The sequence below is a fragment of the Simochromis diagramma genome, unplaced genomic scaffold, assembly GCF_900408965.1.
Source record: "Simochromis diagramma unplaced genomic scaffold, fSimDia1.1 OVJJ01000304.1, whole genome shotgun sequence".
Taxonomy (NCBI): Eukaryota; Metazoa; Chordata; class Actinopteri; order Cichliformes; family Cichlidae; genus Simochromis; species Simochromis diagramma.
In genome coordinates, this window is record NW_024387030.1 from 10,094,495 (window position 1) to 10,382,852 (window position 288,358).

General features: G+C 41.6%; 2 protein-coding genes and 3 long non-coding RNA genes across 11 annotated transcripts; 4 read left to right on the forward strand and 1 right to left on the reverse strand.

Annotated features, from left to right (window-relative positions):
- Positions 1 to 20,329: 20,329 nt before the first annotated feature.
- pacrg (PARK2 co-regulated) lies at positions 20,330 to 168,276 on the forward strand. Of its 3 annotated transcripts, XM_040042192.1 has the most exons (6): positions 20,330 to 20,556; positions 43,250 to 43,384; positions 98,923 to 99,094; positions 109,654 to 109,803; positions 150,666 to 150,752; positions 167,769 to 168,276. In XM_040042192.1, exons 1-6 carry the CDS (start codon positions 20,491 to 20,493, stop codon positions 167,927 to 167,929), a joined length of 771 nt encoding a protein of 256 aa, XP_039898126.1. In that variant the 5' UTR covers positions 20,330 to 20,490; the 3' UTR covers positions 167,930 to 168,276. The 3 variants fall into 3 exon arrangements, with proteins under 3 accessions (XP_039898126.1, XP_039898128.1, XP_039898129.1); XM_040042194.1 differs by lacking the exons at positions 150,666 to 150,752; positions 167,769 to 168,276 and adding an exon at positions 114,725 to 115,089; XM_040042195.1 differs by lacking the exon at positions 150,666 to 150,752 and having other exon boundaries at positions 20,335 to 20,556; positions 167,769 to 168,258.
- A 12,421-nt stretch (positions 168,277 to 180,697) lies between these two features.
- qkia (QKI, KH domain containing, RNA binding a) lies at positions 180,698 to 257,475 on the forward strand. Of its 5 annotated transcripts, none has more exons than XM_040041693.1 (8): positions 180,698 to 181,130; positions 212,549 to 212,691; positions 223,302 to 223,418; positions 231,806 to 231,949; positions 251,399 to 251,486; positions 252,896 to 253,336; positions 255,359 to 255,433; positions 256,674 to 257,475. In XM_040041693.1, the coding sequence occupies exons 1-8, from the start codon at positions 180,986 to 180,988 to the stop codon at positions 256,688 to 256,690; spliced, it is 1,170 nt and encodes a 389-aa protein (XP_039897627.1). In that variant the 5' UTR covers positions 180,698 to 180,985; the 3' UTR covers positions 256,691 to 257,475. The 5 variants fall into 5 exon arrangements, with proteins under 5 accessions (XP_039897627.1, XP_039897626.1, XP_039897629.1 ...); XM_040041697.1 differs by having other exon boundaries at positions 180,699 to 181,130; positions 252,896 to 253,195; XM_040041692.1 differs by having other exon boundaries at positions 255,359 to 257,475.
- Positions 191,279 to 201,053, forward strand: LOC120739803. Its single transcript, XR_005697283.1, has 2 exons — positions 191,279 to 194,698; positions 194,774 to 201,053. It is a non-coding gene; the product is annotated as an uncharacterized LOC120739803 (long non-coding RNA).
- On the reverse strand, positions 195,015 to 222,467 carry LOC120739805. The gene is made up of 3 exons (XR_005697285.1): positions 222,324 to 222,467; positions 203,445 to 203,450; positions 195,015 to 195,027 (listed from the first exon to the last, which is right to left on the reverse strand). It is a non-coding gene; the product is annotated as an uncharacterized LOC120739805 (long non-coding RNA).
- A 1,460-nt stretch (positions 257,476 to 258,935) lies between the features above and the next one.
- Positions 258,936 to 268,876, forward strand: LOC120739804. Its single transcript, XR_005697284.1, has 2 exons — positions 258,936 to 266,309; positions 266,448 to 268,876. It is a non-coding gene; the product is annotated as an uncharacterized LOC120739804 (long non-coding RNA).
- The last annotated feature ends 19,482 nt before the right edge of the window (positions 268,877 to 288,358 follow it).

The window sequence follows — 288,358 nt, forward strand, 5'->3', positions numbered from 1 at the left end:
TGTGCATGTGTGTGCTCACATGAGTGTGTGAATGCATGTGTGTGTCTATGATATCGCCTTCCAATTAGGGACACATTCCTCTCTTTGCCACCAGGGTCATTAGAGCATTATCTTCCACAGCCCTATCGCTGCATACTTTCTAAATGTTGGAGCAAACAATGTGACAGGGTCAGTTCAGGTATTTTTAATACATAGAGTGTGCACTTTGAGATAAGATGGTACACGGCTATACAGAGTCTGGGTTGAACAAGCCTTACATTTAAGGTTAGTAAAAATAGTAAAGCTGTGATTTAACAGCTCTACTATTTCTTTAAAAACAAAAACAAAAAAACACACGATACTATTGCCTGCATAGTAGCAGGACTGGGATTGTATTTTTCAGTGAATTTCATGTCTGTTGTGGCTGAAGCCTGTCACTGCATGAGCAGAAGGTAGCGGTGGGGAGGTGGGGGGAATCAATGAAGCAACAAATATTGATATTTATGTTAAATAAATTAAAATACTCTAGGAATACTACAAACAGGAGGGCTCATCTCATAAGCCATCCTGAAACAATTAAATAATTAGCAGCAAAGCTACCTCCTTATTCAAGCTTATGCAAGCTAATGGCTATCTTGGTTTTACAGGAGTAAAAACAGGACAGCGACTTCCTCAGTAGCTGGCTGGTGATTATATTTAACTTTTTCCACATTCTGCTATCAACCGCAATGTGTGGTGACTAAATGGTTTGGGGTATTGCGCACTCATGCCGCACTGCAAGACAGGTGCACAGGTCACCTGATAGGAGGCGAACTTTCTGCAAACAGTCCCATTCTCACTTGGACCAACTGCAAGGAATCTCAGAGAGATTTGCAAATAACTGCTGTCTAATTTATAAATGTTGCTGATCTGTCTGGATGAGTCTTTGTCAATGAGCACAATTTGAGGGAACTCAACTTAACTGGCTGCCTTCTGGTTGCATGGTTATATTCCCATAGTTGGGAATAGTTGCAAGTAAAGTATTGTGATAATATTGCATCGTGGGGTATTTCACCTCTAGTAAGAAGTGGATTACACAGCTGATACTCCAAAGAATACATAGTTGAAAATCTGAAAATAGGTAAAAGACACTTTCACCTCAGCTGCTGTGCCTCTCTGTCCCACTTTATGCTTTTTTCTTGGCATCTTAGGCAATCAGACAACAATCACTCAAGTATTTGCCTAGATGTGCAGTCGAATGTAAACACTAAAATGTTACCCAACAAGGATATATCAAGAAAATGTAAGCAGTGTAGGACGTGATGCTCTTTTTCCATCTTATCTTATGACCTTTCCCAAATTGCAAATGACTTTGTCCTCCTAATTGCAAAGGCTGAAAGAAACCGTACATGTGTATTAGTTCTTATTTTTAATTTTCTTCGCAAGCGCTCCCAAAACAAATCTGGTGCTTGAACGGCGACAGACGGTCGTAATAATAACTGTGTGCTATACTGTAACTGTCCATGATGCTCTGGCGTTTGAAATCTCTTTTTTTCCCTTCAACATATGGTTGATAAACTCTTTAAACTCACCCAAGTCAGAGGAAAAAAGGCAGGACTCTGACAGGCACACACACAGAGTGGGAGTCCAGCTTTCATAAAGGATAATAACTACTCTTTTAGCTACTCCGTTTTCTGTGACATAGCGCCAAAGGCTAGATAAAATACCACGCGTTTCCCACTAACCCGATTTTCATGACGCCGAACGTACATCTATGAACACCATGCAGACAAACAGACAGATAGACAGAGAGAGCAGTAGACAGACGGGACATGTATCTGGAGGGGAGAGTGGTATTCTGTGAGGATTGATAGACTCCATATTGTGAGCTAATGATCTCCCTAGGGCGCTGGGGAGAAACGATGAAACCAGTCTGCATGACACTGTCACACTCCCTATGTCACGCTGCCACCTTCATCTCTCAGTCTTTTCTCTCCCTCACTTGCTCTCACTCTGTCTTGCTCTCAACCTCTCTTTTTTTTCCCCCTTCCTTGGGGAAATGCATCGATTCACCTTTGTTTGTACTGTCACCCACACATATTCTGCTGTCACGGCGAGAAGCGGAGTTCACTGAACTGATGGAGCTGATTTAGAATAAGAGTCATAAGCTGTCCCCATTTCCCAAAAATGTAACTCCGTGACATCTATTCTCATTTAGTTCAATCTGGACAAAAAAAACGACAGAAATGTCTGTAGGAGGTGTTTAAAAGATGGTTGAGAATAGGTGGGAGATAGCATCATACTCCAGGCTTTGCAGACATAATAGGGAAAAGATCTTTTTAAATCAATTGTCAGCGCTCTTACAATCACAGGCACAATGAGCGCATTCACCAGTTGTGTTGATGGAAAAGCACAATCATTTCCTGCAATCTGATTCACACTGCCTTGCCAAGCTGTCACCGCTCCAATAAAAAACAAAGCAGGAGAGGAGGCAAACACACAAAAGTATAGAGGTTTAGAGCTAACTGGAGGTGGAATCTTACCTGTTACCTCTGACACGTTATATCCACCAGTATTGTTGCTGAATTGTTGCTATTGGAAAAACCAAAGAGTGTGTTTGCATGTGCTGTGCACTAGACAGATTATGAAAGAACAAACCCTTTTGCACTGACCCAGACGCACAAGAGCAAGACACTAGGTGTGACAATGACATTTTGCGTCTCTTTCAAACTGTATTTTTGCCTATGTATAGTCATTTTTCGTGTCTTTGAATTGTTGCTGTTTTGTATCTCTTTGTAGTTCATGTTGGGCTGTTACACTGCGATAGTTACACTGACCTCACGTCTCAAACGGAGGCTGCGGCCCACACGCTCCCTTACCCCTTGGTTTCCATGGGCTCCTCCAGTAATCTATCTGTAGCTGTGCCTGTGCTTGTAGTGAAGACAAACAGGCTGAAAAGAAAATGATTTTTCCTGGCATCTCCGCATCAGCTCTCTGCCTCTTAACGCGGGCCTTGTGCTTCTGCCCTCATCCGGCTCTGAAAACAAATAATCTCCTTTCGGTGCTGACACCTTGGCATCTTCAGTTCATTTCTACTTTTCCTGTGAGAAAAAAAAAGCCCAGAATTACAGTTTTCTCAGCTTCACCTCTCGTCACCTCGCCTCTCTCCTTGATCAAATGTACACAGCCAGGGCTTTGTTTTGATTACTTTGCAGCCTTCATATTGTCGACTTGCTTTATACAGATAAGGACGCTTAAGAGAGAATGACAGAGTAGGTGAGCCACAGCCGGTGACGTCTGGGTAGTTGTCGGCTGTATTATTTCTCGGTTCTGTTTGAAACGGCTAAGACTGTCTGAATTTCTCTGCTATTTCACCCATAGTCTGTGCACTCCAGTGTGGACATGACTGACAAAGAAAGTGCAGCATTTGAAGAGATTTATGTACCTGGCCTACTGTTTGAGAGTGCACAAACGCCCTCTGTACATCTGACTCAGCATGCCATTTTTTGATAATGGTTTGCTTTCCTGCGTCATTCTCTTAGCTTCTCTGACATTAAAAAAAAGTGAGTAAAAAGTGTCATTATGCATGCCATTACAAATCTCAGAGGAAAAATAACATTGATTGAAGGCCCAGGGGACTGTGAATCACTTACTGAACAAAATCCATCTCAGCGGCTTCATCTTGTCACATGCAGGTGCCAGCATGTTGTCCTGTTTGTGCCACAAAAATAATGGCATTTCTGAGTGTCTGGAAAACATATTTTGTTACACTTGAACGTTAAATTATTCTACACTGCAAATTGAAGTAAAGTCCTCTGAGTAAAAAGCTTTAGTATTTCTGCACCAGACATTATTTTTTAGCCATAAAGTTTACTGACCAGACAATAAGATTTTAATATATTCTTCACCGTCCAATCACACAATAATCATAGGATAGACTATTTGACAGTGTTATTGATCAATAACGGCTCTGCCATTAATTTGTCATGCTTTCCAGACTTCCCAGATTGCACTTTAGTTTCTCATAAAACCACAACCATTATATTTCATGCCTACTCATGTATTTATCTGCCAAAATATGCAGCCTCGACCAGTAAACCGCTATGGCAAAATAAAATGCTTTTATAGCAACTCTTCTCAGGAAGCTTTAATCACTATAATTTCCTGGGCCCTTATGACTGCTTGCTTGGATTGTACCAGTTGGGGAAACTGATCAATATGGAGGATATAACCTATACAGGGCATTTACTCAGTAATAATGGCTCTTTAATTTGCTAGCTTTGTCATACACTGTGTCAGACAAACTGCAACTTTCTCCAGCGATGGATGACACAAATTATTCCTCTTAGAAAAACACCAGTGGACGAATGTAAATGTGAAGAGGGGGCCCCATTGAGAAGATGATTGCTACCACAGACAGATGATAAAAACAATGAAAGGCCAACATCTTGCCCAGTTAGTATGGGCTGCTGGATACAGACATATTGATTCACTGTGTCTCATTTTGGACGCTTTTTTTTCTGCATACACTTCCGTGCACACTATACACTTAATAGCACAGTGGGTGTGTTTCACATGTGTGATGTCTAAGTTGTGAAGTTGTCTAAGATGACATATCCAACATTTGACCTTGACTGACACACTTGCTGCAGCATTTAACAAACATTTACAACTTGTCAAGCATTTAACAACCTCTTAAAACCCATATTTTACTCACAATAGAAGGTAGAAAACATCAGATGTTTAAAAATAAGAAAATGCATTTGTTGCTTTGTATACCTTGAGCACTGATAGTGCTCTTTCAGATACCCAAGCAGCCAATTCCATTCACACAGATGAAGTTATGGATCATGTTCACATAGGGCTTCTTCTTTGGATAATAGAGCTTTAACCTGCATTTGCAATTTCTGGAAGTGTTCCACAGTTTGTAGATGCCATCTTTGCAGAATGATGAAATTTGCCCGTCTTTACTTCTGAGAAACTCGGCCTTCGTGAGATGCTCTTTATACCCAGTCATGTTGCTGGCCTGTTGCTAATCAACCTGATTACGTGCAATTTTCCTAAAGTCATTTCTTTTTTGTACCTCTTACTTTTTAAACATTTTTATATTTTGATTTTACAGTGTCCCAGATTGTTTTCTGAATTTGGTTTGTAATTTGTCTATATTGAAGACAATAATTAATATACATAAACACAGTGTGTTAAACTAGCTAGCTAGCTAATAATCCTGCTAGCACTGGAATCATCATTGCAGATGACAGTGTAACCTCCTCCTACTAGCAGAAAAGGGATTGGTGATCATTCCCCGTCTGCATCACTGCCTGGATGGAGATCAGCCTTCCACCCTCAACCTTTAGACTATTATAAAAACACCATCCAGGTAGCTAGTAGTGTAACACTTGTAAATACACACACTTGTGCACTTAAAATAGCAGGTAGATATGCATGATTTGAGTCACAGTAATTATGTTCTTGAGCACATGAACGGTACCAATTGCTTAGTTGGGGGGAAAACTCTTTGTACATGATAGCATCGCTTGGAAAAACAAAAGTGACAACTGGGAGTAAAAGTCTCTGTGGTGTTTGCTATACTGCAAATGGGACTGTAAATATGCATCATTAATGAACATCTGTTATGGTCCCTACAGAGACAGAAATGGGATACACAATTTGTTTTGGACTGTACATATTGTAGATATTACAGGTGGGAGGAGATTATTAATTAGGCAGTGCAGCAGTTTGTAATAATTTCAAATGATGAACCTTTTCAAACAAAGCTATTAATTTGTGATCTCCCAGGTTGTCTTATAATCTAATTTTATATTTTTCTATTTGACAATATTTTAAAGTAAAAGGCAAAAAAGTTTCCAAAAGTCGGGGTTGCTATATTCTCCAGAATTAAATTGATCTTCAGCAAAGTGGATTTTTAGTACATTACCATCTTTCTTCTACACACACACACACACACACACACACACACACACACACACACACACACACACACACACACACACACACACACACATATACACACTTATTCTCACTGCTAAAACAATTACAGGTAGTTTCCCTCTGTGTTAAGAGAGCGACTGAGGTGTTCTTGTTCTATAATTACAACTCTCATCATGCACATCCCACTGCAATGCCCCAAACCACCATATCTGCCTCAGCCACTTTGTTCAATGGATGTCAGATCTCACTGTGTGGTCTATGTTGAGAGACCACTGTATTTAAAGCACTGTAGGAAGTTCTGAAACAGCAGGGCCACTCGGTTCCTTTGTTCTAATTTCCTCTCTTTCTCTGAGAGGAAAAAAGACAGTGCCAAGAAGGCACTGTCTTTTTTGTGCAGTGACACCTGCTCCTTTCCTCCTCTCTTTATTTTCTTTTCTTTTTTCCTAACCTAGTCTCTTTAAGCTTCTCTTTTTATACCCCAGCCAATCTGTATGCCTCGTGTGCTTTCACACCCCATTTTCCAATGCTGGCTCTAGGTATTCTCACCGTGGAGAAATCTGTCTGTTTCATTTGGGTGTGGAAAGAGTATGCTAATATTGCCTGCTAATGCCCATTGGGTGGGATAATGGCAGCCATCACTCACTGATGCAGCACAAAAACTGACAATTTGCTCTCCTTACGCTGACAAACAGCATATACTTCCCACCGTTCTGTCACTCTGTCTTTTGTTTTTTTACTCCCTTTGTTCACACTGAATCTGTCTTCCCCCTCGACTGTCTCTCCAAGCCTCCTTATTATTCTGTTTTCATCCACCGTTCAGTCTTTCAAGTTGGTATCGTACAACAAGACATAGGCCATGACCCTTGAAGGATGCTATTGCAAAAATGGAAACTGCACTTGGATCTAAAAGCTTTACAACTGATCGTTTTACTCATGCATAAATTATTCAGTCAAGTCCTGAAAAGAGGGACACACTAAGAGTCATGGCTACAATTACAAGTCAATCATCCTACAGGGAATTATTTTTTGCTGTGATGGAATTATTGGCAGGATAAATGGCAGATATATGACCAATATGCATGCCCTTAAATCCTACCACAAATCAAAAAGGAAATATAGTATTTCTTCTCTCCATATACATTTCTTAAGAAGCAACTTTACACAACAATGCAGGATGTTTAAGTATCGACCTGCCAGTGTATATAATTTCATTCGACAGTGAAACGCTGTTCTTTTAAAGCTCAAAATCAAAGTCATAGTCATTGTATCTTTATTGGGTTATTTCCTTTATAAATGCTTGAAATTCCCATAAACTGAAAAGTGATGACAAGCTGCAAATGCAATGTGGGAATATAATCGCTTTTCAAAGTTAATAGGTAAAGCAATTTCTTATTTAAATGCTATACTTTGCGTACTATATCTTAAATTTATTGTCTTAATTCTGTAACTCTCCTATATACAAACCTGAAAACATTTTGCAACTTCATTAAGCTCATATGTTCATATATTTTTCATTTACCCAGGACAAAACATGAAATCTCGTATCAAACTGACACAATTCTTGTACAAGATCACGACAGTTGATGAGAAGTGGGTCTTTGCACCACCTTTAGCTAAGAGGCCACACATCAGGTCACAAGAGTGAACAGAAGCATGCACTGAAAGTTTTCTGCACACCAACAAATTCACCATCCCCTCTACATTCCCTCTATTTGGAGTTCTGCAACTTTTTCCCTCTTCCTCTAAATTAAAGTTAAAGGATCAGTGGTTTCTTAGAGTGAAGGAGAACCTCAAGCATATAATCAAAAAAGGACTTTGTATTGAAAAACAGTGGGAGGACTGTTACTATTATATCAGAAAATGTTTATTCCCTAACCTATCGGCCAGTATTGGAGGTTGCTGGTTGTTTCCAGGTAAAATTGGCCATAGAGAACACAATGCACCCAAAACCTTCTTGTAATTGCATTGGACTCCAGTAGATTGTCACAGCTGCCCATAGTTTTTATAGAAGATGCCAAATTGTCTACAAACACTTGCCATTCTAATCTCCAGGCTGCAGTGGAATTTGAAAAAGTGTGACTCAATCACTTTCACTTTCAGATTAAAAATTACAGCCAACAAATTTCAAGAGGTGCAACTTTCACTTTGATATCTCTTTTTCTGGTTTGCAGTGCACTTTTCACAATTTCAGTGCTGCTTGGTAAGCAGCTTGGAATTTTTGCAGACAAAATCTTCCATGCAAATTACAGGCAACCACAGCAATGTCTAGCTGGAGGTTTGCTGGCTGATTTGTGTAATTACTTTGACAAGTGACCAAAGTACTCGCAAGGAGCTGCACTGTACACCTCTTTTTGACCAGTTTCACACTGGTGCGATCACTTGCCAATTGGTCTTGGAACATACTTTTCCCTAGCACCTGGTGATTGCCAGATGGTTGCCAGCAGGTCTCTAGGTCTGTGTAACTTTATGGATAGTGCAACTTAACATTCTGATCACATGTAGCATCTGACTAGTGTTGGTATATTATGTTGCATGCATGGTTGGTTACTGTGCTGTGCAGATTACAGATTATTGCTAATTAAATTAAAGCCACGTATGGTAACAGCACATGTTGGACTATTGATTCGCACCAGAAAACAGCTTTTAACCCCCTGTCTATAGTTTGTATAAAAAGGCAGTTAATGAAGAACTGATGTACACATATGAAATAAAGGATAAAAAAGCACTGAAAACAAACATCAGCCACTTTTTACGAGGGGGGCCTCGAGTAGGAGGCAGTGGTGATAATAGGCGAGAGCTTGCAATATGTTTCTATCAATTAGAACTGTGAAGGTATCTGGCATGTCTGGTCATTGCACACAAGGATAAACTGCAGAGGCTGATTTGCGTAATTACTTTGACAAGGAGCCCAGAGGTTGGCCCAGAGAAAACATCACATTGTCCAGTCTGTTTATCCAACTGCACTGACTGATATGATAATGTAGTGAGTTGTTTTAAGTTGCACCATGGGCAAAATCTGAACTCTAATCTGATTACAGTAAAACAATATCACTTCTAAGAAGAAGGGGTTTGTTTGTTAAAACTTTGGAGCTGATTTGGATTAGGATTCAGGAATTTTGCACACACACACACACACACAAAATCACAAAGTAATCATGATCCAAGATCTGGATCAGGATTCTGGATCCAAGGATTCAAGTTATGAAGGAAACTTTCAGCCTTTCATTGTTTTCCAGTAGCTCAGTAATAGCCTTGCTACTGAGGCATACTGTCTAAGCACCACTTTGCAGCTTAAACACAGTGATTGCTGTAAATTGACATATCAAAGATGCCTGCAGTATGAAGCTACAAGTAGAATAATAGATGCTTTTTGCCTATATAAAGTCTGAACAGTAAATAACACATGAGTCTGGGGAAGGAGCTAAGCATAAGAGAATTCAGGTGAGGCACAAGAGCTACCGTCTGTTTGTATTGTTTAGAGTCCATTTAATGCACAAGGTTTCTAAGCTTTAAAATACAGCTATTGTGGAAATTGATACAAAGATTGCACATAAATGTCCAACAAGGTGAAATAAACATAAAGCAGCATTTGCTTGTCTCATGTGAAGCTCAAGGCTGTCACAAAATGTCATTTTCTGCTGTGGCAGCATGCACTTTACAGCAAAGCTTAGCCTTTTCCCATTAACCCGACTGATCTGGGAGCGGATTCGTCTGCCCTTTAAAATCGCTGTCTCCAGGGTAACTAAAGCAGTTACTCTTGCACCTGTTAAGAACTGAAAAGGAAGAGCAGATGATTCACCTGAAGCCAGACTGCAATCACCTCTATTCATAGATTAATAACCTCCTATGGTTCTAGACCGGCAGCATTTCAGTGGGTGTTCTGCATTGTTGACGGGGAATGCTCAAACAGCATTGTACTTGCTCAGCAATTAGCTGAAAATGATTGCTAATTTTGATGGGGAATTTGATGTTTTGCTGTTTTCAAATTTGTGTTTGGTTATATCTTTGTTGTAACAATGCAAAAAATCTTATACCATTGGAAAACCTGTTTATTTCCCATTAAATGATGTCACATTTATAAGATCTCTGGGTTGATCAGCAGAATTGAGCATGTGGGTAACAAGCATAAAAAACATGCCAAATCTTCTCTGCCAATGCCAAACAGCTTATTACGCTATTGACTCTTGTTTTTAGGTTCTGATACCCCAGGTGCTGACAACTAGGTACCTGACTGGCACCTGATTATCAACACCAGTGGGAAATGGACCCCACAACAGTGGTCAGTTGAAATCTGCTGCCATGTTTGACTGATCTGGATGAGGCCCATGCCATAGAGGTACTTCAAACTGGTGTCCTGCAAAACCACATTGCAGAATTATTTGAAGTGAGCCCTTGTACCATCACCAACTCAAAGGTCACGTTCCTTCCAGCAGGGGATGTCAGAGACAGGCTGTAAAGTCCCAAGAAGATGACACAACAAGAAGACAATTTCTCCACCCTGTGAGTTCTCAGGAACTGTAGGCAGTCCTCTACAGATCTGCAGAATCTCCCTGACTGCAAAAACAAGGCTTGTCATCACTGGGGTCAATCTACGTATAGAGAGATATCAAGATGAGATTCTGCAACCAGTGACAATCCCATATGAGTCTGGGACTGAACTCGCCCCCACAGAGCAGGGAGTTCTTCCAGAATTTGGGAGTAGGGATCAACTTGAGCATGTTCTTCATGCCAAAGTAACCAACACAACCACATTGGCTGACTTACAACAAATGGGATGCAATCCCACAGCAGTGTGCGAACAAGCTGATGACCAGCATGTAGAGGGTGTGCAATGCTGTTTGATTGTTGATGACTGTTTCCGGTCTGCAGCTGCATAGGGCCCCATTTATTTTGGACTGTCTCCCAAGTTTAAACTATTAAATAGCAAGTCCATAGAATTTGAGTTTTGCCTAATTAGTATGTTTTTGATATGACTTTTCAGGAATGTATTGACAGGTGTCCTGCTTCTGTAGTTGAAACAGAAAGCGTACTGACATCTCATTATATAAAACATCAGCTACATGTTTAGTTATCTGTCTCCTTGTAGTCCTCTGAAACATCTTTTTTTTCTTTTTTTTTTAGGGGTGTGACCACCATCCGTCTTTGAAGATTATAGTTAGCTTGTAATATTTTTTTCTGTCTGAGAGAGCAAAACTTACGTCACTGAAACACAAGAAAACAAAACAGACAAGGACGAACAAAAATCGTATATTGTATTTATTGATTTTTTCTGACTTTTTTGAGGTTGTTCCTGCAACTTTATATTAATGTTGCACAATACTGTAATTGCAACTGACCAATAACCTTTGATTTCACAGCTCTGTGATTCAGAGAAAAAGAGCATAAGAATACAATATGGTAGTAGTAAAAGTACAAACAAAATTGGAGACTGGGTGGAAAAACTTTCACCCAGGAAATTGGGGTCAAAAGTAATAGAAAAGTTGATTTACTATTTTTGGATGTTGTTGACTTGGTGTTTTCACTGATTTTCAGATTTCAGGAGTAATTTTAGACCCTGTTACAATGTTTCACAACTATATGTTGGAAAACCATTTATCCAGAAAGCCCTAAAAAACACACTTTTCCCATGTTTGTTGTTTTTCCCCCAAGTCACAATATTAGTCAGCTGATCAATTGATTGTACTAATGGATATGAATTAACTATGATGTTGCAGAAACACCAACAGGGTGATATCAGGTCACGCAGTTCAATATTCAGTGAATTTGTCATGAGAAGAAGACAGTTGTTGGGCGTTACAGTAATGCCAGTGGGGTTGCTGAGGGTCACTGATCTGCAGCCCCGCAGTCCCAGAGATGGTGGCTGTTGTGTGACTGGAGCAAGACAACACTACCCAACTCTGCAGGGTCAAGGCACAAGGGACTACGGGGTGCTCTCCCTTCAAATGTGACAAATACGATGTGACATGTCAGTGCGTGCTCAAGAACATCGCCCTCTTTCACTCATATTGGTGTATTATTTTTTTTGCTTCTGTTCCTTTCCTTGGTACACAAACACTCCCACACACTGGAACAGACACATACATCCAAAAAAAAAAAAGGAGTTCACTCTGTCTTCCTCACAAAAGCAGACACAGAAACACAAATACACTCAAACAGGGAAATATAGTTACTCACTCTTGCATGAATACACACACACGGAGGTACACACACTCTACTCCCCCTGTGGCTGTCATCAAAAGCAGCCACTCTGCCCTACACTGTGTAAAAGTAACAGCGTGCTTTTATTTTTCCCTTTCCACTGTCTTCTCTTTTCCTGATGTTCACTCCTCCTCTCCACTGTGGTGCCTTCCAGTCATTCCATGTCATCCCACCTCTCCGGCACCTCTCCTACCAGCCGAAAGTTAAGTGCATTTGCAGACCCTCTCAGATAGGCTGTCATATATATTTCAAAACCATTTCAAAAACCGATTTAGATGGACAGAATGCACATTCACCAAGAGGCTGTGCGGGGCTTATATTCGCACAGTGGCTTTTCGGAGTCGTTTTTCCCTCCTTCAATAAGACATTTTTGAATGTCATGCTCTCATTGTCAGCGTAGCGTGTAAGTGTACTCGTGATTTTGTGACTTTCAAAGTGGGCAAATAAAATATTTCACTTTTTTTCCCCATTAGCTCTAAGAAGACATATTCACTTATCCAAAAGGTAACTTTTTTATTCCTTTAATTAAAGGGATCTCTTCAGTGTCATCGGCAATATTTGCTGCCTTCTCTAGATAACAAATTACTCTTAACATAAATAATGATGCACAGATTAAACATGTGAAAATAGAAACGCTGGTGGTTGTGAAAGAAAAAGCATCAAAGCAAGTGGTGACACTTGGAAAATAACCCCAATTTGTATTTTCTCCTTTGATGCTGGTAGATTAATTGTGCTCATTTCACCTGCATGTTTGCTTGTCCTCATAACCCCCACACCCAGTGCCGTGAATTCTGGGAAGTGTTAATAATATTTAAAGTTAAACGCCATCTGTTCCCAGGGTCTAACCTGAATACCAATACGGCTGCAAATGTTGCAATTAACAGAGCCAAGATGTCAGAAACAGCAGAGAGGAAGGCTTTAAGCCTCCTGCTCCAGGAAAAGAGAGGCAGATGTGATGTGAGCAGAGATGACTTTTCCAGTTCTCTCGGGGGGGACACACACTCCTCTTGTCCCCTTTTCACTACCTCCATCTGCCCTTATTTGATGAGATTCTCAGTATCATCTTTACTTAGGGGAATCTGCTTTTTAAAAATACAGGCCTTATAAAATGCTTGTCTCTCTCCATTTGAATGTTTTAAACAGCGAGCACAGGCAGATCAGTCAGGTGAATGAGAAGGCTGCTGTTATTTTTTTCCGAAATTAAACCAAATTGCGTTTGCTCCGCCGTACGCAGTTCGTCGCCACGGGGATGTTCTGTATGCACATGTGCTGTTGTGAATGACGAAGAGCAGGATCCATATGAATAGTTTGATTAAAACAAAATGTAGACTATCAAACTATGTACAGTGTGTTAGACTTACGCAAACGCGGATAAATCTGAAAATGTAATTTATGGGCGGAAAAGTTTTATCATCCACAATCCTGTTTTTAGATCATTATCAAACTGTTTGCTGTCAATATTTACATTTCCTCTTCTTCTTTCACAAACAAAATGGTGCATTAAAGTCAGGATCTGCTAAAGCTGATTTGGCCATGTCACATCGCGCTTTCACTGTGATTATGTTGTTTTTCAGTTGGCAGACTGCATAACGAGTGACATATCGTTCTGTTTGCTACCAGCACTTGCACACACATGCAGGCTGAGACTGCGAGAGCCTCAGACCCACAGGAAGAGCAGGTGATTGAACATTTAGTTGACTTACATTATGATCTACAGAAACAGCCGTCTTCTAAGTAAGCTTTGACCACTGATTTTTCCTTTTTACCCAAATTTGGGTTTAACATCTTTACATTTTTAACTTAATCTAGAGCTTAACACACTTATTAGACCATCTAACATAAAAAAAATAAAAATAAAACACAAATATTTTAGAAATTCTAGAAATTTTACCATTTAAAATATCTTTTTAGTTAAATAGCTTGCACATACTCGTTACAAAAACACTAGAAATAATTTTTATATTATTTGGTGGTGGTCTAATGTGAAATAACCCAAAATTCGTATGTATAGATGGTAGAAAACAAAAAATAAATGCAATGAAATAAATAATAACAATCAGTGACAGAAACAAGCTTTCATAGACTTCTGAAAGAGATAAAAGAAAATCTTTCAGTAACAAGACGACACAATTTCCGCTTCCTAAACATGTTTTTATGCTACAAATTAGACTTAAACTCAACATATTTTCTAAAAACACAACGCCTGCCTGCATTCGACTACATTCAATTACATCTGATTACATTCAACATCCACTAGTTAACCAAAACAAAGCGGAAGAAAAATAGAAAACTGCAATGCATGTCAGGCATGATCCTTGAAATTTCATCATCTGACAGTTAGTGGCAAGGCTTTTAGTATTGACAAAAAAAAAAAGCTCACCTTTCCTCACCCACACATTCACACACCAGCATAAAGCAAGAATTTCAAAAGTGAAAATACATTTGAAATCACTCACCCTGGCCTTCTATTCACATTAAGCTGGTGGTTTTGACCCTTAAAGATGAGCTCTCAAAAGCAGATTCTGTCAATATCAAACTTCCTTTATCCCTTTTCCTCGCTCTCTTTCACTCCCCGCACTTCACTGAGTCCACAGTGGAGTGGTGGGGAGAAGAAGCTGGCTGTCCCGGTGGGATCATTGGTGTCACTGTTCACACATTCAGGTTCGTGTGACATTGACCTGTGGGCGACAGTGAAGCTGCTTTCTCTGGAGACTTAGGTGTTGCCAAGGCTGCTGAAAGCACCACCAGCGAGGTCACACTGTGAGGCATGTGGCATTCGATGCATTTACTTTAATGATTCAGGCAGAAAAAGTCTAACAGTCCCGCTGTGACCCAGTGACCCGGAATCTGTTTAGATTAAAGTCTGTCGATGTTTGACAGTATCAAAGAGAAACATGCCACATGTGAATCAAAAATCTGTATTACCAACGAGAAAAATAATCAGGAGAACACTTATCAACCAGAGTGCTTTGATACTATAAAGAATTTATTACCCATATGTTTATAATCTGGGCATGTGTCCGATTATTGCTGGGATGGTCCAGTGGGCATGTTAGATTGTATGCTCTTCGGGGATGCAAGCCATGACTTCCAATATCAGCTGGCCTCAAAGCTGCTTCTATAATGCATGAAGATCAATACACTGTGGCTTTGTGACTGAGGCCTTGCAACTCTGTGCCCATATCAAGTATTCTCGGCAACTGCCCCGCCGTTTGAAGAGATCTATGCCTTTGGATTTATCAGGGCTCTGGGGATAACAGACTACAGGCTGGATACCCAAACTGCTATTGTTTGGTACAAAAACAAAGCTCGCAGTGCTGTGTTTAGGGTATTTCTGACATTTGCAGTTTTACGACAGTATTTGATGATGGCTTTCAGAGAGGCATTTTCAAGAGATCAGAACAAAAGGGGCATTACACCAGTAATCCATCGCTTCTCCAAACTTTGTGCTCTAAAGCTTCCCCATTAAAGAATATGGTTGGTGTTTTTATTGGATTATTTATCTATTTTTTTTATAAATTGTTTTTACGTCATGGTCATAATGGAAGCTTGGGCAGTATCAGCACATCAGATATCTGAAGCTACAGTTTCAAGAAAAAGACTAGTAAAAAAGTGTGGTCTGATCTTCATAGTTCACAGTAATAGTCAAACACAACCTGACTACAATGATGACACACAAACTCACTTGTGTGCTTTTAATGTCTTTACTGAATAAAGTGACCAAACAGTCCCGGTGCCGGCTGAAAAATTTGTCCACATAAATGGAAAAAAAATGGTTTTTTTGGAGAGCATTCATTTTATTTGGCATGTCCTTCCATTAACATCATTTTTATTCTGTGTTTTTCTTATACTGGGCACATGAACACAGATTTTAGCATCTCTGTGCAAGATGAATAATTTCTTTGCTGTTTTTGTTTTTTTCTTTTGCCAATGGGGTTATTTTTTACTTCTTTCATGGTCTTTGCAGGACACCAGCTCCTAGGGAGAGTAATAAGATCCTGAAGTTTCCCACTCATTGCTCTTTTGTCTTATTCTGGATTGATGAACAAAAATGGCTTTAAACATGCTTTTTAGGGTCATTTCCATCTTTCTGTTTCGGTATAACACTTTTTCTAAGATCATATAAAAGACATGGTTGTTCACCCCAAACAATCTTTTTTAAAAGCAGACTTCAATAACCATTCTTTGTAAGCCATTAGTCATAGGGAGGGACACTTTGACGACCCACACCCCTAATCTCCTAATCGCAACACATGACTCTAAGCGGACATTGGAAGAGACATTAGCATAGAGGTTACTTTTTCCAGCCTGCACTGTGTGATTACTCTGTGTGTTCAATAAAAACATGAAAAGCACAGCTAATTCAGTGTTATTTGTTTTGTCCGATTGTGTTTGTAATCGCGACTTAGTTCAAGACTCCGTTTTACAGGCAATGAAAATGATCAGTATTTTTGTGCATGCAAAACTGAAGAAAAATATTCATCAGCAAGCACAGTGAGTACTGGGAACAGTCAAAGCTGGTCAAATCTGCTTCTCTCACATTCTCCAAAAGCAGTTCACCCCCCTTCCCCTGGTGTGGTGACAGTTTTGTATTACACTGAAGACACTCCACGCTCAGCATAGATTAGTTAAAGATTCCCTGAAGATTTTTATTTTTTATTTTCAAGAAATGAAACCCATTTATGTTCAGCTATTTTCAGTGGAATACATTTTGTTCATCTCCTACCTCTCAAAATTGGTGTAATGCATAAGTACATTTATTGTGAAGCCTTATGTCCAGAAGAACACATTACATTATGCAAGTGATTTTTCTAACACATCTACATGTCGTTAAAAACTCCTCTGGAGTGAGAGAATGGATGTTTATCGAGTCAGTCAGTCGTACTATTTCATTTCATATCTAAACTTTTCAAGGTCAGGGTCATGGGCTGGAGCCTATTCCAGGATACACTGGGCACCTGGCGAGTAAACACAGTGGCCCTCCATATTGAGAGAAACCAGGTAATAGACTTGCCCATTTGGCATCATGCAAACTCCAAACAGAAGCACCTGGCTTCAGACTGGGGTTTCAGTGGCCATTAGGACGCTGTTCTGCCAAAGAAGTTATCAGTGTTTGTTTTCACATACAGCTCATAACACTATTAAAGCAGAGGAATATAAAAGCAGGACTTCTGATGCTTAAAACTGTACCCCAGTCCACCTAAGCTATATCTACTGATGTTTACTTTTCAGTGCACTTGTTCTGAACCTTCTGGGCTTGTGATTCTTAGACTTATTAAAAGCTGAAAATCTCTCCTTGTGATCAATTTCAATAGGACTGCACTATTTTAATAGCACTCTTAAGTCCAATAGATAATTTAGTCCTCCCAGCAGGAATGTTATTAAAATATTGCAGTGATTTGTGTCCTGCTCTCTGCCATGTCCTTACTACACAGACTCACACAGACACACACAGTTTGTGGGAGAGATACACACATGGCCATGTTGGAAACAAAGGTAAAAACACCAGGAACATGAGGGGGGAGAAGTAAGGATGTGGCAGAGATCAGGACACAAATCACTGCAATATTTTAATGATATTCCTACTGGGAGGACTAAATTATCTATTGGACTTAACCGAGCTATTAAAATAGTGCAGTTCTATTGAACTTCGCTTTTTTTTAGGTCTTAATATCTAATATATCTCTTCTATAGTATTTCTATAGGACATAAATATAGCTTGGGTTGTATTTTTCATGTCTAGTTAATAGTCATAAAAATGTAACACAGTGGGAAATAGAACATGCAACTATCCAGATTCACTCCTACAGTGGAAGGCATTTATCTCAGCCACATACCTTGTATGCTTTGTGTGACTTTCACAACCTGATGAAGTGTTATACCCAACAAGGCCCTGGGCGCTCTCCCCTACTGCCTAATGGCCTACTCTAATGGCTGTTTGTCTTGTTTCATTGTAATTGGGGGGCAACTGACAATGCAGCAAAGTCTCTGCTGTCGCTTTTTACTACTGAGATTCGTCTGCTGGCCCCCTCTGGGTCCTGTGCTTTGTAGGTACCAGTTTCTTCTCTAATGATATCATAATTGCTGTTTTCTCACACAGTGGACAATGGTTGCCAAGCCTGAAGGTGGCCTAGAAAATGAGCTGGAGATCAAACCGGGGACACCACGACAATGAAGATAGTGCAGATGCATAAAAAATAAAGACATACTCATCAAAGGAGAATGTATTGCGGTCCCTTTTTAATACTGATGTGTCTCCCTCATTCTTTCCCTACCAGCCAAACCATATGGTTATCCACAATGCATCATTAGTGTAAAAAAGAAATGCAAATGTGCTTTCTCTGTGTCAGTCAATGTCACTGCAGTCAGTGTGTGTGTCCTTGAACAGGGTGTAAGAAGCTGAGATATTACCTTGACCCGTGTATTGATCCACACTGTTAGCCTGACATCCAGATGCACATTTACATACATGTACCAAGATGAACTAGCAATATTTTTCTTTTTTCTTTTTTACGCTCCTTTCTTGAAAGGTCTGTTTCTACAATTAAAAAAAAAAGACCAGCTCCAGTCGTCTCAGCACACTCAGAAAAGTGAGATAGCGCAGCCAGCGCTGTTTGAACAATCATTTCTCAGTCCAGCTGAATTCATGCTGACGCTCCAGTTTGCTCAGTTTGCTTTCTGAAAACTCCCCTCTTCCTCTTTTTAATCCTCTGGGTGGTGAGGTAGTGAGATGGTGAGGGGGGAGTGGAGAAAGAAGGAGAGACCAGCATTGAATGCTGACAGGGACATAACTTGCCTACCCTGCATACCTTGTTTACAGTCTCCCTCCCTGCTGCTATACCCTCCTCTCTCAATGGAGCCATAAAAAACAAATAGGGGCTTTTAGAGAAATTGCCTGTGCACTGAAGATTAATAACAGTTGCACAAGTTCACCCAAGAAAGTCTCCAGAAGCAAAAACGATATTGGAAGATTAAAAGTGCCACATCCCTAAATTGGAATGATTCAGTGCTCGGGCCGCTCTCTAACCAGCTTATTGGGAGTCAGGGCTTTGGTCTACCTGCCAGACAAAGAGCATCATTAAGTATTTACTTCTGGATGAGCGTCTACTGCATGATGAGCTGAGGGTGTTATCGATCCCGCGTGGCTGAGATTGAAGTGGCCTGGGAGTTGTGGCAGGAGCACAGAAAAGACAGGTCATCCTGTTTGAGTGCAGGTCAGCTTTTTGACATTTGCAGCAGAGTAGTTTAAAAAGAAGCGATGAGAACACTAATTTGACTTACTGACATCAACAACATTGTAGATCTTTTGACGGGTTGTTTGACCCATTCAATGCACATTTACTATGCATTATCCCTTTACATTGAAGACTGTGGATTAACCCACCAACCAGAAAGAGTGGTAAGAGTTTGTCAAATCAGTAACTTTTGATGAACTTACTGCTTGTCATCAGCAAAACTGAGAGGCTGGTTGATGAACTAAGAAGAAAGGAGGACAAGATACACACCCCTGTTTGCATCAGTATGGCTGAGATGGAACAGGTGAGGCTCAGAATAGTAAAGAACCAGTCATGCTGCCATCCCATCTACACACTGGTGAGGAAAGCTCAGACATGACCCCACCTCTTAAGGAAACCAAGGCTGATCATTTTAGTTGTTTTTAACATAGATGAGGAATAAAAGTCATGGCAATTGTAGACATCACAAGCCCATACAACCCAAGGCTCTGCAACAGGTCCAGAACATCACAGATAAAAGCATTAATGAGGATGAGAGATGTCTGAGCCTGAAGGACTTTAAAATTATCGAGCAGTATCTTTTATAAGAATTTTTCACAAGGACTGAATTCATCCTCAACACTTCACCATGAAAAACTCTGTTTTATTAAAAAAAACAAAAAACATGTTTTCTAATCATGGAAAACCTATATCTGCATGCTCTTGAAATGAGCCATCTAATGTCCATCATGAAAAAAAAAAAACACACTAAAAATAAGTTATTTAAGAATAGCTCATTTTTATTTTATTTTTGAGTTTCCAGTAAGGTCAAGTAGCCTCGTTTCCTTTGTCGCTGTAACAGTATTATCGTAATAACATTATATATTACTAAGGGAAAAAAAAAACCTAAATCTATTATTGTGAATATTCAGCCCCTGGTTAACCACGACACTTTGATCTGCATATTTTCAGCGGCGCCCCATAGTTTCTATGGTAACAAGGAGGCGCACACGTCTCCGGGGCAACCGGGTCTAAGCGTCTCAGAAGTTGATAGCAACCACTACAGAACGCAACAGGCGTCAAGTTTTTAGAGCCGCGTAGAATAATTAGTAATTGCAGCAACATTGCCCTTCGTTAATTTGGACTTCCACCAATAAAAGCTGTGGCAATGAGGAGGAAGACGGAGCTAAACGCAGAGGGCTTCACCGTAAAGGCCACTTTGAAGAACGCAGTGGTGAGTGTAGTTGTTTCAGTTAGCACTAGCTATAGTAGCAGTGGGGAGCGTTCATCCTGGAAGCCCAGGGATGGAGAATTTACGGTTTGCATTTTATAATCAATTTTGTGAGAGAAGTGCCAAGCCCATTACGGAAGAATGTATAGAGCTGGTTACATACAGTTAGTCACATTGAATGTCATTATCATTGTAACTTTACCTGCTACAGCTGGAGAGAACTGGCATATAGTGTTATATTCAGGAAGTAACTGAATCTAATTCACCTCACTGGCTTGTTGAATCTCCTCTCTTCCCGATTGGCTTGTACTTGTCATGTTTCTTTACATTAAATGGTAAATGGACTTGTACTTATATAGCGCTTTTCTGCTATAACTGAGCACCCAGAGCACTTCTTTGACACACTGCTTTTATTCTATCCTTTTAAATGCTATGTCTAGCATTAAACATAACACAACTTTCTGATTAGTGGACAATCTGCACTACCTCCTGACAAATGTTTGTCTCTGTCTGAGACAAATGTTTAAATATGACTATAGGGATCTGCTAGAAATGGTATTAGACACATTTTAACCAATTTAAAGTTATTTATAAACGCTATGGGAAAAGAAAACAAATGTTTTCAAGCTATTGATCTAATTCCAGCTGAGATCATACTCCAGTTTTAGACTATTTAAGCTGTCATTCACAATTCAAAGAGCCTCCTGTCTGCTTCTTTCTCACACACATACTGATGGACAACTAGCAGTAAGGAACCTGGCAGTGACTAACAGCAGGGAACAGGTCATTGTCAAATTTTCAGAATAAAAGAACACAGTTGATCAAAAGAAGACCATTTTATCCATCCATGTTCTTCCACTTAGCCATTTAAGGCTTGCGGAGGGACTGGAGCCTATCTCAGCTGTCATAGGGTGTGAGGTAGGGGTACCCTCTAAACAGGTCGCCAACCTATTGCAGCCCTTAATGAATAGCCAATATGCTTTAAAATTTTGTAATCTACTAAAAAAACCACAGTTTCACACAGGAAGTGTTGCTGTTGATTACAGCCCGGATAAGTATAAGAGTTGAACAGGAGTCTCACCTTTTCTAAATAAATGTCTTCAGTTATTTAGTGGATGTTATCATGATGCGTTCATGCTGTGAAATTTAAAAGAAAAATAAAGCAGCCACAGTTAACTTCGGACAATGAACACAATACTCAGATAATTTTGAAAACAGCAGACCTCAGTTATACACATTTATCCGCTTTAGGGGGTACAGATTTTCAAAATAAATACCCCCTATTGATTTATGTTTTTAATATCAAGTGCTATCTCTCTTCAGCTTTTCAGTCTACCTATTTATCTCCAACTTTTTTGCAGCAAGCCACAGAGTCAAGACTGGCGGTAGCAACAATCCTACCACCATTTTTCCAGAAATTGCATGGTCTGTTATTTTTTGCTCTGCGGCAAAATCTCTGTGCACAAATCAATCCAGAGAGTTGAGGTAGCAATAGGAAAAATTAGAATGCCTGAACAAACTCTTCAACCATTATTCTACTGTATCTGTCTTCTATGTATGTGTGTGTGTGCCTAACCCTTTTGGTCAGACAAGCCTGAGTGGGTTTCACACAAACATGGACATTTGGGAACTCTAAAATTATCCAATAACATTTATGGACTAAAATGACACTTATAAAGCCCATTCAGAAGCTATATGGCAATGATTAGATGCTATGAAACGCAGAAACCGTGTGCTAAGAAAAATGCAAATGCTGTTTTTTTATAACAGCATTTTCCTTTTATAGACTAACGGGCTTGTGGGGTGGTGGAGTTGTGTGTAGCACGTGGTTTGAGCTTAAAAGCGTATAGTTTTGTTTTTGATTGCCTTGCTACAAATAGAAAAGGAACTGCATTTATTTTTGTACATCCTCTTGTCTTACACTGAGAAAAACAAGAAACCTCCTGAATCTTGATTTCCTTGTCGAGAAGTCCCTATTTGGGACCTCAAGTGTAGTTAAACTGTTGAAGGGCTTGACTAATTTCCAAAGAAAGACTTTCTTCTTCTCATTTACTGCAAATGAAGATGGATCAGGAACGTGTAATAGGTTGTATGGCAGTGGACATTAGTCTCTATTGACTTCATGGACTTTATTGATTGGTCAGTAAAACGAGTTTTTGTCTGGCCAGAAATAGATTATTATTTAAAATCCAAATCTAATTTTATTTGGGCTTGACTGCGGTCTTGTGCAGAACTCCATATCATTTTACTTAAATAACTTATAGTTTACTGGAGTCTTTTTAATGAGTTTTTCAAAAACTACTGTGTCTGAGGAGTAAAGTTATGCTGTGCTTTGCTATTCTGGGATGTCTCACATTGAACATTTAAATGTCTTTCCTTTTATTTCAGTGACATATACAGGGGTTTTACTGCATCACAAACAATTCCAGTGCCCGGCAAAGGAAAAAAACAGTGTATTAAAATAATTTTAAACATTTTTAAATGACTTTTCTTTATCAGTTCCCTGAAATAACAGTGAAATGCATAGACTTCTGTTAAGCAGATAAAGCAGATAGACTCGTTGCTTTAACTATATGCAGAACAGTGTGCCTAATCAGATGCATAATAATGACCCAAACGTATGTGGTATACATATAGCCATGCATATGCACTTATGCTTGTTTAATTAAAACATTGTCAAACTTTCAAAGAATGAGGCCAGAATTAACACTTTACCATTTTTTTTTTACTCTTGGGTCCATATTATGTCAAAAAAGGTAGAAATCCCAAAAAGGGTGATCTTATTGGTCAAGCCTTCTGTTTACAAATGGAAGCAAATGTAAAGGAAGTTGGTAAAAGGCTGAATGTGTGTTTCACACAAAGGATAAACTGCACCAACGACCAGCACAACATAAGTAATGATTCATTTTGAATGCTGAGTGCAAAGCTACTCTAGTCCAACAATAAAAATTCAGAGCTAAAATGAGCATAATAGGTCTTCTTTAAACACAAGCAGTGGTGTCATAGTCACACACTGTCAGATTACTTAAATGTAGCTTTAATAAAAGTTGCTCCAGTTCACCCACGAAAAGTCTCCAGAGTCAAGCAAGGCTGGAAGATTAACTGGAATGATTCAGTGCTCAGGCTGCACTTTAACCAGCTTGTTAAAAGTCAGGGTCTTGGCCTACCTGCCAGACAAAAAGGATCATTAAAGGTAGGGTGTACGTTTGTTGAAGCCAACAAGAGTAAACTATATTTTTTGAAAGCAAACAGCCAAATGATCCCACAACCTTCCCCTCCCTCCTGACTTCAGGAGCTTTTGCTCTGTCATTGTAAATACAGGGTGTATCAAAAAAAACTAAACAAAACCTGTCCCTTTTCAAAGGGCTATTGTTGCCTTTACAGTTGTTCTCGGTTGGCACAAAGGCAGTGGCAGCTGGTTAAAGGCAAAGCATGTCAGAGGCAACCACAATGTTTATATTTTGCTTAAATCTGACTGTTTTCCCCCCAAACGCTCTGACAATTAGCCCTATTTCCTAGAGAACACAAAGCTCTTCATTAGAGCTTATTTCTTAAAGGGTGCATACTAAAAAACATGACAATATGCTGAATGACATGCTGAATTAGTACAAAAAATGAAAACTTTTCTTTCATCTGTAAGTTCAAAGAATTCCTTACATTTAGATTTATTGTTGTAAAGCTGTTATGTTGACAGCTTTGAGTTGGTTCATGGCCGTTTATGGTACTGTATTGGAAAGTGTGGCATTCTTGAATGAATATGAGCATCATTTTAAAACATTTTGTCAGAAGGTTTTTGGTTCTCAGGTCTGAGACATCTTGCCTATATGTGATGAATATTTGCAGAAGGGCCGCACAGTTCTGATGACAACAACAAATACTTGAACCTGAAGCCACAGCTGCCTTTTATTTTTTTGTAGCCGCGTCCACCTTGAGATGCAAAAGAGGCTGTGTAGAGCTATCATTGACTCGCTCTTCCTTTCTTGAAGGTCATAAACAAATCTGTTGTCAAGAGCTTTCATGAGGAAGGCTCCTGCAAAGCCCTTTAATATTCACCATCTCCCCAGAGGATCTGCTGTGTCTGGAACATGAATGATACGCGCACACCGGCATACCACTGGCTAAATCTTCAACAAAAACCATTACATTTTTCAGGGGCTTGCTTGTGTCTCTTGCTCCCTGTTTTTTTTTTTTTTTTGTCCCCCGTGGTCACGGACATTTCACTCCAGAGAGGGCAGCTTTGCGGAGAGCTGTGATTTGTAGGTAACGACAAGGCCATTTCAAGCCTTGAAAGGGTATGGGGACTTGAAGCATAGGCTTATTATGCTTTAAAGTATTTGTGGTTATAGAAATTGAATCAATAGCACAGGCCCCTGAAACCCTTCCACCTTTTTTTTTCTTTTTTCCAGTGATTCATCCTCAAGCATTCAAAGAGAAACAAGATGCACTTTACATTCTGGTGGGAGGTCGTCACTGTACGCTTCATACAGAGAGGGCAACAAAGCTGTTATTTTCTGTGTCAGAGGCTTATTCTGGCTTGATGACAAAAAGAAAAACCCAAAACAAACAAAAAAAAAACCAAGAAAAAAATAACAGGTTGGAGAGAGACTGCAAACAGCTGTGCAGTGCAGAAAAATGAATGAATATGACTACACACACTTTACATGGAAAGAAATGCCCCCAAAAATGGTGTGAGTGAATGATACACATCACAAATTATTTTCAGGATCATATGGAAATATTTTTGTCATAAAATATTGTCATAAAAGAGAAATAAAGCATGAAAACAATAATTAATATACTCTTCCACCACATTCTTTACATATATCTTTATATATATCTGGCACAGGTGTAATCAGTCCTTAACAGTTAGAACTTAGTTTTTCGTTCAACCGTTTTAAAACACAGTTAGCATCTGGCTCGTTAGCGCTAATGCTTCGCACAGTGGAGCTATGAACTGTATTTGGGTTTATGATTCCAAACTTTGTGGCACATGTTGTTCTGAGTGGCAGAGTGTATCTTTGCCTCACCTTCTTCCCTGTCATAAGGAGAAGCTGCTTGAGCCCGGAGGACAGTCAATTCCTCCTCTCAGGTGTTTTTGGTTCAACTTTGAGCTCCTGTTCATCACCTATGCTGTGGCTGAATGGAATGACAGAACAAGTATTGCAGTGAAATTCTGGAGATTCACAAAACTAAGTATCTATGTATATACTTGGTAGAAGCAGATTTCTGTAGTCAACCTTGTTTGAGTTGTCAGAGTCAGAGATGTGGGCAACCAGTCAAAGGTGTTTAATCAGGGCATGTTATTACATCTCGCTGCATGAATACCATTCTGAAAATAAAAACATTGGTCAATAACTATTGAGCTCACAGATCTGTCTTCTGGGTTGGGTATTGATTTATCGAATACTGAAGATTAAATTAGAGTAGAATATATGACCTCTGATGATTGTCATGCCCTGAGATTGATATATGTAGTCTGTAATTTGTTGGATTTTTGCCATCACACATCCTGCAATGTTTCCTCTCTGTGTGTACTGCTTTTATACTTAACCAACCTCAGCTCTGAGGTCTTTCAAGGTCTTAGATGTCACAAAGTCCTTTATCTAGAGAAATCCTCCTTTCTGAGGTGATAAAAGAAAGTTTCAAACATTTCTGCACTCATATTTCATACACTCATATAATAGTCTGCAATAGTCTTAGTAAATAATATGCTATACCTATCATAAGTAATGATTCTTTTATGAGCAATAAAGTTTTTTAAAAAGCACCAGGCAATTTTTGGAGGTACCTTTTTTTTTTTTTTTTTTTTTCACATTTGCACAAAATCAAGATCTAAATCTGGAGATTCGTGTGCCAAGGGACAGGCCAAAGGATGTGCAACTAGGGCAGGACAATATGGCCAAAAATATTTATCACGATATATATTTGAAAATTTGCAATAACGATATAACTGACGATATAATTGACGCGAGACAAAATACCTTACTCCACAACTTTATTAGTGCAACCCCCCGGGCCATATCATACCATGAACGGTATGATATGGCCCAGCCCTAGGTGCAACCACTCTTTCTCAGATTAACTAATACTTAATACTTCATAAACTTAAAGAAATAACAGCACAATAACCAGCTGCATCTTCAGTGTGTCCCTACAGTTCCACCTAGTTTTAAAAAGTTTTAATTTTGGGCTAACATATGAAACACAGAATGATGGCATGTCTTTTGGAAACAATGTGTTGCATCCTTGCAAGTAGAAGAAGAATCAAGGGGCTCAAATCCATGTGGTCATCCAACACCTTACAGCGACAGTTAATGTTGGTTTTTCAATATGTCACCTGTCTGAATCTCTGCAACGTAATACATGCTCAAGTACATGAACACAACCCTCTCATGCTCTGCTGCACAGTTCACCTTAGAGGGCAAATTGATACAATCTACACTAGAGCCCAACCTCAACTTTTGTGTAACAATGCTCTGCAGATTGCTGAGATGATAGATTTTGAAAAATCACAACTCATTTACTGCTTACTTGGTCTCTGTGGTAAAACCAAGGCCAGCAAACAGTGTCCCCAAGACTCATACAAGGCTCCCCACTATCCGCTAACTCCAATCCCCCAGTCCTGCCGTCATCCTGCCTTTTCACCCCACTAACCTCAGGGGACAGATAGGATACTCCATGCCAGCAAACGTGACCTCCATATCTTATCCTTCCCCCGCAGCATAATCATTATATACCTGAGCAGATGTCTCAGCCCCTTATACAGTCTCCCCTGCTATTCTCTTGCTCTCCCTTGTTCTCTCTTTCTTTCATTTCAGAAGCTTTATTCAACCAGCCAGCACTCTGGAGATGAAAACATTTATGTAGAGAAACAATGGGCTATCAGACTATTACTTCATATGCACTCTAAATCGTAAACTAAATCAATTAAATAATAATGACAGTAAATTAAAAAGCAACAGAGCATAGATGCATTTTGATTTAATTGTATTGTATCATAGTAATTTGCTTTAGTGGATGGTTTGGAAGGATGCTTTGTAGAGAGTGTGTCAGAGATGTGTATATGCACATCTTAGCTATTTGTTTTCGATGCTCTAGCCCCAGAGTGTCATCGTAATAAATGAATCCATCTGAACAAATTAAACAAGTGACAGCTTCGAATTGATCCTTGATTAGGGCTTTAAATGAATGTAGAATTTCAGTACAACTCGATTAAATGTAATCTCACTTTAAAAATGTGATGTAAACTTGGTTAAAATGCTGTCTCAAATTTGATTTGCTTAGAAGATTTCAAAGTTTTTCTAATAGCTTTATGTGCATTAGTTAAAGCTTGATTTAAAATGATTAAACCCGATTCACTGAAAAACACCATAGGGTGGAATAATCATAGCAAACACAATAAGACAACAATAAGAGTCTGAAATAAAAATGAGGCTATTTCAGATAAACGATAGCAGCAGTTTTTTTCCTTTTTGACCAAGATTGAATCCTTGAAATTTTTTATGAAGATGAATCTGCCTATTTACTACTCTCACTTGCCATCAAAATCATTCTTCCCCATCACTCTGAACACGTTTACTGACACAGAGACTCATAATGTGCCCAGCATGAGCCATAAATTGCCCATGAAGCACAATCAGGTATTTTGTGTCTGTGTTGTGTCTTGCCTATGCAAGGCAAGGCATACTGAGCAAAGTTGGATGTCCTCACCCATCTGCTTGGCCGCCACACTTGAACTGCCTCCCGGAAATGTTTTCTAAACCAGCAGTACTTGTAGGGACACACGCACTATTTTTCTGTATCCGTCTTTCCCTTCCCTCGCTCCCGTGTGTTCATCTTATCAGCACCACAAGCCTGCAGTCCATCCCAGCAAACAGCTGGGTTATTTGAGGAAGAATTGAGTCATGGTACAAAAAAGGTTAAATTGGCAACGGACTCTGGAGGCCTGCTGGCATTTCCATTACTATCGATCAACCACGGAGCCTAAAGGTCTTAAGCGCACAAAACATTGGCTGACTTGGGCATCTTACAGTTTTCCTCATAACTTCGTATGTTGTTCTTTGCATGAAATACTGCATAGAAATGACAATACATTTTAAGCATTATATAAAGATGAAATCCATGAAATGCCACTAATTTAAAGTCACCTTAAAAGAGAAAAAAAGTTTGCTTCTGCAATGCCCATTTGAAACTTTGCTTTGATCCTGGATTTTAGATCACATTGAAGATCTACATTCCTGCTCAGGGTAAATTTGGCAGAACTTACAAAAAGCAGTTTCTCTGATTCATGTTCTCTCGCCAGGTATCAACAAATAGATTAGGTTATAATTGATATCATGGCGTCTGAAGTGCACGTCTGCTGAAATGTCTGTGACCTTTTCCGCGATTGAGGAAAAACACCGTCAGTAAACTTCAGTCAGATATGTGGAAGTATTTCCACAACATTCTATCATGACCTTACAGGAAGTGCTCAGCTGATTATATCTATTATGTTTGCCTTCCTCTGAGCTTGGTTGACAATTATACTGGCCTCTGTGTTTGTTATGTTCTCCTTCATGCCCTTGTAGCTTGAATTCTAATTAGATAGTGTTTAATAGCGAATGTTTATTGCTCCTTGCAGGGCCTCTATTTTCGGCTCAAGAGTTAATTAGCCCTATGTCATGTGATAACCATCACTGAGGGCATCTAGACCTACGCCATTTCTATGAGCAGTGTCCTTGTATAAAAACAGCCAGTTTTTTTTTCTTTTTGTTCGTTAGGTACAAAATTGCTAGAAATGATCAGGAATCACCATAAAATGTGTTTTCTTAACATATTTTGCTTAATATGTTGCCAGTGAAGTCTGTTCTAAGCTGTAAGACAGGGTATTTTACAGCTTTCACATTGATTTTCTCCCAAATGGTTGTGAGTGGAAGTTGCTGGAAGTCACTGTAAAATTGATTAATAAAACCCCAATCAAGCAGGCCTAGAAATCAGTCAGTGATAACCACTGGGTCACCAGAAGAACCAGTTCTGTTTACATGGTACATGCTCAGCTTAGGTAGCATTATTAGAAGACATAGGCATGGCACGGGTGTGGTCTCTGGCTCTGCGGCAGTGGAGGGGTGGTACAGTAGGCTCATGAGGCTGTGCCGGGAAGACGGTGGGGACAGGTGAGAGGGATTACAACTAATGAACTCTGCCCCTTTTTAGTGTGTGGTGTTTAAAGGAGCTGGGAAGCTGGCCTTGTGGTGGAATATATACAGTGCAGAAGCAGTGGGAACGCAGTATTTAAAAATAAAGGTGCTTAGAAGTGACACTTGAACACTGTGTGGGTCCTGATCATTTCACACATATATTTTCATTGATATCCAAATTATACCCAGCTTTGTCTTTCTATTTAGTTAGGTTACAAGAATATCTTAAAGACATAAAGGCCTGCAGGACCTCAAACCAGATGCTTACTTTGGAAGGCATTACCTTGGCCTCCAGTCACATTGTGAGGAATATTGGAGTTATTTTTGAGACACAAACTGCTTACTTGTGGTTCCTAGGATAAACTAAAGTATTTTTAGAAGTCCTTGTCACTTAACAGTCATCTTTAAGACCTTGCTCACACTTAATTGTGGAAAATTCATTTAAAACATTATTTAATAACTGTTTTAGCCATCCCCAAAACCGTATATATAAAATCTGATAAAAACAATTTTGCAGACTTTGCCATAAAATAAAATCCCTTTTCCTTATAGTTATAACTCAGTCTTTGTTGTTTGCATAGTACCATGTCCCTGGCCCATTTTGGCAGGTTTTTGCTGAGTCTACCACATGTTTGTTGTCCTTCAGGAACAATAAACAATAACAGTTTTCACTCCAGATATCCTTCCTGAGCCAGCCTTCCCATTTATCAAGGCCTGGGACCAGCACTAGGTTTTTTTTTTCCAAGTATCAAACCAAGGATCTTTCACATGTGCAGCAAATGGATAAACCACACTAAGTAGCCACTTCCAGAACCTTTCATGCTACTGCCTAGAGTTGCAAGGTTGCTTGATTACATAAGCAAGTCAGATTTACAGGTTTGTCTGAGGGGGAAAAAAATCAGTGATTTGAATTCTATTTTACAATGAGTAGGCTTGTGTGTGGTGGTTCAGAGTAAAGGTGGCTGACTGTGAAACTGTAACATATCTTGTAATGCTAGCTTTTGCTCACGTAATGTGTTTTCTGTTTGAGTTGCTGTTTGGTTTATGCAATAAACCTTCTTGATTGGGCTTATACTGTGCTTTGAGCAGCTTTCAAAATGTTTACCTCATGATAGACATCTGAAAATGACTGACAGTAAGGAAGCAAGAAATAAATCCTTTTAAATAAACCTTTTAAATCGCAGTGCTCTGTTCACTTTCTTTTTTTTTTTTGCTACATTCCTTTGCACAAAGCCATCCAAAATGTTATACTGACAGTATTTCAGAAGCTGCACCCTCTCTCCGGTGTCCTCTTTTGGACAAGGTTGTATTGTCGCACCGCAGTCCCTGCTCACTCCTTTAAGTCCTTCATCTTTGGTGTCATGAGGAATGGCATGGTCAGAGCATTTCCAGGCATATACCGGTTCTACTCATAAACCATAATAATCTATTTTATGTGACTTATATGACCTAAATACCAGTCCTTAAAATCATAATTAGAAATGCTCCAAATAGTTAATTTCCATTCAGCAGGATTTGAGTGGTGTACATTGTGTGCCCATTAAACTACTATTAGTTTCAGTCTGTGACCACTTTTTTTAAATCCAGTTTGTCTGCATTTTGCCATCTTTTTTAAGCGTGTGCTTTGGCTCATTATCAGTTAAGAACTCTTTCATAGCTGAAAACAGTATTCATAATTTTACCTCAACATTAAGTCATACTGTTATGTGTGTGTGCATTTAGAATATACCTGCTTGTGACAGGGACAAACTTTAATATAAATGAGGATGCGATCAAGTGTGGTACACTGATGAGATATTAGATGACATACACACATCCTCCATCATTATCACCCGTCGCACTGACTTGTCCTTGCCAGAGGAGAATGGCCTCTTCTGAGTCTTCTAATTGTCCGATGTTAAGTGTGCGTTATGAACTTGACTACAGGGTCATGTGTGACAGCTCGCATACTGCCTACATCAACATAATAGGGACCAGTGGCAAAAAAAATCAATGTATCTGACAAACGCAGTTGTTCCAATCCAATAATACCAAGTGGTGGCCTTTGTTTCGCCACCCCCTACTTTGAAAATCTTTTAAAATCGCCATCACGCTAAAACATTGGCCTGACCTTTTGAATTTTGCTGACCAGCACAGAGACCAAAAAGGCCTTTTTATCTGTAACCCCTCAAGGACAATAACAAAATCTGCTATCCATTAGTGGAACACAGCATTTGAAATCGTGTTATGATTTTTAGAAAACAAATGTGTTTAAATGTAAAAGAATGTGTCTGTCACAATGCTTATTAACTAGATGCTTTCTGTAAAGAGAAAAGGGATGGTAGGGCAGAGCAAAGCAGCACCAGCAGCGCAATGGATGCAGTTTAAAAAGCACAGCAGCCAACATCATAGATGGTGCTCCAGGGCTGTGGTGTTCTTCACCCGGTGCCAAGAAAGTAAACCTGCAAACCCTTTGAGATTAGAAGCAGTGTGTATGTTCCCTTCGAAATTCCACTGAGGATTACTCTGCTATTTAGCTCATGCCTTACATCCAGCTGAGCTGAAGTGCTCCCAGTTGAAGGTGTGCTGGAGGCAACAGCTCTGCTGCAGCAAGCTGGAGAAGGCAGGGAAAGGGAAGAGCTGGAAGGGAAAAGTACTCTGATACTGTCAGAAGTGATCCACATCACGGCCCAGCAACCCCCCTCTGCTCCAGCCACTTCTGCTCATTACGATCGTCGTCCGGAAACACCAAGCAAATTCCACTAACGAGTGTTTGATCAACACGCCAAGCTGTAGCAGAAGAAGACAGGCAACCTGTTCATGACTCATTCCCCCCCTCTCTCTCTCTCCTTCTCTGTCTTTCTCTACCTTTCTCTCTCTTCTACTTCTGTCTGTATTTTTCCCTCTATCCCTCCCACTCCCTTAAGACAGAGGAGAACAAAGGGAGAGACAGAAGAAAAGCAATATAACCTCTTGGCCCTTATCTTCGGAGCACACCAGAGCATGTCTGGCCTCAGACAAGGCTTTGCCTGTCCTTTGAAGGAGCTCATCTCCCTTTGATTTCAGCCAAATGGTTCAGCACAGTGACAGATGCTCAACTTTCCATCTGCCACTCTGCCACCCATCTCTTTAGTGTTGTTGAATCTAACTGACTTTGTTTGGACTGTCTGTCTGGCTGTCTGAATAAGGTTGTGACATGGATGCTGATGTGAGTGTTAATGTAAGATATTGTGGCTAAGACCTTCAGTTATAAAAGATAAAAGAAATTCCCTGCCGCCTTTTTTCTTTTTGAGGTCGTCTGGACTGTCTTGGTTGTACTTTTATGATAACACTTTAGACTTTTAGTTGATGCTCTGATACTGAGTGATTTAATGAGGAGTCTTAAGGGTCATCATCATATTACCTTGACAATATTCCTCTGAGATGGGCCAGAGAAAGACATAAAAATTCAAGCCAAGGAGAGTCAGGCAGCCTTTTTATGAGAGGAAACTCAAGGCAGTTGAGGGGAAAGATATAGAAGAGTGATAAAATTCAAGAGGGAGAGGATGACGTAGCACATCCCGTAATGGGTAAGTGTTTTATGAGTGAAGGAGAATGTGCTGCTCAGATTGAACTTCTGCTGTTGCTAAATGAACAGGAAAATAATCTCTTCAATGATTGCACTGGTGTGGTCTGTTTCTGACATCTTTTACGCTGACTGTAAGCTAAATCACTGGTGTTTGAGAACAAGACTGGAGGCACACAGTTTGCTATTGTAGCAAACCCGTTATTTACTATTCCTCATTCACACAGCCTTGATTTATGCCTGTCATCAAAGGTGTGAGATAGAGGAGGTGGCGCAGCAAGACTCATACTAATAGCCTAGACACCTGTTTCACTGTCAGAGCATCAGCAACCTGCAATGCAGAGCAAGAGGTGGAGAAGTAGGAGGAGTGATTGAATAGAAGGTGGGTAGCTAGATGAATGGATCGCACTGTAAGAGAATGATACTGAAGTAAATCTCTATGACTTTAGTAGAAATCGTGTTTTTTGAATAAATCAGCTCAAAAGCCAGGTGTTGCTGGCACAGCAGGCTTTGAGGTATGGCTTTGCTTTAGTTTCTTTTTATTTGTTTGTTTGTTTGACTGTCTGCATGTGTTATTGCCTCCCTGTAGCTCAGCTAAAAGTGCCGCCTCTCTCTCTGAGAGAGCTGCTGAAGCAACAAGCTCAGTGTGTGATTTGAGAAGATGGAGAAGTGCCTGTTTTTAAGGCACTTGGGCAGCAAAATGTTTTTTTTTTCTTTTGTATTGGAGGGACTGCCATTCAAAGAAGTATCTTTGCAGGAGGTCACAATAGTAGCCCTCTGGTCTTTTATTTTTCACTATCTATAACCCAAACAAAACTTTTTGCCTAACATGCATTTGTGTGACTTGATGAGTTCAGCTGATTTTGGCTAGCTGTCCGTGTAGGGTGTTTGGTCGCAGTGATGTAGCCTTCAGTGTGCTTTCCTCCCTTTAATTTGTATAAAGGTCAAATTTCAGACCTCTGGTCTCTGTAAGCAAACTTCCAGCTTCGTTTCTAACAGACGGCCTTACAGGCAGCAAGACTGATTTCCAGGAATAGAAAGTCACACTGGGCTTGCGATAAGACCAAGGGCCTGGGGTTCGTTTTGCAATACATACTAATCACCTAGATAATGTTCTTCAGTGTTAAACAATATTCCCATATCAGAGGTAGAACCTGTATCGCTTACCATGTGCAGCCTGGTTATCTCCTCACGCCTCCCAATGCTCCTCAGGGATCTGTCAGTGCTGGGCTACCTGTGACACCTGGGAATGTGTGTGTATGTGGCTGTGGTGTGTTGTGTTGTGGATGAAGCTGCAGACTGACCTGCGCTCTCCTGTCTCATCTTTATGGCTGTCTGTCTGCATCTCTGTGGTGAAATCGATGGTCTCCTGTTGCTCTGGGTCTGTTCTTTTCCTGTCCCTGCCCCCGGAGGCTTGTTGATAACCCTTCCACAGCTAACATGCTGCTCCCTTTCTAAAGTATGTGGTCATACCTGTGTTTACCTGTTGGCTGGTCTCACCATTAATCGCCTCATCTCCTAGCTTAGACTTCTTCTAGCCTTCTTGCACATCTCAGCATTTCCCTGGTTGGCTATTTAATTTCCACTAATGCGTCCTTATCTGCTGAAGTGGCTGTCTTCTTACTGCCTGCAAATAAGACACGCGGTTAGGTTTAAACTTCTGGATGAGTCATGCAGATGTTTCTGAGCTTTGGCCACAACTAACAAAGTGTGTTGTTATACTGAGTTCATGAACATTAAGTTTCTGTGAGGTGGTTTTCAGTTAGTCCTCTTTTAAATGCAGTTATGAGGATGGTTATTGACAAGAAGCTAGTTATTCAGTGAGTAAAACTGGAAGGAGAGTCAAATTCCTGATTCTCGGCAGCAGAAGTGGCAATGGAAGGGATCTATAGGTCCTCTTGTGTGTGTCATTAATTTCACGGCCTTGAGCTGTGTTTTAATACCTTCAGGTGCTGTTACTGATTGGAGCTGTAAACTCACAGCATTGGATCAGCGCATGTCCTGCTCTTTTAACAGTCAGAAATTTAAAAAAAAGTCAGCTTGTCTTACAGAGATGTTTATATGCTTGTTTCCATGTATGTGTGTATAATGATGTGGTCACAGTGACTCAGTTACGTAAAAGTCGATGCAGTCATGTGAATTACGGTAAACTGTTTGTGAGGGAATGGCTGATTTCCAGCTGCTTGATCCAGCCGGATGACCGGCTGGGATGCCTCATATATTTCTGTTTATGAGTTTCATACATTTAAAACACATACACAACTCAGAGCCAGCCACAAGCCAGCAGCCTTGGTATGAGCAAAGGATCCAAACATTTATAAAGTGGCACACAGGCGGAAATAAATAGCTAGAAAATGTCAGCATTAAGCTGGAGTGGACCTACATGCACGAGACGGATGCAAACAAAGTGAACAAAACGTAAGCCCTTCATTTTGATGTTGCAAAAATCAAAACTTTAACAAAGTCCACAACTGAACATGAAACAGGAGTTCAAAACATACAAAGGGAGCTTAAGATTCACCAAGGGGATGCACAAACAAAGGAGCAGAAACAAAGCAGCTCAGCAGACTGCAAACAAAGAACAAACGGGAAGACATTTCTATATATACACACACAGGAGTGACAGATCATTAGACACAGGTGGGAAATGGGAAGTACGGTAGTCAAAAGGGCATTAATACTGAAACATGAACACATGAAACATGAAAAGGAATACTAAACATTAAGACCCTGAATTGGATAAGTGAATAGGAAAATAGATGAAAGGATGATACAGATATTGGCCAATTTTGTTTGTTTGCCTTCCATTTTAAAACACTTGTATTATTAAATATTCAGAAAATCATCTGCATCAGTCTGATCAGCATTGCACCCTTGATCTTTATCATTCTGTATTTTGCTAAACAAATGAAACAAACACTAAAGTGCAAAAATGAGAACTAGCACTAAAAGATCAATTTAAATAAAAGTTGTTTGAGTCCATCTGCATGACGGTTTATGTGGGTTCAATACCTCTTGTGCATATGTGTTGCACCATAAGTATTCACGTGGTCTTTCCTTTCTAAAGTTTAACCTCCCAGGCTCAGTGCATTTGGTTTTCCATTCACTTAACAAGGAGCAGGAGCTAACATTTTCTGCCTTTTCCATGCAGGCTTATTCACTGTGTGCCATCATCTCAACTGTGGTTTGGTGATACGAATCATCCAATAGGGCTCCGTAAGCACAAGGCTGCCCTGCTGCCTGGCTGATAAGTGGGCCACACAGAGAAGATGGAAAATACTCAGGGCATTCTCCCTCCCTCTCTCTCTCTCCCTTGCTCTGTCTCGCTCGCTCTCTTTTCTCTCCCTCGCACAGCTCCTCTTTCATTTACACTCCTCCTCTCGCACTCCTACCTCAAACTCTTTCTTTCACATCCCCTTAACGTCTCCCCGTGTCTGTGCTGTTCTTTTAAGTGATGGGGTTAAACTAGAGGAGACAGAAAACAGTGGGGCGCTCTTCAATGCTTGACGATGCTTTTTGAAGTTCTTCTTTAAAGTTGTCCCTCTCGAGCACAGTTCAATAGTAGGTGGCTGTCACCTGTTTCATCCTCGTGTCTTTGTAGTGACATGAGGCGTGTAGTGCCGTCTTTACCTTGCCGTGTCGTCATTTTTCATTACTAACATCCCTGCCCTTGTGCCTGTGTGCACGATATCGTTGACGCAAACGCCTGTGACACAATGACAATAAAGCAGCACCTCTATGTACCTGTGACTCAGAACAAAAGAGTCTGTTACCTTTCATCAGTCTGTGGTTTTCCCGTCCAGTGAGGCCGCTTTACCCATTTGTTCTCATCCGACCTTGTCTCTCGCAACGCCGCTAATTTCTGCACATAATGAAACTCACTGCACTTGCTGTTTGGTCATGAGAAATTAATGAAGTGTTGCACAAATATTGTGCATTTATTCTTCTGAAAGGAATCTGCCTCCCACCAGTCTGTGCTTTGCCCTGCAGAGGGAATGAGTTAGCAGAAATATTGTGTTGAATGATTGCTTGGACATGGCTGTGTAACACTGGCTCCCTAACAGCCTAAATACCTCCATTATTTTGTCTTCTTGCTCATTTAAATTTTCAGACTAAAGTATGCATGTGTAACCCAGCGTCGCATCCCTTGTGACCAGCGGGCAGGCAGTCGGCTGGGCTATATGGCGGCGAAAAATGCTCTGTAAAAAAACCAAGCTAATTTTGTTGCCAGTGGCAGCGATGTGCAAGCTGACCTTATCAGGAGAGCCTCTGCCTTTCTGTTCCATCCTCTGTGACTCACTTACCCCGCACCCTCCATCGGGAATAGCGGCCTTGTGCATGGAAGTAGGTTTCAATAACTTCTCACTCAGGAAATTCAGAGAGAGAGAGAAAGAGCAAGTGAGAAAGCTAGCAACTACCTAACTCCCTTCAGTGAACAGGTGATGCAAGTTGCAGTGGCACCTTTTTTCCCGTACAAATGCAAGGCAGCAAAATGCCTTTCTCCCGCCAGCAAATTGCAGAAAGGTGATGGGAGATGAGCCACATTTCAGGAATTCCAAGAAGTGCAATAGCAAAGGCAATCCTGAGCTGTCAATAATTGACAAGCCTTCACCAGACATCTATCAGAAGAATTCAAGGGAGGTTTAAGGTGGTGTTGGAGATGGAGAGATGTGAGAGAGCGGTGGAGCTGAAGGCCCAGGCAAAATGATGGATCACCTACACGCTGCGGCAGCCCCGCCATGCTGAACTCACCCTCAGAATTGATGAGCCACACCTATTGTCTCCCTGTCTCCCTCTTCCTATCATATCCACAAGTCTTCCATCTCCTTCCCCTGCTTCCTGCTTCTATCCCGTATATTCTTCTCTGTCTTTCTGGTTTTTCTTATTCCAGTTCTTTCCAGCATTTTCAGTAGCTGTCTCATGCGTCACCTTTATCTCTCATTTTTGGGATTTTTCTCGGCTCAGAACGGCCCTTTGAGAGGCGATGCAACAGTAAGCACGATTGCTTCATGTACAATAAAGCCCATGAGTGCGTCAGCTTATTTGACAGGCATCCATGCATTTTCCTGTTTTTTCTGATTATTTGATAAGGAAAAATGCTAATACCCCTGAACCAAAATAACCTCCATTTGAGAAATGTCTTGGGAAATAATTTTTATACAGTATACAATATCGCATATATTGCTATATTGCCTGTTTTTGGGTGCTCGACTTCACTCTGTATGTCAACATTATGAGAACCATACTAATAAGGTTAGAGGGAGCATCTCTGTTTCTCATGATGACACCTTTATAAATGACAGGAGCACAAGGCCCTGCTGCTGTTCAATCACACCTCTGCTCGGCTTGCCCGTGGGGAACTCAGCATGTGTGGTGTGCGGGCGCGTGTTTGTGCTTTACTGCCTCGGTGGTTCTAACAGCAGCCAGGTTTACGGTGAATGTAGTTGGAGCGGACAACAGCATTAGGGAGGAAACAGATCTGGAGGCAGAGTGAAGACGAAGGAGAGAAATGACAGCCTGGAGCTCATCTGACCAGCACTGCCTTGTTATGACTCTCTGATATGTGCTCCAGGGGCACACAAAACAGACACTTATTGCCTTACACCACCTCTCTCTGTTCTGTAGTCTGTTGTCTTGCAGACTCTCTTTATGGCCTCTACAGAAGGGCGGGAGGTTATCTTCTTGTGCAGTTGTCTGCCTTTTCTTCTTTTTTTTTCTCTGTTTATGCCAGTGTTTTAGAACAGGGATGATTTTAGGTTTGCAAAGAAGGTTTCTCACATTTTCTATAACATCAAATCCTGTTCTTATATGACTATTTTTACTTTGATTGCAGGATAAACCTAAATCACAGAATGAAGAAAAGACCAGGCTAATATTTACAATTTATCAACACATTTTCGCAGATATACAGAGTTTCTCACACATAGACGTTGCTTAAGTGAGGATTGTATAGCTTTCCTCATAGAGTATATGTCAGGAGTAAAATTGAGATAAACAAAGTTAGTGGCTAGTTATTTGTTGTGGGTTTCCTCACAGCATACAAAAGCTTTAGAAACACTTCTGAAAAATGGCAGAAAAGCAGCAGGCAAATAACAGGAATGACATCTGGAAGACAGCAGGTGGTAATCTCCCCACAACGCTATTCCTCTTATAGTTCTCTGTAAACTGCTGGGAATGGTGGCCTATATCAGCAACAAAGGGGAAGGGGCTTCTGTGTTTGGCAACATTCATATGCACACATGCATATGAATGTTGACGTGAACCTGTCTGCCGGTGATGATAATTGAAGAGAAAACAGGGAGGTGACTGTGAAGCTTGCAACACCTCTGCTATGAACACAGGCCACTGAATTGACTGCAGCGTCATCATTCCTGACCATAAAAGCTGCTCAGCCAGTCAATGCAGTCTGGCTTCATTCTCTCCTCGCTGGACAGTCTGAGCTATTTTTAGCCTCCCCGTGCAGCGTGGCTCAACCACCGCCGTAGCTACCTGGATATGAGGGCTTTGTCACTCCTGCAGGCTGGAGCAGCAGTGATCTTGCAAGCCTTACAGCTTCCTATTTCCTCAGCTATTTCCTCAGCTGGAAAAAAGGGAAAAAAAAACAAAACTCCAACAATGAAGAGAATGAGAAAACACACAAAAAAGGGAGAGAGAAGGCAAACAGATAATAGTGGTGTGTGCTTCAGAGTCTAAATGAAACAACAATCCCAGTGTTGTATTAACTTATGTGATGTGACAAGGCAGAAATAAAATTCTAATGAGGCAAGCTGACACTTTCTATTCATGAAAATGCTAAGTTAAAGCAATCCAAGCAATTATAGACTAATTGGTTTTGAATCTAATAAAAAGGAAAAGTCTCTTTATAAGGGCACTGTTGATGGGATTATTTGAAACAATAGGTAACATTTATGGTAATGTAACTGAGTTTAAACTCAAAATAACAGCCTGATAATAGGTATACATGTTTGCTGGGATTCCTTAAGACTAGTAGAGCAGCGTTACTGCAGAGTGCCTTTTCTTGTGTTTTACATGCATTGTTAGTCACAGACATTTTGTTTGGGTTGTCTTTTTCCTGCAGGTATACAAACCTGTGCCTATTAATCAGCATAATATTATTCAGTATTCCCTGGCATAGTAAACAAATGCTCCAAACGGATTCATTTGAAATGACTGTGCTGCAATCCCACGGTGCATTAGGGCTGTTTAAATGCACTGAGCGCTCGACGACACTCACCTGGGGTCCCTCACGGTAGTTTCTCTTTTTTGTTTCTCCAGAGTCTATTGATCCTGGCACCCACTACATCGTATTGCACGCGCAGCTTAAAGTTTGATCCACGTTGCATCATTCCTTGGTGGCAGTTTTACTGAGATACATTTGGAGTTGTCATTTTTTTATAGTCCTGCTCCGAAGCGAGAGCCAGGCAGAGGTATGTTTTCGGTGCAGTTTGGTAAATGGCCTGTATTTGTATAGCGCTTTTCTAGTCCCTAAGGACTCCAAAGCGCTTTACACAACCTGTCATCCACCCATTCACACACACATTCACACACTGGTGATGGCAAGCTACATTGTAGCCACAGCTGCCCTGGGGCGCACTGACAGAGGCGAGGCTGCCGGACACTGGCGCCATCGGGCCCTCTGACCACCACCAGTAGGCAACGGGTGAAGTGTCTTGCCCAAGGACACAACTTGAGGAGGAGCTCCAACCGGCAACCTTCCGATTACAAGGCAAACTCCCAACTCTTGAGCCACGATCGCGATGATTGTCTGTCAGCAAAATTATGCAAAACCTACCAGGCTGAAATTCATGAAGCTTGGCCTTGGTGAAGGATACGCTCTCCTAGTGCCCTTCTAGTATTTAAATTGAACTCAAGTCACCAACAGGCAACACTAGCGAGTGATGTAACATGAAAACTTTGAGTAGCATGTAATAGCTCGGATCCTCTTTAAAATCTGTCAAATTGGACAGCCATCTGAGGATGTCCTGCCAAAGATAACGCATCCCAGACCCACTTTTCTGTGTGTGGGTCTCTGTGGCATAATTCAGCTCCTCCAAGAGTGGTAATCTGAGGATTAATGACATCCACACATCTGACAGTCATGTGGCAGTGTGACACAGATGGCAAGGAATGCACACAAGGGACACAGATGGGGAAAATAGTGACTCTGGCTTTCTGCCATTCATCCACTACACTGTGTTGTTGCAAAGGTGTAATATTTTAGTCTTAACTATAAACAAACAAATGCAATCAAAAAATGAACCATTCACAGGGGAGGTAATGAGATGAACATAATATATATGAAAATCAAAAAATCTGGAATCATAACACATTTTTTTTTAAAATCCTACAGATGTTGTTTAACAGTGTTTGTTAGTTTTGTTCAGATTTGCCCATCCAATAAAAGAAAGACAGGATACATACAAACACATACATATACGGCGATCATTATTGTAAGATTTAACAAATCCAGCTGCTTCAGCTGAAATAGTCTCTTCACTGATATCACTGAGATGATGTTTGGAAGTCCCCAAAATATGTGTCACCTATGAAAACAATAATAGGCTATTAAAAAGTTCAATTTCTTGTGTCCCAGTTGTACTGTAACATGGGACTAGGGCTGGGGCGATTTCCTTCATAGCCTTATCGCCCCCCTGTGTGATCACCAGTACCCAGTGCTAGTGTTGCCAGGGAGGGGGATGTTTTTAATCTCTACCCATTATGGTAGCACTACCCACCCTCTATAATACACAGTGTGTAGCCCAAACACAAGAAAACCCACACACAGGCTGTGTGTGTGTGTGTGTGTAAGAGAGAGAGAGAGACAGAGAGAGAGATATAGAGAAAGAAAGAGAGAGACCGTGGGGAGATTATTTGCCACTTTCAGCGTGATGAGAAACACGTGAGGATATACCAGCAGGAGAGCCCCATTCACATACAGAGATGAATTATTCAGCAATTCAGTCTATTGTAATTAGTGACCATAAACAGATGAATATCGAAAGACCATGTAAAGTCATAATATTAAACATGGCTTTTTTATGCTTATTTGTCTTTAGGTCTATAGTACCGCTAAGTCATTCAGCCTGTTTTTATATAGGTGTGATAAAACTCTTTACTATTCTTTCCCCACACACAGCGTGTCACAGACAAACACACACATTCGGTGGAACAAACTTTAGAAGTTGGGCTAAACTAGCATCTCTGTAAAGACACAGGACAGAAAGGCTGTTGTCTCTCATTTTGAGATGAGGGGAACACATCAAAGATCGCAGAGGTGTGAGCGTGTTACCATGCGTGTCCACGCCGTTGTCACAAATGACTACAGTCAAGCATATTAAAGTTCATATTAATCTGATAATAATAATGATAATCTTAACTGAATGGATTAATGGGAAAGTTGCTGTGATTGGCCAGCTATCTGCAATCACACCAAGCATGGTCAGTCCCCAGAGATCATCATCCACCGGCACAGCTCTACATGGAAATTGTTAAAAAATAATTTTCTCTACTTGCTCTATTTTGTAGGGGTGTTGCATTTACTTACATATCTTATGTGGCACCACCATCAATGGATCCCACAGCAATAGTGGCAGACACTGTGGCTGATGTGTTAGGAGTCCCATTGGCTTTCAGTGGCACAGTAATAGCACATATCCAATATGGAGGCAGAGAAAAGATGATCCTAACAATGCCTCTGGCAGTGCCTCTGGCTACATGGCCAATGCAGACACACACAAATGCACACACTAGCTCTGTGTGTTGCCTTCCTTGGAGGAGCAGAAGAGCAGGCACATGTGTCTCCCGGAATTACTTTAAAGAAAAGGCAGTGGGAGTGATTCTATTCTTGTAGGAGAAAACACAGTCAATTCTGATTTCATAAAACAACACTCTCACTCACTGTGCATGTCTCCTTCTGTTTAAATCTTTATTTTGCTCCTTTCTCTTAATTACCATTTTCTCTTTTCTGCCTGACCAGGTGGTGGGTCCCAGAGCTTCCAGGGTTTTTCATGAGTGCCCTGCCAAACCAAGCACATTCCGCAAATACTACGAGCGTGGAGAGCTTCCGATTGCAGTGAAACATGAAAACCGAGGGAACAGTATTGCATGGAAGGTAGGGACGCTACACTCGGATAAGAGATGACTTATCCTTGTGGTTTTCACAATCTAATGTATTGAAGCAAAGGCTGTAACGCTGTATGTCAGAAAAAAAGATACTTTAAATGACCTTTGGGAGCAATACAAAGCTAATAGCAGCAAATTAAAGTATTGACAACCTCAGCAAGGCCATCCTTTGATAATAACCCCAACAATCTCAATTCTGGAATGAAATACAACTAAAGTCTTTTTTTTTTTTTTTGCACTGTCTAAGGTTTCAAACCATCCTTGCTGTCAAATACATGTGACGGTTGAATCTGAAGACTTGATAAGTGCTGTGCAAACACCGTTTATCGTCATCATTATCGACTCGGCTGAGGTGAAGATGACAGTTTCTCACATATTCACGGGCCCAGTGTGGGCTGTTATCCTGTAGGAGGCAGTGTAGATTAGCTCACTCGAAAGGCTTCACCTGTCCCACAGCACCAGTCAGAGAATCCATCAATCACAAACTCCATAGGAACTCAGGGCAGTCGCAGCAAAAACTCAGGGAGTGACTGTGTATGCATTTGCAAGTTTATTGTATATGTGTGTTTCAACACTCCGCTCTGAACCGCTGCAGCGTGGGTAGGATTGATACGTTTTGGGGTTTTTTTCTAATCACCATGTTGCTTTATTTCAGCTCCCACTATGCTGCCAGCTATTCCATAACTTCACAACTGCATGCAGCCGCTATGCTTAATGGCATTTATTCATAGTAAGCAATGATAAATGAATCAAGCAAATTATGCCCCCTTTCTCTTTCTTTTTTTCCTACTTCAAAGGGAGAAGGAGAGGTGGGTGGGTGAGTGAGTGAGCTTTCTTGCTAGTTAGCTGTCTGTCTTCAGGTGAAAACACTGTAAAAGCATCTCCCTTTGAATGAATTATTTATGTAAAGTGTTCAAATGAATCTATGTGTTTGGAAAAAAAGTAATGGATTTCTTTTGTGTTTTGCCGATGAAAAAAACACTCAGTAAATGGGATGTGGTGTATGTAATTGTTGCTGTCATACTCAGTGCTGCTGTTATGCTTATTGATCCTCCCTCCCAGCACTTACACACAGCCTCATCATTTTTTAAATCCTCGGTAAGAGAAGGGTTTTCCTGGGTGCTCGTTCACACTTAGGGCTTGCACTTTGAAGCATCTTTGGCGGTTATGTTCGTTTTGGCTTTCCTGAAGTGATCTTTTAGTCCAGGACTAGCTTTAATCCATGTCTGGGAAACCTGCTGAATATGACTCATTTTAGCCAGCCTCTTGTTTACTGGAGGCAGCCCATGTTGCACTGTATGTGTGGGTATACTATAACAAAAAGTGCAGCTATGATCGGAGTAAGTGGAGAGGGGTTGCTGCGTGTTTGCAGTGAGCTGCCCTCGGGGCACGGGTTCAAGACGGCAGCTCAGGATCAATCCCGGTCTGAAAACACAGCCCCCTAGCAAATAAAAAGTCTGGGGAAGGTAAGTAACAGAGAGAGCCTTTCACAAAGAAAAATGACTGGTATGTTTATTTAGCTTGTGTGCCCATGTATACAGACTGTGAGCATATATGTGTATGCTGTACATATCAGCTTCTACTGTCAGCTGATTAGTCTGTGCATTCAGGTCAGCAGTTCAAGCCCCCTACAAAGATTTTTTTATGCTTATTTACCTCTGCAAAGCAGCAAACATCAACGCCACTCACTTCTCAAATTGACCACAAAATAGACAAACAGGCTTCATGCACAGCCAAACAAATCTTTGCCATCAATATCAGCATTTCGCTTGTAAAGGTGCAGACAGGTAGTTCCTTTTTCCCCTATTTCCACTTACAGTACATAGTCATAGTCATAGTCTTTCTGAGCAGCAGGGTGAGCAGCATGTGTTACTGGCCTCTCAATGAATCACCAGCTACACGTTATTAACATTTCTCCTCTTACAGTGTAGTAGCCCAGCGCTGGGGCTGTAGGCAGTTGCACGAGTTAATATTCTGGTGGAAAATCAGATATGTCATAACTTACTGGCAACACATTTTGTTTCCCAAACATTGCTACGTGGCAGCGAAGAAGGGGCTATTCCCACTACTGGTTTTCCTACGTGTATAAATCCAGAATAAAACAATAACTACTCCTAGTTTTGCTCCTGTGATCAGACATTTTTGTGCGATTGTTCATCATGAACATGAAGCTTATTTGAAAAAAATATTTTAGATTTTGCCTTTAACCTCTTCTTGTTTGTTGTTGTTGTTTTTACATTTTTATTAGAACTTGGATTTTCCTTATTTAGCCAGCTAATTAGAGTACTTTTATGCTACAACAATGCATGTGACTCCTTTGACAGTTAGAAATCAGAGAGGAGACTCTAACTTACTTTTTACAGACGGTTGTGAAATAAAGCAGGTTGGTGTTTTTGACTTTTGGAAACTTCTATACTGTTAACTGTGAAATGTCAGACCAGAATTCACTCATGCTTTCCTTTTGGTCGGTTCAAGTACCGCTAAAAGAATGTCTCTTTCACTCACTAAATGCTTCCTTCAAGAGTGACTCAATAGATAAAACTCTCCTCCACATCTCGCTGGGCGGGCAGTGTGGAATTGTGAGCACTGCTGTGCATAACTGCAGATTATAGCGTTCACTCACAGGGGAATGGGCTCCAAACCAACCAAATAATTTAACAGGTCTTCATATAAATTAATGTTCATATTTTAAAAAGTGTGTAATTCGGTTTTTAAGGAGTAGTTGGTTAACTGAAGAACAAAACTTCTTATAAATGCGTGGGAATTATTAGGCGCGGGTGATCCATTATGATCACAGAGACGTGCGGCTTTGTGACTGTATGTGTAGCTTGCCGGTGTATGTGTGGCTTTATAATGTGTGGTTGAGTCTATATGTTCAGGGGGAAAGCAAGTGAACCAAATGTCAAGGGCAAGTTGAAAAAGGGAAGGTTGTATCTGAAAGGTAATTTGGCTCTCCAGAGGTAAAAGCCTCAGCTGTAATGGGGCGCTCAGGTAAAAGCTTTACACGTATGGGGAACATGTGCGGCAGGTAGATAAGAGAGTGTCGAGCGAGTTCCTATCCCTGTCTATGTGTTTTTGTGTGCCTGTGTGTTTGTGTGCCGTGTTGTGTGTGTGTGTGTGCATGAGTGCTTGTATGGTTTGTGCTTGTATTTGGCCACTGCCATAACGTAGCAGCCAAAGGCCTGGAACAGCAGTGTAATCTACAGCGATCCCTGGTGCCAAAAAGAGAGCGACAGAGAAAGAGAGGGAACAGAGAGAGGGAGACAAAGAGAGAGAGAGAGAGAGCTCCACAGGGACTCAGCAATCAGGAGACATGGCAGCCGTTTGGCTCTCAGTTATAATGGATGAGTTGAGGTCTTCCTGCGTTCCCTGCGGGGCTTGGTTTGACTCCCCATCTCTACCCTCTGCTGTGCTCTGCAGGCTTACAGCCACACATCGTGGCACTCAGATACATGCACACGCGTTCACCTCACATGTACTATAAACCCTTTTGTTTTCTTTAGGTCACGAGCAGTTGTCCAAGCATTTCACTACATATCGTACTGTGTATGACTGTGTACGTGACAAATAAAATTTGAATTTGAAAATTTGAATTTGAATTTGAAACCCCCTAAACAGTCTTGTATATTTCATTTCATTGATCGCTTATCTGTTTTATCTTGTCCCTTGATCTTATGTTCAGCTCTGTGTTTCTCTTGTATGCTTCCAGGTTGTTGTTTTATTTAACTTTTTTTTTTTTTTAAATCATGCTTGTCAGCCCCCTCCCCTCTCCCAGCCCATCTACTTTATCTATTCCCTTTTGTCCAAGGCCTGTTTAGGGGCAGCAGGAAAAAGCCATTTTATAAAAATATCAATGCAAACCTGATTTCTGCTCGTCCTCCGCCACCACACTGACTTCGGCCAGTATAAGGGGGCGCAGAGATGCTGGTGGTGGGTATGGGGAGGGGACAATCAATTAATCTGATCAAGTGCTTTAGGAAATGGAGAGCGTAAGCGCTCCTAGGGGACGGATATCCATCTCCTTGGGATGATTGAATTACGCACAGAGTGAGAGTTGGAGAAGAGGGAGGGCTGGAAAAATGAGGTGGTTAGGGTGACCGAGGATGAGGGTGCATGTGCTTGAGAGATGCAGTGGGAGTGCGCGCTTGATACAAATGAAAGATAGACAGAGAATGAAAAAAGAGCACGGGAAAAAGAGTGGGGTGCACGAGAGATGAGGTCATTGCAGATACAGCAGTGGAAAGGAGCCTTCCTCCCTGCACATCCTCTTTTTATACCATCTAACTATTTGCATTTTTACGTGTCATACCTTATAGTTGATGACGCCCTCTTTTTGACAGCTGTATTACATATTATCGGTGTATTCTTATTCTTGGGAGTCAATTTAGTAAACTGCTGCTTTCGAGTGATTTTTCACTTATTTAATAGCAAAGTGAAACACAGTCTGCGTGTGCACCAGCAGTATATAAGGCTATGGCATTTGTTCCACTGTCTCGCACCTAAATTAGCTATTACATGATTCATAGTTTTCATGTCTCAGATTATCATTGACAGAAGGTTACTGTAGCATGATGCTAAAATTATCCACTGAAGTTTTATTCAGACATTAGAAACCTTAAAGTAACCCATCTAAGAGCAAATACTTTTCCCAGCCAGAAGTACGGCAGCAAAGCACTTCCCCAACAGCTGTTTCATAAATAAGCGTCAGCAAGTGGGCTTTTCCATTGTTTTTTAAGATGCACATTATGGTGCAACATCTTGCTTGGAAATACTGCTCCTTTTGCAGAAAATGACCTTTTCTTTAATTTTGGTGAATGCATACCATACCTCCCTTTCTGCTCCTTGGCAATGATGTCTTATCTGCTGTGGGCACTGGAGCTTTGTCAGGGAACCTTTGAATAGACAGAATAAAATGGGGTTAACCATGCGTTTTCTACAGCTCCCTGGCTGAAAGCTGGATACTCTGGGGGGATAGTTCTGTGTCATAAGGAAAGAGATGAAACACAATAAGAGGAGAGAATATGAACAAGCCCCCCTGGGCTTTCACTGAGAGGAGAGAGAAGAGAGAAAGAGGGAGTTTAGATTAGAGAAGTGGAAAAAGCAGCATGCATCCTCGCTGAAAAATGAGAGACGAGAAGAGAAAGGAGGAGTAGATGAAGGAGGTGGAAGGAAAAGGCCTCCAACCAACAACGCTGGCTAACCATCAAGATGTGCATGGGCTGCCTCCCTGGAGGGAAAGAATTGCCGAATGACTGCTGGGAAGAAGCCCGATGAGCTGCACCACTTCCATGCTGCTGGTGTGACTGCAGGAATGAGGGGGACTGTTGGAATGGAGGCATCCAGTAGAGAGAGAGCTTGTCTGTGGATCTTGAACTGCTACACCGCCTGCCGCCCTGAGCCATTACTCATAGCAGACGAACGCCGCGTGAAGCTGATGATGGTTGTTTAGCCTGTGGGCCTTCCACTCTTGCTGTGATACGAGACAATAGGAAAAATGGATTTTGGGAGAAAATGGTGGATCATTGGAGTTACTTTTATTTCAGAAGATGACTTACAATATGACTCAGTATAAAGCTGTTTAGCTCTTTGGTCCTTCCTCTGGGTCCTATACAGGACTCATAGGTATGGCCATGCAAATGTAAGCCAAAATATTAAGGAGAAAAACATTGTTTTTAGATGCACTTTTTAATTTTTGGCTATAAAATTAAAGAAATCCAAAATTCACATGTGTATTATATTTTACTGGGCTTTGTCTGTTGAGCTTTTTCAGTTCACAAATGTCAGTGCATAATTTGCCTACAGTTGACTGGTGACCTGTCAGCTGGGAAGGGCTCCAGCTCTCCTGAGACCCTAAATTAAGTAGTTAAGAAAATTGCTGGATTGTACATATTTAATAAGTTACTATTTGCATGGTTAGACATAAATATTTAGAAATGATGCAATGCAAGAAATTATCTAGAGATGTTTCATAGTGATGTTTGTTATTCATTTTTTTTAGTTTCCAGTGAAATTATACATTTTAACAATACATATCTCTAAAGGATGTCATCTCAAAATGTATTTTTTCTCAGACTCTGAGCCACAAATGTCCACTTCAGCACCACTTACTCTAAACTCTCCAGTTTTATACCCATTTATATTCCCACAGTTTTTACAGAGAGGGTTGTTGCATACTGTTCACCACCTTATTTATAACACGTTTGATTCCTAAGTGATACACGCTATTTCCAAAATCCCCTCTGTAAAAGCATTCAGCTTAATGTGTCAACAAAACTGAACAGTGTTTTTTAACCTGGTTTTATGTAATTTTCTGGTTTCTATTCCTGAAATGTATGCACTTTTGGACAAATTTATGTGGACAATGTCACAATTGCAAATACTGCAAACACTTTGCAAATATTTTTACAAATACTTTCAAAAATCCTTTCTGAACGTTTTTTTTTTTTTGACATGTGCAATAAGCTGGTGAAGTTACATGATGATCGGTATTGTCTCACCTTACCTTCCTGATCCTGACTCCTAGCAGCAATGATCTTTATCTTGGAAAACTTCCAAACATAACGCTGTGGCAGGCAACCGACCAATCAGAGCATCTCTTCTCATCCCACATGCCACAGCCTAAATTAAGTCTTAGAGTGGCTCGATCAACTTCTAATTCATTTTTGTGATCTTTGGAGTCACTGAGAATCTCTTCCCCTTTGGCCCACTGCTCGTTTCCTCGTCTCCAAGCTAACATCATCCCTGTGGACACCCTGTTGATCCCGGCCCTGCTACTGTCTTCCCCCCTAGCCTCCCATGCCTCCAGCACCAGATGCAACCCCACACAGCTGGCTTCCCTGTGCAGATGGTGACTAAAACAAATGCCCACGCACTCTCTTAGGGAAACATAGGATTGTGATTCCTTCTAGACAGATGGGAAGAGCCATGGATAGCTTGGGGTAAAGACGGGAGAGGGAGGTGATAGATGACATCACAGTGAAGTGAGGGAAGGAGATTGTGGTACGGGCAGGGTGGCTACCAAATTAGACAGAGACAGAGGACAAGACAGAGAGGGACATGGTGTGTCTGCCAAGGCTACAAATCATGTCCCCGAATGCAGCACCAGCACCGTTACCCCTCCCTCCCACAAAATAAGCCAGAGATCTATTGATTGGCACTCGTATTTGCTAGCGGGCTCCAGCTCAAAATGGAGCCTTTAATTAACTTAATGGACCGGCTGCAGCTGTGTGCGAGCCAGTAAGGGAGGAATAGAAATAGATAGATTGGGGTAGAGAGGGAGTATGAGCCAGCATAAAGAATAAGTGGGGTTAACTGCAGACCCCTTCTATAATCAGTCAGGCGGGCCAGGACAGAGAAGAAGGTAAGACTGAAGGGACCAATGTCCTCCCCGTTCCTCAGTGTCCACCTTTCCTTTTTGGTGCTGATTTTCTTCGCCATTCTTCCAGTAGCGATGTCTACGACAATATGACATTTCCCCATTCAGACTGACCGCCAACAGTACTGGCATGTCTGTGTTAGTCAGATATAGCCTTTACACTCAGACCCTTCGCTGCCTGCTTAAAGTCAGGAGTGACCTCGAAATGTTAGCCCCCTTCCTGCCGAGCCCATATTTCTGCACACACGCCGCCCACTCTGTTCAACCCACCCCTCTCTTCCTCCCGCTCTCCCCTGCACCATTCTTATTCCTGTCCACTCATCCATTCTGTCAAAGGTTAATTGGTTTGGAAATGATTCGATTCATTCTCAACGTTAATGCTGTTATCATGCTTTTGTTTGAAAAAAAAAAAAAAGAAAAGAGAAAGAAAAACTACCCCCCACATGCACTTAAGCCTAATTTAAAATAAAGGGGGAAAAGGAAAAAAAAAATCCAATTTAATTTTTTTTCTTACTCTAGCTCTGGCTTGTCCCCACAAGTCTTTTCCTTTAAATTATGGCAGAATTTCATTACCTTGAAAGCTTTTCTGCCTCCTCCCTCTCCTCCCCTCCCTGTCTCCAATACTTTGAATGGATCAGGACTAATGTCTTTCTTGTAACCTCAAGGTCGGAATATTTGGATCCATGGAAGCGCTCAAGGGTCTCTGTGATTAATGCACTGTACAAAGTACCTTGGAATAATGCGGTGGCTGATGACTGCGCAGAGTGATCCGTATACACACACGCCTACATCTGCTGGAGGTAGTTGTAGATAGAGGTGCCCCTGTCAGTGCCCTTGATGTGGATCACAGGAGGCATTGATATTCAAATGGGGTTACCTAGAGGCCTTCTCTCAGTTCCCCTGAACAGTGCCATATACAGTAGTACTTGCTCCCCCAAAGAGCGTCCTGCTTTTCTCTCTGTAGTGTTGGAGCTTTTCTTACATGGGCTTTGTTGGGCATAACCAGGATCTCTTCCCTCAGAGCCGCTTATAAGGATGACAGATTTTTACTGGGGCCACCTCATTCTCAGTGTAGTCCCTGTATACGAAAGTCACTTTGGGGCCTCAACAGCAGTGATTTCAAAATTCATTTAACTATTACCTATCAGAAATTAATTAGACATCTAAATGTCAAGAAGATAATGTTTTTCCTACACTTGTATTTACAATAAAACAGCCAGGGCCTGATTACTGCTTTGGTGTTGATGGGTTTTTTCTTCATTTTTTTTTGCTGACGCAGCTGCGATGTCTGATAAAAATGTGATTTTCTCTGTTTCCATGGCCACCTTGCAGAGGTCTTCACAGTGGCTGCTGTGCATGCTGTCCACGCCCTATTGATCAGAGAAACAGAGGCCTGTGTATTGAAGTTGTTTACAGGGCTGCAGATGCTATCTCCACTTCTGTTAATTATTTACATTCGGTTCCACAAATCTGATCAATAGTTAATTGAGCCAGCGGGAGTTGTCTGGGAGAAAAACAGAAACTTTGCGGAACCGAGGGACACAATCGCCAGTGCTGTAATGTAAAGGCCCTTTGTTTTCCCTCATAGTTTTAAGGACAGTATTACACAAGATTTGGATTTACTATATGCTTCTATATGCTCTGATCTAGCCTTCACTGCCTTAAAGCAGAAATAATTCTAAATGGCAGCGTTTTAAGGGAGTAGAGGACTCGTGGCCATCCTCTTGATTTAACTGCCATTTAAATTGGCGAGTGCAAGAAGATGGCTTTACCCTTTGTCTTTTGTGGACTTTTTTCTGGAAGTGACACCTGAAACCCACAAGCACACTTTAGTAAAGTGTGCATAAAACATAGTATATCCTACAAATCTTCATACCTTAAAAAGCTTCTTTGCAAATACAATATATGGGGGGAAAAAAGCACTGGGCCACCTGCACATGACACCTACAGAAGCTGCTCCCCATGAAACTTTATGCACCATGCGCCTCAGGACTCAGCGACCCTGCTCTGTTACTTTATGCAGTCTTCATGGCTGAGTTGCTGTGGTTCCAAGCCTCCTTCCACTTTGCATTAATGCCAGTTACAGTTGATTGTGGAATATATAGGAGGGCAAAGATTTCACAAATGGATTTATTCAAATGGTGGCCTCCTATTACAATACCGAGCTTGAATTAATTGAGCTCTTTAGAATGACCCATTCTGTCACACATGTGTGGAGACATAGGCTTAATTTTATACCCCTGTGCCAGTGGGACTGAAAGCAGGTTGCATAGCACCCTGCATTTGGAACACATTTTGCACTTTTATATGAAAAAAATATTATTTGTTGACTTCAACAGCGGTAAAGTCAATAACATGTTCATCAACTGTTAATCAGAGACCAGAGCTTTTAATTCCTTAGATATTTCAGAGTTTGATCAATTTAAACTCTAGTCAGAATGCTCATTAAACAAAATTCATGTTCTTGCAATTTGTAGATCATGATTTGGAGATTCATATTCATACTCAAGTTCAACCAATATTGTGGGGATCACAAAATGGAAATTAGAGCATCTTGAGCTCTGACATGGTAAAAGACATACATTTGAAAACAGCATTATATATTTAGTCATGGTGAACTTCAACAAATGTTGGGCTTTTTATGTCAAACAGGAGCAATTTTCCTGTGAGCTTTGGGCAGTAATTTTATCTATGAAGATACCGCTTAGCAGCCAAAATGTAGGATTACTGTAGAAAAGTGGGGAAAGGCAGTGAATGTAAGCTAAATGGGGTTCAACAAACCGTTGCACGCATTTCTGCAGAAGTGGTGCAGAACATTCTGGCTTTAATTGTAGAAGACAAAGTAGCAGCAGTTATTTGTATTTAAAACACGCGAGAATACATCTCTGTCAGTCTCAGAGGAGACTTAATTTAGGAATTTAGCACACAGCTTATCCAACATTATCCATCCGTCATGAAACTGTGGTGCCAAATCATAACAATTTTTAAATATTGTTTGCAGAGTCATTAAAGTTGTGCTCCACACACATGTTCAAAAATTCAGAAATTCTCTAATGGGTATCTCACATGGTTTACGCAAAAAAATAAAAGAAAGTCTAATTAGTAAATGTATTTTTATATTTTCTAATTAGCAGATTTATTTTTATATTTGCTAATCTGAAAAACTTAATGTCCTGAACATATAGGACATGTTTTTCATTTTTGAAATGCATAAGGGGAGAAATGCCTTAGGTCTTTCGAAAGTTGTTATTGTCCACAAACATTGTTCGCACTCTTTTCTCCTTTTCTTTGTTGACAGGAAAGCTCTGAAGCCTAATATCACTTCTCTTGATTCCTGTGGACTGAAAATTGCAATCAAAGGCAGCATAGTGTGGCGTTCTTTGACTGTGGACTGTTAGAAATAATAGCTCTGGGGTGCAACCAATTCACATCATTGACCTGGAGTGCACGGTGCATGCAAAGTCATGGCAAAATTCAAGGGTCAAAATATTTATTCAGTCTTGAGAATTTTTAATGCTACAATTTTTTTTTTTACAATGTTCCCTAGTAGGAGAAAACATTTATAGTGTATTAAGACACAAAAGCAAAAATAGTTTCTTTTAAAATCTTGATTTTTTTTTTAAATGACCACAGAGAAATTTCACATTTTATTCATGAAAAAAACTCTGTACCTTAATCATACAGTAATACAAATAGAAGAAGACTTCTTTCAACAGGAGGATGAGATTGGAGTGGGGGGTTAAAACTTAATGTCTTTTCCACGCTATTCGAACTATTGCCTCAAATTGGCGATATTTCCAGCTGCATGTGCATTAACTTTCAAAGAGGCAGTCTGCATGAAATCATCATTCCTTGAAAATACCGCTTACCTTTTTTCTCCGAAAATATTTTGGGCATGATGTTTAACTTATGCTATATCCGTACAGCGTCGAGCACCACAGCAGACAATCAGTAATACTGACATACTCAAAGGAAATAAGTGCACAAAGAACTGTTGGTTCACTCGACTGTTAAGGGCTCTGTTATTTAGATCAGAAGCAGATGCAGCTGAATTCATGTATGCGTGTAAATGTAACTTGTGTGTCTGTCTGAGTGAGTGAGTGACAGGAACTGATTAAGGTATGCAGTGGCAGCTCCGTTTTAGTAATCTGTCCCGCCATACCTCAGGGAACGAACAGTATGCGCCAGAATCTGGCTGTTAAAGCTGCGAGGCATATAATGCATTATGAGGAGAAATTCATCTCATTGTTTCTGTGCCCGTTTACCAGTTTGAGCTGCACGTATGCCATTGTTAACTGACAAACATGTCAATGACTAATCTCCCCGGGTGTTCGACCACCGCACCTTGTATTGGCTTTGGCGTCTCCTTATCTCGCTTCTGTTTCCAGCCTGTCACTGATAAGAGGGAATGGAGGGAGCAGAAGCTGGGTAAAGAAGAAAAATGAGAAGAAAAAGAGAGGTGTAATAAAAAAGGTAACCGAGAAAGGCAGAAATAGAGGAAGAAATAGGGCATGATTAAGGAGAAGGGTCTCTGTGGTGACACCCTCCCCACCCCCTCCTCTGTTTTGTGCTATATAGGTTGTTGTCATTGTCATTTTTTTCCTGGGAGCAGATAAACACCATATCTGTTTTGTCCTCATCTACCTGGGCTACAATATTGTAAGCAAATCTTGAGAGAAAATACACACTGAGCATTCAGCCGTCCTCGGGCGTCTTTCGGGTTGTCAATTTTATTCTGATTATGTGTGTGTGTGTAACTAAAGTGCAACCGCACACCCTCACAAAACACACTCCAGTCTATATTTCTTAGCGAAAGTGGGAAGGTTCGGTAATTTGTGTTCAGATGGATGAGCAACGGAAGAGGACAGCAGCGCGGTGGCAGCCGTGACTCTTACTTCAGTCTGAGTCTGACCTGACCCAGCAGTATTGCTAAATCTGACTTGTTACATGGCGAGTGCTCTGGCACACCTCGCCTCGCTGAGACAACCTCTGGCCACAATCTGGGTGTCTTTGTCAGCTCGTAGCAGCTCGGCCTCCAGAATTGCTGAGGTGGTGGATTTTCCTCTCCTTCCTCACTCATTGTCAACCCCCCCGCTCCCTCCTTTATTCCTTCGCAGCATCCACAGGTCAGCATTTTTTTTTTCTTTGCTGTCACCCATTCACACTTCCACGGACCAGATGCTTTCTCAGTATCAAGGGACTGCATAGTAGTAGGGAAGGAAACTCCCTAGATCATTTCCTTGCTGGCAATTAGCAGCACACAGACGTCTCACTGTTTGAGAGACCTGACAGAAACGAGGAAAGAAAAAAGGGAATGAACGAAAAGTATGACGAGAAAAAGAAGGGGAGTGCTGGGAAAGAAAGAGAATAAAACCATACACAGAAGGTCTTGATTAAGTGGTCTTTTAAATGCGCGAGTGGGTAGCAATTCAGCAGCTCTTTAGTCCCGGGAGGACCTGTCTCAATTACCCTAATGAGGCAGAGTGACTCTGGCTTTCCTGGAAGGGTATGGGAGGCAGGGAACCCAGCAAAGCCATGCAGGAGAAGCAGGGGGAGCAAGAGCCTCGACGCGTGTGTGTTTGTGTGAGGGGGAGCACGCACTATATGGATGCCCTGTGAAGTTAAATGGAGCGTGCCGGGTTCCCAATGAGCCAGTGTTAGCTGGCAGACTGACACACAGTAACCTCCCACTGTGCGCATCACTTTTTCATCTGTGCTGTCGGGGAAGGGTAGTTAACCCCAGTCTGCCATGAACTTTAGCCTTCACTAAACCAATACATATTTTCAATAAAGGCCAAGCACTAAGAATGCAGACATCCCAATGAGTAAGCCTACATCTGTTTCTACCCTGCCTCGTGAAGTAAGAATGAAATAATTTGCCTTTATGACCAGGAAAGCCTCGCTGTTGTTATGAGCTACAGGTAAAACTGGCAACTGTTTGAAATGTAATAAATGTTTCCCTGTTTACTTACATAAGGTAATGGAACCTGGCTATGTGTTATGTATTACAGTATCCGTATTAACCTCATGTATCCAGCATTTCACCAGCACAGAGCACAGGTTAGCTTTTGAAATGGAATGGCAATCTTAATCAGTGCAGCGATATCATGTTTGTAAAATAACCTAAGAGACAGTTTTTCGGGGGTTTTTTTGAAGATGAGAACAGCATAACCCGAGCCATATGCAGACAGTTGGTAACTTCTAAGTAAGTTCAAATAATCTGCACATCCTTGAAGAAGATAATAAAACCACCAAGTGTAAAGTAAACACAGACATTTGGAGATTGCTTCTTTCATGAGTGAAATTCAAGGGTCAAGCCCAGGGCTGAAAAGTGCCAAAAGCTGCCATTCCTCGAAATGAGGCTTGCAAGGCATTAACCCATATGTTACAGATATCTATAAGTAGTATGTTGTTAATTCAGTTTTATTTATCACGTGAAATCACAACAACAGTTGCCTCAAGGCACTTTGTATTGTAATGTAAAGACCCTACAAAAAGAGAACAGAGAAAGCCCCAATAATCAGATGGCTGCCTATGAGCAAAAGCTTTGGCAAAAGTGGGAATGAAAAAATCCTTTTTAACAGAAGGAAAGTCTGGCAGAACCAGGCTTGGGTGTAATTTCAGTGGTCTGCATTTATAGAATTCTTATTATATTCTTTCCCCCTCAAGTTATGCTCCTACTATTCTGGTTTCTGAAATGATTTTAAACTTCCTCTGCGTGCATGTCAGTGCAACAGTATGATTGATGCATTTTATGTTTGCCATTTTGGTTGTTGATTAGCTTTGTGGAGAAAGGGGCAGGACAGCCACCATCTTTAGTGTTTCAGAATTAGAATTCTTCTTCAGATTTCTACTCAGGATTATTTGAGCCATTTAAAAAAATATATATAATTTGTTATAATTTGTCATTTAGCCAGCCTCAGCTGATTTCTCAGTAATATTAGCCTTTTGTCTGAATTTAGTCTGAATTTGAAAAACTAAGATTGTTAAAGCCAAAATGCTGAAAATTAAATTCTTAAAACACTTTTGTAAAAACCTGTGGGCAGCTTTTATCTGTTAAATGCAGTCTGTGATGAGATTTTATTGGATATTCTAAAGACAACTAAACACTGTTATTAGTTATTATGCCCTTTTCTCAGTGTTGGCCTATTTGTTTTTCAGCCTGGCTCTCTGTCCTTCTGTCAGTTTGTTTGTATTGCATTTTTATTGCAGAGCAAGATATCTTGGCAACCACTGGCCATTTACAGTCATATGAAAGTTTTGATAGGACCCTCTGCAGTCTGGTGAAAAACTGAATACTCCCCATGAATCAGTAGTCTAGAAAACTGCTTTTACCAGAAATAACATAAAGTAATTGTTTTCTTTATGACTTCATCGTGATTTCACATTGCGGAAGAATTGTGGCCCAATCTTCTTTAGAGCTTCGTTTCGCTTCATTGAAGTTTGTAGACATTCATTTATGCACAGGTCTCTTAGGGTCCCACCACAGGATTTCAATCAGGTTGAGGTCTAGGCTTTGAAAAAGGGGCCATTGCAACAACTTGTTTCTTTTTTTCAGCCATTCTGTGGTAGATTTGCTGCTCGAGATCTTTGACCTGTATACAGAGGAGTTCATGGTCAGCTCCATGACTGCAACGTGCCCAAGTTCTTTGGCTACAAAAAAGCTCCGGACAATCCCCCTTCCACCCACCTTTTTGACAGCTGGTGTGAGGTGTTTGTATGGAAATACTGTGTTTAGTTTCAAAGATGGGAAGGGATGGGATGGGGTGTCCACTCCTGGGAAGATTGTGCAATTGTGTCAAGACACACATGAATGCTTCAGACGAGCAAGCTGCCAGAATTTCTGCTTTTACAGGAGCACTCACACTTGCTGATCAGTTAATTAAGTGCATTTAATTATCAGCACCTGGCTGCTACTTACCCTCTGAATTCCAATGGAAGCAGTAGTCTAAGGTGTATTTAGTTTTTTGTTTTGCAATTTGCTTTTGTGGGCCCTAAGGAACGTCGATCTAGCATTATTAACAAGTCAAGAATTTCGAATTATATTTTGGATTATGAAATTTTTTTATATATATAAGTGGTTATATATGATTGTTACTGTAAAAGAGAACCTTGCACATTGTATTTAAGGATGCATGCTCTGGTCAGCAGTTAATTTTAAAATCTCCATGAAAAACTTTCCCCATCAGCTAATGCATGCAATAAATATTTGTAAAGTTAATATAATGTAAAGCCCCCAAAGTCTTTGAGGATAAACAGTACTGAGGAAATTGAAACTTTTAGGGTTTTTTTCCCCTTTTGTTTTAAAGCCCTTCTTTTCCTTTACCGAACATGGTGTTATTGTGAGGCTGTAGCCCTCACTGATAGCCCTGTTACCTTTCACATTCAATTGCTGCAAAACAACTGGAATCATTTGTCATTCTTTCTGGGCCACTGAGTGAAATATGACTCATAGCTCTCAGAAATGTTGAATTTGAACAAGCACATTGCCTTGGTCTCAAATCTCCTCCTTCTTTCCTTTCTTTCCTCCGCACTCTCAGTCATACAGAAGAAATGGCTTCAATTTAGACACTCCTAACAGTCTCCCTTAATGGCTCCTTGTAATAGAAGTTATTTATGGGAAGATTCATTTTAATCTGTCAGTCTGGGGAGTAAAAAATCTGCCCGTGAAATGTTTGTCCCTACAGGCTGCACCCTGTTGCTGACCGGAACACTCCTCCTCTAATAAAAGAAGTAAGGAAAAGTTGTATGCCAAGGCCAGGGATGATTTAGCTCATTAAGTTGGGGTTTGAATTGCAGCAGAGCTTGCAGGGCTTGGCTTTAGGTGTGAAAATGTCAATAGCAAAGAGTGCCACGTCTCCCTTGTCAGCCCTGACGGAAGACCAACAACCGGCCAGCCTGCCATTTGTCTTCCTGAGTGAGTTTTCTAATAACCGTAATGGCTGTGGCAGTAAATTACCAACAGCCTGTCACAGAGAACATAGTGCAGCATTTAAATCTAACAAAGAGCACCCACCCTCCATCTCCGCTTTGCCCCGATTTTATTTTTAAAACTTAGGAACTCATTCCCTTAAGGAGCACTTCAAGCTAATAGAGAATAGCCAAACCCACTGCAGAGCTCAAGTATATCACATCCTAACCTGACAGAAAATCCTTGAGTCTCCTCTTTTTAAAAGCCTAGAATAAGATATTAAGCACTGCCATGACATGCTTCTTCTTTTATGTTAAGCAGACAGCACTATAATACCAGTTAACGATTTGAATTATGCAGCAGTGTCCTAACTGCATACCTCACCTGTCTGATGGAGTCCCACTTTAGTGAAATAACACATTAATGCTGATGGCTGATTGGAATTATATGTCATCTTACCCTTGACCCCCATCATTGTGTGCCCTCACACAAGCCAGTGTTTTTCCATCCTCCTCCTATGGAGTTGACTGCAGTCCCTCTGTGAGATGAGCACGCTCGGTAATTGGAGCAGCGGGAGTCGATTTGTTCACGTCCTCTCCTTCAGTAGCAGCAGTTTGCCAGTGGGCAGCCCGTGGAGCGATGCCATCCTGCCATTTGTCAGACAGGGTGCAATTTCCCGGTCATCTGTTTCCATCCATAACTGAAGGTGAGGGCAAAAAAATGGTGAATGATGGCGACTTTAATATGGATCCTGATGCTGTAGGAGCTTACTCCTAGTAAGCGGTGGCAAGCAAGACTCACGCACTCTCAACTTTGTGGCAAATTCCTCAGCACAGTGCTCAGTTCTCAAATACTCACGATTTAAAAATGACGCATTTGTCAGTGATGTGGTGCTCCGCTGATTATTTTTGTTTGCAGAACTGTGGTATTCTACCAGCTGGAGGGAGGGTGTGTCATATTTTTTTTAAATGAAAGCTGCCTAACATAAAGACTTTGCCTCTTAGGAGAGATTTCAGTCATTTTTGTCTTATGCATTAACCTCTTGTTATACCTCCCTGTAGACAATTGCGTTGATTCCCTGAAAGAAAGGCACAGAATGATTCGGTCCAAAGGTTAGATAACAGTATTAACTTTTGAAACAGACCTTCTTTGGTGTCAGTAATTCACAATATTGGATTTAGTCTATGTATTTGGAGCTGTTTTCCGCTGCCGCCGCCGGTTTAACACAAAATAATCTGTCTCACTAGCAATCAAGGCTCTTCTTTGCAAAGCGCCGTAAAACAAAGAAAGCATGCAGTGTGCAGCTGTGCAGCACGATAAGCGTGTAAACTCTGCTTCCAAAACTGAGTTGACACACACTTCTATCTATCCATTTACCAAAGCCAATTATTTTTTCAATCCAAAGGTGCCCATGATACCTCTCCTCATCTGACTGATGCAGCAGGGGGAGAAGACTTCTAAAGACGACCAACGGGTGGTATGGGGCAGTGCCCTTCTGATTCCGGGGACAAGCTCTGCTGTTTGTAATTACAAATTGATGTCCTTTGTAGCTATGGGTTGGTGTGATCTGTGTGTTGGGGGAGGCAGGCATCTCGTGAGGCAAGGCAGCTGCTCTTCCTTTCTTCCCTCCCTGCAGTAAAGGGTTTTCTTTCAAAGGAGCCAAATGTATCCCTTTTCAGCTAGGCAAAATGGAGTCACTGTAGTTCATTTGAGCCTTCAGATAAGATTGAACAGGTGTTAGGATGACTTTCCCACAAATATCTTTTCTTCTCCTTTTCTTGGGAATTTGGAGCTGCATGAATATGTTTTTGTGTGTTTTCTGTGCCGTTTTGTGATTCATTTATGTGTCTCAGCTGAATCCAGGATTTTGCTGTTTGTTGCTTTTTATGCAGTTATTTTTATCTTTATTTTACTAGGAAAATATGGCTCTGAGTAGAAATACGTGTATCCCGGTGAATTTTCCTGAAACCATTTTTATTTTCTCTTAAACCGGCAGATCTGGAGGCATGAGTATAGCTGAAAAACGCAATTACCGGTAAAGGAAACAGTACTTTAGATGTTTATCACTTTTAACTGCCGTCATCAACAGAATTAGATTTACTTTGAGTTTTTACTTTGAGTTTCGGTGTTTTCTTGTTACCATGACATCTTAAAAAATAGGAAGTGGATTTGCACAGAACATGAATTCAATTCAATTCAATTCAATTTTATTTATATAGCGCCAAATCACAACATAAGTCGCCTCAAGGCGCTTCATAGATACAGAGAAAAACCCAACAATCATATGACCCCCTATGAGCAAACACTTTGGCAACAGTGGGAAGGAAAAACTCCATTTTAACAGGAAGAAACCTCCGGCAGAACCAGGCTCAGGGAGGGGCGGCCATCTGCTGCGACTGGTTGGGGTGAGAGAAGGAAGACAGGATAAAGACATGCTGTGGAAGAGAGACAGAGGTTAATAACAGATATGATTCAATGCAGAGAGGTCTGTTAATACATAGTGAGTGAGAAAGGTGACTGGAAAGGAAAAACTCAATGCATCATGGGAATCCCCCGGCAGCCTATGTCTATTGCAGCATAACTAAGGGAGGATTCAGGGTCACCTGGTCCAGCCCTAACTATATGCTTTAGCAAAAAGGAAAATTTTAAGCCTAATCTTAAAAGTAGAGATAGTGTCTGTCTCCCGAATCCAAACTGGAAGCTGGTTCCACAGAAGAGGGGCCTGAAAACTGAAGGCTCTCCCTCCCATTCTACTTTTAAATACTCTAGGAACAACAAGTAGGCCTGCAGAGCGAGAGCGAAGTGCTCTAATAGGGTGATATGGTACTACAAGGTCATTAAGATAAGATGGGGCCTGATTATTTAAGACCTTGTATGTGAGGAGCAGGATTTTGAATTCAATTCTGGACTTAACAGGAAGCCAATGAAGGGAAGCCAAAACAGGAGAAATATGCTCTCTCTTTCTAGTCCCTGTCAGTACTCTTGCTGCAGCATTTTGGATTAGCTGAAGGCTTTTCAGTGAGTTTTTTGGACATCCTGATAATAATGAATTACAGTAGTCCAGCCTGGAAGTAATAAATGCATGAACTAGTTTTTCAGCGTCACTCTGAGACAGGATATTTCTAATTTTAGAGATGTTGCGCAAATGGAAGAACACAGTCTTACATATTTGTTTAATATGTGCATTGAAGGACATGTCCTGGTCAAAAATGACTCCAAGGTTCCTCACAGCGTTACTGGAGGCCAAGGTAATGCCATCCAGAGTAAGAATCTGGTTAGATACCATATTTCTAAGCTTTTCAGGGCCGAGTACAATAACCTCAGTTTTATCTGAATTAAGAAGCAGAAAGTTAGCGGCCATCCAGGTCTTTATGTCTTTAAGACATTCCTGCAGTTTAACTAATTGGTGTGTGTTATCTGGCTTCAAGGGTAGATAGAGCTGGGTGTCATCTGCATAGCAGTGAAAATGTATGCTATGTCTTCTAATGATACTGCCTAAGGGAAGCATGTATAATGTAAACAGAATTGGTCCTAGCACTGAACCCTGTGGAACTCCATAATTAACCTCAGTGTGTGAAGAGGACTCTCCATTTACATGCACAAACTGGAATCTATTAGATAGATATGATACAAACCACTGCAGTGCAGTACCTGTAATACCTACAGCATGTTCTAATCGCTCTAATAGGATATTATGGTCGACAGTATCGAATGCTGCACTAAGGTCTAGCAGGACAAGCACAGAGATGAGTCCACTGTCAGAGGCCATAAGAAGATCATTTGTAACCTTCACTAAAGCTGTTTCTGTGCTGTGATGAGCTCTGAAACCTGACTGAAACTCTTCAAATAAACCATTCCTCTGCAGATGATCTGTTAGCTGTTTGACAACTACTCTTTCAAGGATTTTTGATATGAAAGGAAGGTTGGAGATTGGCCTATAATTAGCTAAGACTGCTGGGTCTAGAGATGGCTTTTTGAGTAAAGGTTTAACTACAGCTAGCTTGAAGGCCTGTGATACATAGCCGATCATTAGAGATAGGTTGATCATATTTAAGATCGAAGAATTAATTAATGGCAGGACTTCTTTGAGCAGTTTTGTAGGAATGGGGTCTAAAAGACACGTTGATGGCTTGGAGGAAGTAATTATTGAAGTTAACTCAGAAAGATCAATTAGAGAAAAAGAGTCTAACTTAACATCAATGGTACTAAGAGTAGCTGTAGATAATATTACATCTGTGGGATGATTACTGGTAATTTTTTCTCTAATGATAAAAATTTTATTTGTGAAGAAGTTCATGAAGTCATTACTAGTTAACGTTAAAGGGATTGTTGGCTCACAAGAGCTCTGACTTTTTGTCAACCTGGCTACAGAGCTGAAGAGAAACCTGGGGTTGTTCTTATTTTCTTCAATCAGTGATGAATAGTAAGATGTTCTGGCTTTGCGGAGGGATTTCTTATAAAGCAGCAAACTATTTGAAGAGTTGCAGTGGTTTTTACTCTGTTTATTGAATGACCAATAACAGCAAGAAGTGCTTATTACTCTTTTGTAATGCTTCATCTGAAACATAGACAAATAAATGTACCCATTAAAAGCGCTTCCAGCAGGTGAACTTGTTTTTATTGGAATGCTTATAGACATAAAACATGCAATGCAAATAGAATTAAACTGTCAGTCCACAAAGAGAGCTGCTGCCTTGTTTATACACAGTGCTGTGAAAAAGTATTTGCCCTCTTCTGGATTTCTTAGTTTTTTTTTTTTTTTTTTGCATATTTCTTATAAGACAAACACAATCCAAATAAATACAAGATGCAATCTTTAAATGAAGATTTCATTTGTTAGGTGAATGCTATCCAAACCTTCCAAGCCCCTTTGTGAAAAAGTAATTACCCCCTAAACCTAATAACTGGTTGTGCCACCAGCTAGCTATATTCTTGGCAGCAAGAGCTGCAATCAAGCGATGGCAGTAACTTGCAATGAATTGTTTGTGGAGGACTTTTGGCCCAGTCTTGTTTGCAGAATTGTTTTAATTTAGCCATGCTGGAGGGTTTTCAAGTATAAATAGTATGCTTAAGGTCATGCCAAAGAATCTCAGTCTGATTTAAGCATTACTTTGACTCCAAAATGTTCATTTTGTTCTTTGAGCCATTCAAAGGTGGACTTGCTCATGGGTTTTATTTTTTTGGTGGGGTAGGATATATAAAAAATACTCAAACCAATAAGAAATCAAGAAGGGGGCAAATACTTTTTCGTGGCACTGTAGTTTCATGCTGCTGTTGAATAGTATTAAATGGAGTGAATGAATATATAGTATGAATAGTGATGTTGCTACAAGGCCAAGGATCCTGGAGTCCTGAAGTAGACCGCCATTAAGAGTGAGCGCCTGTTCAAGAAAGGCAGTCTGTGCTACTACCAATGCAATAAGGATGCACTGTGTGCGACCCCCAGAAGAGATTGATCAATAAGTCACTGCAATGAAGTGGCACATCGATTACACCAATGACAGGGCATTTACAGGTTTAATCTGTATAATGAGCGTAACCTTTTTCTTTCAGCCACCTGCTTTCTGCCTGGCACGAACCTGTCCAAGGCCAGCAGGGACCAAAGATGGGGTGAGAGCAAGATAAGATGAATGCCTCTGTGCAGGCGTGCTGTGTGGGGGACAGGAGTAAGGGTGAGAAGAGGGAGATAACATGAGATAATGCAAGAAACAAATATAGGAAAAAACAGGAAAGGGAGAGAGGAAAAGAAAGACGTTTATGTGACTCCTGGGTCTGTGATTGTGTCACAGCTGTAGGTAAGATTGTGGTGCAGAGGGGAGGATCATCATCACCACCCATTCGTATGCAGCGTAGAGGCCACCAGTGATTAATGTGTGCCATGGGTAACTCCAGGCTCTGCAGTCTCTCTAGCATTTACAGTGTGAGGCTCTCTCCTCCTCTTGCCTTCACAAGCCTGAACAGCTTCTTTTGCTCTTTCCTTGTGTCTCGACGCAGTAGATAACATCTGCTGGTCTACTTTTGTTTCTTAGACCCACAATGATAGATGTTACCAATGTTAACAAATTTGTACGGGACCTGTCTCTTCTTCTTATAAAGTAACTAAAATACTCTGTCAATTCCTTCTTTATTTAACCATAGTATATGTTGGTGTTTTTGGGTTTTTTTTGGTTTTGGAAATGACTTGTTCACGTATGGACTGCATAGACATTAAACCATCTAAAACAGCTGTCTTGGCAAAAAGATTCCACAACAAGCAAACCACAGAGAAATGATCGGGTTTCAAAAGCATTAACCAAAACGTTCTTGTAACCTTTTTTAGGTGTCTTTTCAGTGAAACATCTTTATTTTTCACTGAAATCTTCTTACTCTGTGCTGTAAAAAAACAAAAGGTGGTTGTTCACCACTGTGTTGTAATTTTTGTATTCGTACTGTAATCTTAGTTACATATTTAACTAAGAAGCAAGGTGGCGACCAAAAGATGAAAGACAGTGAAAGTGAACGCGACTTAATGCCACTTTGGGTGAAATAACCATCGGCAACAGGAAGTTGGCGGGACTTGAAATAAAGCTTTCTGAACTTACAGTGAGAGTGAAAAATACTGTTAAATGACTTATGGTTACCTAAGCAACTGGAGCCTGGAGAGTCTGCAAGCTGTAAAGCGATGTGCAACAAGTGACTCACTTCCATTGTGTGCACAGCTGAAGTTGTAGCTTATACTGAATATTTTTAACTTCCAACTTGATGCAGATGGTTAATCGCTATATGAATTCCAGGCTGTACAGTGCTAGTTAAACCTTAATGCTATTCAGCTGCACAGACAGTGGAAACCACGTCACACATCTGCAGCAGTCAGACTGTAAATGTCAAATAACTCAAAAAAACAGCAAAAATACAAAATTGAGCACTTCGATATTTTACACACAACTTTTAATTTCGGTGTTTTGCTTTGTTTGCTATACATATACAAGTCAAGTCAAATCTGGCATCGCTGAAAAAGATGATGACTCTTCTATACTGAGATTGTAGAGTAGCTGTCTGTTAGTGCGCTGAGATTTAAACTATTCAGATGTACCGTAGTCACTGTACATCATTTCCTGTGTTTTCAAAGCTTATTGCAGTGGGCCATTGACTTTTTCTTCCAGTCTAATGGTGTGCATAAGCCCGACAAGATTTAACGACTTTAATCTTGGACTCTACATATGAATTAAACCTATTAAACAGAACTATCAAATAATGCAAGAAATAAAAAAAAAAAAAGGTAAAATCAGAAATCATGGTGGAGTTATCATTTAAAAGATTAGGGCTCTAAAAGACTGTCTGCTAAAGAAATCACAGCATGGTAGACGTTCTTCCCTATGGATGATGGAAAAAATGTCTCCGGGGCACAAAGTGCTCTGAGCATGTTGTCAAGGGAATATTACTGCAGTGTTATGATGTGTTTTTATTCTGTCAGTCTCATCCCCAAGGGCAGGAACCCCACTCACAACTGTGCTGCCTGCTGGTTCACTTAGACAGAAATGCTTCGACATATGCAGCACACAGACATGCAGACACAAACAAGCACAGCCACAGACAGACGGTACACACAAGCACTGTACACGTCCCACACACCGAAAGTTGATTGCACGCAGCTGAAGCCAAGTTAAATGCTGCTTTGCCAGTCCATCTTCGCTTCTGCTCCCTCCCCTGCCCTCATCCCCTCCCCACTCCTCATCTTTTTGACTCCCAAGGACAAGGAGACCTGCCGTACAATGGGACACCATTTATCACTGCAGGAACAATTACTGGAGACATTTCATTGTCAGAAAATTTCAAACCATTCTTCCCCATCCCTCTCTCTTTATCTTACTCCTCCTTTGCTTTCTCTCTGTCTTTCTTTCTTCTTTTGCCCTCCTGCCACCCCCTCTTTTTTCTCTTCTTCCTCTCCTCTGCCTCTTTCCATGGCTCCCAATGAGCTCCATTGCAGGTCAGACTCCCATTAGCCCAAGCACATCACTGTAGATTATAACACAGAGGCGGTGGTGCTCTGTATTATATCTCATCTAAAGGCCCTGACAGACTTTTCTCCCTCTGTTTCTAACAATGTGATCCTCTTTTTTTCTCAAGGAAAAGGCATGGAAAATTGCCTCTGATACTGTATCTTCAGCCCTGTGCTTTAATGAAGCCTTTCAGCATGGCACAGTGTGAAGGAGAAGGAAGAGAGTCAGTTGTCCAAATCTTTCTTTTTGATCATACATGCAGGCCTAGTCCCAGTAAAGCACAGCAGAGCAAAGCAGGGAAGGATTTTAAATGCCAGATACGAATTAGATATGTCATGTGCCGCTTGTGCTCGAGTGTTTTTCCCCCCTTTGTTTTGCTTTATTTTTCTGCTGTGTGCTGCACAGATCCACAGGATTTTAAAAGTGGGTTAAAGTAAGTTTTCTATATTGATGACTCAATTGATGCTCAAAGCCTTTGCAATGATTGTAAAGGGTGAATGAACCACGCAGCCTTGGTGCGTCACCAACTAAAAGGTTAGCATGAGTCTCTGCCCCCTCTGCCTTAGCAATTTGAACAATCTGATAATTCAACTCTGAAATGACTACTTTGTGCTTTGCCTTTATTCCAATTAAACCCTTTAACAAATATTTCATAACCGTACCAGGCTTTAGGCCTGGAAACAATCTTGGGTTCAGGTCTTTCTCATGCTTTCTTTATTATTTTTCATCTGCATGATGTTTTCATTTCTATCAGTCAGTGTTTGGATTTTACGCAGGAGTGAAATACATTTTAGCAGATGAGCAAGTTCAACCAAGCGTGGAAACAGCACCTCAGGTTGCCTGCGTACCATCCTTGACTTCCATCGGTGCAGAATGGAAATGGGCCCTGAGTGTCAAATGTGCTGTGATTTATCTGCAAGTGCTGATATGATCACTAATAGATCGTTTTTAATGACTAATGACATTTGAAAAGTGCTTGGGTCTGTGCTGAGGCATAGAGGGCAAATTACCTTTTTACAGCACAGAGCATTGTTCTCCCTGTGGTGAAAGCAGCACTTCTAAGTCAGAGTGGATTCATGCTGAGTGTATGTATGTCCATTTGTGTCACTGAGCTGCTGGGAGACCCCAAGGCACTGCCCGAGGGCTGCTCAATGGGTTCTAACATGTCCTTGACAGCCTCCAAATGTGTCTCAGTACTGGCCTTACAGCCACAGGTAAGCCCACAGGTTAAGCTCACAGCATAATGCATACATGCATGTGTCCAAGCACACAGGCAGACCAGTCCAGTGTGTGGCTTAATGATCCCTGCATGATCTCTACAAGGCTTCTCCTTTTTTCTTCAGTTTGCTTATTTTTTCTATATATATATTTCCTACTCAAGACAAAGAGACAAACAAATCAAAATAATTGTGAGATGTCTGTCTGTCTTTTTTCATTATTTTTTCTTTGCAGATAAGCTGAAATTAGCAATGCTGATACTAATGTGTAGTTCATATATCAAGGAATGGCTAATGGGGACTGTCCAGCCTTTGTAAGCAGCTAGTTCTACTTGTGTCTGAAGTTAAACAACTACAATTAAAGTTTAATTTAAGTATAATTGAGTCCATTGTTAGCTTTAATGTCGTGACACTTTGCGTTGGCCAGAGAAAGTCTGGACACAGTCTGGCCAGAGAAAGTCTCTGCGGAGGTGTTGGTGCATTGATCTTCCAAAACTCACAGTTTCTAGTGCTATGTGCCAGTTTAATATTTATTTATTTTACAATTTAACATTTTAAGCCAGATCGGGATTGCTATTGGCATGCTTTACTCTTAATGAACAATATCATATTCAATAAAGTTTGCAGTGGATCTAAACAACGTTTTTAAATTACAGGCAAGTAATTTAATCTGGCTTTTTTTAAAGTCATTGGTGTAATTCCTAAGACGCCTGTTGCTCTCTGTTTGGGGGAACAGATTTCACCTTTAGACTGGCCAACAAATTGTAAATTGTACCAGTATTTAGAAGAAGGCTGAAGTCTACTGTGCCTGAGCCACGTGACTTTTTGGTACTGTATGTGTGAGAGTGTGCCACGGAAGGAAGAGAAGAGGGAAAATGGGAGATGGAGACAGAAATATTGAGGTGGGGTGAGACTGAATGAAATGTGTGAAGCAGTTGGTGGAGAGTCAGTGAAACATTATTGCGTCTACAGCTATGAAGTGTCTGTTTTGTTTTGGGGTTTTTTGTAGAGGGCATTTTAGCTCTCAGAGCAGCAGCTGGTTTCAGCTGCGGCTCGACACCCCAGGGAACTCGCAGACATTCCTACAGGTCTGTTTTTGCAATAATTTTGTGCTGACAGGGGTTAAAAAGTGTCAGATAGAGCAACATAGATCCGGCTTGCCTAAACAAGCGAGAGGACAAAGAACTCGCCGTCTGCCTACGGTCTTCACTGAATACTGAAAAAAGACACCAAAAGATCAAAAGTAAAATTGGGCACAGGCTGTTATATTCAACACAGCCTGTTCTTTTGTTAGCATACGGCCCACAGTGTTTTAACCAAAGTAGAAATTTCCAGTAACATTCAGTAAAACTACTTTGACCTTTATGCAGCTTTAATACTGAAGTTGCCAGACAGTAAAGTATATGGACAGTGCTGCAGTACTGGTATTTTAATTTCCATCCCATCCTCTGAATCCAAGAATAGACACAAACCACAGACGATCTATACAGAGTTTAATATCACTGAGAGGTCTAGAACAATGATTTAGAGCAACTAAATAGATGCTCCACATAATCAACTTTGCATATTTGATGTGAGGCACTCTCCAAAGTGGGCAGGCTTTCAAATGTAAATTTTGCCTGCAAACTTAAATCACTTAGTGCATTTTACTTGAAGCATATCTTTGACAACAATAAATCACAAGGTTGCTGCATCCATTAGCAAATTGGCTCTGCGGTAGACGGAAGAATAAAGGGAGAGGGAGTCAGAGTGAGAGTGTGCGGCAGCGGTCTTTTATAATCAGCTGTAACAGTTTTAGAGCTAGCCAGACACTGCAGCACATGGACACCCATAAACCTATGGCCGCATACATCACAACAATAGGCTCATTGATTGGCTAGCCTGGACAGTGGGTGGGATGCACTAGCTCTAAGTGATGCATGCCACAGTCAGCTCTGAAGAGTCCTCTGTTTTGTCTTGGACCCTGTCACGCTCACAGTCCTCTCTGTGAGATGCTCGCATCAGATCCCTCAATGGGCGTCCTTCATGGCTCACAGTTTGTAGCCAGCGCACATTCTCCCTGTGTCTGTCCGCCGTCTCATCCCCATTCTGTCAGACTCTCTCTCACAGATACATTTCAGGACACGGGCCTTGTCTTTTCTCTTTACTTTAATTCGCGCAGTTTTATTGTATTTGGATAAGAGCAGGGTACACTGTGTCCGTCCTTTCAGAAACATGCATCAGACAGAGTAGCTGGTGCATTCGCGAGCACAAAGGGAGAGAAAAGAGGAGGAGAAATGGGGCCAATTAGAAGCCTGGAGCTAGCACAGTCTTCTGATACTACTGGTCTAGGCCAGACCTCTATGTGTGTGTGTGTGTGTGTGTGTGTGTGTGTGTGTCTGTTTGTTTCTCTTTGTGTAGGTGGATTGTTTGCAGGTACTGTATGAGAAGGGATAACTGAAAAAAACAAAACAAAAGAAAGACCAGGAAATCCATTATTTCTATTTTGGTGTCCAACATTACTACATTCTGGCTGACATATGATTTATGGAAATGACTGTTGGGGGCTTTGAGCCCAGAAGCTTTGTGTAAAAAAAAAAAAAATCCCTTGTTTTCTCTGGGGATCAGATATGATACCAAACAGTGGTTGCCAGGTTTTTGATATTATTTTTACTATATTTCACTGAGTATTTGTCTCCATGCTGCCGTGCCAAACAAAGTAGCATAAAATGAGTCCAGTGCCGTGGGAGCCGGGTGGATATTGTCTGCTTAGACCAGCTATGTAGTTAGAGCACAAATGCACCGGGAGCAGTATGGAAGCAGTATGGATCCATGGCATGGATTTAAAAGAAGTAAATGTAAAAATGCAGAGGAGAAGGAGATGGAAGGAGAGAAGAAAACTATTAAAAAATCATACTGTGAGCGTTTTTTCCACACTCTGGTATGCAGTCAAATCAGACTGCCCAACTCTACATTCTGTATGATCAAAGTTAGCAGATCAAACAACCCAACTGGCAGACAACTCAGTTACCTATCCCAAGGCTTCAGGAAATATTGCTCACACCCAGCAATTACTCAGGTGTGATGCAGGGAAAATTTCCAGCCATTCACTGGAGGGTTGTTAAAGGGGCTGACCAACAATATTTGTCTTTATTATTTGAGAAGAGAAGCTTGTGTTTATATGCTGTCATTGTTCACTGTTGATTTGTTCCTGCATCCTCCCTGACTTCATATACTATGTATCTTTACAGCCCTAACTGCATCCTTGTTAATTAACGGGACCACAAACAGACTCATTCCTGTTAGCTGTGGCAATTGCTGCATATTTCCCCAGACGCCGTCTGACTGGTAGATAGAGGCACTTTCTCCTTCACAATATGTTAATCAGCCTCCTTCATCTCAAGCTCTCCATCTTCTCTGTGTGTCTTCAAAGTCAAGAGGAGACCCTGTTCCCTCCTGTCCCCTGGCCCTGCTCAATCTCCATCTGCAGGTAGCTTAATCTGTCTTAACTTGAGTGCTTTGCTGCTTTACTTGGGTACTCACCAACCAATTACTATCCATTTCAAGTGTAGGTCTCATCAGGGTGATCTCACTAAGGAAAAAAATGGACGTTCTCTTGACCTTCTGATTGTCGTGATGCATCAAGTGCCAAGGCAAACAAGAGAAGCGGCGAGTGCTGACTAACTCATCGTCAGCCGAAAAAGTGCAACAGTGTAGTCATCCCTTAAATCTGTGCTGAAAGTGCAAAAGACTGTGTAACACTTTGGGCTTTATGTGGCATGGAACCTCTTTATTTTGGAGTGGAGCGTATGGCAGTAATCCGACCTACAGATAATAAGACGGCATGTCATAAATCCCCTTAGAAAACTAAGGCAGTTAGGCTCATATTTGCTCATTCCGTCAGGGCACGCACTGTTTGCTGCTCAGAGGGGATTGTCTCCATCCGCCATCCTTTTCTTTTTTCCTTTTTTTTTTGTTCTAAGACTGAAAACTCATGAAATACTCAGACTCTCTAAATATCAGCTGGCCTCATATACGCAGAGCAGACACCCACCCAGTTTTCAACGTAGCTGAAGTGTGAACTCTGTAAACAGAGATTGTCCCTTAGAGAGCGAGAAGAAGGGATATTATCATAAGCAACTGTCAGATTTTGTCTTTGCATTGTTAAGTAGAGAGAAAAAAAATTGCAGACCATGATTTAATTAAAGCTAGACAGAGGGCACAGGAGGAATGAAAATATGATGGGGAGGGGGGGCATATAAGTTAATAAAGTAGTGCGAGTGAGTGAGTGTGGGTGCAGTTATTGTCAGGCTCTTTTGTGGATTCTATATTTTTACCTTTGGGTAGGTAGAACAGCTGTGGGGTTATGTGTGTTCCCTGCGGCAGGTTGAAGACAGGCAGGAGTCGGTATGCCAATCTGGTGGCCTCTTTCGGTCCTGCCAGTCCGTCCAGATCTTCAGGGCCCCCTCTGCTTTGCTTCTCTCTGGCACAAGGGCTAATTAAAACATGGCTAAATTAACAACACATTCACTGGCTGGCCTGCCTCGCTTATTTGAAACCCTCCTTCCCTGCTTTCTTTTCTTTTCCCCCCTCTGCCTACTGCACACGCACAAACACACTCCCCCTCGCCTTTCCTCGTCCCGCTATCTCATTGAGGCTGCCGACTGCGGGAACATGTGTTTACCTTAAGGGGTTTTATACCAATTACACTCCTGTGCTCTCTTTGCCTGTTTTGTTTTCCATTTATGTGCTTATTTAATTGGCATTCAGTGTGCTGTAATTCTATTAGTTCCTGAAAAGGTCAGGGTCATACGAGAGCGGCTTCTGGCAGGCTTGCTCGTGAAATACCTAATACTGAAAATGCTGCGTACATACACAGAGATAATTTTTTAAAAAGGTGGCTACGCTCGAAGTAACTTCAAATCCTCATGCAGTATTAAAAAGGAGCTCTGGATTGTTATCAAATCTGTAAAGTGTAGTTTGAATCTAAATATTAGTTCCTACTGATCTGAGGTAATTTTTTATTCATGACTATTCTATACTTGAATTAAAGATTATTAAACATTATTATATGAGAGAGTGCTTGGGTTCTTTCCAAGTGTTTTGTTTTTCTCTATGAACACCTACCAGCCCTATTTATGGTTACACTTTCCTCCCTTTCCTTTTTTGGTAACAGTATTATGCTCAAATAACACTACATGTAATTCTTCAATGGTAATAAATGCTGAATGCATGCAGAGTGTGAGTCACCGATAAAAGCCTTAATGCTGTCACTTCAATATTAGCTGCAAGTCCCTCTGAGATTGTACGCAGTAAGGCACATTTCTGCTGTCAGGTCATCATCCAAATTACCCAGAAATTTTGAAGTATTTAAATTTTAAACTCCCATAAAGTGGCCTACATGGCCCCAGCTGCATTTGGCTGTTAATATTGAATGAAGACGAACAGATCAGCATGTGTAATGGGAACTTGGCTGAAGACGTGGCGCGAGCTGACGGGGCATTTCAGATGATTCGTCAGAATGTCGGCTGACCCCGGCGACCAGTTATTACAATTATGCAAGATGAGCTGCAGACATTTGATGGGAACAAAACCTGACAACCTGCAGTGTGTGTGTGTGTGTGTCGGGGGGTGGGGGTTCAGCTTTTAAATGCATTATAAACACATAGTAGATTATATCATTATAAGTGGTTGACTCTGAGGATGGATTAGACATTTTATTTTTCAGTTAGAAAAAACTCACAACATATAAATTGTTTTTTGAAGAGGAGATTCTGTAATAGCAAGACCGTGATTGTCCCGCCCCAGCCCTCTCAAAAAGCCGTTCAGCAGCCTGAATGCAACACACTGATCAGGCACAACATTATGACCAACTGTCTTATATTGTGTTGGTCCCCCTTTTGCTGACAAAATACCCCTGAACTATCAAGACATGGACTCCAATAGACCCCTGAAAGTATGCTGTGGTATTAGGAAATAAGATTTTAGCAACAGTTAGCAAGCTGCTAACTTGCGAGTTAGCAAGTCCTGTAAGTTGCGAGATCCCTTCTTTCCTTCAATAGTTCTGGCGCCTGGTGTTCCCCATTTTAGTGGCACACACACACACCATCCACATGATGTAAAAGGACACATGAGTCATCAGACCAGCCCACCTTCTTTTATTGCTCCGTGGTCCAGTTCTGATGCTCACATGCCCGTTGTTGCACCCATTGTTGCCGACTGACTGGCTTGTGGATATGCAACCGCATATACAACAAGCTGCAATGCTATGTGTATTCTGACACTTTTCTATTTGAACCTGCGTTAACTTTTTCAGCAATTTGAGCTACAGTAGTCAATCTGTTGGATTGGACTACACGGTCCAGCCTTTGCTCCCCACATACATCAGTGAGCCTTGGCCTCCCAAAATCCTATTCCTGGTCCTTCTGTTCCTTTCTTGGACAACTGGTTCTTACGTAGTGCTTTTCTACTCTACCTGAGCAGTCAAAGCACTTTGTACAATATACCTCATTCATACATTCACACCCATTCATACAAGCCCTTTTTTTTCTATGTTTAAGTGCTTCTAACGTTCACAGACATTCACGCTCCAATCGTCAATGCGTCAGAGAGAAACTTGGTGTTAGTATCTTGCCCAAGGATATTTGGCATGCAGACTGGAGCAGCAAGTGGTTGAACAACCAATCTCCCGATTAGTAGATGACCTGCTCTACCTGAGCTACAGCCACGCCACACGAGCCGCAGTACACTGATATTCAGCAGAAAAAAAGAGACACAATCAACCATAATCAATCCATGTACTTTTTTTATGTGAAAGTATTTTTGTCTTGCTGCTCTGCCATGTTAAATACATTTTTACTAACAGCCTTCTCCCCCCCTCCATCATCCACCTCTCTCTGTCTCTCTCTCTCCCTCTCTGAGGATGGTGCTGATTATGGTTAATTATGTTGATAAATGGTAGTGCTGAGGGTACTCCATCAGCATTTCATAATCTGTCTTCACTCTCTTCTTTTATCATGGCTAAGCTGTGCCAGTGTGCAGGTTGATGCAAATGATAATGGTGCTTAAATACTCATACACATCATGCTTGAACTCTGACTTGTATAGGCTCTTAGAACTCAAGTCTCTCCACAGGCCACTAAAAGAATAAGAGGAGTCTTTGCCTACGTTAAATGATGTGGGCAGTTAAATTAAAATGTAAAAAAAAAAAAGGGTTGTGCAACTCAACATGTTTTTAGCCACAGTTATGCAAAAAATACTTTTTAGTGAGAAGGCTGTTTGACCAGTGTCAATGTGTCCTCCTTTATTTGCCTAAAGCAGCAGGAACGGGGGCTAATTTTAGTCATGGCAAAAAATTTGCCTTCGTCATAATTCTGCTTTTTGTAGCAAAAAGTCTCCTTTTGTAAAGAGTAGTGAAGTGCTGGTTCAAAACAAGCCTGTTTGGAATGAGTACATGTAATTATACATTGTCTTTACACGACTGCTGTAGTGGTAAAATAGATTGTAGGACTGCTGCATATTTTCTGAATGTAAGAAATGTTTTTCCTGCATATAAAAATGTCAGTGCCCAACAACAGGTTTTGTTTTTTCATCAAACAGAATCAATCAATCAATCAATCAAACTGAATTTAATCTCAAAATTCTCAGTTTGTTTATCAGATTTCAGATTTTTTTCTTACTTTTCCGAGATTTTTTTTTTTTTCTGTTGAGAATTCAAACATTTTCTGGAATTCTGACTTTTTCTAAGATTGCTGACATTTCCTATAAATTCATTTTTTTCCCCTAAGAATTAAAGTAAAACAGACACTTTGCTTCGATTCAAGTCGTACTGGTTGTACTACTATGTAACTACTAGCTGCAAAGGCGAGAGCGTTACTCAAGTAATTGTTTTAACAGAATTTACAGAAATAAAAAAGAATGCAGCAGCTCCTGCAATCTGTAGGAACTACACTTCACTGATCATTCTGCAGTACCTTAAATGCAGGCTATTAGTAGACTATACCAGCGGTCCCCAACCTTTTTTGCGCCACGGACCGGTTTATGCCCGACAATATTTTCACGGACCGGCCTTTAAGGTGTCGCGGATAAATACAACAAAATAAAACTAGTACCAGTACTGAAAAAAAGATTTATTCATAACACACGTGAAAAGACCCAGGAAAACCGAGTTAACGCTAAAAACGATAACAAAATAACGCTGAAAACCGATAAAAACCCTGAAAACCATATATTTCACACCCGAGCCTCAACTCTCGCGGCCCGGTACCAAACGACTCACAGACCAGTACCGGTCCGAGGCCCGGGGGTTTGGGACCGCTGGACTATACAATTTATAGATGTTCCCTGAATGCCTGACATTGAGCTGTTATGAAAGGACACACATAATGTTACTATTCTGAGGAAGACACACGCACACGCAGTGTGTGCTAATGCTAATTAACACTGCTGCTAATGAAGATAAAAAGCCTGAAGAAATCCTGAGGAACAGAATAAGCTAACTGAGGCAGACATTGGTAAATAGCTACTGTGGACTGTATGTGGTGAGATCTGTTCTTGGATCACTGTGCCAAAGCAGTGTTTACCACAGAATGAAACTCTGCTTGTAGTGGTGCATATTGTGTGTGTGTGTGTGTGTGTGTGGGGGGGGGGGGGGGGGGGGGGCAATTTACTGAGGTTTCCTAAATGGATCATATGCAGGCACTTGGTGGTTATGAAAAGACTAAGAGAAAAGAGCTATTCTCACATTAACTACATGAGAATCCATCCAAAGATCTTCAGAGTCACACTGCACTTCCACAGATCCTCAATAATAAACCTACAAACTGTGATTTAGGTAAGAAAATTGGTTATTGAGAAAACAGACACACATAAAGAGATTGCATAGTAGCACAATTTCATAGGGCTACCACTAAGGTTGAAAAGTGCAGACAGGGTAAATGTTCACAAAACCTCTATGATAAATACATAGATAGAAACACAAATTGAGATTCCTTTATTTATTGAGATCTGGAACAATTATATAATGGCACAAAGTACACATACATGCTGTAAACTGAGACCGACATTCCTTTGTGAATGTAGATAAACAGAATAGCATATAACTTTAACTATCAATTCTTAATAATCCATTTCTCTTTCTGTGGTTTGTTAAAAAGTCTCTTGCAGAAAGTGTTTTTTTTTGTGTGCGTGTTTTTCTGTGGAGTGAAATTTTTTCCGGCAATCATGCAGTTATTTTAGAGTTGGCTGGGTCTTCCTCTGACATTGCTCTTAAATGTGCACTCTTAACATTCGAACAAGGATTATGCCCCATCCCCAACCTGCCTCTCACTTAATTGGCTTAGATGAATATCTAAAGAGCTAAAGCTGGGTTTAAGCCATGCAATTAGCAGACCGCTGTTATTGAATTTGCATGAATGCCACAGATGCTGTTTGTGTGTCATAAACAATGTTTAAATCATAATGCATATGATGGATACTCTGCATACTGTAAAATGTTTATTTATAGAAAAGAAGGGGCAAGAAAGGGAGAGGTGGTGTGAGAAAATTGCCTAAAATTCAATATGCTGTGCAATTATCATGTGTAATAGCCTGTAAAATCCTAATATCTATTCAGCCACTTGGAAAGGCATGAAGAAATGGCCTGGCCACTTAGCCCACTTTCTCTGGCCCCTTCCCGGCCATGACAGACGGTCCTGTCTGGAGAGCAGAAAGAAATAATATAAGCCATATTTCATTCAAAGGCCCTACCATGTATTCTCATTCTTTCTGTTTAACAGACCCCCCCACTCCCCTTTTCCTTATCCTTCCGATTTCTCCAGTGCTATATTGGTGATTACCTCCGGTGAATCAGCAGAGGTAATGGGGACTGTATTCTGGAGGCAAAATGCACTGTGAGGTGGTTGTTCTTCAATTTTCTCACTGCTCCGTGCTATTTATTCCAGGGGTCCGGGACATGCTGAAAGTCAATTTTGGACCTGTTAATACTTCTGTGACATCGCCTGTTGTAAATGTATCTATGCATGTATCTCTAGTAGTGCACAATGCGTAGCATATATATTCTCCAAAAGACTATTTTTGAATATCTTAACCAAACATGAAAAAAACATCCTTGCTATTTGTGCTGTATTAAAGTTTAGGGCAGCATATGCAGGTTATTTGAGTTTAATTTCTAGCAAGAAAATAATGTGCCAAGAGTGACAACCAAATCGCAGGAAGAACAAGGATTGATGAGCAGAATTTAAACCAAAATTGATTGAATCTCTGCAAAATTGTTCTCATTATCTTCCCCTCTGCTGCATACCGAAGATTAGGATAAAGGTAGAAAGTAGCTGTGGGAGACCAAGTGTATGGATGGCATCTGCTTTTTGCATACAATTGGGAGCGTGTGGTTGTAGCTGCAGGGCACCATCCAGACCTAGCAGGTTGCACCTACGTGTTTTGTTTTGTTATTGTTTTTTTTTAACAATAAACCTGTCAGAAGCATACCAATCTTCATCTCCTACCTGTTTGTTTTGTCATCTGACAACTCCTGCAGAAATGATGCTCTCCAACACACACAGATGTACCTCACACCACAAACAGCAGAACACAAGCAAAAGAAGCACTAATTTTTTTTGCAGTACTATTAAAACTCAAAACCTGTCTAAACCTGTCTGTGCCTGATGTGATAGTTTGACCGCTGTTGTTTATCAGCTTCATATCACTTTTCTCGGAGCGAAATTGGCAAAAAATAGAGATTGTCTCCTATCAGGAATGAAAGGAGGGACCATTTCCTTATTTGCTATCCTCTCCACCACCACCACTACCATCATCTTCCCAATGTGTCACTTCTGAAAAGAGCAGGGAGCACTCACCCACCCCTGCTAGAAGATTTCCTCATTCTGTGGCAAACTGATAAGCTCTGACTTACTTCCTCCATGTGGGTCAGAGAGACTTGGGGACTCATCGCTTGTATTGCCTTTTGTAATTACATCAGCTTCACTGCACTGTTTCTGCTCCCCACACTCTGTTCTTCTTCCAAATAACAAATACATTTGTGGTTGTATGTGCATGCATGCATGTAGGAGTGAGATGGGTGTGTGCGTGTGTGTGCTGGGGATGTTTGAACAAGCGTATTCCCTGTACACCATCTCCGGGCAACAGCTATTTTTCTTACATCCAAGCAAACATTAAATTGAAAAAAGGCTTTTGGCTTTTCAAGTACATATATCTTTATTCTATCCATCCGTTGTAGTGCCACCCTCCACTGGCTATAATGGTTCCCCTACTGTGACTCTTCACTGTCTTCTACAGACTGTAGAATATATTTGTCCACTGTTTTCTTCCCAGAAACAGACAATCTTCGCATTCTCCAGCTGTGCGTGTGCATGCCTATATTTTTGAGCTTGCAGTGATGAAAAAAGATTTTATGACATTGCAAGTAGTTTATTTGTATTTTATTTTTTGGACAAGTGAGTGTTTTACGAAACAGCATGAAGAAGATCCCCATGTTATGTCAGTCTACTTAGTTTTGTCTCCCAGGCCAGGAGTTGGAGTGTGAAATGAGAACCAGTACTTGTAGAGAACAGTTTCCCATTAGTTCAGTTCCTGGTTGCTTATCGATTCCGCATATCGGTTCGACTTGCACTTGTGCTACAATCAGCTAATTTCAGTTAGAGTGCCGGTCTGCAGTGTGGATGTGAACATTACTTCATTACTTTTATTTTTATTGCACCAAAGGATGAGAGTGCGTTGGTTAAGACCAAAACACATCCAGGACAGAAACAACCGTATTTTGCTGCTAACACAGCTTCAACTCTTTGTAAGCATCTCCACATGATAACGCTAAGGTAGCCAAGAACGCAGAGTGATGTTAAATCTGAGTGAATGCTGACCCCAGCCCATTAGCCAGACCCTGAACTTCAACTGGTAGCAAATGGATGAGTAGTCTGGGTGGGTGGTGCAGCTTCTGTTTCTACCTGTTCATGTTTCTAAAGTAGAATCACTGTGCCTGTTTGTGCTTTCATCGTTCCTTTGTGTTGTGTGGTGCTTTGTGTTTATACCTAAACAATAAGAGAAGGATCTTTGTGTTCTTGTTAGGTTAGGGATTTGTGTTGGTCTGTGGGACTGTAGCCTATAAGTTTAGAATGTTCTATGTAATATGTGTAATACATTACTTTTTATAGTAATGACTCTAATGTTGATCGCAACAAAGAGGGGAAATACCTCCAACATGCACAACCATTTACCACACAGCATGCAATTAATTTGCACAAATGTAATGTCTCTGATATGGTGGTGACTCTCAAAGCAGAGCCAACGAGAACCCACTGAGATAAGGAATCGAATCGATAAGTAATAATGATAAGGAATCGGAATTGCTAAATTTTCAGTACCCATAATGCTATAGTAATCCTTTGCTTTAAATTAACAGGAATTTTGAGAGATCAGTGAAACTAAAACTCCTATTTGAGCAACAGTGATGTATTATACAGTTATCTTAGACGTTACCCTAGCCAGCACACTCTTGAACATGATATGTTCAACTATTAGCAATTAGCCACATCAGTCGTCTGTTATCATCAAGGTAGCAGCTAGCAGCTGTAGTTAATAATAAAACAATAATGTTAATGTGTGAACCAAGGAAGCAAATAATATCAGTTCTGCCCATCTGTAATATTAATAGATGGTGTTAACGTCACAGGATAACAAAGTTATTTGTGTTTAAAAAGTGTTACATTAACTGGATGGAAACAGTAGCAGCCTCTCTTAGCAACTTAGCAACAGAAATATAGATAAATGTAAGCAGAAGCACAGCACTACCTCAGACATCCTAAAAATATGTATTCATTGCATTACATCAGACAACTTGAAAAATGTTATTAATTAATCTTTTTGTTTATATCGTTTTAGTCTTTATATTATTTTATATGGGTTTTTGTTGTTGTTGTTGTTCTTTTTTCCACCCTGTGATATCATAAATGGTGCTGAGTATAAATTGTTTCCTTGGTATCAGTATCATCTTTGAAATACTCAGAGTGTGCAGAGTATTTTTGCCTGGCCTTCCTGAAATGAGCAAAGCTCTCCCTGAAAATAATGATTCTGCTAACAAGATTTAATCTTGTTTCAGATTTCCTCAATAAATAGATCTTAACTAAAATGTAACAGGTTAATGCTCTTTTATGCATTCTTGTAGTTGTGTCTCTGTGTGGGGATTCGGGTTGCTGTTCTTGATCAGAGTATCTTTTGCAGGTGTTATAGTTTCTTTGTCCTTTGTTATGAAAGGGTTTGCTTAGGTCTGAGTGGCCTGAATTTCATCATCAGATTGTACCTGGGTGTCTGAGGCTTTTTTGTGACCTCTGTGACATTTTTGGAGAGAAAGTTCATTTTGCATGTGAACCCTACAAGCAGACTTTAGGCATAAGTATGATTGAAATAATTCATTCCATCTATACTTTAAATATTATAACAGCAATGGCTACTCATCAGCTATAATCTCTCGCTTAAACTGGGTGGGCAATATAGTTCTTTTTTAAATGTCTTTAGCTTCCAACTTCTTTGTCTTTGATATTTTCCTTTCTTATGAAAGCTTGCAAGAGTGGAAGAAAATTCTGTCCTTTCAGTAGTGCTGGGAATTGCTTTCCATTTAGTTATTGATATGATTATCAAAAGATAATGGTCTGGCTGTCCCAAAATATGAATCTTGCAGCAGTAGCAGCAGCAGCAATTCCATGTGTACTGGTGCATTGCTCTATTTCAAAAGCTTCCTTTCATCCCACTCGTAAAGCCCTGCATGTAGAGAGCATTAATCTCTCTGAAACAATCCTTTTCTTTGAATTCAGTCCTTCTGTCAAAGGTCTTGAGTGACTGTGTTGAACTGCAGGGCGGAAGATGCTATCATCAGCACTGGGGAAAGACATCTTTCTCCCCGCAGGTGGATGACGAACTGTGTGTTTGTGTCTGTGTGTGTTTCTTTCTGTGTGTAACGCTGTAAGTAGGGCTTTTTTCTCTTTTGCTGGCCGCCCATCACGGTGCCTTTTTTCCCCCGCTCTTGATTGTCACCGCACGCGACCATGTTCTGATTTCTGGACCATCACCTCTGCAGCTGGCTGCCACTCATAACTCAAAAGGCTGATTCTATGTCATCTGACAAAGAGCTTTGCGCTGACATCACCACTGACCCTTGACAAAAAGGGCAGTCATGTGCTCACATGGTAAAACCCTGGTCAGCTTTGAATGTGACGACGCCTCACTTCTCCATGTTAGCGTTTACTGACCCAGCAAGTATGCCACATTTGTGGAGTCATGACTCTGTTTTGCAGGGCTGACTCTTGAAAGGTAAGAACCTCCAACCACACACACCCATATTTTGTTTTCAAACTCCATTGCGGTTTATTTCACACCTCAAACATTTAGTAAACAATTAAGCAAATACAAGTAAACTGCAATAAATTACAGGTAGTAATAAAATATACTGCTAATTCTTTTACACTACGTCCGCACCTACGCTGGTATTTTTGAAAACGCAGCTGTTTCTATGAGTTTGGGCCTTTTGTCCTCACGTAAACAGTGTTTCGAATCACTGGAAACAGAGATTTTTAAAAACTCATTTTTTGCGTTTACGTGTGGACGAGGAATACAGAGTTCGTCACGCAACGTCAAAGGTATGTGCCTTTTTTCACGTCACGCTGTGCGGCACGTTATTGTTTACTTGAGATGAATTGCAGAATGGCATATAGAGACAAAATACTGTTACTGTTAATCTGACTATCTTCAGGTTTTATACACACACACAGTTACTGTCCCTCTGTTTAGAAAGGCAGAGGCATCCCAGTGTCATTATTTTACGTGTAGTTGTTTTTTTTCCTGTGTAATAATATTCAACATTGCTATCAATGCATTTTTCAAAAAATGCCTCTCTGTGCAAAAACATAAACAACTGCGGGATACTGTTTGTCTGTGATTTGAACCGGGGGGAACAAATCGTGGCAGGATCAGCCTGATGTTATTTGTATCCCACTGTAACTTTACTGTATAAAGAGCTAACATCTCCAAAATGTCAGGAGTAGTTAGTCATTACAAGAAGTGTTTGTGAACTAAAAATCAGGAATGTGGGATACTGTTTGTCCGTGATTTGGAGAGCCCAGCGCGTGCTCCGGACGCAGGGAAAACCAATTCTGCAGGGGAGACCTACCTTGGCACTTGTGCAGGTGAAGCCAAAGGTTAGATATGCTTCACCATATTTTCTAGTCTTTGGCTTGGAAGGAAGTTGGTTTGGAAACATATTTGGCGATGCTTCATCTCCTGCTTTGCGTTTGTGTGGAAGCCCCGTCAAAAACCTGTCCATTATGCTAGCAGTGTCTTCTTTTTTTTTCTTTTCATACTGCACCCCCCCCCCCCCCCCCCGCAATGGGGGGCGGGCCCCACACTTTGGGAACCTCTGCTCTAAGTGATGCTGTCTTGTGCAGTCCCAACATTGGGCTACTGCCCACAGCCTTATCAATCTCCCAGCTTTCCTGGATTAGGTTTAAATAAAACACCACAGTCCCACTTGACTTTTATAGCTGCCTTTCATCTTTTTTTCTTCCTCGTCTCTTTCCCCTCACCTTGATAGAAGCAAAAAAATATATAAAAGAATGGGCTATAATCTGCCTGTGAGGGTGAACAAAGGGACACGATTTTTATTTTCTTTTTTTTCTCTCTCTTTTTATTCATCAATTCTTTCTTCCTTGCTTTGGTCCTTACCTGTTTTTGTGCTTCGTTCCTTTCATTGTTTCTTGTTTTTTACCCTTTACTTACCCTTTTTACTCTGTCGTCTGTTCCTGTCTTCTCCGTCCTTGCAGCCTCAAGAGCTCTGCAGAGTCCAGGCTCTCTTTGATCTCTAGTCCAGAACACAGGATGAGAGTTATCCGCTGGCAACAACAAGAACATCCCATTAGGAGCCGGACAGAGCCTTGACAGACACTCTCTGTCACTGCTGCTGTGACTGCTGCTGCTGCAGCGGCTCGGCTCGAAAAGCACACTGCCTGCTGCTACCGATGCTCCTTAGTAGCTCAGGGTGGGCATTACTGGCTCAGTACACTTGACGCACAAGCTCAAAGTGAGGTTCACTTGTTGAATCGAAAATTTTAAAATGCAGTCTTTTAATTATTTTTTGGGTTAGTCATGGATGTGACAGCCATTGGTGTTTGTGGCTTTGAAACTTTGACTGGGTCCCTGGTTCAAGGTGTCTTAGCAGAATTTGGAACTTTAAATTAGGCAAGCACTCCCCAGGATATTCTCTTGATCACGCAATTTCTCCCCGAGGTCCATTTAGATGACCTATTTTGCACTTTGGTGACTGTTTCAAAGATATTATTTAACATCTTTTAGCCAACAGTTCCATTTTACACGTGACACAGACAGAAATCGACCTCTGTGCCGATCTCTCTTTTGCCTGATTTAAGGCATTACATGTCATAATGTGCAGATCAGTCAGACAAGTCAAGTTTGAAATGATTTAAAATCTATATATGTCTACACCCCAAGGCCATCACCCTCCACTGATATGATACATCTAAAAATGAAGAGTGATAAGTAATGGATGTTGTATTGGTAGAGGGCAGCTTCCTTCTGATTGGATGTGAGATGTTTTGCAGCTTAAATATGATGCATAATTGGGAAGATGTGTTTGGTACAGGCCATAAGGATAGTGAGGCATGTTAGATGTATATCATGCCGTGCAGCTGAAGCTGCCAGCTGAAACTAGCTCACAGACTTTACTCCATGTAGTGCAGTCTAATGAACAGCTCAGGCCAATACTGAACACGAATCTATTCTCTCTGTAGAAAGACATTTATTCAACACCAAAATGTAAATGTGGTGGAAGTGAAAGCTGGGTTTTAAAAGGAATTGGCGGGCCTAGTTAGCCCTCAATCGACCAAGCTATTTGGGTCCTTTATAACTTCATGATATTTTGTGCAGAAATCCTTTTTTTCAAGTTTACTTTGTGTCTGTTGTAACTGTACTGCTTCCTCTATCTATGAAATATATTTTAAAATGTTCTAATGCGGCTAATTATTATTTCAAATTAGTTTTATGCAAAAAGAGACAAAATACACAAAAGAATCTATTCAGATAAAGGTGTTGGTATTATATTGGTATACTGAAACGGTGTATATATTGACTCTCTGTTAAGTCTATAACTGGATTTAAAATTCTTCTCTTCCCATACAAGCCTTGAATAATCAGGTCCCATTATATTTTATTATGATGGGTCCCATCGTAACATATTATTCTGTAGTGCACTTTGCTCTCAGACTGCAGGCTTAATTGTGGTTCATACAGTTTCCAAATTTTGAGTTTCCTATCTGCCACCTCTTTTGTGGACCCAATTTGCAGTTTGGATTCAGAGTACAGACACTCTACTCTTAAGATTAGACTTAAAATGCTAGGACTGTGGCTGCTATGGGCACTGAGCATGCACCTCTTTTTACTCCCCAGCTGTTCATACGGTATACCACTGCTGCATGTCATTAAATTGTTTTTTTTTTTCATAGTGGCCAGTCTCCTTATGCTCTCCCTTTTCTTTTCTCCTAGCACCAACCTCCCAAAAGGTTAGTGCAGATAGCTGTGTCTTTCTGAGCCTCGTCCTAATGGAGGTTTCTTCCTGTTAAAAGGGAGTTTTTCCTCCCACTGTCACCTAGGTGCTCGTAGTGCTCGTAGGAGATCATCTCATTGTTGGTGTTTTCGCTTTAAGACTGTAATAGATTTATTCCATTTCAAATCATCACACTTTTAAAACCATCCATTAGTCCTAACCCCAACCTAACCAAACGCTAAAGCCACACCTGCCACAGGCAAGCAGGGGCCAGGCGACTGGGATGATAGCCGCCAGAATGAAAGCTCCAAGAAATGTAACATATACAACCATAAAAGGAACCATAAAATTGCATGTGGTGATTTCCCATGATGATTTGAGATGGAATGACCCACGACTGTCTTTACTGTCTAGTAGTTCTGTCTTTATCTTGAAGCAAAAAGGACCTTGACGTGGCTGTTGTTGTGATTTGATGCTATACAAATAAGCTTGAAACTTAAACATGAACAAAAGTTGTATGTTTCTTCTTGCTAAGAATGAGGTATTCTTGAGTAAATTATGTATTACATTATGCAAGCACCATTTTAACACCAACTGGTGATCAGTAATATTTTGATCAATAACAAATTACACTGAATGCATCACAGTGTTTTTTTTCCTCCTTTGTTACTTCTCTAATTCTATTTAAAACTAAATCTAAACAAACATCTTGTAGATGTGTAATATTTTAAATACTTTTTACAGTATCCCTAAAAAAAACAACAGAAAAATGCAACAGGCAAAAACTTTTTCTTTCAGTGTTTCCCATTAGGGGTCGCCACAGTGGCTCATCTGCCTCCATCTCACCCTGTCCCTGAGCCTAGCATCCTCCTCTGTCACACTAACTCTCTACCTACCCTCCTTCACTACATCCACAAATCATCTTTGTGCCCATCCTGATGCAAACCTCCCCCATTTTTCTGTTTTTCCATCTGGCACTATTGCAACAGTTAAAAATATCACAACGGGACATTTAAATATACGGCTGAGGTCACAAATGACCCCTCTTGCTCACTTGAAGTTTAATAAAATGAAAGCCAAATCCATTATAAACCAGTATAAACATACAAATGATTATTTTTTTGATTAATTTTTCCTACTTCACTGTATGAGACAACTGACCATCTTGGCAACAGAGAGTCAAGGTCACATTCACATATATAAACTACCCGTTTAGTTGTTTTTATCCAGTCTTTGTTGACTGTTTTTCTTGAAACGCACTGAAAGATTGTCGCTCAACCTGGTAAAGCTCCCTTGTTATCTTAAACAGGCCAAGCATTCGTCTTGGTCTCTATTGTTTTGGCTTTGTGCACAAAATCAATGGAGCTCATTCATCACATGCTCATTGAAAATGAGCATATTTGTTTGAACATTTGTGAGGATTCGTCTGTGTAGTTTGAGGCAGAGGAGCAAGATTTATCAAAACTGCAGACAGTAGATGCTGCAGTCACGGTATTTGCTTGCAGAAAAAGTATGGTTCTGTCCTCATATCTTTCCAAGGCGTCTGACACGTACAAATCACAGACACATACACTTATGCGTGAGCAATTAATGCATGCATACCCCACATGCACTTGCAAAGTCATACGCGCAGACGCACACACAAGGAGAAATACTCGCTGTGGTTTCTGTTTCCGTCACAAACAGCCGGTGATGGATAGGCCTTTTCCATTTTAAACAGGGAGAAAACACATGCCCCCGGGGACCCTTGTGTGTGGAAGTACTTTGAAGTGTCCACATTTAATTCTTCTGTATGATAAATGAGAGGAGAACTGCAGTTGTAGCCTGTGAGGAAAAGCTCTGCTTGCTCAACAAGGGGAGCGGTAACAAATGTAGCGATAGCTGATAAGCTGACTGTGTCTCTTGCTTGTTGTTCTGCTCCCTGCAGACCCCCACAGCCAGATAACAAATCCATCCTATCAATCAAACCCATCAATGGCTGGCTGCAGATTAGAGACAGTGATTTTGGGGCTGATTGGAGGCGAAATGCTGATTGCACCTCGCTCTCTCCGACTTGATTACACTCTGCCCGTGTGTTGTCAAGCTCGGCTGCTGAGCTGTAATCACTGGAAGCTAAAAGCAGACGCTGTGGCTCTGGTAGACAAGATGCAGGAACGGTCACACCGCTAGATTGTTTTAAATATCTGTACCTCACATGCAAGCGTACGTGTAGGTCTGGACTTTTATAACTCGAACGAAACCTTTGATCACATTTATTTTGTTCCACGACTCCTGTCACGGCCTCCTGAATCCCTCCAGCTTTTCTCCACTTTTCTGGCCTACTTCCATCGCAGTGGCAGAGGGTCCCGCACACCGAGCGGAGTCCTAATCCGAGCTTTATTTAGCTGCCTCACCTTTAAAACTGGAGCAGCTTCCGCACCGTTTTCTCAGCTTTTTCTAACATTACTGCTCTCAATCCCCTCCACTCCTCCATCAGCGTCACTCTGTTTACATTTTGTCATCCGCTGCAGTCGTACAGTGCCTGATATGTTTTGGCAGCTCGAGTGCAGCTAGCAGAGGCAGCAGTGTATGTTTTGTTCAACACAAACGGCATGAGCTGATTGAAATTGGTAAACACATCCACCGGAGGATATTACCAGCTTTCTGCTGGCAAGTTTGAAATGTATGTGGCAAATTAATTGGTTTACTTCCTTTCTCGTTTGGAGAGGAATAATTGTGATGGGCTCTCAGTGGGACTGCGAGAACGAGCCAAATTTATTCTTTGTTTTTTATGTAAACACACAAAAAAACTGTTGAAGCACAACCTTTGTAATGATTTCCACGATGACAGTTTGTGCAAATATGCCTGTTTTAGAAAAGCCTGCAGCATTTCTTTCCTCCCTTTTTTTGCTACATATTCAAATGACACGTTGTGGAGATAATATCTGAATTTCAGGAGCGGGACCACTCCTCCTTCACGCCCCCAATACCTGCTGTTCTCATTTTCATGCCCCCCCCCCCGTTTTCTTTCCTCTCTTCTCCTGTCCTCTCCTCTCTTCCTTTCCTCCCTCTATTTCTCGTTAGTACATGGGGTTCTGCCCGGCCCGAGAGCCATCGCCAGTCCCCTTCAAGGCCTTCCCCAAACCGCAGCACTATTCACACTCCTCATCCCTCATCGCCCATCGTTACCAAGGATGTGGTCCCTGCTAGTGAAATGTGAGCTAAAACATTCATTTGAGTTTTCTCTCACCATGCGATGAAGACTTTATCGGGAAAAATGGAAACGCTCCAACAGTTTGCAGCTTGTAACATCTACCGTGAATATTCGTCACCTTTAACAACAGTGTTAATAGAAACAGATTCTCAATGGAAACACTGTCTTACAGGGTCGCTCCTTCGGCTCGCCTGGCTAATGTTTGTTACACTAATAACAACCTCCTGCTTTTAATCCTCAACACCCCATTTAAGACTGCCGGCACGACTGCGTACCTAAATAAAGTTCTTTTCATCTCAGCATGTATTTGTATGCATGTTTTTATATGTGTGTGTGTGTGTGTGTGTGTGTGTGTGTGTGTGTGTGTGAAAGAGAGAGAGAGAGAGAGCGGTTGGTTCACATAAAATTCATAACTCACTATGTCCCGGTTTTGAACTATCTTTGAAGCCACGAAATTGTCTCATCCAGCCTGTGTTAGGTATCATTTCAATTGACACCATGTACTCGGCTACTAGTGCTTTGAATTGAGCATACTTGCATGCTTGTTAGATGGAAACAGCTGTCAGGGGAGATAGCGAGAGTGACTCACTCCTCTTTCCCTCGCTTATCGTTTGCCTATTCCAGTCTTGCTCCTCTTATTGTGACCTCCAAGGAAGTCAAAATATTCTCATCCTTTTCCCTTAAATTTTTTTCCCCCCTGTCTCGTATTCGCAGTGAGCTCACGCAGCATGCCGACTGATTTTTGGAAACATTGTGGCCACAGGTGTGCTGTGCACCTGTGGCACAGTTGGAAACAAGCTTGGATTAGTATGAATAAATTATTACCTGTCTGTGCTGTGTGCTCATGACAGTTTCGGAAATGTTGGAGAGGTGCTGCTATAACAGCTTATTTTAAAAAAATTTATTAAAAAAAAGCTGTGGGTAAGAGGTGCAGCATCCACCCAAACACAGTTTTGTTCAAAATAAAAGACAATATTTATGTCAAAGCCAGAACTTATGTTGCTGCCACTGTGTTAATTTAGTTAATGAGGAGACTTCAACATGTGTTAACACTTTCACAGAGAACAGGAAGCTGGATGTGCAAAAGTGCTTCAGTGGTATTTTAAGTTAGCAGCAACCTACAGTCAGGCGGGCACCAGCTGTTATTTCTCAGGATTTGTCTAACTCAGCAACCTCTACAGAAAAAAAACATTTGCACACATCTGTTCAGGCACGATTTTCCTATGTGTATTGTCATCTTTGTTCTCTGTGTGTGGAAAAAAATTGAAAGCTGAATTCATGTTTTTTTATATATAAGATGAATCTCGAACTAAACATGCTGAGCATCTCTGGCCAACTATTGACGTTAGTATCGACTTTACAGTTCATGCATTTATAGCAGTAAGAGTGATTTTGCTATCCACACAGTATGTGTCACATTGATGGTGAACTGACCTTTCCTACTTATTGACTTGTGTCATGGCGGATTCATCTGATGTTCATAAAAAAACCTCGGCCTCCACACTCGGGGGGGATTTAAACAATGACTGGGATTTCTGGGAAATGCTCCCCCTGAATAACAATTTAATCCAATGCTTTATGTACCTATTATTTGATAATCTAGGAAGCCAAACCCCTATGATGAGATAAAGGTCAAGGAATACCAGCTCTGTACCACTCTGGAGTTACAGAGAGATTAGCCTTAGTGATAATCCTAATTGTTGGAGAGCAGCAGACCTTCTTAGGTAGAGCAAGATGCTTTGAGTTGATTTCCATTGATAAAATAAACAAAACCATACAAAGATCATATTCTGTAATTAATAGATATTTAGTGGATGGACATGTTGAATGAATCGGTAAAACAGTGCTAAGTCACAAGATTTGTCTGGTTCTTTATTCCTTTTCTAAACTTCTTTATATTTTTATGAGCTGGTTTGATGTGTTAAAGCAGTGGCTGAAATTTTGGTCTAATAAAATGTACTCAGTGCCTCCGCTCAGCACGGCATCTGCTAGCTTACTAGAGAAAACTCTGAACATACGTACTCTATTTTATGTATAATAATTACTATTATTTTGTTGGGTAAAAAAGGTGATTTTTTTTATTGTTATGTTATTAGTGTTAAATCGTGTTTTAAAAGGAAAAAGTAAGTGGTGGAGAATTTCTAGGGCTTCTGGTTAAAGAAATATCAATGACAGGGAGCATTGATGTATTACTACAATCACATCGCATTAATGCCCGGAGCTAGTGTAACATTGTCATTATCCTGAGTTTTTTTTTACCCTAGATATGCAAAATGCATTTTTGGGTAAAAAAAGTTCTAGTGATTATTAATCGTCTGCAGTTTGATTCTTAGCCTATTGTGTTCTCAGTGCTTCTGTTCCACTTACTGTATTTCTTCTGTTGGTTTATAATGCTTCTCCTATGTTCCCCCTGTACAGTTAATCACCCTGTTAGTGTTTGCTGTTTATCAGAATGAGAAGCAGAATACTTTATTAATCCCTAAGGAAATTATATGGTTACAGTTGGTCCAAGACAATAAGAAGAGTAACTGTTACAAAATATAAGAAATGGCTCTAACATATACAAATAGCTCAATAATAAATATCCCAAATATTACAGAGATTAAATATTTATGACTGACATTTAATCTGTAAACTGTAAAACTTTGTTATTTGTTATTTTCACTGTAGAGGATGTGCAAACGGATGGAACTATTGCATTGTGTACTGTTCATTAGATGGAGGAGTTGTACAGGCAGGAATGATTTCCTGTGCCATTCAGTGGTGCATTATGGGTAGTCGCAGTCTCTCACTAAACCTGCTCCTGTGTTTGGCCAGCACGTCATAGAGTGGGTGGGAGGTGTCCTTATCTTAGACAACATCCACCTCTCCGACACCACTTTAAGGGAATCCATGTCATGGTTCTGGGTCGGTGACCAGTGTATTTTAATGTTTTGGACTTTTTGTTTTTGGTTTCGTTCTCACGCTGTCTAGCTCCTTAGTCTTTTAGTATTTCTTGACTTCTAGTTCTAGGTTTTGTTATGTGTTCCCCTGTGTTCTGTGTTTCCTGTTTTACTTTGTCAATTAGAATCAGCTGTGCCTCCCTCCTCTTTTGAATTCCTCGTTCCCCTCCGTATGTATATATAGTGTGTGTTACCTATGCTCATTGTCGGTCCATCTGTGTCACCTCCCTGTGTCGCTCCGTGTCTCACCCTGGCGTCATCCTGTGTTTCGTCCCGTGAGCTTAGGTTTCATTTTCGTTTGCTAGTTTTTTCCCAGTCTAGGTTTGTCTTAGTTTTTGTCCTCGTCACCACCGTTGCTGTCTGTACTTCCACCACATGTCAATAAAGCTCCCTCATTGCATCTCAGCCTGTGCCAGGCTTTGGGTCCGTTATTCTTCACTCCACACAGCTTGCCCCGGCAAACCATGACAGTCCAGCTCCATCTCCACAACATTGCTGGTCTTGTGGATCAGTTTACTGAGTCTGTTGTCATCTGCGACCCACAACCTGCTGCTCCAGCATGCAACGGCATAGAGCAGGGGTGTCCAACTCCAGGCCTCAAGGGCCGGTGTCCTGCAGGTTTTAGATGTGTCCTTGATCCAACACAGCTGATTTAAATAGCTAAATTACCTCCTCAACATGTCTTGAAGTTCTCCAGAGGCCTGGTAATAAACGAATCATTTGATTCAGGTGTGTTGACCCAGGCGATATCTAAAACCTTGAGGCCTGGAGTTGGACACCCCTGGCATAGAGGATGGCACTGGCCATTAGTTACGTCCTGTGTTATTTTGATAGACATGTGTCTGTGCTTTTGCTTCCTGTGTCTCATTATTCAGATTTAGTTCAGCTGTATGTAGTTCCCAGGTGTCTCCCCTTTGCCCTAATTACCTCTTGTGCATTTATTTCCACAGCTTGCCTTAATTTCACGTTGTGTACTGAGTTCTGTTTCTGAACTTCCTGTGTTTTCCTGGCAGTCCTGCACTGCGTGACATGTGCATGGATTTTGTTTTGCTTTCAATAAAAGGTGGTTTCATCTGCCCAAGAGTTTGCATTTGGGATTGTTCACCACAAAAACTGACAAAACCTGATAAACACGGTATCCTGAGCCGTCCTCAGTATGCTTAGCAAGGTTTGTAAATATGTGATATGTGTTATATTGCTGCAAAAAGACACGGAGGATATCAAATTTATTCACAGCTTACTATGATCATAGCAACAAGACTTCTTAACAAAATATCAATCAGGAGATAAATGTTTCTGCACACACTCAGATACACTGAACTCTGCAACTAATTTAATTTCCTTTTTTAAATCTCATGTAAGAAAATTTCAGAAAATTTGCTCAGTCATGATGATATGGCTGCAGACTGACTGTGCTGTAATCTGAAATCTACCAAAGAAGAATGCATGCATATAAAAATGAAACAGAATCTGACTTTATTTGTGCTTTTTCTCTTATTTTGTTTATCTTTTCTATCTTTCCCCCAGTTTGTCATCTCTTTCATCATCATCATCTTTTTCTTTTCTCTTGCTAATCTGATCCTCCCCGTCTGTCAACTTTGGCATTGGTACACTATCTGTTTATTAAAATGAATAAAAAAAGAAATTGACTAAGAAGAGGCATCTATAGAGAGTTCATAGAGCAAGGCAAGAGTGTTTGGCTCAACAGATCATGATCCTGTTTGCTGAAGCTGCCGAACAACACAGGTTATAGAAAAAAAAAAAACCCTGACCAACACACAATGTACAGTCAGTGTTTGGTTAGTTAATTACATGGTGGAGCCCAGACTACACTGTTGTGCTGTGTGTGGTTATTTTTAGTGCCGGTTGGTTCACACCTGCCTCCTGCACCCCTCATAACTTATAGCTCTTCTAGGGTGTATTTCTCTCCTGGGCCTATCTTTTAGATGCACGTACACTGTTTTTTTTTCTTCCTGTCATGTGTGAGCTCTGTATTCTTTTTTGGTCTTGTGTAATACATTTACAGCAGAACTAATGGATGCTTGTTTGGCTACTCTGACTGTGCGGTGAATGACTCACAGTGTTAGCGGCTCCAATAGGAAATCTGTTCTCCTCTTAAAGCTGAAATAATTGACAGCACCTCATCTGCCAGCTCATCTAAATACAGCAACCTGTACTTGTGTTAACAGGAGGCAGAATCCAGGTCAAGTCATTATGGCATCATCAATTAAAATAGCATCACTGTCAAACAGCTGCAGTGCAGCCTGTTTCGTGCCTGTTCTATGAGCTTCACTAAGACAGCAAGATAAGATGACAGTGTTTTTTTGTTTCCGCGCAAAAGTTCAGTTGAAAGTGCAGGTACAACACCAGTGCGTCACCAGGCCAGGATTTGATCAGCTACTTTAGTTTGATTAGATGTCTGCTTCTGCTCTTTTGGAAATGTAAGTTTACACACAGCGACTCCCGCCCCCTCCCACAAAACCTTGGACCCACAACCTAACAGTCGATGTAATGGGAAGTGTCAGCGTGTTGTTTGTTACATCAGATCACATGTGACATAGTCCACGGCACTTACCTCAGGTTCAAACCCCCCAAAACAACCCCCCGCCATTTTCCGTGTCACTTTCACACTCCCTCTATAGCCTCTATGTCCCCAGAGTGTGTACCAGAAATAATACACACTGCCACTGAAAAACGGCAGCTTATCACGTCTGTGCACACTCCCGGGCTTCCTATGGAGTCGCACGTACATGTATTCACACACCTCACACCAAATGGCGTCCAGGTATTATGTATTTAAAGTGGCAACCTGCTGTTTTCTGTTCCTCCTGGTCTCCTGTGGCTGTCAGGGGCCTCTGATACCGCTGTTTAATGAGCAGAGGCTGGCCTGCTTCTGTTGTTGTCTGTCTGCCGTTGCAGCGCTGACCAGAGGAGACACGCAGGTCTGAGTCCCAGGGCTAATTGCTGCTGCTGGGCTGATAGTCTTTCTGTGCTCCACTCTCATTGACTCCCCAGACTCCGGAGGGATTCCCTCAGGCACCCAAAGACAAACAAACCTGGGCGGACAATCAATAGCGGATGGAAGAGTTAGCGCTCAGCACAGTGTCTGATTAAGATTCCCCAGGAATGTATGTGTTTATGTGAAACAGTGCGAGCTTGCAGGAGTGTTTGCTGATTGTCCTCACTCTGCCGGTGCTAACTGGAATCTTCAGTCAGTCCCTAAGTGCTTGTTTATGTGATTTTGATTATGAGCATTAGAGTTCACAACAGCAGCAAATTAATGCTTCAGGTAATTATTCACGCAACATCGCAGGTTCACAACGTAGTCGTGTGAGAGCAGATAATGTGCTAACAGTGAAAAGTAAAACTGCGTGTGCCATTTTCTGTTAGCCCCAGGTATTACTTTGACTTTTTCCTCTCCTGTGTGTCATTTTTTTGTTTCTGCAAGTAAGAATTCATTTTAAAAAGTCGCATATTACGTTAAAGCATAATTTGAAGCTAGGGGGGAAAGATATCACATAGGTTTTCACATTTTGGTGTAGAGTTCACATCTTTTTACATTTAAACTAATTGCATTTTGTGGGTATTTTTTTCTATAGGCTGTAGTTTTGTATTATTCTTTTCCATTTACTCAAATTAGGGTGTTTTTCCTCCCTTTTTATGTTGTTTAATTCCATAATAATAATTCAATTTATCTCATTTACAGCTGAATGAAATATCCTACTTTATGTCTAGCATTGTTTCTAATGTAGCAGTATTTAAATAATACATTGGGAAATTCACTGCCTGCTATGTCCAGTGTTAATAGTTAAGGATTTTAAAGTTGCTTCTACAAGGCCAAGTGTACTGGTTAAAAAGGGGTTTTGTGATAGTGTTTTATTGTGTCTGCTGTTTGTGTTATTTCTGTAGCCTCATCCAGAAAAGCTGCTTATGGCATGACGTGTCCCTGTGTACCACTGACTGCCACTGGCTAGTGAGCAGCACGGTGATGTAGTGTCATCTCGCCTCTCCTCACCCTCTCATCCCCTGTCCACCCCTGCTCTCTGGGCTCGTGTTTGCTTTTGTTCTTGTCTCCAGTCAGCCTGACTCACGGTGATCATCTTGACCAAGCGCGGGGAAAGGTCAAGGTTGCAAATTGCCTCAAAGCAATCAGCCTTGTCTCTCTCTGCGCTAACAGCGCAAGCTCTCCGTCTCTGTCGCCATTTTTGCCCTGTCTCCATCTTTAGTCTGTCCTCCTCCATCTCTGTGTTTACCCGGGGTGGGGGGGCAGTTAGCTGTGCGACAGGGAGGTTTGGCAGCTTGAGCGAGGTAAAGGCGGTCAGACCTGCTTTGAAGTCTCGGCTCTGACCGGCAGTGGGGCGAGGGACTTAAAAGCACACAGTGTCACTGCCTGGGTGACATTTCAGCACAGAGCAGCGTGGCCCAGTAGGGTGCGCCTGTACACACCAATCATCAACAACATTAAAGCCACTGACAGATAAAGTGAATAACACAGAGCACATTGTCACAAGAATTCATGTGAACATGCACGTGGTCACTTAAAAATTATTTCAGTACTTTGGAGTTTTAGGAAGGTGACTTTATTGTAATTCTTATAGCCTTTTTTGCCTGTGCACTAAAGCATATATTGATACACACTTGGTACCTCGGTATTCATGCACATGCATTTCGTAACTCAAGGACAGCTTCCTTTGGATCACCTGTGCATTCAAGTTCATTGTGCCTGAGTGGCTCTAGCCCAATAGCTTCTCACACATGAAAGACTTCACTTTCACGTGTCACGCAATAGACACAAACACAGCTGAACAACATCAAAGTCTGCCAGCAGCCTGTAGCCGGACAAATGTCTCCATCTACCACCTGATTGTTTCTGCACGTCTCTCTGTCTGTCCTGTAAATGGTGTAAACAGGTGTTAACATGTCAGCCCCCACAGGACGCCACATGCTGTGGTGTCATGATCTTCTGAACAGCTGTCCCCTAGCAGTGTGTGCGTGTGTGTGTGAGAGTGTGTAAGTGAGTGTATGTGTTCACTGTGAGGGTTATAAATGAGGGCAAGAGGAGATTTAGCCCTAGTTTTGTGCAGAGCCAAGGACAAACAAAGAGAAAGGGCAAAGAATGAGAGAGGGCCTCACGGCTGTAAGCAACACATTCACCAGCTCACCGAATCCTGAAACTTAATCAGGACCTCTTTCACATTTAACACACACTACTCTTTTTTACGTTTAAGGGAGTAATCCAGAATATAACAATGCTGTGAGAAAGTATTTGTCCCCTTCCCGATTGCTTTTTTTTCCCATATTGATCACATTTAGCCCTGACAAGGATAAGCGGTTTTGGTCACACTTACATGTTTCAGATCATCAAAGAATTTAAAAGATTAGACAAAGATAAGACAAATAAATAAAAATATGTGTTAAATTATGATTTGTTTATCAAGTGAAAAAAATGTAAATCTTCCTGATCTTATGTGAAAACAATTTCACTAGCCACATGCAGGCCTGACTACTGTGAGACCTGTTGAACTGCTTAAATATAACCTGACAAAGTGAAGAAGACTAAAAGATCTCAAGGAGAAGCATCTAACCTCCATCTAATGAAAGAGCTGAGAAACAAAATCATTGGCATGATCAGTCTGGAAAGGGTTTCAAAGCCATTTCTAAGGCTTTGGGATTCCAGTGAATTATGGTGACAGCCATTGTCCCCAAATAGAGAAAACTTAGACAGTGGTGAACCTTCCCAGGAGTGGCCAGCCTACCAAAATTATTCCAAGAGTGTATCAGCAACACATCCAGGAAAGAACCCAGAACAACATCTAAAGACACGCAAGGCTCACTCGCCTCAATTAGGTCAGAGTTCACAATTCAGCAATAAGAAAGACACTAGGAATAAATGGCATCATTGAGGCAGTTCCATTGCAGGCAGGATGCAGCGTTTACAAATAAAATTCAACATTTGTCTCATCAGTCCAAAGAACATTGGTGTGATAGTGTGAGTCCACGACAACCTGCTATAACTGATGGATCCCTGAATTCTGCTCTGTACCAGAAAATCCTGAAGGACAATGTCCATCCGTCAGTTTGTGCCCTGAAGTTCAGGCACACTTATGCAGCAGCACAATGATTAAAAACACATTAGCAAGTCCATCTCTGAATGGCTAAAAAACAAAACAAAATGAAGGTTTTGGAGTGGCTTATTTAAAGTCTTAAAATTGACTTAAATTTCAAAATCTGAGCTTTTACATTTGTAACCTTCTGTTACACACCCAAAGCTTTAACAAGACAAGTTTAGGATTAAGTACTTTTATTAAGTTTAATAGTAAGATTAATAGGGAGCTAATATTACCTGTGATATAAATGTGTGTTTCTGTCCTCAGGTGGACGTGGAGACACTGGACTACCACCACTACCTGCCACTGTTCTTTGATGGTTTAACTGAGACTGCTTTTCCGTATGAGCTCTTCGCCCGCCAGGGAATCCATGACATGCTGGACCGCGGAGGCCCCAAGATCCTGCCTGTCATCCCCCAGCTCATCATGCCCATCAGGAGTAAGTCTGGGAGGGTGCCCGCACTCACGGTTTACCAACCACACAAAACAGAGCTCCTCTCTCACATGACCCAGTTTGTCAAGTCATTTTTCCTTCGCTTCGCTCTCTCGTTTTCCCAGGGAAATGTATAGTGACCTGGAGACAAATCCAAGTCAGTTACAGTGTTAGTAGAAGCGAGGAGCCAGATTTAACGTGAAAATCACATCTTTAAAGCTAATTAGAAGGAGAGAGAAACCACAGATGAAGTTTTAAATATGTGTAACTTGACAGTTTTAATGATTACTTTTCAGGGCTAAAGTCTGCTTTGCAATCACACAGAGTTATTATCATGGCAATTTTCTGTGATGTTAAAATATAGCAGCCTTTCAATTAGCTTTGGCAGCAAAATGTCCTCATCATCTTCATCATCATTTACATTACTTTTCCAAACCTTTGTATATGTAAATATTATTATTATTTTATCACTGATAGACAGCAGAGTAATCATCTCAGACTTGAACTGCAGCCTAAATAAATATTTTTGCATGTCATTATTTCATTATTCACTATTTGGTGGCAGCCTCATTAGCTTATGATCTCTGACACTAAAAGGCATTCCTTTTAGTGGAATTACTGAACCCATGAACTGGCTAGGAAATTGTTCACTGAGGTCTCAGGAGGAAAGAGTCATTGTACTGCAGGCCTCTGCTTCTACGTGAGCAGAGGTCTTTTTGCAATCAAAGCCAATGTTGGCTTCACTATACGGGCATGGAGGCTATATCTGCCGTTACGCTGTGGGAAGCAGGCAGGAAAGGACCCAAAATGCAGGACTGAACTCAAAACACAGCTTTATTGTTGGAATTACAGATTACAAAACTAAAACTGGGAATATACTACAAATCCAGACAACAAACAGAGGGAGATGCAGACATTATTTACACACACAAGGCCAAACGTGTGAGCGGACCACAGGTGGGAACACAGCTGAAAATAATCTGATGAGCTGAGATGGGCAGTAACGCGTTATAAGTAAGCGTTACGCATTACTTACTGTAATCTGATTACTTTTTTCAAGTAACAAGTAAAGTAAGGATTTACTATTGCAAAAAAGGTAATTAGATTACTGTTACTTTCCCGTTAGCACGCTGCGTTACTGCGTTACTAAAACTGATTTTTTTTGCAAGAGTGTCTCATGACAATGACGTAAGCGAGTGCAATGTTTGTGGCAACAGCTGTGTGCAGATCAAAAATGGATAATATAACGAGTGCGGGAGAGAGTATGAGCGTGCAGCGTTTAAAGCGTGGAAGTACTGACCTTACTTTGAGTTTCATTCCGTAAAAAGTGACAAAAACATTAGCGTCCGCTGTTCACTGCGTGGGAAGAAAACTTCTTTTTACAGCGAAAACACCCCTAAACTTCCGAGCAAGCGCCGAGTGCGCTGCCACTGGAATGTGAAATTCACAGAGAAACTGCCGTATCCTTCCACTGACCTCTGCGACACACCTGCACCAGGGTAAACCTCCGCCTGCCCCACTCCTGCTATACAGGTGAAAATAGAGCAACAGGACCGCTGAGTCATTGATTTTATTTATTTTCTGTTGTGTTTCACTTGCATCTATTTGAAAGAGTGAGTGCAAACACAAAAAACTATTTTATGTGCTTGAATGTGCAGAAAATAGGTTTAAATGTTAAACAAATTTCTTCCAGTCAGAGAATGTTGCATATAATTTAATGTTTGCTTGATGCATAAAGTTAAAAGATTAAAACTAATAAAACAAGTTTTAAAAAGAGACTTTTTCATTTGGTTGCATTTTATATGATGGATTATGCAGAAAAAGCAGATTTGGGCTGAAAGATCTCTTGCTTTATTACCTATTTAGGGTGTAAATCCTGTTTTAAAAAGTAACTAAGTCACTAATTAGTTTTGAAAATAAATAATCAGTAAAGTAACAGGATTACTTTTTTTCGGGAAGTAATCAGTAATCAGTTACTGATTACTTTTTTCAAGTAACTTGACCAACACTGCTGATGAGAAACTGAACATTTTGCACACAAGACAAGTGACTATCAGAATAAAACAGGAAGTGACAAGAGCACTGAGACATTTGAGCTTTACACTACAGGGGATAAAAAGACATGGAAGCAAGCAATAGCCAAACTAGAACATAAGAATCACATGACAGACATGACCTAAAGACAGAGAGTGAGAGAGCAAGGGACAAGAAAGAGAGAGAGACAGACATCACAGGGCGCTACAACAACACAGGAAACTAGACACAAGAGGACGGGGAACACAGAGAGGAATGATAACAGAAAACCTAAAGCCTAGATAACAAACTAAGACCTCAGGCTACAAACGGAGATCACAACTATAATAATGAAATACTAGGAACAGAATATTAAATAAACCTGAATCAAAAGTCAAAACACAAAAGCTGGGTCATAGACTGGGACCATGAAAATGAATTTCCAACCGTGAATATCTAACTTTCACATTTGAAAATCACTCAAATAAAGGGCCTGGTAACGTTATAGTTAGGAGTAAGGGGCAAGAGTTAGAGGGTTAAGGAATCTGACCTTAATGAAAATGGATTTCTCACTTTGGTTTTATAGATAATATATATTTATTATATTTACATACATATCTTTCTTAGACTTTTCTCAGACTTTGCCTTGGAGATTCGATGCAACAAAAATAGAACAACATGCTTTACCAGGAAAAGAATCACCTGTCTTGCAGTCTGCTGCTACAGCCGCTTCTAATATTATACAACCAGTCCTGATGTGGCGTCCTAATTTGGTTTCGCTGTCATACAGTTCCTATTATTGCATTAACCCTCAGGGTGAAGCGTCCTTGTTTTTTTTTCTGTTTTTCTATTTTGCATTTGCCGGAAGACGCTGGCTCTAAAAGTATGCCTGATAATCTGCAATGAATGTGATGACATGCTACATTTAACTGTGTCATCATGCTGTGCCTCCTTACCTTTCCAGGCTGACACGTTTACACGCGTGCGCACAGTCTCTCACACACACACACACATACACACACATGTTTAAGGAGGGCCGAAAGGTCGTGCCTGAGGGCGAAGTGGTGTACGACTTCAAAAATAGACTTCGGAATTCATAGGGATGCGAACGGGAAAGGTTTCATGCGCGGCAAGAACAAGGAAGAACAAGGAAAGAAGAAGTTGGAGGAATGCAAAGTGTGGCTTTGTTGAAAGAATTTCAGCACATGCACAGGCACAAAGTCTCAAACACACACACACACACACACACACACAGAAACTCTTTTGTTTGGCGCCACTGCCAAGTGGAGTGTCAGTTTCAAAGTGGGAGCCTTTAAGTGGCGCCCAGTGAGCCTGCGGTAGTGTTCATGTCATGGGCAGTTGGCTGGGGGTGTGTACGTGTGTGTGCTTCTTGTTTATGTGTGGGTGTTGGATGTCTGTGGAGGCAGAGGGGCATGACGGCCAACACCAGGCAGGGCTGTTGGAGACACAGAGACACGGTGACAGACTGACCCTGGCAGAAAGTCGCACTGAGCACAAGCTGCTCGGTCTTAACTGTTTCACATCATACAGTGTAACAACTCCGAAGTGTCGTGTGTGCGTACGCTTTACTGCTTTATAACAACCCAGATTCCCAAAAGTTGGGATGCTCTGTGGAATGTAAATAAAAGCAGAATGCAGTGATTTGCAAATTTCATAAAACAATATTTTATCAAATGATTATGTGAAAATCTACCATTTTAAGAAAAAAGAGACAGGCATATGTTTTTCGATGTGTAGCATCTCCTTCTCATTTAACAACAATAAATGAACTCAGGAGACCAGTTGGTGGACTTTTAGGAGAGCAGTGTTGTCCCAAATTTGGTCTGATGTAAGATTCTAGCTGGTCCGCTGACCTTGATCTCTGTTGTCATAGTTTTCTTTTTATAATGTGACAAACATTTCACTTGTGGGAAGGTCTGGACTATAGGCTGGCCAGTTCAGCAACTTGTACTCTTCTACTACAAAGCCATGCTGTTATGATTAATGTGGTTTAGCATTGTCTTGCTGAAATATGCTAGCTCATTCCTGAAAAAGCCACCTGGGTATGAGCATGTTGCTGCTTTAAAACCTGTATTTACAGCTCAGGATTGATGGTGGCTTTCAGATGTACAGGCTTGTTTTTCCATCTGAGATGCAGCTTTTGTGGCTTCTTCTTTGCATGATAGAACTTCAACTTACATTTTTGGGTGGCACAGAAAACTGTGATTTCATGCAGTGATTTCCATGTTTCTAATGCAGTGCCACCTAAGGGCCTAAAGATCACAGGCATCTGGTGTTGAATGTCAAGCTCGCCCTCTGTGCACAGAGTTTTCTCCAGATTCTCTGAATCTTTTGATTGATTTTTTTTTTTCTTGTTCAAATCCACCTTCTCGTGTTGAAGCTGGTGAAGATGGCCCTTCCTTTCCTATGCTGTGAGCTTGAGGGTTACTCCAACCAAAACCTGCAGCTGGTGGAGAATTGGTTCATGAGCTGCCACTACACTAAGCAGAGCAAGGACTACCAGCTGCAGTTCAACCCCGCTCAGCTGGAGTTTGTTGATAAATGAGATAACCAGTCAGTGCTTCAAAGTTTTTTGTCAATAAGTATTTATATTAATAATTAATTTAAGCACTGGTTTGCCTTCTTTTGCTTGCACACGTGTGATTGCAACCTCCTCTACCACCACAGATAGATTGTAAGTCTCTATACAGGCACGTGAAAGCAAAATGTCTATTTGGCCCTCTGTAATGAAGCACTCACTTTACACACAACTAATCATTATACACAGTGGTACTTGGCTACTCAGTAACCCAGACAGCATTTTATAAGTTCAAACCGCTCAGCAGTTTTGGCCATTTGCCTTCTGGAGGCCAGACCAAAGGTGATGGTTATGCCCCTAATGAAAACACACACTTCGCCCTGATAATGGAATTTTAAATGGCTTGCTCCTTATTAACTTTTTCGTTTATTAAAAATCAGTCCCGTTTTGCCATCCACAAGGCAAAACCGCCAGTCCGTGTCTCTGTTGCAGATTAATTACTTTTCTATGGCGTTGGAAAGAAGGAGGGATGGCAGAAAGAGGAAGAAAGTAAAAAGCCATCCACAGTTTAAAATGGCAAGATATATATTTTTCTCCTCTGACGTTAATACATCTTCAATGTGGCTGGCAGACTCTTATCTGCAGAGCGACTGAGCCACATCAGGCCCTGGTGAATTTTGATGATGACTGCAGGTCACCCAATGAGAATACACAATGAGGAAGGCTCTGGCTGACATTATACTCTGAGGCCCCGTCCTCAGTGACTTAAAGACTGAACTCTTTCCTACTGTATGCCATGCTCCCTTTTGCTTGCTTTAGAAAGAAAACCTTACTGTGGGAAAAGAGGCGAGAGCATTTAATATATTTTTGTGGCGTTGACGCATTTCAGAAGGCTTTTGTTTTCCCGGTGTGTGTTTGAAATGACAAATGGTTTGCTATGAAACATCAATTTGTGTAAGTAAAGTCGTAAAAAATGGTTTTGTTCAGCCAAACAGATCCAAGGTGACTCAGGAGACAAGGCAGAATGTTTTTGAAACGCCGTTGTTTTGGGCTTTCTCTGGCGTCCTTAAACAAGGAGGAAGATTCTGAGCCATGCCTGCGTGCAGTTGATTGGCAGAGCATTTGTTCGGCTTTGAACTAAAATGAGACTTTCATTACAAGGAGATCCTCAGTTACGCCTCTGCACGAGAACATCTTCATCTGATCTCAGAAGTGTATTTATACCCCGAGCGAGAACAATTCACTGCTAAACTCTCCGAGGTGTCGCCCCTGCCTCTGACATTTCACAGGAAGCGGAATACGGGGTCAGCGTTGTTTTATTTCCACGCTGAATACGAAACAAGCCTTAGCATGAATAGATGATTATTCAGATTTGTCCCAACACAGGTTTTAAACCAGCATTAATATATCAGGCCCTCGGCTGCCTTCCACTCTGGCTCTTTTAATTTTTTTTTCCTTTCTCTTTTTTCTTTTTTTTTTTCTTTTTTGCAGTGAGGCAAGAGTGCTGATGAATAATTGAACAGTCCCGCGGTCCAAATGTCACAGCAGGGAAAATTGTTTGCGCTGGCTGGTAATTAGAATTTCATTGTTTGTTATGTAGGTTTGAAATTCCTGTCATTCCACATTCCACCTTATCTCGGTGATGGCAGATATCACTGCGCTTGTCTATCCGGGGGAGACACTAAGGCAACGATGGAGAGATGGCGTGAAGCACAATACATTTGCTCATTCAGCACACACTCATTCACTCACTCGCTCACTCACACACTCGCACATTGTCGCCGACACAGATAAAGTCACGCTCCTTCTCATTCTCCTGCTCTCAGATGGACACAAAGCAGTGGCCCTGGTTCACATAGTCTTTTATGAATGCAGTATGCAATATTCCTTGAACCTTTGAGCCTCATGTTGTTTATGTGACTCTTCTAACATTGCGTAACTTGGTTCGTGTTTTGTTACTGCCACATTCAGCACTGCCTGTGCTCGTGACTGAGGCTGACATTTTTGTCCCATTGCTTGTAAAATGCTTGCACTGGAATGTGCACTCATGTACGCGCACAAGTACGGGTACGCTTGTGTGTGTGATGTGTGAGTGGTGTATGAGAGTGTGGCTCCGTGTGCTCAGGACTGCTCCATGTTTGCATATTAGCTGTTTTAACACTTGCACTGAGTGATGCAGTACGCTGTTCTCTTTGCTGCTCACACACAATCTTTTAGGGCTGGTGCCCTTTTCCTCTTTCTCGATTAGTCTTATGTGAATTCGAATAAGGTGCTGCAGCTAGGTATGGGTAAATTACTATTTCTACTAATGACTTGAAATATATATTGATTCTAATGTACAAAAGACTTAAATAGCAGTCAGAAAAACAGAGATCCATGAATGAATGAATAGAGATTCATGGAAGAATTCTGTCATGGCAGAGATCGCAAATGTCCCTCCAATTCCTCTAAAAGACAAAGGGTTTAACTTGGCTGCACACAAACATGTAATCCCACTGGTTGGGTTAGTTACTGTTACAGGTTAGTTAGAGGCAGGTAGAACCACTTTCAGGCTCCATTCATTTAGACAGGGACTCACAGTAGCAGTTTCTGGAAGTTAATTAGTCATTATTCTCGCTTCTGGAAGCCTTTTGAGCTACATGCAGGGCTATTCATATAGTGTTGCTATCAATTTTGTTACAATCAATTTTGTACTCATCTTGAAGCATACACTGTAAAAAAATATTGTAATATAAAAGTATTTTACTGTGTATTTTACAGTTTTGTACTGTTTTTCTAGAATATCATTAAATTTACATAAATAGACTGTGATTTTACATTTCAAATGTAAAATAACATAAAATCACTATAAATGTAATAAAACATAATTTTCTTGTTTTTTAAATATATTTGTCTGTACATATGCATATTTAGATTGTTAAAATACATTCACAAATGTATCATAATTTCACAAATATCTGTCCGTTATTTGAAAGATTGAACTGTTAAATTCAAATGTAATGCTATGGAAAAATATATAAAATGATTCTTATGAACTTTTTTTACATCAAATAATGTTATTTAGGGCGATCGTGGCTCAAGAGTTGGCAGTTCGTCTCGTAATCAGAAGGTTGCCGGTTCGGGCCCCGGCTCGGACAGTCTCGGTCGTTGTGTCCTTGGGCAAGACACTTCACCTACCACCTACTGGTGAGGCCAGAGGGGCCGATGGTGCGATATGGCAGCCTCGCTTCTGTCAGTCTGCCCCAGGGCAGCTGTGGCTACAACTGTAGCTTGCCTCCACCAGTGTGTGAATGTGAGAGTGAATGAATAGTGGAATTGTAAAGCGCTTTGAGGGTCTCGAAAAGCGCTATATAAATGCAATCCATTATTATTATTTAAACCAACTGTTAACTGTATATTTCTGTACATTTAAGTATTATTATTCATATTGCCGCATTCATTGACCTTGTTTATAGGTAATTTCATTGTTTAATGAAATTACCTATAAACCTCTGTCAGTGCGCCCCAGGGCAGCTGTGGCTACAATGTAGCTTGCCATCACCAGTGTGTGAGTGTGTGTGTGAATGGGTGGATGACTGGATGTGTAAAGCTTTGGGGTCCTTAGGGACTAGTAAAGCGCTATACAAATACAGGCCATTTACCATTTATTTACCATTTTAATCACATTCAAATGTTCCTAATTTAATGTTTAAAAGCACTTGAAAAAGGCAAAATCCTATGTAAAATTTGGGCAACAAACTGTATTGTCATTACTGAAAATAACCGTATTTTATTTAGTTAGTTATTTAGTTATTTTCTGTTATTTTATAGTATTATTTTGGCGCCCTAGCTGCCGGAACATTACTGTGTTTTTAGGATTTTTTTTTTTACAGTGTACAGTATATACACACGTGCTGCCGGTAGAAATTGTGTTCATGAGTTTGTGCTAAAAATACAAAACTCAGAGCTGCTTATGTTTATGATAATCTGTAGACTTTATCACGAAGGACAGCCTAAATAACTCCTCCACAAATATGCAGTGCTGTTTCAACACTGTCCAATCAGTGTGTGTGTACATATGTATGTGTGTGTGTGTGTGTGTGTGTGTGTGTGTGTGTGTGTGTGTGTGTGTGTGTGTGTGTGTGTGTACAAACCACTGATATGGGGGTAATAATCCAGAAACCTTTTTTATTTCGTTAGGTTTTGTGACTCGAGGGCAGTGAAAAGAAATTTCACCTTTATTTTTTATTTAAAACTTATTTTTAGCAAACTTTTTCTCTTGGTGTGAAGCACTGTGCCACTCATTTTGTCATTTAGCCATGTTTCTGATGATCTTTATAAACAGGTTCAACGTTTCAATAGAATTTTTGGAACCCCCAGCTTTCATGTTGTCTAAGTGCTAAGGAACATTCACATGTGGGTTTGCAGGTAAGCGGTCCATGTTGACAGGAAGAGAGGGATGCCATTTATTGCAGTAGTTTTGTAAGGATTATCTATTACCTAGTTTTTAAAAAATTATTTTTTAAATAGCATTTTTTCACTAAAAATAAGCAGTTGATGAACTCCCAGAACGGCTTTCTGGCTTCTGGTGAATGTCAAGTATTTCCTGCCTTTTAGTTCTGTTTTTAGCCTCTACCACCCACGACAGGGAATGGTAGAGACCTGCTGTTAAAGAAAACTGCTACAACCAGTCCATGCTGAACAGATAATCAAGCTGAAATTCTAAAAAGATCTCCAAAGCAAAGTCGATTCAGAGTCAGTCATTAAGTTGTGGCCTTTGTTCCCTGTAACAGAAACAAAAATCTCTTTAGTTGCAACATCAACAGTTTATGAAGAGGAGGAACCAGATACCTCCAGTTGGCCAAGATGACGAAAGAGCTTTCCTGTGAATTTGTGTCACCTCATGTTAAACAAACAATTTATTGTGTTTGAATGTTGTCATCATCAACATGACTGAAAGGCAAACCTGTTTGATTCCTATCTTGACTGACTTGCCTGTCGACTGACATTTGTTCTGTGGCATTTAATATTACGACAGCTTTACTAACCAAAGTCAGTAGCATAACCACGAAGCAAAACCTGTGGCTACGGTTTCTCTAAATTAGCGTGGAGCAGTTGATATCCTCATTCATTGCATCTTTAAAGTCAAATGGCTGGCTTTAATACTTCTGCCGTGTCCTAGTATCTTTTACCAGATTGAAACTGTATAATAGCGGCATTTCTCTGCTATTCCCATTTTCCTCACCATCAACCACAGGCTCTCAGTGTTTTTGCACTCCGTAGCTGATTTCTTTGTTTTTGACTATTTCTTTTAAAAGGTTTTTCTTTTTTTCATGCCTTTCATATTTGTTTTTCTAAGTGCTTACAGGCAGAGTAGTCAGTATGATGATATTGCAAACCCCTTTTTGTGAAAGTAGGCGTCAAATGACAGTTTAAGGTTTCATGAAGAGACCTGACTTTTTTTGGTGGGGATATACTGTTTTAGACTGCACAAAGGGAATTACCAGTGCTCATTCAAAGGGCCACATAAAATCCAAAGCAGCCGAAATAAAACAACAAGTATGAATATGCCAGTCTTAGAGGCTAATAACAAGTTATTTTCTAGCCCTTTCCTTTCTGTCTTTCATCTAGCTTAATCTCTGATTTGACATTTGTCTTATGTTGTTTTCTCCCCCTTTTTTTCCTCTCCATATTTGTCTCTCTGGATCACGAGCTCTCCATTTCTCCCACCATCATTCTCTTTTGTTCTCTCTATCGGTGGGAGATGGAGTTAAGTGCAGCTGTAGGCCAAATAGCCCAGTGATTGGCTCTCACTTACTCCTGCCTCCCCAGTGCATTTGAAATCACTGATTGCAGACAAGCTAGTCTAAATCAAAGCTCTGCTTTAAGGAAAATTCTTTCAAGGAAAAGGGAGTCTGCTAAACCCATTCCCAAGGCAGATCATCGCCTTCACTTACATGAAGAAACAATGTGTAAATTGACTGTATTTAACTGATATTGCTAACTGATATCAAATTATGTTGCTGCCCTCCAGATGCCCTGAACACAAGGAACCATCAGGTGATGTGCACCACCATGAAAGTCCTGCAGCACCTGGTGATGTCTGCAGACAAGGTGGGAGAAGCTCTGGTGCCCTACTTCAGGCAGATCCTCACCGTTTTTAACCTCTTCAAGAACAAGAGAAGTGAGTTTCAGGCACCAAGCTCTGGAGTGTTTCAAGGACAGATGATGTGGGAGGTGTTTGTCTTTTGGAGCAGATCTTGTGTAAGCTTGTTCTAATATTGGCATGACAGCAGAGCAGCAGTCACGGGGGGAGGGGCGTGAACCAGGTGATTCGACAGCCCTGAGAAATGCCACGTAGAGGTTAAGTGTCTCTTTTTATTTGAGTCCAACTAAAAAGGGATTCTGTTTTCTGCATTTTCTTTGCTGTAGACTCAAAGCTTCTGCCCTCGAGTCCTTTTTACTTTTCCTCCTTCCACTTAAGCATCCACTTGACAGAGAAGCTCAATTTTGTCTTTTCTGCTGTCAGTCAGGCGGCATTGTGCAGTGCTGTTGAGGAGGAGAGGAGGAGACTTTGTCCTTGCTCTCACTGAAAGGCTGCACCTGGGTGACACCAGGACCTGGGGAGATTGGCATCAGATAGGCAGGGCTCTTTGTGTGGCTGTGTCAAAGCACTTAGGATGGTGTGACATGATGTGGACCCATTGAAGGCTTAAAGGCACAACCAGCCCCAAACACCACAGCAGGGTGTGGAGACTGACATTGTGAATCAATCATCTAAACACAAGCTTTAACGGGAGAAAACACAAGGCTTTAGTCTCTTAATCAATATCCAATTTGAATCTGTTGTCTCTTTAATTCGCTTACATTTATCTGTTTGTTGAGATAGTGAGAAAAGACAAAGGACGGAACAGGAAAGCCCGCCTTATTAGCGCACGGCCTTATGCAAATCTCCTCCGTAAATTAGCTGTCAAATCAATCCCCTAAACCGTTTTGAAGCACGAGTTTCTCCGCCACACCAAAAGCTCCGGAGTCAGCCGGTGAACCTCACCATGAATATATCTGCCTGGTAGTTACCGTGGCGCCCTGTCCACCTGCCTCGACTGCTCCTCTGTCCTCCTCTGGCAGGCATCGATTAAATCCGAGCCAACCTCTCACCTGGCAGGCGTCTCTGCTATCCACCTCTTGAGACCAGCCTCTGCCAGAGAGAGGTCCATACAGCTGCCAAAGCACAGGGCCCAATCTGCTAAACAAGGACAGAGCTTCCTCTTCAGTAGTTTATAGGCATCCGGCAGAGTTTCTCTCCTGTAAAGTTTGACGAGAGTTGAGGCTGAAAATGTTACCAAAGTAAAGTATGTCGGTGCAAGCGAGCGTCTATATACTGTAAGTTCATAGATAGCTGGATAATTTCCTTGTGTTTTCCCCCCCGATCACCGTCTGAGGCCTTAGATGAGCTGTCACAATTCATGTTCTGTTCTACCCACTCCCCTCTAACAGAGAAAGATATAACTTCAAATACAGAGAATAGATGCTTCCCTTTTGGGAGGGGGGAACAAACACTGTGTGAACTAGAACTAGAGTTCTTTCTGCCTAATCCACAAATATTTCAGGGTTGTTGTTCTCTCACAGTCTTTCTCTGTGTGCCTTTGTCTTTGTTTCTCTCTTCTGTTTTATGGCTTGTTTATATCAATATCAAAGCTTTCATTGAAGTCCATCTATTATCTAATATTACTTATATACACCTCCAGGTCCATCCCACACTCAGTCGGCTGTCTCAGCGCCTCAGACCGAGCCTCTAACAGACAGGCACGATCATTGTGTTAATACAGTAGAAGACACAGAAGGCCGGCTAGTTGTGTGTGGTAACTCCCACACTGTAACTCACAGAGCTTGCATGGCATCCCTCTTATCTCCTGCGCCACAACGGGACCACTGTCCATTTCATGCCAAATGTGTGTGTCTGTGTCCACATTTGTGTATGTCTGTCATGAATAGATCTGTTGTATCCCATATGCAGCTGTTGCCTTCAGTGCTTTCTGTCTCTCCCTGCTCACTGTTGTCTGTCTGCCAGCCTTGGGCACACAATGCTTTACTACACATCTATGACATGCCCCACATATACTTGCACATATACCATTGCACGCCGGTCCAGATGAGGCTACACAACCTGACTCTGTTTCTGTCTGCCCAGTTGTTCGAGCTCCGAATCAATAGGCTGACAGCCACTGCTGCAGGGTCAGGGCCACAGTTAGATATCACCGACATCTCATCGCGGGACAGATCCCTTAGGCTGTGTTCCCACGCTTCCGCTGTGTCGCTCCCACTCCGAGACAGGGTTGTGACCTGTTAAATTGGTCTGTATACAGCCCTTATCTGAGCCATTTTTCCAAGGTCAGAGATGGAACTTAACAGCCATCTCCAAAATGGACCCTCGGGTGTCCTTTCACTCAGACAGAGCGCTGGCCCTCTGACCAGAAGAACAGCGTTACAACCCACCAACCCACATGTTCAGTCTTTTTGGGATCCAGGCCTCTGTCATTGTTCAAAGAGAGAAAAATATGCCTGTTTAACTCCGGGCTGCTGGCTGCCATTCTTCCCACTGTCACAGTAATGCGTCATTTTGAAGTGCACAATAATGAGCAATCACATAGTATCACCATCCTTGATGTACCCTTTTGTCTCCTGAATCAACGCTCTGAGCTTTTGTTTGCTTTGTGTCTTTTGTTTATCAACTGTTCTTTGTGTATTTGTCTACGTGTGCATGTGTGTGTGCATGTGTGTGTGCATGTGTGTGTTTTAGAGACAATGTTGAGGACAGTGTAGGAATTTCTCCAATACGATTTGCATGGCTCTCTTGTTTTCTTGATGTGATGAATCTTATCCCTAATGAAATGCAACAATGTTCCTTAAGAAGGAGAGATGTGCTCCGTCATCCAGCAAATTCCTCTTCTGAGCTCAAAGGATGGGAACTCATCTGCCGTACTGTACATCATATCAGGAAGCGACTCTGCAGCGGAGTAAACAACATCGAAAATATATTGTGGGGTTGTGAATGAAGATGAAATGTATGCCAGTACTGATTTTATTTAGTAGATTAGATGTTGGCTAGATCAGTGAATACAGATTCTTTATTACTAAATTCCACTTTTTCACACTCGGTTATGTTACCTTATGATAAATAGGACCTGGTGAGCTGAGCAGATGTAAAGAAAACTATGAACACTAACTCGAGTTTAAATTTAAAAAAAGTCCTGCATACATGGTGTCTTTTCGACACAAATCACTTCCAGTGGGACCCAAAAATGGTCACTTCAGTGGCTCGAAGCATAGCTGGGACGTTAAAACAATTCAACAGACTTTTTGTATAAATAATCACCCCACAGTATACTCCCTAAACATTTCTGCTGTTAAGTTGTGCATTTATAATTCAATTAAAATTAACATCGGTTTTCAGTTTACAGTAGCAGCCATCTCAAAGCACTTCTGATGATCTCCTATGAGCGAGCACTGGGGAGCAGTGGGAAGGAAGAACTCTGTTTTGGCAGGAAGACAAAGCCAGGTGCAGGGAGGGGCAGCCCTCTGTTATAACCGGTCGGTTATTAAGGGAAAAGATATAACTTAAAATAAGGACAAACTAAGAAGGACAGGCGAGAGCGAAGGATTTCAAACTGTGAGTTTATTGGGGATGGCTTATTTTCACAGTCAGCCTCAAGTGGCTATTTAAGTTGCATTTTTTGGACTTTCATATTTGCTTCATTTTTCAGCCCCAGATGTTGGTGCTTGGCTTCAGATGAAGTCTTCAAGTTCAGTTTTTTGTTCTTCTCTATCCATCCAACTCCTTTAATAGAGACAAAAGTGGATTTAACAGGGTGCTCCACATCAGTGGCAAGCATCTCGGTTGTGTGTTTATCGAAATTGCTCAATCATATAGCTTTTATATGCAGCTGTCGTATTAAAGCTGTTGTGTTTGGTGTAGCGGAGACTAAGCATTTAGAAATCTGTATGACCAGGAGGAGGGCCTGGCGTGCTCTGCCACAGCGAATGAAACATGAGCTCGCAGATTCGTCTGGTTCCCAGGGTAGCATTGTTGTTGTTGCCCTGATAATTTTCTTCGCTTATCTGTAAGGTGTAGGTCCTTAAACACCTATTCATCACTGACAAGCGCACTCTCGCTGTCTCTCTCGCTCTCTCTCTTACACACACACACCCACAGAAACACAGTTATTCACACTTATTGCTCACACACCAGTGATCTGGTTCATTTAGCCTCTTTTATCTTTCTGCTAGGAATGTGGCCAGCTATGATAGGGTCTCGCCCACATGCATTGCTGAGCCTACACACACAGACACACACACAGACACACACACACACACTCTACAAGTTGTGATAGTGGCTCTCTGTCTTCTGTGTCTGGACAACTGGTGAGGTTTTTGTGTTGGTGACAGATGCAGCACTGTGGCTGTATCTTATCTCATGACCGCGCTCTATCTGAGTATCACATGACGTGGTCACAGGCACACTCACAGGTCACGTTGGGCCTTTTTTATTTATACGGCGGCTCAGTTACAGCCGATGTTTGGAATTGAATGGAAATAAACACGGGTAGGTGGTTCACCAGACAACCGCCACCCCCACCCCCTCCATCACACCCTGATACAAGGACATAGAGAGTCATGAGGAAGGAGACCTATTCCACTGTGTTCAACTATGATACTAAGAGAAAAGGCCATCTTGAGCAGAAACACAAGGAAATTAAATCCTTTTTTTTTTTTTCCCTCGGCTCATTTTAATAAGACAGAAGGCCAAGCGTATGCCTGTGTACTCAACCACCTGTGCTCCTGTCCACAATACAACATAATACTCCCATTTACTGCCACACCACTGCACTGTGGCGTGTATGATGTTGAAGCTAATTCCTGGGGATTCCCAGTCACAAACATTTGCTTTATTTAATGACCTTTTCCAGCTGCTGTTGTGAAAAATTAATTCACTGCCACGCTTTCGTTGTGTACATAGCAATGCTATGGAGGAGCCGCGCTCGCACAAACACACAAAAACACACACATAAGCCTATGCCCCCACTATAATCCATCATCTTCCACAGGCACGGAGAGCTCCTTTTCCCCCAGTGGACATCAGAACACACACCTCATCTTCAGCCCCGGGCTCCTCTTTCCACATAGCCCCCCTCCAACTGGAGATATCTATCAAACCATCACATCCTGCCGAAACCCCTCCGCCATTACAATACGAGATGAATGGGAGAAACAGAGAGCTAAAAGAGAAATGGAAGAAGATATAGCATGAGTGAGCAAGAGATGAAATCCAGGTATACCGAGTTGCCTGTCCTTACCTGCTGCACTGTTAGCATGCTTCACAGCACATAATGACTTTTTTTTCTTTCTCTCCTAAAGCTTAAGAAAAGACACAAAGTTGAGGAAAATAGTAGAAATATAGTTTTATATTAATGCCGCCCACTCCCCCCATTCCCCTCCCGCCTACCTCTTTCTATCTCCCTCCACTCCAATACTCCTTGCGCCTGCGGATATGCCCACCTGTCTCTGTTAATTTCTATTGTCAGCAGGTCTGAGGCGGAGCAGCCAATCAGTTGCGAGCGTCAGCCCTTGGGCCTGCAGTCACTCTGCGGCTCCAATTTAAAGGTCAGCTGATAAGCAGCCAGATTCATGCATAATCTGGGCTGCTCCGCAGTCAGACAGGCAGACTGCTCAATGAGCATGCACACACACACATATCCACACCCAGCATACACAACTCATTCTCTTGGTCTGATCGACCCTCAGAAAACGAAGAAGAAGACGTATTTCACGTGCCCTTTTCTCGCCGGAATAAATGCATGCCTCTATTGTTCCATCAAGCCACATAATGTACTTTTGCTAATTGTTTGAGAGGAGCGTCTCAGAAAGAGCCCGGCTTTATGTTTGTTGATTTGTTCATCATTTGGTACATAGTGCCTTTTTTGCGATGTGAAGCACTTAGGGGAATTACGGGATCTTTAACAAAGCACCAAAGCTGGCAGTGCGCTTAAAATGAAATAGAATTTGGTTATTTAGACCAAAATACTCAATTTTGCTCTACAAGGGCCTGATATCCACTTACGAGGACATTATACTGCTACTGTTCTATCAAAATTTTAAATGAATATTCTCATATGTGACTCTTATTTTTCTTAAAAACAAAAAAAAAGGTAAAAAAAAAAAAAAAAAAATCTGGTAATTCTTTGTTTTTACATTCATTGGGCCCCAATATGCCCAAATATCAAAGAGAAATTAAAAATGCATGCCATGGAAGAGTTCGCGTCTTAGGAGGTTAAGACTAATGTGTGACCCACCTGCCACTAGGACACAAACTTCAAATTTAGTCAGAGCAATGAGTAATGAATAATATTACAAACTACCACCAGGGGAACCTGGCCTACACCCTGGGAATCACTGCAACAGAAGATGCAGAAAATGTTTTTAAGCTGATGGATGAAGTAGAATGGGTGTTTTTCATCATAGAAAAACATCCACAGTAATTCCCTTCCCTGTGGTTCCTTGGAGTAGCTAATTCAGCAATCTTCACTAAAATTTAAATCTTGGATATTTATTGGACAAGAATTTAGGCTCCAGATCAGTCTTCTAAAAGCTGAATGTTTAGCTTTTAGACAGCTAAGATCGGGTTACTGAACACAGTAACTTCTGCTTTGTAGATGAATATGTAGGTACTGTATCCTTAGTGATGAAACATAAGTCTTCACTTTCAGTGGAGCTGCTCCTTTCATTCCCTCTAAATCCAAGAAGCACCCAATTACTTAATTGGATGAGTTATGAGGGTCCTTTCCTCACCCGATTCCCTCCCATCTCAATGAGATTAACACACTCTGTAATTAATGAATTTGGGGCACTTTGAAACGATTTGCAGGATTGTCCTGGCTCCGGGGGCCTGACATGTGTAACACAATTATCGAGTTGTCGAAACCAGACAAAAGAGTGAGATGAATAGGCCAGCATTAGCTGTGTTTGCTAAAAACAGGTGATCGTTCCAGTCACAGCCTGGATTAGATTCGTGGGCCGCTTTGTTGTCATTCAGATTAGAGTGCATGTGTGACGATGGCTCCCGTGTATTCATACGTATGACTCCGCGTCCTCGCATGAGAATTTTTTGGGCTTCCTGACTTGGTAGTGGCAAGCAGAGAGCTCTCCTCCAGCTTCTTCCCACATCATCGTGTTTGACATCTCCGCGGGCAGGCAGCGACAGAGTGCTGGTGTGTGTGCAGACATTTGTCCGACCCGCTTTGGATCAGCGTTCTCACCCTGCGTCAGGTTGGCTGTCGGCTTTCATAAGCGCACCTCCGCGAATGGGTCCGCCGCTTGAACACGGAGAGAGAAAAAAAAGCACAGTTTTGCAAAATAAATAACAAATGGCATTTCTACAGGCTTCTGATTTTGTTGTCTCCGGCAAGGACACTCATAATAAACAATGAATAAAATAGATTTTATCACCTTTGTCTGGATTCGTGTGATACACCCGCATTTAAAACAGGTCACTGTTTGCAAAGCACTTGAGATTTTCAGGCGTCCCCGCTGTGGCAGTCATATTACATCTGCGACTGTCATTTTTTGTCACCTCTGTCTTCTTTCACACAGAAGTTCCACTTTAATGCTGCCAGAAAAACCACTCGGTCACCCATAGTCATTCTCACTGAACCAAACAAAGCCAGCGTAATGCTGCCACAGTGTGCCCCCCCAACCCTACCCCTTTAGAGACCCACACCCCATTACTGCCCCTTCTGGGCATATTTCACTGACAGATATACCCCATTATCTCGTCATATGCCAGCCAGTCTCTGCACTGTCTCTAACTGATGTGTTTGAACAATAGGCAAGCAACCACACCCCACATATTTTGCTCATACAGTCAATAACACAGCTTTTTTTGTCATGTTTCTATCATACAAGAGTGGTATGAACACTGGAATTTTATTTACTTATACCATGTAGGTTCTATTTTATTCTGTTGTTTTTTAGTTTGTTTTTTCCTGTTGTCAGTCTGTCTGATCTGTCTGTCCATCTTATCCTCATTTACAGCTCATGGAAACTTTTTTTCATTATTTTTTTCATCAGCTGATTGGATTTTGAGGGTGAAATTCTCGTAAATGGACGGTCTCAGAAAGAACTGGACTGTTACATGTAGACTGACCGCTGTCCTGCAATGTTCAGTCAAGATCATGGTTCACTCACAATAATTTTTTTTTTGTTTTATCATAACTCCAGAATTCATATTCCAATAATGCCATAATAATTGTCAAAAATCAGAATCAGCCTGATACAGACCCCAATAGATGGCTTTGGAAAATGACAGCACATGTTATTGACTTTTAACTGTTTAATTTTCATATAAGTTTTACAGCTTTTCATCCTGATAAAAGCATCCCTACATGGCCATTCATACTGCACCAAAATAATAAAATAATACATTTTAACAATTAAATGACAGAAAAAGCCCTGTATGTTCCACTATTTCTTTTAAAAGGCTGTTTTCTGTGAATTAACAGAAACCTTTTGATTTATAATTACAGAACAGTCTGAGTAATGTGCTATCAAAACCTTTTATGTTGTTTTACACAATAATTTCCCACAATTTAAACTCAAAGAGTCATGCTGACAGATGTTTGTTTTTTTAATACGGGAACATTTCTTTATCAGGTAGAAAAACCTGATAAAGAAATGCTGCTTTTTCTTGCAATCATATATTGCAGGGATCAAATTAGCAGTTAAGCTTCGTTTTGTCTACAGAAAGGAGAGTTTCACTGGTTCTGCCCACTTAGGATTAAAGTGGGCTATGTGTGGCCTGTCATGTAAAATAAGTTCCCTGACATAAACTGTCATCTGTAAGCTGCACGGTGTTAAAGACGTACATGAAACAAATCTCTCAAATGTAGCACATGACTTCAGTATTCAGCTACGAGCTAACGGTGTGCTCAGAAATCAGTAGCGTCACTTGAAATGTTTATCTCCATGGAATACGCTTCAAGCGCGTTGCCTTTTCAGTGCTGCAACATTGCTAATGGTTAAATTTCATTTAATAAAGGAAAGATTAATATTTAAATAGGCTGCTGGCGATGTACAGTATTATCATTTAGAATGCACATTGCACATTGTTTGCATAATTAATTCAGTGCAGCTTCATCTGTAAATAATATTGTTACCACACCAGTTGCACAGACACAGAAGACCATTATCAGGATATGTGTGTGTGCTTGCGTGCGAGTGCAATAGGGCACACTGTCACTGCTGCGCAAACACTGAGAAAATTCCCACTTTAGTGCCTTATTTACTTTCAGGATCTGTTCTGTCACACAAGCGTGAGTGCAGGATACACACACACACACACTTTCTGTGCCCTTCAAAGTCAATAGAGGGGATATAAACATCAACGTCTACGTCACACTGTCACGTGGAATGTAGAGTATGCCTGCTGCAGTCTGCTTGGGATCATATTTTATAGGCAGATTCTTGACCTCTGCGGTGAAAGCTTTGCACATGCCGTGCACTTTCTAACATCTTCGCTTTGGAAACACAGGATCAAAAGATGTTGGGAGCATAAACAAAACACTGCTGTGGTGATTTATACAAATCCGGTACTCCTTGTTTTCTTTTCTATGTATGTGTTGGTGATAAGGATGCAAGGTGGACCCTTCATCTAACGCCTTGCAACAGTGGCCACATAATTAACTTTATCTGACTTTCAGTACCAGCCAAGGCTTTAACATTATCTTTTATGCTCCGTGTTTGCTCCCAGTCCTCCTTTTCATAACCGAGCTGATGCATAGTTTTCGCTTTTTCCTTCAGTGTAGCCCAAGTGCTAAAAGCCTTAGCTTCTTTGTTCTGCTCTACTGTTGACCCAAGATAGATGAATTATTCACCTTGAGGTTTGTGGCAGCTCTTGTAACGTGCTGACCCGCCAACCCCTCTGCATGCCTGGGACACTTTACATTACTCCCAAAGGAGATGCACCCATGGTTCTCCTCCTCTCCCCTCAGCTTCTGTCTTCTCCGCCACCTCCTCCCATCAAATATTTAGTCTGCGTGGATGGAGAAGCAAATCCCCAGCCTCTCTCGCCTCGTTTCTCTACAAGCCTCGATGTTCTCCTTTACTGTGAACCACATCTATACTACACAGATGTGGTCTCATGGTGCTTTGATAGCAAACTGTTTCAGTATCTTCCTCTCACATTTTTCTTCAAAAAATTATTTTTTCTTTCATGGTTGTTTTTTTTAAAAAAAAAAAAACGAATATATGGAAATATGCTGCTACACCAGCGACATTTTATCTTAAAGGTCCAGGGAAACTTACTATTTCCTCATTCAAGGTAACCCAATGACCAATGACAAGTTAATAAGTTTCCATTTCAGCTAGTACTCTAAAGGTTTCACTTCAACAGAGGTGTACAAGGCTACTAAAAATACAGTATCTTTTAAGTAGTAGTACAATTCATCCCAAGGAGAATCTGTTTTTCTCAACAAAAAAAAGTTCACAAAACAACAGTGACTCTGATGCAAGTGTAATATGTGGTGGAGCTGATGCTTCTACACACACAACTCACTGGAAAGAGGCAGCAGTAAAGAGGTGCAGACACAGGGTTAAATACATAAATCTACCCATAATCTTATGAATCATATGGAGTTAAATTTGAATTGTTTTTTATTTTTTAAGCTAGGCTAAAATATGTATGTAATATGATATCTGCTGGCCTGGGGGCAGAAGGGGGCTTTTATTTGAGAGGTGACTCTAAAATAACACAATTCTCTCTTAAAGTTTTGAACACTTTTTCTTTTCTTTCGTTGTTTTCTGTAGTCTGAACTGGGTAGGGCTCATGGTCATTTGTGAGCTCACTCATCTTGGAGTTGCCTGGCAACCGCACCATGACAACGAGAGTCACGGACGTCACTATAGGCGGTCAAGAAGTAGACAGCCACGTGAACTTCAAAAGCAATGAAATACAGAAAAATGCTGCTACTGTTATCATTCACTCTTTGATTTTTAGTCTTTCTGTTAAGTTTGGCTACCCGTGAGACGGTTGTGGCTTATTTACCAACGTATGTGTGTGGTGTTTTACTTCTTATGTGACTCATCTAACTCTTCTCATCTAATGCCAAAACTATTATAGCATAACATGGTCCACAAATATATTCCTTCAACTATTTCAGCTCTGATTGTTGTTCATTTTATCACTGAAATCCAATTTTGAAGAAATCACTGATTTGAAACAAAAGTTTTAAGGCTATAGCATGCATATATATATATTATGTGTGTGTGTGTGTGTGTGTTGCACGCAGGTGAGCAAGCTCTGGAGTTGAGCTTGTGTTCAGAGCATGTGTGTTGGCCCCTGCGGGGTCACAGTCACTCTCTTGTGTTTGTCACCATAGTCTTTGTTTCCCACAGGCCTGCTATTCTGGGAAGAGAAAGGTCATCTTCCCCTCGGATACTGGCACCTTAAGGATGCTCATAACTGCACACTGTCTACAGAAGAAGTCAGCAGGTTCTCTGCTGATGATTTTTAGCCTCTTTGCTTTGTATTGTTTTATATTTGTATTTAGAGTAGAGAGTAGTGGAGGCAAACTTTTTATTACAGTAGGTTTCCCTAATTATATATTGTTGTGTTTTCATTTAGGATGCTGTGTATTTGCATCCATATATATGTGTGTGTGGGTGGCCGATGGCAAGCTGAAACAGATGCTGTAGGGTAATTTAAGGTAGACTGAGAACATCTGTGCTTATTGAGTACTGACGTATGCAGTAGTAGAAGCAGGGTCACTTACTTCCTTCTCTAGTTATGTCTCCCTGTGTTTCCTGGACATATGAAGGCAAAGTAATGGGAAACTGATCCATGCGGGACCTCTTCCCCTGACCCTCTATATATAACAAAGTGACCCACCTATAGATTAACATGAGGCCTCCCCTCATTAGAAAGTACAGAGATTTAAAAAAAACAACAACTTTGGTGTAGTATGAATTTCATCACCTGGCTCCATATGTGCGGAGAGATGGGACAGCTGCTTTTCAGCCATTGGAAAATAGCTACTACGATACACACCTCCAGCTTTAGGGGCGAATAAGAGAGGAAACCATATGTTGCTGAAGGTTATGTGAGACCATGCAAATTGAAGCTCAGCTCTCTCGGTCACAAGAACGATGCTTTCAGCTTGAGAATTGTAGTCTGGCAGTTTAGTCGCTGATAAATGCAGGCAGCAGTGCATTGATTGGAGCATTAAAGCGGGTGCGCCACCTTTTTCTCGAGAGTCTCCTGGAAACTCTCATGACACAGCGCCCTATCAATTGGGTGATGTGCATATTGATTAAGTCAGAGATACTTTAGAAGTCCTCACCAACAGGATACGTAAGAAAGGGCTAGATTTCTTAATGAGTAATGCTGTCGGAGCAGCTATAGATGATTTCGATTAAACTGCTTGCTAGCAAGTATGATGTGCTCAATATTTGTTTGTGAGTTTTAGTCTTCCCTGTGCGTAAACAGAGACTTGGTTTCCCATGTGGCAGTATTCATACTGCTCAATGCAGCAGTCACCGCAGGGTGGGCTTTTATTAAAGAGTTGTAATGAGTGAGAGCCATCATAAGCCAGTTGCCTATTGATTACCTATAAAGAGCACTCAGTGGAGACGTGCTGTGATCCATAGATAATGCTTTGCACAGGGAGGCTCAACTTACTCTGGTTCCAAACCTCTGCATCGCCAGCCACATCTCAAATTTTGTTGAGCAATTCAAATGGATCTGGCAAACAGGTTGGAGAATGAGCCTTTGCAGGCAGGAGTACACAGCAGAGTGGTAGTGAGTCAGTTTAAGAGATTAAACGTACTTACAACCAGCTGTTAAATATTTTTAAAACACAATTGCTATTTATTTGGTAGTTTGTAGCTCATTTAACAGCCACATAGTCATAGACCGGATATGGACTTGCTACAAACAGCAGTATCCCTGCTAATGCTGCCTCAGTGCTGGAAAAAAAATGACGTCAAAGCAGCCAGACATGTTTTTCAGGGCAAAATCAAAACCTCCCACAGAAAGCAGCTAACAAGAAGGCAATCAGGCAGAATAATGGAGTGGTAACGAAATGGGCTTTCAATTTGAACATCAGTGCGGGCTCAGCTACCGTACCAATAAGGCCTGAGCTTTGAAGTCACCACAATAAGACACACAGAGACTCGTGGGCATCCACATACACACAGAGCCGGGAACAACACACAGAATAAATACATTTATTCTTGTGTCAATAAAAAAGATAAAAGCAATATTACATGTGAATGTTGCTATGCTAATGTATTCTGAGGCCTACTGCTAACAAACAGATGATTGATTGGTGAGTCTGTGACACTGTGCTTGTCTGTTTGTAAGACCACTGCAAGCTTTGCCTTTGTGACAAAATAGAACCGAGCAAAGGACGACATCAGTCTGGGAATGAATCTAAACAAAGTTTCCTTCTTGAATTTCTATTAGAGCCTAAATTTAATTCATCTTAGACAACGCACATAATGTCTTCCATATAATGTTGAGCAGAGAGGCAATTTCATTAATGACTTTTTCTATTACCCTAGAAAATGTTTGCATAGGCCTAATGGTAAAAATGCTCCTCTGTTATTGGAACTGTCTATAATTGATTTGACTGTCTGTGATTTCCACATTATTTCCCCCCTTTTTTATTTTATTTTTTGTGTTTGTTTATCGCATTTGATAAATATTAGTTCTGTTAAAGGGTTTAATTAATGTATTACTAGCAATTACTACCAAAAGATGCTTTTGAGTATTTTTTATAATTGTAGTCCACCAGAATTTTGAGGCAAATGTTGGAATATATTGTTTTTACTGCTGTAGATCTTAATTGCTTTACATATTTTTGCTATCACACAATGACTAATAAAAATACTGTGCTAAAGATCATAGCTAAACTAACTTTTTTTTAAATGTTTTTGCTAGTTTACTCTTTTCTTTTCTTGTCTGGCTAACTACAGTATGGGTCAGACCGCTGTGTCACTGAGAAATTTCTCATTGTTTATCTGTTTCACAAGGTTAATGAACCATTTTTACAGAACAATCAGTGGAGTGAGAAATAAGTGGCAGTTTAATCAATTGATAATATTTTAAGTGGCTATATGCTGATTAAATCCTTTTTCCAAACGTGTCAGACCTAAGGTGAAGGGGTGTGGCTTTCCCCAAACAATTTAGTTTTTGGGCCTCATTTACAATATAACTGTGTGGCAGATTGTGAAGCATATAAGTATACTGCATAATGCCCAGTTATGAGAATTATAACCATCGCTATAATATCTTAACCACCCTCTTAAACATATAGCCCTCTAACTAAGAGCAGGGTCTCTGTGGGTTTGTGTGTGTGATTGCTGCATGATGCTGAAGCCTCTAAGAAAGACAGCTCCGTCCATTCCTTGTACACAGACTCCAAGAAAGGGTTCTCTCTGATGGAGAGGGAACAGTAAAAATGCATCATAATTTCTCAGTAATGACAGCGGAGCTGATAATGTCAAAGCTTATCAATATGAGCCTTAGTGTTTTAGCCCCAGTGCTTGTTTAATGCTGGGTTTCGGTACCCATCCCTAATCTGAGCTGATTGCTCTCAGTGGAGAAAAATATGGAGTATTCATTTTGTATGGGGGGGGGGGAGCAAATGAGGAAAGAGGAGAGCGATGTTGTATTGAGACCAAGTGTAAACTGGCAAGATTCAATAGAAATTTTCTTAGAATAACAGCACTGTCAGTTGAAATCATAACACAATCTCTCTTGTTGTGAGTATTAAGTAAAACCATGCCCCGTAGCAGATTTGCTGCCAGACTCAATCAACTATTGTTTGATGTTCTCCAAACTAATGTTGTGGCAAACCCGGGGCTTAAAAGATTTAGGCTGGCTTGTGCAAAACTACATGTAAGGTACAGAAGGCTTATGCTGCAGCATCCACTGTTTTGTCTCTTAACTATAAGAGAGCCGGAGGTGAAATATGTGCTCTACATCCCCATGACCTCTCACATAAAATAGATCCCCAATCAAAAAAATAAATCGTCCAAACTTTCAAATGGTGTCTTAACTGTTTGGTAACCATGGTAATTAAGGTTAGGATCTGATTTATAACAATTACAGATGAGTGAAGAATTAGCTATGATACCGTCATTTCAATGGCATTGACACTGCTATGTTTGCCAGTACTATAGGGGATTAATGGGGAGAGAAGGCATGGCAGTGGAGCTGGAATGGACAGAAAACACAGACTATTTGTAAGTACAGCTACATGCACATGTCCCCCTGGGGCTGGAGGCTGGGTGGTGAGATTGCAGAGTCACCCCCATCACTAGTGATCCATGCACACAAGCCAGCACCCTCTTGACAAAACACACAGAGCAAGTATTGTTGCCACACGCAGAGACATACACACACATGCCTCAGACAGTTCATTTCAATGCAAATAAGTGTTCACCCCTCTTCTGGGAGGAGTTCTTGGCAGACTGCGTTTTCTCTTCTCTATCATATGGAAGATCTAGATTGTATAGTGAGCTCTCGGGCAGAACCAAACAGCTATGAGTACATATAGTGCATCGCCTGCTTGAACTGATTTGCTGAGTTTTATGTTAAGTAGAAAGGACTTTTTTATCCTGCACTTTGTTCATGGAGAAAGATGCAGCCATGCTCACGCAGTGAAGGATGTGTATTTACAATGTCTTAAATGCGCAGTGTAGCTTTTAATTGTTTGGCATCGCAGAGTTGCTGTATTGTTATGCTGATGTATGGTCCACTCTGCACTGTATGCCTGCAGCATTAAAGATGAAGCTACATTCTTCCGCCCTCCCAACGGGCCTTTGTCCTCAAAAGAATGGAAGCTCCTCGCTTCATCGGATAGATTACAGCCAATTAAATGTGTCCGTTATCACCCATTAATTACCGCCACCACTTCTGCTAGAAATAGGCCTGACCAAGCAACGGCTGTGGACGTGAAATTGACCCAAATACATCAAGATGAGTTTCCATTTTTTACCTCTTTAATCAGCTCTCATCAACAGAGACCTATCATTGAACCAAGTCATCTTTCACATTGATTTGCAGTTAAATGAGTTTTGCTGGGTTAGCATGCCTACAGTACATGTATGCGCTTATGTTAGCAAACGAACATGGACGTATGCATGTGTTTGGGCATATATGTGCATTTGTGTTTGCACGCTACTATGTGTGCTTGTGTGTTTTTTGCATACACAGCACGTGCATGTGCTGCGTGTTGGGTATTTGAGGTCAAAGCTGATGGACTGGGCTTCCTGAGAGACGTGCAGCGGCCCTGAAGGATTGACACTCTGTGACACCTCTCTCCGTCTGCCTGATTAGTCACCTCTTTGATGTAGCAGCCTATATTAAGGCTCTTAAGTAGAAGACAGCCCGACACTTGCTAGCTGAATAGGGCTCATAATACATAATGCTGAAACACCATCTTCCATCATATGCCAAGCTTCAGCACTTTTTTTTACTTTCGTATTGCCACTTTTGGAATGTGTTGCAGCTTGTTGGACTGTTGTCAGTCCTGCATGTGGATTCTTAGAAAATCTGTAAAATTTCAGGGAATCAAAGCAAAATGCTTCCCAGTCCATCTACTTTTTTCATGTTTCCCTCTCTCTCTCTATCTCTCTCTCTCACTCTCTCTCCCCCTGGTACTATCTTCTTTACAAGCTCAGGGGAGCCGACAGCTGCCCTCTAACCCTGAAATCAGGCATTAGAGGAACAGCCTGACAATTAGTCTGCTATTGCCTCACTGGGATGGGATCAGAATAACAAGACAAAGAGCAAAAGAGAGGAAGATAGACAGGTTTAAGATAAATTCCTGCCTTGGGAACATTTGAAGACACCTATTAAGGGTTTTCCTTTTTTCCCAAAGTGGAGCATTATCATGACCTTAGCAGTATGTGACATTTTATTTCACATGCTTCATTTTCACCTTCTGGCAAAATATGCAATGCTATACTGTCCCTAGAGCAAGCTAATGCAATTATTTCAGTTGTTTATGGAGCCATATATATTCCAGAAAAGCAGGGTAAGATAAAATAAGTTGATGGGAGACAGCTAGTGACAGCTTCTTCTCCAAGCTGGCATCAAATTGGTTTTCTTTTTGGCTAATGTTAGTTAATTATTGCTAGCTTTTCTGCTAACAGTACCCAGTTTCAAGACATGTCTTGTAGCAAAACACCCTGTAAAAGATCCAGTGCTGATGTGGCTAATAATCTAGCTTACCATTTCCAAATTACGTCACCAGTCACAAACGAATCCACATAAAACTATGTAGTAGTTAGCAATAATGCTGGCATGTAGATAACTGGAAATATAAATTGAACGGCTTTCCATTTTACATCATGAGGTAAAGCCTAGAGATCTGTTGAGGACCACCTAGCAACCACCAGTCACTACAGAAAAGGAGTATTCCCTGACCAATTGTGAGTCATTGCTGAAAGCGGTTATCTAACGCAAGCTATCTAAGAGACGTATACGGTGCTACACCAAAAACATCCTTGCGACTGATTTGTTCGTGAGCAGACTGCCACAGTCCCATGGTGTTTATACTGAAGATGGCAAGTGGTTTGCAAACACTTGCTAAGCGGTTATGAATAAAAACACAAGGTATTTTTTAGAAAATACACAATAAATACAAACTTAACTGTCCATTTCTTTAAAAAAAAAACATTAAATATGTATGCTGTACAATCCTTCACCCTGGAGAAAGAGCAGTTCAAAGAATTCATTAAAAGCTCAAAATTACCATGACAGTCCTACCCTTGATGATGGGTATGGTGTGTGTAAACCTCGGACCACAAATGTATCTATGTTTGTTGAAACTGTGTGCAGTTCCAATAGTATAATTCAGCTAAACCATTAAATGCTTTCTTCTTCTTCATAAACGCATACACTTTACTCTGAAAGTAACGTTTTTCAACATATGGACTGTTAAAAGAGCAACGTGAGAGATGAGATAAGTGATGGAGTGAAAAATGGCAGAAAGTTTCGACCTCCTGCTATGCATGTGAAAAAGTTACTTTATATGAATGTGTGTTTGTGTGTGTGTGTGTGTGTGTGTGTGTGTGTGCATGTGTTTAAGCGATCAAACTTCCTTGCAGCTCCGTCAGCTCCACGGTTGTAGAAAACATTTTACAAGATCAAAGCATTTAACACTCCCGAGCCCTGGGCACCAGCCAGCTTCCTCCCAACCCATTTCTTCACACACACACACACACTTACATACACAAACACACACACAGACATACTAGGACCTGTACTAGTTCACCCAGCCTTTACCCCTGCACGTCTCGGGGGATTTTATAACACTGAAGTCACCCAAACATTCCACCTGGAAACGACCGCCACCAGGTTCTGAGATAAGCTGAACATAGTCGAAGCCCCTCAGCTCTCATCTCCTGAGCGGCAGCCACACCAGCAGCAGAGTGGTATCAGCTCGACCGCAGCAGTCACGCTCCCTCCCTCTCTCCCGTCTTCCCTATCTCCCCCCCCCTCCTCCCCTCCAGGTGCTCTTTGACAGAAATAATTGAGGTGGGGAGGTGGTGGGAGGTTAATGAAGCACTCCCAACACACAGCTGACCTTTCCCCAGCCCCTGCGCAAATCATCGCAGCACAGTTTTTTGGACATTTTTAAATGAAAGCCTTTAAATAATTTATCTAACTATAGTTCCCGCAAGGCCCTTCATTAGAGGTTGGCCGTGACATTTTCCTCCTCCTCCTCCCTCCCTCCCTCCCCCCCATCCTCTCATACTTACCGCCTCACATCCAGTCCAAGAATATCACTGTTGATTTCTCTCGCCTTTGTCTCTCTTCTTCCGCTGTCATCTCTTTCTTGGTCTCGGTGTCTTTTCCTCCTTCCCTCTCTTCCCTTCCCTCTCCGTTTCTCCCTGTTTGACATTAGCCGCATTAAAGATTGAGATCTCTGGTATGCTCCACGCATGGCTGTGAAATGACAGCCGGGCGTCAAGACATGAGATGTGATTTTTGCCGTGGTGGAATGGAAATGGAGCACATTTAATCCTTAAATGTGTCGCGGGCCAACTGACAGTCAAATAGATTGCGAGGAGGAAACAACGGAAAACCTGAAAACTGATGAATCATTCGATCAAGTACTAAACTAAACGTGCACATTAACAAGTTTGCTCCTGTTTTGTTGCCTGTGTGAGTTTTCTTGTGTAATTGAGTAGCTGGCGTTACTTAAAGAGGACCGACTCTGCCATTAAGACAGACAGACGGGCAGACTTAACCTTTATGGCTTTACTTTACTTTGTCTCCACAAGAAACAGGATGGATGGCATTGATTTCTGCTTTATACTTGACTGTGCTGAAGACAGATTTGTAAAATCCTAGGTGCTACGAATGGGTGAGAATACAGGTGCAGCTACCAGGGAGGGAACCAAAGATATTAATTAACAAACTCTCTTGGAAACAGATGGATGTATAAGTGCGCCTGAATTGAACACAACATAGGCATGAATCAAACACAACAATAACAAAGTCACCCTCTCTGTCTGGTGCATTGGTGTGAAAGACAAATATCCAGATCAAATATATATTAAGTGAAGAGCGCTGTCGTATTACAAGAAATACAATTCGTCAGGTCTGTTTTGCTGATGAAACTGAGAAAAATGAGATGTGACAAGCATTTGAGTTATACAATATTGATATTAGTGGAAATGTTATCAGATACAATGTGTGAGGCAGTGCAGAAACCCAGGCTTCCCAGGGGACGAGCAGTAGTAAGGCAATATCCTCAGACACTCACACAGCTTGAAAGGCTTCTGTATAGCTGTAGGCAGTTTTCAAAAAAAAAAAAAAAAAAAAAAAGGAAAAGATCCCAGCAAGTCATTTAAGCAGACCTCAAAGAGTAAGTGTTATTTAACCTTTTTGGTAGCCAACACAACTATAACCAAAGCAGAACCCCAAGCAAATCAACAAAGCATTTGGCAACAAAGCATCAGGGTTTTCCTATTAAAAAAACGTGTAAAATGAAATCATTTTCTTAAGTAGTGTTTATTTATTCAGAGTTAAGTAAGGTTGCACAGCTCCCACCCCCACCATAAAAAAAAACCTGAGCACATTCAGCAGTTTGACAGTCTTAAGGCTGCCTCTGCTCTGCACACAGAGAAAAATATTCCGATTAAAAACACATTTGTTAGTTTGACAAAATGCACATTGCGTCTGGAAATGCAAATACAGAAACGCTATCCCTCTTGGTTCAAGAGATGTGTTAGTCTGGCAGGAATAGACAAGTCCGGTGACTAATTTGTGCGTTCCTCCATCTGGCGCGCCGACATTACTGAGGTGGCAAGTCATAGCGACAGTGTCGACTGCTGCCGGTGACGGGCAGTCAGAATAATGATGTTAGCCAGTGGCCCGGTTACTGCTTGTGGTGCTTCCTCTGGGTTGCCTTGGTTAGAGCAGGTAATGTTTTAACTGAAAATAACACCACAGTAGGTTGATTGAGTTACTCTGTAGCACTTAAGAGCATCTTAGGTAAGGTAAGATGCTGGTAAAGGGTGGGCGACATAGCCTCAAAGTTATATAACGATATTTATTTACGATTATGATATTTGTGACAATATAGAAAGTAAAATACAGAGAGATACACAGTGATTGTAACTTGCAGGCAGCAGCGATTGTCGCTGATGGCAGACTGTCTAATTCAAAATGTGAATCAATTGAAACAAGGTGCCAGCAGCAGCTTTATAAGACAATAGCAGTGACTCACTATTATATACAGTGACAGTGACACAGCACATGACATGTTAGGCCTAGATAGTGTTTTCCATGGAAATTTAAAGTACAAGTATAAAATAACTGCCTAACACTTGAGTTTAATGATAACTAAAGTAATTTAACCTTGAAACTCTTCAGAAGCTGAACAGTATTTGCCACATAATAAGGATATTTTCTACCTGGGATACTTTATCTTGGGTCAAGCTTTTTAACCATCTCCTTCAAGCCCTGCTTAACCACTAGGTCTTTCCATTTCCTTATTGTGCTTTGAGTGCACTAATTGAGCACTCAAAGCGCTTCATAAAACATGTTTAAATTCACAGACACATTCATACAAGCACTTTTTTTCTACCTGTAATTGCTGTCTTTCTGACATTTGCACACATTCACTCTCTGATGAATGCATCACGAGCAACTCAGGGTTTAGTATCTTGCCCAAGGATGCTTTGAACCACCAACCTGCTGATCATTAGATGATTTGCTCTACTTCCTAAGACACAATCATTTATATATCACGATACGACATTGTTATGACTATTGGTATTATCACAGGTTGGTATGATAGAGTTAGAGGTTACTTTTGGTACTCAGGTAAAAGAAAAAGAGAGTTTCCACTCCACTCCTACTATATAAATCCAGACTGATGCAGTGATGCTATCTTAAAATAAATGTGTGATTAGATTTGTGGTGTCAGTTTACCCGACAGAACAAACAGAGCACAGAGAGCTGTTTTAACTGGTTCCTGATCAAAGACGGTTCTTTTAGCTTTGTTTTAACAGTCAAAAGCTAATCAGTGGAGTAACGTAACGTATCCATTGCTGTGTTTCATGGATGCAACTGCCCGTGAAGGAACATAGTATTTCAAACATATAAAGCTTTGATTGTTTCATTTGTTACTGTTGTTGTGTTTATGCACTTAATATTGTGCAATAAAAACTATTTCAGTTCGCTTCAACTTAATGGCAAAATAACTTTCTGCTTATTTTCTGAACAACATTCCCCTAGAAAAACATTCGATTTTTGGTATTCGGTATTTTGTCCGACTATGCGATTGCATTAGACTCCCTAATTGTAATTCTCTCTCACCATGCTCATTAGATCATTTGACAACAACACCATGAATCTTTTACTCACGTCATTAGTCAGGATGTGTTTTCACTCCTATAATAAATCTGTTTCTTTGCCACTGCAGTTCCCTCTTTCTCACTCTTGCTCTCTTGCTATATCAGAAGTTCTTTATTACCTGGAAACAAGAGCAGATTTATGCCTTTGTCTGGGACAGAGGTAGGTATGGTTTACAGGGTGAGTGGTGAGGGATGAGTTGTGTGCAGGATTAGTTTTCAGGCCAGAGGAGAGGGTTATCTGCCAGTCTCTTACCTTGTGCTGTAGTGGATGCAGGCTGAGATATTAGGGAAGGACTGCTTCATTAACTCTCAGAGACCACAGCCATGTGGTCTCGCTGTGGCTAACTGTGTTGCTCACCTTGGAAGACTGCTACTCTTGCTCTTTTTTTTCCTCTTGCTCTCAGTTGTGTCTGGCCCTTTCTGGTCCCCCTTTAAGGCCAGGATTTGCATTAATAACAGGGGGCGCTAGGCGAGATGTATTGGATAGATGTGTAAATTTCACTTACATAAAGATGGATGGCTTAATCTACCAACAGGAAGACATTTATAAGTAATAACTCGGGCAACTTTCCACATGACATTGTGGTTTTAAATAACACGATGACGTTTGGATGTGTGTATTACAGAGTAAAGGCAAGTGAGACGGTCCATTTAGACTCCTCTAATGCGCTTTAAATCCAGACTGTAGCACCCAAGACTAAAGCATGAAAAGAAAGTTATTTGTATCTTACAAAAATAACAATGTCTCAGTGTTTTTATTGTTTTAACAGAGGTAGGTTAATGTTTTCACCTTGCAGACTTTAATATTTTCCCGTGGCTGCGTGATTGCATTTTGATGATCTCCTGTGTCGTGTGCCTGGCGATACGCTTTGCTTGTTTCAGCGGGTCGTGCTGTATTTCAGAGAGAGCAAAGGGTGAAATGCAGCGTTCGTTTCTGCCTCAAACGCATTGCTTCACCGATCTGCTTTCAAGATCTAAGCATTTTGAGTGTAGGAGTTTTTGCATCCCATTTTTCTCCTGGTACGGAAATGCAGACAGACACACACACCCAGGACTATCACAGTAAGTGATTGGATGTTAACCAGTCTGGAATAAAACAGATGGAAGGGCTGCGCTACAGCACCAAACACAGGAAATGGATTTATTCAGCCCACCCTCCTTCTTTTTCCCATAATCCTTTACTGTCTTCTGGCCTCCCACCATTACACACTGACATACAATGATACACTGATCATCCACAACATTAAAAGCGCTGACAGGTAAAGGGGATAACATTAATCATCTCATTACAATGCAACATTTGCTGTGAAACCTTTAGTCCCGTCATTAAGGTGACACACACCACCCACGTAAATATTTTTGCTGACACCAGCAGAGGTCCCGTGTCTGTGCCCTGCTGGGTCGGAGCTGTTTTGGCGACATGAGCTGGATCTACACAATATCAAGCAAATGTTTTAGTAGTGTAGCTGATCTTTTGTGCATTTAACTGTATCAAATGTACATTCATTATACTTTTTTTTACAGATTTCCCCACTATGAAGACATTGTTACTGAAAGAGATTTGAAAGGGATTTGAAATAATCCTTTAATTCATGGGCCAACATTGCTGTTTATGTAAGAATAGTGTTTAATTAGCGCCATAACGATGTTTTCTGTCCCGCCTTTTCAATTTGAAACTGGGTATAATGTAAATTAGGAAAAATACATTACAAGAAATTACTCAGACTCTACATCACAGGAAGCCAGGCGATGATCAGTGAGCAGCAGTATGACTTCATGCCCAAAAAGAGCAGTGCAGATGTGATGTTTGCTTTGAGTGTGTTGATGCAGAAGTATAGTGAAGGTCAGAAAGAGTTGCACTGTGTCTTTGTAGCTCTAAAGAAAGCAAATAATAGAGTGCCAAGAGCTGTGGTACTGCATGAGGAGTATATGAGGATGGTTAAGGACATGTATGAGGAAAGTAAGACAGTGGTAGGTGTGTGGTAGGTCCCTGGTCTCATGGTGGGGGATCTGCCCTGACCCCCTTCTTGTTTGCCGTGGTGATGGATAGTCTGACAGATAAGGTCAGAGGTCAGGCAGGATGTTGATGTTTGCAGAGGACATGATGATCTGTAGTGAGACTACGTAGCAGGTTGAAGAGAGCCTGGAGAGGTGCAGGTATGCTCTGGAGAGTAGAGGACTGAAAGTCAGCATGTCAGTCAGTATGTATGTGGGCAAATCAGAGGGAGACAAGTGGAAAGGAAAACATGCAAGAAGAAGAAGGTAGATGAGTTTAAGTACCTGGGGTCAACCATCCAAAGCAATGGAAAGTGCACAAGAGAGGTGAAGAAGAGAGTGCAAGCAAGGTGGAGTGGGTGGAGATGAGCGTCAGGGGTGATTTGTGACTGAAGGACAGCAGCAAGAGTGAAACGGAAGGCTTTCAAGAGGGTAGTCAGACCTGCTATGATGTATGGTTTGGATGCAGTGGAACTGACCAAGAGATAGAAGACAGAGCTAAAGTTGTTAACGTTTTATTCGGGAGCGAGCAGAATGGACAGGATTAGAAAAGACGAGCTGAGTGGTTTGGAGACAAAGTTAGAGAGGCAGGCCTGAGATGGTTGGTTTGGAGATGTGCGGAGCAGGAATCGTGGATATTTTGTACAATGGATGTTGAAGAGCTGCCAGGAAGGAGGAAAAGAGGAAAACCTCAGAGAAAGTTCATGGATGTAGTGAAGGAGGACATGGAGGAAAATGAGCTGCTGTGAAAAGACGAATACATCTTAGTCGTTGCTTATAGCCAGCAGCATTTATGAGTTCTTTTAGTTCAATAAAATGCGAGAGAGAAGCACCAAAAACACAGCCACGTTTCTTTTTCTTTCTGGCTGTGAAGCCCACTTTGCTCACTAAAAACAAAAAGAAAAAAATGTTAATACTTCTTACCTCAGTCCACCAGAAATAACACCTATATCCTTAACCCAAAATGCATTTGGCATAGTTATGGCTGACTTTGTGGGTCAAACATTTAGGATTTATAAAACAATTCATCTGTTTTACAGAGTAATTTAGCAAGAGAGCACATTTTAGGCTTATTAAGGCCCCCCAAGCTGAAATAGGCTTCCTTTTAATGGAAATATCAAATCTGAGGATGGCTGAAATGTGCAACTGAAATTCTTGAGTGTAATTCAGTTGGTGCAGCTGTTGCAGTGCTTAATCAATGTACCTCGCCTTTCCCCCTCTGCTTTCTGCATATCAGTGCAACTTCCACAGAACTAATTGTGGAGATACTTAATGGAGATGTCTGGCTGCAGCAGCAGACTGCTGACCATAAGAGCGTGAGCTTTTATGTTAAAAGCTGCTGCTCCTTTCCACACCATCACAGAGAAGTAAAGAAAAGGTTGCACTGCTTTTGTGTACATGCTGGCAATTACTGCGTGCATGCGCCTGTTTGAGCATCTGCTTGTTTATTTATCTGTGCCTACAATCCTGTCTTCAGATAACTTATTCACCCCTCCAGCTACTTGTTCCTTTTGCACAGTGACAGCCTTACACATCAGTGCTGTTGCCTTCTTTATTGTTGTTGCCACTCGCATTAATAATTCGCTTTTTTGTTAACCGGCTGATGTAAAGTGGGCTAATCCCTTTATGAGGGGAGAGAGTGAGGCTGAATTTGTCAGCGAGTGTTTGTTAATGAATCGAGCTTGTATCATCGGTATGCACAATGTGTTTTTGTGTAATGTGCAGGCGGGTGTGTGCGTTTTGTCTGGGAGGGGAGCAGGGCTAATTTCCACCCTGCTAGGGTCCTGGAGGACTAAGCTGCTTTTGACCTGATAAGCTCATTAGAATTCCACACTAATTACAACAGGCCCTGTTTGGCTGTCACCAGATGAGAACAACAGGTCCCGACCATATCAGCCTACCTTAGAGTGAGAATAAAGTAGGGGAATAGAGGAAAGTGAGTACAGAGGCTTGTGAAGAGGAAGAGGAAGAAATGAGAAGAGGTGCTAGAAAGACTAAGAGAAAGGGAAATTCGTTCAGTGGTCCAGGTAAAACCGATTAAGAAAATTTGTCAAGACTAGTACAAAAGACCAGTAAGTATTCTTAGCAGAGAATCATATAACCTTGATGCAAACAAAGGAAGACAGCGGCAGGAGGAAGAGGGAGAGACAGGTGGGAAAGAACAAGAGAGAAAGATTGTAAATTAGCCGGGCCGCCGCAGAGCGTTTTCTCCGACTTGTCGAGGCTAAACTGAGGGCAGCAGGGAGTGGGGCCCGATATGTCAGAATCTCCCTGGCAACCAATCCTTCAGCCGCCCCCACCCCTGCATGCACAAACACAAACACACATACACACTCTCTGTGCACGCAGCACCCTGTAGAGGCTGGGCTTTGGGTGTTGTTTGCATCCAGGCCCAGATTAAATCTGAAGCAGGATTTCTTCTCTCGCTGCCTTTTACACATGCTGAAATGCAGACATGGCTTTCTTTTCACACTTTTACACTTTCTATTCCTCCTTCGTCACCTCCCTCCTGCCATTCAGTCTGCCTCGCTCAGCCTTTCATACGCCCCCCCACCACCATCACCACCAAAAAATCGTATTTCTCGCGCTGTCTTTCTCTTGTAACTCAGGACTCAGTGCCTGCAGTCAAAAGGATCACTTGTCTCTATTCAATGTGTGTCTCTTGTGTCTGTGTGCGCACTTGCATGTGTTCAGATGTGTGCATTAACGTATCTGTCTGTTTGAGCGTGGGATGTGCTGAGGAGGGGGAGCGGGGTGAAAGCACTCACAGGGGACCGTCAGCCTCGACCTCTATTATTCCTATCCATTTGCTGTTTCCTCTCACACCGCCGCAGAATGTGAAAGGGAATTATTAGAGTATGTCGATTTGTTCTCTGTGTCAATATGAAGCATCCCTCTAATCCCACTGTAGTGCCATAGTCAGTCATTCAGACACTCTGTCTGCTATAGTCCAAAGCCTGTAGAGCCGGAGGCCTCACTCATTAACTTGGCCTTTCTAAGAGACAGGAAGCCACCCCTGAGGCCATCGCCTGTTTATGTGTGAGACATGAGTTAGATTATTTGTATGAATCTGTGTGTGTGCGTCTGTGTGTGTGCTCACGTTCTCTTGTGTGTATGCGAGTGTATTCTTAACTTGTGTGTTTGTAATCGATTTGGCTTACTCTGGGGCAGCGTGTTTGCTACCCCTCAGCAGCAGCTGGTGGGTGGGCAGAGCAGAGATGAGTGGGTTAGCCCCTGGCACACATCTGCACCCTGGGAGCAGTAGCTGCTGGCGCCAGCCATCTTTGGCTCCTCTTCTTCCCCAGGTCTTCCAAAGGCTGTGTCCCTCAGGAGATGTGCACGATTGCACATTGGTGTGCGTGCGTGTGTGTAAATGTCTTTTCTGTGTGAACAATCCGTTAAGATATGTGTTTTCCAGCTGTGAGAAAATTGTGCAGCCGTGTACGTGTTAATAGTTGTAGTGGATGTGTCATGAGGTTTGTGTGTTGAGCCACGTGACCAGCAGTGTGTCCCTGGAAGCTGCTGCCGTGTAGCCCGGATGGAGGAGGATGGTGACACTCTTTCCCACTGGGATGATACTTAATTGGACTCAGTGTTTGGCTCTTTCTCTTTATTCACTTCCTTCAATCACTGCAACAGTACCTGCATCTGCTGCTCTTCCTTTCTTTATGCTTTTTTGCACACGTGCTTCCCTTCTGCTCGTACGTTTTCAAATTAAAATGCTTTCTGCCACTGTCTACTTCAGTTCCCCTTCCCCTAGTCTTTCTGTTACTGTCTGACTTTTTCTTCTTCCTGTCTTCCTCTTCCTCCTGTCTCTCGCGCTCATCCCTCCTTCCTAATTTGAGAAACAGTGGTGGGATCGATTGGCGGTCCCAGCCTCTCTTCTCCTCGCCCTGCACAAATTTATTATTCTCTGAAAGACTCACACACTGATGGTCCCCTGGAGGGCCAGGTTGTACAGCTACCAACACGCACACGCGCACACACGCACACACGCACACACACATACTCTTACACATACGCAACCAATGTCAGATGCTGATGCATTATCACATCACTGTAGAGAAACACACACAAACAATGGCATACATGCTCACGATAACATGCACAGTGTTGCCTCATACATTATAGATGCAGAGACTAAAAGCAAGATGTACTCACACATGCGCATTAATTTAAGCAAACACAGACACCCTCTGACACAGAAACCAGAATAAGCTGGGGGATCCTGGTCTGAGTCAGCATTTCACGTCTACTGGTAACAGTGTAGCTTTATGCGGATCAGTGATGGCATAGTTTTGTCAGCCTTGTGGAGATGTAGGAGGTTATATAATGACCATGATGAGAGATGTAACCCTAATCTTAAGTGAAAATATTGTATTTCGATAGAAAAGGCGGTCCTTCAGGACATGTTGGTTATAGCAATAAAGAATTTTCAAAGGTGGCGTTCTTACACACAGACAAGCTAAAAGATGTGGGTGATGGCCATAGTACCAAATATTGTAAAGATACGTGTGTGATGAAATTGAGTAAAATCTTCAGTTTGTTCCAATCTGTGGCTCTTCGGTGTCTGAAAGGCATGTGTGCAGGAGAGTTTTTGAACAGCGACGCAACATTCTTAACCACTGGGGTCATTTCCACTGTGAAACAAGAGAGCAGGACTTCTTCACTAATGTACTTTCAGTTAGATGTCCTCTCTAAAGTCTCTCTAACCTGCATAAGTTTACAGTCCTGACACCACGTATGCTGATACATAAACATAACCCACTTTCACCCAATTATGACCTGATTATCAATATGCTAATTAACTTAATAAAGAGCAGGTGTTATGTGAAGTTTATCACTTTTCAGGCAGGGTGTTAGACACTAATAGTCTCTTTCACTGGACATGAATTCAGCCCAAAAGGAGCAGAAATGATATTGATGATATCTGTGTGTGTTGAGGCTCTTGGGTTGTCCCTGACTGGACTTCATGAGGTCAATGAGAAAACGGAATTGCCAACTCATCATACGACTTTGTTGCTTTCATTTTGAAAGCAATGTGAAAATGTGTTGGAACAGCTCTCACCACATCTTGCATTTGCTGTTGATGTGACTGCACTAATGAATGAGCTAAATACCAAACTGCAAGGCAAGGTGGAAGCTTTCACAAGAAGGTTGCAGTTTCTTTCAAGACAAAGTTTAACAAATCCAGATTCAGATCCTCTCTCAGTGGAGATCACGTGTCTGCTGTCCTTCATATTTTAACCTCAGACATTAAACCTGACTCTAATGCGCTTGTTTAAGCCCAAAACAGACCAGATTTCTCTCACTTAGCACACAGAATTAGCACCGATTTTGTAAAAACAGGCACATTTTGTTCATAATTGATTTTAGGAACATTGATTAAACAGTGATAATAAATGCTGGTGTTTTTACTAGGTTCATTTCACATTTCTAGTGCCTAATTGTGGCGTGTGCTCTTACCAGCTTATTGGTGGTCCATTGGGAAAATTAATTGCCCTCCCCGGGTCTAGAGCATTAGCCATACACAGTTTATATAAAAATGTAGATTGGTTTAAATCCGTGTGTTTACTTGCTAGCTTGCAGTGTTTTCCATTTAAACGCAGACGTTTGAAATCCTTCAGCCCTAAAAAAAATAACAAAAAAAACCCCAATAAGAGAAAATAACAAAAGTGAAGAAAAATTAATTAACTCTGCACTCAGTCTGAATACACTTCACAACCTCTGAAGCAGTGACCTTTCAAACTCGTCACTTCACTGCACACCACATCAACCTGGATGAATAAGCTAAAAGCTGGGCTTCAAAAATAATTGAAGAACAATAGTTTTACCCTCCTTTTTTATGATTTCCCCACATCGCAGAGCCACACAGGTGAACTTGAGTAAAACAAACTCTGTAAGTGTAAAAGATTTTGAGAGAATTTGAGCAGAATTTGAATTGTGGGGTTTACTCTCAGCAGAGGGACAGAAATGCAGTTTGTAAGTCAGTCCTCCCCGTAGACGCTCTGATTTGTTATTTTGTACACTTTGACCCGGGGTGTGAGCAGAGGGTTGTGTTTTGACGAGATGGTTATTAAGAATGCGCTTCTGATCTACGGGAGGCTGATGGCCTTCATCAGTTCCCTCTCTGAATCTGAGTGCTGTCGTCCTCTTCTCCCTCCCGTTTACGACTCATCTTTGACTCAGGCTGCGACTTCCAATTTCCACAGAGCTACAAATCACCCACACTAACTTCGGGATGCTGACTTGTCCACGTTCAAAGAAGGTTTGATGGTGTAAGCTAGGCTAATAGGCTGGAAGTAAGAGATGCAGGGAGAGTGCAGGTGGGTTTTTCAGATAATGAGGAACTTGTTTTCAAAGGTTTGGATGATGATACCACAAGCTAAAACCAGATGGGTAGTAGGAGGGGGTTATATGACTTTCATCTACTTGAAGGCGAAAGCAGATCATTCTTTTTTTCATATTATGCCACAGTGTCTGCTCTATACTTTTATCCATCTATAGTGGAAAGCAAAGCTCAAATCATCCAAGGCCCTGAATGAGATCTGATCTAAAATTGCTGCTTTATGGCATACTCGACATGTTTCATTTCATTAGCCGTTTAAATTGCTCTAGCTGAGTAATTTACCTTGCATTTACCGCTGACCATCTTGACTTCGCTTTAAATACGACTCCCGATAGCTGCCTTTCATCAGCTTAAGTCTCCCTTAGATGTCATCTTCTCAGATGTTCAGTCTGATTGAGAAACAGAGAGAAAATTGAGATTACACTGAAAAGTGTCACCTGCGTTGTGTTTGAGCTCACCGTGCGGTAATATCTCCCCTGCCTGATTATTTAAGGAAACTAGTTTGAATGAAACCCTGGCCACGTGAGTTCAACTAGCCCAGCGCGCTGCATGCAGAGCAGAGAGGCAGGATTAGTAGCTACAGTGGGTGAATGTATCAAAGCCTGTGTTTTTCAGAAAGCCCTGCAGTTATTGCTTACTGTTAGGCCTATAAAGTGGTTTGTAGTATATAAAATAATCATAAACATTATAATCTCATTCTTGCACAAACATCTTATCATAAAACAACAGCGGGCATAAAACTTCATTAAAGGACAGAACATAAAAGCAACATAAAAGGAGTCCAATAAAATAATGATTAGGAGAATTTTAAACTCATGCATAAAAAATTGGATTTCCGAAGATTACGCTTATTTTTGCCAAATTGCACCAGCTGAAACGCTTGGTTGCACATGACAAAGACAGATATACACATGTGTGTGTAAAATATCTCTGTCCATCTAGTTTTTTCCGATATTAGTTCTCAGACCGTGAGGATGTGCCTTTGTTTTTTCAAAGCTGCCTTTGAAAAGTGGCATAAGAAGGACTGATGAGTCTGATAACAGCACACACACACACACACCTTGCAAAACACTTGCACATGCACTCTGCACGACACAAGCCCGTATCACACAGTGCCCAAGGATGGCAGACTTTCACTTTTAAAAGACTGTTATGGAAAGACCCATTACAGTGCAGAAGGTTTCAACCTCAATTATATGGAGAATATATAGTAGTCAGGTCGCTAATGAAAATGGAGGAGAGTGTCTACTCTTGCAAACAGCTTTCTGTGAAAGATGGGGAAGTAATCTATTCTCTTTACGAGGAGCAGTACTCCCCCCCCCCCCCCTCTGATTGCCACAGCTTTAATGAAGAGCTTACATACCTGAGGGGAATGATTCAGGAGCAAAGCATCAGGCAACATATTGGATGTGGCTATTGGATGAAGTCAAGAAAAGCACGGTTTTACATTATTTGTGTGTGCGCGCATGTGCATGTATGTGTTGTTGATGCCTTCTTAGTTTAGCTTGAGTTAGTTTTAAGAAGCAAAAGAAACATAAATGTAGTGTTTATACTGAATATGTAAGCAGGTCAGTGAACACAGGAAGGTGAGAACAGAAACACTTCTCTGACAATGTGAAGGATGCATTCAAACAAGAGTAAGGGTGCGTCCTAGATCCTTTTCCTAGCCACCTTTCTTTGATCTAGATGGATACGTCATCGAGATCAAGGAAAGGTAGTTAGGAGACTCGATTAGGAGTTAGGAAAAGAGAAGAGCGGTGCACTGAGAATTTGAACGACCTTATCTGACGTGTGACCCTGGACATCCATCCAGTGTCGAAACTACAGCGAGCAGAAGATAGCAAACAAAATGTGTATCTTACTTCACCAGCGTCGTCTTACCTCGCTGTTTAATGCGGGTCATGTAAACAAGAACATGCTATGACAAATATCCCGTTATTATAAAGGTTGGTATTTTAAAGAAACAGGAACATTTTGGGACAGATTTGCTAACGTCTGCAGAACCACAAAACTTCTTTTGACATAAAAAATCTGCTGAATTTACTAAAGAGGCACAGTGTCAGTTCTGTAACTGAAAGGTATGGAGAGGAGCATTTTTGTGGCACTATGGCATATGTATTTGTAAGAGTTTCACTTTCAGGGGGTCGCTTGTGCGTCTTTATGGGTTTTTTTTTTTCTTTTTTTCTTGACCTTTTGCTCTTTTCTCTCCATTTGTTTCACCTGTGTTTCATTCCCACATGTGCCTAATCACCAATCAACCCTCTGTATCTGTTCTCATTTCCCAAATTGCACACCGTGAATTCCTCCAATGAAGCCAAGTTTGATTACCTAAGTGAAACAGCGTATGAATAAAAAGGAGCTGTTTAGAGTTCCCCTCTTGCTACACTTCATTTGTCTGTCTGAGGTAAAAAAAAACAAAAAAAAAAAGACAAACCCATACACACACACACTTCTGCAAAGGATGCACCTGTGTGTCCTCAATTATAGCTCTGCCAGCAAGCCTCCTCTGTCCTTCACATGCATTTCAGGAAGAGATATCCTTCAGCATGGCGTACTAAGATTGATTTCCTGGTCGCAGGCAGGAGGCCTGAGGACAGAGGAGACAAAGAGGGTCAAATTAGTGAAATTGAAAAGCCCGCTATCCCGTCTTTCCCTTTGTCTTTGTCATTTCGGTCTGTTTATCCTCGTCATTCTCCTCTTTTTAGATTCATGTTTTGTTTCATTTTGGGGCTTTGTGTTTCTTGCTTCTTTTAATTGGCCAGTAAAGGCTAATTTTTCATACAGTCTGCCTCCAAGCCTTGCATTTGTGTCCTCTCTCTTGCACCACAACCCCTGACAGCATTTTAGACCTGTGCCATTATGATAGGGATGACTAGGTCTGGCTGAGTGAGCTTGTTGGTGGGACCGCTTTTACTATGGTCCTCATTTAGACATGCAGATGTCACATGCAGATGCCCCATTAAGACATCAGATTAATGTCTAAAAGCAGCTTTGCTGTATATTCACACAACGCTGATACTGACACTTTGAGCACACATGATGTAACATCTTCTCATCCTGTGTCTGGAAAATTACTCTGACCAATGAAAGTCAGAGTTATTAAAGCTAAATGCAGGGTGTAACCGGGAGAGATTTATTCCAGTTACAAGTAGTTGTTTTGGTGTCCTTAACTTTCTGGCTGCAAATCGTCTGGGTAACAAATTTACATTAAAAGCAGCCAGTGAAACTTTTCTTGGCAGCTGGTGGGTTTATTTATTTTATTTTCTGTCATTGTTTACCAGTCCTTGGAGGGTGAACAAACCCTAATCTTGGACACTAAGTAAGAGTTTCTGCAGACAATGTGCAATCAGTGTTGTTTACACTACAGCTGTCCTGCAATCGAATCCAATCAAGAAAGCTATGCCTCTGCATGCCTGCTCTACCTGTGGTTAAAAGAACAGCTTGTCTTGTTAATCATTTGTCATAAATATTGGTCGTGGTAATATCGACTGACGCACTCAAAACCGAAAATAAATAAATAAATAAACAAACATTCTATCCAGGCTAACACGAGCTATTACGCAAAACTCAGAATAAAGAGGGAAAGAAAAAAGAAAAAAACTCAAGTCTGCGTTGCAAAAGATCAGGCCTGGGTTAATACACCAAGCCAGAGGGAGATAAAGACAAAGAGGCGGAAAGAGAGAGAAATAAGATTTTATTTAAGAGAACTCGCCGCTGCCTAGCAGACGCAGAGCGCAGCGATGTGAGGCTGACCTCTGGAAGGAAAGCAGCAGCAGGGGTCACAGAGGTTGATCCAATTCTGGGCAGCCAGTGCCAACACTCTGATTAAGAGGTGATGAAGAGGGCAGGCCGACCATCATCTCCACAGGTGGATTCACTTTGGGATGCATGTGGGCCTGGGAGGGGGCGGCACTGAAAGTTCAAGCACCGTAGCCAGAGGGATAATCAGCAAAGGCGCTAAAATTACTTTTGAGCTGTTGTCTGTATTTGCCTTATCCAAATATTGCCAGATAACAAAGGCGCACGTCTGCTCCACTTGTATCGCTCCCAAGCTTAAGCATTGTTTGATTTGCTGTGGTCAGGAGCTTAAGTTAGCTGGTAAATATTAACACCACAAGGAACGTGGCCTTTTTTCATGGTTGCAGGTCAGCCCGCTCTCACTCCCGAGGCGTAACATGCCGACGTTTTGTCACGTCCCGTTCCTCAGGAACGCAAAAGGAGACCTTCGGCGTTCTTATGGTACGCGGCTGAAATCCAGTGCAATGACGCGGTAATAGACGTACCAGCCCTGTATTCCAGCCCTAAACCTAACCTTATCCCTAGCTCTAACGATAACCTTAATCCTGACCTTAACCAGAACTTTAATGACGTTAAATAGCGTGTTTGTAAGCGATTTGAAGAAAAAGAGCGAACATGTGTAGATTCAGTCCAGACGGTTCTCATATTTCCTCATTTTTCCGAGGTCGTCATTTAGGAACGTGGTGGGTAGCCGAAAGCGTAATATGTTGACGATTTGTCACCTAGCGTAAAATGTTGCGCTAGGTGAGAACGTGTTGCGCAGGTTTAAGAAGTACAGTGTTTAGACAGGTTTGCACCATTTAATGTTAATCTTTATAAATCTCAAATGAACTATTACAGGCTTGGCCTTCTGTTTAAGGTGCACGTCATGTGATAGGAAAACTGTTTTCTCTTGTCATTGTCGTGGGAGAATGGCCCACCCATCAGAGTATCAATAAACATATGTCTGTGTGTGTGTGTGTGTGTGTGTATGTGTGTGTGTTGGTGATTAGGGTGTGAGGGTTAAATGTCAGTGATATGGTGCTGGGGAGTTCCTCTGCTGGGTAAAAACCTGAGCGACTGCTCATCTCTAATTGGACCTATCTTAGTAACCTTTCCGCAGCCGGGGGTTCCCATTCATCACCCTCTGTCTGTCTGTCAGCCAATCAGAGCTGAGGCAGGTCCTCATGCACACTGTACTTCTGAACTAATGTTTTCATCTTTAATATTTTACATTTTATTATGTTTATACCTTTGTATTTATGTTTTTTTGGGGGGTAGGATTTTAAATTTAGGGGATTCCCTTAGCATCCTTCTCACTGACCTCACACTTCAGTACGCGTTATTGTTGCCAGCTTAGTGCCTGTGTTGCAATGCAACACTTGTAATGCAATGACTTTTCTGAGGACTTTAGGGACTTGCTCCCCTGCTACAGGCCCAATGAACAGCAGAGCAGCAATGCCCATACATAATGCCCATTTATCTCACACAGTGAAATGTGTCAAAGACAAAGTAATAGTCTCTCTGTTAGTTTAACTTTCTTTTCTTATAATTTTATTTGATGTTGAATTAGTTGTTTTAGTGTGGACTGTCAGAAACAATAGACTGTTTATAAAAGGACATAGCGACCATGAGGTCAACCATCTGTTAGCCAGGCCCTGTGAAGCGTCGATCTGAGGATTTTGGCTGTTGCTATCTTAAGCTGCGTCCACACTGGAAGCGGCCCACTCGTCCCACATTGCTTTGCAGCTGACAGCTGATTGCTTATGGACATTCCAGGCTCCGGTTGCTTAAGGAACCTTATTATGCTTTTACTGCTAGGTCATATGTCAATCAATGTATTCTTCAGTGTCATTGGTAGTCACTTCTGTTGCTCACCTGGAAATTGATAAAACTTTATCTTGCACCCTACATATTTCTCATCTCCAGTCCATCTTTTATGTACACTCTATGGAAAAAAGGGACTTTTGTTATCTCTTCCCAACTTCCTGACAATGAAACTGAGCCAAAACATTAAAGCTAGGCTCAGAAACCCTTTGTAAATTAATCCTTCTTATGTGGGAGCTCCTTTCCCATTGTCCTGGAAATGGATAATACTCCCGGTACAGCTTTGGTATGTCACCAAATTTGTTTTGCAAAGACTCCTAATCTATTTTCTCCACCATGTCACTTGTGTGTTACTTTCAGTGACAGTTCCATTGTCAGTCCAAGCAAAAGAAAAAATACCATTGCTGTTTTGCTTCTGTAGTGTTTTCTGCAGACATCCAACCCATAGCTACCTGTTTACACCAGCACACACATGCCCCCGTGTTCATTCAGCGTGATGCATTTACAGACAGAGATTATTTCGAAGAAATGTGCTAAAAGCTGGTTAAAGGTTGCATTAGAGAGAATATAGACACACATACAAGCTTGCAGCACATCGTCACACATACGGAAAGTTTTGCTACGTTTTTGAATCAGAGGGGGAATTGGTCCTGTGCTGTCGAAAATGCAGAAACGGGTAAGAGACAGACGTGAAACCAGACAGATGCGCAAACAGACAGACTGACAGCAGCAGCACACAAAGACGGAGGGGAGGCCTGCAGAGAGATGTGAGAGAGTGTGTTAATCCACATGGCGTAGCATTTCCTCTGTGGATCAGTGTGCGTTTGAACTTTTCAAGGGTAGGATGGCAAGGAGCGATCGGCCACTCTGTAAATGTCAGTGGATCTGAACAGCCGGAGCCCAGACAGCCTTGTGCCGTCGCCTGCCACTCACACTCTTCTTTATCCATCCTTCTCTTTTTTGTCTTTGTCTGGGAGCTGTTTATTTTCTCCTCTCCTTCCCCATCCTCTGTTATCCCACCCACCCTCTCCATCTCACTTTCATTATTGTCTTTTACCTTTGCCTTGCCATTGCCTGCAGGAATATAGCAGATCCTGTAATAGACATGGCTGGTTTTTGTTTCTTTGTTTTTCTCTTTTCTCACCCTTTTCTGGATTTCTGCTCAGCCTAACTCCACCTGACTAGTAACCGCTCTGTTTCACATTACTTGGTTTCAGAGACCATATTGTATTCTGGCTTCTTGCCTTTATATTTCCCCTAATTTATTAGCCTACCTTTATTTTTCTCTGCTAGTAATTAGATTTTTTTGTGTGTGTGTCTTGTAGAAGATGCTGTTTTATTACATTCTTCCAAACCATCTTCAATTTCCAAGGGAATTATCAAGGGAGAGTCCCTTCATTTAATTTGTACGGAAATTAATTTGTCAGTGTAAGAAATAGGATACTTGCTAATCTGGTTAGGCCAGCATTTGTCCCACCCCCTCCCACCACCACTTTAGGCCGCCTCTCTGCCAGTGTTCAGGAGCGAGGAGGCAGAGACAGTAGACAGGCACGCCGTTCTTGGAGACGAGGCAGGAATTCAAATAGAAGTGAAGGAAAATACAGATCTTTTGGCGACAAAAGAAACAGTGAAAGGGGAAGTGAGAAAGACACAAGGAAAAGAGGAAGAGTATTAAAATCAAAATGCCAAGAGGCGGGGTCATAAAACGACTGCCTTTATTGAGCAGGGCACAGTGGGCCAGTTGCTGCCTGCGGGCCTTTTCTACTCTTGTACTGCACTGCAACTCCACAAGTCGTACTCATACTTCAGTTCGGTCCAATGAAGCTTCCCTGTTAGGACATTTTGAGTAAAAATGTAACAGTGGGAGGGTAAGGCGATAAATTAAAGAAATGCATATATTTTTGTGCTGTTGTTGCAGGAATATTTTGATTTCTATTTGTGAAAATTATGTTTAGGTCTTTAGCTGCCAAAGCAGAGGCAGGGTGGGGTGGACTGGCAGGTGACGTTCTTTGGCGTTAGTCTGGCAGACTGGGCCTGTGATGTGACGGCTGGCACAAAAGAAGGATCTAGAGTACAAGGAGAAAGAGCCAAGGATAATTCAAACTTAACAAACAAGTAAAACTCTAGGAATTAGCCTAAGCGTTACACCCTAGCAGCAGAATAGTCTGGCAAGAGTGAATGGAAGGACCAGGGATATATGTGTACTGCAACTTGCCGCGCCCAGGCAGACACACAGACAGAGGTGAGGGAAACAAAACTGCCGACCAGCAGTGAAGGCACGGGGAACATGGTATTATATTTAACTGAGACCCAGGACATGTTGGAGAGATTACATCTCTCAGCTGGCCCGGGAACACTTCAGGATTAGCTGGAAGAGGTGGCTGGAGAGACCGAGGTCTGGACGTCCTTACTTCGGCCGTTCTCCTCTCTACTTGAATAAGGAGAAGAAAATAGATGGATAGAGATATGCAAATTGTATCGGTCTTAAACTTAATGAGTGAAATGTTCCAGCATCAGTGTCCACATACTTTTGGTCAAATAGCAAGTATTGTTAAAAATGTATGAACATAGAAGTGCTCGCTAATCCAAGAAATATGGAAATTTATGTGCATTGCAGTATCTATCAAAAACTGGAGAAAGAATGAGAGGAAGAAGAAGAGAGAGAGTGTGTGTGTGTGTGTGTGTGTGTGTGTGTGTGTGTGTGTGTGTGTGTGTGTGTGTGTGTGTGTGTGTGTCCCTCTCAGCTCAGTCCCATCCCTCCTGGCCATCTCTCTCTACACTCAGGCAGTCTCTCTGGCTGTTGTGTGTTTGTCTGAGATATGGACTTGGATGCACCGAGCGACCGCCCACTCCACGCATTCCTCTGTAGTCCATCCGCTTCCCTTGGACGTTGAACAAATTGATTTGGGCGTTGATTATTCAAGGGGCATGTTTCATAACTTTTGACCGGTTTTTCCCCACCTCCCACTCCTGTGTTTTTCTCGCCGTGCATCTGGCTCTTTCTATCTCACGCCCATGTCCAGCTGCGGCTCTGCAGGATACCGCAGAAGGAGGCCCGTGGGTCGTGTAGTAACTTCAGATTGCAGTTTGAAGGAAGTTCATACAGGGAGGTTTTGACTTTGTTCACTTTGGTCGCAGTTTGTTAACAACATATTACCTTGATTTGTGCAACTGCACATGAATGTGTTAACTTTTCTCAGTGTTTAATTATTTTATAACACTCCTGGTGATTAAAAGGAATCACTGTACCCGCGGCTGCATAAAAATCTATATGTGTACACTAATAATGAATATTCAAGAAAGATCGGACACCAACTAATAAACCATTCATCACAGGAACATGAGCTGAGGCAGAGCTGCAGACACACTCCTGCTTGTTATTAATATAAATGATCACCAAAAATGACTAATCGACTCAACTCTGTCCCTCTCTCTTGAGCCAGGAAGTCAAATGAGTTTCTCTGAACATGTAGCATAATTTAAAAAAAAAAAAAAAGAAAATCCCAATTATGATCAAATTTAAAAGGGATTATTTTCCCGTCGTCTTCAGTTCTAGACGAAGCTTTTAAAAAGCTGCAACAGCTGTAAGTAGACTAGGAATTTAGTAATTACTTCCATAATTGATCGTTTTCTTAATTAAGCAATCAACTTTTCAGTTCAATGTAAAAAGGCAGTGTCCTGAAATTGTTGTTTTTGTCTGCCAAACAGCCTCTAAGACCTCTAGATAATTAATTTAAAAAAAAAAAGCTGGGATCAGGAAATGTGTCTTTTTTTTGGAAACAGAAAAAAAAGGCTAATCAGTTATCAAAATAGTTGCTGATTAATTTCCTGTTGATAAACTAATTTCATCTCTACTTAAAAGAACCGCCTGCGTAGAGAGAAAACCGACTTCTTTGACACGAAATATCACACGCAGCTAATTAGCTAATCGTTCAGCTTTATGCTGCTTGCATAAAGTTGGGTCCATCCATTAATAAAGAGTAAAGCTGGCATGAGAGCTAACCAAAAAAATAAAATAAAACTATCAGTTATTTCTTTAGCCACTGCTACCCTCATCAAACACCTTACACAGATCAGCAGTGGGAGAAGACAGTGAGCGAAGAGTGACACACAGAAATGAGCCACAGAGTAAATGAGAGCGTTATAAAGAGAAAATGAGGCACTAGTGATTAATTAACTCCTCTCGCTTCCTCGTCCTGTAAGGCCAGGATAATTTTGTGACTTTATACGACTGCCGCAGTGCTGTGCGCTCCGGCTCGGTCTCGTACACCATGAAACATAGATCAAGAGGAAAGTTTGAGCGCGGAGAGACTGTATTATATGAGCCTTTGCTTGATTGCTCTGCAACCAGAGAAGAGTGAGGGGGAGGAATAGCTTTGGCGAACTCGCTAATACATCTGATGTATTTCTTCCTCTTGAATGTAATGCACTCGCACACCTTATGCAATACAGAAGTACTTGAAGATATAAACAGTCCACTCTGATGTACGAATCTATCCAGAATTTTGCAGCTACTGCTTCCTGTTGAGCCCTTTGGCTCTGTGTGTGTGTGTGTGTGTCTGTGTTTGCAGTGTTTGTGTATGAGCATGACGCGCCATGTGCATACGTCTTTTTATTGTCCTCCAGCACACTGCTGTAATCAGGTAAGCCTACCGGCAGTGTTATCTCTGTCAGGTACTGTTAACCACTAGCTAACTCCTCCACAGTGCTCCTTCTGTGTTTCATCCCTTTTCTAGCTTTTCTTTCCTTTTTTCCCCTCTTCAGCAGCCTCCAGGCTCTCTAATCTGCCTCCCCGATGGCTTCCCTTCCTCTCCTACCTCATCTGGTTCCCCTCTGGCACACTTCATCTCAGCGTCACCAGAACTATACATAAGCCTTCTTCTGTCTTCCTTTGGCTTCCTGGGTAGAAAAAGATCCGTGCTGTGTCATCTGGGATGTTGATATGCGTCAGTGGATTTGAGTGCACCCTGTGATTATGCTGTATAAAAAGGATCCTTTGCACAGTGGACTCACACAGTACATGTGTCACCTGTTTGCACCAGACCACATCAAGTTAATATAGTGTAGACTACATTGCTACTGTGACTTCAGAGCCTCAGCATAAGCATTTTTGCTAATCCCATGCTGCCTGTTTTTTATTTTTTGTTTTCGTTTTTTGTTTTTTTCAGCAAGCAAGATTAAGTTTGAACGAGAGAGAGAAGCTTTAGCAAATCCCATTCATAACCATCAACAGAGAAAGTCGTACTATGATTCAGGTAACTCCATTGAATGTGTTCCAGAAGGCATTACCATCACAAACACGGTCCAGAGGTCCAGTTATGTGACTAGCATAACGGGACCTAGCAGGTGAAATTGCCTGTAGATCAAACCCATTCTTGTACCAAGAAGTTTGTTTCATGGTTGAAGCTGGGGGGGTTTGTGGGGATCGACTTGCCTGTGGAGTCAGCCTCAAGTGGCCAAGAGAGCAAATGTCTTAGGCGCTTCAATATGCAGCCCTGAAGACTGTCACTTGGTTAAAACAGGTTCCACATACACAAACTCATTCATTTTCATAGCTAACAGAGGCTGCTGATGAAGCTAAAACAACTGTGAAACATATGTAGAGAAAACCCGAGTTGTCCCTAAACACAACACTGGCACACAGGGAGGGCCTGTGAAAAAGGAGAGGCAAAGTTCAGAGTGGGTCAGCATACAGGAGCTGTATGGTAAAAAAAAAAAAAAAAAGGGGGGGGGATTGTAGAAATTTTATTTGTGATCCAGAGGGCAAGTTTCTTAAGAGGGTTGATCAGGTGACTGGGCACTGGAGGAAACACAGGAGACAGGAGTTACTAAACATTGATGAATAAGCACAGGAACCAACTCAGAAATCTAATTTACTACCACAGTGATGAGGACAGTCTGGTGCAGAGCCCGTCACAGGCAGCTTTAAACAAACAGCCTTCAATGAGCAGATTGCTTGCAGGTGTGTGACAGCAAACCTGCTCTACCCGAGGGCGGAAACCAGGCGGGATCAAACCACCTGCAACCAAACACAGAGAAATACGAAAACAGTCTTCCCCAAACCTGAACCACACACATCCATCACCATGATACATTTGTGGTCAGAAGTACATAAATACACTCATCATGGGAGTGAATGTCATGGTAATTTGGGGCTTTTTCCAGGCTGGAATAATTGTACAACATTCATCTTTGATGACTAACCACTAATCTACACAGGTTCAAAAATATATATACACTCACCTAAATCTTAGCCATGGCCTATTAACTTATCCTAGTGGTTATGCTTGACTACAAGTGTTAGTTTCACTTTGCAACATAAAATATATTTTTTGACAGCACTCATTGGATTGACCAATACTCGGAACAAAGGGAAAGTTCAAGAAACTCAGTGAAAATCTAAGGAGGAGAACTATACATTCCAAGATCATGAGTTCAAATAATTGTACACAAGGAGAGGAAATTTTGGTTAGGATGTTCAGGAGAAATCGAGGAACTACCAAAGCTCAAGCCTGACATTAATTTGAAGGGGCAACTTGCTAAGGTATATAATAGGAGTGTGAGTTTATATTTGAACCTGTGTATAGAACAGTTACAAAAAAAATCAATAAAACCCCAAATTACCCTGAGATTTACTCACATGATGCACATGTAGTAAACCCCCAAAGGCTCATTCTGAGCCACCAAAGAGCCTGATTGCTAACAGCAGTTACTGATAACTTCCTGTAATTGATACATTTGGGGTCCATATATAAAGTAAAACATGAAAGTAGCTCTTCCACGTATCTTCCCCCCAAATTCAAACCCACCCACTGTCTATCCTGTGTGTGTTTGGATTGAAAATGAAAGCTGGCAGTAAGAGTGTTTGCCAAGGTGTCTCTTTGGTGGATAGATGATTTAGTGGGTGATTCTATGAGGAGATTCCTCTGTGGTCTCAGCTGGGATGGAGTGAAAAAGATAGCGAGGAGAGAGTGGGGCGGGGGCCAGACTGCCCTAGTCATTTGATGGAGAGGTGGAGTAGGACTGGGTAATAAGACTGCACAGGTGTCCGTGGGCACACACACACACACACACACACAGAAGCCTGAGCACATGCACAAAATGGTCCAGCAGATTAAATGCACTGCAGGTTGTGTGAGACCAGAGAGCCAAGCAGAGAGAATGGGAGAAGGTGTTGAGTCTGTGTGTAAGCTCCAGGGCAGCAAAGTCTTCCTCTACCACTAAGTCAGCTACTGATCTCATTTCTCCCCAGATGGACTCCTAACACACTCCCATCAGGGGACAAATATATATTCTCTCTGTCTCTTTTGCTCACACATTCCTGCACCAGCGACCTTTTCTCTTTATTTGTCTCCCACTCTCTTGCTATGACTTCATCTGGGGCCCTTGCTCTTTGTGTGTGGGGTTTTTTTTTGTAGTTTTTCTTTTGTTTGTTTCATTCCCTCTCTGTCTTTACGTTCCTCCTCCACACCTACACCTCTCGAACTCTGTATTCTTCTGTTTGTCTGTCACATAATTTCATCCTATATCATGCAGTATCTCAAACACCATTGCCCTCTCTCCTCCTCTTTTGATCAATCATTGCATACAGGTGCTGTTAAACTGTGTCCTCTGGTGAACCGGCCACCCCAGAGTGTCCCTTGAACCTGCCTCCATCCTTGCTCTTTGTCATCGTTCTCATCGCCTCAGCCCTCCAGCTCTTGCCCCAGTTTGTCAGCGAAGCAAAACTAGCTGAGTCTCAGAGCCATCATTCATCTACCCTCCGCCCCCCCAACTCCTGACGCATTGGCGGCTTGGCTGGTCTCAGACAAATAGCATCACGGCAGATAATACAGCCACAGCCAGAAAAAGAGCCAAATAAATGGTCCCTTCTATGCCGACCTAATGGTCCTGCTTTCCACTTGGCCAGAGGACAGTGCTTAGCCTGGGTACTACATGGATACAAACGTCCGCTTGGAAAGAGAAAAACTCACAAGCCTCACAGGCACCTTATGAATAAAGCCTGTCAGCTGTCAACATATCCCTAGACAAATACAGTGCTTATCGGGGGGATGTTTATTGTGCTATTTGCATGGTGATGTATGAATGTGACATGAAGGTGTCTGTTGCAGGAGTACATAACGGGGAGATAATTCAAATCTCAAAGCCCTAATCACATCTAAAGCGCTATCACATATACGCTAATATCCATACACATGCAGCACTCGATAACCTTTGGAGATCGGCGATAGATGCCAACATATTTCAAATTGTGCGTCTTATTCTGAAGTTCAGGGGGGAAAAAACCCAACAAGATGTCAAAAGAAAATGCATTTTACGTTGTACAGTTTAGCGCAGCTGCGTGTTAAATATTGTCAACGAGAACGAGGTGTAAGGAGACTGCATAATTAAACAAGTCCGGAAAATCCGTTGCATTGTGACATTTCATTTGTGGTTCTCACTGGAGATAGTTATGCCATATGTTATGAATTTGTCTCCTCTGTCAACGCACCAGGTGGTGGGATTATTAAGCAGTTGTAATTATTGAGCTATCAAGGTGTATCACAACATGGCATCAATATATTATTACTACTATACTGTTTATCTATCAAAAACATAAAACGAGTTTTTCCTTCTTTCTTTTGTCATTTTGCAAGTCTGCGTTTATGGAGAAAAATGTAGAATATTGTAATTTTAGGCATCGTCATGGAAAAGCAAAAGCTTTCTACAGAAAAACTAAGTACACCATTGCTGTTTTCATAAGAATTATGAGGGTGTGTAGCAGTGAGATCATGCTAAATGTGTTTGGTTAAAGGATGATCAGGGAGTGTGAGCACCTCTATAAAAGGCAACGTTTTGGAAGTTTGTTCTGTTCTGGAGCATTCAAAAGAACAATCCTCCCAGGAGTTCATGTCCTATTGCCTCAAGGTCAGACTGTGCAATGTTCAGAGAAACTACAAAAAATGTTAGAGCTTCATCTCAGACTGTTTGAAAAATTATAACTGAACAAACCACAAGACTTCTGGGACAATCGCCTTTGGACATACGAGACCAAAATGGATATGTTTATGAGCACAAACACCTCAAACCAACTATGAATCGCAGTGGACTACAGGTTGTTTTGCAGGTACAGGACCTTGACACCGTGTAGTCATTGTGTTGAACATTAACCTCTCTGTATATCAAAGTATTCTAGAGTCAAACAGCATCTGTCCAACAGCTAAAACTTGGCCTAAACTGGGTCACATAACAGGACGATGATTCCAAGCACGAAAGCAAATCTACAACTGAATGGCTGTAAAAGAAAATAATTAAGGTGTTGCAATGGCCCAGTCAAAGCCCAGACTTCAACCTGATTGATATGTTGTGGCAGGACCTTAAGAGCGCTCTGCAAATATCTGTAGACCTCAATGAACTGAAACAACGTTGCAAAGACGAGAGGGAAAACCCTTCCAAAATGGTGATATTCAGAAACCAATAATAACAATTACATAACATGCTACATGCTACTGAATCATGCAGCATACTTAGTATTTCATAAGACTTCTTTTTCACACAAGTGTATCAGCTTAGCTTCATTTTAACCCAAATTTGGTTGTAATGTATCCAAGTTTTGCTTGCATGCTAGTAAGAATAGCCTACATCTGGCTCTTCTGAAATTGCATTTATAGTCCCTCCAACTATAACTATAGTACGTAATACATGTAGCAAAGATTCATTTTTTCCACTGTTGTTTAAAAAAAGCAAAAGGCAGATTGCTTGACTTTTTTCCCTTTAATTGAATATCCCAGTTAATTGTTTATTGTCCTCATCACTTTTTTAAGTCCTTAAGAAAGTTTTTTATGACCTTATTGGAAGGACTAAAAAGGACATTGCAAATCACAGATGGGGAAAATGCAATCATTGCCGGTTTCTCATCTTGCTGTGATTAAGGCTTGATTATGATTTCTTTAGGGTCACGGAAAAAATCTGGCTTGGATTAAAAGAAACAAAATTGAGTGGCAGTAAGAAATCAAAAGTGAGAGTGTGCTCTGTGAAAGCCCATATCCACCTCCTTTACCCTGAAGGTGTTTTTTTTTTGTTTTTGTTTTTTTTTTTAAAACATTTGCTTCTTGGAAAGGCAGTCGCCAAATAAAAAAATTAAATATGTCTAAATGAGATAAAGCCTAATCTGATCACCTAAAATGGAGAAGAAATGGAGTTCAGAGCATCAATAATTTACCATGTTGTCGTTGCACTTGTAAACATTTGAAAGTGTTCGCACCATCATCGTCATCATAATCACTGACGATGACAGACAGGCCGCCACCATTACTGCTGATGCTGACTATTTCCTCTCTTTCCATCTATCACTGATGGGCCTTTTTCCATTCTCCTTGATCATGGCTACTGTTGTCGCCTTCTCTCCTGTAGCGTAATGACTCAGTGTGTGATGCTGGATGATTGCTGACAGTGTGTCCTATGACTCACATCAGGGTGGTACTGCTGTCCCAGCACATCTCTACACCCCCTCATCCCGCCACCCTATGTGCATCCTCCTATGCCTCCTATACTCTCCCCTTCTGCTTCGGTTTGGGATGCACCTTCCTCACTAGGTAGGGGACATCCACTAATAATAAGTAAACATACGCACACACAGATACCTGTGCAAGCCCGTTGGATAGCTATATAGAGTTTACTGTGTTTTAATCAGTCATCTCCTATTTTCCCTCCCATGTGGAGTGTGATAATAAATAAGTAAATAAATAAAGCTGGAGAAAAAAGGGGAAAGCTGACAGGAGGCAAAGATGCCATTGGAAAAAAGGTGATGAGGCCGTATTAATGCTGGAAATAAGTTTGACTGTGTACTGAATGTGCTGGTGCTACAAAGGTATAAAATATTGCGACACTTTATTACACACAGCTGCTCAGGTGTAAAACATACTCTTTAAACAAGACAAATTTTAGTTTAGATCCACAAATAGAGGAAAAATATAAATATAGAGTAATATTCTTACTCGTGATTGTCACGCTCAGATTATCGATCTGTAATAAAATGCTAAGCATGTCCCATGCTGCAGTGAGGTCTGCTTCACACAGACACCTTGGCTTGTTTTATGTAAATACCACACTTAAACTCTCCTGCTTTAAAGAGTTTGGGGAGTCATAAACCGTGACAGAACCCCAGGCCTTACCACTCCCTATAAAACACTGACTGTTTATGGATGCCTGTACCTGCAGCTTTCCACCCATAAACGCTTTCCTTTGTCCTTCTGGGAAGTGGACGGAGGAAAAGGAGCGAAAGGGGACTAGATTGTGTGACTTCAACCAGGAAGTGTTCCCTGTCTGTAGTTTTGGTAGATAGTTTGCCATCTGCAATAAAACTCTAAATGAGTGGAGAGGCATGTAAGTTTCTGCAAGTAAATGACATTTGAACCGTGACACTGATAGCATCTGTTTTTTGTTTTGTTCTTTTCTAACCAATTAACGCAGAGCATCTTAAGAGCTGTTAAAGATTTCATCCCATTCCAAAATGACAAGGAAACACTTGATATTGAACATCGATATTTTGAAATATCGAGCTAACCTCCAGGTCTGAAGCGGAGAGTCATAGAAATGCAAGAAATACGCATTTATCTCAGTAACCAGAAGGGGGCGACTCCTGTTTTTGCCAAAAGCCTTTGGCTTTTTCGGTTGTATAGACGTATATGGGAAAACAGCTTCCTCACACTGAGACCTCAGCGAGCACCTTCTTCATGACTTCATGGACTCACTCCCTAGTGTCGGGTCATATCGAATAGATAATGAAGTCCATTTTGTAAATTATTCATTCTGAGTCAGGAGGATTTGATTGCTTTTGTGCTTACCGCTTACTCCCGGTCTCAGCTGAGTTGAAGACACAAGTGTAGATGTACACTAGATTTTTGCCATGATTTTAATATTTCAGTTTGGAAATTTTGTTTGTTTTGGGTTTTAACTTCTTCTCTTCCTGGACAACAGGTGTGGCAGTATTGTGTGACTTGCGACACCTGTTGTCCAGGAGAATGCTGCAGTGGCTTACTGCGCTTTAATGGTGAGCATAAATAGAGACCATTGGACCAATGCGGCAGGTATACTGACACCTTTATTCAGGATATGCTCATTGGCTGCTCACTGGACAGCATACGGTTTGCCAAGATGGCAACTCAAAGCTTCATAACAGGACTACATCCAAAAGTACTGCTTATAATATCACACAACAGATACATATGCAGCTCCCATTTATCTGATTAGGAGAAAGCATCCTCATTTTTCACTGGCTGAAAAACTTGATTTTCTGTCTGCATGGAGAAAAAAACAATAATGCACTTTTGTATTTATGTGCGTTGTCCTTTCTTGTAAATGTCAACAGTGAACAGCTTCCCCTCCCCTGCGCTTCTTTCTGCTTAGAATGTAAGTGGACTCAGTGCCGTCCGCTTGGTGCCATTGTCATTGTTGAGCCAAAGTTCTTTTAATCACACCGCTGCCCTCAACCCGCCGTGATTTACTAGCTCTCCCCATCCATGAGGCCTCTGCTCCAGCCAATTGCATTAAAGAGATAAATAACCAGACCAATAAAAGTGTTGTGAGCGGGCCGAATGGGTCCTGGAAAGCTCGCCGTCCATTTGGTGCTGTAAGCAATGGTGTGGGGGGGTGCGGTATCAGAGGAGGGGTGGGGCTTTTAGTGGAAGGTTTTTTAGGGGTGATATTGTGATTGGTGGTGGAGGTGATGTCATGTCATCCATCTCAGGGAGCCACTTCATTAGGCTAATGGAAGGGCTGGACCGCTCACTGTTCGTTCCTGTGCGTGAATGTGTGTGTGTGTGTGTGTGTTTGTCCTTCCACTGATGGCAGCTTCCAAGGCTAAAGTGGTTATGAAGGCTAAAGTGATTTTATTAGCCAGGCACATAGCCCATCACTGTGTATGGGCATAAGTATGTGTGTGTGTGTGTCCATGTGTGTGTCTATACAGTCATAAGGCTGTACAGGTACTATTTTAGGTGTGAGGAGAAAATACAGAAATAAACACACCTTATTTTTTTAATGTTTCGACTGCAGTCACATTCCTTCAGTGACTTGCAAAAAACGTGAAGTGCAGGGAGAATACTCAGCAAACTTTAGAGTAACATCAATGAAGGACTTTGATTTGTCACTGACTTAAATTTGCACGTCACTTCAAATGTTCCTCTTGTGACGAGCGAAGAGGACAAAGGGAAATGCTCTTGGAATCTGCTGCACCGCCCGACCTCCTCCCTCTGCGTCTCGCTCTTCCTCTCCTCCTCTCTCTTTCCATCGCTTTCTGTTTGTCAGTTTTTCCGCCTGAAACCCACACGGGCTGCCGTCTGGACTTCTGCTGCGTTTACAGGACGCAATTCCTCTGATTCGAGTCCGTTTTAGCAATTTTTTTGATTTTTCACATGCCGGGACCCGTCTTTGAATTGTTTTGTAACAACCAGGGGCTTGCTCCATCATCTGAACTGTCCTTTCCCACTGAAATATCTCTCATCTTCTTTTTTCTGTTAAATAGTTAAATAGATGTTTAATGGTTGGCCTTGATGTGGGTCTGGCGAGTCTGTTCTTTTCATGCCTTTAAAGTTGAGATGAATTCAGTTTGTTACAGAACAAATTCAGTTTAAATTGATCAAAAGCAGCAGCACCTTAGAAAACTCTTTCAGCTTCCCTTCCCTTTTGTGTGTGTGTGTGTGTGTGTGTGTGGCTCTTATCCTTAGACATAAACCACGAGACATAAACATAGGATTGTATTAATCTGTTTATTCACAGTGTTTATAGACTATAATATGAGGTTAAATGTAATACTCGTGCATCCAGATTTTCACCATGGAGGTGTTAACGGAAAGGAGTAGCCACACTGTTCCCAAGCTGTGCAGTATGTTTTATTCAATAGCTTAGTAGTTCTCAAAGAAAGTAAATCTTTAAAAAAATGATCGGCTAAAGCATATGCTCTCTGCACCCATTAAGATGTGTAAATGAGAGGAAGGGAAGGCAGGTAGCCCTATCAAGGCGCTTGTATCCCCCACATATAGACACACCTGCTACCAGAGCAAAAGTGCACGAGCCAAGCTGTTTGCTATTAATATTAATTCCTCCAGTATTCTGAAAGTCATCAGCCACCCTGAATAGGAATTAAACTATTCCCTTTTGTTTGTATATTTTTTGTCACCATGATTAATTTAACTTCTCTGCATGCTGAGATGTAAGGAATGCGTGGTGTTGTGACCTCCACAGATTTGTAAATGCGCGGGGACATGTTTTTAAATTGTGGGCAAACACTCCACTCCTTAAAAAGGGTGAATCCATCCATATTCGTCTGTATTTTTTTATTTAATTTATTCAATTGTAGTCTGTTTTTAATTGTTATCAGGCAATTAAACTGATATTATTTATCTTTGCTAATTATTAATGATTTCTTTAATGTCAGTTTTTCAGTAGTTTGTGTAATATTAAATATTTATAAATGTATCATAGCTGATTAAAAACAGCTATTTTATTCTGAAAATATTTATTCTTTATTCTGGAAATGATTTCTTACCAGTTTATTATTGCTTCTATTATTTTAGTATTTGAGAATGAAATTATTTTTAAAGAGATTGTTAGTATTATTCATCTATATTTAAAGTCATTATGGGGTTGCTGATAACCATGTAAAATAGCCATAAACTATATATATTCTTTGCATTAAAATTAAAAATTTAAATCAAATAAATACTTTTTCATTTTATTTATTTAGTACATCATTTTTAAACACTGTTTATATACCTATTGTAAAGATGCTGCAGAGATTTAGATTTGTTTTTTAAATCTGCTAATATGTATCACACAAATTCAAAAAAAATAATTTGACATTGCAACCATTATTGCATTAATCTAATGGCAAAAGCATCATAAAATGTAACATTAATAAAAATTAGCAACATTGTTATTATTTTATTTTCATAGTAAAATGATTATTAACTCAACTTTAGATATGAATAATTGATTATTTATTAACAGTGGCCATTATAAAGTCTTTCTTTTATCTATATATAAGCTACGCCAAATTCCTGTGGGCTCAGACTCTATAGTACACATTCAGTTTCTCTGTGTACGTATGTTATGTGCTTACTCCTGTTTAAGTGGCCTTTGCATTTCAAAGCGCAGTGCGTGTTTGGCTTGTGTCCGGGTGTGCGCACTGCACACTGCGGTGGCCTTTAACGCCTGTCCCTGGTGCAGATCGATTTTGTGCCTAGCCAGCAGCCCGCTGCTAACCTTGAGGTAAGTTGGCGTAATGAGATCGCATCTGACGGCATTGACTCACACCTGACAGCACTGACACTCAGCTCCCAGCCAGGGAGCGACACAGACGGGCAGAGTGGGAAAGGGTAGGTCCTTTGTGGTCGGCTATACTGTTAAAAGCTTTGTTTTGTTCTATAAAACTTATTGCAGTTTATGAAACCTTTCACTGGAGACGGAAGCTGGGTGAACATGTCCGTGGTCCACAATCATTTACTATAAAATCTCTGTGGAAGATGTTGAAAAGAACGGCAGGTACGTTTGGCATTCTTCTTCCACGAGAAAGCCAAATTTTCAGGATCGACCTCTGTATTATTGAAGCCTGAGCCGCCGCAGCCTCTTAGAGTTCAGTACAGTTGAATTCAGAGTGTAGCGTTGCTGCTGCTCTGTGGGATTTGTCTGTAGGCGGTGCTGGGTTATGCATGACCCACTGTCTAACCAGACTCGTGGTAAAAAGCATATTTTCTGGCCCAGATTAAAACCTCAGCAAGCCAACAGGGATCACTTATGCGCCTAAAACAATGTGAAATTTGATCTAAAAAGAATTAAAACATATACTGCCCATCTAAGCCGTCAGTGTAATGTACCTGCACACATATTATGGGATGGCTCTTTCCTTTAAACCTGTGATAAGCATGCTGGGGCTGATTTCGAGATGCATGTATCAAGCTAAAATTGGATTCGATGAGCCTGGGATAACCATTATCTGAGTGGTGGTAATTGAAACAATAATGGACATGATAACAGCTTGGCAAATAGCATTGATCCATCATCTAAGATGAGCCCTCTTTGTGCATTAAAAGCATGACTAAATGGTGCAAACTGATATTGCTCTCGGTCATGGCTAGGTCGTGTGGGCTAATTGAAAAAGAAATGAGTAAAATGAGGGTTTTGTGATGTGTGGAAGTGCGATGAGCCTCTCACCTTGCCTCGCTCGGGCTTTCAATCCCTCGCACAACCTGGGATTAACCGAAGACACGGCATGATTTTTGCGGAAGCGTGGAATTGGAATTCAGTTTCTGTATATCCACGCACAGATGTAGTCTACTAAGCCAGTGGGACCCAGATCGATAGGAATCTAACAGTTTTAGCACCTGAGCAGCTCAGGAGCATCCTCGGCTGGTTACGTCTTAGTCTCGGCCTTGTCTACACACTCCTCCGGCGTTACTTTCCGGGCTGCAACCTGACCTTGACACGTTTTCTCATCTGCCTGCTTTGCTGCTTTGCTGATGTCCAACTTTCACAGGGTTGAAGTGGTACTCTGCTTCACCTAGCCTATAGATTGAGCACTGCTGGGCTGGGTGAACACATGGAAAATGAGATCGCTGACCTACAGCAAAGGTTAGACTTCAGTAAGCACGAGCACTCAGATGAGGGCCGGTGCAGGAGCCGGGGCTTTAATAAACTACTGCTGACCATAAGCCTATTGTTTTACGTCTCTCCTCTGGATATCTGTGCATGTGTGTGTTTGCGTGTGTGTATGTGTTTAATGTAATGCCACTGGAGCTGCAGCCCTCATTGGGGCTAGCTGTGTTAAGCTGAAATGCTATTATTGATTACACACAGAGGTTGTGATGGAAAAGCAACAGCCAGGGAATGAGCCCAGCTCCAGGTGCGTGCATGTTTATGTATATGTATGCGTGCGTGTGTGCATGTAGGTGTGAATGTGGATGTATATGTGAGCCACAGCTATGCTGTCCGTCGGCCTCTTGCTAATCCATTGTGGTGGTGGTGGGGGGACAATGGCACAGGGAAATAACCAGTGAGAGGGGAAGAACAGTATTTGAGGGTGAGGTGATGTTTGTTGTATTTTTGAACATCCTGTGAGCCTTTCTTAGATTTTGCGAGTATATATTTTTAAGAAAGGGCCCTTTTCCTACTTGCTCTCTAGCTCTTTCTGTCCTTGTCACATGTAATCACTTAAAAATGCTTATGTCATCTACACACACATGCAGTAAACTCATAAAACTACATACAGTACTTAGAATTATACATATAAGAGCATATACAAGCCCCTTTTCACTCTGTCTTTCTGCCTTTCCTTCACAGACACCTGTGGTTACACACACACTAGCATACGTTCACTCTCTCTCACACACACACACACACACATCAAGTCTCACACTCTCCACCACAGTCCCTTTATGCGAGGCCTGCCTGGCACCCAACTGTGAGGCACTTTTAATTAGAGCCCTGCTGTTAAGCACAGACCTCCTCCAATGGTCCCATCCACTTCCCATCACCTCCTTCCTCCAACCCACACACCCTCCATTGCACACAGACCGCCGCTGTGCTCTCTTCACTCCTTGTCCTTTGAGACCTGAAGGCGTTAAACACTGTACCCAGAAGGCGAAGAAAATGCACGACCCCTTTCTCTAGATCCTTTTTAAGCTCAAATTCTGTAAACAGTCACATTAAACTGCGCCTATATAACTATGAAAGAACAATTACAAACATTGGTGGTTTTTAAAAAAATTGAATTTCATGGAATTTACTGTTCTGTTTGGTTTTGTTTCTGAATGAAAACGCTCTTTAGTCTGCCTGAAAAATGGACTTCGAGTGCTATCGGGTTTGTGAGCAGGAAAGATATGCAACACATGCACTCTTGTAACACAGTCAGCTGTGCAGCAATGCTCAAAATATTCCTGGAACTCAAGCTGCTCCATCACACTCATAACCTGCATTCTTCCATTTCCCTTTTTCAGCAAGGCCAAAGCCCTTCAGAGGAAATAAAAAAAAAAGAAGAAGAAGGAAAGAAAAACAAGTCTCTCACATTCATTGATTCTCTTTAGCATCTGGTTGCTATGATCAAAGGGCTATTGTGTTGGGGGGTCTGTTCTCTAAGCTGCTTTCATTAGGAACCTCCATAATCAGGCGTAAGTTGATTAGAAACAAAGCAGGTGGGATGATGCTACGTTGAGCCAGCACTGGAATTTCGAGCTAAACTTCCCAAAGCCTTTGCATTGTGTGTGTCACTCAGTCCCTGGCAGCAGAGGGGAGAAGGGGATTATAACCTCACAGCATACACATAATGCACGCTAACCTCAGTCAGAAATCTTTGGGCTGGGTAAGAGCGCAGCTCTGTTACAGCTTCAGAGGGGAAAAATGAAGCAATAAGGAGGTCTGCTTATAACCCATTAGACCCAGTTTGCCAGCAGTAAATATGCCTCGAAAGGCCGCTGTCTGTACATTTGGAGGTAATTCGGAGAAACAGCGAGCGCTGCCTCCATCTGTGACAGCTCGTCTTCAGCTTGATGTGGGAAGACAGGTTGTTTAGGACCGTGGGGATTGAGGGATGAAGAAAGACCAGGGTGTGAGAGGAGGAGGTGGAGGAGGAAGGCTGCAGCTGTTGTTGTGTGTAGTTTAGATTTGGTCTGCTGTGGGTTGGCAGAAATCACAGCAGAGCCAGAGAGGCATCGACAGATATATAGATGGATAATTTCACCTCTTCCTTCCAGCTTCCTCACCTCGCTTTATGTGCTAAAGGCCCCCTTTAATCCCGGGGATTTAGCATAAAAGGCAGAAACAAAGCGGCGTCTCCAAGCCACCTTGCGTTTCCTCCTCCTCCACTTTCTGTGTAGCAAATGTCGCTGCACCGAGAATCCTCCGCTGTCTGCCTCTGTATCGACCTTTCGTCTTCCTCAGAGGAACATAGAGCCGGCTCCTGCTAGGGCTCTTTTCCTTCTGTTCATGGGGTGGGAGGTTTTTTTTTTTATTAGGATTGTTTTTAAAGATTTTTTTCCCCTCGCTCTCCCTCTGTCTCGCTCTTTGCCCAGGGTTGCGGATATTGCCAAAAGGAGAGAGGAAAGAAGAAGAAAAAAAGGCAGGGAGGGGAGAGAAGGGGAGAAAAAGCAAGAGTAGAAAGAGAAGTTATTTTGCTGAAGGACATTTGCAGAGGCTGCTTTTAACACCCTCACCCCTCCTCTCCTTCCTCACTCCTCCTCCATCCCTGCTTAAACACACTTCTCCCCTTTCTGCTCTTTAAATATTGAGAATCGCTGAAAATTCTTCTGCTCTCTGCCTTTAGACGCTACTGGCCTCCCAACAGCTCACCAGGCGTGATGTGTTTGGATGGGCTGAAAGGCCCCAGATTGCACAACCTCTCTGCCCCAACTCCAGGCCCCAGGAAACTGGTCGGAGCTCCGCTGGTTCCCAAGCTGCACCTCTTCCCCGACTCCCTGTGTTCTCTGTCTGAAGGCCAAGCTCCCCCTCTGGGCTGGCTTTGGCTGCTCATTTCCACAGTAACAGGGGGCAACTCTCCACAGACTTGGCTTTGTAACCTACACCAACATGCTTTTGTGCAAACACACACACGCAGCTGAAGCAGACTGCAAGTTTGTAAGAGTCACTGTACTCATTACCTCTCACTGCCCAGCTTACACACATCTCTGATTTTCTTTCACTGGCTGCATTATAGATGCTATTTAAAACTTTGCTAACTAGTAGGGTGCGGACGCCTGTGTTGTGGGCCGCTCCAAAATGAACCACTGCCTGAGTTTTGATGTGAATAAGAGCTTTTCTCGAATGCTGCATTCCTCAGCGTATGCGACTATTGTAGTTGTTGTATCTCTAAAAGGAAAACAGTAAATAGCTGCTAAATAAAGCCAAAGCTGTAAAAATCTTAAGTGTATCTGGGCTAACTGTTGGTCAAAGCACAGCTGGAAACCAACCCCCCACATATCAAAAAGCGAGAGCTGCAGACTGAGATCATAGACATGTTACTGCTTAACAGTCCACTTTATGGGACTGGCTGTCTTTGTGTTTTAATGAGGAGGCCATGGACGAGTGGAAAGGAGAGGAGAAAGATGGAGGGGTGGTGAGGGTTGGTGGGGTTGTAAGGGAAGATGAGTGATTAGAAAAGACTGAGAAAGAATAAAGGATGGAGTGTTTGGAAGAGGTTATCGTGAGGTTTAGTGTCCCCTTTCTCTCTCCACGTCTAATTAGGAGTGAAAGAAGGGGTTGCCGGGTCCTCCTTTAAGTGCTGCTTTTAATTTTTCACATCACATCCTGATGATTTTCTTCTCTTCTCTTCTCTTCTCTTCTCTTCTCTTCTCAAATCTCTCTAAAGTCAAATGACCGGTTTGTTTTTCTTTGTTTTATTTTATAGCCTCCAGAAATAAAATCTACACTCTTTCTTCAGGATATGTTAGTTGAGCAGGGCCTTAAATTGGCAACAAACTTGGACGTCTGTGTGTGTGTGTGTGTGTGTGTGTGTGTGTGTGTGTGTGTGTGTGTGTGTGTGTGTGTGTGTGTGTGTGTGTGTGTGTGTGTGTGTCTCATTCCTCTGAAAAGTGTTTTGAGCCTCCGGTGCACTGGCATGAGATTGGCAGTTTGCTGTGTGCTGATAAAGTCAACGTGTGTGTGTGTGTGTGTGTGTGTGTGTGTGTGTGTGTGTGCGCGCGCGCAGGCATTTAAGTGTGCCTGCTGGTGAAAAGGAAGGAGGAAGGAGGAGTGCAGCCTGGACACCTCAGGAATGTTTTCCTGATAACAAGTTCTTCCTGCGCTGTGTGCTCGGCTGTTGTAATTTTATGTGTTTTACTGCACTGTGACTGTGTGTGTGTGTGTGTGTGTGTGTGTGTGTGTGTGTGTGTGTGTGTGTGTGTGTGTGTGCGTGTGTGTGTGTGTGTGTGTGTGTGTGTGTGTGTGTGTGTGTGTGTGTGTGATAGTGGAGGGCAGGTTTCACTGCTTTTCAGTTAGCCACAAGTTTATTTTTAATCACAGTGGAGTATGCAAACATGCAGCCAAAGCGTAGCATTAAAGGAGTCCACTGGGGTCAAAGAGATGTAGATTTTTTCATCGTGCAGTGAACGAGTTTTGGTTACGTACAGACAACACGTTCTCACTCCCAAAGCATAACATTTTACGCTAGGTGACAAATCGTCACCATATTACGTTTTCGGCTACCCACCACGTTCCTAAATGACGACCTCGGAAAAAAGAGGAAATATGAGAACCGTCTGGACTGAATCTACACATGTTTGCTCTTTTTCTTCAAATCGCTTAGAAACACGCTATTTAACATCATTAAAGTCCTGGTTAAGGTCAGGAATAAGGTTATGGTCAGGGCTCGGGATAAGGTTAGGTTTAGGGCTGGAATACAGGGCTGGAACGTCTATTACCGCGGGAGCGTCATTGCACTGGATTCCAGCCATAACCCGCCGCGTACCATAAGAACGCCGAAGGTCTCCTTTCGCGTTCCTCAGGAACGCCGCGGGACATGACAAAACGTCGACATGTTACGCCTCGGGAGTGAGAACGGGCTGGTACAGATGTACGTCCACAGCTGTGGAATTTATTTAAATTCAGTAAACCAAAGAGTCCAGGTCAGTTACAATCCCAGTTCAGCTAATGTCATTTTGAGCATTACCTGCAAGCCTCTTTGCAACCCACTGTGTCTGAGATCCCCGAATAAAGCCATGATCCACAACTATAAACTGCAGGGGTCCTAACTGAAATGCAGAGGATCAGCTCCTTTGTGTGTTTTTGAGGATTTTAACTGTCTCAGATTTTACTCCAAATCAAAATCACACAATCACATCAGTGAAAGAAGATAACAGCACAAACACACACACACACCACGCACATTCCTACCTTTGGAGCATGACTCCAGCTCACTGCTCATGCCTCATGTGCACCGGCGCGTGCTCTGTGCAGCAGCAGAGCGCACACTACCTCGCGCGTCCTCTCCGCCGCTCTCCCCTCCGCAGGCCGCCTCATTAAACTTTCAGCTGAAAACTCTTTTTGCCGTTCGGTCCCAACTGGCCTCGGCATAAGAGGAGTAAATTAAATTCAGTCTGTCCACTGGGTTTGAAGTCAGATGGAAGGATGGCATTTGCCGACTCGGTCTGCAGTCTCAAAGCAATGCGCTGTGGCCACAGGTGGTGCTTTGTGAGCCCTGACATCAGCCTCACAGTCTGAAATGACCCGGGCGCTCCTAGAATATACGCCGTCTTTGTTTTGTTTTTCCTCATTTTGTCTGGTTTATGTCTTTGCTCGTCCCCTAGAAAATCTCGGAGATGGCATCGACTACGACCAGTTGAAGAAAGAGGACATTGGCAAACTGATCAACGAGACTCTCCAGATCTTTGAGCGCTACGGAGGACCGGACGCCTATATAAACATCAAATACATGATCCCCACCTATCAGTCCTGCCTGACGAACTAAGGAGAGAGGAGGGGGCTGTCAGCCATGTCCACGTCTTTAAGATTTAATTTACAGCGGCATGTTTAAAGTGCTATCAGTTTGTTGTTCTGTTCCCGTTTCTTTAGTGATTTATTTAGACAGCTGATGGAAAGTCCTCGGTGCATACTGACGTTTGTTTCAAAGCCTCTTTTAAAATGTATGAAAACATTAAAAATTCTGTTGCATCTAAGTAAATCTTCCCGCAGAATCTATTTTTTCGCCTTTCAAACACTTATGTTGCTGTTGAAGCGTTGGCCATCTTGGATTTATGTCGGCTAAAGAAGATGCCAATGTACAGCGACAAGACTTACGCTGGCGTCCGCAGCTCCAGCAGCAGCTGTCTCCGAAGCACATGTGTATTTATGATATTTCGAAATATAAATATAAAGTATTTTATATCTCCAGATCTGAAAGCAGTTATCGCTTCACCACAAAGGTTTCCTTTGAAAAGCTGATAATACTGTTTGAGATATAGAAAAGATTGGTTTCAGTAACGCAGAAACTGCGGAGGGGTTTGGGTTTTTTTTTCTTTTTTGTATCGTATTGTACTACTGCACTCATTCTGTCACTAACCCAGCTGGAGACGCAGCCTGTCTGAACGTGCATTTATGTTGGATATTTGAACTCAAATACCCCACAGTGATCTTAGGGAACACTTGGTGTGTATGCGGGCTTATTTGTTGGTGTTTGTGCATGACAACACGCCTGGCTCGTTGTTTATCCGGACCAGCCAGTAACTCAGTAACCAGCTCTCTGTTCTCACACTGAGTGAAGCTCCCCTCTCTCGCTCTCTATCCTCTGCTGTAAACTTCTTCACAGACGCAGCAGAAGTTTTAGCAGCCATATTTCAGCACGCACATGCACATACACTCACTGACACATATACATATACAACACTGCGACCCATGGGGGAAAACACAGCGTAATTGATTTCTGAAACTCGCAAGGACACTTGCGCCATCTCTTATTGTAAGTCATGTCTCCAGCGAAAGCAGCTTTACAGGCCTGCGGAGGAATCTATTCTCAAGCAGAAGACAGGTTCATAATGCTCATATTTCAACCTCAGCACATCCTGAAAGGAACGTTACTGAATAGGTGTTCCACACTGCTGAACTCAAGTCGAGCTGCTCCTGCCTCGTGCTTGATCTGTGAAGTGAAAGACGTAAGGTAGTGCGGAGAGGTCCCATTTCGAGACAAAGCACATATTTCACCTTAATAACTGCAGCTGCATAGCAAAACAAAGATAGCAACGGTATAGCCATTTGACTACTTTTTAAAGGGGTGCGTTGTGGAGGGAGTGGGGGGCGTACAATTTCACCCGTGTTCTCACTTAATGAGCATATCGAACTCTGAATAGCCTGCAGTTCTGTCGAACTGTATCAGTGACGCCCCGCTGTCCCGCTTCACCTGTCCAATTTTACTGAGCCACAGGCTAGCAGCTGGCCAGCAAAGAGCTTAGAGATAAAGAGGAGAACTAGAAGAAAAGGACAAAGTGAAACAGGGCGAACAATTTTGTTAAGCTTTTTTTCAAATCTTGGTTTTAGAAATGGGACTTCTCTCCCTTGTTCACCACCGCCCCCTCCCATCTTTGAACACCGTGTCATGCAAGCCATATTATACGGATCACTTTGCTTTGTCACACTTAAAGGGCCAGGCAATGTGATTTTTTTTCCCAATTAGGTCACATCACAGGCGCTAATCGAACTCATCGGGAAGAAAGGGGACAGTGTGGAAAGGAACGCTTGAGAATATGGTTTCAAAAAGAAGATCAATTCAGAGTGAGCCTAACCATAACTTCTACTTTCCTAAACCCCTTTCACCCCCAACCGATAGCTGCAGGAGGTTTCTTCCTGTTAAAAGGGTGTTTTTCCTTCCCACATTTGCCAAGTGCTTGCTCATAGGGGGTCGTCTAATTGTTGGGATTTTCTCTCTATTCTTGAAGAGTTTTACCTTGCATATAAAGCACCTCGAGGTGACTGCTGGTATGATTTCAATTTTTGCAAAAATGACCTTCAAAACAAATAATTTCAGCAGATAATGTCCGTATGCAGATTCATGGATTTCTTGAGTTTTTGGTCTACAGCTACATATTTTTAAAGGTGTTAGATGATATGAAATATGAAGAAAATCTTATATATATTTTTATGTTCCACCTTCAGTTACTTTGATACAATAGCATCTGCTGTGATCCTTACACCTATGAGGAGATCTCACAAGTGTTATCTTTATTTTGATGCCAGGATGGTTAACACAGAGTTTGCAATTGCACAGAAACACTCACTTTATCTTCATAGGTTAAATCTAACCCCAAACTAACCTTAAATCATACTTCCACCTTAAAAATCGAATCATCTCCTTGCTTTTCCCCACAATGTGAACGTGTAAACATATTTACACCCCCACAATCTGAGCAACACGCAGTAATGGCAACCCAACGCCAAGCAGCTACACTGCTGTAATTGCTCATGCAAGTAATAGAGTGAAGTGCGAAATGAACAGGAATGAAGGCAGCCATTGAGGTTATTTGCTCTATCAAAAGCATCGCCGCATGGCTGGTTCAGACCTACAGGCCAGAAAGACATGCATGACATTACCCGAATTCTTTCCCCCCCACCTTATCTCTCGTCCTGTTCTCAGACACGGAAAGACAAAACAAAACACAGCGGCAACAAATTTAGCACGGAGCTGAAATGATCCTGATCATAATATGCTGACCCTTCTCCCCTCAGTCATAATGAGCAATTGATCATCTTATGACTGCAGGTGCACCAACATTCACAAAGAAATAAATTGCCACCCATTCGGTGCATTTCCTCCAGTCATAGAGCGCAGGTTACAACAATCTGCTCCTCTTCCTTACAGCAGATACTATCTGCCGCAGATAGAGCCACATTATTATTTTCAGTTGAGCGGATTTCCGAGTTGTTTTGTTGCTCTCCTTTGGTATTCCTTGTCTATTTTGAAAGATTTTGCTGATAGCTCGTGGAGTCAATGGTATTAATCTAACGTGTTACTTAACGACCTCACACCAACCATCCTGTTGTTGTTAACAGAGATAGCTGTAGAGATAGAGGGGGAAATCTGCTGATTCTGTTTGAATCATGGTTAGATGTGTTTATCCCAGTTTCTGCACAAGTCTAACACACTTCTGACTGCATTTTGGAAAAACATCGTACTGCTCACTGGCATGTTTTTTATAGGTTTGTGCTGTTTTAAGGTGTCACAAACCCAACATTAACCATTCCTGCACACTTACCTTTGTCCTTAGTGGGGATGAAAACCACAAATTCCTCTGAACCGCTGTTAATTTTGACAGTAAATTTTGATTTAGCTTTAATCACAGTCTTTTGAACAAAACACCATTTAGTTTAGTCTAATTTTAGTTGACGAAATCATAAGATTATAGTAGGCGAAGTTTGTTGTGTTTTTCCCAGTGAGAGTTGCTTCGCATGTTTTAAAAAGTGTCTTATTTTTCTTGACATCAAATACAAAATGTGTCCATATATCTGCTTGTCTCTTCTTCCCAAGTGTTGTCGCGTTTTCATGAGAAACTAATTCATGAGAGCTAATTGTATCGGTCCAGCATCAATCAAACATCCCTTACAAACTTACCCCGACTTTCTACACTGGGACAGAACCGCATAGTGTCAAAGCAACAATGTCGTCCAGCTACGTTGCTACGTTGCAGGCTCTAGGTTGACTTCAGTAAGTCACATGTTACTGGGACGGCTTTCTCTAATCCAGGATCTCTCTTGATGGCCACTCTCTGTTACAGCTCAACTTCACGGGTCAACCATAGATGGTGTGGGGCCCACAGCCACTCGCTCCGCTCCAAGGTTTATTATTAGCTTAGCAAGCTCAGCCACTCACAACAGCTGCCGCCGCCATGCAGCTACTCCCACCGAGGAGCACGCGCGAGCTATTTCACTGTCGGAAACACTTCGGTACGCCGACGTGGGACCATACATACAGAGACGTCATCCAGCCACACAGATCAACACAGTTGACTACTCAGTCAAGTGAGTAGGTGCGTGTCTAGCTCGCACCCCAGCAGCAGCAGGATGAGACGCTTCTCTCAGAATGAACAGTGACGTCGTGAGAGCCGGCTCCACAGAGCTCAAGTTTGTCCTTGTGCATCTCCGTCTCGCCACATCATAGTGGTGGCAGGCCAACAAAGGCTTTTATACTGCAGTGAGCTGCGCAACAAAAGCTACACAAACACGCTGATAGCGTTTTGTTGACGGAGAGGAAAAAAAGGAGATTGAGAAAAGGCTGAGGAAGGAAGAGGAAGGGAACAATTATGAAGAGGAAAAGGCACCATGACAATGCCTGTGCTGTCTGTTTGAGAGAGAGAGAGAGAGAGAGCACGCTGAATAAAGAGGAGGACAGGGAGATTGGTTGCACCTGAGCTCGGAGACAGACGGGCAGCCTGAGATGAATCCAGCACGCAGAGAAATGAAGGGAAAGAGAGGCTGTGTGGGCCACGTCGAGATGGATGAATGGAGGGAAGGGGGATGTTGTGTCACCTGGTAGAGAGAGCTGTCTAGCTCCAGCCAGACCTGAGATTTAGGAGCAGTCAGCTGCAGAAAAGAGAAATAAGAGACCGAAGAAGAAACCACTTGTTTGTCTGTTTTTTTCCCCCCCTACGCAAGTGAAAAACAGAGGAGAATTGAGGCGACAACTGCCACTTAACAACATCACCACGCTCCCTTATCTGAACAAACAAGCTGAATGCGAATGTCCCACTTTGTGTGCAACATCTCTGCGTGTTGGAAATCAAATAATTCAGCCATGTGGGTCACACTTAATATGATAAAAAGCTGTGTTGTGGTGATGCATGCAGTAATGTAGCCCTGTGCACACTGAAGGATAGATTAAGCACTCGGGAAGTCTTCATCTGTCTTCCTCTTTATCACTTCCTTCCTCTTTTCATCTGGTCCCTTTTTTCTGATGTCCTGTCTCTCTTACTGCAGTGTTATAGTCTCAAAAGGCAGATTGTTAGAACCGGCAATGAAGGGATTGTGCTGTGCAACAGAAATAAATGCCCCCCGGGGAATGATTCGTCTTGTTCTCGTCTGCCTGGCGGACTCCGTTGCTCATCCGGGCAGCTACTGAGCATGTGCGAGACAGGACAGCACAATGGAGATTTATCTATCTGCCTCTCCATGTGCCAGGTGTCTAATTCACAGGCTTAATTCAAGAGTGGAGAAATAATGTAAACACTTTAAAGCTCAAATTCTGTTTCCCTCTCGCAGCCCTCCACAAAACTCCCCTTAAATATGAATAAAAATATGCTAAAAACTCACATCCTGATTGAAGTGATTCTCTTACCAGTGCTCATGATTGCCAGTGTGATCCTGTGTGTTTGCGCGTGTGTTTATATCCCAGACCACACCACGGGATCGATCCTTCTCTTCGCAGATGTGATCAATGAGGATTCTCTGCCTCTCTCCCCTCCGTTACTATCCGTCTCCCACTTTCTCTGTTCATCTTTCTCCTCTTCCTCTCCTACAGGTCTTATCACTCACAAACACTCATTTCTTTTCCCTGCTACGGTTTGGCAGGTGCAAACAAACAGGCAAAAAAGCAAGTAAACAAATACAGGCATCTTCGGGAGGAGCGGCAACGAGTCCACACTGTTAACAATTGGTACGGACAGATGTAGCATCAGCTGGACTTCTTTAAGCTGCGCTCACACCGGTGTGATCTCAACGAGGAATGAAACGAGGAGCGGGCGGCCTCATATCCTCCGGCCTGTACAAGTGCCTCATCCTGCAAAATGGTAAAGAGTGGTTTTTGTGTGTCTGATTGATGATCAGCGGGTTCAAGGTGGGAGTTTGGAGGCGATGTTTTCCCATCCACAGCCCACTATCACGAGTAGTTCCAGCTGTCCTACACCTCTCTCCCTCCCTTTCCCTGTCTGAGTGACAACAGGCAAGCCAACAGGCATTTCCATCACCAGATTGCCAAACCACTGGACCATCTACGCTACAACACCCAAGGTGACCTTTAACAAAATAGAAAATAGTGTATAGCTGAAGGGGGGTGGTGGGGGTAAGAAGGGGCTGTGGAAACACACAAGAGCTTGAATGTTGCAGTGTCAGATTGAATTGTGATAGATTTTTTTTTTCCTCATGCTGCCCCATGCTTTAGCACTTCAGCAGCTGGCTTTTCTTTCTTTTCCTTTAAAGTATAACCTGCACTATATGAATCTTTAGCACATGGATATTTTCCTGGTCTGGTTTCCTGTCCATGAATTCTGCAACCACTTAGAGAGCACAAATCTAAGCCAGCTAAGTTTCAAAACATGCATTTTGCCCTTTACTAACCTTATAACGTGTTGAGTAGGCAGGCGTCAAATATAACGTGATGTATAGAGGTCTCTGACCCCATCGCTCGCATCTGTAATAGATCACAGGGCAACATGCAGTCGAGGTATTTCGAGCTAGAAATTCACACAAATGAGACCGCACTCACACCAGTCTAGCTAAGTATATATATATATATATATATATAGAAACCACTCCAAAGCACCAGGGTTTATATTTGTAGATTAGAGGAATCATTGTAAACTGTTCTGAAAGTTTATACGAGTTTCCTCTTTACATATACTCCGAAGGCTGCTGAGAGCAACTATTAGTAAAGAATAAACAAGAATGAAACAAGCAAAGGGAAAGGCCCTTCAAGCATGAATGACATTATACTTTGTGAATTCATTTCCTACTGATGTGCGAAGTGACTGACTGACAGTCCACTGTTATGTGTCATCGGCTGTAGATAGAAGATGAATGCAGCCACCATGTCCTTACACATTGATTTGGCATTTGGCCAGTGCCATTTCAGTTGAAATGGGACGTGACCATGTTTGGAAAAGAAGACTGAGCCAAAGCTAATGCTAGCTAGCTAGCTAGCTTGGCTATGAGTGATTCCCTGTGATATTAATGACATGATAGTTTTGGATAGGGAAAGGCACTTAAAATGTACTTATCTGAGAAAAACAGCAGCTGATTCCTTAAAATGTCCTTCTTTATCTGGTCTGTCATCTATTTTAATCCAAAAAGGGGACATAATTCCCAAAATTAGCATCTTTCGCAATAGTCAAAGTTGGGGTCTTCTTTTTTTACTGTCTTCTTATTTGCAGCCACAGACAGTATAAAAAATGGATGTAACCATGATGTCGTCAGCCACTGGTCTCTCAAGTTGAAGCCTCAAGTTGAATATTTCGAAATGTGACTGGGAAGAGTGGGTCTGTCTGTGAAACTCATTGGCTAACAACTTGTGATTGGCAACTTTCATTTTATTCAGTTTGACCCAAAATAAGCGGCTGAGCCCATAAACTGAGTGGGAAAGCTTTTACAGAGTCACGACAGAAAGAAAACTGGTGTTCCAAAGCCTTCTACTGCGGGTTTACATTCACGTGACCATGTGACGTTGACTTGTCGGCCATTTTGGATCTAAAAATCATACAGGTTCAAGTGACTAAGGCCCCCAGTCACGAAGGCCAAGACACTGGTCCACAACCATCTGGGAAATTGCAATTAATTTCAAGAGGTAGAAACCTCTGCCAATATCATTTTTCCCTAGCAACCACTGGCTCCATCACATCGAATATGGCGGACAACCCTTGAGCAATGTGGGCATGATGTCACATAGGAACAGAGGTCTTTTTTCAACCACATCTGCTGGTCTTTAGATAGACTGCAGCTTCCAGCCCGCATGTTATGTCCATATTTTGTACCATCTATGACTCCAACATGCAGGGTCACCCCCTGTTGGTCATTAGAAGGATATCAGGCTTATTCATTACTTTCACAATGGCTTCACTTTTTCAGAGCTAAGAGGGCTTCTTGTTTTTTAACTACAGTGTATGCTGTGTGCTTCAGTGAATGAATTTTTAATATTACACGAAACTAAAAAGATGATGTAAATTAACAGAACAGTTTTAATGCAACCGGTGCTGCTGTTCACTTACTATACTGTCAGGAAAAATTGAGTCTGATGAGCATTAAGAATTCTGACAGATGGCAGAGATGTTTAGCAGCACTGGAAACACATTTTAGTAGCAAAATGGCTGTTCAAACCAGTATTTTCAGTGATGCTTCCCCAATTTAATCATTAATGTAACTCTCCACCATCGAAATATTTTTTCATAATAAATTATGGCTGTATTTTTGGAAGAATTGTCCAGAAAAAGGCAAATTACCTCTCAGCTTCTCAAAGTTAAGAACTACTTTTACTGCTAAAATGCAGTTTTTAATTACTCTGTCCAGAAATGTTTGGAGCTTCTCCTAACAATAGGCGATAGGAGCTACTGAGAGGTAAACACAGATACAGTTAAATATCAACATATGTGGCAATATTGACATTTAAAATAAGTGCCTACAAAGCAGTTTAGAGGTTGTAAATTGATTGACCTTTGCAAATCTTTACAGACCACTAAAGTATACCTAGAGGGGAAGTTCATTATTAGCCTGTCATCTGAACATGCCCCACCTTTGCTTCACTTACACTCGCTTACTCTTTGTCCATTGTATCTCCAATGCTTACATCAGGTGATTATTTGAAGACAAAAAAAATACTGCATGGACACTGTTTAGTACCACCAAGCACAAACAAGTGTGAGGGAAACAATGCACAAGGAAGAATAGTGCATTTGTCATGTCACGCCTATGATACAAGTTAAAATGAATAATAGGGGCATTATGCGTTTCTCTGTATGTGCTGTGGTTGCTAGAAGGACATTTATTTCTTTCTCGTTGTGCTCACACCTTCCTCAAAATGTAAATGACCCAGATTCTGCCAGCAGTTTCTCCCCACAGTCCCCAAACTAGCAAGTCGGTAGAAAAAGAGAGAGATGTTGTACTTGTTTGTATGTATGCGTGTTATCAGAGCCCGTGGGTCTCTCTCTGTTCGCCTCCTCCAGAGCTGCAGTCTTTATCGCAGACAGCCTTGCCTCGACAGAGTCACCAGCTCTGACTCGCGTTCCCGCGGCTGTGGCCCCCGAGGCAAGCTGTGAAAAGCTGCAGGGGCCCTACCGAGGGCCCGATTGTTTCCAGCAGCATACTTTCATTCGAGAACCCAAGGCGCTCTCAAAGCTCATTGTGAGTGAGCTAACAGCCTCTCTTCAAAAGGGCCTAAACGCATGTTCATTAATTATCTGGATCCTTGTTAATTGGATTAATTGTTGAATAGAAACCGTGTTATTAAAAATGACGAAAACACAAGGGCAGGGGGAGCAAAAGGGGGGGATTAATATCGTTTCTGTTTACTCTCGGGCTGTCAGAAGACACAAGCATGCATGGGCACACACACACACACACTTACGTATGCTATTGCTGCGTCTCGCTCAGTTCTTCTAACTCTCTGTTGCTGTTTCACACACGTATATACTCACGCACACACACAGGGCGTATGTGACCCATCTCAGAAGAATGAGCGCTAGGCAAGGTGCAAATTACCATGCACACCGTTGGTGATAAGAACTAAGCCCATTTTCAAAGCTCAGAATAAATGCCAGATTCTTTTTGATGCTAGAAGACTATGACTTTTTCCATCGCTTATATTCAAAGAATAAGGCAGGAGGGGGGAAAAAGAGAAACATAAAGTCAACACCGTGAACAATTTAGCTATCTCCAAGTCACATGAAAATTGGGTTTCTCGTTCCTCTGCCTATCTGCTTAGTCTTATCCGCTGAAATCACTTATCAGCGTTTGACTTCAAGGGATGTTTTATCATCTGGGGTTTAAGATAGCCCTGTGATAATGCAGACCATTTGGACGACGGGACTAATATTACATATCCTGTGTAATTGGTGGCAGTGTAAGTGACGAGCCTTTATGCAAAAGCGTTACTATCTGAGTTTCCCCGGTCACTGGTTGAAATTATGATCAAATAGTTAATTCCAGACACTTCAAGTATAGAGTTTTAGATCGTAAAGTCCTTTTGATGTATAATAGGTAGTTCAAAAACAATCTGAAGCAGGATTTTGTCTCTTCTGAGCTCAGTTTGTCTGACCTGAAGCTCAGTAATTATAGCAGTAATGTATGTAGCTATATCCAAGAATGTGTTGCACCGGTTGTTAAGGCAACCATACCTGTCCTCCTGCTTTGACAGGAAGCCTTCTGTGGCATGCTCTTCTCCTAACTGCCCTCATCTAGGGCTGAACGGCCGGTTGCACGCGTTTTTAAAATTTCTTTTGGTTTTGAGCAGGCATTTTGGATGTAGCCCTGACGTCATACTCAACGGCCTAATATTGTATAGGTTCCCTCTTTGTTACACCAGAACAGGCGAAGAAATTTAAAACGTTCCTTTTTGATGAAACGTATAGTTAGGGCTGGATCAGGTGACGGTGAACCCTCCCTTAGTTACACTGCAATAGGCCTAGGCTGCTGGGAACTTCACGTGAAGCACTGATTGATTCTTTTTCACTCTCTGTGTTTTATTTACCTCTCTGCATTTAATTGTGAGGTATTATTAATCTCTGACTCTTGTCCACGGTGTGTCTTTTGTCTTGTGTCCTTCCCCACACGCTCAACAGGTCGCAGTAGATGGCTGCCCCTCCCTGAGCCTGGTTCTACCAGAGGTGTCTTCCTGTTAAAAGGCAGTTTTTCCTTCCCACTGTCGCCAAGTGCTCGCTCATGGAGTGTTGTCTTATTGTTGGGGGTTTCTCTGTATTGTCGCTAGATCTGTAACCTGAAACGTAAAGGGCCTTAAGGGAACTGTTGTAAAATTGAAAAACACATCGGGGTATGGACACCAGTCCTTTGGGGTCCTGACACTGGCAGACAGGCAGATTCTGTGGAACCTATGAGTTTTACAGTTGAGCCTCTGTGGATCCTGAATTGGATTTGAATGTGTGTGCACACTATCCTGCTAAGGGAGCCCACCGTTAGCAGATGGAATTGCAGTGGAACCGGTGGGTGCATTTGTTATGTAAAGATCCACGTGATTGCAACCAAGGTTTCCCAAGAGAACGTTGCACTACAGTGAGATGATCAATGCTATCTGCTTCACATCTCAGTGGCTTTAACGATTTGGCTGATTGGTATGTTATGAGTGGCATATGTTTTTCGAGCTAATAATACTGCAGGACCATGTTAGTCCAAGCACATCACCACATATAGTTAGTGTTGTTTGATCAGTTTATTGGACATGCTGCACTGACTCTAATACCTTGGACCAGATTGTTTGTATTTCATTGCAACACAGTGGCAACAAAGTAAAGCCAGGAGGTTATGATGCAGCTGTTTAAGCACCCACTGTATGGACTTTCTTCCTTTTTTTTGTTATACAAAAACACAAGTGGGTGAGCAACAAGCGAACAAATCAAGTGGCTGCCAAGGTCATGGCTCAGACATAGTTGGGTGCCTCTTAACCAACAGCTGTTAAAATTGCACCAGTTGTGGTTTATTTTCACACAAAGTCAGATCTAAGTTGAGGTAGCTGGTTGCATGCGTGCATTTCATCGATCAAGTATTTTAATCTTCAAAGGACATGTTGAAAGGTTCTCCCAAGGACAGGACAATGAAACGTCTCTATTGATTACCAGAGCATTGATCAATCAGTCCCAGACGGATAACAAGATGTACAAGTCTTGAGTAACAATAGGCATGTTGTAGGATATGAACTGCAAGTTTGATCTTTATTTCATATTTTAGCATCCCAGAGTGGAGCCCACACATGAAATCCACAATCATCCTGATTCGTAGGTTGGTCTTGGCAAGTGTACTGCCTCTGCTGCACACAAACCCTGTGCATGAAGCACTCAACCCACGTATGACTTTTCAAATCATCTGACTACTCCATAGATTAGGAGACCCATACACGTCATTACCGAGACCTGGAATCACACCAGGCCTCATACAGTCTGAATGACAAGCGGGGCTGAAGTTTTGACACAACATGTATGTCCTTGTGCAATATAAAGGATTTCTTTGTTCTTTCTCCAATGAAAAAGTTAATGCAATCACAGCGATGAGAACAGCTGAGCAACTTAATGGCTGAAAGTGCTCCACATCTAAAGACTCTGGAGACAGTCATTCTGTTGTTCTATGCTTACAACTTATGTTGCTAGGGGGTAAAAATTTAATTATGAAAGCATTTCTTTACTGGAGGTTGTATGGGTCTCCTAATAATGACATATCTTATTTGGAAGATGAAAAAATATGTTATTGATATCCCTTTGTAGGAATTACAATGGTATCCAGGCTTCTAATAGCTTCCCTCCAAGCCTCAGCCACTATAGGCTGTGTAGGCACCTGTATTCTTATTTCCATCAGGATACTACATATCCATGCATACACAAAAATCTGATTGTAAACAATATCTTAGGTGAAATTATCGCTGTGTCTGATGTTTGTTCTTTGGGCTTAAAATGAAGCCATTCCACTGCATGAACCTTTGACACACATGAATGGTGTGGTATGACAGTTATGAACTCACTTATGGCAGTGTCAGGCAATTAAGGAACAAAGAATGAGAGACTAAGATTAAATCTGGAAAATGTTGCTGTTAGTTTGGGGGAAGGAGGAGGTAAATGTGTTCTATTCTGTTGACAACATATTAGAGGCATTATGTGCATTCCTGCGCACTGCGTCTCATTGGCTACAATACCCGTCCGTCATTCCGCTAACGACTCGACTCCGCCCCTGTAGCTCGGATCTGAGGAATGATTGGTTACTCTGTAAAGCAAGATGTCCAATGAGCGTTAAGGAGGGCGGACCCTTTCCGGTGGAACAGGCTCTGGCGCCTACAGTGGTGGAATCGAACGTCCCCGAGCGCACACGGCGTAGAGGAGAGTACAGCGCACGAGTCTGTGGAAGGGAGATAACGGTTTCTTTTTTTTGTCCCCCCTCTCCACTCAAACAACAAGAACAAACCAAACCTGATTTTAGGGGGGGTCTCACAGAGTCTTCTGATTATCAGGAGGAGGGAAGCGAGGAGCCGCAAGTTTTTTTTTCTTTTTTCGTTTTTTTTCTCTTTTCCTTAAAAGAGGATTCTGTGCTTCGCGGTGGTTTGTTCTCCGCTCTCGCCGCAAAGATGATGGTCGGAGAGGTCGAAGTGAAGGAGCGACCGAGGCCGAGTCCCGACTATTTAATGCAATTATTGAACGAGAAGAAGCTCATGACCAGTTTGCCAAATCTCTGCGGCATCTTCACACACCTAGAGAGGCTTCTGGATGAAGGTAAGTGGCCTTCTGGAGAGACACCCTCCTCGTTGGAGAGGTGGGGGAGTGGGTTATGACCACGGTACAGTCCGGTGTCGGCACGGCTTCGCTGGGCATCCCTGCCGCAAATCGTTAGCGAAGCCCGGGGATACACTAGCAGAGGGCACCCCGATATTCCAGGCGGTGGCAGGCGTAGTAGTACCAACTTCCAGTGAGAATTGCCCCACAATACAACCCAAGAAACGCACTAGTATCCTACCGGAGCGAGTTTGTTTTTCCCTGAGCTCCCGAGTAAACCGGAGTTTTCTGCTGCTATCTTGACTTTGTGACGACGAGATGAAAACTTTCTCTTACTTACCTAAGAAATAAAAACCGCATATCACTGTCATGTTGTCAGACGTGTTAACGGGCAAGTTTAAAAAAACAAATAAAGATATAAAAATAAAAGCACACTTCAGGTTATACAAATGTTGTTCTCAGTTTTAAAAAAGAACAATCTCTGGGGCCCTGGTTCCACATGTTCCACACAGCAGTTTAGCCGCTCGGGTTAGCAACATTTTCAGCTAGCCTGTCTGGGTGTCTGCTGAACTCTTCAAGAACCAGGCAGTGGCGTTAACTTGGCCACGTATGTAATAAACAGACTGCAATTGCTGTGCTTAACACTACTATAAACACACGTTGGGGGGGTGTTTGGGTTTGCTCGTGTTCCTCTCTTTTTGCCTTACTCCGAGGGTCGTGTTAGTTGTTGCCCAGCGGCCGAGTCTAACAGCACGGCGGAATGTCTCTGCTTGTTGCCCAAACAATGGCCACTGAGTTGCTGCTGGGAGGGAGGAGGAGGGGGGGTACTCGGAAGATTATTTCAGCCGTCTAACTTTTTCATTAAACGCGGCACCGCTGTCTTTCTCCCTCTTCTTTTGGCTACTACAACATTTGCCTTAAAACCTAGAAGGGGGGCTTGTCTGTATTTCCTTCCCCTACTGCAGCTGCCGTCGTGTTTTCTTTTTTCCCCTCTTTTTTTTTTAACCAGTCAAGCTTGCCCTACCAAAACTGCGTCGCCCTTTTTTTTTGTCAGCGGCGCCGTCCAGGCTGGATTTGGCAGCCAGAATTTGTTTCCTGCGCCCTGTCACTGATTTTGGCACCCCCTGTGGCTTTGATAACCCAGGATTGTTTGCCGTTTATGTTGATAGTATCATTATCATAAGCTGGTCTAAGCGGAAGGTTGGACCTGTGGTTTATGTAACTGAGCTGGGGACACTAGAGAGCGCCACAGCCCCCTGGCAGACTGTCCCCATGCATTTTGTGTGTAGCTTTGGATCGGACATCACGATGAATTTAAAAATAAGACTACCCCGTAAGCTACAGCATGAACGGGCTATTTCTTAAGAGGAAAGAGGACCTGAAAGTAGCGCATGCCTATGAGTTTCGGTAACATGTCTGGATGAGTAGGCTCTGTAGTATGTAGTTGCTAAACCGGTCTGCAAAGATTTTCTGGCCGTCTTGATGGGCGATAAACAAGACAAATGCGGGGCTGTTTACTTATTGCCACTATGAAACTAAAGCTTGCATAACGCTAAACGGATGCACATTGACTTTAAGTTTAAGCCTGGGTGCTGCTTTGGTGCAGTAAATAGTGAAGTCTTCTCATTTGCCTATAGGACATTTTTATAGTGCTTTTTTATTAGTAGAAAATTGCACTTCTTCCTCTTCATCTTTTTTATTTAGTTTGAGGCTTGCTAAAGTCTCTTATGCATGATGTTCTCAGAAAATCTGCAGCTCTGCAATGCACACGTATTTTTTTGTTTTTAATGATTTCGGCCTCCAATTTGATCGTCTCCACACCCCATAAATACTTCACAAAACTGATGAAATATCTTGCACTTTTATTGTAGTCATGTCGGACTGCTGGGTGTGTTGGTGTTTTCATTTGAGGGAGAGTTAGGAAGCAGATGTGTTCTCCTATTTTTTTTTTTTCTCTCATCCACACTGTTAACAGCTCAGCCCTGCTGCTTTTGGTAAACTTTTGAGTTAACCCCTCAAAAAGAAAGAACTCCATGCAAATAATGCATTTCTGTCGTATTGACTTTTTATACATGGGGCCAACTAAAATGTATCTGTTTGCATCTCAGGAATACTAAAAAGGCTGAGCTGATAAAGGTTCCCAGTTGTGTTCATTAAACGGACTCTTAAGTCAAGGAGGAGTTGGATAAAAATTGCATTTGCTTTCTGCAAGCGACTCGGTGCTCTGGTCTGATGCTTCGTTGCAGCGCCCGTTGTTAAAAAACTTGCAAAATCATCCAGTCCTCTGGTGTTTAAGAAATCACTTGTAACTTCCCAGTCTCGCTCCTCTAAAACGGCACATCTGATGTTTTTGAGGGTTTCCACGGCACCAGCCCAAACTTTACCCTGCTGCTAAAAGTTGCATGTGTGTATCAGATGAAGGTAGTGAAGGCCTGTCTGACTGACTGTCTGGTTTCTTCTGTTGTTTGGTTTCATCTCCCTGTGGAGGGGGCCAAAACTCTGATGTGGTATTTGGAGCAGACCTCATCTCGGTCCCCTCGTCCCCTTGTATATATTGTAAGCAGGCCCCACCACATCTAGTAGAATCAGGCTTGTTTATGTTGCGTTTCATGTGATGTTGGATGTCTGCTCCTCCCGAAGTTCAGAAAAGTAGTGTAGAGTTGTGATTTAAAAAAAAAAAAAAAAAAAAAAAAAGTTTTTAATGGCGGTTGGTAGTTGACATTTGAGTAGTAAAGATAGCATCTCTCTTTCCTTTCTAGTTAGACTGGATAGACTGAGGTCTGACTTGTATTTGACCTAGCAAGTTACTCTGTTTTCCCCACGGAGTATGCTACGTGCCTTCGATATCTCAGCCAATTCTTGCACATTGAAGGTGTCCCATGAAGGCAAGTATACTGTGCCAAACAACAAAAAGTTAATGACTGTGCTAATTTGTTGATAAAGCTTTACATTAGTGTTGGACGTTTTTGTGTATTGTTTAAAACTAATTCCCAGAGGATGGGCTTTGCTTTCTGAGTCTGTTTTGTGGGCTTAAATGTGACTGAACGGCTTAAACGCCTTCCTTTGTCAGATTTAAGTGCTGCTAATGAGAGCAAAAATATAACCAGTTGCAGTTGAATATTTTAAACTCTCCCAATTCCTCCCATCTCTCAGTGCACCCTTCCGACAGCTGCTCGTCTCCCCCAACCCATCCCACCCTCCCGCCCAGCATTTTGTGCATGTCTACACAGCTGTTTCCATGTGCGCAAGAAAGCCGACACCACCCTCCTGTGCGACCACCGCTCCCGCCCTGTTTTAGCAAGCCTGCGTGCACGGACGACCCCGTTACTTTCCCAGCATGCATGTTGTCCCTCAAGGTCACTCTGGCCAATTGACGTGCCCCCCTTTTTGAAATCCCCTTCCGTTGCAGTTGTTCATCTCCCTGAGGTGACACCTGCTGTGGAGTTTTTTTATTTCTCTTTACGATCTGCCTGCCAACAAGCTGCTTCAAATTGCTATATTTTCTCTTGGTAGAAGGAGACAGACTGTATAACATCTAGAAATGCAGTCCTAGTAGTGAAGTACAGGAAATGTTGAAGGCAAGATTTTTATTAGTTGTTGCCATGAAGTTTGATGAGTGTCTGTGGGTGGGCAAAATAGTTAGATTTCTCAGCAATATATTTATTCTGAGCTCCTGTTATGATGAAATGAAGATGAAGAAATGTAGTCAGATTACTCCACAGATATAAAAATTGGTCAGTTTTGCAAAGACATGTAAAGGTTTTGAAAACTAACAGCAGCTGCACAGCAGAGCTGCTCAGGGCTTTAGACAAAGGCATGTTGTAAAATGGGAGCAATGCGATTCACATGTTAGCTTCTGTTTCAATTCCAAAACCACAGTTTAAAAATGGCTAACATTAGTGGTCTTACTTTCATTTTGTGTAACAAGACCAGGCACCAGCAAAGAGAAATTACACAAGCATTAGCTTGGTGGGAATAACATTGTACTCCCTCTCGCTATTTTGTTATTGTTGCCCAGCTGCTCTTAGTGTTTTTCTTTATAATTGCAATATGTAAACATTAGCAGTTGCTAGTGGTGCTGTTTTCTTTGTTTGTTTTGTGCAGGCCTTCAGTTTTATTTTAATAAGCTGTTTTTGAGTCACGATTTGTCTTGAGTGGCGAGTAAACTAATACATTGACGTAGTAAATCATCCATTAGCCTCCAAAATGGAAAATCAGCATTTTGGGCCACAATACCCAGCCTTTAGCAATGTGCCTATTTTTGTGGATTGTTGCTATAATAGATTAAATGTGCAATTGTGCGGTGAAGCCACGTGGTGCAATGTGCCACTTGTTCCTAGCTACATCATTTCCCTTTGCATACAGTTTTAGTGTCTGCTTGTTTATTTCTGTGTGTCACGTTTTAACAGGACATTCCTGTGAGAGCTGTCAGCATTCTGGAGGACAAACAGTCTGCTGTCCACTGTGGTGCGTTTGTGGGGAATTGGTCTTCAGAGAACAGCTGTTTTAGTGAACAGATTGTGATAAATGGGTGACTGCTGGAAGTCTGAATTCTGTTCTCTACCTGACATCCCACATTTCTGTCAGTCTTTCGTGTATAGCAGTCCCCCCTCTCCTCCCCCTGTATTCCTGTGTCTGCCATTGCTGCACTGCCCTCCCACTGTAGCTTGACCCTTGGCGTTCCTCGGCACAGGGCTGGACCTGCAGTAACCTCTGACATGCAATCAATTTAGCAGCTAACAAGATTGAGCACAGCTCACAAAGTGAGATAGTGCTCAGAGCTGTAAGGGAACACAGATAAAGTTGGGGGGGTGTTAGGCCAAGGCTGTTGTTGCAAGCAGAAACCTGTTAAATCCCCTAGAGCGGAATCCAATAACTATTTTGATTGCTGAATAAGTATATTATGATTATTGGTTATTCTGCATATGACCCACACAGTGCCTCTTATATAGCTGTCGGCAGGTAAATTACTCTGAAGGGTTTTTTTCTGCATATGTTATCTAACAATAAAGAACAACGGTAAACTGATCATTACTTTGCCTTTCTCGGCCTTGACTGTCTATAGCAGGGATGTTCCTGGTTGTCCCAGCTCCAGATGCTCAGCTAGTCTAAAAGTATTTAACAGTTCTCTAAAACATTTAATTATATTCTTATAGAATAAAATTGTGTTTTAAATGTTGCTGAATTCTGTGGCTCTTTGATCCATGCATCGCATTGCATGCACACAATATTAGATAAGAGCGGCAAGCGTTAGCAGCTGCAGTTTTTCTTTCTTCCAAGCTTGCACCCAGACACCTGTACAGTAGCTATATTGCTCCTTTTGCGTAGTTATATACTAGTTTACTGCAGTTGTCATACATCTGGTCATTTTTCTGCAGGTACAACAACAGGACCACAATGGTTTCTGTCAGAGAGAGAGGGCGAGAAAGAAGCGCCAGCTACGGCTAGCAACAGGCAGTGTCGTAACATGATAGTTCCACTAGTTCCCTTGTGTCGTATGTTAACAAAACACGAAATAATCTCAAGCAAGCTCTATTTCAGATACCAGCTAATGAGGGCAGCAATGTTTAACCTTTTAACTTCTTTGTTTTAACTTCTCATATGTACCGATAATCTAGAAATGCTAGAAGTGTACCACTACAGCGTTTCATTGAACCAGTGTTCCTCCAGTTCTCATGTGCTGAGATCAGCACTAAACTTTGTTCACTTCCAGCATACGTCCCGTGACTTTGAAAACGTGATCTTGCTGTTATATGTGGGTTTTTTCAGCATGTGAATATTGTTTTTGTTTTTTAAAACACTTTTTACCAAGGAAAAAACTCTTTAAACAGCATTTTTACCAGAAATATCAGGGAAATAAACAGATCTTTGTTTAGTAAAGTAACACAGACTCATTCCCTTAACTACATTTGGCCCAGTTGTGCTTGCTGTACATGTGTTTTCATCCACCCCTTCCCCCTAAAGTCCGATTTTGAGACAGGAGAAACTCTGTATATAATCCAGTAGAGAATCATACCTGATGTACCACAAACAGTTGCATATATACGATTGTGCATGCACATCAGGTAGACACACTAGTGGGCCTTACTCTGGCCCTAATGTGGTTCCTTTACGCGGTCTCTCCTCCCTGGTAATAAATTAGGTGGTAGCACAAGTCTGACAGGGTGATGTGGAGGGTTTGTAGAAGGAAACAGAGTCACAGCGTTTGCTTGACACTTTCTTCTGTTGTACCTCTGCCTACCCCCACCGCAGCTTCTGGCCCTGTTCTAACTCTGGCCCTGGAGCCATCTTGCTCCCCTGGTGCTGCTCTCGCCCCGAGAAAACCACTCCCACCCTGTGGATGCTGTATGATAAAGTCATCCACTGACAGTTCCAGGGTCTTATCTCAGGCCTCAATCCCGTGAGTGCTGGGGACTCCTTATCAGCGATTTCTCTGCCTGGCCTCCTGTCTTCGTGCCCTGCCCCAACTGCCTGGCTGACTATCAGGCTCGTGTCGCCAAGACTAAGTGTCTTTCCTTATGATGCTGCTGGCTGTTAGGCCACACATGGCTGCAGGCAGTTTTATCTCTCTTTATTTTTCCCTAAAAGCAGAGCCATTGCATCAGAATGAGCAATAAGAGAGTAAGGTAACCAGATGGACCGGAAATCTTCTTGGAAAATCGTGGTTCTTGTTAAAGTGGGAGTCATACTTGTTTCTGTGTTTCATTAGATGATGACAAGCAGGATTAAAGCGGAAGATGAACTGAGGGATGTCGTAATCTTACAACAGCTTCCTGACACAGACTCGTTCAGTAAATTGGGTTACTTGTTCCCGTCTTTAAAACTAGAGCTCCACCATTGCATTTGACCCAAGTTTTGTCAGCTTTTACAATCTGTCTTAAATTTTTGTGTCTGATGGAATAACATATCCAGGAAGTCATGCCTGCTTCAGACAGGAAAGTGCTATAAAGAGGGGGAGTCAGTGGTTTGTTTTCCTTCAGACAGGCACGGGGAGGGAGGGGGAGCTGTTTTCTTGCTGTGGTGACAAGCTCTGTTTTTGTTTTGTTTTTGTTTCCAGACCCATAGAGGTGAGCCTGTCTCTCAGTTTATTTTATTTTTATTACTTATTTTAGATTACATACTGAATCACCTCTTATCTGGTTCCTCCGTTGCACATTTATATAAATACGCAACTTGCGCTATATTTCTCAGTTACGGAAGTATGGGCCCCACCCTGCTACATTCTTTGCATGCCTCAAACAGCTCTCCCACTGGCCTCACTCACAGAAGTCCACCTCATTTTCTCTCTTTTTCCCCTTTCCACTCTGTTTTTAAAGTCTGAACTGTCCCAACACATACACTGGTTATAATTGACCAGCACCATATCCTGTTTTCGTCCCCTATTTTTATCATAAAAGGAGATGAGGGGGGAAAAAAAGAAGAGCTGAATGCTCACTCTGTTCCCGTCTCACTCGCCCACCGATCTGCATTCATTTTCTTTCTCCTTTCAGAGGAGGAATGGCAAAGCGAACGTTGGCAGCCAGCTCAGGAATTTCACCGGAGCACAGTCAGAACACTTAACCTCCAGCCTGGTGTTTGTTTTCCCCACACTTGCTCTCATAGAGTGTTTTAGCTCGGCTTAATGCGAATGCCACCGTGACACGTAGGAATTACTCCTTTGCTTTAAATGCCTGGAAATGTTCGATGAATAATTTTGTCTTTGACTCTGTGAAATTTTTTTTCCCTAACAGCCAGCAACAGGAAACTTGATTCAACTCCTGTGGAAATATCAAAGTGCAGAAACGTTCTTTCTTACCCCCCCTTTTTTAGCTTTGTAACGTTTCTATACTCTCATATAACCCCTGTTTGCCCAAAGCGTCCTCTGGCCCTTTCCTATTCATAACACCCAGCGTTAAATCAGTCTGCCTGTGGTTTTCAGCCTTTGCAGGGGTTTCTAACTAGTCGCAGGCTGATGAATCTGAGATGAATAATTTAACTGTTCCTCAGCAGCCCTTGTTGTTTCTGTGAAGCTTGGCAAGAGCAGGCGGTGCTGCCATAACCTCCTGTAGGGGCCAAAGAAAGTGAAGTGGGAGGAGGCAGTGAGATCACTACTGAGCATTTTGCCACCGTGCTTTCAACACGTTTTCCGTCCTTGCATTTCAAAAGCCATACTCTACTATTCACAGTACTGTTGCTTGTTAGTTGTGTCATTGTGCAACGTGCTGTAAAAATTTCAATGTAAATTGCATAATTTTGCAAAATGATGCCTTTAGCCTGTATACTGCGCCATTTGCTTCAATGCCAACTTTTAATCTGGCATCTGCACTGCTGCCTTAAAGCTGCAGTTTTTATATATTGTTATTATGAGTTATTATGGTTTTTGTATTTTTCACCTGTTTCTTATATTTTAATTTCAAACGTGTCATAGTCTTAAAGACATTTCTAAACAAGCTTTCTGGCGTCCAGTTTGATAAGGCGGAGATTGAGATGTCGTTTGATGTGTCCTTCACAGACTTTTTCTGGTTTGGGAGCTCTAATTACACAATGATGCAGAATTTTGCGAGTCGTGTTTTGTTTGTATTTTTACCCAGGGCAGTCGGCTTTTCATCTTGAATGCAGTCGATCTCTTGTAAAAACGCTTGCTGCATTGTTCTTTAGATGTTGTTGTCCCTTTAGATTTCTCCAGTCCTGCTTTGAACAGAATTGACAGTTCTGAGAAAAAAAAACAAACCGGTGCCAGAAATAATGTCAGCATTGTTCCAAACAATTGTAAATATAATAAATATTTTCAGGATGTTGTTTGAAGTCCCAAACCCTCACAAAAAAGTTGAGTTCTTCTTGTAGAAATCTCCTCAATGTTAAGTAGGGCTGCACGATTTTGCATGAAATGAGAATCACGATTTTTTTGGCTTAGAATTGAGATCACGATTCTCTCACGATTCTCTTTTACAGTATAAATATTTATTGCACTTATTAACTGCACATCAACTTCGTAACAGTTGAGACTGAACATAAAAACAATAAATAAACATAAAAACAACAAATGTCTCACGTTTTGTTGTTGCCGCAAAATGTTGTACTGCTTGAAATTCTGTCTCCACCGTTGCTCGATACTGCGTGTATAGAGCAGGTAGCGCAACAATAGAAAAATAGTTGCAGGACGGCACTGTGTAGCGTTTGTCTAGGGTGTTGATCATTTTCCTAAATCCCTCGTTTTGCACAGTGTTGATGGGAGCCATATCTTTGGTCAGGTGATAAGTAATAGCCTCAGTAATTTCTTTGTGCCTGCGGGAGTTCGACGTGTATAGGGAAGCGCTGTATAAGGTTCCCGTTATTGATGTTTGGGTGGTTGACCGGGACGGATTTTCTCCTGTCACTTTCTCGTCATCCCTGACGTGTTCTCCGTTGTTTTTTCCCTGCTAATTTTAGCATCACACGGCACAGCTTCTGTATCACGTGGTATAAGGCTCCGCCCTTGTCATTTGTTGAGCGGGAAGAGTGAGCGCTTGTTTTCATGCAGACTACGTCCCGGATCAAAATGCGGTACAGTCGTCGTCGTCTTTTTGTTTTTTTTTTTTTTTTTTTTTTTTTTTTTTTTTTAAATCGTTGTCATTTGGAAATGAGATGCACATAAGTATGAATCGAGATCGCGATTTTCTAACGATTAATCGTGCAGCCCTAATGTTAAGGATTTCACATGCATGCAGACTTCTCTTAAATGCTTATATACTGGGTAAAAGCTTCGATATTATGTTATATGAGTACTAAATTACTTTCGTTTTTAAACAGGAGAGGCCTTTGACATATTTAACTTTTACCACTTATAAAGATAGTTTTAAAGACTGTGAAACTGGTTTTGTCACACATGCGGTGTGTGAACTGTAAAATAGAAACATGTCAGCAGAGTGAAGGAGGATGTCCGCTATCAAATCATGCAAGAAGGCTTTTTTTATGTATTTATTTTAGGCGTAGATCAGCAGTCCCCAACCTTTTTTGCGCCACGGACCGGTTTATGCCCGACAATATTTTCACGGACTGGCCTTTAAGGTGTTGCGGATAAATACAACAAAATAAAACTAGTACCGGTACCGAAAAAAAAGAAGATTTATTCATAAGACACATGAAAAGACCCAGGAAAACAGAGTTAACGATAAAAACGATAACAAAATAACGCTAAAAACCCTGAAAACCATACATTTCACACCTGAGCCTCAACTCTCGCGGCCCGGTACCAAACGACTCACGTACCGGTCCGAGGCCCGGGGGTTGGGGGACCGCTGGCGTAGATGACATAGGCATATGAACTCTCTTAGTTTACAAGCTAAAATGCTGGTAAAGGAGCATCATTTTTTTTAGCAGGCATTCAAGTTTAAAGTGTTTCTATTACTAATACCAGGCAACATTTGTCCCTCTTATCTAATAAAACAGCACGTTACCAGTAGCAGACCTGTAACATGTGGTGGGGAAAAGATTTTTATGTGGCATGAGATGGTCTTAATTTTTAGACAGGTTAGAGATTTGGGATCAGGCGCATAAACAGATGTTGTTTATTGTATTTAAATGCACATTTTACAACTTCCTACGAGGATAAATAAAAGCTAAAAATTGCTTTAATGCCCCTGAGTGATAGTCTTACAGTTTTAATGTCATCACAGTGTTACAGTGGTTTAAAAGTGTTACTTCAGCTTCTGTTCTTTCTGCTAATTATCTCTGAGTTTTTCTATTTATTCATCCATAAACGGCTCATGTCTTTGGCAGCCATGTTTCTTGTGAGACTCTCGTGTTGAATTTTGTTAGCTTGAACCAATCCAAGTGTGGTATGTTGTCTCAATATGTGGGTCGGGGAGACGAGGGATAAAAAATGCTGTGCAGCCATACATTAAGTGGGACACCTGGTCACACTAATTGCAGGTAGCAATCCCTGTACTGTCCTTGTTGTTGTTGGTGTTCTCATTCGTGTTTGTAGTGATGGAGTTATGTTGTCTTGGATAGAGGTGCACACATTTCTTTTACAAACAGCAGTCTTTTTTTTGTCCTCTGTAGATTTTTATGTCATTGTTCCTTCAACCTGTACAGCAGTGGTTCAGTTGATTGAACAGGGTTTACTCTGACTCAGTGACACAGTCACACATAGTAACTGTCTGGCCCAACTCCAATTACATGTGTTGCACAGTTGTATTTTACAGTGGCTGTCTGCCCTGCAGTCTTCTGCTGTAATACAAAACATGGTTTGCTTAGCATAATTTATGCCCATGTGCAGCACATGCAGCCCACGGTGACAGGAGCAGCTCATGAACTAAGTTCTGTGACAGAAAGTGAACCAGTTTTGAGCCTGTTGTGTTCGTTTAGTGTTTGTTGCTGCTTGTCTGTTTGTAGCGAGGCTTAAGTCTGCCTATCCTTATCAGTGCATGGGTTGGGAGGAGATTACACAGCAGAAACAATAGGTGTTTTCATATGATTAGGCTTTAATTGGCGAAACAAAGAGTCCCTGTCACACTTTGTGCAACATGGGAAAGACTGGCATAAAAAACATGGATAACTGGCAGGAAAGAATGTGTCGTCTATATGAAAGGGTTAGGGCATGAGCTTGTCCCCACTCAGTTAATTTATTGTGTTCGCTGAAAGCAAAAAAGGCGAGTTAGGCTTCCGAGAGCAATGGGAGGATGGTGAGTGTGATAAAGAACAGTGGGGGGAGACAGAGGATTCCTATGTGCTGTGAATGAGGTCATCTGGTTGGTTATGAAGAAGGTCACCGACCCCTCCGTCAGCTCCACACGCCACCCCTCTGTCTCCCCATTCCTCCTCTCAGCAAATGATGCACAATGGCTTTTTGTGCTTTAATGGGCCAGACTCACACACTGGGTCATTCCTACCGGTTCACATAGCAGCATGCACACAAGTGCTACCTGTCAAAAAAGCCCAGAGGATTGCAGTTAATTTTTACACTCTGCATTTACCACTTGGTTAATAATGTGACCTGGATGTACCACTTTATAAAGCTGCTGCATACTGCTGGTGGTATTCCTGACACAATATCATACATTATATAGGTGAGCAGAAAAAAAGACCACCATGGCAGATCAAAGAGTTTATAGTCTATTAATGTCAATTTGTATGTATAAGGCAATTGATATTATGTAACAAATTCTACTGAACTATGAGTTCTGTAATTTGTAACACAAACTATTTGTACCACCAAAAACTGCACATTTGCTAAATTTCACCACCTACATAATGCTAGCTAGCCAAGTGGCAGTCTGAGACTCTGTTGCTACATTCAGAAGCGATAAAGACAGATGGAAGATGAAAAATATAACAGGAAGGAGCTGGGTGAGCTCTTTGTAAGGTTTTCAGTCTCAAAATGAGACTCGTCATGTCTCATTCCTGGACAGGCTCCCTCCATGCTTAAAGTTCACTGCAGGCGGGGTACAGACAGCTCCAGGTGAGGTCAGCGTAATGAACATGTTACTCTAGGTTAACAAATGCGCTTCCTGCATTGAAAAACGAACTTGGTACCCACCCTTCCACCAAAGGAAAATCATCAGAACTGTGATTTTTATTTTTTTATTATTTATTTAAAAAAGAATAAGTAGACAGCTGTTTTGATTTAAGTGTAGTTTAATTTGGATAAGATTAAAATGCTTTATTTTTTTATTTTTTTTTGTCAAATGGCCGGAAATAACAGGAAACAATACAGGCTTCTGCTAAGTTAACACACGCTTGTTCCCTTAACTATAAGCGGACCAATCGTGCTTATGAGCGTAACCCCCAAAGGCTCATTTTGCCAGGAGAAACCCAGCTAGAGGCTAACAGGTGCTTTTTCCTGGCGATACAATCATTTGTGCTGCAAAGTTTGGAAGAATAAGTCCAAACAGAGTTTGTTTGAAAGCTGCTCTCGGCTGTGGACACATTAATGCTAACGAGCCAGATGTTGACTTTGTTTAAAAACAGTGGCAAACAAAAAGTGCCATTACATCTAACAGAAACCATAACAGGTACTCTGTTATGGCCTGACTCTAGTATTTATTTTGTGTTCGAATCTTAGAGGTTAGAAGAGCAGATTTATTAGTTTGGCCACATGCTTTTATTTTATTATCTCTGTTTAATTAATGTTTTATATTCCATACATGCCTGTCAGAAGAATGAGCCTATTAATTAAATAGTATCAATAAATAATAAACTGTGACATACAGTAAAACTGCCACAATAAAACCAAAAAATATAATTTGGTCACTGTTTAATGATTAATGTGGTTTATTGAAGGAGCTTCAAATCTATAAGCACTTTCTCTGTCAAAGTAGTGGTTGAAAAAGGCTTTTAAGTCCTTTTTTTCCTGTATTTGTGACACTTGTGGTTGCTGGACGAGAAAAACGTGTTGTTTAAATAAAAATAAACAACACTGTTTGACAGTATGCTGAAGTACTGCCCGCCCCTTTGCGTCAGTACATCCTGGGTACGAATACAGCTGCTTCTCTCCGGCTGGTGTGTATAGATTTTATTACAGAAGGTGCCAGCATAAGCTCGCTGACATTGAAAATGGTGATTTAAGAGATTTGTTTTGTTGTGTTTTGTTTGTGATTGCCAGCATTGTGTTAGTAAATTAAATATATATATATATATATATATATATATATATATTTCTTTTTAGTTGCCTTCCTTCCAAGGGAAGAAAAGATTTATTGCAGCTGGGGATGGAAGGTGTGTAGACCCAGCAGGAGAGACAGGTGTGGGCATGAGCAGGGTGCCAAGGTGCCAGCTGCTGTTGACACCTTAAGGTGAAGAATAGTCTGCTAGGAGATGGACTTGTCTCTCTCTCTGTCCCCTTTAATCCCCTCTCTTCAGCTCCCTGCTCTCCTCTGCTCTGCTTTCCTGGAGAGTATTTGTCTGACACTACTTTAGGCTGTTTGTGATTGGAGTTCTTCCTGCAACCTTATTTTTATTGAGCGTCTGACACTCTGAATGAACCAGACCTTGGTTCTGTCTCCTCCTCCCTCATCACCATGTGAAATCTTGCTCTGTCTGCATCTCTAAAATGCAGATACACATAGTCTTTTTTCCTTATTTCCCCCTCCTATTTCTTCCTTTCTACCTTAAACATGTACATGCATCAGTCTCATCTATTTGTGTTACGTTGCCTTCCATTTTGATAACGTGGTGCTCGGCAAAAGCAACATTTTCATTGTTGGGGAAAAATCGGTATCTGTTCTCCCCAGGGAGTGACTCATTTTTCCTAGTTTTGTCTTTTCACCTATTTATTTTATCAGGCCGACTCTACAGCTTCCCATCATTGTTTTTTTTTCCCCTCTGCCTTTTGTTCTCACCTCTCATCTCCTGTTTCTCCAGATTTTTTATTTTATTTTCTTCTCCCACTCTCTGCTTCCATTTGTTTTCACTTCTCCAGCCTCCCTCTGTACTCGCATGTGTGGCAAAAATCCAGCCTTGGGGCTACATTGCCTCTTTCATGTGAGGACCAGTGGTGACATTAAAGGCCTGTAACGTTGTCTGTCGGTTTGCATCAGCCCAGCTCTAACTGTCTGCGCCCAGGACCCAAGCGTGCACTCAGCTTTCCACTCACTCACTGCCAAGCTCAATCGTCGTTTGGTAGGAAACAACATGCCTGCGCCCGCTGGCTGTAATTGTGCACATGTACATTGCACTTGCAGATTTGTTAAGCCCACCCCACCCCACACCCAAGCACTTTGAGGCAGATCAATGTTTAAAGGCTTAAACATTGTGGAAGCTTGGTTAATGACAGTTGAGTCAGCGACAGCGCTTCCCACTTATTTTTTCTTCTTCTTCATATTCCTCTCCTCCCTTTTTGACACTCTGACCTAGTTGTTGTAGCTCTTCAAAATCTTAAAATCCTTCTGTTTAAATACTCTGAAAGGTACATGACTTGGCAGACAAAACAGATCAAATGGCTGATCTGTGGGGCAGCCAGACCAAACAGATGCATAGCTAAAGTGCAGTTTTTCTTATGATCTACAGATAGAGGAGAGGGTAGGTGAGGGGGAGCCCTTTTTTGAAATTTATTTTTTGTTGTTGTGTGTCCTTCAAGATAAGCAATCTGGAAGTACATCCCATAGCAAGAGAGTTTTTAAGTGTGTCTGCATCGTGCCAGGCCTGTTTAGTACATACAGCTACTCTATAAAGAACAGTCCGAGTTATGACTATCTAACACTTACACAATGCATCCTTGGATACTTAGTCCAGAATAATTCCTGTTCTGGCAGAGGACCATGCATATCTATACAGATATTTAACACATTTGTTTTTGTATGCCTAATTTGTTTCGAACAAGTGTAGGCGTTTAAAGTGGTAAGATTTAAATACTGGAGGAAAAAAAGGGCCCATCAGACTGCAAAGCTGATGAAGAGCCGGCACAAAGACACAATAGCAGCTGGGATGTCTGTGTGTTGTCACACCCAGGGACAGCGACTGAGTGGCTGTTGGACTGGAACTTAAGATGGTAGCTACAAGCCCCAGCAGGCCCAGCACCTGGGGATAAAAGAAGCTGACATACAGACACACACACATGCATATAATCTGTGATGTAACCTGTTTGTCTTCCTGTATGTATAACTCATATCCTTCTCAAGCTTTTTCTGCACACAGACTATAGGCACGCACCTTACTTAATTTCAGCGTTAGATTGAAATGCTTCATTAAAGCTTGTATTGCTATAATGGCAGGTGAATATAGCTGTCATAGCAGGGTGACTACTAATGTGCATTGGCTCAAATTTGAGTTTCCTATTAGTAAAGAATGTGGAGCGCAGGAAAGAGCAGGGCAAAGCGCCAGCCTTACAGATCATTTGTTAACTTATGGATTGACTAAATGTTTCAGTGGTTTCTTGTAGTTGTGGTACACAATACATGCTTAGTCTTCCTGTCTTGTTGTATACTGTCTGACACTCTTTAGAGAGGAGGTGAGGGAAGTTAATTGTCATTTTTAAAGCTTAACGTTCTCATTTGGTGGATTAAAAGGCGTTTAAAATACGTGCTCAAACGTCTGTATAGCTTATATGAAAGAGCAGACTGCATTTGTTATGGTTGCACTTACCTAATGAACCAGTAACTGATTATGACAAGATCCATAAAGCCAGGAGTTATTGCACTGCTTTTTAATTTAATTGCATCATATTTTATTTTGTATTTTCCTCAGAATATTTATTGTAAATATTTTATGTCGGCTTCATCTTTTGAGCCAGATCAAAAGATAAAGCCGACTTGCTTACCTTGCTTTAAGAAAGTGTTGAGCTTGAGTTTGCACTGTGGACACCTGAAGAGGTTATGGATGGATCTGTCTTTTTGTTTTCCTCCCTATACTCTTCCCCCCCATATTGTTCCATGGAAATGGATATGAATAAAAAATACTTAGTCTTCCATCTTTTATTCAAAATTATAAGGAAAATGTGTCTTTTTCTGTACTTATTTCAATAAGGGTCCTATAACACTGGATATTTGGAGGCATCCAGTTTCTGAAATCATGACCAGGTTACTCAGAAATTCACCAGCCAACCCTCTCACCCCACAGAGGGAAGCACACACCTACATGCATTGAGAAGGGTCATCATCGTCTATAATGGCATCCATTTTGCCGACTCTGTAATATAAGCTCGGTGCATACCACTTTTGCCGTGGGATGCAGTTTGCTACAAATAAAATCATTTCCACATGAAAGTGCAGATAATGTTTAAATGTTCTTTGAATAACCAGGTTGTGATTTTAGGAAACAGACTTTATTTTTATTTTTAATGAAAGAAAACTGTTCCTACACTAAGTTCCTATATGAAACCGCTTACTAGGCGAATTTAGTATTTTTGAGTTATGATTTCTTAAAATAGAGACTTCTGCTCAGTTTTTTTTTTCGTCTATATTCTTCTGGTATTTTGAGATAAAAATCACTACAGGCAAATGGAAAATGTGCCAATGTGATTTAGAAGTGAAATTCCCCTTTTTAAATAAACATTTTTGTTTCTGTTTGACATTCTCAGTGCCGCACTTCTTGCAGGCTTCTGCTCCCATCTGTTCTTTGCCAAAAATCAGAAGTCTCAGTTGATGTTAGGCTTTGCCCAAGGTTTACAGTTAAAATGTGCATCTGTCTGAGACTCTCTCTGTGCCGTCACTTGGCAGCGTTTACGTGATGGAATGATCTTTGAATATGCCAATTTTCCACTGCACGACCAGTGGAAGATTCAAGTAAACCAGCTTTTTGTGGGCTTCCTGTGGGTTCTGATCGGTTTGTAGGAAAGAGTTGAAGCATGGGTAAATTGTATAGTCAGGGGACAAACATCTGAGGAAGAGATCGGTTCACAAAGACGACGTAGGGGGTATTACAAATTATCCAAATAATCCTCCCTTCCATCCTCGCCATTGGTTGTGTGCACTGTGGTCTCCTTAGTTACAGGGGTGGGGACAGGAAGCACAGCGCGTGTTATCTCCTCCAGTCACATTGACAGTCGGAGCCTTTCCTTCCCCTCACTTCCTCTTCTGACAGCTGGACCTTTCCTTGAATTGTTGTGTGACAAAAGGGGGCAACTGTGTGCACACACAGCAAAAATATATTATGAAATGAACGGCGGCTCACCATCTAAGTGGTTGTGTATTTTTAAGCTCAAAGTTATTCTGCCAGACACTGGGTTGCGTCTTTGAGGCATAGCGTTGTATCTGGCCACTGACAGGAAATGATACTTTTCTTGAACTCCCTCCCGCCCCTTCCAGGTTGTGGAAAGAGGAAAAGGATACCTCCTTTTTTCACCGTCCAGAAGGCGAGCGTCAACACAAAACGGGCCAAGACACACACACACACACACACACACACACACACACACACACACACACACACACACACACACACACACACACACACACACACACACACCAGCAAGCTTCCTGACTCGTCATCCTGTTATTCTTCCCATTCCTTATCTCATACTCTCACATCTTGTGGAGCTCAAAGAATGCATCCTGTGCTTCACTTTACATAGCATCCTCCGCATTGTTGTGAGGTGTGTGTGTGTGTCTGTCTCAAATGTAAGTCCTGAATTGTAAGCATAATGCCTGGGGCGTTGGCGGATGAAATGCCCGTTTGCGTCTACATTGACTGAAACATTAAAAGTTGAGTTAAATGGGCAACAAGCAAAGTAAGAGAAGGGTTCTTGTGTGTCACCGCACAGCACAGTCAATCTTTTGTCTGCCAGGTGGAGAAATGAGTTCCCGCAGGATGCAGAAGAACAGTCTAGTTTTTCTGTGTGCTTGGGTTAATACTAATTAACCCACAAGTTTTAACAGTTCCCATCATAACTAAGCATAGTTTGTAGTATGTGTGGAGCCACACAGATGGATGGTCTATGTAAGGGAAGCAGATGCGCTTTCTCCTGGCCGCTGCTTTTTTGGGGACAAAGTATTTCCTCTCAAATTTGTGAAACCATTTTCAGCTCATGAGGCTTCTCTCTTAAAGCCAGCCTGTTAAATTGGAAGCCAAAGCAATAGTCATTTAACGCTACATATCGTTTCCTCTTTAGATGGCAAAAGCAGCAGTAAAATAGCCTTTGCCTGGTATTTTAGAAGCAGTCTGAGTCTGCATTTGTGTGCATTAGGTTGTCTTTTTTTTTTTTTTTTTTCTAGCTGAGCTAGCACGTTGGGCTACTTTGAAAGGTTAACTGAGGAGAGTATTAGCACCAAACTTAGTTTTTTTCTTCCAAAACTGCTGAATAATTAGCAATGAGAAAGAGGTTTAAGCTTTCTGTTAAGTACCGCGCTCTCCGGTGCTTCCTGTAAGGGAATTGTATCTGTGTGAGTGTGTGTGAAGGAAAGTAAACAGTTTCCACAGTTTTCCACCTTGCTCACTCCCCTTGGGGTGCCTCCCTGAAGTGTAAATGTGTGAGTGCGATTGCACTTATAAGTTTCGACCGATCAGAAGTCCCGCCACGCAGGGAGTAATGAACTTTGGCCCCTCGCGGGCAGCTATTAAGAGTAAACCATTATGGTTCGGTATTGAGCTGCCCTCCCCTGCCTCACTCTGTATGGTAGACCCCACTGAGTGCACAAAACTGGCATACCTCTGGCTCATTGAGCTGCCAGCTTGCCCCCCACCAACAGACAGCCCCATAAAGCAGTTCCACATCATCAAATGTGATGATCCCCTTTTCTAATTTTAGACTGAAGTCCTAATAGCTCTGCAGATACTGTCTGAAACAGTAATGTCAGCCTTGAGCTGAGGGAAGTGAGGAGGATAGGGCTTTGCAGTGTCTCATCTGGGAAACATGTAAATTATTCACCTTGTTATTTTGGCCACATATGATTGATTAGATATCAGACATCTTTTCTTTTTTTTCAAATTTGTCATTAAATAATGATTTTATTTCATTATTAGGCTATGGTATGCGATCATTTCTGTTTGCGTGTTTCCCCCCCCAAAAAACTACCACATATGGTGCCTGTTTGGGCTAGTTTGTTTAGAATTGGGTTTTAAATGTGCTCACTATTTATGTGATTTACACTGAATCATTACTGTAGGTTAATCAAACCTTTAAATTATCTGAATACTGCTACAAAAAAAATGTCCATCACGCCACTCTTGTATTAATCTATGCGCTGACTGAAGCATATTTGTGGGTATGGATGTGAATGTTTGCTAATACTATTCTTATTAGCACTTTAAGTATTTTATTTATTGATTTTATTGAATTTTATTGTTTTATTTATATTTTGATATTGTTAGGGATGATGCACTGATCGGGGACCATTTTTAATTTCGTTGTACCTGTCACAATGACAGTAAAGACATTCTGATTCTGATTCTATCCCAGTCGTTGTTATATTTGTCATATGACTTTGTTCTTTGGACACTTTGTTTGCATGTAACACAACTGAAAATGTCATTTTGGTGCGGATGAAAGGCGGTCCTGATGTGAGGACAGGAGTTTTGGAGGCATATTCCTCTTTTTACCATAAAATTGGTACTTTGTTTTAAAATGTAGTGCCATATGTAAACAAATATGGCAGGTTTTAAAAAGAAAATGTTGTGGAATGGCAAAAGATAGCAAATACATTTTCTGCTTGTCTTATTATTTATTTATTTTTTTTACATTTTTTTTCTTCCAGACCATCCCAAAGGCATTAACCTTGAATGTCTTTGCAGCTTAATAGCTTTAGTAATCACCTTTTAGTAATAATCCTGTTCTTTTTTTTATTTGAGATATGTACTAAAACAAAAGGTGCCAGCTGTGAGATCACAAAAGGATATTTGTTTTAACTTTTTCAGGGGTATCTGCACCTGTTCAGCTTTCACTGCTGATGGGAGTTATCAAGTGACAGCAGTCACTCTAATCAAATGGCCTCTTTTGTTTTACAAGGGCTGTTTGCTGCTGCGAGACGGTAAAGACATTTTGTTGATTTGTTAGACAACCCCGAGTCTTTCAAAGTTCACGCACAGAACTATGTGCACGCTGCTAATGTGGTGCTTTTTTTTGACTGTTCACAGCACTTTGCAAGAAAAGAAAATGTCACTGAAATTAAAGTGATGATGCTTTTTAAAAATGAGATGGATAGTTTTTTTTTATTCGTCTTCGAAATGCTGTAAACAGGAAAAAACTCTAAATCTGATGATTATTGGGTCTGCCCGGTGTTTGTTTGTTTTTAAAATAACAGCAAGCATCCTAGGTATACTTGTGCAGTTTTAAACCCCTTGTAGAGCTTTTTTTTTTTTTTTTTTTTTTTTTTTTTTTAAAAACTGTTCTCTGGATTTTAGGCTCTCTTTATTTTCTCTCATTATTATACCATCTGTTGTAGAGCTTGTTGTTTATGTAGAAGGAATTTGTGGCCAGTCAAATGCAGATCTGCAGGCTGTTCCTGCTTCTCTATCGCCTCACCCTTGGCCACACCTTTCCTGTGGATCCTCTCTCCTCTTCTTCACTGTCTGTTTACGCAGTTTAATCACCAAACTAATGTGCAATGACACACATTTTTTACAGCACACCGTCACTGTTGGTGTCAGCAGCCGCAGAAAGCCATACTCAATCTGGCACTTCTTCCCCCCTCCTGCATGCAGTCACTCTGACAGCCTCAGGAAACCTAGCATTTGCTACAGGTTATGATTAATGGCTTTACTGATTGCTGTTTTTTTGCCACGAAGACACCTACACACTCCGCTTTGAGCATATATATTTTCTCAGGTGACTAGAGAAGGCGGTAAACCATGACACCCGACGTCACAGTGTTCCGACGTATTTGTGTGCAGTTTAGTTTGACTTGATGACTTCTGAGTTTAGTTTCTCCACCAACTGGGTTTTCTGTGCACATAAATCTTTTACTTTCTGTTTCAAGCATGCACACATTTGTTGTAATAATCCTAATGCTCAGCTATTAAAAGTAGATGACGTTATATTAACAGGCTCACCTTTGTTACGAACTACAACTTTGCAGCTCAGTTTTCCCCCTGCGCTCAGTCATCATGATAAAATAAATTCACCAGTCAAGAGTCGTGAGATTGTGGAGAACAGCGTAATGTAGAGCAGCTGTGTGTTTCTCTAATCTCTGTTTTTAATCTGTCTTTTTGTCACCAGACTAAATATAAAGCAGTGGCTATTAAGGCAAGCTAGAGGAGAGATGTAGCACCATTTCCTTCTTGTTTCCTGCTGTATTTGTTCAGCAGATATTCTCCGAGGCAGTTTCCCTCCTCCTTCCGTGTGTAGTGTTATTTCTGTGGGTTCACTGTCTCAGGGGAGCCTTGCCTATAAACACACACAGGCTCATTAGCTTGTGCGTGTGTGGGTGTTTTAATGTTCGGCTGGATGTTTGTTTTTATATGTATCATATGTGCTTATGTGTGCGTTTGTGCGCATGATATCAGAGCATTGGTGAGCCCATAGCTTAAATGTTGTGTGAGTTATTATCTACGTGTGTGTTTTCGGGCTGCTTCTGCTCATTATTGATAATCGGAGAGCAGAACGTGCTGCTTTCAGGGAGTGAGTTGGCTGAGATATAGACGTGTGTGTACAATCGCACAGCATTTATGTTTGCTGCTGTTTCCCAGCTATAGTTTATGTCGCAGACAGAAATTGTTACCGTTGCTGTATGTAAGGTTTTTTTTTCGTTGTTCGTCCATCCCTAATTTGGCTGAAAGTGTAGCTCCACTCTCTCGTGGCTTGCACTTTAACCAAGTGATGGGTAAAAGTGTGTGTATGTGAATGTGTTTTCTGTGTTTCTTTTTTCTCTCTCTCTCTCTCTCTCTCTTTTTTCTTTTTTCTTTTTTAAACCAGGCACAGGCAGGAAAGAATCCAGAAACCTTGTTATGCCAGTCGTTTATTTAGTGGCCTATCTACTTAAAGACCTGACGCTGGAGCTTTCTACCCAGCCTGCCTCAGGAAAATCCCTGACACACAACATAAATCTCTCCCTCTGGCTGCAAACCGCACCGTCATTTCTGTCTAGAGCCTTTTAGTCCCCCCTCAGCCTGTGGGGGTCAGCGCTTATATCCACATGTCAGGGTTAAGCAACTGTGTAGATAAGTCGCTGTAAAGTAAAATTGAGATATACTGTATTTTTTTTTTGTGCTACTTAGAATTTGACAGTTGAGATGCATTAGCATTCACAGAGACCTCTTGGCACAAATTTTAAATTTAATGAGTACTCTTCCGAGCCTTTCTCAGTACTCTCGTACAATAAAAAGTTGTTAGTCGCTGCAGTTGCATATCATTTCTCCTGTCCTTGTAGAATGTTGAGCAGCCCCCTATTATTGGAGCAACCCGTATGTAAGGGATGGGTGACAAAATCCTTTGGCCTCATTCTGTCCCGAAATGTTCTGTGCCAAAGTTTATATTGAGCTTCAGCTGTCTGGGTTGCCCAGACTAAGTGTATATCTTCCAGCAATAAAATTGTATTGTGCAAAATTGCCTCTCTGTATTGCTGTTGCTGCAGGTCAGCAAAGAGACAAACTGTGAATTTTGTGCTTAAAAGACAAATCTTTGTGCGGTCTGCCGGGGACAAATAACACTGTGCTTTGCTCAATATAGCCACATAACCATTGCAAGAAACACTGCTACGCTGCTAATAGACACACTCGGGTGAAGCTTTCGCAAATGATCGGTGTGTTTGATGTAGCCATTTCCAAAGGCACAATACTGGCTTAATTGGCTTGAATAATGTTGATCCACAGTTATCTAAATCCTCTTTGTTCAGTGTTGCTGCTGTTTACTTGGAAACCATAAAGTCACATGACCCGTGATTACCTTATTCACGGGGACTATCAATGCGCAACAAATGACATATCAGACATAACATTCGGCACTGATTAATAAAGATTAATACACTAATTAATAATGATTAAATTATATTTGTTCCCCAGTGTAAAGAATTTTATATTTCAAAATGTAAACTTTTATTTTGGTTACTATGTATATAAGACAGCACTCATTAACAGCGCAGGAATAGATTGTGCATGAACATCAAAGGATTTAGCAGTGTAGGCCTACTGTTAAATCAAAGATATGCAAGTAAAAATAAGACTGAAGCATAGGGGAAACTTTTTTTTTTCTCCCCTCCACAAACAGGGAGGGGTAGCGAGAGACAGCTGTGAGTTGACGATAAGACCCAGAAATGCATACGTTTTCATGGCTCAGTCACCCCCACCAGTGCGCGCTATACTTCTGCTCTCTGCTTTAAAAGAAACCCCCGTCTTTCATATGCTTGGCCTGCCAAACCCCTAAACTGTTGAAGTGGAGTGTCGTCTTGGATAAAGTCGTCTGTGCCGTGAATAAAGGGCAGGAATGCATTAAATGCCCAAATCCTTTCGCTTGCAACGGGTACCCAGGCTTTGTGATTGCTGAAGTGCACAGCTTTTAAGTGAAAAGGCTTGTTCCTCGCCCGAGTCTTGTTTCACTCGGCACCGGCACATTTAGGTGTATCTTTGATTGCTGTAGTTTTTTGGATGCGACCGCATTCAGTCTATATTTACCTGAGATCCCAGTCACTCCCCCCTCCTCTGTTTAAAACTTTTGGAAAAAAAATTGAGCATTCATGCACGTGCACGCATGAAGAGGATTTTTTTTTTTTTTTTTTTTTTAACACTACAGGTTTTTGATCTTAAATCATCCTAAACTGGAAGGACTCGCTCTGTCTCTCTGCAGGGTTGAACATTTGATCATTTTGGCTTGAAGATTAATTGGTGTTGGACTCAATCTGCTTCAGGTGCCAGATAATATCAGGCTAATGCCAGGCATCACAAGGCATCTAAAGCAGCTTTCCTTAGGCAAAGCTGATCACACTGATTGCTCAACCATTATATTTCTTTTGCTTTCACTCCCGCTCTTGACAGTCTCTCACACATGCAGAGTACTTACCGGGACAGATGTGCTCTGCATGGTCAGAGGACGGTTTGCTGTGAGCTACAGGGTGAGGACAAAGCATTTATGGAACGTGTCTATTTTTGGGCTCTTAATGGACTTGCTCCCATTCTCTTATGGAGCAGGTCTAGTTGAGTGATGTTCACCTGTCTTAAACCTGATTACAGGATCTCCTGCTGGACCTCTCCATTGTTTTTAATTTTACTCTCGCTCTTCTATTTCCTCTCTCTTTGCTCCAATTTTGATCTCCCTTCCTCTCTGTTTCACTCACTGTGTTTTTCTTCATGCTGTGGTTGAATACATTACCTCAGATTCCAAACTTGACCTACCTCACTTGGCTATTCTTTCTCGTCGTGTGCCTTTTCTCATCACAGGCTCATGAATTGTTTGCCCTAGTTCAGCATGTGCTGCCCCTGTGTGATCATGTTTTTAAACATCTGGCTGGGTAAATACAAGAAAAGCTTCTCTGTCCATGTCTGTGAGTTTGCAGGGGCCAATTGTGATTGGCTGACAGTGTCACAGACACTTAAATAACTCGATACACATAATGGATTTGCTCTCGATCTTTTGCTTCAGTGTGCACATAATTCCCAAGTCTACCCCCCCCCCCTTTTTTTTTCTTTTTTTTTTTTTTGGTGCTGTGCCCTGACAGTAGGGCTGCCACAAACGATTATTTTGATAGTCGACTAGTCACCGATTATTTATGCGATTAGTCGACTAATCAGATCATCATCCACTGGACGTAAAACTACAGCTTATTGCACCAGCAGCATCTGCTCTTATATAACTATCATTAGCTTACAGCTTTAAGCTTTTAAGGTGCTAACTAAAAATAAAGACAAGATGATAGTTTATTCAATTTTAATGAAATTTGCAGATTGTTTCGGTAAAGTTTAATAAACTCCTTGCTATCTAAAATATAACAGGACACCGGAGTATATTCTCCAGCATCTCACACTTCTGATAATCAGCTGTCTGCTTTACGTTTATTCAGCTGTGTAAAAACTATAACTTTAATCTCAGCCAAACCGATTTACTCAGGAACAAATAAAATACTAAAAAAAAAAAAAAAAAAAAAAAAAAAAGCCAAACAACAACATTTTTAATTTATCTAAGTGACTCATATATATTTAACCTGAGTCGCGAAAGACGGCGGTGGGTTTGAAAACAATTTGCCGGGAGTCCGGTGTTCTCACGGCGCTAGTGACCTAGCCCCCGGCTAGCTATCGAGCTAGTGGGTAACAGACGTCTCCGAAAACGTCGGAGCGCTTTTGAAAATATGTGGTGTCCTGATAAACTGAGCCGATATTTGAGGTTTACACAGCTACATTCTCGCCTGAAAATATGTTAAACGTTTATTTTGTGACCCAGAAAGAATAATAAGAGTAATATTAAAACTAACTAGCTACCGCCATTGTTGGAAACTAAGCTGGGCCGCGCTATGAATTCTGGGACACAGCTGCTTCTTCTTCTTCGGGGTTTAACGGCAGCTGGCATCCTTGTACATGCAGTGCTGCCATCTTCTGTTTCAGTCCGTTATTACACTCTTAAATCCTGCTACTTCTGCGTCTTTTGCGATCTTACAAAGCTTCAAACGACACGTCGATTATTAAATCAGTCGTCGACGATTTTGATAGTCGACGTAATCGTGACTAGTCGACAAATCGTGGCAGCCCTACCTGACAGGGATATGGCTTCTGTTTGGGAGTGCTAGTCTGACTTCCTGCTAAAGAACCAATTGGAAGCAAAGGTGGCACAGTGATGCTGCCTTTTCTCTTCAAGGCTTGTTGTTTTGTTATATGAGAATGAGATTTTTTTTGTCATGCTGTGATGTAGCTTCACCTAATTCATCTGCATTTTCATTAAATGTAGAGGCCTGAGACAATCAAAATCACGAGGCATTATCTTGAGGATCAATTGGCTTTAAAAATCACCACATGTATGGTTTTTGTTTTGTTACACGATGTCACCGTATTTTATTTTGCCGTAACTTTAGATTCAAATTAAATCTACAGGTAAATAAAACCAAGAGTCATAAAGTGGCTTATATCTTAAGGGTTAATTAGGATTAAAAACACCATATGTATGGTCCTTATGGTCTCTACAGATCACTTACAGTGACATCAGGGTTCCCAAGAGGTTTTCTGCCAAACAAAAATGACCTGTGCGATATCAGAATTTTTTTTTTTTTTTTTAAAGGGTTTTATTTATTTCCTCATTACATACATGTTTAATTTATAAAATTCTCCAACATAGCAGGAAATCCACTGACCTCTACATTTACCACGTTACCCAGGTGTGTTTAAGTGTCAGGGGCAAAAAAACACCCCCTGAAATATGTACGTTCTAGTAATATGACCCCTTGAAATGGACACTGAAAATCAGGCATCTTCTTAAATTTCAATAAAACAAAATCAAATGTGATTTCTTTAACTTCTCACAAACTTTGTCAAGGAGTTTGATGTTATCACACGATGAGGCCGTGTACAAAAAAGTGCATTTAAGCCAAATGGAGACAGCCACACACTGATGGTAGGCTCAAATAATTGAGCAGATGTTGATTTAAGATTTTTCTTTTTTCCCGATCATTTTTTTCTTCCAAGGTCAAGAATGAACATTTCAGTTAATATGCACTCCCCAAACCTCACTGAATATGGGCTCCCATCTTACAGACACTTCCTCTCCCATATTTCTCAGTCCACTGCCTTTTAAAAGCGCTTCACCTGCCCTTCCTCACTCCCACACCCTTCCCTTTAGTTACACGTCTCTAACCATTGCTAAGATCACGGCAAAGATGAGGAGAAATTGTCTCTTTTGCTTGACAAAGGGCAGACAGATATGCAGCCTCAGTCTGTGACATTTTCTTTTTTCACTGCAAAATTGAGAAGAAAGGGCAGAAGCTGAGAGAAACAAAAGAAAGAGAACGATAAAGTGAAATGCTTCTAAAAAAAACTTAAATTGAGGCAGAAAAGAACAGCGTGAGTCTAGAAGAATTCAGCTGCACTCTGCTTGCTCAGCACTGTGGTTATAATTCTCTGTCTTTGTATCATCAAACCCGCCGCTGTGCCCTCACCCTGCTCTCAAGGTCGATACTTGTTTCTTCTTGACAGATGTCTGAGTAAAAAAACTAAACAGATATATTATGCTTTCTTCCTGTGTCTATGTGGAGCCACCCCCACAGGTATATAAACACACAACTCTTTCTGTCAGAGTTGTCTGTGTGAAGAGCTGAGTCAGGTTGGAGATGACACACTGAGCTGGGTGATGTGTGACCATAGTTGCAGGGTTTACTGTGGCATTAGTAGGGTTTTGCATTTAATACCACTTATCAAGAAAAAGTCTCATTCAGCGGCTAACGTCTTTTCTCACTCCACTTGATTGTCTCGTCTTTTTACCCCCGTCTCTTTTCTTTTTTAAGAGGGTGACACCCTCCCAACCCCCGTCCAAGATAGTGATCCCACATGCACGCTTTGTTACAAAATCAGCCTTTTCTGCCGGGGTGGACAGCTAGACAAATGATTTTGTCGGCCGTGCGAGGCAGGGGGTAATTTTTAGGTGAGCGCAGCGCTTCAGAAAAGAGTTGGCGCACAGAAATTAGAGGTTGTCAAATGCCGCACGTCTCCATTGATGGCCCAGCGCGGCCTCCTTATGTTAATGTGACATTTCAGCAAGAGGAAATAGAATTAGAAGAAGGGGGTGGGGGAGGCCGCTGGTGGTTGTTGGATTGCATTGTCACATATGAATACCACCTTTTGTTTTCTTTTGTTATCTTGAAGAAAAAAATAGTTCCCGGATGCAGACCTAGTGTAATAAAAAAATGTAGATATAGGTGTAATGGTACGTGTATTTTTCTTGAATTACCTCATAACAAGAGTGGTTACGATACAGTTACAATAAGGATAATAATACAAAGGATTCTGCTGATGCAGTATCGGTACAGTAAATAGAAGCAACAAGCAGGAGATGTTTATTTATTCACTTCAGTTGTGTTGCTATGTTACGTTGCATTCTTCTTTACTGTGTTTTTTGTTTTTTTTTTTTTGATTTGTTTTATGCTTGACACTAAACAGAGTTTCTCTTCATTGACTGTTCACATCATTTGAGTGCCTTTATTGTTACAGTTGAACTTTTGCCAGTCGAGCACGTGTGAATGCATTTGTAAAGTTTTAAAAAGTTAATGGATTTTTTTTTGTTGATGATTTCTCTGCTGTAGAGAAAACATACCGAACCGTGACTCCAAATATGAAACTCATATCAAGCACAGTTACGCCCTCGTATACAGAGAAGTGATCTCTTAATTTAAGTTACAGATCTCTTCTTTAGTTGTCATTGATTTGCTTTTACTGGTGTTGAATAACTCTTTTTTTTTTTTTCGCTCATTGTCTTGAGAAGGCTTATAGAACTTTGTTTTAGTTGCACTTTAGTGGTGATTACTTATTTTTAAGGAATGAAATTAAACCTGCTCGTGTTCAGGTTTTTCCTGATTCAAGGGTTCTTTAAAACACAATACATGTTGATTTGTCGTCAACTATGTTGCGTTTCCTGTATGTTGTTTGTTTTGTCCTTCTGTCGTGGTCTACTTCCCGTATAATGTGTCAAACCAAAGCTAAGACGTTGCCTGGCTGCTGTTTTGGTTAGGAGTGATGTAATCTGTTTTCTGTGCAAGATACCATGAGGATGAATTCATCTTTGGGAAGGGCTGGGAGTATCTGTGGTCCTCACAGTACTGAGGTCATGTGGTTTGGAAAGGAGTTGGGCCGAGTCTCCTGGCTGCCTGTTTGTACTCTTCCAATGTCTTCTGCAGGTGCTGTCCACACAGCTGCAGACCAGATGTTTTTTAGCTGTGTGCTGGTCAGTGTCTGTGACCTCACTGGTGACAAATTTTTAGTCTCATTGCCATGTCCGGAGATAACACTCTTTTTCAGTTTAGCAGTAAAAATGTTGTATCTAGGTGTCTTGTAGGACATAAAGTCAATATATGAGGAAATATTTTCTCCACTGTCCAAAAATTAAAACATTTTGTTGGCACTTTTAAACCACAGTACTGGTTGCTGTTCATAATACGAAATTAGATAAAAATGCAGGAAATTTCTTTTCTTCCTGCACCAAGTTTGGAAATGTGTCACAATTATGTGATCCAACAGGAACATTGACGGGTAAAATAAGGATGACTTTATTTTTGACCACTCATTACGTTACTGTGAGTGTAGTAAAAGGTTTCCAACAAGTATTAATCTGCTTAAGATGACAGGAAGAGAAAGACATGCCTGTGAATGTAATTGAGACATCGTCAGGGAAAACTGCTTTGCTGAGATTTGTCGGGACGTTTTTGCCCTTTCTAACGCTGCTATTTTGTCTTTTGTTATAATTGCAAATTTTAACAAGCAGCTGATGATGCAAGTTTCACCCCACCTATCCAGTTTTGCATAGGTGCAGGGTTATGCTTCGCCTGTCATGCATGCCTTACTGAGGGCATCTATAGTTGAGTGTCAGGTTCCCCTGCTGCAGTTTAATATAGAGCTCCCTACTGCCAGAAGGTCTCATGGGTGATGGAAAAAGTGCCTAGCAGCCGCCCCCACTCCACCCTGCACACACGGTTCCTCGAGGCCTCGCCAGCTCTACCATTTAGTTCATGCTGTTTCATACTAGGAGTGGGTGACATAGCCATAAAATGATATCACAGTATTTCAGGAAAAGTTGCAATAGTGATATTTATGAAAATATAGAAAACAAAACTACTGAACAATGTTTTATTGCTTGCAGCTTGCAGGCAGCAGCATTTAGAAGTGCAAGTAAATGAAGGGTATTTGTCATTAATGACAAACTGCCTAATTCAAAGTGTGACTCTATTTGGAAAAAAGGTGTCAGTGTCTTGGGTTGAGCTTTTTAACATTGCTTAAAGGTCTCCTTTACAACCATGTACCTGCTGCAGTAACATCCATTCACTGTTTGCTCTTCTTGTCATATGGAGTGCAACCACTGAGTTCTCTAGCAATGCTTGGTTGACTCATTTGTTTACTTTGGGGTCACATATCACCATCTGCTAGAATGTGCTCCTCACGTGCCTTCTTAGCCTGGTTGTACTCGATGGCGTGTTTTCCTGTACGTGCTATGGTGGAGAATGTTGAAGTAGCTTAGTTTTATGTGCTAAACCATCATCAGAGGTTTGCTGTCAAACATGTAAGAGCTTGTCTTGTTGTGCACGCTGGGGGAAGGTAAACACTGTCTTACTATGTCAGTGATATTGTTATATGACAATTAATTTTTTAACATTTTGTCACATTAACTTGTATACCAGTGTTATCGCAGATCATATGATTATGGCACAAACGTCAAAGTGCGTCGTCTTTGCACTTTTGGATTCACTATGACCGTACTCTGAGGGTAACCTGGAAAGCAGAAATATGCCCTGCAGCAGCTGACCCTCGTTTCACTGTCACATACCAGGACTTGCAGACACACTGGTTTGATTGTATGCATCGGGCTACACATGGAGTAAAAATGGGGTGTGCTTGAACATGTGTATGAGTGAGTCGGCAGCAAGTGCGTGTGGAAGAGAGAGAGGTCCATTAGTTTTATCTGACAGGGGGATCAGATCTAAAGGCGGCATATACTTAAGCCTTAGTGATTCCCCTGTATCTGGTCTCCTGCTCAGGCTCTTGCACAGGCTGCTCTGTTAGAAAACAACCTCTGAGGGGAAAGAACAGAAAGTCGGTGGCCTTAACCTCTAAATAGTGCAGTGTTTAACTTTTGTCTCCAGCTCATAGACTAATTTGCACACAATCACAGATTTGTTGTTTCTACTCAGAGCAGTTTGTAGTAGGAAAAAATGCCATTTTCTGTAGAAAGCAGGAAGCATTAATGCTCACAGGTTTTTATACTCAAAGGCTATGTTAATATTACCCAAGTTACGCAGTTGTTTATCTGTAAAAGACAAACATTACGCAAGGCAAAGATTTGTATGCTACATTAGGCTTTTCCCCATAAGTCAAAATCAATATGACAGTGATATATCTAGCACCGTTCTTTTTAAGTGTCACTGCTCTGTTTTTATGCAGTTGCTTACCACACTTTACATATTTTTGTCTTTCAGAGATCAACAGAGTGCGTAAAGACATGTACAGCGACACAGTGAATGGCCTTGTGGACAAACACCCACTGGAGCTGCCCGAACCAGTCGGACCCATCGTTCACCTGCAGGAAAAACTGTTTGTGCCTGTCAAAGAGTACCCAGATGTGAGTATCAGGGTTACACGTCTCTCACTTTTGCTGTTGCATCACATTGCCAATAATATCAGAGCATTTGCCTGAATGGTTGCTGGATTAATATTTAGACTGGAGCCAGAGGAAAGTGTATTAAAGAAGAAATCTTAATCTTATCGAGAAACTAGATTTTATTTTTCATACAAGTTCATGTTAACAGATAAAGACATTCTTTCACACACTGGTCCTTGTGCAGAAATACCTCTACACACACTGTTGGTCCTCTTGCCTTAGGCCATGTGTCTTTGTGATGTGTCATCATGGGAACGACAGCTGCTGATAGTTCTGCAGTCTGTCAGCACTGAGGACATATCTCATGACTGTTGTAAGCACTTGCTCACTGCTCATGCACTCTGCTCTCAGTTCTGTTCTTTTGCCTTTCAGTTTTTTGCTCTTTTTAAAAAAAAATATTTTAGTTGATAAACATGCAGTCCTTGACTTGTTCTTTTTACTTTATTAGCTGCCCGACTTACACTGTGTGCACCAAGTTGTTAATGTACTACTGATACAACTTTATCAGACTGCACACTAATTTGGTCCCGGTCTGTGGAAAACGCAGCATGCTGGGGTGTTTATGAGCCAACTCAGCAGCAGATTAGTGCTGCGAGAGAAAGCGGGGGATTGAAAAAAGAAGCATCAAGAAAAGTAAACTGCAATTTCATAAATATTCAGTAAAAGGGAATGAAAATCTTTTGGAGTAACCACTTGGTTTTTACTCTGATGGATAGATGGATACACACAGTTGGGGCAGGGGGGGAAGCAGCACACGGTGGAGGTACCATGGTGTTTCTAGAGATGAAGAGGATGGTGGCAGCACAGAGCAGAGTGATATGTGTGTCTGCGTGTAAAGCTTTGGGACGTGTGTGTAAGGCGTTTACCACAGTCGGCCACATTTATGTGCTCATGGTAATCTTTGGCGCACACATGAATGATTGTGTCACGTCCTGAGAAGCAGCGTTTCTCTTCATAATCCCAGCAGCTGGCAGCAAGGAAATGAATGAATGGAGGGAGGTGACGAGGATAAGAGACACCGTAGAGCAGGCCAAGGCTCAGTCGGGCATGGATTGCATTTTCCCCCTGACAGAATTGATAAAAGGCACCAGGGACTGGCTAGGATCAGCTTAGCTCCATCTCACCCTGAGACCAGGCCCAGCGTTTGCGCTCAGGCTCTTAAGGGACTTCCAGCCAGTTTAAGTGACCCTTAAGTGTTTGCCTTGTAATTGTGACATGTGTGGTCATAGCTGATTGCAGTTGCCTGGTGGTCGTCCTAGTGAGATCATCGACTGTGACATGCTGTTTAGAGATGATGCCTGCTTTCAGTTACTGCAGAAGTTTCTGTGTTCTTTGTGTGTGGGTTTTGTGCTGCACAAGAATGCAATTTTTTTTTTTAAGCGAAGAAGTTCAATAAAAATGTGTGAAGCAGTGGGTGCCACCTGTGACTGTAGAGATGCTAATGAAATAACACACACACAATCTATTAAAAGTGCAGCATCCTCAGATGACCCTTTGTGTACCCTTCACTCGCTTTGCTACACTGCTTTGAGCAGAGCAGGGCTGTAACTCTTGTATTCTGTTTATAAGCTGTTTGGAAAGCTACTAAATTAATTAGGCTTCCCCCTGGTGGTCAAGATGACTCACTGATGACCTTATCAGGCACGAATTAGCACACCCACTGACATGCACATAAAGAAGTGTGAGCACAGACGAACACTGAAACTCAGTGACACAAAAATAGGACATTTTTCAAATTATTTGTTTTCTGCTTTCATTTGGTGAACACATTCAAGCATGGCCATTCAGTCTGTCAGCAGGGAAAGAGGACAATGGCAGACTTACTGTTAAATTTAGATGTGAATACTGCAGTTGGGAGAAATCAGCAGCAAGTCCAGATTAAATGATTGTTATTTTATTCATTTATTTATTTTAGCTCTCCTGTTTGGAACACGGTTCATGTGCAAAACTTCCTCAGCATGATTGCCAAATCATATTTGTGTAGGTGCCAACAGTAATCTTGTGCCAGATATGTAATTTTTTTTAAGACTACCAGTTGAAGTTGAAGAGTAGTCATCCCTTTGATTGTGCTGCTGCTCTCGCTGCTGTTTAGGATTTTTAAGTTAGTGGACAGAGAGGAAATGAAATCTGGCATTGACTATTTGAGCAGCAGACAATAGGAGATAAAGTGTTGCTGCGCGTTAAACTGATTTCCCAATAAAACAGTTAAAATGGTTGTCTTAACACGGAGAGACAGCGGTTCTACAGTTTGTGCTTTTAAAGATGATAAAAAGAAGAAGCCTTTAGTCTTTTAAGAAAAAGGGGGAGGAAGCACGAGAGGATAGAAAAGAAGCAAAGGGAAAAATGTCCCTTTTATCCCCATCTGCCCACTTCTAACGGATAGGAAAGTGTAATGAAAGATTATTAGACTGGGGAATTTCACCATCCTTTTTACATTTCTGTCTGATTTCCCAGAGTCCTCCCACTGAAAATCCATGTATGTGTGGCTTGCTGATACAAGTCCAGGCTCTCCCAAGAAAACGGAGAATGATGTTCCAAGTCTCCTGTTTTGTGTTGTTGGCATCTACTCACCTGCCGTGGAACATTTGTCATCATTCATGCAGTTTCCCCATCTGTGGAACTCTTGGCATCTACTTTTTCTCCTCTCAGTTTTCACTTCCATTTAAAAACTCCCTTTATTCATACTATATCCTTAGGCTGAGGTTACGCGCTCTCTTTGGGGCTTTCTCTGTCAGATCACCTATGTTTACCCTGCTCAGGTTTCACCAGTAGATAATTAGATTGTCCTGGTGCCTGGATGCAGTGCGGCATGTCAATTCTACCAAAATAACTTGCCTCGCCAGCACACTCCTACTCTAATTCCCTTAAGTGTGTCCCTCTTCTGGCCCGTGTGCCCCACATCTGTCTGTAAATGTGTTTGTGTATGCGTGCGCCTCCATCACTCAGTCTGCCTGCGCGTCTGTCTCCCCCACCCCCTCGCCATTCTTCAAAGTCAGCCATTTCCCGATGTCGTCAGCGGTGCAGAACACTGCGAAGCGTCACTGTGGTGACTGCATCTTGACTGACAGCTGAGTCGCAGGCTATCTGATAACTTCAACCTTCAATTAAATGCTATCTGTGGCTCCGCTTCTCTTCCAAGCACACGCTTGCATACACATTGATAGGCAGCTGACTGACAGCTCAGCATGTCATTTCCGTTGACCTTGAGACGTCTGATAGGATGTGTGACATATCTTTTTAAGATGGTGTCTGTCTCCACTTTATTCCCAGTGTATTTGTATGTGCCAACTCTTAAATGCCCAGGTGGGTTGTGGGCAGGTCACCTGGTGTTGAGAAATGCTTAGGACTGAAAACACACGCGAGAGGTGGGGGGAGACACCTCTGCTGTGCTGACTCTGTGAAATGAGACCCTCAGTTGGATGTAAGCTGTTGAGCAAGTGGTAAACAGGACCGTCTGAACTTGTCACAAGCTCGGGGGCATCCACAAGACGAAAATGATCACTTGTATAGCCAAAATTATTTATTTTTAATTTAAAAAAAGGGGAAAAAACCTAGCTAGGGACACCCTAGCTAAGTCTCTGCTGTTGGTCTTTTCTGTTTGTCTAGTGTTCTGGGTGTTGTCATGGCACTTAAGGTTGTTTACCTCAGTAATGAAATCCTTTTAAGCCCCTGTCCCATTTCCGCTCTCTCACCACACCAGCTGTCTCCAAACCAAAGAACCTCACAGGAGCAGATGTTTGAAGTCCATGCGAGTTTCTATTTTTTCTTATTTTTTAAAGTTTCTAAAAGCAAATTAGTCGATCTGTAAACTGCAAATAACTCGTCTCCTTAATAGAAGCAAATATTTTCTCTCCTTATATTTGGAGAAAGCACTGGGGAGATCACCAGCCTTTCATTGTTCCAAAGAATTTAAGCTTCAAATGAGGTTTTAACTGTAAATCTTTTTGCAAATAAGAAAAAAAGACACTAGAAAGATACTATATTTTCTATACATTGATGAGTTGGTTTAAAAAAAAAAAAAAAAGGGAGAGGGAGGGAGAAAAAGTCCATTAACTATTCGAGTTCTGAGTGTGTTTGTGTGTGTGTGTGTTCATGTGTTCTGTTGGATCATGGTGCTTCACTGCAAGGCACCCAGATTTGCGAACAGCAAAGAAAGAGGCTCTGGTGGTTTGAGCAGACAGAATGTCCTGGCCCTCTCTCTTTCACTGCGGAAAAATTGCCCGGCCAAACCAGCCAGGTCCCTGCACAGGGAAAGTCATTAAGCTTGCTCCCATGAGGGTGTCATCACTTATCATGCCAGCTCCTGATATCCTTCTGACCCCCTTAAGTCATTACGAGTCCTGGAAATGTACCACCCCGCACCTCACCTCGACACACTGGTAGAGCGGCAGAGAGGAGGATTTTGATAACTATAGCTAGCCAGCCATGCGTGATGCTGATAATTTGATGAACGGATGGTTTTCCAGTTAGCCGTTTGATAAGAAGGTAATTACAATAATAATTTAAGCAGCGAGAACTCTATTTGTTGTTGTCAGTTAAAATGACGAAGAGCAAAAGTATAAGCTATTAGACGTGCTTCCGTTACCGCACTAATGCCAGCTTGTGTAGCAGCAGCTCGTGCTTGCATACTTTGGGTGGATGGTGCCACGTGCTGCTTTGGCCCGTCCGTCTGTGCATCATTAAGCTGACAGATACGGAGGGTGAAAAGTGAGAATCAAGGACAAAATGAAGCAGGTCGACCACACCGGAATCAAAGACTGCACTGCATTGTCGTGTCAGCTTGTATCAATAGTGCTACACTATCTGCATACATATACTAGATCACACTGATACAGGATTTTTGAGCAAATACTAATATCGATGCCTTTGACTTAAAAAAACAAAAAAACAGAGACAGCTGGCAAGACCTGTCCTGTTTGGACTCTGGCTCAGGTATTAGAGCGTTTCGTCTAACAATCGTAAGGTCAGTGGTTTGATCCCAGAGTGTCCAAGTCACCCCTGATGGGTCCATCAGTTTGCATGTGTGCGATAACTGGAAAGCACTTGAAGGCACTGAAAAAAAGCACTGTATCAATGTGTGGGAGAAAATCACTTTTAATGCTTGAAGAGTGCTGTGTAAGTACCAGGATTTTACTGCTGAACAAAAATCTTGGATGTAAATATCGACTATACTAATTTGATATCTGTGTCAGTACCAACATTATTTGTTTTATTTTTTATTTTTTTGAAAGAGAATCTCCTGAAGGAATCAACAATTTATTGGAAATAGCTCATAATGAGAGACACTGCTGGGAGATCTAATACGCCAGGATAAATGCTGGATATCAACATCAACATCAACATTACCGAAAACTTAACAGGAAGTTGTTGCATCACAGGGTGTTGCTAGAAGCAGATCAGGCTATGAATGTGTATGACTAGCTGTTATCAGTTACATGGTTGGCTGTCATATTATGAATCGGTACAAGTGAGTAAAGAAGCTGATGGCTAATCAGCTGATGCAAGTGTGATTTCACAGCTTTACCTGAATTTGCATAATTCTGTTAAACTGAATGGATATTGGTGAGATGTAACTAACCGGCATCAAGTTTTCCTGAGAAAGCTAGCATCACACGAATAACAGTAATCCACATTTTTCTCAGTCTTCTATTGATTCATTGTGATTATGCAACGTTTAACCATAGGGGTGAGGCTGAATGTAACTGAGCATGTTTCTACTTGTTTATTTTTTATCCCAGCTTGTTGTTTATCTGAAGGGTTACAAACTTTGCTCGCTGCTTTCTTTACTCACATCTTCCAAACTTTGAGCCAATATCAATCTTTATGCTTTCCATCTCTCTGTCCTCACTCGTCTGTATTTCCACCCTGCCTGCAACCCCGAAATAAACCCAAACAGAATTATCAAAGGAGCTATGGATTAGGCACTAAATGCTGGGTGTGCTGAATAGAGAGCTTTGAAGTCTGTAGGGCTTTGAGGCGTAAATGTCACCACTGGAATCTAAGTCTAATTTTCACTCCTTCATCAGCCTATGGCCTTGTGTCCCCTGTCCCTCCCGAACATCAGGTATGCAGGTTTCAGTAGTTTATACACCCGTCTGCTCCATTTCATATTCCTTCTATACTGTTTTTTGGCAGGGGTAGGGATCAGGCAGTAGTGTGAAGGTAAATATGATGGATTATTTCAGTGATGCAACACTAGAGCCCAAAGATAAATGAGTGACTAAAAGCAGGGAGGTTGTCTGTGATTAAATGAAAGACCTGTCCACTACAGATGTGGGGGTCACAGATAAGCAAAGGAAGTGCCAAGGTCCTGTTTACTTGGACAAAGAGGAAAAGGAAGCCCGCAGAGTTTCCAGAAGCTATGAATGGATACAGAAGGCAGGATATGGAAACAAAAGGGATGTATTTTACCAACTAAGCGGGCTGGTAACCTCTGTAAAGCCTCCATAAACTGTTACGTTGGAGAAATGAGACAAAATATATCTTGGGTTGGAGGAAATGGGACTTTTGCAATAAATGGTGGGTATCATTGTTTCGCAATAATGCTTTCAGACTTTGAGGGAGGTTTAGAGTAAAGTAAGTGAAAAGATGGGGAGAGATGATGGTGCCTGGTGTAACCAGGTTCCTCCTTTCCATGATGCATTGCACTGAATGAACTATTCCTCATTTCCATAAGCCCAGCAAGGCTGGTTAATAAGTGATTGGTATTCTGCTCCTGGCCTGGCCCGGCTCTTCGATAAGCCTTCCACGCACACAGCCAGAACCCTCAGCATGATCTCATTTCCTGTCTCCCCACCACCACAAACAAACGCCGTCAAAGGCACAATTGTTCTGCTTCTGTGAGCATTGTTGGTGGAACTGCTGTTTTTTTTCTCAGTAGTTCACACAAAACCAGAATGCCCGTGCACACAAACCCGTGCAGCTCTGTATGCCGAGGGTGTCTGTAAGAGTTCACCCCATACATTGTGTCACACACGCTCACAAACACACAGTGACAGAGACATAGATGCACACAGCATAACCCGCCTGTGGAGTAGCGATAACTGGGACTAAACAAAGGCCCTTTAATGTCAGTGTAAGCCTTTGTCCTGGAGGGGGCTTTGTGAGTATGAATGTGTGCGCATCTGTATGTCTTTGTGTTTACACATGAGCTATGTGTGAATACTGTATATGTTTGTATTTGTATTTTGTTGTTTGTTTTTTTGGGGGGGGGGGGTGAAACTTTGAGAAAACTCAGATAACGTGACACTGAACTCAAGAACTGAAGAGAAGACTTTGTCCTCTAAGGGTTCCATTGCAATTTTCTACTACTGTAAATAATCGAGCCCAACCCCCCCTCCTTTTTCTTTTTAGTGAGGAAAATCATAGATCTGTTGACGATAATCAATAATAAAGCTCTGGAAGTCCAGACAAGAAAAATGATGGCTCCCAGATGTTTTTTAAGTCTGCAGAAGCACAGAGTTGATTTAACAGCAGGAAGACAGAAAATGAAAGCTAGCTTGATAGTTTAGCAGGCCCGGGTGAAGACTGGATAGTGCATTTGGCAGTCAGGGCACGGTATCCGTCCTTCTCCCCTGTCTGGCTGTACTGAGTGTAGTTCCTGGCAGAGTCGATGGCCCTGTACCCTTCTGATAACTCACCCGCTTGGCTGTTCATTGTCTCTACATTCCAGTGGCTGAAAATGGAGGTCGCTTTTTTGTAAAAGCATATCAACATCCATGAAAAGAGTGTCAAACCCTCACTGCAGACCAGGGAGCAAAGCGAGCCATCCACTACAATTAAAATGCTGAGCTTTATTCTGTTACTGAGTAAATGTGGCTTCACTCTTTACAGCAGTGTTACATTTCAAATTGCAAAGTTTAAATATGATAGGTGGCTGCTTTGTTGAAATGCTCGCGTAGTCACGTCACAGCAAAAAAACTGAGGTGTACTGCCAGCTTAACATATATATGTATTTTTGAAACTTACAGGAAGAAACGTGAAGTGTGCAAGCAATATATGGACATGCGAGACAAAGCCAGACGAGGCACGTGGCGTTTAAATAGCTGTGCAGAGTGCTCGCTGGGTTTTCTGCTTTTCCACCAGTCTTACTCAGCTGTACACAGGAACCCCAGCAACACAATAGAGACAGCACCACCGCAAGAGGGCCCGGGGCCATAACAATCCGCACACTTCTTTTATCTGCAAGGACCCGTCAGATGGAGTTGAGTAGTTAGCTTGTCTACCTGCACAGTGTGAAAAATACGAGAATGCGCTGGTGCTGGCCTTTCTTACTCATAATCATTTCCCAAGTAGTGGTAAAACAAGATGTGGCATCATCTCTAACTTTTTCCTTTCTTTATTTCTTCCTGCTTTCCTCCTTCGTGTCACTGCTCTCTGACAAACACAGCATAATCATGTTCACATTGTACACATCTGCCGTAAAAAGGTGAGTGGTTCGACTAGTTGCCACCTCAGAGTTTTAATCAGATATTCTCCTACCCCCTTCTATAATCCGATGATTTAAGCTTGGTGTGTAATATATATGTATTTAATATATTCACGGTGAATAAATCTGTCAGTTTTGGGACTGATGGGTTATATTGTAGGTTTTAAGGCCAATGGGAGCTGTCACATGTCATATCTGCACAGAAATCTACATATACATTTAGATTTTTTTTTCTTTCTCTTTAACCTTGTATTTGCTAATTTGATAGCAAGCATTTTTCAAATATGTCACCACTGTTGTTAGCAGAGTGTAACACACATCACTGTAGCTTGAGTTTAGTGGGTTAGAAACTGTGTGTTTGTGTGGTATGTGTAGGAGTACCACAGTACTCAGGGTTCACCCTCGTCTGCAGCGGGAGCTGTGATGCAGACAGACGGCTCTCTCTTCTGTGCTTCTCGAGGCTGTGCATGCATGTGTGTGTTTACGTACAAGTCAGAAGCAGGCCACCATACCTCGTTGGTGGCTGACCTGCGAGGACAGGTGTCCTTACATCCTTCAGCTGGCACACACACAAATGTAGCCCCTGTGCCAGTTTCCTGCATTCGAGTTAACCAAACAGACAGTTGCCTTGTGACAGAGAAAAGCACGCTTGCAGCCTGTGTAGCAGCACGCCATGATTGTCTGTGGGAGACTCGAGTCACAGGGTGTGTCTTTCCTGTTAGAGACAGGCCAGGGATGCAGGCAAAACCCACCGACAGGGACTAGAAAAACAAAAGGCCCGGAGTTTTCGATTGTCCTCAGTAGCATTTATGTTGTTTAGGGGAAATACTGGCAACATCACATTAAATTTGTAATCCCTCTGTAATTAAATGTGACTCCTCTGATAGCCTTTTGGATTTTGCAGAGGCACTGGTGCGGTGGCGTGCGTAAGCAGATGTGACTGCGTTTTAAGAATTTAATGCTGTGGTGTCACAGCTCATTGCGACAGCCCAAGAGACGAATAGTTGTGCTTCTGATTGTCAAGGAAAGCTTTCCGCTATGGCAGTGAGCATTTTCAGGTAGAAAAAGAAGGGGGGAGGGGGCATCTCTTACCCGTCATGCTCTCCACCAGCCGTTGCATACGTTATTGAAACCTGGGTGGTTTGTTTACCTTTTTATACATCACTGTGCTCCTCCTTACCCTCTGTTTTTGTTCTGGCTGAAAATTGATTTGGATTATTCCAACATGTTTTCTCTTTATCCTGTTGGAAACCAGTTTCATGTCAAGAGGATTATGTTGGCAAATTTGTTTCCTTGTGGTACAAAGCTCCACAGCCACTCACCAGTGAAAGGGGGGCCATGATAATAAAATTGTGTCAAAACGCACTGCCATACTTCACAACCCCTAGCACACTTTCCACCTCAATTTCCCTTGTTCCTTTTCCACCATGCCCACCCAGACTACACCCTGTGTAGTTAATATTCTATTTTTTGTTTGAGATCATTTTGACATCTATTGGGGCAAGCCAACCTCACTGTCGTCTGTGATCGTGCTCTCATTGTGGTGAAGGGACAAAAAATACAACCAGTGCAGCTATTTTAGCACAGTTTCCAGTCAAATAGGTGGGAAAAAACTGGAAAAAAAAGAGGAACTGTGTCTGCTGGTTACCAACATTTAGCAGACAGCAGATTGTTTGTGTCAGACAAGGGGAAAAAATCTATTTTGGGTTAAGCATGGCCTGGTACATCACAGAAAACACATGATGGACGGCACCTGCACGCGTACTCGCTTAAGTGAAGTGGACATTACACTGCATAGGGAACTGGCAGGGTGGGGTCAGTTTAATATCCTGTCAGACTGATATGGACTTTTGTGTTCTCGGACACAAATCCTCCAGTGTTGTTGTCGAGAAAAGTTCAGGTCTGTAGTGCAGGTGTGAAAATGGCTCCTGAAAGGCTGAAAGAGGGTAGTTTTGGCTGTGCGTGTAGTCTTTGTAGCAGAGGCTTGATATCCAACAAAGCTGAGGTCGTGCTTTTTGAAAGCTCATGGAAACTGCTTATTGCTTATGAAGGGTTTCTCTGAGGTAAATAAAATGTAAATTTTTCTGTCTTTTATGTGTCTGTATATAGACTCACAAGGTTTTCTCTCTCTCTCTATCTGCAGTATAACTTTGTGGGGAGAATCCTTGGCCCGCGGGGACTCACAGCCAAACAGTTGGAAGCAGAAACGGGATGCAAAATCATGGTGCGAGGAAAAAGCTCCATGAGAGACAAAAAGAAGGTAAGATCATCAGTGGCAGTGTGCCTGGTATATACAAGAGGAAAACTCATATTTTTTTAATTTTCACACAATATTGCGAAAGTTTCTGGGCCAGTGGTCACACAAAAAGCTTCCCTCTGGTCTTGAAGAAACATGAAGCAGACACGTGCTTAGCTAATGCCCAGTGGCTGCATCCTGATATCTGATAGTGCTGTTTGCAAAACGCTGCGCAGTGGAAAGTATTGAAGCCAGTAGTAAACCAGTCGGCCAAGGCCAGGAGCAGCCACTATTTCTGGATATACCGAGCTGACTTTGGAGACATATAAGGTCTCTACATATCCACAAAGGACTGAAGTTATGCAAAACAATGCCACCTTTTGCATTATTTTATTTACAAACTGTGCTCTTTAGGTAAATAAAATGAAATGATGTGAAACATTTTGAGCCCACAGTCATAAAAGACCTGGAGTATTGATGTTGTCTCTCTGTGCGAGTGACGTGGACACGATTACTCCAACGAGACGACGTAGGATTTTCAAATTGATATACCATAGGTGTGTGTCCTAAAAATCTCAGACGCGGTCAAAGTCAGATGCCAAGTTTGGGATTGTGTTATGATAGGAATTTCAGCAAAGTATGGCTGACAACAAGACAACAGCAACAAAAATGCACCCTGAAGGAAGATTTCAAGTCTGTCAGATCAGGTTTAGTGATGCCCTTAAAATAAGAATACTTTATTAATCCCTGAGGAAATTGTGTGGAAGTTAATATAAGGACAAATTGACAGTTTTATGATGTGGTGTTTCAATTAACTGTGCAAATTTTGCCCATCTGCCTCAAAGCCTCCTATAAAGGCTGCTTTTGACTGTATTTAATTAACTCATTATTTATATCTCATTTTTAAATTTTCCTTTTCTTTGTGTTCCCAATTGCTCATCATCATATCGGTGACTCTTTAGGTACACCTTGCTAGTACCAGATCAAGCCCGCTTTTGCTTCAGTAACAAGGCACTTTTACCCAGAGAACTGCCTCTCACTTTGTATTTTGTCTTTTTCTGAACAAATTTCTGTAAACACTAGAGATTGCTATGTGGGGAAATTCCACAGATCAACAGTAGATCAACAGTTTCTGAAATACTCACACCAGCCTGTCTTGACAACAGCAAACATTCCAGTTTCAAAGTCACTTAAATCACCTTTCTTCCCCATTCTGGTGCTCAGTTTGAACTTCACCATGTTGTCTTGACCCAACTAAATATTTTGAGCTGCTGCCATGTGATTGGCTGGTTAGATATTTGGCTTAACAAGCAGTTATACGGGTGTACTTAAAAAAAGTGACCAGTCCATTGACACAGTGTGATGAAAGCAGCTGTAATTTAACAGTTACAGAAATGTCTTTTGTCCATGTCCAAATACTTACCTTTCTCCTACATAAAAACAAAAAAGTCCAACAGTTACAAAATAGTCCAATAGATCATACAGATTCCAGCTGAGTCATATGTTAGAGGATCCAGTTTGCTGCAGGCCCAGTGTTTTTGCTCCACTTTCTTTTTTTTCCTCTTTTTTTATGGCTTCTTTCATTTGTATTTTAATTTCTATCTTTCCTTCTCATTTCCATTTGAGTAAGTTCATTATCACAGAACAAGATGGAGATGCTCAGCTGCGGCGTCTTCTTTGGAATTAGATCCCGAAGTTGTTTAATGGGACCAAGCATGCTCACACATGTACCAGCCCACACATCCTTTTGGTTTAGCTCATTACGTGAATCCATGATTGCCTCCCTTATTTCTTACTGTGTTAAAAGTTAATGACGTGTGCCAGTTTGTTTTGTGTGTGTGTGTGATGCTGTGATGGGACTTGTCAAGGCAAATATTACACACATAAGCGAGCAGGATCATTTCTCCACTTGATATTTAGAAATTAAATGATCTCACGTTCAAAATGCTTCATAAATGGTCCTGAATACTGTGTATACATAGAAAATCTAAGTAAATGAGGAAAAGGGTTTTGTTTCCTCCCCCAAATCCATTATAGTTTTTTTTTTTTTTTTTTTTTAATTTCATTTCTCTCTTTTTTCCCTTGTATTGTGCTATGATTTTAACGTACACCCATGTAGGGCTACAAAAAAATCATTATTTGAGAGGATTACTTATCGAGACTAAAAACATTATACATTTGTGGAATTTAAAAATGTTTAACTGTGATTTCCTTGAACTTTAAATTTAATTAAACTGAACAACAAATAAGTGAATGGAAAAGAAATTAGGTGGTAGGGTTACAGGATTGTTTTGATGGAAGTTGAGCTCACTAGTCTCCACTTCAGGAGTTTGCTGGTATAGTTTCACCTTTGTTGAGGAAAAGGCATTTGCTGGACTCATAAAAAGAGACAAAACCAGAACACCATTACAAAATTGATTGCAGCACAATAATTCCCTATCTCGATTATCTTTCTTTAAACAAAATTATAACTGAAGATTTAATTACATTAATCACTCAACACTCCACTAATGTTGTTTTGTTTTTTTTCCCCCATTAATGTTGCGTTACAATGCGTAATGAGGAAAACGCCTAATAATGTGACTGTTTTTGGATCCATAAATCATAATAGATACTATGAGATTTGTTTACAGGACCCCAAAAGCTTTGAAGCGTCTCATGGCTGTGGCTCAGCTGCAAATAAAGCTGCGTGAGGAGCTCCCAGTCACTGCATTCTCAACCTCAGTATTTTCAGCTTGATGCCCCGTGGCAGAAGAGGATGCCACGGCAGCAGCTTAGCCAGTGTGTTTATTCAGGATCCATTAGCAGCAGCATTTTTATGCTCTCAATAATTCAGCTGGTTACTCCCTCTTGGGTCGCACTGCCTGACAGAGAGTCAGTTCACTGGAGCTATGGAATGGGAAAGAGAAGTGAAGAACAATAGTGAGAGAAGAAAAGCAGAAAATAAAATAAGAGGGAAAGAAGCAGGTGAAGAGAAAAATAGGGTAGACGGATGGATGACGAGTGATGGAGATTTTTGTAATCCTGAACATCTAATCACACCAGATTATAATTATTTGTTGTGTATTTATATAACAACACATATCATGTTTTGTTTTAGGCTGCCTGACACAAATTTACTTTGCATTGCAGTCTTCTTTTGTTTGCTGTAGTATTTTGTGTGCAAATTAAAAACTGTAGTCATTTAATTGTTTCCAAGCACAGTATTTAAGCATAGTTAACAAATGTCTTTTGTCTAATGGTGCAGCATTGGGTTATTTAGAATAGAATATCTGAAGTAGAAATTGAAACATGTTGGACAAGATGGAAAAATAAAGTGATTTTCATGAATTTTCCCTAGAACAGCTGCATTTCTTGCCCCTGAGTAGTAATCGAGTGCAAAGCGTTCTTTCTTAAATGTTAATTTTTTTTAACAGAAGGAAAAAAACACTAGAGAAAAATCTGTTTTGTGCCTCTGACCGAGTCACCATCGACATTTCCTCAGGACTGAGGCAAGATATTTGTGTAATGACACACTCTTTGTCAAATGAGTTGCAGCACGGCCTGTGATGTAACGATTGCAGGCCTGCAATCCGTAGTGTTGACGCTAAAATGATGTTGGGCAGCTATAATGGACAGAGCCCAGCAGAAGTATTTTTAACATTTATGGTTTGGCATGGTAGGCAAATACAGAATATGAAAATAGTGAACTTACTACAAATGTCTGTGTGTATGTGCAGGCATCTGAAATCCAGCTTAGGCTGAGACAGGGGAGTCTAACACATGAAAATAACTTGTGAGGTCTCTATAAGAGTGACTGGTACACGTAGATTTTTGCAACATCTCTTAATAGAGAAGTATGGTTGGAAAGATGAAAGATTTTCTGACACATTTGAGTAATTATTTTTCTGACAGCTAAAAAGGACTCTCTTTGCAGCCATATTCCAATCAGATTTTCACCTGACGTGGCAGCTTTGGTCTCTATTTTCCACTCCCGCAGTCGCGCTTAATGCAAAACAGCAGCAAGAACAACTGCAATTAAATTACAGGTACGCTGTATCGACCGCTGCACAGGCAGAAAAGGGATTTCCCTTCCCTTTTGCAAAACCAATTCCCTAATTCTATTTTGGCTGCTACATGGTGAAATTACGTAGATGGCTGTTTTATTTAGAGTCGCACTAAATGTCCTTTCAGACTTGCACTTGAAAAATGTTCTCTATCAAGTGAATTTGCTTTGATTTGTTGTTTTTGCTGATTGTCCCAAAACATAATGGCTAAAACTGTGCTATCAGCACGGTCACTGATGGAATAGAATCGGACTCCAATTTGAGCCATCAGCTTGTGCCAGCCCATAGACAGAGTCACACTACAGCTCCTGCATTTATTGCTTAAGAGTTAATATGTGACATTGGCAGTCAATACACTGAATTCCATTAGCCTGCTGGCTCTGCAGCAGACCTACTTGTTTTGTTTACATTTTAATTTATTTTTTTTTAGCTCCTCATCTTTGGATGCACTTCGATAGAGCCACAATAGCTTCTTTGTACTTAAGTCTTCAGAGTCCAGGTGTTACTTTAGTTGCCTTGGAGTTTTTCCTCTGCAAATAGCTTTAGGAGGTTAAAAGGTGACTGTCATAGAAAAGGACTAAGGCGGTTATTTAGTGTTGTACATTTCTAAATTATATATAAAATCCAATTTAATTTGTGAACATTAATATTTGATTGTGGAAGAAGCACAGGCTGCCAGGCTGATTACACACCAGAAAAGCTGGTAGACATCGGGGCTGCGCCTCGGTTAACTTGGCACCATCCAACCGCAAAAGGGCACACTGTGAGAATAGCAGAGTATACATGCAGGTATTACGGCTTCATGCTTTCAGTGCACATATGCTGGTGCATGGAGAGAGAAAGCAGTGAATAATTTAGTCTATCTTAATTAGTTAATATTAATGGCTGGTTATTAGCAATGTTTACCTTAAGCTGAACAACTTAAGGGAAACAATGTCGAGTCAAAATATCTGCCTGGTTCTTTTCTCTCATTTTATATTTATAGCTCTAACTCTTTCAAGCTGTTTTTATGTTTTTGAATTTATACTTAATCACTGTAATGACCAACTGTTAACAATAGTTTAGTAACATTAGTTTAGTTGTTGTAGCTAATGGATAAAATACACCCTAAAAACAATATGTCCCATTGCTTAGAGCCTGTGGGGTCACTTGAGGCCTGGTTTGCAATACACTGACTGAAACCGAATACCTAATGGACACAAAGTGTCGCACAAAGTCACTTTGACTTTAAAATGAAATCAACATCCATATGGTATTGATGGCTGAGAGAATGATTTGTACTCCCTGCAATCTGAAAAGCCTTATTTGTAACGGAGTTGTGTTGCAGGCTGTTTTTGGTCTGTTTTGAGCACCCTTAATGTGATTGGCATTGAGCAGAGGGTGCAGCTACACTTGCCGTATTACCCAGTAATTCATGTCTTTGTTTCTCTGTGATAGGTGGCTATGTCCTTTAGCCACAAAGATTTAAAGGTGACCTGTTTAGTAATGTCATGTTCAATCTGTCATTTTTGATCTTGTTTATTGATAGGTTGAGTTTTTTAACCACTGTCATCTACATTTTGGGGGTGGATATGTTGGTTTTCTGTGTTTATTCTGTAATCTGGCTCATTTTCATTTAATATGTAGTTATATCTTTTCCCCTCAGTGCTTACTGTTCTTCTCCAGCGTTGCTTATCTTCTCTTGTCCTTCCATGTCCTTGCAGCTCTCTGCTGCACCTGTTTGGCCTGCTTGCATTCAGCCTCAGTTGTTCTGACCTTAGTTGGGAAATCCTTTAGGATCAAAGGCAAATGGGCCGTTCAGAGTAGCAAAGGCAGAGTTGAAACAGTAGCTAGACTGTCAAATACCAACAAAATAACAATAAAATTGTGGCGCCGCATGGCCAAAGATCCTTTTGAGTGTACCTGACTGTAAAGAATAACTACTCGGATCATGAAATAAGTTTAAAAAGCCTACGCTGAATCATGATTTTTAGGACAACCAAAAAAGGGATCGTCAGAAATATCAGTGCTGTATTTTTGTAACCTTTTAACATGTGGTGAGAATTGAGGCCTTAAGTTTTCTGAGAGGTGTGAAATGCAACGGGCTAACAGGTGCTGCACAGACGTTGGAAGTCGGGCAACATAACTGACTAGCAGCCTTTCCCCTTGATCCTGTTCTTAGATGGTGTTTATAGATGCAATCCCCGTGCTATTTTTTCATGCTACGTGCTTTGCCAAAATCCATTGCCCTCCGGTACGTGGTTATTGCAGTGGCATTTGATGTTGGCCAGCGTGGACATTGTCTTCAAAGGCCTTCCCAATATTCCTGGTAGGTCTCCTCTTACCTCCCCCTCCAGCCTTCCTCCTGTTTGTCATGCTGTCACATTCTCTCAGAGGCACACAGGCACACAGTGACCTTGTTCTCAGGCAGTCATGCTGGTGTGAGATGTGTGGGTGTACGCCCCCCCCCCCCCCCCCCAAAAGATATATTTGAATAAAATCCTTACCAAATCTGAATCTGTCCGAGCTTTGGTGGTCACACTTTGCACACATATGCGCACGAGCATGTGACCGACTAATCTTTTTTTGGTTCCAACTTGAGCAGGAGTCTGTCAGTGTAAATACTTGTCAGCCATGTGTTTTCATACTGTGTCCTGCATACAGTGGCAGCCCTTGTGGCCTTTCTGTCTTGTCCCCTCCAGAAAGTGCTGAGTCACGTTCCAGTCCCCATGTCCCCTAATAGGCCATAAGCAAACAGCCATGGTGAAATAATGGCCTGACTGCTGAAAACTAGCCCCCCAACAACCCTCCCACCCACACCCATGTGTGGAAAAGGGGAAAACGAGAGTGGAATATTGAACTTTCTTGTGTGTGTGTTTGTGTGTGTGTCTGTGTGTGTGTTGTAAAGAGCAGTGCCATGGCAACAGCTCTCTGTGGAGTAGAAAGCAGGTGGGTGGCACTCAGCTCAAGCTCTTAGTACTGTGCGTGCATGCGATCGTGCGTGCGTGCTCCACCTCACTTTTAGGTGCTCGTTGAGTATATTGAAATCATGTCAGGTGGACCCCATGCAGAGCACTGCAATGCATTGTTTGTAATTAGACATCCTTGCAGCAGTTCGCCTACTACTCAGAAATGAGCCGTGATCTGGAGTTGAGGTGGTTTGTATGGGCGGGAGTAAACGATACAGTATTTATGAACAACAGCAGGAGAGTATGCAGCTGACTCCTCGAGACTCTGACCTCCTTTGGAAAAACATTTCTGATTTTACAATGCAGTCAGATTCATTTTCACTTTACACGTTTTGTCTTCACGAACTGAAACATTTGAGCATTATTATCCCTTTTTTCCCTTTTTGGTGCTATAATGTGGTGTCACACATCAAAATCTGAGGTTGTATCTTTTTCAGACAACCTAGACCTCAACTCCTCACCTCAAGGGGAAGTAGTCTGCTTTCAAACCACTGGCTTTCATGGTTGTACGCTGACATGTGATCCAACCTCAAAAGCTTTTTAGAGCGCTCTCAGTGTCTGCTCGCTAGATTTACTGTCAGCCGGGCAACAAGAAGAGGGAGGAAAGTAGCTATGCTAAATTGAAAATTGATCCCATTTTTTATTTTTTTTGCTGCAAATGTAGGATTTTTTTGTCTGTACATATATCCCATTTTACCTTTTTCACACGACTTGGGTATGACTGGGCTTTTCATGGAGGCAACTGAAAACATAAAGCTTCTCTAAACTTCAGTCTGCCAAATTTCAATTTTGAGCCTGCTTCCTATTTAACTGTGTTGAAAGGCTATCTAGTAGTGATGGCTGGTTTTGAATACAACCCATTTTTTCCTTTTAGATGCTGCTATTGCTACAGTTTGGGACCCTGAGAGTGCTGTGCTGCTGCCTTTGTAGGAAGGAAAACGACTCCTTCATTGAACCTTTGTTGCCCTTACAGTGTATGTCAAAATGTGTCAGAGGCAGATGCACACATGTACTTTCACATACTCTGAGCCCTAGCTATGTTATAATTTTATTCCAACAAGTGAAGTTGCTGCGGTTTATAAAAAAAAAAAAAAAAAAAAAAATCCCCATCCATCTCTCTCTGATCCATCCATCTTTCACTGATATTAATTGCTGCAGGGCTAGCTGTCATCTTTGTCTCTGCGAAGCGAGGGATCTATTAAAGAAGGGTGTCCTTTCAAAGTTAAAGCTAAATAGCTGACTAAAGGGCCGGCCCTGTCATCCCGCCTCTCTTCACAGGGCCCCGTCGTCCTCTGTGTATGCCTGCCTCTCGCCTCCACTTTCTCTGATATGCCGTGTTACTGCACTGGTACTCTAACACACCCACACTGTCACATTCACTCACCGTCTCTCTCGCTCTTCCTATTTCTCTGTCCAGGAGGAGCAGAACAGAGGGAAGCCGAACTGGGAACACCTAAATGAAGACCTTCATGTCCTCATCACAGTGGAAGACACACAGGCTAGAGCAGAGATCAAGATGAGGAGAGCAGTGGAGGAGGTCAAGAAGCTCCTTGTACCTGCAGTAAGTACATACTGTCCACAAGCTTATACGTACACATTTTGTACTCAGCGTCTTGCCGGTCGGATGGATGTATGGATGGATGTATGGATGGATGCAATGGTAGCAGCTTGTGGTTTAATGAGAGATTTAATGTTCTCCATTTGAGTTTCCCAGAAGATGAAGGACTTATATTGACTCTAAATTTATGGTCCTATGAGAAGCTTTTGGTCAAAAACAACAAGATTACCGACCTACATATGGCATACTACCTCTATCCCGCTGTTGGCATCCTGTTTACTTCCATATATAGTTGAGGAGAACAGGTTGGCTGTACCTCCAGCGGAGTGGAAAAACATAGCTAGCTGTACACACCTCCTGTGACTGCCACATTTCATCTCCGCTTCCCCTCTGCCAAGACTTCCTCTTACATGGTGCCACTGGTGATAGCTGCTGGTAGTGCTTTTGGCATGCAATGCATATTTTTGCTTTTAGCTGTGGTGACCAGGTGGGCAGGGCAGCTGAAGGCACAGGTTTACCACCAGGTGGCAATGCACAGGGTTGGAGGTCTGTGGAAATGGGGCCAACCAATATCAGCCCTACAAGGTTAAACAAAGTGTTACTTGCATTTGTAACCTTGTTAAGCCGCTGTCCTTCATGCATTCTATCGTGCTAACGCATAATTATTCCTACATGTGTGCTTCACATTTAGATTCTTTCGCCCGGGGAGGAACATACGCAACAAGGACAGCGTTTGTCCCAGTTGTAACTGTATTACAATTACAAGCATGTAATGTTTGAGTGTCAGAGTTATGATGCCTTCGATACCCCAAGAAAGTCAACATTTGTGGAAATGAGCTCAATAGTGGGAAAAAATTTGATCTGAACACATCAAAATAGGGGTTATAAGATTACAGGGATATTCAGATGCACACCAGTAAGAGCTGTATGTTAATCAATTTATCAAAAAATAGCTAAACAAACTTCTCTTCAGACTTATAAAATGGAAACCTGAATCCCAAAAGTTAAGTTGAAGTCACCTATTTAGCTCTAAGACCAACATGTTTGAAACTTTATATAGAAATTCTCATGGGAAAGGCTCTCTGAATCCTGGTGTTGTATTAGGAAAAACAAGCGTAGACTATAAATTGCTATATTTTAATTCAAATGTTTACATGTGTCAGCTCAGGGTTATTAGTTATTTTATTGGGTCTGCCACATCAGGAAAGTAATTGTTAAAACAAATGGGGTTTACCTCTTTACCCCTTGAAGCTCCTTGAGTGCTTTCTCTCATATTTCTGGTCTGCTTATAGAACAAAATGACTGGGTGTGCATCAGAAGTTAGTGAGGGTAATCTCTGCCTATGCAGCTATGCTTGAAAAGACCTGGAAACCATCCTAATGGTCGTCACACCACATTTTTATTGATCTATACTGAGGTGTCAAAACTCATCACGGGGGAGGGTGTAAAATCTTGTTTTATAGTGTAAAGAGTTAAAACAAATCCTTGTCATTGCATCATTCTAGGGCCGTGAACGGCATCTTTTCGTTTAGACCAGTTTAGAGCTTCACGTCTGCCACAGGAAGCGGCATCATGCATCTCCTGTCTTCTGTGATGTTTCTAACCTGTCTGTCAAAGCGGTATAAGGCCTTTCTGAGACAGTATGGAAGGCGCTTTAATTCGTGCCATCTTGCCGGAGTATTTCTTGTCTGTATTCGGCTTACTTGTCATTTGTTTAGGCACAGACTGTTTTGAATACTGAAATGTTTCACAGCTCCTCGGGGAACTGATATGACTTCACTGATACCACACTTAATTGATTTTTTTTTTCTACCCTTATTGGTTGAATTCCCTTATTTTATTGTAGCAACAGTCAGTCAAAACTTCAAATGGATGCAGCGAGGGGGAAAAAAATGTTGTTTGAAGTCAAAGAGGAAAAAAAATTGCTAAGCTCGCCTGTGTTGCACGGATATACCATGCAGTATTTACCCTTGTAACATGTGTGCTGCCTAGCTGAGAAGCAATAGTGTCTAATGGATTCCTGTTTTAAGCCCAAGTTGTGTAGACAGATGTTTTGGCATATTGCTGGTGTTTCCACCCGTACTTGAAATGATCATTTTAAAGCCATTAAAACTAGCACTGCTATCCTTTTTTCTCTCAAATGAAGCCATGCTTTGCACCGTTTCCTCCTTTTCATCTTGACTCCTTTTTGTTAGAAGTTTCCAACAAAGTAGATTCATGAGTTTAACAACATTGTTTTTGCAAGACTCAACAGTCAGAAAAACACGTTGGCATCAATAAAAAGAAAAAAGTAACCCAGGGAACATCCTACTCTGATGGATTGGACAATTTGGAACCGGTTCTCATTTCCTGACTTTAGTTTGGGGACTTGTAATTATGTACAGAGGATATTGAAAGACTTTTATATGCACAGTTGAAGATGAAGGCCATATCTGGAAGCTGCATTATTATAAGTATGAGTCACTGGCACACGTGTCAACACAACACAGCAACACCTTTTAAGATAATGGCAGCTGCTCAATGTTAAAACTAATTCGAATCAAGTGCCATGAAAATAACTTTATCACTTTCCTAGAAATCTCTGTGCATTTTGCACCCTTACAAGTACATTAAACACGGTCTGTTAATTTGGTACCTGAACCACTGAGTGGGGTAAAGAGGCGCTCTTTTATTTCTCAAACACAAGAAAGCTTCCTGCTCTTTTGAGACACTAATGAAATCTCTTTGCTCATAAAGTTTCTCTCTTAATTTGAATAAGAGTTTTATGGATCTAATTAATGACCAGATGCAGTTCGCCAAAGGCTATTTTTCCTTCAGGCAAAGCATCTTTGTTCATTTAACCATAATGAAAAGTTATTTCCATTAGTTAGACATTAGATAGATAGTGTTTTTTCCGAACCTATCAAATTTGCATATAAATGTTCTGATTTCTCAGGATCCATGTGTCCTGTTTTTGCTTTGGAATATAATGAAATAAGGGAAGCACATTTTCCTCACATTCATATCTATTAAAAAATGCTAAAGCTTGTTCGGCTAAGACATATTTTTAGTTAATACTCTACTTTATATTGACGCAAGAAATAAACCAAGTTTGACTTTGTTATAGATTTTACTTACCACAGAGGACTCTGACTGGCCGCTGGGTTCAATATAATTGTCTGATGTTCCTAAATACTGGGGCAGTGCATTATCTACCCAATAATTCTTAAGGGCTCTGCATTTCTTTCTTTTTTTTCTTCTGTTATTTCCTGCATCTGAATGCATACGTGTCGTGAGTATGTGTGGGACTGGGTGGCTGTAATGCCCTTTATCATGCTAAACTAAATTGGATTAAAGTATGGACACGCTGAGTATGCACAGTTCTAATGAAGGGCATCTCCTCTACGTTTGGCAGCGTAAAATCGCCTTTATTACATCGCACAGGACACAAAATGAGGTCATGCTTTTTATTCCCTTCCAAGGAAAAGGCTTTACTTGTCATTGACGAGGTCCCTGCTGCAGAAAGGAAGCAAAGAGGGGAGGATGCGGGATAACCAAAGGTTCTTCAAATCTGGCCTTAAATTGAAGTTAAAGGCTTTATTATAATAATAATAATTTTGCTTTTAAATAATCTCACAATTGACTGAATTGGGATTAAAAACCAGGATGTCTGGCAGTGAAAATCCTCTCCTCCCACTTGCTTAGCCAACTAAACTCAGTCACGTTCATACTATTTATTTATTTTTTTAGTAAGAAAATAGTTTGTGGAAGCTTGTTTAACAGTAATGATTTAGTTTAATTATTCAAAATGAAACTTTTTTCCCTAGGCTAAATAAGTGCATTTAACAGAAACAATATGAGCTTATTTCTCATGTAATTTTCTTTTTTTAAGGGCTTAAAAAGCATGACTTGTAAAATCATTCGGCTCATTTGTGGGTTTGTATGATGTATTTACATTTTATCTGTCATTTAGCCAGTGGCTGCTGCATTGCTCATGGTAGTTCTTCATCTTTGCCCCGTGTGTTGCTCTTTCACTCCTTAGTCCTGTGAACTCTTCAACTCTAAATGAACTGGGAGCAGGGGAACGACGCAAGTTGAGAGGCAGAAGGAAGGGAGGCGGGGGAAGATTGGTGGAAGAGCTTGATTGAGCTACTCTTTCAAGTGTGGATTTACTTCACTGATCCTACGCTAGTGCGCACACACACATGCGCTTGCACAGAAAAATGCGTCCACGTGCGTGCGTTCGCATAGACACCGACAAAAATGCTGCTCTCATCTCTTGAGTCCTTCGTTAAGGCCTCAAACAGAGCAAGCAGCAGAACCCCAATGCACTTTCGGTAACCTCAGCTTGCACAGTTGTATGCATAAACCCTGACTGGCTCATTGCACTTCTCCCCACTATCCTTAGAAGGGCAGGAGAGCAAAGATTATCAGCCTATAGGAAGGCATTATCCTGTGATTGACAGAATATCATGGCCAATTAAGAGAGAGGCAAAAAATCCCCCCCAAAACCCTGATTTTTGTGTATGCCAAGATTATGTAGAATGATGTTGTCATCACAAATAAGAATTGGCTTGCAGCTGACTTGTGTAAACAGACATACGCTTAGGTCCAAATCCATCTGAATTACTTCCACATGTTATTAATGATCTACTGCTTACTTGTACTCACAACCTCAAACAAAGCATCGATGGAAAACGTTTTTTCTGGTGTAATGAAGTCTTGGCTTGGCAGCTGCACACACAGGGGGTGCAACAAGCAATTTCTTTATAATCCTCATTAAACGCAATAACATGACCTCTCTATGAAACATTTAGGCACGCCGCACCTTTGGCCACACCCCTTCTTAATCAGGCCGGTGTAGGTACTTTACCTTTCTTAGGAGCAAGTGCCTGCTGTGATATCACTGATTGACACGTGGCCTGACTGTTTCACTGCAAGCTGTGTGGCAGACGTTGTCTCCAAATTATTTAGTAGAGATTTACTTTTTAAGGGCCCCGAAAAGCGCTATATAAATGCAATCCATTATTATTATTAATTGGCAATAACTATATTAGCCAAGAGATGCATTGTGTAACATTCTGTGTATGAGAGTGTGCAGGAGGAAGGAAAAGGGAGCAGCAGTGTTGCCTTTTTTTAAAACTCTGCATAGAGCTCACAGATTTCTGATACAGGAACTGGATGAGCTGTCTTAATGTTTTTGTTCCAGACATAAATGTGGGGTAGCTGTAATTCAGGAGGTAAAGCAGGTCGCCTATGAATTGGCCGTTCGATCGCTTTGCAGTATCACAGCTTCATTTATGGCGACGTGATCCATGTTTATGGCTCATCTCACCAGAGATGCTAATTCATATTATAGATATAGCAAAGCAAGAAAAACAAAATTTGGGCTTACCTACACTGCAATGCACAGTGAATCCTTTCGTGAACCTCCAGTCTACACACGATTGGCTAATATGTTTCCTTGTTCGACTTCTGATTGGCTCTTTGGAGACCGGGTGAGGCAGCCTGCATCTGTGCCGTTATGGATTTCTCCAATAATCTACTATTTCAGATTCTTTGAGAGCTATATTTCTGCCTTATAGTGTGTCTGCTCAATCCCCAAAAAACACTTGGCACTTCACTCTTTCTAACAAAGCAAAATGTTCTGCTGTGTAGTGATAATTGAGCTGCTTACAAAGTTTATACTGTTTAGAAAAAGTGAGTCAATTCTGTTTTAAATTTCAGGCATTTTTATGACCGTATCTGGTCTACACGCTCTCATGTCAGCAGGGTCTACATCTGATTCAGTGCAGTGACACTAAAGCACTTACTGTAAGGTACCCATAGTATATTAATAGGGGTAGCCGGCTAGCTTTGATTCCTTTGACATTCTTACACACATACACATTGAACATCCAAAAAGCAGGCAGAGTTGTGTTTGAAAGGAGAACGGCAAACAGAGAAAGAAAGAGCTGGTTGGTGCAGGGGCACGTTGGCCCTGGGGAGCCGAGTGCATGCCTCTCTGAATGAAACTGTCATCGCAGAGAACAAAGTGAGCATGGTAGCTGCCTGAGCAGCCCATGGCCTTGAGCACTACTCTCCATTTGTGGGATGGTGGAAACCCAGTCCTGACTCAGACTTACTGCTCCCTCTTGTGCTACATCTCTCTTACTTTCCACTCCATCCTACTGTTGTTGTTTTTTGTTGTTTTTTTTAACTTTAGAAGTTCTAGTACACATAATGCAAAATAAGACATTGTTTTCAGTCCACTTTTCTCTCTTCAATTTTATAAATGCCTGAACAGCAAGCAGCAAAGTGAGAGCCCAGCTGGTTGTCATTTGGAGTCCCTTCATGCCAACACTAGGGTTCTTTTTTTCCCCCCAAATCCACTCCACCCTGTTTTTCTTGTTCCTGTCTCTTGCTCTCCTGAGTCTCCTGTCACTCTTCTCTCTTTTCTGTTCTCTCCTGTGGGCCACCTTTGAGAAAGAACATACAGTAGAGGGTGTTTTTGTGAAAGGCAGACAGATGGACCTTAATGGATGCCAAGCTTGGCTATCTGTGGGGTGTTGGGTCTGTACTCACCAGTATGCATCCGGCTTGGCAGAGTGTACAATGGCAGCACCATCAGAACCACTCAGTCTGGAAAGGCACAGAGAGAAGACGGTGCAGAACAAGCGGAGGTAGAGTTGCACAGTAAAAGTGTGTTCTAGGCAGCAGTGTGCAGATTTTTGCAATCAATAAACACCTTTTTCTTCCTTTTTCTCTTTCTGGTTCTCACTCTTTCCTCTTTCTCTGTCAGCAGTGTATGACAAATGAGCACAAAACACCATCTGGCTGTGTCCATCCATGTGTGCCTCCCCAATTAATGATGTTTATTCTTTGTTGGGGCTACCTATCACGACCATCCTCTTTTTATTTACTCTTAATCTGCTCCCCTGCCTCACATTCTCAGCCATGCATGATATCGGCTATACCCATGAATAGAAGCTCACATTTCTTCATAATGTGTTTTGGTGATGCATGCACTTAACTGTGCTCAATGAACATGACTTCTAAAGAAAATACTCTGCAACAGGTGCTACGTAGTTGTGTAAAAGTATAACTTCATGGTAGAGTTGGGCAGATTGATCCAAATATTGATGGTATCGATACCAATGTTGGTGTTGGTATTGATCAGATAGGATGGATATGTTTTTTAAGTTTAATATTTAGCCAACTAAATTTGCATTGCATAAATTTGCACCTTAATGTATTGTTATTGGTGTTTGCAGTACTGGCTCTGTATTTATGTGCAGTATCGCAAATCACTGGTTCATCATTTCTTCATATACTTTTACCTTTGTCTTCTTTAAGCTAGCTGAAAGGTCTGCAGTACAGCTATGGAATGAAAGGGCATCAGACTCACACATCGCATGACGTCATGTCAGTTCTCGTTCCATGTTTGGTTTGTTTGCATTTAAATGCGGTGAATGACAAAAGTAGCTATTATCTCACTATGCCAGGTAGCTCAAGTAGGCTTGCAGACGTTGCTTTCAGGTTGTGGGTATATGGTTTTAGTCAATCTGGCAGCCCTTCCTTCCCTGTAGGCTGTTATTACCTTCATCAGTCTAATGAAAGAGCTGGCTAGGATCATATTAACCTCCTGATCTCCACCTCCCAGGACACCGCAGCTACAACTGGCTGGACTGCAATATTCAGTGCACCCATTATATAGATATATGTGTGTGGGTGTGAGTGGGTGGGTGAGTGAATGGTGTGTGGTCCCACCTGCACGTCAATGACGCTTCTCCCACATGAATGTTAATCATCTTTTTAATTGGCTTCCTTGACATGGTGACCTCTGCTAGAGACTGCAAGGCTGCATCACTGTGCTCCTGCTTCAGTGCAATTGTGCTGTTTTCTTGGTTTGGCTGTGTGTATGCATGTGTGTGTCTGCGTGTGTGTGAAGTGGTAGAGAATGTGGCCTGGAGGCACTGAGACCTCTGACTTCTAACCATCCTCTTGTCTTCCACTTTCATCATCATCCATCTTCAGCGCTCACACTCTTTACTCATTTATCCAACCTTTTCTGTGCCCTTGCTAATACATTTGAGACAAGTACCGCACACACTCGTATTGAAACCTTGTAACCAGGAGAGCAGTGAAGAGCAAACACTAAAATAGTGATGTATAAAGCAGCTCTGATTAATGGTCTAGATGTGATAAGTGGGTAATTGAAATGGACCACTTGAACTGTTACCACAGGAAACAGATGTGGATTTTCTGACACTTATGCCAATAATGATTACTAGTGCATGTCATTTAATGGGCTACTTTTTAAGAAGTGACCGTGATCGGCCATGTCAGGTTGAAGCCCCTCCTCAAAGACTTTCCTTTTAACTTTTTGGATTGGCTGTATAAATCGCAAACTTATCCCCAACACCCATTCTTCAGTAATACTTTACACACCAAATCAACAATAAAACACAGCCATCCTCCGGTTGGTGTTAACTTACAACATTTGAAAGCGGGCTCAGACAAGACCTTCGCTAACATTCCAGTACAGCAGGGAAAGCTGGGTATAAAATAAATGACCACACATCTGGAATCTCTGAGCCATTTGTTTTACCCAAACCTTCCTTCTGTGCCTTTCTAAGAGAGAAGAGAAGGAAATATTTCTGTGTTTATTACTTCTGAAATGTGCAGAAAGGGAAGCCATCAATCACCATGAAAGGCCAGCATTGTTGGCATATAAATCTGTTTGCGTACATTTTAATTTCTTTTCTTCTTCTTCTCGTTTTTTTTCCGAGAAAAAGGTTTCCACTTCTCACCTGTAATTGTGCTGGTCTTGCTGCGCGTACGCTTGATTTTGTAACACTGCTATTTATTGTGTGTGTTCACAGTTGCACAGTTACATCAATTCATGATTTATAGCGAAAGACATTTCTTTCATTGTCGTTCTCATATTTTACTCCATAAAGTATGAGAACAGAAGTTCTCTTCTGTAGAAGTGATTGAAAGGACAAAGGCTATTCAATACTTTCTTCTATTCCTTTATCTGCTACTTGTTTGGACCCAGTTTTGATCATCTAGTTACACACATTCCTCCATTTTCTATCGCTCTACTATATGTGGTAATCGGTGAGCTTCTGTGTTGTGTGCCAGGTCCCTCCTCTCAGCTCAAATGCTGACCGGAGGGACTCGGTCTGGTCTTTCCCCTTAGGGATCCTCCCCTGCCATCTCTCCCCTCCACATCTCCATCTGCCCATCCCTCGTCATCTCCAGCTCTACCACTCTCCTGGGCGGCAGACAGGTGGTTCTGACCCTAAAGAAACTGTAATCCCGTAGGGAGCAACCTGTCTAATCTTGGCTACCTTCCCTGGCCTTGTCCTTTTCTTCTTTAATTTACTGGCCGTAAAGCTCAAAGGCAGGCAGGCAGACTTCTTCAACCAATTTGAGTTGAACTAAAATTGGCCATTTCCCCCCTATATGTAGATTAAAATACAGGGAAAAACAGGGAACACTTCAAATAAGATGTGATGAAATAAAGCTGCAGGACATTTAACTAAAAGGTAATTAATAACACGTATAAAAACGAGTGAAAATATAGAATAGTATAACATCACATCATATAGCCAGGCAGCTCACTTATATTGCGTTTTGGTGATCTCGTCTTACATAACAAAGCACATAGACAAGTACAGATAAGGTTGAGAACACGTTAGAGTAACCTTACATAGTCTTGGACTAGTTAATGGTTACATAAATCTGCTGAACAGCTCTGTTCTCATGCTGTGCTCCAACTTTATCCTCACCGGTGTACTGAGACTCACCGCTGATAGAAAAGACGAGGGCCTGGAAGGCTTCAGCCTCAAAGCCTAGTTTCATGTTGGACACGAATATTCAGTAGAACTTTGGTTGTACACATAGATATTTGGTTTACAATTATTTTTTTCATTAGAATATTATTTGATTGTTGAACTTTAACTTTATCTCAAGATTTAGCAATTTGGCCTACTCCTCGCTTCTCCACCCACATAAGCTTTTCTTATACGTTCAATTTTAATGGCACCTTACGGATAGTTTATGCTATGAATTTACTGTTGAAAAATACTATAGTTAGTCTGTCAGCGTATTGACCACAAACAGAACATTTTTGCAAAGAGTGAAGTAGCCTGGAATTAAACTGGGACCATATTTTTAAACAGTCTTAGTCTAGTTTGACTGTCAGCTGTCCCCACATCCGGAAAGAAGTTGTCAAACGGTTTTGATAAAATTCCTTGCATGTGTGCACCCTACCTAGATGTGCACCTGTAGTAAGCTGCTTGCACGCACTTAGTGACATATGAACAAGGAATAATGGTTTTGTTGCTTTGTATTCCACTTTCCCCACTGTTCCTTCATCGTCAGTCTGCTCACAGAGCCAACCACAGGAAATGTTGAAAACCCAAAGCAAGGAGAAGATTCAGATTACAATAATATTCATGCTGAATGGTGTGTTTCATCTCCTTCCCCACCTCCTGCTTGTTTTATCCCTCTGGCGTTCACCTACTCGCGGCTGGGAAGAGTTGTGGAAAGAAGAAAGAAGCGCAGTGCCATGCATGTGCGCTGCCATGCAAATTACAAATGAGAGCCAAGTAAATTGGATGTAAAATGAGGATAACTATATTCTTAGACCATCAAATTTCACAGTGGGTAATTGGTCAGTAATTAATTGTCAATATAAACTAGCTTAACAACCGACGAGGTCTCATTTGTGATGGCTTGTCCTTTGTTGTTGAACCAAACTCGCCACACTTAGCAGCTTCTCTCTCACGTGCTCTCTTGACTTCTTCATTTCTCCTTGAAACCTCATCCTGTTGCTAATCCATCTAGTTCATTTTTTCTGTCTAAGGAGAATTAGGCCTGTTTCTTCTCCTGTCTCATTCGTTTAGATTTCAGTCACCCATGATCCCCTGTGAGGGTGCATTCTGTGTACACAGGCACCACTTATGAAATTGCCTGGCCCACTTGTACTGTCCTTTTAATTTCAGTTCACACACATACACGTGCTCTTCGGTCCCCATCCAGGTCCCTCACATCATTGTAAAATAACTTCCTTCCTAATCCACCTGGTTGTGCTCGGCTCCTCCGGGGGGGAGTTTCAAGTGTCCTAATACACTGCGCAGAAAGCAAAGGCGGGTAACAAGGCAGGCTGAGCAGCCCGGGCACTTTTAATCTGCCCTGGTCCTCCAGTGGTGAGGAAAGGGACCCTGCAGGCCCCTGGCCAATCTCTCTGCCGCTCTTTGAAGGTCCCTTTAATCCTTTTACAGAGAGGCAAGGAAATGCAGAAGTGTGCACATGGCTGCGAGTCAATTTCAGGGGAGTTGCAGTTAGAACTCTGTCTCCGACGGCTCAGTGCTGATCAAGACTTGTGCACATTGTCTCTCTGCCACTTTGTCTTTTTGTCTCTTGCACACGCCACTTTATACTGTCCACCCACAGTATGTTCTGAACTTCCTCAGGGCCCATACCAGGGCCAAGCTGCAACATCTGTGAAGAGGAAGCACACACACAAAACACGCACACACTCTGTGCTTTCATCTCTGCCTCTCCAGCGACAGTGTGTCCCAGTGTTTAGGCAGGAAAATAGGATTGTGTAGAGCTCAGCGCTTTGAAAGCCCAAAGGCTGCCCATCAAATTCAGCTCCTACAGGCTGTGATGCCTCGCTTTGCCAGCCATCGTTCAAGTCATTTCAAACTCCATTCTCTCAGTCCCACCAGCCAGCTCTGGACTGATGGCTTTCTTGCCTCCTCCACGGTCTCTTGAGAATAAATGCTTTCCCTCAGATTTTTGTTTTTTTTAAATCTCACTTGGGTTGGTTTGATTTGTTTATCGCAGTGCCCTTCTTTTGTCTTTGTCTTCCACGCTGCTTTTGTTTGTTAGGGGTGATGTTAACTTGTTGGCGATTGCTGACTGGTCGTCCCGTGGTAGAAGTTGAGTTCCGTTGCCTGTTTGGTGTTTTTCTTCCAAACAGCTATGTTGAATGTGGTTTTGCATGAGCAGAGGATGCAGTCAACATCTGCAATACTGGCATACTAAATAAAACTAAATACACTTTTCAACAGTGCATTGTAGGAAGTGCTAGGATGCCTCATAGCTCTGTGCTACTTAGTGAATGAAATCATCAGAATCATGGTAAACCCTTTGCTTTCTTGTTGATGTTGGTAATTAAGAGTTATAGCACAATGAGTGAACTGAGACTTGTTCCTTTATTGAGAGTCACAGTTCTAGCTTCCCCAGGTTGCACTGAGCCAGATAACCCAAGGACACCCAAGGAAGTTGTCTTGAAATATAATTGCTGGCCAGAACATGTGCACATCCATCCAAATAGTTCCAGGGTTGAATCCACATCTTGCAGCAGGTACTTGGATCCCTGTTTCGGGAGAAAGCTCCAGTGATCAGCTCTGAGTCAGGATCTCTGAATCTGATGCAAATCCCCTAGCAGTATTTAAAGCTCCCAAATCATCCCTGGCCAAATCCCTTCAAGATATTCCCTGCTCGATTGGATGGCATTAAGGGATCGCAGCGACAGAACAATACACCGTCTGGCAGTATGCTGGAATGAGGGATAAAGATAGGGGCAGGAACAGAGTGCAGAGCAGAAGGGGAGAAAAATGAAATGGAAATGGATGAATAAGGTAGAGCTTGTGAGTGAAAATTGGGAATGTGGGAGTAGGCAAAGGGAATTTTATTGTCAGGCAAGCAAAACGATGATGAGAGTGTTCAGGAGAATCCGACAGCTGTTAGTTAGGTTGTACAGCACGGTGGGACTGCATGATCCTTTATTCTCTTAGCTTGTAACGTCATTGGTTTGTCAAAGCTAGAGCAGGCCAACAAGCTTTAATTATATCTGAATCATTCTGTTAAATCTGTGTACATTTTTTTTTCTCTAGGTTATTCATATGAAATTTAATCTGCTTTTAATGCTGTTATGTTACATGAAATACCAGCCCAGTTTCTAAGGATAAACATGATCACTCAGAATTTCTGCGTGGCTATTTCCCTATTACTGGAAATGCTTTTCATGGAAAGAAAAAAAGATTTTTTTTTTTTTAAGTTCTAGTTAGTTCAGTAAAAAAAAGTATTTCTGTTTCCCTTCTTATTTTCTTGTCCTTTCTCCTGTCCGTGGCAGAGTCTGTGTATGGGTCTGTCAGTTGATATTGATGGGGCTATCGGCAAGCACCAAGGCTGCCCACTTCGCTATTCTCCAGTACAATAAAAGGCTGTAATAAGCCCCATAGATCCAGTAACCATTTCCAGTTCCATGGCTCAGGCTGTTTCTACCACCCATACCTACACTACATGCTATGAACAACCCCAGAGAAGCTGTAGGAATAAAGTATGCAATTAAATTAATACCCTTTTGCAACATATGTCTTACATACTGAGCTACAACCGATGCTTCTCTAGACGGAGCAGAGTTGGCACTTCTGAGCCTGAGCTTTTGGCACTTGAGCTTTGTTATGAAGTAGAAAGAGAAGTATTAACAGAAGAGTTAGCGCCTCACTATATGTGCCACTTTCAACCGTACCTCGATAAGCTGTCTGATTGACAGCGATGGGGCGGAGCAGCCGTGATGCGTTTGTAATAATCTGACTGGAGTCAGGTTCACTTCTATGCTAATGAGCAAGTGTGTTGGTGGTTTAGCATGACTAATGGCGCACATCGCTAACAGAGCTGTCTGGGTGTGAGGACGGGAGCAAAGAAGTGCAGCAGAAATAAAGAGGCTTTACGGGAATGTTGTGAAGGCATGAGGCTGCGAGAAAGCAAAGTTGCAGGAGATTGCATTGTTAGTCTTTGGGGAAAGGGAAAATACAGTTGAGGCCTGATTCTCTTGGCAGATATGTTCACAAAAGCTGAGGAGCAAGGCAGAGGCAAGAAAATTGCCTTTGAAAGTGCAACAGTGAATTTGAAAAAGAGCAAACAGCACTTACTCTACTAGACCCTTTAAAGGGCCTTTTTTAATGAAAGAGAATAGATAAAAATGTGATGCCCATTTATAAGACTTTTTTCCCCCTGTAGTTGATTGATACATGGTCTTGTCGCTGAAAAGTGATAAAGGTCTAATATGTTTTTGCTCTGTGTGTGCATGTTTGTGTCTTTCCCTGGTGGAAAGACACACTTGTATATATGAGTGGCATGTTGGATTTTTTTTTTTTTTTTCATTTCCAGAGCATCTCTTTGATTTACAGTCTTGTCCATGAAAACACTGGAATTAGGTTTGCTGCACAAGTGTTTTCATTTCTTCCCCCCCATCCAGGTTCCAAGTTTGCTTTAACTATCTTGCATTGATTAAACTTCTTGTCACTATTTAGTGTGGAGATGTTTTGAAGCTTGCTACAAGTACTCATTCCATCCTCTTCTCTCACACCCTACACTTCTGGAGAGTGTGGAATTGTTGATAAGTCGTCTTGGCAGCATAGCAAGAGTAATCATTTCCCTCCAGATGTTAGAGTTTGGGAAGGAACCAAAAGGGAGTGAAAAGAGGGAGGGATACGGGGGGAGAAACCAGCTGCCGCCACTGCCAGTTCCACCCATATACATGAAGTCACCTACTCCTCCCTTCCCGAGACTCCCAATATCATCTCCTTCACTCCCCTCTGCTGAAAAACTTACCCTCCCTTCTCATTCTCAGTTCTACACATACTGCCTTCCTATACCCCAGGAGGCAGCTAGGGCAGGCAGTGTTTACCGCTGAGGTAATTGGAGTAGTTTGGAGACAGCCTGACCCTAGCCCTGCTAAGGCCTAAGGTGTGTGTGTGTGTGTGTGTGTGTGTGTGTGTGTGTGTGTGTGTGTGTGTGTGTGTGTGTGTGTGTGTGTATACTCACATGTGTGCGTACGGCTGTTTGTGATGACTGGCAGAGAGGCCAGGGAAGGAAAGCAGGCCTTAGCCAGTGTCATCCCACTAGGGAGCAGACAAATTGGCTTTCACTACTCTGCCTGTCTTTTCTCGTTTCATATTCTTCAGCTATTCCTTTCTTCTTCCTACCTATCTTTCCATCTCTCCACCAACTCAAGGACAATCTTTCACGCTTTCTCTTGTACTTGCTCCGCAGCGCTTTTTCTCCTCCTGTTACCCTTTTGTTCCACTTCTCTTTCTGTATCTCTCACTGCTCATCATTTCATCTCTCTGAGCTGAGCTGCATAGACTGCGACTCTTGCCAGATATGAGCAAAAACTCCCCCTCAGTTGCAGTCATAGACACGAGGAAACTCATCCAACCTAATCCAGGCGCCTGTTGCATTTTTCTGTGGGTGAGAGGGGAAACGAAAGGGCCTTCAATCGGGGTGTCAGGGCGAGAGTGAGTGTACACAATCATTCATGGGATGCACATGCAGTAAATGCCATTAAACACTATTGTCTAATAAAAACTAGCATTAGCTACAGTTTGTTTTCATATAAAAGGCTGACACGAGCTGTGATCAGAAGAGGCACGGGAGAGTGAAGCGTGACAGTAATTTAGCATGCATCTAGTGACCTCATCGCCGGGTTGTCAGGTAGGCATTGGGACATGGCTCACCTGCTTTAGCTCATCACACTGCCTGCTCCTCCTCCGCCACCTTCCCTCATCCCTCCGTCTTGCTCGTCCCTGATAGCTTTTACCGCTCTGCTGATTTCACAAATAGGCCTCATTGATTGAATCTGATTCTTGTGGATAGAGCAGCTTTATTGAGTGGCTTTTTCACTGATGGACAGGAGCGTGTGTGTGTCTGTGTGCGTGTTTGTTACACACATTCATGTGTGCATGTAAGAGATGATAAGAGAAAACTTCCTTTCCCCATCCCTCTCATTCTGTAATCCAGGAGCTATTCATCTCTAGGGAATTCCAGCAGCCAGATCATTACAGACACACACAAAGAAGCTCTCACACACACTTAGTGCAGCATCAGAATGAAGATTTTATTATTTATTGTGCATGCCGACTGAGGAGTCTGTTAATTGTGACGACACCTTGAGCAAGACAACATTTAAGTGTTAACTGCTCTCCCAGGTACCGTTCATCATTTATCTAATCTGTGCTTCTGCGGGGGGAAGCAACATGATTTCTGCAGTACCGTCTTTTGTTTCCTGCCCATGTAAATGGCTGTGTCTTTAGCCATTTTGAGCCTGTCATTTTTCAGTTGTTGTTTTGCTCAAACTGTAGCACTAATACAACCAGCACTTCCCAAAACCTACTACAGAGAAAAGTGGTGGCAATGCTGCAAGAGGGATTTTGTGTTTTGATGCAGAAAATGAGCTTGTTTCAGATGTAAAACAGAAATGATCTGTCTTGTGTTTGGGGGGGGGGTTTAGTGAGCAAACTGTTAGAGGCTGGAGCTATATCGGCAGCCCTCCACTGAGGATGTACACATTTCACACACAGCAATGCACACCTCATCCTTGCAGCAGCAGCAGCATCTGTGCTTTTCCCCTCTCGCTGCCCTCTATTTTGTCTCTCTCCTCTCAACAGGCAGTGTGCCACCTATGCAGAGTTGGATGGATGGTGGCACCCCCTTCCCCTTGCACCCATTTAACCCCCACAGCCCTGCAGATCCATCATTGCTCAACACACACAACACATGTAACACCCACATCCCTGAATGCATATGTCCTGATCTGCAGCTTCCTACTAAGTAACCCCTAATCGTTTTGTCATATACTTAGAGTCTCACCCCTGAAATGTGCTAATTATTATGTCTTTTTCTTTTTTAAGTCTTAGTCTGTTGCAACCAAACTGATGCTGTGTTCTTTGCACTAAGCTTGCTGGGATGCTATGTGCTCATTAAGGGCTAGATCTTAATATAAGAGACAAGCCTGCCAGTTCATTTAAATTACAGTTAGAGGTTTTTCTGCTTGTGTGTAAAATAAAACTTGAATGCAAGTGTGGTTTTAGCAGAATTGGTATTCTTTATCCAGCTCTCCACGTAGGGACACGGGCAAGATTGTGTGATTTATTATTGTCAGAATAAACATATTGAGCTTTGAAAGTATTACACATGCAGCCCCTTGTCATGATTTTCCTCTGCAGTAGTTATGTGATTCATTTTGTATTTTCTCTTTACTTTTCATCCCTCAATTTGACTGCCTTGATTATACTCTGTTACGGATACAGACCCGGCAGCCGAGTAGTCATTCTTCTAATATTTTATTTCAAGTCTTCTTGAAGTCCTCCACCCGGGGCGCTTGCGTAGTTGGTGCATTACAATGTAAATTCTCTCCACGGTTCCGGAAAACAGGCAGGTATGTAGACATTTGCACGAACCCTGATGCTGGGTCTGATGATGAAATTTACATCACTTGTACCCGAGCATACTTGTGGACGTGGGAAGCTTACGTTTGCTTAAGCCAGCTCCAGAGAAAGGATTATGGACTTTTAAGGAGACCCAGACACACACGTAGAGGGAAGCAGGAGAATAAATGGTTGTTTTGACTTATGAGAGTCATTAGCAAATAACGGCAGGCTTGTCCCACTTTCTGGACTGCGCAAGGTTGTAGACACTATGATTATATTGACTTTGTAACGTAAGTAACTAAAGGTGATCCCAGAAATGGAAGAAACTGAGATGATATTGGATTTAATGTCTATTGGCAGGGCTTGTTCATTCACGTGTTCGGTTGTTTACGTAGAGATTGCAGCATCTAATTAGTACTGATTTTGTCTCTCTATTGAAGAGGGTTTATTGGTCCATGTTAGCGACTGACCTGGGCCGTGTTCAGTTAGTGTTGAAGCTGCATGTCAAGCGGCCCTTCGCTCACCTCCAAAGCTAATGGCGAGGGAGTAAAATAGTGCTTGGCTGCTATTTTAACACCTTGTCTTGACTTGTCTGTCATACAGCACCGTTCAAGCCTGTAGCTTGATTTTTTTATTTATTTTAACCAATTTCTGAATGTGCTAGTTAGCATAAGTTGTCATTTGATTAGATGTAAAATATTTGATTCAGAGGTGAATATTAGAACGCCATTTTGAGTGAAATTAATGATAATTAGATGTTAATTATTGGTAATGTAAAGCTGTTTGTTTAATCAATCAATTTCTAATTACCTGGAAAATAAAAACATGTCTGTTGAATCACTAGTTATTGTTTGATCAGCCTTTGCAGCTTGGAATAATTCGGTGTCGTTTTCATGCTTTAAGACCTCACTATTAAAAGAAAAGAGAGACAGATCACAGTGGAGGTAGCAAAGGAAAAGAAATTTTCTTGCTTCATTAATTGGCAGCTCTGTGGTACACTAAACATGCCGTGTGCACACAGACACACACGCATGCAGACACACTGTTGAATGCTGTGACTGCTCTGAAGCCACAGCTTTATATTTAGTCAAGGGAGACCAGCCTCTGTCACTTTTTCTCTTGCTTAACCTCGCTCTTTCTCTTCCTCTCTCGGTGGCTGTGTTGAAGAGGAGTCTCAGGGGAGGGCTTAACTCTGAGCCCTCGTTCTTTTTCCGTTTCTTTCTCTCTCTCCTTCCACGTCTTTTCTTCCCTTATCGTCCTGTGAATGGAGCTGCAGGCTGTTGTTGAACTGTGAATTAGTCCAGGAGACACACTCTGCACCTAGACAAAATAGAGAAACGGAGGAGGTTCAGTATCTGCCTTTCTGCTTTCATTCCTGCCACCCTGACAGGTTTGCCTTACTCTGTGCACACATGAGGCGTTTAAATGCTGGTGCAGAGTGTATCTGCCTACGAGTTGAACTAGTGAGGGAACAAGTGTCACAGTTTTACCTTGAACCAGCAAAAGGTATAAAATCAATAACTGACTTGAGGTTAACCTGAGGTCAGCAAGGCTTCACGTGCACCCTCGGTTTTGTGAATAAGCCACGTAAGACTGCCTATATTGTGACGTACAACCTGGAAAATCACAGGGAGGGGTTTGTGTTGTCATGGTTATTGGATGTTCAGTAGCTTCAGGGAAAATTAAGTTTGGGTGGGGTGGGGCGAGGTGCAGAAAAGAAACTGGGAGGAATGGATGGGTGAGTGGGAGGAGGAAGGAGGGGTGCTATCTTAATTGCTTTCCGTGAATAATTTCAGTCCCCTAATTTGGCGATAATGACAGTGGCTGCTGCTTTTGTATTTATTTATCCAAACATTAATTGACAGGACTGACATTAGCCAGTGCGGTTATTGCGCATTTGATTGCGCACAAGGGAGCAAAGAAAATTACAGTAATTATCATTCTGATATGGATTATGAATATGCATTCCCACACTTAATGTCTCTGTCAGCATTTTAGTAACAACAAGGCACTCTGCCATGACAATAGCACTTTAGCTTATCTCATATCTGCTTCCCTAAACCCAGTCCAACCAGTGCTTCTGGAGAGCAGATGACACGTCGTGTCCAAATGATTTAACGGCAACACCCAGACATGCGGTTAAGTGAAATGGTCTTCATGTGGATTGTTTTAGTTGTCTGATAGTTGTCGGCTCATGTTAATTAATGTAAGGTGTGTTAATGTGAGTATTAAAATGTTTTGTTTTGTTTTTTAACAGGCGGAGGGAGAGGACAATTTGAAGAAGATGCAGCTGATGGAGCTAGCTATTCTCAATGGGACATACAGAGATAACAACGTCAAAACACGTAAGTGAGCTGCAGTGAAAAGCAACCACATCCCCAATTTCCATAATCCATCAGTTTTCTTCCATACATAATAAAAACCTTTAATATTTTAATGATATTTTTCCAATATTTCCCATTAACTCATACTTTTGGTTTTCATTAAATAAATGTGCAGTCAGCTCCACTGTGTGCATACATCATATTATCTCTGACTATGAGCAGACCTCTTTTTCAAAACTGTTTTCCAACCATAAGTAGGAATACCTCTGTTCCATTTTTCTCCATATTTCTTGTCCTCTCTGCCATTCTTTCATCCACCCATCCTTTCCCCTGCAATCCACATGCATTCACCCTGTTTTACTCGCTCCTGGCAGACTTTAAATATTAAGCACATTGCTGTATTTCACCTGCTCAGTTCTGCATGTCAGTTGCTGATTCACGTGTGTTTTGTAATCACCAAATTATGTTTGAAAATGTAAATCATATACAACCCCAATGTTTGACTTAATGGCAAGTTAATGTGAACTTGTGCATGTGATTATTTTCTTAATAATTAATCAAAATTTAATTAAAAATGTCTCTAAAAATTGGTTATTCTGTACACATTTTTTTTTTTTAAATGAAAGTTTAAGCGATTAATTTCTTTGTTGAATTTTTCTCGTTTAACATCTGCCTAAATGGGAGCCATGATGAAGTAGCCCACCACCCAACTGCAGTTACAAAAGCACTTTATTTAATAGGCTTCCCTTTGGGGAAGCTTGTGTGGCACAGCTTATAGAACATGCTAATGCTTAGCCTCTATAAGAATTATATTTGTATGTCCATTTGTCATCCAACACAAACTGAGTGCTGACTTTGCAGAGGATGGGCATTTCTTTAAGTTTAAATGCTCCCACTCTGACCTTCACATCAAGTTCAAAATTCTCCTCATTTTGCTTATTCATTTATTTATTTATTTATGCCATAAAAACTGCCTCCTCCTCCATATGAAGTCAACAGCTCTGTTTCTGTTGGCATGCGTGTCGTTTAACTCACCCATATCATTTCCAGTAGGTGAATGTGTAGCTGCTGTGGTGATCGGTCTGCTTCAGATGCACTGGGATGATGGCGTTATTTCAGTATTTTTGTGCTCCTTGTGTTTTGGTGTGTGGGGTGATTTTATTTTATTTTTATTTTGTTTGGCAATGTTGGCAAAAGATTGTCGCTTTTGTGGTTCACCACCATGATCATTGCATGGACTAATTTTCCCTTTTGCTCCTCTCCCCTTTCTCTCTATCTCTCTCTGCCACTTCCTGTTCACCCTTCCTTTCCCCCTTTCGTATTTTCACACTTCACTTTTCATCTGTGATATTGTTCAACCACGCTACACTTTATCTCTTGTCCTCTGTCTTTCTTTCTGTTCCTGTCCTTCACTCTCTTGCTTATGGCAGCCACCCTTGCGTTCTCTCTTGCAGCGGCGGCAGCAGCCGCTCAGGGCCCTCGCCTCATAGCGACCTCCACAGGTCAGGTGTTGCCTCCCCCGGCACTGCGGCCTCCGACGCCAGCCGGGGCCCCCATCATGAACCTCATCCGGCCCACTCAGATGGCTGCCATGCTGCCCAATGGCACCCCCACCCTGGTGCCTCCCACACCGGATGGCGGGCTTATCTACACCACCCCCTACGAGTACCCTTATGCCTTGGCACCCACCTCCCTGCTGGAGTACCCCATCGAGCACAGTGGGGTTCTAGGTAAGAGAGCCTGGGGAAGCATGGGTGCCGCAGGTACAGCGACCAGCTTTAGCCAGCCTGGACAAGAGGCCAGCTTGTTTTACCCCGGAGCTGGGGTGCTGGACGCGGCTTCCATGAGCCACAGTCAGGACTTGTTGAAAGGTAAATATGTCGTGTCCACCTGAGGATCAAAACAGACAAACTCACAGGGTGGATGTACTGATGAAGCTCTTGGTGATGGGATGACCAGCTATGTTGCTCATGGACACTTTGTTAAATGGCAATGGGGGGCAATAATTACCTTGTGTGAGGGCCAGGCTAATGGGAAGTTCTCTATAGACTAAAGATATTCACTGTTTAGTTACGTTCTTGCCAAACAGTAGCGCTCTCAGGTTTATATTGCCTCTTGTCTGCAAGGTTTATTATAGGTGGACTTGCACTTGCCTCAGCGTGAAACGAGGCACACTGACAGTAACACACTCGCATACACGCAGGTCTGCTCCCTAACCCTTTCATGCACTGGCCTAGAGGTTTATTCAGTCTGGCAGCAGATCCCCTTGGATTTCTGCAGCTTTTGAAATTATTTCTCTGCGCTGTTGTCTGCAGGCAGGCCTCAATGCCTGCAGATAGTCCCTCTCTCACTCCCACTGGGGATGTTCATTAAATTCCCCCACTCACTCCCTTTTTTCCTTCTCTCCATTGTCTTAGCTCTAGCCTTGTTGAACCGGAGCGTTGTGCTAACACCTGACGCTCCACTTACTTTTTGTGTCAGAAAAAAAGTCCAATATGGAGGGGGGTCTAATATATGTTGTGTTTATCCCCGACGGTGCTTTAAGCTCAGCTCATCTGCTACCAAAGAAGAAAGAACTAGGTTTAGGCCTGGTACCGTCCCCATATGTTATATTAAGGCTCTAGTTAACACAAAAGAAAAGCAGTTTCCCGCGTTAGGCAGGAGAAACCTTTGTTAGCCGCTTTCCAGATTTAATTTGACACTGCACTTCACTAATGTTCACAGATTCATTTGGCAGCAGCAGACACAAGTGTGGTTTTAGCTGACCTGTGTATTTGAGGTGCCTCTGGGAGTCATGTGTAGAACAGACAGGGGCAGCTGACTGGCTTTTCTCTCTTTAACTTGCAGGGTTACACCAGCTTAGTGCATTTTATTTACTCACACTATCGATTGGTGCCTTCAGCAACACAGGGCCCTGTGGAACACACTCCCTCTCATACTCGCGCACACACACACATACGCACAGACTTGGCTCAGTTTCCTGCGCTACTGTATCTAGCCACCAACGGCTTCTCTGAGAATAAAGAAATGTCAGGCCATCTGCTACTTCAGAGTAGTGTAGTTAGCTGTGTAGTCATGGGCCAAAAAAATCCGCTCTTGATAATGCCAGAAGAAAATCTTTTTTTTATAACTTATTTCGCATGTCCTCGCTTCCTCTGGGAAATGTTTTTCTATTTCATTTTTTTGTTGTTGTTTTAAATCCATGCACACATCTGAAATTTGTAATACTTGAACATAGTGTGGCACACAAACAGTTTTTGTGATGCATACGAGGCGGTGTCAACTGCTGCAGTAGAAAGAAATCAGTTGTGACAAATATAGGAAGGAAATGACAGCCTGTGCCGCTAGTGAGCAGATTGACCTGGAGAGAAATGTTGAAAAGGGAAAGAGAAAATGAAGGAGAGAGGGAGAGGCAGGTGGTGTCTGGCACTATTCAATTACCATCAGAGCTGTATTGGATTTCCCCACCTTTCAAAATGAAGAGACAAATTTCTCTCTGTTCCCCTTTTGGATCCCACAGGAAGAATCACATTATTTTTCTAGACAGCCCTGAAGCCTGTACCCTTTACCTACCACCCCACCCACCCACATATATAACTCTGAGCACTGTGGAATTTTAGTACTTAAGTTATGCATTTTTAAATATCAAGTAAATCTCCAAAAAGTTGTATAATTTTTTTTCTACTGCATTTTTTCTACATGTAAAAGGAAAAAAAGAAGAAGACGTGTTTGTGTGTATATGTACTATAATCTGTATTATGTTATTCTGTGTATTGTTGTGTAATCCGAGCATTATAATGGTTAAAAATGTGAATGTTATCACTGTACAAATGACTGTTTTTGCCCTCCTCAAAGTGAACGGTTTCTAACCCTGTGGACCTGTTACAATCTAGGTGCAATGGCTACTAAAGTGAGACGGCATGACACGCGGGTCCATCCTTACCAAAGGATTGTGACCGCTGACAGAGGTCAGTTTAGTCTCTTAGCTACACTTTGATGTTGACTTATGCATTTCAGTGATTATTATATTATGCCTCGATGCCTTAGTTGGGAATTTCTACATTTTATGTATTGCATTTTGTTTTGTTTTCCTGTCCCCCTGCCACCTTTCCTACCCCGTATCGCCACACGCCAGCTAAATGGTTGATTGTGGTATGCACATTTTGTTTACATTTAGTACTTAACATATGCAGTATGTGCAGACTGTGTATATGTCAAAGCTCAGGCAAAAGTGATGTTGAAAGGTTTGGGTTTTTGCAGCTGTGAAGCCAGGACAGGTAGTACTTTGCAGGCAGTGTTGAAAGTGTATAATGACATTCCTCTGATGTGAGATTAGAGCCTAAAATGGGGCAGGCTTGTTCCCATACATGATTTATCTCCTCGACTCATAGGGAGCAGAGAAAAAGGAGACTCATTTCTATACTGTATCGTAAAGACATAGCAGGCATAAGGCAAGTGGCCGTGCTGCTACCAGGCCCCATTTCACCTTGAAATTTACATTTATTTTTGATTTTTTGATTTTTCTCTGGAAGATAGGCACGCACAGACATAAGCTGAGGTAGCTTGCATTCTCTCCAGTGTATTGCAAATATATTGAAATAAAGCTAAAGTACATTTTTAATATTTCAGTTGTACATGAGGTACTGTCATTTTATATTTGAGCATTTTATATCAAATGTATTTATGGTTTTGTGTATATTTATATTCTATAAAAATATACTGCTAAATAAAGAGAACGAATCGGAAAACAGCGATTCATCTATTCATTGCACATATAACACTAGTCTTAGTTATGCTTCACATAACTCTAGTTATTAAGTCTCCTTAACACTAATCACACTGTTTGGAGCTTGCATTCCAACTCGAACGACACTAAAACACTAGATTTTTGTTACTTTGTTTGTCTGTTCGACCTCTCTTTGCTTCTATTTTTGGTTTTGGGGGCAATGTGCGCTTTATTTAAACCACCAAGCTACCTGATTCAGGGTGGGGCTTAGTAGTTTGGATCATGCCGCTGTGGCGCCATGATCGCAGTGAGATTAGCTGGGTTCACCTCATATTGGCAGGGGACTAAGAGCAGGGGGCGACGTAAGAGATTGCATTCATTTTATTGTTAAAATGATGTCATTCCAGTCTCTTCTTGCTGACACTAATATCCTTTCTATCTTTTTTTTTCTGTTTGTTTTGTTTTTGTTTCTAACCACCTAGCCGCCACCGGCAACTAACACATGACCTTCTGACCTCTGAACTCTTCACCCAATGACGAGCCGCCCCAAGCCTGCCTGCTGATCAGTTAACTGGTAATTGCCTTTTGCTAGCCTCTCGGACGCAAGTGTGTGAGAGAGAGAGAGAGAGGCGCCTGCCCGTACAGTTACCCTAACACATTCTGACAATAAAATAAAAAAAAAAAAAAGAGAGAAAAAAAGTAGAAACCAACGCAGAATCTTCACAGAAACACAACGAAAACCCAACAAAGTTGTGTGATATTCATAAATATTTTTTTCCCTTTGTTCATTGAGTTCGATTCCCATTCTTTCTCTTTCTTTTTCTTCATGAATCACACACTGGGTGGACGTGTTTGTGGTATGACTCATAAATCTGCACTGAATTACATAGCAATAAAGACCCCCACCCCACACACCCCACCCCCCTTCCTCTAATTACTCTGATGTGGTGACCTCACTTGTATGAATCAAAGTTGATTATTTATTTGACGCAAACCATTTGGTTTCAGAGTAATGGCCCTCAGATTGACAGCCCCTCCTCCCCTCCCCTCCCTCAAAATATAGATATAAGAGCGTCTACCTGCTCCCACCCTGTCCCAAAACCCACCCACGGGGAGAGAAAAAGAAACAGAAGGAAAGAGAACATACGCTCACATTAACTTGTTTAATTTCTGTCATTTTCACGTGTAGTTCAGTTGTTGAGCTCTAAGATGTACTTTTGAGCTGACACATTCTGGGTGTGCCCCTCTAAACAGCTTTCTGTCTTTGTTTTTATTTAATTTTTTTTAAAAAGCATGGCTGAAATGATTGCTAAAGGAGCTTTTTATGATTTATGTGTTTTGTTTTTCTCCTGTCTGTTTTTAATGCTTTTTTTTTTTTTTTTTTTTAGTCATTTTCTCCACTTGATTTTGTCCTTTTTTTTTTTTTCCCCTGTTGTTCATATTTGACTAATTAGCTTTTGCTTAAACCTGACCAGCCAAAACCAAGGCGAGGTGGTTAGCTCTAAAGCAGTACGCAAACTGATGTTCAAAGCAGGCCGCAGAAGCTTAAGAAATGATGAAGGGCAAGATGGGAAGGTCACTACTTGGGCTGATGGTTCTTTGTGTGTTTTTGTGTGTGTGTTTTTAATTAATACTACAATGAAAGTAGGGTGTGTTGAGGCTTCGGGGGGAGGGGGAGGGAAAATGCCCCCCATCCACACTACATCCACTATACAGTGCCTGATGTATTTTGACAAAAAAAAAAATCTCAATGATTTAGCTGAGCTGTGATCACAAAGACAAAAAAAAAGTATTAAGTGTGCATATTTAGCCAAAGGGTTTGCCAGTGAATTATATATCTGCAGTTATGCATCTGTCTCACAGAGGGCTCTCTTTGTGATTTTTAAGAGTTTAAAAGGGTGTGAATTTTTAGTGCCTGCCTTCAGCTGTAACAGCCAGCCAGCCAGTCAGTTTAGATGATTTCTCACCCATTACTGCTCTGTTTTCTTTTAAGGTGAAGAGATGCTAATCAACACTAAATCAACATGTTACACAGTGACAGCAAAGGGGGGAGGGGGGCACTTTGAAGTTCTGTACATAAATGCTTTTGCCATGTTACGTGGATTCTATATTAAGTTGTTTCATCAGCCACGTTGCCAAACAGATGTTTTATTTTTGCCATTTTTTTCCATCTCCACGTTTGACTAATTCTTTTTAAATGTATTTTAAGTTTTAACCCCAGTTTGAAGACTTTACATGAGTTGAATCGTGCAGTTGGCATAATCTGAGCCTACTTGCATTTTTGTGTTTTGTTTTGTTTTTTTTTTTACTGATGAAATTTCTTTTTTCTTTTTCTTTTTTCTTTTTTTAAACTCGAGGTAAACGATCCAAAAGCGCATCCACAATGTGTCACACCTCCCTGTGATCATAGTCTAGCTTCTGAGCCCACAATCTTTTGTTTAACTCTCTCAAGAAAAAAATAGGATGTGAAAGCCATGCCTGCCTGTTCAAATTGCTTTATACATACGTCTTATATATATAAATATATATATAAATATATAAAAATGTAGATATGTCATTGCATATTCAAATACAGAAGAGAACAAAAAAAAAAAGATAATTTTACAGGGTGCTGGAGATGAGAAAAAATAAGATCTATTTTTGGCAATTTTAGCTTTTGATACTTTACTTGCAGTTACAAAATCTGAAAAAAATAAAGAAAAAAAGTTTAAAACCGTATAGGGGCAATGATGGTGGGGGGGGGGACCAAGTGGGGGATGGGAGGGGGAGAAGTGCTGTTGACCTTGAATATGATTGGAAAAGGAAGACCAAAACAGTCACGACCCTTCGGAAAGTTAGCGAGCATCAGAGTGAGACGGACGCCTAGAGAGCTTAAAAAGATCAAATCAAAGTGCCTTATCGACAGCGGTTTCTGTTTTCTAGTATTCCAGTTGTGTTCAATAATATCCAGCACCCACCAAGATGGCGCAGAGAGGAATGGCTGGTGTTACACGCTCTGAAAGGTCGAGCAGGGTAGCCGCCACCGTATCGTGGCGTTACCGAAGTTATTCTATGCAAAAAGAATAGCAGTCGTTTTGACCAGCTACAAACATGTGCCATGGTTTTGTCTTCCTGAAATGATTTTTTTCTCTTTTCCTTTTACCTGATGGCCCTTTACTCTGCTGTATGAGCAGATTGTGTTCTCTGTTTTTTTAATTATTATTATTGTTATTTCGATTCTAACGATCAAACGAGATATTGTCTTGATTTTTGGTGACTTTGATTAACTTCCTAGAACAAATTGAACTGCCAGTCGTGACCCAGTAGTCTGCCGGAACATGCTTTTTTTCCCCCCCTTTTTTATAGTTTGTTTGTTTGTTTGTTTGTTTTTATTATGAGCTAAGAAAAATACATGACGTTCAAGGGAGTGGATGGAAGAGCGAACAGCGGGTGGGGAGGGTTGTCCCCACTACGCCTGTTTGTTTTTGTTTCAACAGCTGCAAACTGAAAGCATCCAGTCCACGTCTCTCAGCGTCAGCTTGACAACAAACTATCAATACAATCATGAGGTTTAAATTGGACAGCTGAAATGTTGGAATAATGAAACAAGCGAGGCCCGCTTCACCGCCAAACAGTTCTCAGCTGTTGAAATAACTGACAGTTTATTGCTGGAAGGTGAAATAATATTAAAATCGAGGAATTCTTAAATCCAATATAACACTTGGCGGTTTTGTTTCTTTTTTTTTTGTTTTTTTTTCTTCCCTCTATTCATAGCTCTTTCATCATGCTGTTACAGTGAAAGGTCAATGAAATATTCTTTTTCAGTGTTATTATTTTTATTAAATTGAAATGCAATATTAAAGTGGAGCAAGAGATGGTTATTCGGCATTTGACAGTATTAAGAAAATTCCCTCTGCAATGTTACAACTTGCTGTGTCATTGTGAAAGGCTGGATAAGACCATCAGGGGAAAGGTTGACTCTTATACCTACCGTATTCTCTCTGGCCTGCCTACTACATGTATGATAATGTAATTAACAGCCATTGTTACAGGTTTATAATGTATTTTTCTAATCTCATTTTATATGTATATTAATCATGTTTCTGAGTGCTTTTTTTTCTTCTTCTTCTTTTTTTTTTTTTTTTAAAAATGAAACCCACTGCAACCCCCCTCGCCCTTAAACGACCCTCTCTCCTCCTTCTCCCCCGCCCCCTCCCCTCATCTCTTTTACATCTCGAAAACTGTCTCTTGTGGGGAGTGTTGCCTTTTTCCCTGTTACATTTTGTTTTGTTTTCTTGCTGATTCCCAGCTTGTTTAACTCATTAGCTACTTTATTAGTTTATTTTTTTTTCCTTGTCACGAGTATTTTTACATGCTTGCATTTAGTTTTCATGGTGTATGCTGTTATTTTTTTCTTATTAACCTCTTGGCATTTATTTTAATAAAACATTCTTAGTAAGAATTTTACTAACTTGCTGATATTTTGTCTTGTGTTTATAACCAGTTTCATGAATGTATTACCTCTGGTCTGGTTCACGGACTAACACGATTAAAACCAGTTGTCCTGCCACCACTTCCACTGACTGACAACGCACATTACATGAACGCGTGTGCTCTACATAAAACCACACTACACACACGCACAGATCTAACTGGAAACTGCACGAGTTGATAAATGTCCCTCACTGCCGCTCACGCGCTCTCACCTCTGTGCTGACAACAAAAAAAGAAACCAACAAAAAAAGTCTCTTCATACTTGCACCCGACACTGCTGCTGTGTCTTGTCGTCTCTCTCCGAAGCAACTTTTTGTTAGTTGTCCTGTCCGCCTGTGTCACTGACCCTCCGCCGCCCCCTCCGTGAGACGGCAGGAAGCGTCGCCCTGTCTGAAACAACAAGCCCCACGTTGCTCGAGGTCACGGGTTAACCTCTGGGTCGGCTGTTCTCTCTCCAATGAGGCGCGCACTGATTAAAAAAACAAATACATCTCCACACGCAAAGTCAAAACGCCCTAATCCCCAGAAGATAAAACTCCCATTTCCTCCCTACACGCACACACAGACACACAACACTATCTCTAACCATTAGTTAGTGCAGGACTAATCGCAAGCTGTGCAAAAATACTCATATTAGTCATCTCAAAGGGATTAATTTTACTGTGAATGTGAAGAGCAGAACATCTCATCACTGCACATTATAGATGTAGTGAGTTATTTACAACAGACACTCGGGCGGGGGGCAAATTTATAGATGGCAGTCGTGTGAACGTCTAAAGCTGTATTTTATTTTATTTTTTCCCCACTTTCCCTCTATTGCATCCCTGGCTTGTTATGCCTGGATTGGAGCATTACTGTTATCACCAGCTGTTGCCTGTTTGGTGAACACTTCTCCCCATTCAGCTTATTGATATAACTGCTAATACTAGGCCATTTGGGAGCATCTATAACGCTTAGACACACACCAGTACACCACGCCAATATGAAGTGCTCTGGGATCAAAACAACCGTACTATTTCTTCCAGTGTAAGAATGCTGATATGGCTTTCAGCTTGTTAGTATTTATCACCTTTTTTTCTGTCCAGGGTGGATTTTCCTCGTCTGAAACACTGCCAGTGTGTGTGTGGTTTCTTTTTTGTTTCGTGTTTTTTCATCCTCCTGCTGACATTAAACTCGTCCTGGGGTTCATTGAGCTTTCTTCTTCTTTTTCTTTATTCAGCTCTCTTCTTCCTCCACTCTTTACTCGAGGTATTGACACTGACACACAAGCAAAAGATTAACTTCATTAATCCCGATTATTACTTTAACCCGCTGAGTTGTTGCCTTCAGATCATTATTTTGGGTTTTTTTTCCCCCCCTCCTTTTTAATATCTGCAGCAACCAAAACAACTTGGCCTTAACTTGTTGCAATTCTCTTCGTGTCTCAGCGAGCGGAGAGCAAGAATTAAAGTGTCTAACATCAAAACTAACATTTCTCGACTTGTAAAATTAACATTAACATGTTTTTATTTTACTTTAACCTTTAACACCTGCTTATACACCAGCAAATAAAGGCAGAGATTACATTACAGGCAAGCCAAACAATTGTAATTTTATGTTTTTTCGCTGTGCATTTTTGATTGTTAGACATAAGCTTTTTATTTATTAATCTAGGATTGGCCTTTAATGTGTTTTTTTTTCTTTTCTTTTCTTTTTCGATTGGCTCGTCTGTGTCGTAATGAGCAATTTGAGTTAATAATCCGTCCACTAGCTGTCACAAGCCTTGCCTTTTTATATGTCGGAGAGGTTTTCAGTGGCTCCCGTCAACAAACGAGCTGATGAAAAAGACAGTGAGCCGGTGGGAGTTCTTTTCTGAAGCACAGTAAACTACAAACGCTGCCTAAAATACCGCGGCTGTGTTTAAAAAGTGCCTTTTCTTTCTCAGATTGGAAAATTATATATTTTTGTACTTTATCATTCAAGTGCCAATTTTCTGCCTCCCTTTATCTCACCAAAAGCTGTTGTTTTTATTCTTGCCTTGTTGAGCACACAAAACTAAATACCCAAGCACAATGCACATTTTTTTTCTTTTGTTTTTTTTCTTTAAACTGGGAAATTTGACCAAAAAAAGAGGGGGAATTTGGTCACAGATGTTTCCCACCATTAAACTTTGGCTTAATGGGTCCTGTTTTCGATTTGATCCACTGAGAACTTTCTAATCGGACCACAGTATGCAGTGAACTGCTGCTGGTTGCATACTGCTGCCATCTCTGGCAGAGTTCTCAGTGTCTTTTCCAAATCTGTCACAGGACATTCAGTGGATTTATCTACTAACTACCTTTTCACCTGTCAATCTCTTTTTCTTCTTCACCTCTGTTTAACAAACATTCCTCCAATGAGTTAAACGGCAGGTACCAATCAGTACTGGTCTCAGCGATGTAGCACTCAGGTGGTTGAAAGAAAAATGCTACCAAAATACAGAAATAAATTCGCCCCACTGGATTTTTCTTCCTTTAAAAAAAAAAAGAAAAAAAAAAAGATATATATGCATTTAATAGTACAAAACAATTTTTTTCCTAAAAAAAAATACTAGTATGATATATTGTAAGTTTCTCATCCATTTAGTGATGCAATATCTGTGAGATTTCCTTTTTTGTGGAGTTGTAAGTTTTTATGTGAAGTAGTCTTTATTTTGTTTTGTGTTATCTTGTTTTTTATTATACAGGGTTAGACTGAGAATTTTTCAATAGGGTGTAAAACATGTAATGCCAGTTTTTGTTGCTCACACCAAAAAAAGAGGGAAAAAAAAGAATAAATATGAGGAGAACAAATGTCATGTGTGCAATAAAGAACGATATTTACAAGCTTCCCTCTGACTGCTCTACCTGGACTCGTCCTTTTCACACTTTTTTATCGGTAACATCATTTCTGTGGATTTGCTGTGACTTTGGGGAGTTGAAAAGGTAGGTAGGTGTGCTATACTTACAGGAAGTTTAAAAAAAAAGTGAGAGTTCAGATCCTGGAAAAATAACTCACCTAAGCCTTTAAAGTGAGATCAAGCCCTCTGCTGGATTTGAGTGTGATGTTGGTAAAATGTAAAATGCTGACCTTCAGAGAGGGTCACACAGTTAAAGCTTTCTCTCTGGAGACGGCATCCACACTGACTTTTAAAATCTGTGCTGACTACTGCTGCACCAAATCCTCGCGCTTCACTCCTGTCTGGTCCAGTCAATCGTTCTCGACCGCTAGTAATCACGCGTGACAGGTGACACCAAGTATACTGGCGTCAGGTTAAAAAGTCGACACTTCTACAGCAAACTGAGCAGTGATACTATTTAGAGGCGGATCTGTTTTAATAAAGGCTGACGATGCGGAGTGATGTGTCATCTTGTCATTGCTGCACACGGCGAACTCATCACGAGGTCGACCGCTCGCTAAAAGGCTGCGTGTCGCACTGAATGAGCAGCATGCAGTGTTTACATACTCGCTTCCTATAAATAGCTGTGTTTCACTCATTAAATGTCACGCGTGCGTCTGCCAATGCTTTCAAGACTGCAAGGGGTTAGATTATCTTACCGGTGTGTTTAAAATTGAATACGTCACGCCTCTGCTGCCATACACGAATTGATCTTTGAGTTTCATGTTTTCCATTTTAAACATAATGTTTTATTTGGAGTCCTGGGGGCCACTTAACCTGCTTAACAGCTACAAAAGGAAAGGGGAGGAGGTTGTAATCAGTAGGGTATTTTTTGACCTGTTGGAGTTTTTACTGTTTTAATTGTGCAAGACGTTTATCTGGTTTTCACTCAGTAGCACTTTAATCCGAGGAAGATGGTTAATATTTCTGTCTGCAGTCATTTATATTTGATGGGATGGCTCTGTGGTGGGGAGAGCAGCAACAAGGACCTCCTGCACAAAAAGCACCAGGCGTCAACACTGACAGCAGGTATCTCATTAAATCAGATACAGCATGAGGAGTTGCCACATGTATGCAGAACTGCAGGCACTGAAATGCCACATGCTAAATGAGATTTAGCCAGTCTGCAGCTGAGCCCGACTCTGTGAACAATATGCCTGTTTTAGTGCTCATGCACAGGCCACTTTACAAGGTACACCTAACCAGCCAATCACATGGGATTCAAGTGTCCACATGATGAAGAACTGTGATTTTAAGTGAGTTTACGTGGCAGTTGGTGCCTGACATACACAATCATTTCTAGGGTCAACAGAGAAAAATAAAATGTGAGCCACAAACACATCTTGAACATCTCTGAACGCGCAACAGCCTTAAATAAGCCTTAAAGCAGATGGGCTACCGCACAGGTGGCCACACCCGGTGTGGCCACCTATCAGGTAAGAACAGGAAAGTGAGGCTACAGTTTGGTCAGGCTCACCAAACGTTGATAATCAAAGACTAGAAAAATGTTGTCTGGACTCGATCGTAGGGCCCGAATTTGTGGATCCATCCTGCCTCGGTTCAGGCTGCTAATGGTGTGGGAGATATTTTCTTAGCGCACTTTAGGCCTCTTTGTACCCACTGAGCATCATTTAAACACGACAGCAAACCTCAATATTGTTGTTGACCCTTTACTAAAGTGTACCCACCTTCTAATGGCTGCTTCCAGCAGGATAACACAACATGTCACAAACTGGTTCACTGTACTTAAACGTCCTCCATAGTCAGCGGATCTCAATCCAATAGAGCACATTCGGGATGAGGTGGAACTGGAGATCAAACGAGCAGCTGGAAAATCTGCGAGAACTGAGTGATGCCCTCATGTCAACAGGAAGAAAATCTCTGAGGAGTGTTTCCAGCAGTTTGTTGAATTCAGGCAACATATTGTAAAACGTCTCATTTGGAGTCATTAAAATGCCTGATGGTAATTTCTATGTTTTGTCACATTTATGCATTGTGCAAGTTCAGTTTGTGGCAAACAAAATAAGATATCACTTACATCTTTTCTTTGTTTGACTTTAAAAAGAAAAAGGGGGAAAAAAAACGTCCTAATTTTTTTTTAAATATATGGTTATTTTCAGAGTAACACAAGTTAGGTCCGTGGTCCTTAAACAGTGAACGAGTAAAATCATCGAAACCCCCTAATTTACATCCATAATGATATCAAAGCTCCATGAGTTATTATCTAAATAGTACCCTGTCAGGTGCAGATGACGGCCTTCAAAATTAAGGTAGGAGCTTAAAATCTCGGCTCTTCCTGGAGTCGTATAAATAAAAATCTTTGTCGGGCCTGGAGGCTGAAAAGAGAAGCATAATCCCGTCAAGAGAATGACTAAAGGTATGTATGCTTACACATTAATCTGCATTTTCATTCTGTACACACGCCAACTGGATGTGAAGTGGTGTTTCCGTACACAATCAGCTCACGGCAAGCCCAGGTGGAAAATTAAATTCATCAAAACAAACAAGAGTCCCTCTCCTTTTCCTATTTCATGGAGCCAATATAAGATGTTTGCTGTTGGCTGCTGGGCATTCTCCCAGGTATTTACCCTGATTATCAAACATATCATGTCTACTGTAGGTTACTGAGGAAGGCCCATCTGCTAAAACCAGAGAAATTTTACAACCTGCAATGAAAATGACCCATCTTCGCTGGGTAATTAGAGCAATCTACAACTTCTGGGTGCTTCCCGATGACTTATTGTCACCCGTAAGTAATAAAAACAAATGGGTTTGAAGTGGGCGTCTCATTCCAGCTCAAACTGGCATCTCTGCAGGAAAAATCTAGATCACGAGGCAACTTTTTCTTTTCTTTGTCTTCTTCTGTCGTCCTCGCGCTGGAGCACAGAGCTGCCGCAGAATGGGACGGCGAGTTCACGACTTTCAATGTCACGCAGGAAGCTGCTGGTGGGGAGACAGAAAGAGAGCAGAGAAGTGGAAGGGAGGAGAAGGAGGAGGAGAATGCCGATGGTGGCTTTGGCCTCCGGGAAGACGCATCAAAGGAGCATTTGTCGCAGAGACCAGCTGGGAGTATAATCAGAGAAAGAGAACTGGAGTTCAGTATATGTGTGTGTGCGCGCCTGTGTGTGTTTTTGAATGAGGAGAGTGGAAGGGCTGCATCAGTGGTGACATATGAACCGGCTTCCTGTGGAATGAATGTAGGGCATTCATCAGGGTGCAGCTGTTTCTCCCTCTCTTGCTGTGCATGTGTGTGTAGTGAGTTGTTTTAGTGGGTGCAGTTGTTGTAGGTTTCAAGCTCAGACTGATGAATGAAACTCTATAGTTTTTTGGGCACCTGTGCAGAGTGACACAGTCCAGCAGCTGGATTGTGGTCATCCTGAGACAGCGAGATAGGGGAGCGCACAAGATTGGAGAAGAATTACTTACTTGGTGACAGATGTGGGTATTTCTCCCTGTCTCTGAAATCAGTCGCTTGGTTTCGTTGCACAGGTGACAAAAAACACAGTAGGTGGCACACGTGTCACCAGATCCCCTGCTTTGAATGTCTTCATAATAACTTATTTTGAATTATGCATCCAAATGACTAAAGGCCCGCTGACATTTTCCTCGTCAGCCACATACGCACCGATGCAAAGATGTCGCTACAAGACATCAAATTGCAGAACCATCTGTCACGGCGCTCTAGTCTGGACAAAATGATGAATCTTCGTCGCCAATCCAACAGGCCTTCCCACTGCTTTTTGTGCTGTTTCTGTGTTGAGCGATCTAGACAGGTGTGAATACTGCAGGCCTGCTGTGTCACCTAATGCTGACAGAGGATGTCTAACTGGTGTGCGCGTATGTGCGATTTCTTCTGTCAGATCTGTCGCTTTTCTGTCCCCGCTGACTACATGTCCCCCACCTCAAAACAGTTTAAGAATGGGGGGGAAAAATATAGTGACACGGGGCATTGCTGCATTCACGTCAAGTTGAGTTTACTGTAAATATAAGTTGTGGCGGCGGAGCACAAAATAACAGGGTATGTCAGCCAGACTGTGATAAAGAGATGTGCAGGACTTTTGGGAGGAGGATGGAAACATTTCTACTATCGAGGAAATGTGTCAACACAGCGAATCAGAAGACATCGGCAGCCTAAGTGGATAATAATATGTGTCATTCCAAGTTTTAGCAGGTGAGACATCTTTTAGAAAAATCGTCTCCCCTTTTATCAAGCTGAACTTGGCCCCTCTGGAGCTTTTTGCAGGTGACAATCCCCTCAGCTTATTTTCTTCTTGCGACTCCAAAAACATCTCCAAACCACGGTAAAAAAACAAACAAACCTTAGTTATCTTGAATAATTTTGAACGACAAATTGATATTTTCACTTGCTGCTAATATTTAGTTTAGTTCAATTCAATTTCATTTATATAACCAAATCACAGCAACAGTCACTTGGAGGCAATTTACATTGTAAAGTAATTACTATTATATTAGCCATAATACTGAGAACCTTAGACAACATTTGGGTGACAACGTTTCTGGTTCCATCCTCATAATGTTTACTGTGATACATCCAGTGATGCCGTCCTGGAGTCCAGACAAATGGCACTTACAATCTACGATGTTAAATCTATCCTTTAATTATTTTCTTCATGCCTGTATCATCAAGTTACAGACCCCTGAGCACAGGTTTTGGTGAGCCCCAGCCAACATGCCAACATGATTTGATTACTTCAGTAATGAGACATGCTACTGAAGATAATAAAGTAGTAGTAGATTATACTGTAATGTGAGATAAAGACCAAGTGTAAAAAAACAAAACAAAAATATCACATAAAGTACTTTTATTAAATTGAATTTGAAACAGCCAAAGTTCTTTTTAAAATGCTTCTTACAATCATAATACTGTTGTAAACATACCACGGCAGACCCGATGACGTGCACGTGAACATGCTATTCAGCACACTCTATTGACACTTTTACTACCTCACAGTTGCTGTCACAAACACACAACAACAGCATTAAACAGTCAGCATAGACTTGAAGCTGGCGAGGCATGATGCTGCTCAGGTGTGTCCACCTCCCCTGCAGCAGCACTGCAGACCACTCCCCACCACAACTATGTTTAATGTAAGTGTGTGTGTGCACACTTACCTGTTGTCTTCTTCCTGTATCATTTTCTCTGTCTGGTTTCCTGGTGATCTTGTCCTCCTTTTTCTCATTTCAGCGCCTCCTGCAAACGCTATATTCTCGCTCTTGGATGGGTGTTGAAACAACAATAAAGAAGAACTTTTGAGATGTGTTCACTTAGGAAAATGATATTTTCTTATATATATATAAAAAAAATTCCCCACTCTCCCCTGTGGGCGGTTTATCCTTCAAGCCCAGGTCCTCTACCAGAGGCCTGGGAGCTTGAGGGTCCTGCACAGTATCTTAGCTGTTCCCAGGACTGCGCTCTTCTGGACAGAGATCTCCAATGTTGAGTGCTCCTAGTGCTCCGATTACCACGGGGACCACTGTTACCTTCACCCTCCACATCCTCTCGAGCTCTTCTCTGAGCCCTTGGTATTTCTCCAGCTTCTCGTGTTCCTTCTTCCTGATGTTGCTGTCATTTGGAACCGCTACATCGATCACTACGGCCGTCTTCTTCTGTTTGTCTACCACCACTATGTCCGGTTGGTTAGCCACCACCATTTTGTCCGTCTGTATCTGGAAGTCTCACAGGATCTTAGCTCGGTCATTCTCCACCACCCTTGGGGGCATCTCCCATTTTGACCTCGGGACTTCCAGGTTATACTCGGCACAGATGTTCCTGTACACTATGCCGGCCACTTGGTTATGGCGTTCCATGTATGCCTTGCCTGCTAGCATCTTGCACCCTGCTGTTATGTGCTGGATTGTCTCTGGGGCATCTTTACACAGCCTGCACCTGGGGTCTTGCCTGGTGTGATAGACCCCAGCCTCTATGGCTCTTGTACTCAGAGCTTGTTCTTGTGCTGCCATGATTAGTGCCTCTGTGCTGTCTTTCAGTCCAGCTTTGTCCAGCCACTGGTAGGATTTCTGGGTATCAGCCACCTCCTCTATCTGCCGGTGGTACATACCGTGCAGGGGCCTGTCCTTCCATGATGGTTCCTCGTCTCCCTCCTCTTTCTTGGGTTTCTGCTGCCTGAGGTATTCATTGAGCACTTGGTCAGTTGGGGCCATCTTCCCAATGTATTCTTGGATGTTGGTTGTCTCATCCTGGACTGTGGTGCTGACAGTATATATATGTATATGTATATGTATATATATATATATATATATATATATATATATATATATATATATACACGTATATTAATGCAGATGAGACAGAAATATTCCCTGGATACTCACTTCTGTTGTTGTGAGGTGTAGCAGGCCCTGCAATAAGGCTTATTATATTTAAATGCCCTGTTCACCTCAGCATAATAATTGCTCAACATAAACACAAAGGTTCTGCATTATGGGGAAGATTGATTTAATTCTAATTCAAGCCTGAGGCCCTAGCGGGTGATATCTGAATTCTGAAAGTACAACAGATGCTGGATTCTGTTTACCTCTGAAGTCAGACATCACACCAGAATTGACCACTTTGTTTTGCCCTCGCTCTAAAAACCCTTTGCTCTAAGTGGGTATTTTATTGTCATTCCACGAAAAGAGGAGTGGTAGAGCTCCCTTTTCCAATTTTCTCAGTCCTGCAGAAGGGAAAACGACCTACACAACCATGTAATGCCAACTTTGCCATCATCTGGATGCCAGTTGCCTTTCTCCAAACCTAAATCCCCTCATTCTTACTTGCTAGAGCGCTCTTTGTGTTGAGCTTTATTAACAGCAGTGCTGTAATGCTTACACTGGAAGCAGGCAACAGGAAGTACTCGGTCACGTATCTCTTGTGCACAGTATGCACAAGAGATACGTTTTGCTTTGCACCTAAAATCACTCCTGCAGTACATGCACAGACGACGTCTGGTTGGTGTTCTGCATATGGCGAGTCACAAATAGACAAGAGAGGTAGTACAGATTGCAAGGTTTGATAGCTGGTGACATTAGCCAACTAAATGCAGTCTTGACATCCCTTTAAATGCGCTTCACATAATAGGGTAGGGGAAGGTCTCACATGGTTTTCACCTTTAACCCCCTGGGGAATGGTGATGACCCACACCTTTTTTCACACCTTGGTTCATGTGATGACACAGATGATCAGTGGGAGGTCAACGACCACCTCCAAAGAGGACAACCCCCACTAGGGATCGAATGCCTAGGACTTTTTGTTTTTATAACTGAAGAAGCCTCTTGAATAAAAGAAGGGAAGTTGCTCTCTTTTTTCCAACCTCTTAAGATTAGAATGATGGACGACTGAGAACCTTCACAGACATACAAGTTTACAAATTGCACAGCGCAATCTTGGAGTGCAACATTAGTGTTGATGTGGCTGCTCCGACTTTCAGAGTGGAAAGTCTGACCTGAGTTGGTGAGCTGTTTTTTATATTCCTGCTATTGATTTAAAATCCATCTCCTCACATACAAAGTTTGAAATAATCAGGTAAGAGGATCTCTAAAATGAGATAGTACCATATTGTTCCAATGGAGCACTTTAAGCTCTGACTGCTGGCTTAATTGTAGTTGGTTCTAAAAGCAGGATGGGAGGCAGAGGCTTCAGCTTTTTTCCTCTGTGGAACCATCTCCCATCACCAATTTGGAAGACAGACATCCTTTCTACTTTTCTGTACTGTACTACTGTAAATACAGGCTTCAATTACCCAGTTTATCATGCTACGCAGACCAAATCTTGTTTTCACAGGCTAAAATGGGATACTTGGCAGGCTAATTACACATCTATAGGCATAGGTTGCTGTGGGCTTCCAATGATGCACTGAGTGTTTGTTCTTCACTCTCTCTGTGTTTATAATCCACTCTGCATTGAATTATTAGTTTTGATTGATCTTTGACTCTCTTTCATAGTGTGTCTTTTGTCCTGTCTTCCTCCCCACACCCCCACCTAGCTGCCCCTCACTGAGCCTGGTTATGCTGGAGGTTTCTTCCTGTTAAAAGGAAGTTTTTCCTTGGCACCGTCACAAAGTTTTTGCAAATTGGGGATTGCTTAATTTTTTCTTTTTTTCTCTGGGTTATTGTAGGGTCAGCCATGGCAGGAGTCTGGATGCTGGTGGTGGTGGAGATGCGGAAGGTGTAGACTTGCATAAGGTTCTCTGTCTGCCGAGAATGAGGTGGAGATGGGAAGACTGAAAGGCTGAATGACAGAAGAGATTTAAAGCACATGGAAGAGAGGCTAAATGGCTCACAGAGGGCAGGCAAGAAAGTGACTGGACCATGGAGAGTGGGAAAAGGTGAAGTGATGTAAAGAGTAGGTTAGCAAAAATTGCACTATGTAGATTTAACCTGATTCTTTTCTGGTTGGCACTTCCTGTGCATAACGCCCACCTTGCAGTAAATGTAATGGGATGCACACTCTTCTTCTTTTCAAAACTAGTGGCTTCCATACTGGACTGGTCCCTGTTTTTAATGCAAGCTCTGAAAAAAAAATCAAGAACAACACAATAATGGAAGACTACAGCACAGGGCAGACAACAGATATAAATCTTTAGGAAGTTGATCAAACATGTGGCAAAGAGATAAAGTAGCTGTGAGGAAGATCATGATCTCCTTTGTGCATCCGTATCGCAAAGTTTCTAATTAAATGCATCAGTGCCAGATCATATTGACAGTCTGACTGATGCAGCTCTTCCAGTAGACCATAATAAAACCATAACCCAAGCAAACAGTTGACCCTGAAATCTTCAATCTGAAACATTTTAATGAGAGTTTGTGCTTGAAACTGCAGTCATTGTGTGCTGGCTAAATAAATATCAGCAGAAAAGTGATGAATTTGCAGCTAATATGAACCTATCTAATAAAATACACACAATGTAATGAGTGGGAAAGTTATTCACCTGCTTCCTAAACACAGTAATTAATCTAAGCAGCTCTGAGCAGTTCCTCAAATTTCTCCCTATAAAAAGCGACAGTGTTAGCATGTTTATCTTATTTGAATTATTTATATTATGTATTTAAACAAATAGTCCAAAGGGCTTTTTCACAGGAGTATGTGCCAGTTTAAATGCTTTTTGTATTTATTTAAAAAATGCTACTTTTCAAGTGTGCAGTGTATTAGTACAGCCACAGAGATTATGATTATGAATGAAAGTAATTAGTCTACATTTATAGTTTTCCAGTAGCCTCATTTTGCCTGTATTGTATGCACGTCAGCAGCTCCAGCAGTATATTAACCGTCCATTCACACTTTCTGGGTCGTCATAAAAAAAAAGAAAGGTTTCCTAAAGCCTTTAAAAGGCAGATCTCCAGGCTTTTGCTAGCTCATGAAGAGCAGGATGGAGTCCCGCCTCTGCAGCAGCACAGGAGCGAGCCTGCACCGCTTCTCTTCAGGGTGTTAATCTTTTGCTGTCCTTGCTATTGTTGCTGTTTGAGAAAGGCTCTCATGACTTCAGCCATGGGAGGCTGAATATCAGGAAAAGCAATCACCATGAAAACAGACACACCAACACTCACAGTTTTAACTTTGCCTGTTTTGTTTTTCTTTTGTTTTGTTTTTTGCAGAAGCATTGAAGGGAGTTAACCTTCCTCCGATTCTGCTCCCCTGTGGCTAGACCACTGGACATGCCTGCCCTGTAAACACTACCTCCACACATTCATACATAAACACACACATAATCAGAAACTGGGAGGAAAATAAAACCACCTCCCTTCCTCTTCTTCCTTGTCTTGTGTCTGATTCATGCTGAAAGTCTTTGTCTCAATATAAAAATAGCTCCTAATCCTGCTTATCTGGAAAGTGTGTGAGTTAATGTTTGTGCACATACTGTACAGGGTGTGTGTGTGTTTGTGTGTTGCTTATGCATATCATGTGCAGGTGTGTTTGCATCAAGGTTCACTTTGAAACAGCTCAGTTCTGTTAGTGTGTGTGTGTGTGTGTGTGAGCGTTCACCCTGGGAAATGAAAACGCTGACCCAATTTAATACACCTGTGTCTCGCTGCACTCTGGCCCAGCACTCAATCTCACACACACAAACACACACACACACGCCTCCACCTCAGCTTCAGTGGAGTACAGCTCTCCAGCACAACATAATCCTGGGTTCTCCGGCTCAGCTATACAGATAACTTTAGCCAATTCAAACATAGATGTGTTTTTCTTATTTTTTCTTCTTCTTCTTCTTTTTTGTTTTTACTTAAAAATCTGAAAATATTTAATTTGAAGCAGGGGAGGCGAGAATTTTCTTTGGGCTGATGCTTCCAAATCAGATTACAGTTTGCATAATTGTGCACAAAACTTGTTTACATTTCATAATGTCAAGTCATTTAAACAAAACGATTCATCTCCAAGCGTGCCCGGGCACAGTAAAGATATTTAATAATGCAGCGCGTATTAACAGTGTACATAAATATATAGCAGAATTAGCAGGTTTAAATGATTGTGGGAACATTTGTTTTCAGATTTATGCTGTTTTATGCGTCTGCTGTTAGGGACGCGCCTCCGTACTGGGTGTGTTTCCCCTCAGGCTGAGCTCCCAGCATGCCGAGGAGGTCCCGATGAGATGCTCCTTGCCGGGTGGCTTCACGCTGAGTGGTAAAGCGGTAATGAACTTCCTTCCACACCGCTTTCACTCATCCACGTACGCAGGCATAATCTCATCCACATCCCCGAGGCACAGAGAGATGCCACATTAGCATGGTGCTATCTTTTCTTGAGAGTGTGTGTGCGCGATCGTGCGCGTGTGTGAGAGGAGAGACAAATGACTGCATTGTCCCTGGATTTGTACTTCCTGAGTGTGTCTGTAATTAATATGGGCACGCAGCGGGTGTAAACATTAGAAAGGGCAATCCCCCCCCTCCTTTATTTTTTTTCCCTGGGATTAATCTGTCTTGTCAGATCTGCGTCTGCATTCAATCTCAAAACTCTGGCCTGGCAGCAGTCCCATCAGCACACACTTACACACAATAAAGAAGAGATTTAGTGTTTTGCTTTACATCACTTGGTGTCTATGTTTGCCATGTTCTTAGTCATAGTGTCAGACCTCATGGCTTTGTGATAAAGCTGCACTTTTTTCAGTAATTTCTGTAATTTTTGTTAAGAAAATGTTTGCCCTTTTCTTTTAGCTTCCTTTAACTGAATGCACCAAAAGAGGATGTGCGAGTACTCCTTAATTACTCAAGCACGAGTCATACTGGGACTGTGTAAAATGTAAATGGAGGGCCAGTTCAGCACCCAGACTCTTCTTGTCTTCTTGAAATATGCAAGACCTTTCCTGAAAGTAACGTCTGAACAGGGAGCGTATGTTGCTCTGAAACCTGTACATACTTTTCAGCATTGATGGTCGTTTCCAGATGTGCAATTTGCCTGAGTCCCTGAGTGGCTGAGTCCCATTCCTCTTTAGGTCAGTGGATGTGGGATCCATGTTTTCCTAAAAGAATTTCAAATTTCCATTCATAGAGTCAAAGTGGAAAACTGTTCTGTCTCTGAGCACTTAACAGTTGTCCACTTTGCCTCTGGTTTTAATGCAGCGAGGGTCCAAAGATCACAAGCTGATTGTTGGCCTTGTACTTGCGTACAGAAATTTCTCTAAAATTACTGAATCTTTTGATGACATTATGTACTGTAACTGATGAAAAAGTCAAAGTCTTCCCAATTTTGCACTGAGAAACTTTTCTAAAATAGAGACCTCTGCCTCGCTAAGATGCTCTCTTTTTAGTTGCCAGTCATGTTACGGACCTGTTAACATTTAACCTAATTACTTGCAAAATCTTCATCCAGCAGTTTCTTTTTAGTGCCACTTACTTTTCCAGGCTTTTGTTGCCACATTCCCAACTTTTAAACACATGTTGCTGCCATCAAAGTCAAATTGAGCTATATTATTTTACTACATTATCTTTCATGAAATTGTAAAATGTCTCAGTTTAAAGTTTTACATTAATGGGACTGTACTATGATTGCATTTCATTGGCTCTTTTCACCTACCATGGTATCTTTCCTGTATCCTACACTACATACATAACTGCTCTTTTCACTCCCAGTATTTTAGCAAAACCAGTGGAGGGAAACAGGGATACAGCCACAGAGAGGCTGCAGACACTTTTCTGTCTGCAGTCATGTGTACTTTTAACTCTTCCCCCAACCCTTTAGTCCCCGTTTTGCCTAATTTTACCTCTAACTAAGCTCTTCTCTCTAAACGTTCACCTGTCCACAGCTACTCTCTTAACCTCCTCTCACCAGCCATCACACTCTGGCCTTTCCTTCCCCCTAAGCTGCTGCCCTTCAGCCCGAGCGACAACATTTCCTCCCCGTGACCCTCTTCCTCTCCTTTGCCCTTTCTCCAGGCCAGTCTCACTCCTCTGTTCCGAAACATTATGTCTCTTAATTGAAGCTGACAACCACATCAGTTTCACAGGCTGGTGTAATGTAGCAACAGGCTGCCACTAAACAGGTGAAGCCTCCTAGTGAGTGCATGGAAATGTGTAATATTACCCAGTTAATTATTAGGATCTGGGGTCTAAATCAATACAGCTGTAATTAGCGCAGGAGGGACAAATAATTGTGGCGTAATTAGCGAAATGAGGGAATTTGGAGCTTCATACCTCTTGCTGCGACGGTATTAGGAGGTACTCTGTGATCAGCTTTGATGTCATGGTAACTAATGAAGCATCCATGCTGCATTACCTACGTGTAACATCTGGACGAACTGCTCGGATATTAGCTGGCAGAGACAGAAGCAATGAGACATATTTGAACAAATGGGACAGGAGTTTAGAGAACTGCATTCAATACATCAACATCATAGGAACTATAGTTTACTGATTAGCAAATATAACGTGATTTCAGAGGTTTACTCACATCTGCACAACGTCTCCCGGAATAATAGATTAGTAAAAAAGCAAAAGAAAGAAATTTCCATTAAAACTAATATGTGTTGTCTTTAAACAATCCTAAGTGCATTAAATCAGATCTCACATTACACAAAGACATTATTTGCTTTATGTGCCGGTAAGAAAGGCCAAACCCCGTCCCCTAACTCCACTATCAGGTCCTGTAGTGGTATAAAAGTACACATGGAAAGCTGAAACCATGTAGACATAACATGCTGAGTCTGAGTCTATCGATACACATTTCCATGACACCATATAGCGTCAGATGTATTGATTTGTTTGTCGATTTGAATCTAAATGTGTTGCTTTTTTAATAATTACCATAGTAACAGTTGGAAGTAATTTACTTAACCATTAAGACATGAAAGACTTCATTTTATGACCTTCGGAGAGACACTTTTATTGCCTGGGAATAAACAAAAACATTACATTTCTTTAAAAAACACGCACCCAGAGTACTCCGCTGAGCAAAACAGGATATTTGCACCTATTTCCTTTCTCTCGTGATTGTTGGAAGTAAGTCTGGGTTTTCGTCACCTGGGAGACTGAGGCCACAGTGAGCCTTGTACATGTCTGCTCTTATCACAGTCTGCATCTCTGTCTGTCTCCCATTTTGCCCATATCTGCCAATCCAGCTCTTTTTATATCTGCTACAGTACAGCCTGTACAGCAGCTCTGTCTCCCCTCGCTCCTCGACTCCTTTCATATTTTCCACTTCTACACTGTATCACTTTGTCTAATGGAAAGAAGAGGGGAAGACAGACACCACTCCTCCATAAGGGGTGTTTGCTGTCTGTCTGGTTATTCATTTTAAGGCCAAGGATGAAAAAATTGCTTTGATTAATTGGCACTGCTCTGCTTAAAAGAGTGCCAGAGAGTGCATGCACATGTAAACTGGTATTTAGTGCCCAAGGTTAGCTGATTTTATATTATGAAGGCGAGCTCGAGAAATAAAAGGATGAGTCAACCTTGTTCGCACTTTTCAAATCCTTTACAACATCTGTTCTTGATATATAAACCTCCTGACAGTGTAAGAGAAATTCTTTGGATAAGGCGTATATGGTGTACAGTCTCTTTGGTTTAGCAAAAAAAAACCCAAACCCCCCAACAAAACATAAAAATAGGACTCGTCTGAGGCGTGTTTTTGCTGTTCTGCATTATAATAGCCACTCCATCCTATGTATATATATGGATGAATAAATTAGCTACACCCCTCAGGAATTCCCTCTGTTGCTTTATCTGGCATTGCAATAAGGCTACGCTTTAATAATAAAAATCTACAGATGAGGCGAGCTGCGCAAGTGGAAAAAAATCTCTGCGTGAGCACCTCAACAACAGATATTCTTAAGTAGTCTGGAGAAATATTGCCACTTACTAGCTGAGCAGCATCGAAAAGCGTCGTCAAGGTCACGAGAAACCACGTGCGGACGACTGTTTTGCACCAGAAGACATAAAAGAGTTTAATTAATTCTATATTCCTGCTTTGTCTTTGAACAAACTGGAGGAGAAAATGTAAATGAAAGATTAATCACATACACAAGATAAGCAGACTTGAGCAACGCTGTCTGGATACGGCCTCTGCATCCACGTTGATGTGTAGCTCATAACAAAACACACACACCCAGCGACAAGTTATGACGAATAACTGCAGAAAATAATCAGAACTGACAAAAAGGTAAAGAAAAACAAGCAAAGAGGATAGCATCCAGCTCAGAGAGCTTTGTTAAGCACAATATATCGGCCGCCGCCCCCCACAGCCACGTGGGCTCAGGACAACTTTTTATTATTGTCTGGGTATTACTTCAAACCCATTAAAATAGGCCTCTCCTAATCTAAATCCAATAATTTGTGCACTTCTCCCTCCCTACACGGGCATCATGCTTTCCTCTGTCTAACCCAACACTAAAAGAAAGGATTCATTATCTCTTGTTTGGACAGGGATTATGCTGATCGGAGCGGCTTAAGGCAGAAGATATAAAGACTCTTAATAAAATTCTTCAGCCGTTGCAGCAATGTGCCATCTAATTTAAAGCCGTCAGGCCCCTTAACACTCTCTCACACACGATCACACATACACACACGCCCCTTTCCATCACCTTCCCCTTGTTTCCTAAATCTCAACATCTCTTCTCATCTCCGTTTCCATCCCGCTCAGATCATCCTCATCATTTGTTACTAAAACCTGCATCGCAATATTAGTCACGAGCAGATTTTGTAATCATGCTGACTTTCTGCTGTCTGCTTCTGCGCAATACCACAAATTTTGGTATCAATCTGATACCAAGTAAATGCAGAGCCAATATTGCCGATACCAGAGCCGAGGTGCTTTAGGCTATCAATAAAATAACCATGTCAACACCAAAAGGTCCCACCGCACAAATAAAACAAACAGAACACAATTCAGTGGGCTACTCGCCGAACTTAGAGGAAAGAAAAGTATCGATCCTATTGCGCTTCTGTTGATCCGATACCAATACCAGCATAGGTATCGATATTTAGATCGAACAGCCCACCTCTACGTTAATCTGCACTTCCCTGTTTTGAAATTAATAAAGACAAAGATGACCATAAAGGCTGTTTGGTGTTTGCTTAAAGCTTCACAGCGCTAATAAACTGATGTTTGAGCTGAAAGCAAGCATATTTATCTTAGCATAGAAACTCAGGGTCAAGGTGCACATGTGATGTTGAACGTTTTTTAAAGAAAACAAGCTAAAATGAAGATGAGTGCGAGACTGGTTCCTTTTTTTGTCGTGTAGTTACTGTAGTTCAGGAGCAGCTGGAGTGCCTTTTATTGGTTTCTTTCACTGAGGAGCTGGAGTTAAGGCGTGTGGAATTCAAATGAAGAGTTCATTTCTAAAAACCCTTCAGCACCTGAACTTCATCAGTCAGCGTACAAGTGTTGAACACTCGAAACTGTAGCTTTCTGTTTCGAAAAAACTCTTTTCACTTAGTTAGCAAGAGCCTCGTGTTTAAAGAGTGCCACAGTTTTATTCCACACAGTCAGTCATTTTTAAAGGTTAGCAGGCACTCTTTTTCAAACGTGCCTATAGGAAAAGAAAAAAAAAAAGAAAAAGCAAAAGCAATTTTTTTGTATTATTTTCAAATTGTTGCCAGCAGAGCTCTGAAAGACACCTGCGCTGCTTTTAGATGTGGCCCATTAAGTCCCGAGAGTCAGTATGGATCAACCTATAGAGCGGCACAGCCAGGCAATGGGGCTGGCGGCTCTGCAGATGTTTTCACTGTCATGTAATATAGAAGCAGAGATGAGTCCAGAGAAATGCAAAGTACTTGCATGAAGCATGAGGACAGCTCAGAACGGAGGCTCCGGGGGACGTAGTGCATCCACCCATCCATCAGTGGTCCTCCTCCTCCTCCTCCTCAGAGGGGTAACGATCACAGACCTCAGCACATCGCAGCCTTTTGCAATTCAAACTCCGGTTAATTTCCTGCTGCTGTTTATGTGGCAGCGACGTTTTTTATGAAGGTATCTGTCTTCTTGATGTCCTCACCCTTTGACAATTCATTGTCACTTGAATTGGTTGCTGAGTGACTGTTATCCATGGTGCTTTACAGAAATAATATCGGAGGATATAATTTTTTTCTGCCTGGCTTTCCCCCTCCCTCACCTTTATTCACTTGTTATTTACTTGTATGCCATTATGGAAAATAATCTGCTTCATAAATATCTGAGAGTAACAGAGGTGATGCATATATTTGGATTTCCTGCGTGTTTAAAGTTTAAGTACAGGAGTAAAATGCAGATGGGGATAAACAAAAGTTATTACTGGAAAACATCATACGGCAGTTTGCAGGCAGCAAATCAGACACACACGCACGCACACACAAACCTGTCCAATTAAGATTTATTAAGTGAGCAGGTTTCTGAGGTGAGCAGGCAGCAGGTGCGCTGTATATCTACTTCAGTCATCATTAATGTTCATTTAGGGGCAGTCCTCGCTCGAAAACCTGACGAGCGCTGCAGCACAATATCGAAATCTTTAAAACAAATACATAAAATATGACCTGTTCAGAAAGGGAATCAATATTGCATGTTTGTCTGGAGGAAAAGCTGCTGATGCATTTGCTGTGCTGACTTTTCCAATTTCTACATCTGAGATTACCATCGCTTTCGAGTATGCTGCTCATTTTGAAAAACAGAATTTCATTCAGTCGCTGCTGTAGCTCTATGCCCCGAGGCGCTGTGAGAGAGGGAAAGTGTATTAATGAAATGAGAGACAGACAGTGTTATTTAAATCACCTCAACAGCATAACCTGAGGCCTAACACAGGCTCTCTGCTGCTTTCCAGACCTGTTTTCATACCTCAGCCAACTGAACGAAGCTTAATCATACCTAAATAAACTCTGACAAAGACGACCGAACGAAAAGACGCTCACAGTCTTAGCCACACTGAATCCAACCAGACATCATGCCACTCCTGCAAACAGTGAAGGCTTGGTCAGGAACCCCTTCTTGTGATATAACGGGTAACGCTTTGGGATCATTTTTCAATGGATCCAATAAGATTACAGTTCAGGTCCTTTGGTACTCAAACTGTTGGGTAGGCTTGTCTTGGTGAAGAGAGAGCCGATCCTGACCTTATGGTCATTAACTTTAGTTAATCGTGACTAATAGGGTTGCAAATGTATGTTGAGGAATTTGATGTCCTCTATATGGTTAGGTGTTCGGAGACCTGACAGTCCTTCCTGATGAGAGGAGTCATTTGAGATAGTTTTTTTAAATCGGCCTCTGAAACAAGATTTTTGTTTCCACCTATTTGGGTGGAGACCAAATCAGGGGCATCCTGATTAGATACCCAGTGTTTGTAATTTTGCCTCTGTACGCCAACACACTGGTTTAAATCAAGCAATCAAGATGCGTTCACAGTGCAAACTTTCAGCTTCAACAAAAGTGCTACATTAACCGTTTAGGACACTTTTATAGCATATTTTTTATACACAGGCCATGATTGTTGGATTTAAATTCCACTCCCAAAATTATAAAAAATGCATCATTGTCCAAAATACTTAGAGCTAATAGTATTTATCACATCCGAGAGCTGCACTATTACGTTACTGGGGAGAAAAACATCTGGAATAGCCTGCATAGCCTGCTGCCATGACGACCCTACTTCAGATAATGGAAGAAGATGGATGGATGGGGTGGATGTGTATCTATTTCAGACCTTGAGCGACTGCTATTGAACTTTCTTGGACTACACTGTATTTTTTTTTTTAAACTAAACTAAAAATATGTTAAGAATAATTTCCTTTAAGCCAGTTTGTGCTGTTATAACAATATGTTGTCCTTCAGATTTTAAAATATTGTGCCACTACTTTTCAAGCTTTTTTGGTTTTAAGGAGAAAAGCAAAGCGGAAATTTCTATTTGATAATATAGATTTAAGGACTATTTTATTTCTGCTTCTGCTTCTCACATTTCTTTGGACTGTGAGACAAAAATGTGGAAGAACGCGCAAAATCCACAGAGCATGGTGCCAGCCGGCTGGCGGATTTTAAACCCAGGACATTCTAGCTGTGGGGTGACAGTGCTAACCATTGCAAGCAGTGAGCCACCCATGACTAGTTTTAAAATAAAAACCCCCAAAACACACAGATGAGAAGATCTACAGCATTGTAATCTCTGCTCTTTAGCTGTGAGTCACTATTTGGTGACTACAGCCATAAAATTTTTAACTACATATAGATTTAAATTAGCTTTGTCGCCTTATCGGAATGCATCCATGCACCATTCCCAGCAATCCTGCTAAATTTAGATGCTCTGGATCTCGTGTATGACACTTCACAGTAATCTCAAACTTGTGCAGAGAGAACAGCCATAAACTTCTGTCTCGAGCTGGTAAAAACTTTGTGTTATTGCCAAAAAGCTGCGTGACACAGAAGATGTAAATTTGGTCTACAACTTAGAGATCAATCACCAGATTTCAACGGAGGATAACAGCAGATTTTGACACATACTTGTAAATGCATTTAATATAATATGACTCACTGTGTGGATGGCACATGTCTGCAAACTGTGTCGCCTGGATGGTCAGACTTTACAGAGTGACTCAGCTGTGGATCGAGAATCTCTTTGGGCAATTAACAGGAAATCTCAAAGATCTCATCTGGTAAAAGCACATTTAAAAAAGGCACAATATTTATGTGTGTGTCTTTGTTTGTGTGTGTCTGTGCACGCCTTATGCCAAGGCTTCAGAAGCTACCTGTTCTCCCAGAACAATTAAGCCAAGCCTCTTTACAGTATCTCCACTCCAATTAATTTTAATATTTAAACAGCCATGCAGAGACTTCTGAACCCACTAACGCAAGATTAGAGTAAACTCAATTAAATATTGATGGCCATAAATAAACATTCTAATTTGGAGAGCCGCCATGGTGTGCAGTAAATCAAGAGAAAAAATGGTTTCGGCTGAACCGCTATGCTTATTAGCTGAGCAAATGTTGAACTGGTGGGGGTCACGAAATCCCGTGAAAGGAAGGACAAAGGATTAATGTAGGAGGACGTCGTAGAGAACAAGTGGGAAGGAAAACAGAAGGAGAAGTGCAGGTGTTTTTTGTCTTTATTGAAAATTCACATCAGCTGAATTTGTGTGTATAAACATGACGACTGACTTTCTATAAAAGATTAGCTAATGCTACAGTCTACTGCTTTGCACTGGCAGTAATTTGTAATAACAGCAAACTACAGGAAGCATTGGTCAAATAAAGAATTCTTCTGGAGTTTTCAATATTTGCAGTGACCTTCAAAATCAGCTGAGGGACTCTCTGAAGGGCAGTTTACACTCTTCTGCAACCCCTACTGGCCTTGAGGTGACAGTACAATTCAAAGTCCATTAAAAAGCTCCATTTTGCTGCACATAAATTACATAGATGCAGCAGCCAGTTGTGTATTTTTGATCTGGATGGGCCTATAACATGTTGCTGTTGACGCAAAGTACAAGAATGTGTTCACTATCAAAGCTAATATAGGAGCTAATGAGCTAACTAATCAAATGTAGTCAAGATTAGGTTATTATAATATCTTATTAGATTAATATAACCGGAAGTTATTTTCATTGTCAGTTTAAAGGATATGCTGTGCTGCTGCAGAGACGGAAGAATGGTGCAATCTGGACGCTGCGTGTACGCAACTTGTTCATATTTAGTTATGAACAAGTGCCATTAATGCATCCAATTGAACAATTATCCAGCATTTAGCTTAGCAAACCTGGTAAAAATAAACATCAGATAGCAGAAAAAAGCCTTGTTTTCCCTTTCAGGTGGATCCACTTATAATGATGTGATGTCACACTAGAGTGTCCACTACTGAGATGGTGCGGATAAAAGCATGCATGGAAGTGGTTTGTGATTTCCCCCACACTTTCCGAGTTGTGCTTTTTTGTTTTCCAACTAGATTAAAAGAAATCGATATGAACTCAAATGCTGTTTTTGCAAACTCTGGCGCTGATCTTCATTTTATTTTAAGTTGTAACAACAACTCATCCATGCCGATGATGTAGGGGATACGTTTGCAAGGTGAAATCTCTTTGCAGACTGCCCAACATCCATGCCTGAAAAATGTTTGGGGCTTCTTTTTTTGAAAATGTTTTGTTAGTGTGAGCAGAAACAGCATTTGATTTGGAATAAATGGATAGAAAATTGTATGTTTTTCTTCTGTTGATGATCATAAAGCTTACTTGAATCTTTAGAAGGTTTAACAGCAGAACTCGGCTCTTTTGTCTTCAGCCGTCAGTGACCTGCAGAGCAGCACCATGGCGAAGGTTTATCAGAGAGAAGTCTTCTGTGATATTATAATATGCCCCCTTCATCTCTCGAGCTCCCGGAATAATTTTGTTTCATCTTAAAAGGCTGGAAGACGTTACAGAACTTCTAGACAGAAAACAAGTCCTTGAGAGGCTGTCCACGTGCTCAGATCTGACTGACAGTGAATCATTCATGGAGCGCAGGAAACATGATGAGAGCCTGATTAAGGACAGGGAGAGATGGGCTCCGATGTTAAATCAGCACAGACTGAGGGCTGATTAGACCAAAACCTTTACATGAAAAAGCGAAGAAACTTAAGAATCTTCTCTGGCTGGTGAATTGGGGTCTTTTTATGTGGTTAAAGTCACATCATGCACATGAATCCATGCTGGCTGCATGTTTATATATCAACTAAAAATTGCACAGACTTGTAAAGATCATTTCTCATCGGTGCCTATTTTCATTTTTGCAGTGTTGTGCTTAACATGTCATCAAAGCTGTGCCACCTATGCAAATGTATAATCAAAGGTAAACATGTGTACACACAGACGGCTACACGCACAGTTTTACAGAGATTTTTCTACTTCAAGCTCATGAATTCATAAGACAGTGTGTATGCCAGGCAGAGCAGACTAACATGACAGCCTCCTGACAGCTCCCGTACACAGGCAGCCTGCTTTGTGTTTTAGATATACAGTATATTTTGAAAGTTATTCAAGAGCAAGGGGGCGGAGGGAGCAGAAACACCACATGAATAAATAGAAATCAAACACTCACCGGCTGAGGTTTTGGCACTTTGAGCAGAGATATGGGGGAAGGTGTCAAGGGGTATGGCAACAGGGTTTGACAAGGGGGCCACGACGGGCAGCAGACGCTGTCAGAGAGCCAGGTGGTGATGCGTGAACTGGGGGAAAGGAGATTTTACGCTGTGGATTCCTCTGCCGATTGGTGGGGAGGACCGCAGGCTGCAAAATGCGCTTTTAACACACGTCCACCTGTCAGAGCTCTGGCTGGATTCTCACACGCTCATGCATGTGTGATAGCGGGCATGAAAACTTTGATTGTTGTGGAGGCATAACCGTGCAAGTCATTTGGTAAGCTGTGGTTAAACCGAGCGCAGATTCCCAAGGTGTCGTTATGCATACTGGGGCATTGTGCAGCCTGTGATATACAGTACACACGTTCAGCCAACAGGTGTCTCTATATGTAGTGTGGCAGAAATTAGGGGTGTGGCTGTAAGTTAGACCTCCTCCCTGTCTGATGTGCTTCCAAAAGGCCAGATTTTATGTCCAGTCAGAAACCTTAAACTTGTATTTTTGCACAAGTGTCAAATACATTTTAGTTGCCTAATCATTTCCTTTGAATTAAAGGACCTGAATTAGATTAAACCTACTGTAGTTACAGTTCTGTGGAAAAATTTCAAGCAACCACTCATTTCTTTATATTTTGTTTCAGTGAGCTAGACTTTCTTTTACTTTGTAAAACGTCTTTGTCCAATCATGTTCAGTCCAGCCTTTGTTACTGACCTGTGAGTCAGTCAAGCATGGAAAAAAGGCACCTAACTCAAAGGACAGACCAGTGTTGTATCTACACAGAACAGAAAACCTAGCAAAGAAACACACTTAAATTGTATCTTTAAGCACATTTTAATGTCTTTCTTTGTGAAAAATGTCAACAATAACAAGTTGATAGTATTTTTGCAACAACAAGGTGATTCCCAACAGGCTATTGGACAAAAACTAGAGAAATATACAGTAGGCAAAACCTATGTCTAAGTCACGTCATTAAGAAATAGGAAAAACAATCCAGCAAAGCTGACATGGGACCTGAGAGATATATCTGGACCTTCAGCTGATCCACCTACTGTTTGCCAAAGCCTCATCAGAAATGATCTCAGCCGATAGGTAGCTGTCAAGAAGCCATTCGTAATGAAGGGAAACAGTGAGAAAAGGCTGAGGTATGCCAAATTACACAAGAGTACTGAGAATCAGTGACAACAGGTCTGACAGAGTGATTAATCCAAATTTTTAAGATTTGGCTGAATACGTACAGACGAGGTCAGCAGACAGATCCAACAGTGAGTGTCTACAGCCATCTGTGAAACAGGATAGAGGCTCTGTCATGGTTCAGGGCTGCATTTCAGTCTGTGGTGTTGGTCATGTTGTTAAAATTGATTCAGTTATGAACACAGAAAGGTCCCACAAGATTTTGATCCATCAAGCAAAACCTTTTGAAAGCCACCTGATTGGCAGTGGCTTCATTTCTCAGCACGATAATGATCCCGAACACTCTGCCAATTCAGTAAAACCATACCTGTATCAAGTATCAAGGTCTGGCAATGATGCCACTGTTTATGCAATGGCATGCCATATCTGGCCCGATTATGGTTTGGTGTATGTGGCCCAGGCCATAGAAAACAGGTCTTCCTTGGATCCGGCATCAAGCTGGCACTTCTGACTGACCGGTGTTATGGCAGGGTGTATGTCAACCAGATGTGGACCAGGTCTGGCAATGATGGCACTATTTATGCTCCTATTTTCTTATTTTAGTTAGAAGACCCAAATACCATGTTGCAATACTATACAGCTATGGTTGCCAATGTTTTGAATGCAGGTTTGACAGGTTTGTGAGCGTACACTTTATCCAAAACCTAGTAACGGTTTACTCATCTTTGCTGTAATCATGTTGTAACATCATGTTGTGGCACATGTTGTTATTACATGGCTTGATTAAGGTACACATTAGGCTGACATCTGGGGCCAGAGCTTAAACTGTTCTGGGCCAGCACAGGGCCAGCAGTGTGTCTATAACTGGCCCGTGGCTGCATACAACTTACACATGGCCCACATACTGCAAAGAATGATGGCCCTTTGGTGGCCCAGATCAGTTTTGTCAGAGTTAATCCACACATGGGCCAGCACAGGACCACCAGTGTGTCTGCAACTGGCCTTGTGCTGGCCCATGTGTGGGCCAGGTCTGGCAAATCAATTCTGGGCCACCAAAGGGCCGTCATTTTTTGCGGTATGTGGGCCATGTGTAAGCACACTGTGTGGGCCAGATCTGGGCCATACCAATTTTGCTATGTGGAAAGGAGTAGATTTGACCAAAATAACCAGATCGGCTCAGATTAAGGTATAAAAAAAACAGTGATAGTGAGATTTTTGTACTTGTACATAACTAATTTCTATAAACATTTTTATTTTTTCAGCACTAAGTTTGTGAAACACGTATAAATTAAAGGAAAAATTCATTTATGTGGTAGGGGTCCTATCACTCCCCCCCTCTCTGTCTCTCTCCATCTGTCTCTCTTTGCATTTCCCGAGGGAAAAGCTGGACAGTGGGCAGAGTGTTTTCTCGGATCTGGCACTGGGAAGCAAAGGCAAAAAGGCAGAGAGTGGGGAGAAAAGCTCCCATTCACATCCCCATAATACTCTATTCATGAAACCCCATGTGCTTTTATTATTTAAGTCTTTCTCCCAGCACAGAGAGCTCCATCCTGTCTTATTGTGAAGCCATCATCTAAGGAGCTATTTCCACAGAAGCAAAAAATAGTCCTATTTGTGAAATACTGATTATCTAAAATGGGACCCCAGGGCCTCGATGGAAGGGAATACCGGATTCCACAGGCTTCCTCATCCCGCTGGTGGATTATGTTTTTTTTCTTAGCTCTTCTTTCCCTCATTCTAACTCGGCTTGATATCATTACACAGGCGTTGGATACCAACTGTCACAGGGTGCAGACTGTAATGCATCACTTGTCTGCATGAAAATATATAATTATGCTCATCTAACAAGTTTTCAAGGCCAAATGGAGGTAATATCTCTTGTGTGAAACAATAATCTTGCAATGCATCAGTATAATTGAAAAGAAAAAAACTTGCTCCATTTGCTTATTTGTCACCTTGTAGGAAATGCGCTGCGTGCTGACAGCTGAAAAAAGTAGAAAGGATACCAGTAATTAGCTTTGTGTGGGTGGACTTGTGTAGATGCTGTGCATGAGCACGAGTTTGTGCTTGTGTGTCTTATGTGTATTTGTCCAGCTCACTTGGATTACAGTGTTCTGTCGTACCTGCCTGTATTTGTTTAGTGAACACTCCAATCAA

What these genes read in the sequence shown, in the direction of transcription:
- qkia (XM_040041692.1), top strand. Translation starts at nt 180,986, where the DNA reads ATGATGGTCGGAGAGGTCGAAGTGAAGGAGCGACCGAGGCCGAGTCCC. An exon ending in AGAGAGGCTTCTGGATGAAG is followed by an intron (nt 181,131 to 212,548) that starts GTAAGTGGCCTT and finishes TTTGTCTTTCAG; the next exon opens with AGATCAACAGAGTGCGTAAA. An exon ending in AGATAACAACGTCAAAACAC is followed by an intron (nt 251,487 to 252,895) that starts GTAAGTGAGCTG and finishes TGCTTATGGCAG; the next exon opens with CCACCCTTGCGTTCTCTCTT.
- pacrg (XM_040042192.1), top strand. Translation starts at nt 20,491, where the DNA reads ATGAGGAGGAAGACGGAGCTAAACGCAGAGGGCTTCACCGTAAAGGCC. An exon ending in GCTCATCATGCCCATCAGGA is followed by an intron (nt 99,095 to 109,653) that starts GTAAGTCTGGGA and finishes GCTGCCCTCCAG; the next exon opens with ATGCCCTGAACACAAGGAAC. An exon ending in CCTCTTCAAGAACAAGAGAA is followed by an intron (nt 109,804 to 150,665) that starts GTGAGTTTCAGG and finishes TGTTTTTTTCAG; the next exon opens with CAAGCAAGATTAAGTTTGAA.